This window comes from Vulpes lagopus, chromosome 4, assembly GCF_018345385.1.
Source record: "Vulpes lagopus strain Blue_001 chromosome 4, ASM1834538v1, whole genome shotgun sequence".
Taxonomy (NCBI): domain Eukaryota; kingdom Metazoa; phylum Chordata; class Mammalia; order Carnivora; family Canidae; genus Vulpes; species Vulpes lagopus.
This window is the reverse complement of record NC_054827.1, coordinates 86,300,407-86,542,565: the sequence shown is the minus strand read 5'-3', so window position 1 is coordinate 86,542,565 and position 242,159 is coordinate 86,300,407. Positions and strand designations below refer to the sequence as shown.

Sequence of the window (242,159 nt, the reverse complement as noted above, 5' to 3'; positions counted from 1 at the left end):
AATCTCTTTAATGTCCAGGGTCATATCTCCCATCTCTCTGTTGCCAACAGTGCCACCTCAGTACAGGTAATGAGCAGAGGATGCCTGAGGGACAGACAGCCCCACTCAGCAGGGTAGCTCATTTTCAACTCTGTAGGAAGAGAAAACCAGCTTGCAGGGGAGAGGGCTGCCTTTTGTTTTCCAAATCCAAACTCAGCTTGAGGCTTATGTTGGGATTTCCAAAATACTCCCATAGTTTTATAATAAATACCTTGCTAGCTTAAGCTAGCATGAGAAGGGACCTAATAAAATGACGTAAAGTTCTAGAATGTGTTTGTAAAAGACAATGTCTTCCTTCTCTGGTGATCACTGATTTGAACAGGAAGCCTTGGGAGCCACTGGAATTGAGTAAATGACTCAGAAAGCTTTTACTGAGAGTCAATAGGAGAAGATTCTAGGCATGTGAGTGTAGCAGATGCTTTCGATGCTCATGTCACATCCTCTTGGGCCACCTCTAATTTTAGGCCCCCAAGACCTATAGTGATGTTGAGAATGCACTCTAAAGAATTTTCATCCTTTCCTGCTTTATTTTCTCATTTCCTCTTCCTAGGATCCAATCCCAAACTATTTCCAAACCTTGTCTAGGCTCTGCATTAGGGAGATCTTTTGTTTTTATTTTTTATTTTATTTATTGATTCATGAGCGAGAGAGGGAGGGAGGCAGAGAGGCAGAGATACAGGCCGAGAGAGAAGCAGGCTCCATGCAGGGAGCCCTATATGGGACTAGATCCCGGTCTCCAAGATCACACCTCCGGCTGAAAGGCGGTGCTAAACCACTGAGCCACCAGGGCTGCCCTGCATTAGGGAGATCTTGAGCAAAGATAGGGATATATGTAGGATATGATATTTGCCCATTGGCATCTTATAAATTTAGATGGAGTCTTTGGACACATATTCATGGAAACAATAACATGAAAATAAAAGGCAGATCAATTGAATGACCACAACTAGAACAACTAGTCCATTAGGATTGATACAGATTTTTATTATATTTTAGTAATAATTCTTCCAGCTGTGGTAGCTCTAACTAGTTCTTTAGTTCTTTAGTTCTTCCAGAATTATTATTTCTTTTGATATTTTATTAATCTCATATCTTACTAAAGTGTTCTGTTCTTAGCTAAGTATGAAGAGGTGGGAATCGGTACATTTTGTACCATATCCTTAGTGATCTGTAATTATATCCTGTCATTCAAATGCTATTCTATTCAACTTTACAGAGCTTAAACATCCTTAACATTTTACTTCTTCTAATACTAAATGGAACACTTAGGTGTTCACAAAATTATCTTGGAACATGTCATGAGAATAAACAAAATGAATTGAAGTTATCATTTTGTACTTGAGGCCAATTATTTTAAAGGAAAAAGAAAAGGAGCTTAATTTTTCACCACAAAATGAATTAACAGTATTTAAAAAATTGGAGGGTGAATAAATACATCATCAATAGAAACATACCATTAAAATTTGTTATTGGGGGATCCCTGGGTGGCTCAGCGGTTTAGCGCCTGCCTTCGGCCTGGGGCCTGATCCTGGAGACCCGGAATTGAGTCCCACGTCAGGCTCCCTGCATGGAGCCTGCTTCTCCCTCTGCCTATGTCTCTGCCTCTCTCTCTCTCTCTCTCTCTCTCTCTCTGTCTCTCATGAATAAATGAATAAAATATTTTTTAAAAATAAATAAAACTTGTTATTGTCGTTTTGGAAATTTTTATAATTGGCTCTATTATAGATTTTCTACACAATTGAAGCACTCAAAATTTTTTGTATTAAATCCTTTATTGAGCCAATTTTGGAACTTGAAGAAGTCATCATGAGAAATTTGTTCATCACATATAGTATTCCAGGGTTATAGGCCTTCACTATCCACTAGACAGAGTTCTAAGGGAAGGTGGTTTTCCTGTTCCCTTTCTTGTGTCATCTATATCTTCTAGTCTCTTTTAGATCAGGGAATCCTGGTTGTCATGTTTACAAAGGAAGTTGCTATGAAATACCAAGCTTTTAAAATGTTTTAATGATTTTTTTTAAGCTTTGTTTTAAAAGACATATGTACCATGAAAGCAAGGTATTACTTGGATTTGCTTTTCATGGGATCCCTGGGTGGCTCAGTGGTTGAGCACCTGCCTTTGGCTCAGGGCATGATCCCGGACTCCCGGGATCAAGTCCCACATCAAGCTCCCTGCATGGAGCCTGCTTCTCCCTCTGCCTGTGTCTCTGCCTCTCTCTCTCTCTCTCTCTTGCTCGCTCATAAATAAATAAATAAAATCTTTTTTTAAAATGTAAAAAAAGGATTTGCTTTTCAGAGTCTGGGTAAGAGCTTTTTTCACTCTCACATTTTTATTTTTATTTTCTTCCAAGTCTTATGATAATAAGAATTTACCTTCAGAGATGATGGTGGACCTTAGTGTGGGTCTTTTACATTAATTTTTGCTTTGTTTCTTTTTTTTTAAAGGACTTTTTCTTTTCTTTTCTTTTCTTTTCTTTTCTTTTCTTTTTTTAAAGATTTTATTTATTTATCATAGAGACACAGAGAGAGAGAGAGAGGCAGAGGCACAGGCAGAGGGAGAAGCAGGCTCCACGCAGGGAGCCCAATGTGGGATCCCGGGTCTCCAGGATCATGCCCTGGGCCGAAGGCGGCGCTAAACCACTGCATCACCAGGGCTGCCCTTTTTGCTTTGTTTCAATGAATTTTTACTATGAATACTCCTGTCCTTCAATCCTGGAAAGTTTTTCTTTTATTATTTCTTTGATCCTTTGTTTCCATTTTCTCTATTCTATATTTTTGCATCTTGTAGTTTTAGCATCTCAATCCCCTTGGATTACTGATGTATATATATAATTTCTCTCCTCTTATGCATCTTTTTGTCTTTTGTACTTTGGGGAGGATTTTCTCAGATTTATCTTTCAACTTCATAAGAGATTTTTTTCATTACTAATTAAAATTTTTTATTTATTAATTTTTAACAATGGAATTTACTGAAAATATCAAAAGAAAGCACTTCATAGACACAGTTGCCAGCAGAACCAGGCAGCTCAGTAGTATAATAAAAGGTGGCTAATCAGGCAGTCTATTGATTGGAGTATGCTGCTAAGGATGGCTTAAGCATACCTGTGATACATTGATCACTGATTTTTTTAAAAAGATTTTATTTATTTATTCACAAGAGACACACAGAGAGAGGCAGAGGTGCAGACAGAGGGAGAAGGAGGCTCCCCGCAGGGAGCCCGAAGTGGGACTGGATTCTGGGACCCTGGGATCACACCCTGAGCCAAAGGCAGACGCCCGACTGACGAGCCACCCAGGCATCCCGATGTGTGTGTGTGTGTGTGTGTGTGTGTGTGTGTGTGTTTTATGAGAACTAACATCATACACTTTAATTTCCAAGAACTCTTTTTTGGCACCTGAATTTTTTTTCCCTACAGCCTCATGCTTTTGTTTCATTATCTTGTTTATTACATTATCTAAGACATTTTGAAATTCTCTTCATTTTCTCTGAGTTCCTATTTTCCACATCATGTTCTTCCAGTTTTAAGTCTAGTGGAAGAGAGTCTTTAAAAATGTAAGCAGAATTCCCAGGGTTTGATTCCATGGTCTCTGGTTGGCTCAGCTTGGGTTATGTGTTCATTTTTGAACCAGTGACTGTGTAGGGAGAAGCAGTATTCACAGTTGGTTGGGTGTGGATCAAAGTTCTTCCTCTAGTGCTACACAGAGTCAGCTCTACCAGAACTGAAAGTGTGAGAAGAATCAGTCTTCAAAGAAAACGAGGATGCTATGACTAGGAAAAGATCCAAGAGATATTAGATGGCTGAAAAATAACAAATATGCTCACTAAAGTGCCTGGCACAGCAGTTCCTCTGCAACAACCTGGCCCAGAACTCAAAAAGCCAGTGTCTGAACTCCTGCAGTGACCAGTTACTCACAATGTCAAGGAACCCAGTTAATATCCAGAGAACACTACTTTTTAACAAAGTCTTACATTGTGCCAAAGTCTAGCTTGCTCCAGCTATCTTCTATGATCTCTGTCCTTGGGAGGGCCTTTCAGGATGTGAAGGCAGCACTCATGTTTCCAGGTTCTTTTCAGACTCAGCATCTGTTGCTATAGCTGTTCCTAACCTGACAGCATTTTGAACCTTTTCTCTATCTTCAATCCTTTTTTCCTCTAGGTTTATGCATTTTGGTTTTTTTTTTAAGATTATTTATTTATTCATGAGAGACAGAGAGAGAGGCAGAGACACAGGCAGAGGGAGAAGCAGGCTCCAGGCAGGGAGCCCCATGTGGGACTCGATCCTGGGACCCCAGGATCACGCCCTGAGCCGAAGGCAGACGCCAACCGCTGAGCCACCCAGGGGTCACAGGTTTATGCCTGTTGGTGTAGCACAAGCAGCCGAGATTATAGAGTACCATCGGGGAGTACGGTTGATTCAAATTGGTTTCTAATGTAGTCTAAGGATATGTAAATAACTCAGTATGTAATGAGCCACTACTACAATAATTCCTAAATCTTGTTGTGCAACGGAACTAACAAAACCTAAAAATCCAGATTTGTGCAGCAGGCCCAGAGCAGCGGAGCTCGCTGGCTATCACCAGCCCATGGGGCTGTCCCCAGCCAGTGCCTCACAAACATAGTCATTCATTGTGGCGCTCCAGGCCACAAATTTTGGTATCTTGTTGGGTTGTTTATAATAATATTTGGGCCTTTATTTGTTTTTAAGATTTTATTTATTTATTTGAGAGAGACTGAGAGAGTGAGAGAGGCAGAGCATGGCTGGGAGGGGCAGAGGGAGAGGGAGAGGGAGACCCCCTGGAGAGCAGGGAGCCAGATGAGGCTGGATCTCCAGGATGCTAGGATCATAACCTCAGCCCCCCCACAGATGCTTAACCTACTGACCTACCCCTTCGTCTTAAGCTCAAGAAGAAGTTAGAAGATGAGTCCCCTGGATGCTTGGAAATCTGAGGCGAGAGGACTCCTCAGGCCACCAGCCTCTCTGAAGTGATGGTAGCAGGGATGTTGGTTCACTCCCAAGAGCACAGGTGATGGCTACATGGACAGGGAGAGCAAGCTTCTGAAGCTGGTGGCTTTTCAAGGTCACCTTGGCCAGGCCTAATGTGTCCTGAAGGCAGAGTCCTGTGACCTTGGCCCAGCCCTTTGTGGCTTTGTGGCAGATGCTTCAGGACAGGAAGGACTGAAATGTCTTATAGATACCTCAGTTTTCCCTGATATCCCCGTGGCCACTGGGTGGAGGCAGACACTGATGCCCCTGGTACCCATGTGCATGCACACACCTGTGTGTGTGTGTGTGTGTGTGTGTGTGTGTGTGTGTCCCCATCCCCTGGAGTATATCTCTGCACCCTGCCTGCATTACTCTTTCCTCTCTCCCACTTTTCTCCATGTCCCTGTATCCTCCAGCCCTGTGGTGGTGGGGTTTGGGGCTTCCTTCTCATGGGATGGCTGGGAGGGGCATCTGGGTGAGGGAGTTGCAGATCTTGGCAATGTTGGCAACCATTCACTATTCAATAAACATTGGAAGGATTTAACAAGGGAGGAAGGGAGGCAAGGAGGAAGAAAGGAAGGAAGCAAAGAAGGAAGTTAAAATTCCTGATACCCAGGTCACACACCAGACCGTAACTGGGCTCTCTGGGATGAGGGGGTGAGAACTCAGGCACCAGCACTTTAAGCTCCCCAGGTGATTCTAAAGTGCAGCTAGGGGCAGCCCCGGTGGTGCAGTGGTTTGGTGCCGCCTGCAGCCCGAGGTGTGATCCTGGAGACTCTGGATCGAGTCCCATGTCTGGCTCCCTGCATGGAGCCTGCTTCTCCCTCTGCCTGTGTCTGCCTCTGTGTGTGTGTGTGTGTCTATGAATAAATAAATAAATAAAATCTTAAAAAAAATAATGTGTAGCTAGCATGGAAAACCCCACTGCTTTACTATGTAACAGACTTCCTTAAAAATATAATCTCAGTGCTTACAGTTTTCCTTAATGTATTTTTTTTTTCAGAAAAAAATGAATTTGAAGCATATTTGCATCATTTGTGTCTGGCTAACCCTATTTACTTTCTGTATAGACTATTTGTCAAGTCACATCAGGGAAACAAGAGGCAAGATAGCCATTCGGTCATGTGTATTGATTGAGGTTTCTGAAAAATGTGATTATATTAATACTAGTTAAAACCTTACTTTTATGTAATTTTCTCAGTTTGCTTAATAGCTCCTGGAGGATAGTGTCTGAGTTTATTTAATTGACCTCACACAGCATCAAGAGTAACATTATGTTCTGGTTTTTGAAATTATTTTGAAGAGCTTTTGAAATTATTTACAACTCCCAAAAATGTAGTCTTTTAGGACTATGAATTAGAAGCCATCTGTGAAGCTGTTGAGTTTTATAAAAAAGCCTTCATTTAGACTGACATTTATCTTGTAATGTGGCAGTAGAAAATAATTCTGAAACATTTGCAGAACAAAGGTTAAGGCCAAACCTACTCAGTGTGATGTTTATAAATCATAAGTCTGCACAAAAAAAGGGGGTAGATTTATTATTTATGTTTAACTATAGTATCTGTTTTGTGTTTTAAAATCTCATATTAAATAAAGCAGATTAACTTAGGAAAAAGGAAAAGGGGGGAGGTTGAGAATGTTGAGAATAAGGGAGAGAGAAAATCCAGTGAATCTTTACTGTCTCCTGACATTTCATGACTTTAGAATATTTTTGCCAATTTTTATTTTGAATATTTTCAAACATGTAGAAAAGCTGAAAAGAATATTGCAGTGAAATCTGTATTTCCTTATGGATCTCCAATGCCTGAAAACCAGGAGAGCTGATATTATGTATGGTCCTTGTTCAAAAGCCAGCATGCTTGAGATCCAGGAAGAAGCAGTATTTCAGTTCAAGTCTAAAAGCAGCAACAACCTGATATCCTACTTTTTTTTATTTTTTTATTATTATATTTTTAATTTATGATAGTCACACAGAGAGAGAGAGAGAGGCAGAGCCACCGGCAGAGGGAGAAGCAGGCTCCATGCACCGGGAGCCCGATGTGGGACTCAATGTGGGACTCGATGTGGGACTCGATGTGGGACTCGATCCTGGATCTCCAGGATCGTGCCCTGGGCCAAAGGCAGGCGCTAAACTGCTGCGCCACCCAGGGATCCTGATATCCTACTTTGAAGGCAGTCAGGCAGGAACAATTTTCTCTTAACCTGGGGCAATATCAACCTTACATTCTATTAGGCCTTCAACTGATTGGATGAGACCCACCCACTTGAGGGGGGGTAAACCGTCTACCTATTCAAATGTGGGTTTGTTGTTTTTTAAGATTTTACTTATTTATTCATGAGAGACATGGAGAGAGAGAGAGAGAGAGAGAGAGGCAGAGACACAGGCAAAGGGAGAAGCAGGCTCCATGCAGGGAGCCTGATGTGGGACTAGATCCTGGATCTCCAGGATCACACCTTGGGCCGAAGGCAGGGGATAAACTGCTGAGCCACCCAGGGATCCCCTAAATGTTAATGTCATCCAAAAACACCCTCACAGAAACATCCAGAATAATGTTTGATCAAATATATGTGAGCACCTCGTGGCCCAGTTGACACACACAGTTATTAATTGTATTAGTTTTCTATTGCTGCACAAAAGCATTATCATAAACTTGCAGCCTAAAGCAATACAAATTTGTTATTTCACAATTTCTGTGAGCCAGGATCCTGGGCATGGCTTAGCTGGGTCCTGTTCCTAGGGTTTCACAGGGCTGCACAGGGTGTTCACTATGGCTTTGGTCTCATCTGAGATTTGACTGGGAAAGGATCTAAGTTCACTCAGGTTGTTGGCAGACTTCAGTTCTTTGAGGGCTTTGATTTCTTGCTGGCTGTCAGCTGGAAGCCAACCTTAGCTCCCAGAGGTCACTACAGTTCCTTTGAGATCCCTGACATGACCAGCTACTTCCTCAAAGATAGCAAGGGATTGGGGGACTCCATTCAGACAGAAGCCACAGTCTCATGTAATTTAATTACATAATCATGTGCATAAAAATTTACATCCTGGCCCCCTCACCATATTTTATTGTCTAGAAGCAAGTCATAGGTCCTGCTCTCACTCAAGGATAAATCACATAGAGCATGAACACCATGAGGTGGGGATCACCGAAGCCCTTTTAAGCCTGTGCACAATTCTCTGTTTAGATTTAAGAATTGTCAACATTTTGCCATATCTGCCTTCTCTCTGTCTCTCTTTCTTTTAAGATTTTATTTGTTCATGAGAGACACAGAGAGAGAGGCAGAGACATAGGCAGAGGGAGAAGCAGGCTCCCCACAGGGAGCCCAATGTGGGACTGGATCCCAGGACCCTAGGATCACGCCCTGAGCCAAAAGCAGATGCTCAGCCCCTGAGCCACTCAGGCATCCCTCTTCTCTCTGTCTCTGCACACACACACACACACACACACACACACACGCGCGCACACACACACACACACACACATTTTTTAACTATTTAAAAATTCTTGTCATGATTAACATTACCCTCAATACTCATTTATTTCCTAAGAATAGTGCATTTCTACATAACTATGATATTATTTTCAAGAAAATTAACAACTACTTTCAAGGAAATTAACAATTCCATTCAATCATTTAATATTCAGATCAGGTTCAAATTTGCCCAAACATACCACTTATAAATTTTTGAAAACCAAGATTCAGGGACGCCTGGGTGGCTCAGCAGTTGAGCATCTGTCTTTAGCCTAGGGTGTGATCCTGGAGTCCCTGGGATCAAGACCCACACGAGCTCCCTGCATGGAGCCTGCTTCTCTCTCTGCCTCTGCCTATGTCTCTGCCTCTTTCTCTCTGTGTCTCCCATGTATAAATAAATAAATAAAAATCTTAAAAAAAAAAAAAGAAATGGAAATCTTAAAAAAAACAAGAAAACTAAGATTCAGTCAGGTTTCATGCGTTACATTTGGTTATGTCGTTTTAGTTTCTAACTCAGTTATACCACGAAGTTAAAAAATTTGAGGGGCACCTAGGTGGTTCAGTTGGTTAAGTGTCTGCCTTCAGCTCAGGTCATGATCCCAGGGTCCTGAGATCGAGCCCTGTGTAGGCTTCTTGCTCAATAGGAGGTCTGCTTTTTTGTTTCTCTCTCCTTCTGCCCTTCCCCACAACACCTCTCTCTCTCTTTCTCTGTCTCAAATAGATTAATAAAATCTTAAAACTTTTTTGGATTATATTGTACCTACAGAAAAGTACGAAAATCATTGGAAATTGTAGCCAGCATTATAAGGAAGAAAAAGAAATAATAGGTCTAAAGATTGTTTTTTTTAATTTTTAAAATTTATTTATTCATGAGAGACACACAGAGAGAGAGGCAGAGACACAGGCAGAGGGAGAAGCAGGCTCCATGCAGGGAGCCCGACGTGGGACTTGATCCTGGGTCTCCAGGATTAGGCCCTGGGCTGAAGGCAGCGCTAAACCGCTGAGCCACCTGGGCTGCCCTAGATCTAAAGATTGTAATGGAAGAAAGAAAGCTGTCTTTATAAATGACATGATCATATATCTACCCAGAAAACCCCAATCTATAAACCATTAGAATAAAAAAATTCAGCAAGATCTCCTGATGTAAGTTCATTGTGCAGAAATCATTTCTATTAACAACAGAAAATGAAAGTAAAATGTAAGAAATATCAATTGTAATACCATGCATGAAAAAGCAGCAAATTCCCAGAAATAAACCAGACAAAAGATGTGTAAGAACTCTCCTCTACACTGAAAATTATAAAATGCTGATGAGAAAAATTAAATACCTATAAATAAATGGAAAGATGTTAACTCTCAAAAATTAATCTTTAGATTCATAATAATTCCAATCAACGTCCCAGCACATATTTTTGTGGAAATTGGCACGGTGCTTCTAAAATTTATGTGGAACTGCAAACCGTAGGCAAGGCAATATTGAATAATAACAAATTTAGAGGATTTATACTGTAAGATTTCAAGACTTACAATAAAGCTAGAATAATCAAGATGGTATGGTATTAGCTTAAGGAAAGACAAGTAGATCAATGGAATAGAAGAGTCTAGAAATATATGGAAGCATATATTGTCCCTTGATAATGATAAAAGCATCACTGCAGTTTCAGTAGGGGAAAGTATAACTTTTCCTAGACGGCCTTGGAGGAATGGGATATTTATGTAGAAGAAAAAAAGGAAACAAAAAGAAAAAAGGAAACTTGATCCCTTATCATGTCATATACAAAAATTAATTTCAGGTGGATCATAGACCTAGAGGTGTGGAGTGCAACCATAAAATCTCTAAAAGACAACAGAGGAAAGAGTCTTCCTGAATGTAGAGAGGCTAACAGTTCTGAAACAGTAAACTAAAAGCATTAACCATAAAAGAAAAAAAAAAAAAACCCTGATAATTGAACTTCGTTAAAATACAGAATGTCTATTCATGAGAAGACACATTAAGAAAGTAAAAGAAAGCCACAGGTTGAGAAGATAACTTCACTGCTTACATCTGACATATATCCAGAATATATGGAACTACAAATCACCAAAAATAAACAAAAAATAAAAACAACTAAAGTTTAAAAAATGAGCAAAAGCATTAACAATCAGTTTATTAAAAAGTGATTCCCAAATGACTGATAAACATATGGAAAGGAAGTCAACATCATCATCATTGGTTATAAGAGAAATACAAATTAAAACCATAATGAAATACCATCACACACTCATCAAAATAGCTAAAATTAAAAAGATGACAAATCCAAGAATTGATGAGATTCTGGAAATAGTGTATGCTGCATATATTGCTGGTGAGAATAAAGTTGGTACAACCACTTTGGAAAACTCTTTGGTGCTCTCTAATGAAGCTAAGCATATGCCTGCCCAATGACTCAGCAAGTCTACTGTAGAGTGTGTGTGCCCACCAAAGTTATGCACGGGAATCATTCATAATGCCAAACTACAAACAACCCAAATATCCGCTGACAGGAGAACAGAAAAGATAATGTGCTGTGTTCATACAATGTCCTACTCTACAGTTAAAAAACTGCTATTGATACATGCAGCAATAAAGATGAATGTCACAGCCATTATGCTGAGCAAAAAGAGGTCAGACACCAAGAAAATCAGACACAGAAGTCAGATGAATTCACAGGAAAGATTAATCAAATGAAATGGGAGTTAGAACTGTGTGTGTGTGTGACGTAGACTGGGAAGGGTTATCATGGAACTTTCTGAGATGTTGCAAATGTCTTATATCTTGATGTGGGTGGTGGTTACAGGCTGCATGTATGTCTAAATGGGTCTAAAAACCCATCCCATGGCATACAGTAAGATTATTGCACTTTACCCATGTCACCTCCTTTGTGAGGTGGGCCGCCCTCCTGATTCCTTCCTTCTTGCACCTTCTCTCCAAGACCAGGGCCTTCCTCCCTGCTCTGGAGCCCTCGAGGGTGTTCTCAGTCTCCATCACTTACCTTTCTCACTTCTGTCTTCAGCCTCTGATCCATTGGTGTCTCACCTTAGAGCTAGCCTGTAAGTACGTGTTTTCCTCCCTCTGAAGTCCTTCTTTAGGACAGAGGTTTCCCAGTGCAGTTTCTTGCGTCCACAGTGGGGACGGCAGAGCAGTAGGATTGGGGACCGGGTCAGAGCTTCATGGAGCCCATGACTGAGTCTTTCAGAGAACACCCATCCACCCTAGTGCACTCCCCCCAGGGCCCCCAAACTTTGAGTCTGCAGAGTATCCTTATCCTGTGCCAAATCAAATTCTTTGTGAAGACAGAGTACCACTAAACTTTGGCAGGAAATAATGATTTATTCTGTCTCTGTCTTTAACTCCTAAGTGGCAGGACAGGAGTGAGCAGCTTGTCTTAGGGAGGGTGGGCTTTCTTCAAATTACAGTGGGTCTCCCTTCACTGTCCTCACTCTGCAGACATATGTCCACCCGTGGTCCCTAACCATTCACTCTCACCCTGCACCTCCTCTGGACCCGTCATGTCCGATGCTTCCACGTTTCAATGTCTCCATGTCTAGACCTCCATCCGGCCTCCAGTGTTGAGCAACAGGCCTTTAGACTGTAGAGCCATCGACCAGCCCTGCACAGTCCAGAGGTGCTTCAAACGCCACCTGCCCAAATTAGCATTTCCCTGCTTGCTTCCTTTCTAAACCTCCTCTCTGGGCTTTGGCACCCCTCTCTCTCTAGTGTCTCAGGCTTGAAACATGGGAGTGATCTTCTCATCCTTTCTCTTTGTACTTCCAAGAGTATTGATTGATCAACTGACAAAGCAATCACCAAGCCCTGTCAATTCTACCTTCTAGAATTCTCTGTAGATGCTCCCCTACTCTCCTACCCTCCATTGCCTCATCAGTTCAGGTCTTTGAAATCCCTTCTTGAGACTGTTTTATCTGTGTCTCTACTGCCTCCAGACCTACTCTGTCCTCTTTCATGCTCGCTGTAAAAAGTTAACCTGAGGTGATTCAGATTAATTATAGAGATTAATCCATTACTTTAAATTCTTTCATGACTTCTCATAGGGCATGAGGTCAGATTAAACTACTTAGCAAGGCATCCAAAATTTTTTATGATAATTTGGCCTCTTGCCATACTTCGTAAACTTTGTGTTCTAGCACTTGGAGCGTGTTTCTATTTTTTTTGGAACTCTCCATAGTCTCTATGACTTCTTTACTTTGCCTGTCATTTTCTTTGGTTATTGGACTATCCATAGTCATTCTTCACCCAAGACCCTCTCCACTGGTTGAATATCTGACAAACTCCTTTTCATCTTTTAAATCTCAGCTCAAAGTGTTATCTCCTCTGAGAAGCCTCCTTTGACTTTCTCAGCCAAGCTGAGGTTTCCTTTCCCACATCCCCTACTCTACCTGCTAATTTGTGCTTTTGTACCATCACTGTTGGCTTCGCAAAGGAACCATGAGCTCCTGGAGATCAGAAACCATGTATAATTTATCTTTGGATTCCAAGTGCCAATGTGACTTATAGAGATGCTTAAGAAATTTTGGGGGTGCCTGGGTTGCTCAGTGGTTGAGGCAGCCAGCTTCTCCCTCTGCCTGTATCTCTGCTCTCTCTGTGTCTCTCATGAATAAATAAACAAAATCTTAAAAAGTAGAATTTTTAATGAATGAAAAAATGAAGGAAGGAATCTTAAAACTGGATCTGCAGTGGGGTTGCAGTGGGAGGGTGTGGGCTGTGTTTTCACAGATACACTCTTGCTTGATCCTGGACCGTAAACTCCATGTGGGCAGATGTGCATCAGTTTTGTTCACGCCTATATTCCCATTGTTGAGTGCAGTCCCTGGAAAGTGCTCAACAGAAATGCTTTATATAGAAGCTCAATGATTTCCGAGTGCACGAGTGATAACTCTGTGGGCTGGGACAGGCGCTAGCTACCATCGTAAGGCAGTGGAAGAACCGAGGTCCTGGGGAGGGTGAGTAACTTGTGCAAGTGTTGGACAAGCCAAGCTTCAGAGTGCCTGGTCTGCTGCACCCCATTTAGAAAGGAGGGGAAGTAGGCTGCTCCATGCACTTGGATGACCAGGGGAGGGCCTTTGTCCCCAAGCAGCCAATCCTGATTGGGCTATTATAAGGCCTGACTGTAAGAGATGAGGGGGGACAATCATATTACCCCTTCAGAATTTGAATTAAGAAACAGAAGGGGGATGCCTTGCAGCCTCAGTGGGAGGAGCATACAACTCTTGATCTTGGGGTTGTGAGTTTGAGCCCCATGTTAGGTATAGAGATTACTTAAAAAGAAAATATTAAAAGAAAAGGAACAGAGAAGATGACGAGTTAGGAGTGGGATCCCAAACAGAAGCCTTTGGAGATGGCAGGCTGGAGTTACAAGGGGTGAGCAATGCAAATCAGACACAGCAGGAAAGAAATCACAACTGACAACCAGCAGAGCGCCCCTGTTCCCAATGTCCCTCACAGTCCCATTTTTTAAAAAAGATTTTATTTATTTATTCATGAGAGAGACACACACACAAAGAGAAAGAGAGAGAGAGAGAGAGAGAGAGAGAGAGAGAAGCAGGCAGCCTGCAAGGAGCCCAGTGTGGGACTTGATCCCAGGACCCCAGGATCATGACCTGAGCCAAAGGCAGACACTCAACCACCAAGCCACCCAGGCGGCCCTCACATTCCCATTCCACTTGTGTTTGTCTTTACAGTCAACACTCTCTGTCCCACCTGAGGTAGTCCCGATGAGGGTTTGTTCCTTGCAGCTAAGGTTTTTTTTTTTTTTTTTTTAAGATTTTATTTATTTATTCATGAGAATACACAGAGAGGAGAGAGAGAGAGAGAGAGGCAGAGGGAGAAGCAGGCTCCATGCAGGGAGCCCAACGTGGGACTTGATCCCGGGTCTCCAGGATCAGGGCCTGGGCTGAAGGCAGCACTAAACTGTTGAGCCACCCGGGCTGCCTGCCTGCTGCTAAGGTTTTGTTTTTTGTTTTTTGTTTTTTTTTTAATATTTTATTTATTTATTCATGAGAGACACAGAGAGAGAGGCAGAGACACAGGCAGAGGGAGAAGCAGGCTCCCCCATGAGGAGCCTGATGTGAGACTCGGTCTCAGGACCCTGGGATTCAGGCCCTGAGCTCAACCGCTGAGCCACCGAGGCCTCCCCACAGCTAAAGTTTTTAATGAATGTTCCTAGGTGGACCCAGGATCGAAACCCAGGCCTCTCCTCTCTTGAGTTCACTGCTCTTTCTGCAATTCCAGGGCTTGGGGACGTTGTCTTTGTGCACATTCTAGCAGAGGGTCATGCCAAAATGGTGCATATTAAATGTATTTTAATGAAAATGAGAAAAGCAGTAATTGTGAATATGAGTGGGAGGAAACAGCCAGTGAGGCAAACCAAATCCCCTCTCAATTTAAGCTAGACCAGTAGGAGAGGCCCAAGAAACCCAATTTAGGCCTTTGACGGGTACTTATTTGTACAGGGCGCCGCCTTCTCCGCTCTTTTTTATTGCAAATCCCCAGGATTTCCGCCGCCCCCTCCACCACCTCCACCTGCCACCAGGCTTGGTGGCCCCTCGAGCACGTGGGCTTCTGCCCTTCAAGTCTCAAAGCCGTGTGCAAAGAATGCCAAGATCTTGGTTTCTAGCCACGTGTGGCCTTTCGACACACAAGCTGATGAATGTGCTCTAGGTGCAAATCGCTCTTTCCCACGAGCTGTTTCTGCAGGTTCCCAGGGAGGCAATTACCAAGTAGCACTTAGCAGAATGACTCAAGGACAGATCTGAGGGCTGACTCGTGATGACGCCTGGATGTTTTTCTGCCCTCTTCCTCAGCTTTAGAAATTGTATTGAAAAGTTAACACACAAAATGTTGAAGCTCCCCTCACTGCACCCCACACACCTGCTTGTGAGGGCAGCGGGTTCTCCAATGCTCCTGGCAGCCACTGCTTTTCCAGCTCTGAATGGGCAGGATCATGACTTTAGGCAATGAGAATGGTGGGCCCAGAGGGGCTGGCTCACTCCCTCATTTCTCTGCAGAGATGCCTCTACTTGACTGTTACCTACCTGGTGGGGCAGGAGGTGGGGAGGGGGGGATCACCTTTTGAAACCAACGGAAAAGAGTTTATCATATAATCAACATTTCCCAGAAATCACTCACAATCCACAGGGTATGCAAAGAAACAGATTTTGACAAATTTCATTTAATGTCCATTATTGTCAAAAGTTTGCAGAGCTGAAGGCCAGCACTGTGTATATTTTCAGATTAGATTTGCCAAAGAGATGCCTCTTGAAGCTGCAGATATCTGGAGGCACTGATAAAAAACAAGAGGGAGATGTCCTATTGGAGCTGGATCTTCAGGAGCATATGGGAGGCAATCTTAAAAGTTAGACTTCAACTTTCATTTTTAATCTAAGCTTGAAAAATCACTGAACTATGGAGAAGGAGACAATTAAGATCCAATTATAAATAAAAATCTTCCACTGGAGTTGACATTCTGTTTAGACTGAACTACATGCTTTATGAAAAAAGCATTCTGATAGACCCACAAACGTGACATTTAGTGCTTAAGAGCCTGTTGGCTTTTTTCAAAAACTTTCTTTTTTTTTTTTTTTTTTTAAATTTATTTTATGATAGGCACACAGTGAGAGAGAGAGAGAGAGAGGCAGAGACACAGGCAGAGGGAGAAGCAGGCTCCATGCACCGGGAGCCTGACGTGGGATTCGATCCCGAGTCTCCAGGATCGCGCCCCGGGCCAAAGGCAGGCGCCAAACCGCTGCGCCACCCAGGGATCCCTTTCAAAAACTTTCTGATGTGAAAATGAAATAATTCTGAGGAGACATATAGTACATTGACGTTTTCTGATTATTTTCATTACTGTGATGGTTCGTTTTCTATTTTAAGTCGGCCAGGCTCGATATACTACTTGGTGATTTAATCACAAGAACTAGGTGTTGCTCTGAAGGTATTTTGTAGATATAGTTAACACCTACAATCAGTTGACCTTAAGTAAAGGATATTACCCTTGACAACTGGCCTAATCTAATCAAGAGCAAGAATAGGTTTTCCAGAAAAGAAATTTTCCAGCCAATATAAACTCCTGGCTGAATTTCCAGCCTGCTGGTCTGCCCTACAGATTTCAGACTTGCCAGCCCTGACAATTGTATGAGTCAGTTCCTTAAAATTAATCTCTTAATATATATTTCTTACTGGTTCTCTTTCTACGGAAAATTCTGACCGATACAATGACACATATGCACTTGATTAATAGCTAAAAGGTTTTTTTTTTTTTTTTAAGATTTTATTTATTTATTCATGAGAGACACAGAGAGAGACCGAGACCAAGGCAGAGGGAGAAGCAGGCTCCCCACGGGGAGCCCAATGCGGGACTGATCTGATCCCAGGACTCCAAGATCACGCCCAGAGCTGAAGGCAGAGGCTCAACCGCTGAGCCACCCAGGCGTCCCTAGCTAAAGGTTTTTAAGCTGGAAATTCAGAACCACTCATTCTGGATGAGTCTGCTTTCTGTGCCCCCTGAGTCTGTAGTAAGTGTATTGACAACATTCTTGATTTCAACCCAAATGCCACAAAGTGCTGTTGAGGTGAGAAGTGAGAAAGACGGTTAGGTTGTCAGGCTGCCTGGAGAGGTACACAGAACTCTGGGTGGTGTGAGGGTCAGCAAGTAGCAGTCACCAACTAAAGGACTGCGGGGTTCAGATCCCCTTCCCACTCACACTTGGGAACAAAGACCTTTCAGGGGTACGTTTTGAGGAGAGGTTGTGGAGAAGTCTATGCTACTTATGGCTTACTGGGGAAGGCCATAGAATAGGAAGCTATTCCTATTCTATTCCTATTCCTATTCTAGATGGCAAAGCCAAACAAGAATGTACCTTACAATAGAAGAACATTTTTTTTTTTACCAAATATAATGACATAAGCAATTAGAATATAGGTAATATAAAAACTAAAATTCAAGCCCAGTGTGTAATGTTAAAAAAAAGGCTCTAAATAATAAAATTATTTCTATGTGCAAAGAATGGTATTATTTTTCCATTCTTTATGAGACATTTAGTTTCTGCCCATGAATGAGTCACTTTCCTAAAATATGGAGTTCTTTTCTAAGAAACCTGAACTCTGCTTATATTTTTCACAACCATTAAAGAACAAATAGCATTAATGCCTTTTAGTCTTCTGGGTTCAAACACTTCAAGGGCCCCTACCAGAAGCAAGATGTATTTCAAAACTGTCCATCAAATCTCTTGGCCTCAGAACAAGGATTCAAAAATAGAAAAATAAAAAAAATGTATGCATCCCTAGGTTTATTGCAGCATTATTTATAATAGTCAAGATATGGAAGCAGCCCAAGTGTCCATGAATGGATAGATGGATGGATAAAGAAGAGAGGTGTAGGGCAGCCCAGGTGGCTCAGCGGTTTAGCGCCTGCCTTCAGCCCAGGGTGTGATCCTGGAGACCGGAGATCGAGTACTGCATCGGGCTCCCTGCATGGAGCCTGCTTCTCCCTCTGCCTGTGTCTCTTCCTCTCTCTCTCTCTCTGTCTCTCATAAATAAATAAATAAAGTCAAAAAAAAAAAAAAAAAAAAGAAGAGAGGTGTACACACACACACACACACACACTGGAACATTAGCCATAAAAAATAATGAGATCTTATCATTTGAGATGACATGGATGGACCTAGAGGGTATTATGCTAAGTGAAATAACTCAAACAGATGACAGATACTATGAATTCACTTATATGTGGAATCTAAAAAAACAAAGCAAGTGAATAAACAAAAAGCAGAAACAGACCTATAAATACAGAAAACAAATTGATAGTTACCAGAGGGGGAGATGGTAAGGGGAAGGGCAAAATGGGTAAAAGGGAGTGGGGGAGGGGATCAGGCCTCCGGTTATGGAATGAATAAGCCATGGGAATAAAAGGTACAGCATGGGGAATACAGTCAGTGAGGTTATAACAGTGTGGTATGGGGACAGATGGCAGCTACACTTGTGGTGAGCACAGCACAATGTACAGACTTGTTGAATCACTATGTTGTACACATAGTACACTGGTGTTAACTATATTTCAATAAAAAATACACTACATATTTTTATATATTTATTGAAAGAAAATATATAGTATATTTTTATGATAATATATATTTTTAATTTGATTGTATTCTCATATCCATCCTCCCTGCTTCCTTGCCACAAGAACTTTGATTTTGTTTGGGTGGGGGAAACAAAATGATCGACAATAGATCAAGAGTAGTTTTAAGGCAGTGATCCTAAATTCTGATATGCATTAGAATTAGACTCAAATGGTATTTGGTCCCAAATGGGATTTGGGACCAGTTTTGCTTTCCTGATGGAAGGGAAACATATGCCTGACATTGCTCACTTCCTCCCTTCCTTCTGCTGTGACCATGGGCTTGCTTTCTGAAGCAGTAGTAGCCACCTTGCAATCTGGAGGGAAGAAACCTAGAGAAACACAACCAGTAAATCCAAATTTGTTTATGCCACTGTTGATTGAATTCTCTGGTACTTGCAGCTGAAATCATTCCTAACTGATAAAAGCGAGGAGATGAGAATAACGAGCAGCTGTAAGGCAAGCTGCAGTTAAGGGTCATAACACAGATAAAGCTGAGTGATTCAGGGGAGGGTAAGAAGAAAGGCTTCATGAAAGCAGGAATTTGGGCAGGACTCTGAGGACTTCATATGGCTTAGACTGGAAGATACAGGGATGAGCAATTATGGGCAGAGAGAACTACATAAGGAAGGGCATGTGTGTGCAAAGCTTGGCTCTATTTAGGGATTTGTGAGTTGCTGAAGATGGATTGTGTGTAACATGTAGGGAGTAGAAATTTTAGATGATAAGTCTGGAAAGGTTGATCAATGCCATCTGTAGAGGAGTTGGTTCTTAGTTGGGTCGGCATGAAGGAGGTGAGAGTGGCATAATCAGAGGTGCAGTTCTGGGAGATTGTTTTGGTGGTCATGTTTATGATAGTTTATTTGGGAGGGAGGTCAGAGATTGAAAAACCACCGATTTAGGTTACCCCAACAGTCATAGTGAGAGAAATAAAGACCTAAACTGGATGTGGTTATGAGAGACAACGGGGTGCCTGGGTGATTCAGTCTATTAAACATACGACTGTTGGTTTCGGCTCAGGTTCAGGGTCATGAGATGGAGCCCTGAGACAAGCTCTGGGCTTGGAGTCTGCTTGGGATTCTCTCTCTCTCCCTCTGCCCCTCCCACTTGTGCTCTCTGTCAAATAAATACATCTTTAAAAAAGAGCGTGTGCGCGTGCGCACGCGCGAGAAAGAACAGATTGAGAAGTGCCTCAAAGGTGAAGTAGGTGCTTGGCACTTGATGGAGCTGGGGCCTGGTGACACCTACCCTTCTTGGTAAGGCTTTGTCCTGGGTTTTGGAGTCTGGAGGTGAAGTTTCTTCATGGCTTTTCCTCTGCCTGGAGTATACATCTGCCTTCCTCTCGACCCTCAGTCCCCACCACCTCTCTAGATCCTTCAATACCAACCTCAGATCCCACTTTAAGAGTCCACATATCCATCAGTAGGAGAACAGATAAATGGTGGTGCAGTTATACAATGGAATGCTAATGAGTTATGAAAAGGAACAAACCCACAATGCGTGCAGCCACACGGGTGACTCTCAGATAAACGATGCAAATGAAATAAGCCAGACCAAAGCATACATCCTGTAGGATTCCATTCATATGAAGTTCAGAAACAGGCAAAAATAATCTATAATGAGGAAAAAAAAAACCCAGAGTAGCACTTGCCCATGGGGGCTGGGGGATTGAGTAGCACTTGCCTTGGGGGGGGGGGGGGAAGGAGTTTTCTAAGGTGAGAACAGAGGTTTAGGTCACGTAGGCACAGGGGTTTGTTAAAACCTGTACAGTGCTACACTTAAGATCTGCATTTCCATGTGTAAATTTTACCCCTCCCCCAAACGTACACAAATGAACTGTCACTGATGACGTGCACGCTGATGGCTGGCTGGCTGGCTCCGTATGCGGTGGAGCAGAGCTAGGAAGGTGTTAACACTGATAGAATCTAGGTGATGGGTAATGGGTGCTTAACTCCAATTCTCTCAACATCTCTGTGTGCTTGAAATAGTTCATAATGAAATGCTGGGGGGGAGCTCCTGAGTTTAAGATTTGATAATCCACCTACCCAAGAGCAACGGCAGTCAAAGACCACCCTGCAGGCAAGATATCGGGCCTTTGTAGGGTGGCTATGACCAGGGGCTGAAAAAAGGGGCAGTCTCGTTCTTGATGCCTTCCCAAATGATTTTGGCTGGTTCGGTGCAGTAGAAATTCTCTTCTCTGCACTTTTCCCTGAGTTCCAGTATCATTAAATCTTCTCTTTGCAGGGAGACACCGCAGACCCGGGACCCGGAGCAGCTCGGAGGCGGTGAATAATAGCTCTTCAAGTCTGCAATAAAAAATGGCCTCCAATAAAACTACATTGCAAAAAATGGGAAAGAAACAGAATGGAAAGAGTAAAAAAGTAGAAGAGGCGGAGCCTGAAGAATTTGTGGTGGAAAAAGTACTGGACTGCCGTGTAGTGAATGGGAAGGTGGAGTATTTCCTGAAGTGGAAGGGATTTACAGATGCTGACAATACTTGGGAACCTGAAGAAAATTTAGATTGTCCAGAGTTAATTGAAGCATTTCTTAATTCTCAAAAAGCTGGTAAAGAAAAAGATGGTACAAAAAGAAAATCTTTATCTGACAGCGAATCTGAGGATAGCAAATCAAAGAAGAAAAGAGATGCTGCTGATAAACCAAGAGGCTTTGCCAGAGGTCTTGATCCTGAACGAATAATTGGTGCCACAGACAGCAGTGGAGAATTACTGTTTCTCATGAAATGGAAAGATTCAGATGAGGCAGACTTGGTGCTGGCAAAAGAGGCAAATATGAAGTGTCCTCAGATCATAATTGCATTTTATGAAGAGAGACTAACTTGGCATTCTTGTCCAGAACATGAAGCTCAATAATTGTTTGCGTTGCTTTTTATATATATTTATATATATATATAAAATCTGGGTCTTTGTTTTTTGGTTTATTAGTGTGAAGAAATAACATTCTAATGAAAATAAAAAAAAAAATCTTCTCTTTGCAGACTAACTCTCTATTCCTTCAGGGTTTGTGTCACCTTGTCCTGGGGGCAAAGAAGCACAGCCCACCTAAAAATTATCATCCAATAATAAATTTCACATCCACTTTGATTATGGACTGCAAAGTTATTTGAAACACCACACAACGTGATTGGTTCTCTTTTTTTGTTCCAAGAGTAAAGAGATTTAACAGAAATGTCAGCGTATGGAGAGGAAAACTTCCCAGTCCACAGGAGGTCTCCCGCGGAGCACGTAATTAGAAGTGGTCACTGATGCGATTTCACCTTTGCCACGGGAATAGCTCTTCAGAGCTTGTGGGCTTCTTTCCCCTGGGCTTCGCCAGAGGCTCTATCCCCTTTGTGAGCAATACCTCTTCATTAGAATCTCTAATTCTATCCCTGATACTCATTTAATTATGTAGTTCTTTTTTGTCCCCAACTGGAACATCCTTGATCACAAGTTCCAATCTTTCAGAAATCACTATTTTTCTGAAGCCTTTCCGCAGCTGGGTGGCCAACCTTTCCCTCACAAAGTCATGTTGCTATTTAGGTAATTTCCTATAGTGTTTAGTTTAATATATATGTATCCTTAAAGGACATTGCTCCCGCGTTTGTGTATCTCTTTGAGCTACTGATAATACTTTCATATGTATTTTTATTACATACTTGTGAAAATCTTTACTTCACTTGCTTCAGCAAAACAGAGGTGTAATCTTTACGATTTTACTTTCTCCAATCTCATACATGTTGGCTTACAATGCATTTTTCTATTTTGCTTTGCGTAGATGCTCTAGTGATAGGAACTAAACGTTCCTTATAGGGCAGAAGCCTCTAACTCAGTGATTTACATCCTTGGGTAGGTTTCAGAATCCTCTAGAGTGCTTGTTTGCACTGCAGATTCTTCTTTTATGGATTTATTTTTTTTAGAGAGGGAGAGAGAATGGAGGGGGAGGGGCAGGCAGGGAGGGAGGGAGAGAATCTGAAGCAGGCCTCGTGCCAGCAGAGCTGGAGCTCAGGACCCTGCGACCACGACCTGAGCTGAAATCAGGAGTTGGAGGCTCGTGTCGAGCCACCCAGGTACCCCTGCACTACAGTTTCTGGAACCCATCCCTCATATAGGTGTAATGGAGATGACATTTTTGAGAAATGATGTCTGTTGGGACATGGGTTACGTTACATAATTTCAACCTCACAGAAACATAAAATGGTTAACCTGAATATTTAGAACACATGTGCAGGATATTTACATTTCGACCTCAAATTATCATCACTTTACAGTGATGCTTCATAAATCAGCCTGGAATAAGTGACACTAGATTTTCTGTCTTGGAAGATGAACAAACCAGGGACGAGAGAAAGCCTGATTATTTCCCTTGTGGTCAGTCTTTGTAAAGTTGTATAACCCTTGACTAAGGATATGTTTTCTCCTCCACATTTCTAAGCTAACTGGAGATAAATTGCCCTAAGGGTCTGAAATTTTATGTGAGGTGTTCAAGGAGTAACAGGACATCAGCACTTACAAATCAGTGCAACTTATTAAGGAACACTTGTTTTATTAAGGAAATACATGAAAAATGTTAAATAAAATAAAATGATTCCAAAAGTCTAGTAGCAAAAACAGTCCCCTGCTTTCTCCCCAAGCATTTTCATTCTCTTAGCTTTTCCTTCTGGTGGTTACCTTTTTGTTGGTCCCCGCCTCTGTTAACTATTTTGGTATTTTTTCAAATGAATGCCTATATCAGTATGTGTGTATTCTTTGCATGTATTTATCAGTCTTTTGAGTTTCTTCGTCTCTAAATGGCTTGCTTCTTTCTCATCCATATCTGAGTTCTAAAGATTCTGGATACTAATGGTTTGCTGATTATGCTCCTGGCAGAGAGTGTCCTTGTTTTCTTATGGTTTGTAAATCTTATGCAGTATGGATTCCTATCCTTTTCTGTGATCTTTTTTTTTCTCCCTCTATGGAAGACTTTAGTTAAGTTCCTTTTTACTCTTGATAGCCTATATCCTAATTTTACTGAACTACAGCGCTCAATTATTATCTTAATTGTTCATGAAAACACACAGCACTTCAAAAAAATCTAATCACAATAGGCACATGTCCAACTCTTATACTCGCGATGGTTTACAGCACACATTTTCCTACACATACTACATATACTTGTTAAACACTTTAGGTATTGTACGCACTGTACTTTTTTATTTGGCAGTCTGGCATTTTTCTGTCAGTACCTTATTCTTTTTAACTGCTACAGATAGTATTTTATAGACACATCCATTGGTTATTTCTTTATTGACTGTCATTTGGGCTGTTTCCAAGTTTTAAAAAAAATAGCGTAACAAACACTCTTGGGTCCATCTCTTTATTTTTTAAAAAAGATTTTATTTATTTATTTATTTATGAGAGACACAGAGAGAGAGGCAGAGACATAGGCAGAGGGAGAAGCAGGCTCCATGTAGGGACTCGATCCCAGGACTCCAGGATCACGCCCTGGGCCGAAGGCAGATGTTCAACCACTGAGCCACCAAGATGCCCTGGGTCCATCTCTTTATTTAGGATTCATTTCTAGAAGTGGAAGCCCTGGGTCCAAACCCAGAATACTGTGAATTTTAATTGATATTTAATTGATATTTAATTGATACTGCTAACTCTAAAAAGGTTATATTAATTTACAAGGCAAAAAAAAAATCTATTTCTTTGGATACCTAACAATCCACATCTTTGCTAACATGATGGGTAAAATGTGTTTTAATTTTCATTTTTTAATTCAGCAAAGTTTAATTTATAGTTTCCATCTTCATAATTTTGGTCTCTAGCATTATCCATTTCCAATTCATTACCTTCTTAATTTCTAATTTTAGCCATGTGCTGTTATTACTCTTTTTTATAAGGAACAGCCTATTCTTCTTACATCATATCATCCCATGGAATCTCACTGAAGATCTAAAACAGTTTTTAGAGGTCTCAGACATTTCTTTTTAATCTTTAAAAAGGTAGTGTCCTACCTGCCTTTTTACTATCCCTATGGAATTATTAGAGTTCTCAACTTACTGATTTCCTGAGTGAACAGAACTTTTTCAGAAGTGTGATATAGAGAAATCAAAGTTCCTATTTTGATCTAATTTTCTTTTAATATTTGAGCCCTTGCTTTTCTGTTTTTAACCTGTTTCTGAGTTTTGGACAAATGTGTCTAGTCCTATCTTTGTAAGTCCTGGTTTCAACTCATGCTATTAGGGATTGTCTCTCTTTGGCTCTTGGTAGATATGCTACCCTAGGCAGGTACTGGTCCTTGATGGGCAACACACAGTTATAGCAAGAAATGTTTCACAAATGATGTCTGATATGGTCTAGTTAAGATTAATAAAATCACACTGCTTAGAAAGAATTATCCATTGACTTAGAGTCAACAAAAGTTTTTTTTTTTTTTTTCTAATATTAAAATATAGATAGAATTGTCTGGTGGGGGGGGACTAACTTGAAATAAATCAAAAAATATCTTCACATTAATCGTTCTTCTCATATACTTCAAATTTGTACTTAATGCCTTTCTCCTCCTGGACATCAGAAAGAACACCTGGGTATCTGTAAAAGAAAATATGCATAATAATATGCCAATTAAAAAGAGAGCTTCTCTGACTCTCAGTCAAAAGGCACCAATAACAGAGGTAAATAATACAGAGGTAAATAACAGAAGCAATAACACAGGTAAATAAAAGTCTTCCCTTCCTTTTTTCCTTCACAATGGTAAACCACTGTGAAACTGGGTATTATGCAAATTCACTACATATGGGAACAGAAAGAAAAACTTTCAAACTGTATAGAAAGTCAGAAAATGGAAAGTGCCAATTTCTCCTTTCCTTCGGACTCCTAATCTTTCTGTCCAAAACTAATCTCCATCAGCAGTTTCTCTTTTCTCTTTCCATTACCAGTCAGCTAACATGAAATTGCTTAATAACATTTTGTAAATCTTACATTTGGTATCAAATTTCTTGTGTGAGCAAAGGAAAAACGAAATACAACCTTTAGCTGCTTAGAGCAGAACTGAAGTTGTATGTCCTGTGTGGTGTGAGATTCTCAGTTGCTTGTTGAATCAATGGACACTGCTCTCATTTCCCAGGGACTTACAATTCTTTTATTGACATCGCTTTTTTTTTTTTTATTAAAGATTTTACTTACTTACTTATTTATTTAGACAGACAGACAGACAGACAGAGGGAGAGGCAGGGACACAGGCAGAGGGAGAAGTAGGCTCACCTCAAGGAGCCCTATGTAGGACTTGATCTCAGACTCCGGGATCATGCCCTGAGCTGAAGTCAGATGCTCAACCACTGAGCCAGCCAGGTGTCCCTACTGACATCACTGTTTATCTGGTATTTTCTAACTCTCACTTAGCTCTGTGTTTCTTCCGTCTTCCAATTCAAAACCAGGCCCTCCAAACAACAACAACAAAAAAACAAACCAAACCAAACCAAAAAAAACAACAACAAAAAAACCCCAGGCCCTCCTTTGTGTATACACCAAAAAGTGGAGTTGTTGCTAGATCATATGTTAATACTCTTTTAATTTTTTTGAGGAACCTCTATATTGTTTTCCATAGAGGGTTCACCATTTTACATTCCCATCAACATGTATAAGAGTTTCAATTTCTCTATATCCTCACCATTACTTGTTATCTCTTGGATTTTTTTTTTTGGTAACAAATCAGGATTGCAAACAGATATATGCCCTCCTATGTTCACTTCAGCCTAATTCACAATAGTTAAGCAACCTAAATGCCCATCAACAGATGAAAAATGGATAAAAAATGTGGTCTATACATACAATAGAATATTATACAGTCTCAAAAAAGAAGGAAATACTGCCATATGCAGCAACATGGATGAACGTGGAGGACATTATGCTCAGTGAAATAAGCCAGTCACAGAAGAACAAATAGCACAGTATTTAAAATGGTCAAAGTCCTAAGAACAGAGAGTAGAGGGTGGTTTACAGGAGTTGTGGGAAAGGGGAAACGGAGTTATTGTTCAAAGGAAGAAAGTGTGTGCAAGATTAAGTTCTAGAGATGTGCTGTGCAACACTGTGCCTACAGTTAACAACACTCTGTTGTATAATTAAAATTTTGTTGAGAGTAGGCTTCATGTTGTATTCTTAACACAATAAATTTTTTTCCCACTGTAAAACACTACCACCAGCAAAAAAAAGAAAACCCAGGAGGACGCCTGTGTGGCTCAGCGGCTGAGCCTCTGCCTTGGGCTCAGGCCTTGATACCTGGTCCGTCCACTATCCACTCTCATCTCCAACCCAAACTTTTTTTTTTTTTAAGATTTTATTTATTCATTCATGACACAGAGAGAGAGGCAGAGACACAGGCAGAGGGAGAGGGAGAAGCAGGCTCCACGCAGGGAACCCGACATGGGACTCGATCCTGGGTCTCCAGGATCAGGCCCTGGGCTGAAGGCGGCGTTAAACCGCTGAGCCACTGGGGCTGCCCCTCCAACCCAAATCTTGTACTTCCCTAGTATTGTGTCGGCCACACCCCCAATATGCTCCAGGTGAGGGGGGAGGAACATCTGCTTTAATCAGACTTGTATTTGACTCTGGTTCTGCTGTGTGATACTTAAGTTATCAACTGAGGGACGCCCGGGTGGCTCAGCGGTTAAGCGTCTGCCTTCAGCCCAGGGTGTGATCCTGGAGACCCAGGTTCGAGTCCCACATCGGGCTTCCTGCATGGAGCCTGCTTCTCCCTCTGCCTCTGCCTCTCTTTCTGTGTGTCTCTCATGAATAAATAAATAAATACAATCTTAAAAAAAAAAAGTTATCAACAGAAAGTCTTCATCCTTATGAATAATTTAGCACTAAGTTCATTACATTAAGTGCTCTACAAATGTTACTCTTTAATATTATTAATTTGTTTCATCCCTTTATTTTCTAAACTCATTCTTGGGCAGCCCAGGTGGCTCAGTGGTTTAGCACCGCCTTCAGACCAGGGCCTGGTCCTGGGGACCCGGGATCAAGTCCCATGTGGGGCTCCCTGCATGGAGCCTGCTTCTCCCTCTGCCTGTGTCTCTGCCTCCCTTTCTCCCTGTGTCTCTCATGAATGAATAAATAAATTAAAAAAAAACAAACCTCATTGTAGCAGGGATGATACAGGAAAAAATTAAACCTCCTTTGATAGCCAATACAATGCTGAGTAGTAACAGGTACTAACTTTTTGTTGACTAATTAGAGGTTATACCATTTGATTAAAAACATAATTAGAGGCATAAAGTAACAGTAGCATAATAATGTATAAGGAAATGAAAAAGCTGTTTTTTTCTTGAAAAATTTACATTTCAGAGGAAGAAGCTATGTTTGTATTTACTAACCATTTTCTGAGCTGTTTCTGTTCCACTGTTTTAATAGCAACATAGCAGTTTTCCTTTTTTAAAGAAATGATTTTATGAGGCCAACTTTTAACCGTAATTTTAGTTTCTTTGGAATAAGTCACCAAAAGCAACATTTACATTTTTTTGGTGTGTGTGTAAAAATCTCAGGATTATCAAGGTTCTCAGTTAATAAGATAAAGGCAAAGTGTCACAATTATTTCTAAAACCATGAATAATAGGAACTTAGAAATAGTACAAGATGGGTTGGATATGGTCACTAGCCATGATATATATTAATATTAATCTGCTCTGTGAAATTCATTTCTGCTTAACATTAATTTAAACTGTCCACAATACGTATTCAGTCTCTTGCTTTTTTTTTTTTTTTTTTAAAGATTTTATTTATTTATTCATGAGAGACACACAGAGAGAGGCAGAGACAGGTAGAGGGAGAAGCAGGCTCCCTGTAGGGGGCCCGATGGGGGACTTGATCCCGGAACTCCAGGATCAGGCCCTGAGCCAAAGCCAGAAGCACAACCACTGAGCCATCCAGGCGTCCCTATTCAGTCTGTTTTAATAATGATCATAACTACCCCACCATCATCATTCCCAACTGCCTAGGTACAACATACAAACTCTAAGTTAAGCCTAACAGGATTTGTTAAGAACCACTGAGAAAGAGCTTCCCTTCTAGAATCTTCCAGCAGTAGACAATCCAATGAATGTGAAGAGACATTAAGACCCGAACTGAGAGGGGATCCCTGGGTGGCTTGGCGGTTCAGTGCCTGCCTTTGGCCGAGGGTGTGATTCTGGAGTCCTGGGATCGAGTCCCGCGTTGGGCTCCTGGCATGGAGCCTGCTTCTCCCTCTGCCTGCTTTTTTAATTTTATCTTTTTTTTTTTTTTTTTAATTCATAGAGACACACAGAGAGAGAGAGAGAGAGAGAGAGACAGAGAGAGACAGAGAGAGGCAGAGACACAGGCAGAGGGAGAAGCAGGCACCATTCAGAGAGCCTGATGTGGGACTCGATCCAGGGTCTCCAGGATCACGCCCTAGGCTGCAGGCGGTGCTAAACCGCTCCGCCACCGGGGCTGCCCTCCCTCTGCCTGCTTGTGTCTCTGCCTCTCTCTCTCTCTGTCTATCATGAATAAATAAATAAAATCTTAAAAAAAAATTTAAAAAAGAAGACCTGAACTGAGAGAACACCATGAAAATAATACAAACGTGATTTAATGTCAAGTCTAAGAAAGAAGTAAATAGTTCTTAAAACAGTTACCTAGGAGGAATAACTCACAACTAAAATAAAATGAAGGCTCTATAGCAAGCACAAGCTCAGGAGAGAGACATAGAGGGAACATGTATAAAGATCCTGTTGGAATAGGAAGTAATGGGAAAAGAAGAGGAAATGTCATCTAGAAACCTTCAAGTTGTCCACTGTTAAGGGACATCTGTCCCAACTCTGGAGCTAACTAATGTCTCAAACGCCTCTTCTGGACTTTATCCTCTTTGACTACACGGTCACATGGAAGGTTGTAACTAGAAGGAAAAGCCTGTTTGGGGCTTCATTTAAGCAGAAAACTGCTGCAGGAAATATTTGGGCCTGCTGGTTTGGTTGGAGCCTAGTGTGAAATAGTCTAAGGCAGAAAGAGTTCTTCCAAGTAAGGTGAATGAAAGCAGAGTCTTAGAGGACAGGCTGGCATGGTGCTGGCAAAAAAAAAAAAAAAAAAAAAAAAAAGAATTGCACAGTCAATGGCCCAGGGGGAAAAAGGCAGACATAAAGTCAAACCTTACTTTGTTAAGACTAATTTCTGCTTTGGGGTTTCTACCCCTTGTGGTTTCACCTACATTCTGATTTTATTCTCTTCATGCTTTACAACAGTCTCATCTTTATTTCCTTTTACTAGTGCTTTTATTACCAGGAAGTATGGTGTTAATAAAAGATAACTGTGTTTGAACTGAAACTTATAGGGATAATGGGGGTCTAATAGGGATAATGGGGGTCTAAATGAAGTGTAACTATGGGGAAAGGAGGAGAGGTAAAGAATGATCAGGGTTCATTTCTGGATAGTTGGAAGCAATTCTAAGTTCCTCAGTATACAGAGACTTGCAGAGAAAGCAGCTCAAGAATTGAGCAACATTACAAATTTCCAGGGTTTCCCTTTTCTCTACTTGATGTAAAACTGACCAACTCTAGATTTCCCCTTAGAGGGGATTCCTTCCACACCACATTAAAGAGGCTGTTATTTTGTTGGTACAGGCTTGGAAGTAAGATAACCATCAAATGATACAATGAAAAAAGACTTTTATTTTCTTTCATAGCCTTGTTTAGAAAGTCTATTTTGGAGCAATTTCCTTGGATTTTGGCTTTGGATAGCAATTTCCTATCTGAATCTACCCACAATTAACATTTTCTAGGGGCACCTGGGATGGCAGAGTTGGTTAAATATCCAACTCTTGGTCTTGGCTCAGGTCATGTCCTTGGGATTCACCAACCCTTCACAAACTCTTCCAAAAAAACAAAAGAGGAAAGAGACCATTTCCCAACTCACTCTGTAAAGCCAGCATTCACCGGACACCAAAACCAGGTGAAGACATTACAGGAAAAGCAAACTACAGTCCAAAATCCACTATGAATATAAATGTAAAAACCCTCAACAAAATATTAGCAAACTGAATCCAGGAACATAAAGAAAGGACTGAACATTATTACCAAGTGGATTTATCCCAGAAATATAAGAATAGTTTAACATGAAAATCAATCAATGTTAATACACTGTATCAATAGCCTTTTAAAGACAAAGACCACATGATTATCTCCATAGACTCAGAAAAAGCATCTGACAAAATCCAATACTTCCTTGTGATAAAAATTCTCAGTGAGGTAGAAATAGAAGAGATCTTCCTCAGTGTAATAAACGGCATGTATGAAAAACCCACAGCTAATATACTGAATGGTGAAGACTGAATGCTTCCCCTTAGGAGCAGAAGCAAGACAAGTACGTATGTCTTACCCTTGTCACTTCCATTCATAATTGCACTGGAGGTTCTAACCAGAGCAATTAGGTAGGAAAATGAAATTTTAAAAATGCAGATTAGGGAGAAGTAAAACTACCTCTGTTTGTAAATGATATATCCTGCATATAGAAGATCCTAAGGAATTTACTAACATTAGAATAAATGAGTTCAGCACAGTTGCACGATAACAGGATCAATAAACAAAAATCAATTGTATATCTATGTATTACCAATGATCAGTTTGGAGATAAAATGATGAACACAGCTCCATTTATAATAGCATCAACAAGAATAAAACGCGTAAGAATAAACTTAATAATGAAGTGTAATACTTGTATAGTGAAAGCTACAAAAAAGCACTGGTGAAAGAAATTAAGGAAGACCTAAATAAGTAGAAAGATACCACATGCTCGCAGTTTAGAAAAATAAATACTGCTTATATAGCAAAATTCTTCAAATGGATCCTTGTAGTAATGGCTGCACAACTCTGTGAATATACTAAAACTACTGAATTATATACTTTTAATGGGTATGATGTATGAATCATTACTCAGTAAAGATTTTCAGTTCTAAGAGCCGGAGAGCCAGAAATATTTTAAGTTATCAAAGATCCTAGAGGGTCAGTTTTGGAAAGAGGTCTGATGGAGAGCAACAGGATTTGGAAAGGTAAATTCACACAGTAATCTTTCTCTTACCAGCAAAGAGAAAGACAGAAATGTGACAGCAGCTATCAATATTCATATAATGTGAGAATCAGCAACCTAAGCAATACAAGAGAAAATATGTAAGATGTGACAAAGAAACACAACTGATCTTATAAATACATATAAAATCACTAAGTGTGATTTTTCTATGTGGTCACCTTTGGGGACTAAGCAAAACCCTGTACTTCAGCTTTTAAGAGAATTTTTAGAGTTTTTAAAAATTTCAGTTTTCTTTAGAGCTAGTTAAAAGCCAAGGAAATCACACACTTCATTAGATTTAAGGCTATTACTCTATAAGGACACTTGGGTGGCTCAGGTCATGATCCCCATGTCTTGGGATGGAATCCCACATTGATCTCCCCATAGGGAGAGCCTGCTTCTCCCGCTGACTGTGTCTCTGCCCCTCTGTCTGTGACTCTCATGAAGAAATAAATAAAATCTTAAAAAAAAAAAACAATGACAAAAAAACCCCAGATTACTCTATAGACTCTTATTTTAAAGCTTGGCCATTCACTTATTCAGACTTGGTTCTGAATGTCCTTTTAGGAGGTACTTTCCAAAACAAACTCACACTCAAAGAACAATGACTGGATTCAATTGAGAATATCTGAAAGAATGTGTTAAAACCTAATCTGAAAGTGTGGATACGGTTAATCTTTTACTCTTCATAGCTAACAGCTGAAAAGTCCTTTTTAATTTTTTTAATTGAAATATAAAAAAGTGCCTTTAAACTAAAATGCTAGGAGTCTTCAAAATCAGGCAGTTTCATGTTAAAAATCACAACCCCATATAAAACAAATATAACCTCTTCTTTTGATCTCTACCACTATCCAAATCTCTTACTCTTTCTCTTCAATTCTCACAGCCAACTGCTCTCCCAGCTTCACTCTTGCCATCCTTCCCCCATCCCAAGTCTGTTCTCCACAAACAGCTGGAACAATATTACTCTCTATTCAAAAACCTCTAAACCTGCCCCTGGTCTGAGACTCCTTCTGGCTTCCCCCTTGCTTACAAGGCTCACAGTGGCTTTCAGCCTCAGGGAGAATACCACGCTGGTTCCCGCCCTCTGGTGTCTACACTATTTCTGGTTTCTGGAATGGTCTTCTCTGCTGTTTGCATGGCTGGCTTCCTGCTATTTAGATCTCAGCGTAGATACTACTCTTCAGAGAGGACTTCTCAGACAATACAGTATTTAGTTCTCCATATAGCAACTCTCTTGATGTTTATCTATCATTTGCTACCCTCCTGCTCTACTACAAAAAAATCAAATCTTAGAGAGCAGTACCTCTGCCTTGGTAAGCACTGTTTCCCTAGTGCCTAAGACAAATGTCTGATGCTAAGCACAGATCTTGTAGAATGAGCTAATGACTACTCTCTAGTTGTCAGTAAGATGATTAAAACTTAAACATTCCCGGGCAGCCCCGGTGGCTCAGCGGTTTAGCGTCCCCCGCCCCTTCAGCTTGAGGTGTAATCCTGGAGACCCGGGATCGAGTCCCACGTCAGGCTCCCTGCATGGAGCCTGCTTCTCCCTCTGCCGGTCTCTCTCTCTCTCTCTCTGTCATGAATAAGTAAATAAAATATTTAAAAAAAAACCCCAAACTTAAACATTCCCAAGTTTGTTAAATCAAGATTTACTAAAATTCCTAAACTATTTCTCTATACAACACATAACTAATCCAAATTCAATCTGAAGAGATACACTTTTTTTTTTTTTTAAAAGATTTTATTTATTTCTTCATGAGAGACACACAGAGAGAGGCAGAGACAAAGGCAGAGGGAGAAGCAGGCTCCATGCAGGGAGCCCGATGCGGGACTTGATCCTGGGACTCTAGGATCCTGCCCTGAGCCAAAGGCAGATGCTCAACCACTGAGCTGCCCAGGCATCCCTCCTTCTATAATTCTTAAGTAGGAAATCCAAAATGCTTCAGACATATTAGTGGCATTTTACTTACTCTGGCAGAAGTTTATATTTCTCCAAATCAATTTCTGGGAAAAATGTGTCACTTTCAAATTCATGCATAATCCTTGTCACAAATAGTCTAAGATGGCCTGGTTTGTTCATGGCTTCCTTTGAAAAAACACAAAAGGTATCAATTTCCTAATTTATCTGTCAAAAGAAATAGAAACTTTTAAGATTTCTGTTTAATTATACAGTTTATACGAGGTATTAGAGACATGCTACATATCTTTACGTCCAAAGCATGCTACTTATTTATCTATTTATTAAAAATATTTTATTTTATTTTTTTTAAGATTTTATTTATTTGAGAGAGAGAGAGCACGTGTGCGTAAGCATGAGCCATGAGGAGGGACAGAGGGAGAGGGAGAGGGAGAAGCAGACTCTGCTGAGCAGGGAGCCAGATGTGGGGCTCAATCCCAGGACCTTGAGCTCATGACCTGAGCTGAAGGCAGACGCTTAACCAACTGAGCTACCCAGGTGCCCACAAAGAAGGCTGTTTAAATATCCTATTCTTTACTTTGGGATCCCACAATGTCTTAGTTATTTCGAGAATGGGACTAATCATTAGCAATAATTACGAGAGGGAATTTAAACATGTTCTGGCCTCTAGTTTACTTACGTGAACTCTTTTCATTTAAGCATTCAGTATTCCTTTTTTCTTTGGTAGTTGTTTAAGAATTAAGAGCTGTAAATTATCTAGTTGTTCTTGAAGAAAAATTTGCATATATATATATGGATAAGATAGTATAATTTCTTGAGATTTTCATCATTGAAAACCCCAAGGGCACACTTAGTACATTTGCATAGAATTTAATAATGCTTCCACTTCTTAGGAGATAGTTACAATGATAGTAGGTAATTTACTTTCTTAGCCTCTTGTTGCTAATGATTTTTATTTGGTCTTATATTGTTAATGTCTTTTTTAATTACTGCCTAGGTACTGCTGATAGTTTCTATAGAAAAACTGCCCTTCCTTTTGTAAAGATGGGCCGAAGGAGAGGAAGGAAGCCCCTGCCCCTCCCAAAGCCGAAGCCAAAGCAAAGGCTTTGAAAGCGAAGAAAGCAGTGCTGAAAGGCATGCACAGTCACACAAGAAAGGAAGATGCGCATGTCACCTACATTCTGATGACCCAAGACCCTGCGTCTCTGAAGGCAGCCCAAATATCCTCTAAAGAGCACCCCCAGGAGCAACAAGCTTGATCACTATGCTATCATCGAGTTCCCCCACACTACCGAGTCAGCCATGAAGAAAATAGAAGACAACAACACACTTGTGTTCATTGTGGATGTCAAGGCCAATAAGCATCAGATCAAACAGGCTGTGAAGAAGCTCTATGCCATTGACGTGGCCAAGGTCAACACCTTGATCAGGCCTGATGGAGAGAAGAAAGCATATGTTCGACTGGCTCCTGACTATGATGCTTTGGGTGTTGCCAACAAAATTGGGATCATCTAAACTGAGTCCAGCTGGCTATCAATCTAAATCTAAATTTTTTTTCACCATAAAAAAAAAAAAAAAAGAAAAGAAAAACTGCCCTTGGGACACCGGGGTGGCTCAACTGGGTGGCTCAGCAGTTGAGCATCTGCTTGTGGCTCCGGTCATGATCCTGGAGGCGTGAGATCAAGCTCTGCATTGGGCTTCCTGCATGGAGCCTGCTTCTCCCACTGCCTATGTCTCTGCCTCTCTCTCTCTCTCTGTCTCTCATGAATAAATAAATAAAATCTTTTTTTTTTTTTCTTAAAGGATTTTATTTATTTATTCATGAGAGACACACAGAGAGGCAGAGACATAGGCAGAAAGAGAAGTAGGCTCCCTGCGGGGAGCCCGATGTGGGACTCAATCCCAGGACCCCCACGGGATCCCTGGGTGGCGCAGTGGTTTGGCACCTGCCTTTGGCCCAGGGCGCGATCCTGGAGACCCGGGATCGAATCCCATGTCGGGCTCCCGGTGCATGGAGCCTGCTTCTCCCTCTGCCTGTGTCTCTGCCTCTCTCTCTCTATCATAAAAACAAAAAACAAAAAACAAAAAACAAAAAACCCCCCAGGACCATGCCCCGAGCTGAAGGCAGACGCTCAACCACTGAGCCACCCAGGTGTCCCTAAATAAATAAAATCTTAAAAAAAAAAAAAAAAAAAAAAAAAAAAAAAAAAGAAAACTGCCCTCAAATGAGTATCACCCAGGTGTCCCTAAATAAAATCTTAAAAAAAAAAGAAAAAAAAAAAGAAAAAACTGCCCTCAAATGAGTATCTTAAAATTCTAATGAAAAGTCATGAGTTGCATCTCTAAGAAAGCAATAACCCTTGATTTTCAAATAGCTTATAGAAAAAAAAAAATAAGTATATACATATATATACACATATACATAATTTTAAGTGCGCATTATCCTTGAAATTCCAAATAAGGGCATAGAACAAATTTTGTTTTTTATTTTTGTTTTTTTACTACCACGTATATTAAATCATTTATTCTCTTGCCCCAACCAAAAAAATGTTCTACCAATTTTTACTGTATCAAAAATTAGAGAACCTTGGGGAACCCTGGGTGGCTCAGCAGTTTAGCCCCTGCCTTCGGCCCAGGGGGTGATCCTGGAGTCCCGGGATCGAGTCCCGCGTCGGGCTCCCTGCATGGAGCCAGCTTCTCCCTCTGCCTGTGTCTCTGCCTCTCTCTCACACATCTCTGTGTTTCTCATGAATAAATAAAAATCTTAAAAAAAAAAAAAATTAGAGAAACTGAATGAGACTAGCCACAGAAGCTTTGAAAAAAGCTTTAAAAATCTGTATCTAAGTAAATGCTATATAGCAAACCTTTTCTGTAATGGGTCAGATGGTAAATATGTTAGGCTTTGTGGACCATATGGTTTTTTTCTTACTTTGTGGGTAATAGCAGCCATAGATAATATTAAACTGGTGGGCATGGCTGTGTTCCAATGAAACTTTGTTTACAAAAACAGGCTGGTCCCAGGGAAGATAAGCCTAAATGTTCCTTATGCTATTGTGATGTGAGGCAGGTGGGTAATGCAAAATTATCAGTTGTAATTTCTACTTTCTTATAACTTACATATATATAAAGTTACATATAAAAATTTAAGTTAAATATGTATAGCTAACAACAGGGATAATGTGTTTTATTATTTTTTGATAATGTGTTTTAATATATAAAATTTAAAAATTTAATTTTAGGAACGCCTGGGTGGCTCAGTGGTTGAGCATCTGCCTTTGGCCCAGGGCATGATCCTGGAGTCCCGGAACCAGAGTCCCACATCGAGCTCCCTGCATGAAGCCTGCTTCTCCCTCTGCCTGTGTCTCTGCTTCTCTCTCTCTCATTAATTAATAAATAAAATCTTAAAAAAAATAAAAAATAAATATTTTAAAAAATATATTTTCAAGTGAACATGGTAATAAATCATTCAAAATGTTGGGGCACCTGGGTGGCTCAGTGGTTGAGTGTCTGCCTTTGGCTCAGGGAGTGAGCCTGGGCCTGCCTCTCCCTCTGCCTGTGTCTCTGCCTCTTTCTCGGTGTCTCTCATGAATAAATGAAATCTTAAAAAAAAAATATCAAAATGCATACTGAACAAAAAAATGACTTTTTGGCGCCTGCCTCTGGACCAGGTCTTGATCCTGGAGACCCGGGGATCAAGTCCCACGTTGGGCTCCCTCCGTGGAGCCGGGTTCTCCCTCTGCCTGTCTTTGACTCTCTCTGTGTGTCTCTTATGAATAAATAAATAAAATCTTAAAAAAAAAAAAAAAAAGGAGTATTTTGGGCACCTGGTTGGCTTGGTCTGTAGAATGTGACTCTTGATATCAGAGTTGTAGGTTTGAGCCCCATGTTGGGTGCAGAGATTACTTAAAAATAAAATTTTACCAAACCAAACAAAAGAAAACAAAAACCAAACTCCAAAAACCAAAACAGCTTTGGGCTGGAGCCTCCACCTTCCAGTAATATACCGAAGTGACCAAGGGAAAGAGGAGAGATATCTGCTGTCTGTTCTCTAGGCCTTTTAGAAAACATGGAGTTGTTCCTTTGGCCACATATGTGTGAATCTACAAGAAAGGAGATATTGTGGACATCCAGGGAATGGGCACTGTTCCAAAAGGAATGCCCCACAAATGTTACCATGGCAAAACTGGAAGAGTTTACAATGTTACTGAGCATGCTGTTGGCATTGTTGCAAACAAACAATTTAAGGGCAAGAAAGAGGGAAGCCTGAGTAGCTCAGCGGTTGAGCATCTGTCTGCCTTTGGCTCAGGGCATGACCCTGGAGCCCTGGGATCAAGTCCCACGTTGGGCTCCCTGTATGGAGCCTGCTTCTCCCTCTGCCTTTGTCTCTGCCTCTTTGTGTCTCTCATGAATAAATGAAATAAAATCTTAAAAAAGAAAAATAAGGGCAAGAAAGATTCTTGCCAAGAGAATTAATGTACATATTCAGCATATTAAGCACTCAAGAGCTGAGATACCTTTGTAAGGGTGTGAAAGAAAATGATCAGGAAACGAAAGAAGCAAAGAGAAACGTATTTGGGTTCAACTGAAGCACCAGTCTGTTACACCCAGGGAAGCACACTTTGTGAGAACCTATGGAAAGGAGCCTAAGCTGCTGGAAACCATTCCCTATGAATGCATGGCATGATAAGCGTAAAAAAAAAAAAGAGAGTAAGGACTGTTTTCTCTTTTTATCTGCTTTGCCTTGTATTATGAAATAATACTTTTCTCATGCCCTCATATAAAAATTGTTAGGGAAAGTTTTCTGCTTTTTAAAAAAATTCATAGATATCTAGTCAGTATACAGAAACCGAGAACCCCAACCCTTTCTCAGTAAGGACATATATAAATCCTCGATAAAAAGGGAATAATTTGGCATATTAGGGCATATCCAGGGAGTAGAAAACAATGCAAATATGATTCTAAAGGGAAGGATTAAAAAAAAAAAAATAAAGGGAAGGATTTAAAATGCTTTTATTTTTTTTTAGAATGTTTTTAAATTAGAAACATCAACTATTTTGAATTGAAAATAAACTGAATAGGCATAAAAACTTTTATGTTTTTATTTATTTTCATGAGTATCTAAAATGAGTAATTCAAATTGACATTATGTCTAGCTAACAACAGGGAGGGATAACGTGCTTCCTTTGCTCATGGCTTAATTTTTTTCAAGTTCAGATGGCAGGGAAGCTGAAGGAAAGTTAGGTAGAACATTTCTTTATAATTTTACTTACCTTATAAACAGAACTGCCTCCCACTATCCAAACCATGTCCACTTTATTTGCTAATTCTGGTTGCTCAATAAGTTTTAAAGCATCATCCAGACTTTTGGCAAGAAAATGAGCTCCTTGTGGAGGTTCCCTAAGGTAAAAAAAAAAAAAAAAAAGAATTACAAATAATTTCTATAAAACTTGTTCTTATTATTCAATTAATCTGAATAGGAATAAGTAATTCTAAAACCAGTCATAAATATGAATTCTTTCTACAAAAAAAGTCAAAATCATATGGCCTATGATCAGTAATTGAAACCATGTGTGTATGTATTGCCCACAATGAGTGAAAAACAGGAACACTTCTGGTATCTTGTAATATTTATGGTGGAAAAAAAATCAGAAGAGTAGTTGTCTCTGGAGAGATAGGGTAAAAGATTCACTGGGAAGAGGCATCAGAGAACTTTTGAAGGGTTAGGGTAATGTTCTCTTTGACATGGGGTTATATAGGTGCAAACGTTTGTTAAAACAGCAAAAGTACATTTAAGACTTGTACATTTCAGGGACACCTGGGTAGCTCAGTGGTTAAGCATCTGCCTTTGGCTCAGGGTGTAATCCTGGGGCCCCGGGGGGTCGAGTCCAGCATCAGGCTTCCTGCAGGGAGCCTGGTTCTCCCTCTGCCTGTGCCTCCGCCTCTCTTTGTGTGTCTCTCATGAGGAAATGAATAAAATCTTTTTTAAAAAAAGAAAGACTCGTACACTTCACTGTATATGATACTTACCTCAAAAGAGTGAAACTAATGAAATACTGAACTCTAGTTAATCATATGTATGCTAAGTATTTAAGGGGAAACATACTAATGTCTGCAAGTTACTCTGAAATGCAGGATAAAACAAGACCAACTGATGTATGGATGGATGGTAAAACATGCATAGTAAAACATGTTAATGACAGAATCTATGTGGTGAGTATATGTATATTTACTGTGAGGTTCTTGCTGTACTCTCGTAAAAGAATATGCTTGAATGACTATAGTATGGAATGATTTTCCCCCCCTTTTTTTAAAAAGAGAGGGAGTGTGCTCCTAAGTGCCACGGTAGGGGGATGGGCAGAGGGAGAGAAAATCTTAAGCAGGCTCGAAGCTCAGTTCAGAGCCTTAATGCGGGGCTCAATCTCATAACCCTCAGATCATGACCTGAGCCGGAATCAGGAGTCAGATGCTCAACTGACTGGGCCACCCAGGTGCCCCTGGAATGATTTTCGAACTGTTAATACAAGATGAATGGAGAATGAGTAAAAGACTTTTCATGTTTCAAACAATGTAGAAATGGATGAAGTATTAATAAATGAGCATGTTATTTTTTGTAATTAAAAATCCAAAGAAGGGGTGGCTGGGTGGCTCAATTGGTTAAGCATCTGAATGTCTGTCTGACTCCTGAGTTTGGCGCAGGTCATGATCTCAGAGCTGTGGGATGGAGTCCTGCATTGGGCTCCACACTGGGCATGGAACCTGTTTGAGATTCTTTCTCTGCCTGCATCCCCTTCAAAAAAACCAAAGAAGAGTTAATTAATTTCAGGGTTAAATATTCAGCTTACTCTCTTCCTACCTCTACAACTGTCTTTTTTTTTTGGGGGGGGGGGGTTGGGAATGAAGCCCTTTATAAATGAAGAAACACACAGAACTTGGCTTTTACTGTAATTAGAAAAATTATAATTCAATGTCAAGTTCTTAGACTGATGCTTTAAAAAAATTATATAACTGCCTTTGAACTTGTAGCTAAAACCATGATTAATCTAGAATAGAGACTATTCATTCTCTTGGCTGCCTCTTCCCTTACCTCCCCGAGAGATATTTTACCTATTTCATGCTTTGTCATCTCTAAAGAAGTTAAGAGTACAAAGAATATATTTTGACTAAAACCTGGAAAATATATGGAGGCCAAGGTGAGGTTAAATGAACCAAGGGATTCTCTAAGATGTCAGGGCAGCTGCAGTGACTAAGTTGGACGAGACTGTGTAGGGGCAGAATTAAGAAAAAGATTTGAACTCAGGGAGAAGATAGTCTAGTTAATAAAGTCTAGATATGACTGAAATAGACTCAAAGTGGTTTTAGTAATTGAGGATGCTGAAGTCAAGAATGAGAGGAGTCAGGGCACTATGGAAAACAGTGACTTAAGAACTGACATACGAGAACTGGAAGAGACATCCTAGAAGGTGGCGGGTTTATAGCAAAATCATTTAGAAGGTGGTATAAATGTTTGGTGTGGACTTCAAATAAACGGGGTAAACATTTTGTGTAGACTGTGGAACAATGGCTTGAAATGGTGCAAGGACTTCAGGTAAGGACTACTTCTTTGCCTTTTTGTAGTGTGTCTGAAAAAGGAAAATAAAGGATTTGTTTCAGATTTTAAAGATTTTTTTTTTAAAAATTTATTCATGAGAGACACAGAAAGAGAGAGAGAGACAGGCAGAGACACAGGCAGAGGGAGAAGCAGGCTCCTTTCAGGAAGCCTGATGTGGGACTCGATCCTGGGACCCTAGGATCACAACCTGAGCTGAAGGCAGATGCTCAACTGCTGAGCCATCCAAGCATCCCTGTTTCAGATTTTAGTCATTATAAGGACATGAAGAAAATGCTTCTGCAAAATGTTGCTACTTAGCAGTTTAGAAATAAGTTTCACAGGAAATCTTTGATCCAAGACAAATAGAAAAAAATAAGCAAAAAGTTGAGCTAATGTTTGAGTTCATTAGCTCATTGTCCTGTGTGAAAGCACCTATCCTAGAAACTAACATAGTAAATAGAATAGCAAGCGTTTAATACTGTGACTTATTTCATTGCTAAATTTCCTTCCTATATTTATCTCAAGTTAACAGAGATTACATTTCCTAACAAGAGAAAAGTTATATGGTTCTATATAGTCGGGAAACAGGTGGATATGCTTGATACCTTCTTTCAAACTTAAGTCTTTTTTTTTTTAAAAAGAGTTTATTTATTTATTCATGAGACACAGACACAGGCAGAAAGGAGAAGCAGGCTTCCTGCAGGGAGCCCAACGCGGGACTCGATCCCAGGACTCCAGGATCACGCTCTGAGCCGAAGGCAGACGCTCAACCGCTGGATGAGCCACCCAGGCATCCCTAAACTCAAGTCTTGAATTCTCTCAGAGAGTTGGCAGGATTAAGAAAAGATAACGCACAGAGTAGGCACTCCAGTGATATTTCCAACCTTCTCTTTTTCTTTTAAAGATTCTTTTTTAGAGAGAGAATGAGCAGGTGTAGGTGGGGAGGAGCAGACTCCCCACTGCGCAGGGAGCCTAACAGGCTTGATCCCAGGACTCTGGGCACACGATCTAAGCCAAAGGCAGATGCTTGAGCCACCCCTGTGCCCCTCCATCTTTCTCCTTAAAAGCCCTATTCAAAAGAGGGTGCTTTTTACTTGATGGGTAGTTGTAGTATAAAGAAAATATCTAGTATTTATTCACTTGCTCTCCCCAATAGTGGGATCAGACAGGGCTTTACATACATCGTACCACTTAACGTCACCAGCAGTCCTATGTCTGTACTTTTTATTCCTGTTTATAGATATGGAGGCTGAGGGGTAAATAGCTGGTGGTGACAGAGCTAGGAAATGGTGGACCTGGGATCTGAACTCCAGCAGCGTGATGTTGGAGTCTGAGTTGCAACTTCCTACATAGACAATAGATTCTCAACTGGTCCTCATGGGCTATAAAGGTGTCATATTCTAGTTCCCTCAGACCTCAAAATGTAAATGGTCTAATGGTCTAATGTAAATGAGCTGTAAGACCGGTGTCCTCTGGCTTTGAGCAGTCTCATTTGATTACCTCATGGTACCACATAAATATTATCCTTTTCCACTATGCCTGATGTGAAAAATGATGATGGGACAGATGAAATTCTGGCTCAATTTCCCTAGAAACTACTGGGGAAGCTTACTAAAAAACAAAAAACCCTAGACTAGAATTACATCTTAACCAAAATTCAAAATAAATGTTCAATTTAAGACCTTTCCAAACTCAGTCTTTAAAATGGGACTTCCAACTATTTAAAATTGGTTCAAGTATGCTCCATACTCATAACTGATTCTATGCAGCCTCTAAAAGTATTTACAGATATTAATCTTTCGGGGTGCCTGGGTGCTCAGTCAGTTAAGCAATCTGCCTTCATCTCAGGTTATGATCCAGAGGTCCTGGGATGGAGCTCTGTGCTGGGCTCCCTGCTCAGCAGGGAGCCTGCTTCTCCATGTCTTTGTGTCCCTCACCCATGCCCTGTGCTCGCTCGCTCAAATAAATAAAATCTTAAAAAATTAATCTTTTAATATATAAAATGGGGGGAAAAAAGGCAGGTTACAAAACAGGATGATCCTATTTTTGTAAATCACCTATTGACCATTTATTCTGTGAAAATTTCTGAAGCCCTGCTTTGCTAGGGGATATGCTAAATGGTGGGAATAGAGATAAAAAGAAAAGCACTCCCTGTACCAATGGTAGGTAGAAAATTTCTTAGTAGTGGCAATAATGTAAAAAGGACATGCAATGGGGATATGTGGAGGATGCTAGATGGGCAGAGGTGATGCATCTTCTGGATGTGGTGATGAAGAATATTCCTTGGAGAAAGATCCCTTAGCAGAGAGTATCAAAGGAGATAAGAACATGTGCAAAACATAGAAGCGACAGATAATCATAGATGTTACTGAGGTTTGTACTTAAGTCACTGAAGTTATTTAACACAAAGCTCCAAGAAAGTTGAAGGCAGAAGTAATCTGTGGTGTGGGACGCCTGGGCGGCTCAGTGGTTGAGAGCCTGCCTTTAGCTCAGGGCCTGATCCTGGATTCTGGGGATCGGGTCCCACATTGGGCTCCTTGCATGGAGCCTGCTTCTCCTCTTTCTGTGTCTCTGCCTCTCTTTCTGTCTCTGTCATGAATGTATAAATAAATAAAATCTAAAAAAAAAAGTAATCTGTGGTAAGATTTTTATTTTTTTTAGATTTTATTTATTTATTCTTGAGAGACACAGAGAGCAGGGAGCCCGATGTGGGACTCAATCCCGGGTCTCCAGGATCACAACATGGGCCAAAGGCAGGCACCAAACTGCTGGGCCACCCAAGGGTCCCTGTGGTGAGATTTAAAATTGTAAACGGTAGGACAGCAGAGCAAGGTCTTGACAACAGGAGAAACTGGGAGTCTAGAATAAAGTGGTGGGGCAAGGGGAGGGTTCTGATTATGAGAGGAGGGGATTTTTGTCTCATGATTGAGGGAAGGAAGAGCAAAGTGGTATGTTAGAGTAACAAAGAAATCACAAGCCTGTTCATTGTGCTGCCATTAATGTATTTTCTGTAAGATATAAAGTAAGGTAACTTTGCTGAAATAGCAAAGGTTGGGAGAGTAGGAGCTGATACTGAGAGTGTACTGTGTGCCAGAAATTTAATACATAAAATTTCAATTATTCTTCAAAACCACCCTAAGAAGTTCTCACTATTAATCCCACTTAGTAGATAAGGAAATTGAGGTTTCCTTCAGCAAGGCTTAAAGTTAATAAAACCTAAGGCCACAACGTTAACAAGCACCAGAGCAGGTATTAGAAGCCAGGTCAGTAAGTTTTTGCTATACTAAGTGTGTGAGTGGTGGGGAGAGAAGAGAGAAAGCTTCAGTTATCGTGGAGAATAGTGAGACCATAAAAAATCATACTATGAAATGTCAGATAACTTTTATGGGCTGGAGACAATTTAAAAGATATTTTTTAAAGAATTTATTTATTTATTTATTTATTTAATTTGGGGGGGGGGGTGGGCAGGCAGAGACCCAGGCAGAGGGAGAAGCAGGCTTCATGTAGGGAGCCTGATGTGGGACTCAATCCTGGGTCTCCAAGATCACACCCTGGGCTGAAGGTGGCGCTAAACCACTGAGCCACCAGGCTGCTCAACAATTTATAACATCTTATATCATGGAAACAATTCTGGATTTCTTTTTCTTTTTTTTTAAAGATTTTATTTATTTATTCATGAGAGAGAGAGGCAGAGACACAGGCAGAGGGAGAAGCAGGCTCCATGCAGGGAGCCCGATGTGGGACTCGAATTTGGGACTCCATGATCACACCCTGGGCTGAAGGCGGCGCTAAACCACTGAGCCACCGGGGCTGCCCCAATTCTGGATTTCTTAAAGATGCTATCAAAGCTAGAGCACTATGGCAAAATTTATTTAATTTTTCGTTCCAAAGCCTTAAAAATATTTTACTGATATAAATCATATACCATATAATTTACCCTTTTAATATGCAGAATTTGGAAACATTTTTAGTATAGTCAGAGTTGTAAAACCATCAACACTAGCTACTTTTAGAACAGAAAGAAAAGAAACTCCGTATCCATTAGCAGTCATTCTTCACTCTCATCCCCTCCCAGGAAATAATCTACTTTATCTAAGAATTTGTTCATTCCAGAAATTTCACATATATGGAATTATGTGGCCTTTTACTTCTGGCTTTTTTCACTTGGCATACTGTTTTTCAAACTTTATCCATGTTGTAGCATACATCAGTTCTTCATTTTATTGTGGAATTGATGTAGGAACAAGTTAGGGGCAAGGCCCGAGAGTCAGGCTCCTACGCATCCCAAGAAAACAGAGAAGACAGTAAAAACAGACAAAATAAACCTTGCTCTTTAGCTCCAAGATGTTAGGGAGTATTTCCCTTTAACGGCTACTTAGGAATCACAGAAATCGCAGATGTAGAGAAATACGGAGGGGATACTAACCAGAGAGAAGGAAACCCCTGGTTTGGGCTCTTATTTATAAAAAAGTATCTTATTATGATAGTTACAGGTCCACCATGTTTCTTCTAAAAATCCACTCTGATATTGATAAGAGATTTACCAAGTTCCCTGGTCAGCTTCCTATAAAAGACCATTAAAGCCCTCAGTGGCAACCCTGCCTGGACCCCTCTCACTCTTGAGAGCTTTCTCTGTATCTCTGCTTAATAAACTTCTATCACTTTGCTCACTCTCTGTTGTCCACGAGATTCATTCTTCGACTCCGTGAGACAAGAACCAAGCTCTCGCATATCAGAATAATATTCCATTGCGTGGATATAGGCTACTTTGTTTATCCATTCATCAGTTAATGGACATTTGGGATGCTTCTACTTTTTGGCTATTATGTATGATGCTTTTTGTTTTCATGTGGTCATATGTTTTCATTTTTCCTTCATTTCATAAACCAAGGAGTGGAATTACTGGATATAACTCTATGTTTAACATTTTGAGAAAATGCCAATCTGTTTTCCAAATGTGGCTGCATATAATCAATAATATTGATTGCCTAGTTTTGGAAAAGCATTTTTTCCCCTAGAGTTTAAGGAAATAGTTACCCAAAATAATTAGTATTTAGCAGCAAATTTTGGAATTACGTTGAGGATTCAGTTTCTTCTTACATTGGAAGGTGGTGGTGAAAAATTGAGTATTTCCAAAAGTTCACACAAGCAATAATGATTACGTGAGTAAATCTAGCACGGTCTGGCACACAGTAGGTGCTCAGGTTATGGGTGATCCTCAGGAGGGAACCAGAACCTGGGACGAAAAAAACCTCTAAGATGTTTTCGTAACTGGAATCCTTATTTCCCTAGAATACTTGATAATAAAGACTTTTGAAATTTTCTCTCCACTTTAAAAAAAGTGAGGGGCAGCCCTGGTGGTGCAGCGGTTTAGTGCCACCTGCAGCCCAGGGCGTGATCCTGGAGACCCTGGATCGAGTCCCGCGTGGGGCTCTCTGCATGGAGCCTGCTTCTCTCTCTGCCTGTGTCTCTGCCTCTCATTCTCTCTCTGTGTCTCTATGAATAAAATCTTAAAAAACAAACAAACAAAAAAAAAAACCAAAACAAAACAAAACAAAAAAAACAAGTGAGGGACACCTGGTTGGCTCAGTGGTTGAGCATCTGCCTTTGGCTCAGGTTGTGATCCTGGAATCTGGGATTGAGTCCCAAATCAGGCTCCTTGCAGAAGCCTGCTCCTCCCTCAGCCCGTGTCTTTGCCTCTCTCTCTGTCTCTCATGAATGAATAAAATCTTTAAAAAAAAGTGAAATACAGCAAATGTTACATACAAATATATAAGAAAACAACCAAACCCAATTATATACATCACAAGGGGGTCATAAAGAAATTAGACTCATCATTTGAGGAGATTTGCTGGCTCAAATGAGTATGTTCCCCACTGAGATTTCTTTGTTTGTTTTAGATCAAGTTGGCCATAAATAAACTTGAGTAGTATTCAAGAATATGTTACTAAAGAGTCTCTGGGAACGACAATACAGCCTGTGAATTTGGATTCTACCAAGAAAAGAGAAAATCAGAATATCCTAGCAACCAAAAGAAAGAGAACAGTATGAAGATGGAGACAGGTGGCAAGATGCACATCAACATATTTCTCATCACCCAAAAGCAACTGATGCAAATATTCTGGTATACTTTCATATTTTTACCTATGCCATTCTAGGAGAAGATTTGGGAGAAAATCTGTATACACCTGAACCTCCTTAGCCTACAGTGTGTAATGTTTTTTTCTTCCCACAATGTTGTGGTCTTTGATGTGTTCACCTGGTTGGGCTATAGTCCTTATCTATTCAAACACTAATCTAGGCGTTGCTGTGAAGGTATTTTGTAGATGTGATTAAAGATGATAATAAGACGACTTCAATCTGGGTAGGCACAATTTAGTCAGTTCTAAGGCCTTAAGAACAGATCTGAGGCTTCCCTCAAGATGAAATTCCACCTGTAAACAGCAGTTTTAGCTCCTAATGGAAAGTTCCAGCATGCCCTCCCTTCCTGATGGCCTGGCCCACAGAGTTTTGGACTTGCTTAGCCAGCACCCACAAATGTGTAAGCTAATTCCTTGCAATAAAGTCCCCAGGGCATTTCCAAACACCAGGAACTATCTACTCCAATGTTAGACTAGAGGATAGGAAAATTCCTAGCAGAGGCCAAGTGGAGACACTCTTTTCTCTCCAGGATCCCTAGGTTGGTTTCAATACTTTCAAATTTTTTACCTGTAGACACTGGGTAAAGAAGACAAGTATAAATTATTATTTGGGGGACGTCTGGGTAGCTCAGCGATTAAAGAGTCTGCCTTCGGCTCAGGGCATGATCCTGGAGTCCCAGGATCGAATCCCACGTTGGGCTCCCTGCAGGGAGCCTGCTTCTCCCCTTGTGTCTCTGCCTCTGTCTCTCTCATGAATAAATAAAATCTTTAAAAAAAAATAAGTATTATTTGGGTGTTGTGGTAAACTAGGACACAAGATCACGACTGATTTTTAGCCCATCCTAAAATTTTTATCTTATTATATTGAGGACAGGATTCAGAAAGGGAATAAACACTCAATCCTAGCAAATCCCAAAACATACATGAAACTAGAAAAAAGTTACTAACTATATGGTATAAATGTTACTTGAACCCACTGAATAACAGTTTAAGAAAACTGGCAAATCAGTTACCACAGTGAGATTTAATGTAACTTTTCACAGTGGTGGAATCAATCCCTTAAGCAGAGTAAATTATTTTTTTATTTTTTTATTTTTATTAAAGATTTTATTTATTTATTCATGAGAGAGAGAAAGAGAGAGAGAAGGGCACAGGCAGAGGGAGAAGCAGGCTCCATGCAGGGAGCCCGATGTGGGACTTGATCCGGGGACTCCAGGATTATGCCCTGGATGAAGGCAGGTGCCAAACCACTGAGCCACCCAGGGATCCCCGAGTACATTTTTATGTGGGATAAATAACTGCTTATTCATTTTCACTAAATCATCTTTATGATATTAGGCAGCTTGATTAATAATGCTCTACTTATACTATTTTGTCATACACTGACCTCCACCCTAAGAAATGGGACATGATTTTCCTGTGGTGAATTGGTTACAGTACTTACTTGAGGTCTCTGCTGAGAACTATATTAATTCTGTCCTTTAAAGGTCGATTCTTCTCAGGAATAGAGAACCAAGTCTTCCTACCCATAATCACCAAATTCTGTTTACCTAGAAAATCATATAAAAAGAGTATTTTGGGAGTATACATTTATATTTTCATATGCACACACACATACACACACACACAATGGTCATAGTGACATCTAGTGGATCTGTATTAAAAATTAAAATTTAAAAAAGGTTTACCAAAATTTACATTTATCACCCATTTCCTGAATATAGTAACTATTTTTCCCTATGGTGTTATCCAGTTCATATCCAGTATTAAATCTTAACCTATTGCAATCATGTAAAAACAGTGAAGAGCCAAGATTCTGGGGCAAAGTGCTCAAGTTCAATGAATTTGGTTACCTACTAAACAAGTCAAGTTAATCTTCTGTGTCTTACTTTCCTTTTTCATAAAACAGAGATAATAGTAGTTCCTACATCTATGGTTATTGTGGGTATTGAAGACTTAGAACATCTAATAAGACTTGTTAAACTGTTTGATATGATAGTATTATTCCTATTTGTATACTTTATAGGTTTATATTAATAGTCATACTTTTAAAGAAACTATACACATAGCTTTTATTTTTGGCTTAATTACTTAGGGCAAAAATCTTGGAAGTAAGATATCTGGGTCAAAGGAATATATACATTTCTCTAATTCTTGCTGTGTTCTGACAGACTATCAAAAGAAGTGCATGTGTCTGTTTTAAAGAATCACCATTAGCTTGATTTTATTTAAATAAAAAAACTATATGTGGGATGCCTGGGTGGCTCAGTGGTTTACGGCTGCCTTCCACCCAGGGCATGACCCTGGGGTCCCTGGATCAAGTCCCACACTGGGCTCCCTGCATGGAGCCTGCTTCTTCCTCTGCCTGTGTGTCTGCCTCTCTCTGTGTTTCTCATGAATAAAATCTTAAAAAAAAAAAAAAAAACTATTTGTATTTGCAAAATACAAATGCTTAGTAAGACTAAGCATTTTTCTATATTTTGCTTTGTAACTCATAACCAAATATTACCTCCAAATGTTAAGAAAAATTTTTTCCTCTAAGAATTAAAACTCCAGTAATTCATGGTGCCCCCAATTCAGTAGGCATTACATTTTCAAAGACAGAGCTTTGGGTGTCAATTAGGAGATATCAATTATCAAAAACAACAGAGCTATTAGGTGAAGAATTCCTAAAGAAACGGTACTGACGTGGCCTAACAACTAAGGTGGAAATGATAAAAATGAAGAGCAGAGGTAGACATTGGGGGAAAAAAAAAGAAAGAAAAAAGGAAAAAAAAAGCCAACACACCCTTGTTACCCTTTTATCCATTCATCTAAGAAATCCTTCACTGAAAACCGGCAAAAACAAAACAAAACAAAACAAAACAAAAAACCCACGCAGAAAGGCCAGGCATTTGATGCTTTTCCTATTACTAGACTATATTTTGGATTCTAGAGAGTGGTTCATGTCAATTCTGTAAGCTTTGAACCCTTCCTCTCTTGTCTCTACCAGCGACCCAAGTGCCAGGCCCAAGGACCTGTATCTGTCCTGCTAAAGTTATGCTCCATCAACTCCTATCTGACTTATTATTTCTTTTACTCTGCTTTTCCTTCCGCGACCAAATACCTGTCTCCGAGGTTTTAACCAGGTATCCCACCACTACAGTCATTTCCTTGGTTGTCCTCTTCTCTCCAGGGGCTCCATCCATCCATTTCCCTGTACCTGAAGTTACCCTGGATATCCCGCAAAATCCTCAGACCTCTTAATTATCATAATTGCAGGGCAGCCCGGGGGGCTCAGCGGTTTAGCGCCCGCCTTCAGCCCAGGGCCTGATCGGGGACCCAGGATCGAGTCCCACATCGGGCTCCCCGCATGGCGCCTGCTTCTCCCTCCGCCCGTGTCTCTGCCTCTCTCTTTCTCTCTGTGTCTCATGAATAGAAAAAAAAAAAAACCTGCAAACTATTGTCCGCTCCTCGACTGTCCCTGTGCCCACGGATTATTGAGCGGTCATGCGCCGAGGACGGCCCCTTCCCGCGCCCCGCCGTCCTCACCGTCACACGGAGGGTCCCGGGGGCGCTGCGGCGCTCGTGGGGTGGTGGGACTTGCACCCTGTGCGCTGCGCCCCGCCCGCCGCTCCTGCGGGCCCCGGTCCAAGGCCGCGCTCGGCTCGCCCACGCCTGCCCGGCTGCTGACCCCGCCCCGGCCCTCCGCTGCACACCTGCCCACGTATTATCTCAAAACTACTTTTTTTTTTTTTTTAAACTTTATAGAGTGTGACAAATCTTGGGAACTGCAACTCCGTGGGAAGACCAGAGGCCCCGGGTTAACAGGGGCGGCCTTTCATGTCAGTCGCACGTGCCCTGGCACATGGTCCCCGGGCCTCAACCACCTAGAAGTCCCACGTTACCTTCCACGGAGGAGTTCGTGGTCATTCTTTGGAAATACTTGAATTCATTCCTGCAAGTCAAACAGCGTTACTCAGACCATCGTCCCGCGGGCGACAGACGGACAGACGGACAGACAGAGCCGTGGGCAGGAGCGCGGGCTCGCGGGAGGAGGCCTCGCGGGGCAGCAGGGGCGCGCCGCCCTCCCCCCCGCCCGGCGCCCCGGCCGCCCCGGCCCCGCGGCTACCTGAGCGGGGGCCAGGGCAGGTCCCCGTTCCGGCCGATGCCCATGTTCTGGGACACGGCGACGATGCAGTTCAGCGTGCGCACCATGGCGGCGGCGGACACCAGGCAGCCGCTGCCCGCGCCGCGCCCCCGCCCGCCCCGCTCGGCGCGAAGCCGCGGCGCCCCGCCCCCCGCGTCCCGTCCGCGCAGACGAGGCCCCGCCCCGCGCCCCGCGCACGGCAGGGTCATAGCGTGCTCGCGCCCGCGGACGCCGGGGAGCTTCGGCCGCGGGCTCGCGCTCCCGGCTCGGCTCCGGCCTGCCCCGGGCGGGCGCTCCGTGCTCCGCCATGTCGGGCCGGAAGCGTGGCCGTGCCGCCGCCGCCGCCGCCGCCAGCCCAGCCCCTGCGAGGCAAGCGGTTCTGAGCAGATTCTTCCGGCCTACGGGAGGCCTGAAACCCGGCTCGTCCGCCACGGCTGCAGCCGACGGGGCCGCCCCCGCCTCTGCCTCTGCAGCGCCCCCAGCGTCCGCTCTCCCGCCTCAGGTGCCGCCGCACGTGGAGGGTCCGGGGATGGGGCGGGGCTAGCGGGGAGATGGGGGCGGGGCCAGCGCTTGTGGGCGGGGCTAGGGAGCGGGACGTGAGGGGACAGCGCGCGAGAATCAGGGAAACGGGCGGGCGTGAGGGGGGCGGGGCGGGGCGGGGCTCCGGGGGGAGGAGGCGGGAGGCGCCGTGGGGGCGGTGCAGCCGCTGTAGTTTCCCTTGCAGAGGTGTGCGTGGGGCCGGGGCCGCGCGGCTTCTTCAGCACCTCGGGTTTCCTGACTTCGTTCTAACGAGAGTAGGAGCTTCTGGGCAAAGGATGCATCTTTTAACCTCTAGTCTACCTCTCGGCACCTTTAAGAAAAACGTGGATTGGAGGTTGAAGGGGAGCTTCGCCTACCTCCTTTATATATGCTTTGCACGTACAGTTGTGTCCAAGCCTCCAGTTTTCAGCATGCCGCAGCGGTGCTCCGTATTTCTAGCGACCGGGTAAAGGCAGTCGCGGGCGCGGTTCCTCAGTGACGTGGCTTCTTGCACGGAGACCGCGAGGTCCGCTGCGCGGTTCGGGTGGGCTGAGTTCAAGGTGCTGCACAGGAGCGTGGCCCGTCCTTGGATGCTCTGTTGCCTGCCTCCGTTCAGCCGACTGAAGTAGTTCTGCTTCGACCCCTGCCCCCAGGGAGGGGGGAAGAGTGAGCGCTCACTGCGGGTCCCTGGTACAGTGTTTTAAGAACGGAGGACGTGGAAATGATTGCAGACTGCTCGTGGCCACTGGATGACAGTTTAGCTACTTCAAAGCGCTTTTTTTTTTTTTTTTTTAAGATTTTATTATTCATGAGAGACACACAGAGGCTGGGGGAGAAGCAGGCTCCACGCAGGGATCCGGATGCGGGACTCTATCCCAGGACCCCGGGGTCACGACCTGGGCCCAAGGCAGGCGCCAGACCGCTGAGCCATCCGGGCTGCCCTGTTTGTTTAAAGATTTTGTTTAATCCAAAAAAAAAAAAAAAAAGATTTTGTTTAATCATGAGAGATGCAGAGACACAGGCAGAGGGAGAAGCAAGCTGCACATAGGGAGCCTGACGGGGTACTGGATCCCGGGTTCTTTTTTTTTTAATTTATTTATGATAGAGAGAGAGAGAGGCAGAGACACAGGCAGAGGGAGAAGCAGACTCCAAGCACCGGGAGCCCGACGTGGGATTGGATCCCTGGTCTCCAGGATCGCGCCCTGGGCCAAAGGCAGGCGCCAAACCGCTGCGCCACCCAGGGATCCCCTCGATCCCGGGTTCTGGAGGTCACGACCTGGGCGGAAGCCAGATGCCAAACCGCTGAGCCACCCAGGGACCCCCAAAGTCTTCAAAGTCTTGTTCCCTTCATTTGTATTTCTTCCATACAGTGATTTCTCTTCTATTTTTGATTTTTGATGATAGTCTACATTTTCATGAATACATCAAGATTTTATTTTACATCTGCTATTTAGAGGGTATCTTTTGAAGGTCTTATGGTATCTTCCGTGATGAACATAAACCACGTGTGAAGGCGAAACAGTTAAATTACAATTAATATTTCAAAAGTGCTAGTGTTCTTTTGTTGTGTATCTAATTTCACCTTTCCTAAATAAATGAATGTATGTTTTTTTTTTGATGTATGTTTTTTAAAGGTATTTTATTTAGCATAGGTAAGCAGGGTGACTCACGTTTTATAATCGGGGATAGATGAAGGCTGATAAAGAAAGGTATCAGCCTTTGTTCTGCTAGCAGGGTTTGAAGTGCTGAAGCTCATGACCTCCAGTCTCCACGTTGTCTTTCTTGATGGTAAGGAGAGTTCTGAAACTACATGATTCCATGAAGAGGAGATGGCAAGGACCTTGTTATTCAGAAGTAAGGTTTAAGTTGTTGCACATACATCAAGTTTTGAGATAAGAGATAACACATCATTTTCTAATTTAGGTTGCAGAAGTTGGCAGCAGTAAAAAGAGACCACTGGAGAGTGATGGGACTGTTCAAAAGAAAGCGAAGAAAGTCCAAGGAAAGGAAGGAAGAAGTGATTTAGTAATATCTGGGAACTCTGGTGAGTCCTAGGATGGTGATTCTTCATTCTCAGTAGTCATGGCACTGATAACGTATTCTCCAGAGAGCAGAGGAGGTCATTGGAGAGATGGGCCATTTTTTCCTTTATGGAGAAAAGTCTCCATTGTGCTTACGTAGAGTGGCCCCTTCATAAATGGTGGTGTGAGTAGGAGGTTGGGGGAATGGAAGGAGAGCTGGAGTTGTGCAGTTTAGCTCTAATTCTCCCCATTTTCTCTTTTATTCCTCCTAGCTAGTTTCTGTTCTGATTATAAAAGTAATCTTACAAACATTTCAAGCAATACGGAAATCTAGACAATTTCATTGTCTAGAAGGTAGACAATGAGAGACTCCACAATTCTTCCCTTTTAGGGAGGACTACTGGTCATTTTAGGGGGGTTACTGAATATTTTTCCAGGTTTCTCTATACACATCTATATGTACACACAAAGACTCACAAATTACATAATAATAATATAGTTGACCCTTGAATGCAATGAGAGTGAGGGACACTGACAACCTGCACAGTTGAAATTCCATGTAGAACTTTTTGCCTCACCCAAAACCCAACTATTAATAGCCTGTTGTTGACAAGAAACCATACTGGTAACATAAACAGCTGATTAACATATATTCTTATGTTACATATATTATATACCGTATTTTTTACAACAAAGTAAGCTATAGGATAGAAAATGTTAACAAAATCATTAGAGAAAATACATTTACTGTAGTGTACTCTATTAATTGAAAAAAATCCCCATGTAAGTGGATCCTTGTAGTTTATTTAGTTTTTAAAGGTTTTATTTATTCATGAGAGACACAGGCAGAGGGAGAAGCAGGCTCCCTGCAGGGAGCCCAATGTAGGACTCGATTCTGGGACCCTGGGATCACGCCCTGAGCTGAAGGCAGACGCTCAACCGCTGAGCCACGCAGGTGTCCCAGGATCCTTGTAGTTTAAACCATATTGTTTAAGGGTCAGCTGTATTGTATAAATTGTATTATACCATATATACTAATGCAACTGTATCCCCTTGACTGTTTTCCTATTTTTTTTCATGTCTAGTAACTAATTGTTTGGATCATAGATATGTTGGATTCTGTGTTATGTGTTGGGTTTTATGTTGCTTAAAAGAATATTGAATATGCATTTTTTTTTTTATATTTAAACCTCTTGCTGAGTGAAGTAAGTCAATCGAAGAAGGACAGTGTATGTTCTCATTCATTTGGGGAATATAAATAATAGTGAAAGGGAATATAAGGGAAGGGAGAAGAAATGTGTGGCAAATATCAGGAAGGGAGACAGAACATAAAGACTCCTAACTCTGGGAAATGAACTAGGGGTGGTGGAAGGGGAGGAGAGCGGGGGGTGGGGGTGAATGGGTGACAGGCACTGAGGGGGACACTTGACGGGATGAGCACTGGGTGTTATTCTGTATGTTGGTAAATTGAACACCAGTAAAAATTAATTTATTAAAAAAAATAAACCTCTTTTCACATGAGAATTGTACCTTGTCTCCTGCTAATCTTGTATCTGGAATAATGTATATTTGAATCTCTTTCAAATTACTCTCCCCTTTTCAAAATGTATACTTGAGTCAATCTTCAAAAAATACATAATTAAATATAAATATGAAAAGCTTTAAACTCTTAGGAATAGACAAAACATAATTCTTGCCTTCAGAGTATTTTTCTTTTATAGGAAAGGTAAGAGGTGATAAATGCTGACCCTTTTTCATTATATTTAATAGTGGCTACCTAACAGGATTACCCTAAAGGAAAAAAAAAATAATGTATTCCAGCATATAGTAGATAGTAGACAGTAAATGATAGTTTTGTTTCTTTTATGGATTGCTTATTTATGAATAACTGTCAGTTGGCAGACTGTGATAAATGCTATGGAGAAATGTGATGCTATAGGAACATAGACAAAAGATGATTGTAGCCTAGGGGAGTTAGCAGAGAGTTTCATGATAAAGTAGTTTTGAGAGGGATCTTAAAGAATAAGTATGATTTTGATGTGGAAATTGGGATTAAGGGCATTGCAGGGAGAGAGTTGCCATGAGTAAAGCTGTGGAGGCTGGACAGCAGGTGTGTTGGAGCAGGGTGGTGATTGGCCTTCCTTGGTGAGCCCCTGGTATCAGCATCTCGAGGTCTTTCCCCTTGAGCTGATCAGTTTCTCTGGTCTGGAGTCTTCCCTGCTCTTGGTTGGGGTGGGGAGCTCTGGCTGCCTGTGTTCCGAGAGCTCATGAGGAAGAGGCTGGGTTTTTCAGCCTACGGTAAAACCCTATTCCCATTATTCCTCTGGCTTAGGCACAGTACTCTGTCTTAGGTGTGCCTGTTTTACCTTTTCCAGAGAAACCTCCAGTTCTCTGCTGAGGTGGAGAAAGCACAGCTGCCCTTGAGCTTGCCATGAGTTAGGGGTCTAGGGATCAACTTGCTTTGAGCCAATCTTCTTTATTTTAGAACCTCCCTGTAGTACATAATTGTATTGCTGCCCAGATTCCTGGGCCTTAGGCATTTTGTGTTATAAATGGTATTGGTTTTTGTTTTTTTTTCACTAGTGATTTAGGATTTAGCTTTCAGGTGTCCTAAACTGGTTATTCTTCCATTTTTTCCTAGTTTCAGATATTTTATTTGCACTTGTCTCCCCTCTCATTCTGTTCTCATGTACTTCTCTCTAAAAGAAAAACCCTCCTGTAGTTTGTAATGGGCTTTTAGGACCCAGTGAAATTACTTGTATATTTGAGTATGCTCTATTTACCCTCAATCCAAATGTCTCTTTATTTCCTTACCACGTTGTAGTTAGATTCATTGCTTTAGTGAGAAGTTCCCTTTTTAAAAATCCTACACTAGTTATGAATTGACATTTGAGAACAAAATACTATTGTTTTATTTTCTTCTGATTTGCTAAGAGCCAAAGAAATGTCTGAGGACCAAGACTGTTTTAAAGTCTCTGGAAAAATTGAAACAGTTCTGCTGCGCTTCTGCCCTTGCTCAAAATAGAGTCCAGACAGTGCCTCTTCAGGAGAGATTTGCAGTTTTGCCAAAATGTACTGATTTTGACGATATCACTCATCTACGTGCAAAGAATGTAATTTCTTCTGAAGATTCCAAATCTCATATTAATCAAAAGGTATGTGTTGTGTAGGTATATATCCAGTTACTCAAATCACAGGTGCTGAGGTGCCATGAGGTTCACACAAGCTTGGCTAATCATCCGAATTAGCTGTGGGAACTTTCGCATTTTAGTTTATTTTTTAAGTCTGTAGAGATTCTGATTTACTATTTATTAAGGAAGGAGGAATTGGTTTATATTAGAACAAAACAAAAGCCTCCCAGGTGATACTGATGTACAGCCTGGATTAGGAGCTATTGACTTGGGGAGGATTCTTGATAATTAATACAAGCGCTGTGTTTTATAATCATGATTAGCCTAGAAGTTCGCAGGCAATGCATAGGGGTTTCGAGGTTTTTTTTTTTTTTTTTTTTAAGATTTTATTTATTTATTCATGAGAGACACACAGAGAGAGGCAGAGACACAGGCAGAGGGAGAAGCAGGCTCCATGCAGGGAACCTGACGTGGGACTCTATCCCAGGTCTCCAGGATCGTGCCCTGGGCGGAAGGTGGCGCTAAACCGCTGAGCCACCCGGGTTGCCTGGGGTTTTGAGGTTTTTAGTTGAAAATTTGGTGATATAAAGTAAATTCAAAGGTAAACCAAATGTATATGGCTCTTTCCTTCCACTATTAGATATTAATGTTTTTTAACATTGCAAAATTGGGGAGTTTAACATCATTAACATTTACATTTTAGAACAGTGATTCTTAGCCTAGCTTTAAATTAGAATCCCTTGGAAAACTTGAAAAATAAAAACTGATAACAAAAACCTTTCTTCAGAATCATGTTGGTCTTCACAGAGTATGAATATTGTGTTAAAGCTCTCATTTTAACGTGTAGCTGTGGTTGCAAGGCATTGAATTAGAGAAATATTTCCTTTTTTCTTTTTTTAATGAAAAACTGGATTTTTTAAAAGTTGTGGACTAAAAGTTATGGATTTTTTACTCAGAAAAATACACCAACACAACTTTGTAATTTTCAGAAGTTTACACTCCTTGCCACCACGTGTCCAGGTTCATGATCTCCTCCTTCATCCAAGCTGAGACTTATTGTAGGTCATCAGGAAAACAGGCATTTTTGTTTTTAATCTCTTAATACTTAGAAGCAGTTCACCTGAGTGTAGTCATAAACTATAGATATCAAAAAGTTTGTTTTTTAAAGCTCATTTTATTAATTGGAGAGTTTACCCTAAGGCTTCATGGGAGCTTATTTACTATTTATACATAAAATGACACCTTGGTATTTCTGATTCACAGCACTTTAGAAGTCACCAGTTAGAAGGGACACCTAGAAGTGTAGTACATGGACGTCTTTACAAGAGATAGCTGACTGATGGCATGGAAGGACACAGATGAATGGTAAAAAGCTACTAAGTGAAATTAAATGGCCAGGGTCCAGAGCCATTAATGTGGGAGTCAACAACTCCATAAGTCTTGATAGATTTTGAAATTCCTATTATCTTTCATTGTCAAGACAAAGTTAAATTGAGTTCAGAATTCCATCTCAGAAAAAAGAGTGTAATATATCTGGGAAATATTTCTACCCAAATGGTGAAGAGAAAAAGTTGCTTAATACTCAAGTGTTCAGATAGACTTGTTAGTATGCTATATGCAAATTTTTTTCTGCATGCCTCCTCTCATTCCATATGTGAATAAAATATGAAGTAAGAACTTTTTTTCCCTAGGAAATACATTTTTCTTAAGGTATTGATTAACTATTACAATATGTAGTATTCCTGGATTTTACATAAAAGACATGGAAACCAAATAGAGAATCCATCAAAGTTCAAAGTAAATGCATTCTTTCATCTGATACATTGACCTACTTTCCTGTTGCCACACCTCACCATCTCATTTCTGATCTTTGGAGATTTGTTGGGCTACACTATTTGGATAATTTATATCTGTACTTACTATTTCAGCTAAGCCAAAAAATTTTTTTTTAAGGTTTAGCAACTGTAAAGTACATGTTGCTGGGCTTTCTCTTGGACCAGGGTTCCCTCCCTTGGCCATAGGGCATTTCTTTTTTTCTTTTCTCTTCCCCTGCTAATCACTAGCCTTTTTTCTTTCTCTCTCTTTTTTTTTTTTTTTTTTTTTTTTTTAAGATTTATTTATTTATTTGTGAGGGAAGAGGGAGAGTAAAAGAATCTACGGCAGACTCCCCACTGAGCATTGAGCCCAGAACCCATTGCAGGGCTCCATCCCAGGACCCTGAAATCATGACCTGAGCTAAAATCAGGAGTCATACGCTTAACTGACTGAACCATCCAGGTGCCCCTGATCACTAGTCTTTTATTTTTTATTTCATTTTATTTTTTAAAGATTTTATTTATTTATTTATAGACACAGGCAGAGACACAGGCAGAGGGAGAAGCAGGCTCCATGCAGGGAGCCCGACGTGGGACTCAATCCGGGGTCTCCAGGATCACACCCCAGGCTGTAGGCGGCGCCAAACCGCTGCGCCACCAGGGCTGCCCGATCACTAGTCTTTTAAAGATTATTATTTTTGTTAGTAATGTCTACACCCAACATGGGGCTCAAACTCAAAACCACAAGACCAAGAGTTGCACAGTTTTCTGACTGAGCCAGCCCACACCCTTGATCACTAGTCTTTTAGGCCTGATTTTTAATTCTAAGCGTAGCTGATAAATTTTTAGGTGATGGCAGTCATAGTGACAGCTACAAGTCGAATTTATTCTACAAATTTGTCTCATTTTACCTTTCGTATAAGTAAGTCTCAAAAGCAAGGAATTTGCCTTAAGCTCTAAACTGGAATTGATTATGGTTTTCACATACGAAGGTAAGGATAGCAGGCGTATTAATGTTGAAATGTGACCTTGTGCTTTATACTTTCCAAAAGCTCTCTGTCATATCTCTTTACCAAAAAAATCATGCTTCTTTCTTGTAATCAAGATTTATGGAATGTACTATCTTTTAGACTGTGCTTGGAAATTTGAAACATTAAGTGCAGCTGTAGCTAACTGTTGTCATGCTTATTAAAAATGGTTTTACCTACTGTTAAGAGAGAGACATTTGTGCCTACTCACCTTTTGTGCCTTACACATCTAGGAGTAAAGAAGAAAAAGAAAAATGTTAATTACAATGGATTTAATGAAATAAAATTTAAAAAGAGGTGTATAAAACTTTAAAATGTTTAGGCTTTTAAAATTTACTTAAATAGGGGCACCTGGGTGGCTCAGTCATTTGGGCATTTGCCTTCAGCTCAGGTCGTGATCCCGGGGTCCTGGGACTGAGCCCCACTTTGGGCTCCCTGCTCAGTGGGGAGTCTGCTTCTCCCTCTGCTGCTCCCCCTGCTTGTGCTCTCTGTCAGATAAATAGATAAAATCTTTAAAAAATTTTGCTTAATTACACAGTAGTATAATTTGGCTTTTTTTGTTTGTTTTTAGTCATTTACTCTGAAAAAAAATTTCAAACCTGCAAAAAAAGTTCAACGAGCTATACTGTGTATTCCTGTAAACTTTCACTTAGATTCATCATTTGTTAGGTTTGTGGCGAATTTGCATTCTCTCTCTGAAAAGTATTATTATGATTAATACTTTCTAAACTATAAAACTCTTTTGATTGCCAGGATAAGACGCTTTCTGATCTCAGTCCTTTTGGATCATCATGCACGGGTAATGACGATTTACAGAAAACGCCAGATCCTAAACCATCTAACAAACGGACCAAAAGCATTTACACACCTTTAGAATTACAATACATAGAATTGAAGCAGCAGCAGAAAGATGCAATTTTGTGTGTGGAATGTGGATATAAATATAGATTTTTTGGGGAAGATGCAGAGGTAAGTTATTTTTTCAAACACTGCCTTATATTTTTCTTGTCTACCCTTAAATGTTTTCTGATATTTTTGTTTCATTTTTTGACTTTGTGAGAAAGTTAATGTGATCAGTCACTTTTTAAAATGCTGTCATTTAAAGTAAAAACTAAAAATCAACACAGGTGAACTTGGTGGGTGGGAAGGGAGTGAGGAACCCCTTGTGGAATGTCCCGCCCTTTCTCCATGATGCTTATCCAGCGCCTTTCATTCATTGCAAGGTGATTGGATGAATCAGATAGAGAATGAGTCAGAATCATGTATTTATATTTCCTGATGAAGACTCAAGCAAGAAAAAACTTTGAGATGGCCCGTTTACTCTTAATTTATCAATTTTGATAGCCTGGAAGGTAGTTACATCTCATTGGAAGAACACATTGACTGCCAGCTGCCCATACAAAGTGTTTGAAGTCTCACAGTCTCTTTGTACGTCAGTTGTCTTGCTGTTAGTCTAAGTTGATTTTGCATTTAGTTTTGAGGTATTTGATGTGGGCCGAAGTTAAGGTTAAAAGTGAATTTGAACATTTAGTGGGCAAGTTTAGGGACAGCATTGCTGATGATGTTTTGTTGGAGTCATGTGTGATTGTGATGTTGCACAATTTTAGGTCCATATCATCAGACGTCATCAAAGAGTGATGAGGTAGTACATCTAGCATCGACCTCATGGATAGGAAGTAAAGACTTAGCCAACTTTTTTCTTCCGGCTTGTAAAATACTGTTGTGGTATGAAAACGGTGTTCTTTAGTTCAGCTGGCATCATGTTGTGTTTGATGTTAAGAGGCTAGAGTTTGAAACAGCATGTTGGCATTGTGTAGGTAAAGGAGTGAAAGGAAATGCTATTCTCTCGCCTTCTCTGCAGGTTGAGTGGTAGGTTTAGCCTTACTATAGTAAAGGCTGGTGTTTTCTGACCCTGCCATGAGGAACTAATACAGTTCAGAGATGGGTGGGGCAGGGGCGTGAGAGTGTTAAAATGAGAGTTCCATGGCTCCAGGGGGCAATAGCTGAGCCATCTTTCTCTCCAGAAAGAAGTGGGTAGTCAGGAGGTGCTGCCTGGTTCACATTCTTGTCATTTATGCACCGTGCATTAGCTAAGCAGACCAGGGGTTCTCTTCTCACTGCCTCAAAGATGCCCTCTGTCCAAATGGCTTCAGAATTTATGTATGTTAGTATCTCCTGGTTTTCAGTTATGTGTACATACTTTGTAGCAAACTCTTAAAGTCTCACACTCTTAAATGGTCCTTGTGCAGGGAAAGCTCAGCACTTTCAGGTTTTGATAGATCTAGGGGCAGAGAAGACCTGTCATATTTTTCCATGTCTTTTGTAATACTGATGATGGCCCTGAGGTTAGGCCATGGGAACTGCCAAAAATAGATTAAACCATAGGCTTCTGTATGGGGAAGTCTTTTAAATTTCTTATTGATATACCACACAGAGAAGTGCACAAATCCTAAGTGTATATCTTTTTTTTTTAAATATTTATTTATTTATTTATTTATTTATTTATTTATTTATTTATTTATTTATGATAGAGAGAGAGAGAGAGAGAGAGAGAGAGAGAGGGGCAAAGACACAGGAAGAGGGAGAAGCAGGATCCATGCTCGGAGCCCGACATGGGACTTGATCCTGGGACTCCAGGATTGCGCCCTAGGCCAAAGGAAGGCGCTAAACCGCTGAGCCACCCAGGGATCCCCCTAAGTGTATGTCTTGATGGACTTTTAGCAAAGTGAGCAAACACCACACAGGGACTCTTGAGAGGGAAATTTATTGATAACTCTCTTTTTAAATTTTTTAGATTGCAGCCCGGGAGCTCAATATTTATTGCCATTTAGATCACAACTTTATGACAGCAAGCATACCTACTCACAGACTATTTGTTCATGTACGCCGCCTCGTGGCAAAGGGATATAAGGTCAGTTTTGGCTTTGACTTGCATGAATGGGGGATTGGATTACCTGTTTGATAACATGGAAGGTTGGAATTGGAATTGGGCATCTGGGAAATGAAAGTATGTCACAGTGATTAGTGTTATATCTTTATGAGTTTTTAGGGTACTAGAATTTTAAGGTAAATTTAAAAAAAACCTCTGTGATAGTGTGTTGTAGTGATTTATCTGCACTTGCCAGCTCCTTGTGCTTTTACTAAGTCCTACATCTGGACGTTGTGAACAGATTTATTTTACATGTTTCAGAATTAATCTTTTAAAGTCTTCAAATGTATTTCTTTAAACAATTTCCATCACGTATGATATTCAGTATTTATTTTTGTTGAAGGTGGGAGTCGTGAAGCAAACTGAAACTGCAGCATTAAAGGCTGTCGGGGACAACAAAAGTTCACTGTTCTCCCGGAAATTGACTGCTCTTTATACGAAATCTACACTTATTGGAGAAGATATCCTTTTTGGATAGGAATTTTTTCTCTTAAATGTTATGAAGGCTTTGTTTTAACTGACATTTTTATTTAACTGTTCTTTGAATGGGTGCCTTTCTGATGAGATAAAGTGGTCTGGTTACTTTGATATTTGGTTAGTGACTACTGAAGAGGGAAGGATTGTAGTGGCTGGAAACAAGCATTTTCAAATGCAACGGTAAAAGGGGAGTTATCATACTTTAAGAGCAAAAAAAGAGAGCCTGGTGAAAGATGATAGCAGGTCCACAATTGATTTGAGTTGCATCTTCTCTAGATTGGGCAATGGTTAGATGCTTAGGGCCGATATGCTCCTCTGGATCTTTATGAGGTAAGACCTAAAAAAAAAAAAAAAGAAAAAAAACTAATTAACTTCATAATGTGAAAAGAAGACTACAAAGTTAGCACAGTTAATTGCTTATAAAGGATAATAGTGGGCCATCCTCATTAATTGTTAGCTTAATAAAAATTTTATTAATTTTTTTTTTTTTTTAGAAAGTTGAGGGGAGGGGCAGAGAGAATCTTAAACAGACTTCACACTGAGCACGGAGCCGTATGTGGAGCTGGATCTCATGACCCTGAGGTCATGACCTGAGCTGAAACCAAGATTTGGATGCTTAACTGACTGCGCCTCTCAGGCGTCCCAAAAATTTTATTAGTTTTGAAAATAGATTGTAGGTGAAGCTTTCTTGCTTTGATAGAATCCTTGGTGTATACAGTGATTGCCCCCTAATTTTATGGTCATTCATGAATTAAAATGAATTTTTAAAAAAATTTTTAAAGATTTTATTTATTTATGAGTGACAGAGAGAGAGGGGCAGAGACACAGGCAGAGGGAGAAGCAGGCTCCATGCAGGGAGCCTGACATGAGACTCAATCCTGCGTCTCCAGGATCACACCCTGGGCTGCAGGCGGCGCCAAACTGCTGTGCCACTGAGGCTGCCCTAAAATGAATTACTTGAAACAAAATTATTCTAATAGCAAATTCATAAAATTCTAATTTTTAAAAACCAGGGGCTCCTGGGTGGCTTAGTTAAGCGTCTGACTCTTGATTTAGACTTAAGTCATGATCTCAGGGTTGTGAGAGCTAGTTCTGCATCAGGCTCTGCACTGGCTGTGGAGCCTGCTTAAGATTCTCTTTCCATCTGCCTCTGCCCCTCCCCACCTCTAAGAAAAAAAAAAAAATACAAAAACCCAACTAAATAACTGTATGTGAAATGGGACAAAGATTCATTTTAAAAATGTTTTCTATGTGATGGAGTCGGGTCTCAGTAAAAAAAAAAAAAGTAAGGATAAGGTCTTAAGAGATACAGTATAGTGTGAAGGCAATTTCTTTTATGGTTTATTACAAACCTACTTATTTAGAGGCCTGCTTAGCTTCTACCCAAATTATGAGGACCATTTTGTTCCAGGAATATCATGAATAGAACAGCTATTACTCAGAGTAGACCTCAAATCATTAACAGTTCTGTGCTCTTCTGAGCTGATCAGGCCATAAGAAACTGGCAATTTTATTGCTTCTTTTGCCTGAACTTGAGTTTCTTACTGAAGCCTGCTTCTAAAATGGTACACCTCCCTGCTTCTTTTTGCTGTGGCCCTTACCTGCTGATACCTAAGTTAATTGTTTTCAGATTGACTTCTGAAAGTGTTCCAAATCAGCATTTATCCCTGAGAATTTAATTAATGGACTCAACTATACACACACGCACAGTTTGTTTTCTTTTTTTATGTCTTTTAAAAATTTTCTTGCTCTTTCTGAGAGCTTTAGGCACTTTAAGGGAGGAAAGTAATTTTACTATTTTAGTATATTCATGCTTTGACTTGTGGAATTAAGCATTTTGGGATTGTTAAGGATTCAAGTCTTAGTATTATCTAAGTAAAGAAGATGATTAATATTGAGGCTTTCACAGAGGGCACTCTCCTAGGCCTTTCAGGAAGTGAGAAGATAATAGTTGTCCTTATAAACCTCATATCTTAGGGAGGGTAAGTCATGTAACTATGATCAGTGTCAGAAGAATGAATGCTGTATGGAAGATTTTGCAGAGAGCAAAGACATCTGGGAAAATAAACCATTATTTTATAGCAGAAAGCAGTTAATATTAATGGGAATGTAACATATTATTTTCTTTAACGATTATTACATGTGAATCCTTTAGTCAAGCTGGATGATGCTATAAATGTTGATGAGGTAATGACTGATACTTCTACCAGCTTTCTTCTGTGTATCTGTGAAAATGAGGAAAATGTTAAGGACAAAAAAAAGGGGAACATTTTCATTGGAATCGTGGTAAGTACTTTGTAGGTAAAGACAAATGATAGATATTCATGGTATCTCTGTGAGTACTCGTGTGATTTACAATGAGACTATCTGATGTCGTGTGCCCTCAAATAATTGTACTAGAAAAACATTTTCCTTACAATTTTATATGTTAAATCACAATTTTACATGTTACATATAACAATTTTATATGTTAAAATTTTCTCTTATGGCTGCTTGGCACTCTGTGCTATGGGGACATCCAGGTACTACTTTCTGTCAATATGTTCTCAGAGTTTAGGGTTTAAGAGGGACACAGTGACAGGTGTGGGTATGGGATAAGAAACAGCGAAATAAAACACTAAGCCAACACATGCACAGATAGTGAAGGGTTTAACAAGTTTCCTCTAGGGATTTTTTTTTAATTTTTAAAAAAAATTTATTTATGAAAGTCACACACACACACACACACAGAGAGAGAGAGAGAGAGAGAGAGAGAAATAGGCAGAGGGAGAAGCAGGCTCCATGCACCGGGAGCCCGATGTGGGATTCGATCCCGGGTCTCCAGGATCACGCCCTGGGCCAAAGGCAGGCGCCAAACCGCTGTGCCACCCAGGGATCCCTCCTCTAGGGATTTGAAATTAAACACATGATTATGGGATTGTTGTATATAGATTTGGAGGAAAGGGAATGGTTAGGGGCAAATGATACTTGGTGAATACAAAACTCCATATTTAATTAACATTAGGAATACATACAGCTATTTTTTTGGAGAAATACAATGTGTGAATTATAGTTTTATTGATTTTTGCCCTCTAGCAATCTGTGAATAAATTCACCCATTTACAGACCTTTCTGGACTTGCTCAAAACCTTAAACTTTTTAGTGTACCCTTCAGAATTATTAGACTCCTTAGTTCTGTTGTAGGTGAAGCAAAAAACTAGGACTCCTTGCCTAAATAATAAGTAATTCTCTCTGTGTTTTCCAACTTTTGCAGTCAACTGTAATATCAGCAAAAATTCTTACAACCCAGATGTCTCCAGAGTACTTCTTAATACCTTATTCTGGTTGGATAACTCTGTGCTAACTTGATATTTGCTTAGCCAATAAACCTTTGTCTTGGGGAGTTAGCATTACTGTTGAGTGGCTCTAAATGATTTCTTTTTTATCCTTGAGAAGTACTTTTTATCTAGCCACAGGCAGTTGAGTCTATTTACGAATAGTAAGATTATTTGTGTTTAAGCTTTAACATATATAATGTGCTATTTTATATTTACCCAAAACTGAGTCTAAAGAATAGAGTTAAGGGGCACCTGGCTGGCTCAGTGTTTGAGCATCTGCCTTCGGCTCAGGTCGTGATCCCCAGGTCCTGAGATTTGAGTCCTACATCAGGCTTCCCACAGGGAACCTGCTTCTCCCTCTGCCTGTGTCTCTGCCTCTCTCTGTGTGTCTCTCATGAGTAAATAAAATCTCAAAAAAAAAAAAAAAAAAAAAGAGTTGATAGTATACAACTCCTGCTTTGTGCTTAGTGCTTGCTGCCGGTGTTAATCATTGTGTTTGAATTGGTATGTGAGAAAATGAGAAATGATAGTTTGCTTCTCAGGAATTTTCTTGGGTCCTGTCCTTGAATTCAGTGACCAGTTTTGGACTTATGACATATAAAGCTCTGAGTCCAGGCTGCCCCCCTGTCTTGAGCTCTAGCCTCCTGCATGCAACTTTTTGTTGGGCATGGCACTCAGAATTTGTCCTCACTCCTCAAACTCAGTATGGCTGCAATGGATCTCTTTTTTTACCCTCAATGCTATTTTTTTTTTTTTTTTTTAAGATTTTACTTATTCATGAGAGAGAGAGAGAGAGAGAGAGGCAGAGACACAGGCAGAGGGAGAAGGCAGGTTCCATGCTGGGAGCCCGATGTGGGATTCCAGGATCATGCCCTGGGCCAAAGGCAGGCGCTAAACCGCTGAGCCACCCAGGGATCCCCCTTCAATGCTATTCTTGCTGGGTTTTTCCCTGTTGTGATGTCACATGTTCCTCTGTCACTACCTAGGAGTTACCTTTTGGATAACTGGCAGTCTGAAATTAAAGGTTTTAGTGTTGCTAGTACTACAGCGATTAGGCCCTCTACCATTACTCCAGGCAGTGCACTGTTTTATACAGACTAACTTCAGGTTTCTTAGTGTCACATATCACATAGTGATAGATGTTGCGGGCCTTGTAATATAGACCATTTCTCTGATTTAAAAAAGGCAAAGGGGAATTTATACTTGACCTCTGTAGCTAACTTTTGTAAATGTTTGGTTTGTAGACTGGGAGATTATTTATGTATACTACTATATTTTATAATCCAACTATCTGGGCAATAGAGAAGGCCTCTCAGATAGAATTAGGGAAATTCCTTGAGCCAAAAATGAGGGACTTCAAAAAAAAAATCATAAAATATTCATAAGAAAAAATTCGTAAGACAGAGTGCATAATTAGTAATTACAGTAATGTGAAACAACCCCCAGGTCAGGAACTATAATACTGCCTAGAGAAAGACTCCCTTTAGCAGAGGTAATTGTAATCCAGACTTTTATGATAATAATGTCCTTGCTTTTAGTTCTAGTTTTACCACCTTCAACTATATACAAATGTAAATACATTGTATCTTTTTGGGTCTTCTTTTGTTTACAAACTACAATTTGTATACTATTTGTATAGGAGATATATTTGCATGTGTTATTGTAGTAGTTTTTTCATTGTCATTGCTATATTTCATTTTATGATTTACACTTTATTCATTCTTGATAGATATGTTGGTTCTTTTTAGTTTTGGTTTTATAGAGAATGCTTTTTATAAACCTTTTTGTGCATATCTTGTGGTATACACACCTCTGGGGTATATACCTAGGGGAGGATATGCTAAGTTATGAGTATGGGTGTTCACAACTTTCCTCAGAAATATGAAATATGTTTTCCCAAGAGGCTGTGTCAGTTGACTTTCTGTCGGCAGTGTTTGAGTATAGGGATGAGTGTAGCTAATCACCGTCAGTAACTAGCGCCATGCATTTCTTAAGCATTAGCAGTAGACAAGAGTGGAGTGAGCCACATGAACCTTGCCTCCACCACTTTATCACCTGAGCCTTGCATAGATTACTTAACTTTTTACCTCTTCCAAGCCACGATTTTTTTGAAAAAAAGTTGATTTGGAAGCAGAGCTTGTCTTTGCGATGGCTTGGGTTGATAGAGGGTAGCTTTAGTTTTCATGGTTATTTCCCTGGATATAACTTGGGATTCATTCAAAATTTGTTATTTTTGTTATTGTTTTTTTTTTTTTTTTTGCAAAAATTAGACTTTTTATTAATTTTATGTAATGAAATAGAAACTTACTTCTGTGATGGCCATGTTACTAGCAACATGTTACTTTTAGTGCTGGCAACTGCTATTTGTATAGTACTGTATAATTTATAAAGCATTCACCTTTGTTCTATGATTTGACCCTTGCAGTTACCTGAACATGAAAGTAGGCTGATTTATTCCCACTTACAGAGGAGGAAACTGAGGGTTTGGGGGTTTGTCAGAGTCATTCTGTCAGGTTTGTTGAATCTAAGACTTAACTCAGAGTATCTCTAAAGTTCCTCTAGCATAGCTTAGATATTGGTGAGTCTGACTTACTACATAAGAATTTTGGAAACTACACAGGTATTTAAACACTTTAGAAATGGACTACATACTAAAGAATATATCCTCTTTACTGTTTCCATGTTTATAATGTGTTAAGGTTATAATTGGGAAAAATATTTTTTCTGTGTCATCGTATATTTGTTTTTAGGGAGTGCAGCCTGTCACAGGTGAGGTTGTGTTTGATAGTTTCCAAGACTCTGCTTCCCGTTCGGAGCTAGAAACTCGGATATTGTGCCTGCAGCCAGTGGAGATGCTGCTTCCCTCACGCTTGTCAGAACAGACAGAGACACTTGTCCACAGAGCCACAGCTGCTAGGTAAGTTGGCACATCATGGGAAAATAACACTGATTTTGAAACTCATGTTTATTTCCCAAATTGGTACTTCCTAAACTTATTAAGATTGTTAAAAAGTTTTTACTTAGAAAAATATTTTAACAGTAGTCATGGAAATTAAAAAAAAAATTTTACCCATATCACCTAAATGTAGGCCTTTTTTTTTTTTTTTAAGATTTTATTTATTTATTCATGAGATACACAGAGAAAGAGAGAGACATAGAGACACAGGCAGAGGGAGAAGTAGGCTCCCCAGAAGGAGCCCGATGTGGGACTCAGTCCCGGATCCCAAGATCATGCCCTGAGCCGAAGGCAGACGCTCAACCACCGAGCCACCCAGGCGTCCCAATGTAGGACTTGTAAAGGGGTTTAATATTAGTTGGTAATTAATCTTCAGTTTCTGGAGATGATTTAGAGTTCATTTCTTATAAAGGTTAAATAATTTTGAAAATACTTTATGCTGCAAGTTTTAATTTGTGGCTGTCTAGAAATTTTAAATATTAGATCTAAGGTCACACTTCTTATTTATGAGGCGGTATGCTAAGCACCGTGGCATACGGAGGAAGAGGATGTGGCTGTGGTCTATGTCTGGGAGAGTTTATAATCCAGGAGGAGAGGCAGATGTGTACATACCTAACTGGATTCCTAAAGTGACAAACATGAAGGTACCTTTTTGGGACCATTCCATACTGCCACCTAGAGGAGTGGCAAGGGAGAAAAGATGCTGGAAAGGTGGGCTGGGGCTCCATTGGAGAGGATTCTATATTGAGAAATTTGGACTTTAGACCAGGCAGGAGAGCCCATAAAGATTGTTATTTAGTAGGTTGACAAATCAACTAGGAAATCAAACTACTTGATTAAGTGGAGTTTCATGTATTTTTTTATTCTTTAAGAGTATTCTGTTTTCATTTGAATTGAACTTCTAGGGCAGCCCAGGTGGCTCAGCGGTTTAGCGCCGCCTTCAGTCCAGGTCGTGATCCTGGAGACCCAGGATCGAGTTCCATGTCGGGTTTCCTGCATAGAGCCTGCTTCTCCCTCTGCCTGTGTCTCTGCCTCTCTCTCTCTCTCTCTGTGTGTCTCTCATGAATAAATAAATAAAATCTTTAAAAAAAAATGAATTTCTAAGTAGCTTTCATAATAATATTTTTTTTGGTTATAATACTAATCCATGATCATTTAGGAAAAACTAGGAGTTACCCAGAAAAATGGAAGAGTTAAAAATCCGTAAAATCCTATAACACAGAAATAATTACTCTTAAATTTGGTGTGATTTTTCTATGCATGTATATCACTTTTTTTTTGGTTTATAAGCTTGGATTCATGTTGCAGAATAATTTTGTGTCCTGTTCTTTTACCTAAAATTCCCCATACTTTTTAATGGAAAATTTTATTTTATTTTTAAAATTTTATTTTATTTTATGGAAAATTTCAAACATAACACAAAATTATACAGAGTAGTGTAGTGAACCCCCATGAATCCATCAACCAGCTTCAGCATTGCTCAGCTCAGCCAATTTTATTTCATCCATATCCCTACCACCCCTCTCCTTGAATTATTTATTTGAAACAAATTCTAGAGGCCATCATTTCATCTAATATTTCAGTGATTTCAATGGGTAGTCAGTGAAAACAAAGTGATTACATATCATTCAGTCCTGTAAATGGATAATTTATCAATTTCCCTTTTGTTATGTTGCATTCATCTTTTTCAGTTTTACGGATATTACTGTGATAAATATCCATTGGTAGAAATACTTGTTTGCATTTCTAATTATTTCCTTAAGCTAAATTCCTAAAAATGGAATTGCTGAGTCACAGGGTATAAATACTTACAAAGCTTTTGGTAGCTTGCTAGAATTGGTAATTTCAGTTTATACTTTTATCACTACAGTATTGGAGCATTGGTTGAACCTTGCTAACATTGGATCATTTAAACAGTCCCTGCCATTGGATAGATGAAAAATTTTGCAACAAGTCCCCATATTTTATTTTTTAAAAATATTTTATTTATTTATTCGAGAGAGAACACACAGGCGGGGGGGGGGGGGGGGGGGATGGGGGGGGGGGCAGATGGAGATGGAGAAGCACACTTCCTGCTGAGCAGGGAGCCTGATGTGGTGCTCAATCCCAGGACCCTGAGATCATGACCTGAGCTGAAGGCAGATGCTTAACCAGCTGAGCCACTCAGATCCCTTTATGGTCCCCTTATGTCACTTTCCTGACAGTGATTTAAAACTTGAATAATTAAAAGTGAGACAGTTGACTAATAAGAGGTGCTGCTTTTGAACACCTAAAAAAATTAATAAAATCTATAAAAAATTTTATGATCGTCTTCTAAAACTATTACCAATATTTTATGTCTTTGGTTTTCTTTTTTTTTTCATTTTTTTTTTTAAAGATTTTTATTTATTTATTCATGAGAGACACACAGAGAGAGGCAGAGACACAGGCAGAGGGAGAAGGAGGCTCTATGCAGGGAGCCTGATGTGGCACTTGATCCCAGATCCTGGAATTACGCCCTGAGCCGCAGGCGGATGCTCAACCGCTGAGCCACCCAGGCATCGATCCTGGATCGACAGGATCACACCCTGGGCTAAAGGCAGCGCTAAACTGCTGAGCCACCAGGGCTGCCCTCATTTTTCTTTATAACTATGTATATATTCAATTGATTTAGGTATAACAGATTAAAGTCAGTCAGTTGAATCAACACTTCCATTTTTCTTTGAGTCTGAAATGAGTCTCTTGTAAGCAGCACATTGTTGGTTGGGCCCTGGGGTTTTTGTTTTGTTTTGTTTTTATCCATTCTGATACCCTGTGTCTTGATGGGAGCACTTAGTCCATTTACATTCAGAGTAATTTTTGATAGATGCGTATTTAGTGCTATTGTATTACCCGTAAAGTCACTGTTTCTATAGATTGTGTCTGTTCCTTTCTAGTCTTTGTTGATTTTAGTCCCTTTCCTGCTCAAAGGGTCTCCTTTAATATTTCTTGCAGGGTTGGTTTAGTGTTCACGAACTCCTTTAGTTTTTCTTGTCTTAGAAACTCTTTATCTCTTGTGAGTGACAGCCTCGCTGGATAAAGTATTCTTGGCTGCATACTTTTCCCATTCAGCACATTAACTATGTCATGCCAGTTTCTGCTGGCCTGCCGAGTTTCTATGGACTGGTCTGCTGCTAACCTTATGCGTCTACCCTTGTAGGTGAAGGGCCTTTTGTCCCTAGCTGGTTTCAGAACTCTCTTTGTATTTTGCAAGTTTCACTGTGATATGGCTTGAGTTGACCTATTTTTGTTGATTTTGAGGGGAGTTCTCTGTGCCTCTTGAGTGCCTGTTTCCTAGATTAGGAAAGTTCTCAGCTATAATTTGTTCAAATAAACCTTCTGCCCCCTTTACCTGCTTTTCTTCTGGGATATGGATATTATTGTGCTTTGTGGAATTGCTGAGTTCCCTAAGTCTTTATTTACAATAATAGTTTTCTTTCCCTCTTCTTTTAGGCTTTGTTATTTTCCATTATTTTATATTCTGTATTACCTCTCCTATTTTCTGCTTCTTCCATCCTCGTTGTGATTATATCCAGCTGGTTTTGCATCTCAGTTATAGCATTTTTTATTTCAGCCTGACCAGATTTTAGGCCTTTTGGAATACTAGCCCAGCTAGTATTCTTCTGATTGTTGTTCTAATTCTTGTTCAGATATATTGCTTGTATCTGTTTTGAGGAAATCCCTGGCTGTGATATCTTTTTTATCTTTCTTTTGGGGAGAATTCCTCCATCTTGTCATTATGTATAGGTTTCTGTCTTTTTTTTTTTTTTTAAATTTTTATTTATTTATGATAGTCACACAGAGAGAGAGAGAGAGAGAGAGAGAGGCAGAGACACAGGCGGAGGGAGAAGCAGGCTCCATGCACCGGGAGCCCGACGTGGGATTCGATCCCGGGTCTCCAGGATCGCGCCCTGGGCCAAAGGCAGGCACCAAACCGCTGTGCCACCCAGGGATCCCAGGTTTCTGTCTTTTGCATATCATGAAAGCTTGTTATATTTCGTGCTCCTGAGAGTAATGTATATTAAGAAGGGATCATATGCTGTCCAGGGCCCGGTGCTTTAGGAACTGTCTGGTATATGCTGTGTGTACTCTGCTGTTGTGTTTTGATTGCTCTTTCCCACAGGTCAGTCCTGTAGAGAGTTCCTCCTTGCTTGCAGTGGGGAGTGTTTGGACCTTTAACAGGCATGCTTTGATTTGTTTGTTAAGATAAACCTTATTTACAAAAAAAAAAACTTGATCCAAGGAAAGGAAAAAGGAAAAGGAACAAAAAAGCAAATAATTCTAAACCTAATTCCAAAGGAAAACTTAAAAAAAAAAAAAAAAATAGAAGCCTAGTCCTGTTTCCACCAGAACTGGAGCTGACTCTTTGGAGCATTCTCTGGACTTAGTACATGCAGGAGGCCTGTATTGGTCTTCTGAGGGAGAGACCTGCTCTGGTAAGAAGTCCCTGCCTGATACAGAGGGGCTCGTTTGGTGTAGGGGACTCCAGCTTCCACTGGAGGGGCTGTGTTTCTCTTTCAAGTTTGACAGTGGTGGTTGGGGGGTGGGGGAGCATGGAGGATGGCATGACCTTGCCCCCTTGTCCCCGGGGAAGGGAACTCACAACCGCTTCTGTTCAGGAGCTCCTCACAGAAAAGTGAATGATCTCCTCTCTTTTCCTCATATCTCTGCCTTCAACCTGTCTATGCCCGGCCCCACAGTTCTGTGTTTTATTTCTAGCCAATGGCTGGGATTGAAAACTCCAAATCTTGGAGTTGGCAAGGTGCAGACCCCCTCCTACTCTGGAGGAAAGCCTTGCAGAGCTGTGCCTGCCTCTATTTTGTCCCAGAAAAACAGTTGCATGCCTATGTAGCTGCCTGGAATCTATGATGAAGCACATTGAAAAACCAGGTTATGTGTCCTGAATGTGCCTCTGTGCCCTGCTTTGAATGGCTACTTAGTGGTCGCCGATGGCCTTTTGTCCTTGGAGAGGCAAAATACCCTTTTCCAAATGTACTCCAAGAAGGGGAGTGTTCTCTCCCCATGTGACCCAGGGGATCCCCAGACCATGGTGTTTTGTGTAAACCCTATGTACTGCTTTCTCTCCCTCTCTCCCTGACTTTGCTCTATGAAAAGCTCTCCGTCCCCATAGCAGCACCTTGGTTTTTCTTTCCCCCAGTTCATGTCTCTGAACTTCGCATCTGTCATGTTTTCTCCTTCCAATTGTACAGATTGTTTTCTTAATCCTCAGATCAATTTCCTAGTTGTTTCAAGTGACTTGATCTTGATATAACTGTGTTCAAGGGAGGAGGCAAGTTCAGAGTTCCGTACTAGTGGACTGTCTTAACTCAAGCAGCATTTTTCTGATTTCCACTTTTTTTCCCCAAATAATAAAGCCAAAAATTGAATAAAATAGGAAAATAATCCATAAGACATTGTCATAAATGATTTTTTTTTTTTTTTTTTTGCTGGCAAACAGCATTGCCTGTGATATTCCTAAATGTTTATTCATCAAATGAGATTCAAAAGCCATTTGGCATACTAAAGATAGTTTCGGTGTCATATGTGGGTTTTTCCGAATTTGATGGCTGCCTTTGTCTTGTTTTAATTTATATTTCTTTGCTTAGCATTGAGAATATGTATTTCTTATTTTTAATGAGCACATGTAATTTTTATTTTATTCGCATACTGGACTAGGCAAAATAAAAAATTAATCTACATTTTTGTGACTGTGTAAAGCTAACTTTTATCTATGGACAGAACAGAGTACTAGAGATTCGAAAATCAAGCAGTCAAATATAGTGGCTCTTGTGGCATGAGGTTTGGGTTGGAAGATTGGCTCTTCCCCTTAATGACTTTTGGTGCTCTACTGTGTTGTTCTTCAGTTTCCTTTTCTTTAAAATAGGGATAATAAGACTTCTTACCTCATAAGATTGTTGTGAGGGTTAAATAATATAGGTAAAATGTTTGTAGTGGCTGGCATAGAAAGCTCTCTATAGGGGGAAAGTGCTCTATTATCAATTATTTTATTGTTCCTATTGGCCATTATATTTTTAAATATTGCCTATGCCCTGTTCTCTTCTGCAATTCCTTTTTTTTCTGCTCCCTGTGCATGTCCCTTTATGGTGTTATCTCCCACCTACAGCTGTCTGAAACACATGTCTCCCCTGTTGTTCTTGTTTTTGGCCCTTGGGGATTTCTTCTTTGTTGTTGTTGTTCCACTCCGTTGAAAGATTTTATTTATTTAACAGAGTGCATACAAGCCAGGGGAGGGGTGGCAGGCAGAGGGAGAGGCAGAAGCAGGCTCCCCGCTGAGCTGGGAGCCCAACTACATGGTCCTGAGATCATGATCTGAACCGACATAGATGTTTAACCCACTGAGCCACCCAGGTGCCCCGAAACATTTTTGATTATATTTTAATTCACAATTTCTATGTGTTTTTAGTAGACTGGATCAAACAAGTTGTCCATGCTTATAGTAGTGTTCCATTATTTTTGTACTTAGATCTCTCCCCATTCTGAAACAAATTCTATAATCATCTGTATTTTATCAATTTAATTTTCTTTAAAATTTTATCTAATTTTTAGCATTTAACTGTTAATTCGCTTTTTCTTTATTGTACTTTTACTGTGTGAGGTGTGGTCCTACCTTAATTTCCTCTGTGAATGCTAATGAGTCCATTTAACATTCGTAAAACTTAGCCTTTATCAACTTGATATACAAATCATAGCCATATTTACTTAAAAAAAGAAAAAGAACTATCAACAGTGAGCATAGGGGGTGCTTTTAATTAGGGATGAACAACATGGCTTGTCAAAATTTTGTTACATATTTACTACCAGTAAACCATATAGCCTTGAAATTTCAAGGAGAAAAGTTGTTTTATTTTTGATGTACGCTTATCTGTTTTAAACAGTAATAGGTAGATTCTCATGTCTCAGACTTAGCATCCCCTGTTTTTCTTCTGCTGTAAATCTGAAGGTAAAAACAATTTTTGGCAGTTACTGGTTGATTTTTTTTAATATTTAGGAAATTATAAAGCTTTGTGAGAAAAGGCAGAAGAATGCCTTGGAATTATGGATTATGAAATTTAAAGTATTAAGGTTTTTGTATTCTTTGGCCACAAGAGGTCTCCAAAGGATTTTTAATTCTGTGGATTATCATTTAAAGACTATTGGAAACTTCATATTTATTATTATATTGCCACAAATATTGCCATATTTGTATCTTACGGTAATTATGGATAACTACATATTAGTCAAAGATGGTACTAAGATAAAATTGTTTTATTTATGTAAAATGTGTTTATAAAATTTCATTTTGGAACTTCAGAAATCATTTTTACTATATTTTGTTACCCTTACCATTTGTGGTAAGAATATATAGAAACAATGGGAAAAGGATGATTTTTAACTGATTAGCTGCAGTTAATAGCACTTTAGCTTAGGGATGTTATATGTTTATAAGACTGGTTGAGAAGAAAACTTTAGAATACAAATATTAGTCTATATTTACTAGTTCTCAAAGAAACTGATATTTGAGGGAAATCAGATGAACAGAGCAGATGATGCTCAATTTGTGATTAGAGAAGTGAGGGCTTCCTGGGCCTAGCACAGCTAAGGAAGGCTTTGTGAAAGAGGTGGCCTGGGCTGGTGACATTTGGCAGATAGGAGACTTTGAATTGGTAGTGGAGGAGGTAAGGGTGTGTGTGTGTTTGTGTGTGTGTGTGTAAACAGTATGAGTTCTGAGGTACTTAGGCTGGAAATATTAAAAGATATGTGAAGACAGAGGGGAGACTTTTTTTTTTTGAGGGGAGACTTTTTTAATTGGAGGTGAAATTAATGCTGAGAACTGAAGAAGAAAGGATCGAGGGCCATAAAATCCAGCAAAGGGGTCTGGAATCCTAGTGGAAGTCAGTATGGTTTCTGGGCAAAAGAAAGGGATGACAGACGAGAAGAGGCGAGTCTACTACCTCAAGACAGGAGAAATGAACTTTTAAAAAATAAACAATTCCCCTAAGGGGAAAAAGAATAAGACCAGGGAGTTTATTTTTACTTTTTAAGATTTATTTATTTATTTATTTATTCATGAGAGACACAGAGAGAGAGGCAGAGTCACAGGCAGAGGGAGAAGCAGGCTCCATGCAGGGAGCCCGATGTGGGACTTGATCCCAGATCCTGGAATTAGGCCCTGAGCCGCAGGCGGATGCTCAACCGCTGAGCCACCCAGGCGTCCCAAGACCAGGGAGTTTAACGAATATCATCATTGCAAGTAGGAGGAAGAAAAATAGAAATAGGAAGGGGATGAAGAGCTAGGTAGAGAGCCAGGACAAGGTAGGGATATGTAGTTATAATTTATTTGTTGCAAATGATATGGTCAGTGGTTAATTTTATGTAGTATTGACTCGTAAAATTTTCTCAAGCTGCATTATATTCAGAAAGGTAGTTGGGGAGGTGCCTGGGTGGCTCCATCAGTTAAGCATCTGCTTTCAGCTCAAGTCAGGATCTCAGGGTCCTGGGATCCAGCCCTACATTGGGCTCCCTTCTCACACCTTTTGTGCTCGCTCTCTCTGCTCTCTCTTCTCTTGAAAAAAAGATAGTTGGTTATAAATTAATCCTAACCAGTTGATACCATTTTATCATTTATTCTTCTTATAGAAGAATGTCTTTCAGTACTACAGTTATTGAAGCAATTTGGCTTATGAAATAAATGCCTGAACATATTAGCATTTATTCAAAGATGTTTATGTTGCATATTTGAAGAAAACATTCAAATCTTGATGTTGGGGAATAAGAATGACTCTTGTTGTGAATACTGCCAGTGTTAGAAAGAGAAATATATTATTATGTCTTTGTGTCCACAGAGAGCCTTAAATCTTCTAAGATTTAGCCGTAACCATGATCTGATGTGATTGTTTATAATAGAGATTTATAACATTGAATATTATTTATACACATTTGCAGTGTTTTAATTTTGTGTTTCTCTTTTATTAATTTGTTTTAGAGATTGATTACCACTTGGTGTTTCTTGTGCTTTGATTTTCAAATTTTTAATGGAAAATGTTTTATAGTTTCAAATGAAATTATTGCTCTGAGACTATGCGTAATTATCAGAGAAATTGTTATGTAAACTAGCTATCTGTGTTATGGCTTAAGTCCAACTTTTTTCTGATGTCATTAGTTGAATTTAGCGTTAGCTAAAAAAGTATCAAATCTTTTTGAAGAACAAGAGGAAAAAAGTAGACAGGTATTGATTAACTTGGTGAAGAGGAAGTGCTTCACACATAAGAAATGTTAATTGGCCAGTACTTGATGGTCTGAATTCAGTGATTGCAATCTTTCAGTTTGTTCTCTCAGAGTTTAATAAGCTCAATTTCTTGGGCTTTTATGACATCATTTCAATCTAATTCTTATTTGGGAGTACTGGGATGCAGGTAAATGTGGCATGTATCAAACACTGGCTGACATGCAGATATGAACCACAAAGTCCCTATATTTAGTGAGAAGGTGAGGCTGGGTAGGGTGAGGGCATTTAAGGGAGTGTGAATACAGGATGGGGTAAGGGTATTGAGTTGACTAGAGTGTTCGGTGTGTACAGGCAGAGTGCCCTGGGACAGAATCTAGCACTATGAATTGCTCAGTGAACGTTTGCTCTATGGCTGTGTGTTGAACTGTTTTATGGAGAATGCTAGGCACTAGCAGAATTTGTGCTTTATTTTGGTATTTCTCCACTTTGGCCTACTGACTCCTTTTGTTTATTATTTTGTGTTAGAATTTTCTTTTAAATTACAGAGGTAGTACATGTGTATTATAAAGTAAAGATAATACCTATTTTACTTGGTTTTTTTAAGCTTTTTTTTTTTTTTTTTTAGTAATTTTTACACCCTGTGTGGGGTTTGAATTTTACACCCAGTGTGGGGTTTGAATTCATGACCCCAAGATCAAGAGTCGCACACTCTACCAACTCAGTCAGCTAGGCACCCCCAAAATACCTGTTTTAGTTTTATTATTTATTTATTTATTTTAAAGATTTTATTTATTTATTCATAGACACACAGAGAGAGAGAGAGAGGTAGAGACACAGGGAGAGGGGGAAGCAGGCTCCATGCAGGGAGCCCGATGTGGGACTCGATCCCAAGTCTCCAGGATCACACCCAAGGCTGCAGGCGGCGCCAAACCGCTGTGCCACCAGGGCTGCCCAAGTTTTATTATTTTTTTTAAAAGATTTTTTCTTTTTAATTTTTATGTATTTATTTATTTTTAGGGAGGTTGGGTGGGAGGAGGGGAAGAAAGGGAGAAAGAATCCCAGGCAGGCTCCACTCCCAGCACAGAGCCCAATGTGGGCCTGTCTTACAACCCTGAGATCACTGCCTGAGTTTAAATTAAGAGTTGGTTGCTTAACCAACTGAGCCACCCTGGTGCCCCCCAAAATACTTGTTTTATTTTTTATTTTTTTTAAATTTTTATTTATTTATGATAGTCACACAGAGAGAGGGAGAGAGAGAGAGAGAGAGAGAGAGAGAGGCAGAGACACAGGCAGAGGGAGAAGCAGGCTCCATGCACTGGGAGCCCGACGTGGGACTTGATCTGGGGTCTCCAGGATCGCACCCTGGGCCAAAGGCAGGCGCTAAACCGCTGCGCCACCCAGGGATCCCAAAAATACTTGTTTTAAAGGAAAAAATTCTTGCTAATCTCCCGACCCAATTTAATTTAAAGTCTTTTTATTATAATGTGACTTTAATATTTATAAAGTTACAATTTCATGCTTTAGCAATAAAGTCAAAATAAAATTTGGGGTTAGAATCAAACAAATGTATTAAGTTAATAAACTATAAGTGAACAATACTTTGATACAAAGCATGATGTTCTTGTCTGAAAATAAACTGTTCCAATTTGAGTAGGATGTGTCTTCTACTGAGGACCAGGTTCTTTGCAGTTCAATATCTCTATACTTCTATGTGCTGTGTAGACTCAGCTGTTTCCCACTGTTTTTCTCTTTGAACCACAGTATAACTTAAGCGATTTGCCCACCACTTCCATTTTAAGACTGCCTCTTTTTTTTTCCCCCTCATTAAACCTTTAACAACTGAAGTGCTGCTTATTGCTAATGTGGTATTAAACATAACCAGAAATGTAGGAACTGAAGCGTGTGGCAGCATTTATTTTAAAAGTTGGTAATCCACTTGGTCTAGGACAGCGTTTTCAAGCTAAAGGTTATGAAATCAGTTTGGTAGGTTGCAACTAATAGTGAAAAAAATAACATAGAATTTATCAGAATGCTTCACAGGTAGTAAAGGTTAAATGTTTCATGAAATGCTTTTTTTTTTTTTTCCAGTTTTATCTGTCTGTGTATAATCTCTCTATGTATGCCTTCTGATCCTCTTTCCAATTCCTATGAACTTTATAATTCTCCAAAAAGGGAATTAAACTCTTAATATGATATATTAATTAAATGTTATCTTAGATTATCTCATATGTACGTTTATATTGCCTAAAACTGATCAGATATTGCCCATAAGTATATTTTTATTTTTTTTTATTTTTACTTTTAAATTTTAAAAAAAGATTTTGTTAGAGATCACAAGCAGAGGGGAAAGGGAAGAGGGAGAAGCAGGCTCCCTGCTGAATAAGGGGCTCGGTCCCAGGACCCTGGGATCATGACTTGAGCCAAAGGTAGACGCTTAACTGACTGAGCCATCCAGGTGCCCCCAGAAGTATTTTTTTAAAAAGGCACAAGTGAAAGGTAGTTAATATTTAAAGACCGTGGATTGAAAATTCTAAAGCTGACTTGACTCATAGATCATGAATATTGCCTACATAGAAAATGTGACAAATTATTAGAAGTAATAAGGATTCGAGATTGCTAATATAAAAAATTGTTTTTTTTAATAAATATTTTATTTATTTATTCATATGAGAGAGAGAGAGAGACAGAGAGAGGGAGAAGCAGGCTCCATGCAAGGAGCCCGACGTGGGACTTGATTCCGGGTCTCCAGGATCACACCCTGGCCTGAAGGTGGTGCTAAACCACTGGGCCACCAGGGCTACCCAATATTGTTAAATATAATCAATATATGAAAATGATAAGAATCTTAATATAGCAGCAACAAATAGTAAAATTTTTAAAAGAAGATACCACTTGGAATAGCAGCAAAAGTAATATTATTTAGGACTACATTTACCAAAAGAAAAATAAGACCTTAAGAAAATTTCAAAACTTTATTGAGGGATAACAAAGAAGAACTAAATAGTAGAAAGAAGTGTATTAACATAATTAGTAGGGCACCTGGTTGAGCATCTGCTTTTGTCTCAGGTGGTGATCCAGATGTCCTTAGATCAAGTCCCACATCAGGCTCCTCGGAGGAAGCTTGCTTCTCCCTCTGCTTGTGTCTCTGCCTCTCTCCCTGTATCTCTCATGAATAAATAAAATCTTAAAAAAAACAAAACAAATGTGTGATATGTGAATAAGACCTGTGATTTTATAAATTTTTATGGTGTAGACAAATTCATAACTTGGTATTTGAATTTAAAAATGTGGGTTGATTTAACAGAAGCTCTTAGGTTGTAGTGGTGATGTACTATTTTTGAAGGTGGAAGGGATAGGACTTAAGTTAGGGAAATAGGCTGGAGCATATTGTAAGGGCAATATATGCTGCATTTACCTGTTTCTTGTCATTTAGATTATGTGTATTTGAACAAAATCTAATATAAATGAAAGGGATCATTGCTTGAATGAAAAAAATTCAAACCAGAGTTTTAGGGAAATACATATGATGGATTTGAGTCCTAGAAAGGTCATTTAAACTCCCTGAAGATGGGATCCCTGGGTGGCGCAGCGGTTTGGCGCCTGCCTTTGGCCTGGGGCGCGATCCTGGAGACCCGGGATCGAATCCCACGTCGGGCTCCCGGTGCATGGAGCCTGCTTCTCCCTCTGCCTATGTCTCTGCTTCTCTCTCTCTCACTGTGTGCCTATCATAAATAAATAAAATTAAAAAAAAAATTAAAAAAAAAAACTCCCTGAAGATGAGTTACTTTCCATTTTTCATAACAGCTTACTCTTTCTTTCTTTCTTTCTTTCTTTCTTTCTTTCTTTCTTTCTTCTTTCTTTCTTTCTTTCTTTCTTTTCTTTTCTTTTCTTTTCTTTTCTTTTCTTTTCTTTTTTTTCTTTCTTCCTTCCTTCCTTCCTTCCTTCCTTCCTTTCTTCCTTTCTTCCTTTTTTCTTTCCTTTCCTTTCCTTTTCTCTTTTCTTTTTTTTTTCTTTCTTTCTTTCTTTCTTTCTTTCTTTCTTTCTTTCTTTCTTTCTTTCTTTCAGAGAGGGAACATGGGTGCAGGCATGAATGGGATGAGGGGCAGAGAGACAGAGGGAGAGAAGCAGACTCCCCACTGAGTGCAGAGCCCGGCATAGGGCCCAATCCCAGGACCTTGAGATCATGACCTGAGCCGAAATCCAGTCAAATAGACTGACCACCCAGGCACTCCAGTAGCTTACCTTTTTAATTAGGATATTTTATTCTGCCTTCAAATTCTTTTTTTTTTTTTTTTAAAGATTTTATTTATTTATTCATGAGAGACACAGAGAGAGAGAGGGGCAGAGACACAGGCAGAGGGAGAAGCAGGCTCCATGCAGGGAGCCCGACGTGGGACTCGATCCAGGGTCTCCAGGATCAGGCCCTGGGCTGAAGGCGGCACTAAACCACTGAGCCATGGGGTCTGCCCTTATTCATTCATTCTTAAAAACATTTACTGGGTGCATGCTGTGTGCCAAGTTGATTATTAGTGATGATACAAAAATGAGTAATATCCCTTACCTTCCTGATTTTTATAGTCTAGAGGGGTGGTAGTCATGGAAATAAACAATTATAATGGAAATGCCGTTTGTTAAGGTCCAGTAGAGTGACTGGAAGCAGGAGGACGTCAAGCTTTGCCAGAAGCAGTTAGGCGAGGTTTCCCAGAACAGGCCAGGACTGAGACTTGAAAATGACAGCCAGGCAGATGGAAGTGTAGGAGAGTATGGTTTTCATAGAGAACAGAAACTAGTTTGGTCTGCCAGGGTGGCCATGGCAGCCTGAGACAGGACAGATGTGGGGTTTGGAGAGAATGGTTGTGTAAAGCAAAAAAGAACCAAGAGAGAAAACAATATGATAGAGGAGTTAGATAAATTCCAGTGAAGAAGACTGAGAATGAATGGCTGGGGGGCAGTAACTATCATAATGATCTTTTGTGTCCCCAGTACCTATCACAGTGGCTTGCATATAGTAGGTTCTTAATAAATGATCAGTGAATGATTAAATAGGTGACTTTTTGGAATAGGAGAAAAATGGGTATTTCCTATATGTTCTTCTTAGGAAAAATTATTTAGATTTTATAAATATGGAGGAATTGTTTTAGTAGCTGGGAATTCATACATATACATGATGATAAATGTATATTTAAATGGTATGGATGTAGCCAACTCACTTCTTTTGGAAAGACTATATTAATTTGCTATCATTTTTCCTATTGTTTTTAGTCTTTATTATTTTTTATTTTTTTAAAGATTTTATTTATTCGTGAGAGACACAGAGGGAGGTAGAGACATAGGCAGAGGAAGAAGCAGATTCAATGGGGAGCCCAATGAGGGACTTGATCCCGAGATCCCAGGATCACCACCTGAGGCAAAGGCATATGCCCAACCACTGAGCCACCCACGTGTCCCTTGTTTTTAGTCTTTAAAATTAAAAAAAAAAAAAAAAGTCACTTTAAATTAGTCTATTTAAGCTTCTTAATATTTCCATGGGCATTCCTTTAGAGTAAATACTGATGGCATCTACATGGCTAAGTTATCCTGAACAAGGAATTATGTGATACTTTAAAGATTAATATTGATGGTAATAAGGTTCCAGCCTCATCTGGAACTTGAGACTTTTCTGTGTCACAGGAAATTATTTTTTTTTCCTTTCTTTTGATTCTTTTTCATCTTCCTCATTCCTTAGTTCTAGAGTAGGAGATAAATAGAAAGTTGACTCCTTTGTCATTGTATTTCATTGTTTATTATATAATAATTCTACTTACCTATTTAGAAAATTCAGAATTAAAAAATTGCAGGTGGTAGATTAGCAGAAAAAAGATCTCATATGCAGGAAGAAAATGTTTTTAGGAAAGCATTTAAAGAAGAAATCCTTTTAATAAAAATTTGTTTTATATAGATTTTTAAAAATTTATTTATTTGAGAGAGCAGAGAAGAGTGAGAGTGAGAGAACACGAGTTGGGGGAAAGGCAGGCAGAGGGAAAGGGAGAAACAGGCTCTGGGCTGAGCAGGGAGCTGAGCAGGGCTCAATCCCAGGTCCCTGGGATCATGACCTGAGCCAAAGACAGATGCTAAACTACTGAGCCACCCAAGTGCCCCTATATTGATTTTTTTAAAATTAATTCCTTTCCTGGTAGAAATGCCACTGGATTTTCAGTAGTGTTTATTTTTTCTTTTTAAAAACCAAATACAAAAGACTTTTTAAAAAAAAGATTTTATGGGATCCCTGGGTGGCGCAGCGGTTTGGTGCCTGCCTTTGGCCCAGGGCGCGATCCTGGAGACCCGGGATCGAATCCCATGTCGGGCTCCCAGTGCATGGAGCCTGCTTCTCCCTCTGCCTATGTCTCTGTCTCTTTCTCTCTCACTGTGTGCCTATCATAAATAAATAAAAATTTTTAAAAAAATTAAAAAAATAAAAATAAAAGATTTTATGTATTCATGAGAGACACAGCGAGAGAGGCAGAGACACAGGAAGAGGGAGAAGCAGGCTTCCCGCAAGAAGCAGGATGTGGGGGGAAAAAAAAAGAAGCCTGAAGTGGGACTTGATCTCATACCGCGGGTTCACGCCCTGAGCCCAAGGCAGATGCTCAACCGCTGTGCCACCTAGGCATCCCTACAAAAGAAATTTTATTCACTCATTCATAGATTCCATCTATTCATTCATGAGAGACACAGAAAGAGAGAGGCAGAGACACAGAGACACAGGCAGAGGGAGAAGCAGGTTCCCTGCAGGGAGCCCAACGTGGGACTCTTATCCCAGGTCCCCAGGATTACACCCTGGGCCGAAGGCAACGCCAAACCTCTAAGCCACCTGGGCTGCCCCAAAAGAAATTTTAATAAGATTTTTTCCTTGTGATCTTAACAAGAAATAATTGTTTTTGTATTTAGGATTTATATTATTTTATTTTGTTTTTATTGAGGTATAATTAACATAAAACATTATTAGTTTCAGATGTACAACGCAATATTTATTTATATTGTGAAATCATCACAATAAGGCTAGTTAACATCCGTCACCATGCATAATTATACAACTTTACAATTTTACGATGAAGACTTTTTAAGATATATTCTCAACAACTTTCTTTCTTCTTCTTTTTTTTTTTTTTTCTCTCTTTAAGATTTTATTTATTTGACAGAGAGCACAAGCAGGGGGAATGGCAGTCATAGGGAGAGGGAGAAACAGGCTCCTTGTGCAGCTGGAGCATTTGTGGGGCCCTATCCCAGGACTCTGGGATCATGACCTGAGCTGAAGGCGGACACTTAACTGACTGAGCCACCCAGGTGCCCCTTTTAATAACTTTCAGTATACAATACAGTATCAGTAACTATAGTCACCATGTTGTACATTATACCCTCAATTTATAGTTTTTAATGTATTGTAGCCAGCACTTTTAATGAGTGTGCTTAACATGTAGGAAATGGGTGTGTTCTTATATATGAAAATCCAGATTTTAAAACATGGTAAATTAATAAGTTAATGTTACCATACAGAAGTTTTTGCTATAGGGTTTATCTAAATTCTAAGCCTTTGTCCATTTTCACTGAGTATAACTCCAAGGAATATCTTTACTTGAAAAGTATAAATGGAGTGTACATGTAATGGGCTTACTGATAGTAATTGAATAGGAAGAAACAGCATTTGAAGAGTCTGGAGGAATGACCTGATTAATACAGAGAAACCCCCAAGCTGGGACCAGATTGCTTGAACAGAAAGTTCGAAAGCATTGTGGAAGATAAGCATAATTGTTTTTACTACTTCCATATGATTTTTGTAAGTACACCTGTTCATTTGTGGTTGATGATTTAATTGCATAAAGTCCCCTAATTAAAGCATTTTATTCTGAAGTTACGAGATCACTGAGGTAATAAGTGGCAAAATCTACGATCCCTAGTCCTATTTGATGATTCCGCTATCATTAAGAAATAACCTAATGGCAATCTAAAATACCAATATCTCCATAATTGAACTCTTAATATAGGTAGCCATCTGTTTATAGGATCTCTTCAATTGTTTCTTTCTTCCCTTTCCCTCTTCATAGTTCAGAAAGATTCCTTTTACCTTCTTCCTTTATAGCAAAGTTTCCTTTCAATATCTGTTTTAGATAAAAAAAAAAACATTAGGCTAGCATGGTTCAGAGCCTCTCTGGGCTTACTTAATGTCTAAGCCTTTGTGGACTTAGACTTATCCATTAGTTTTCTCAATGACTCCATCCTGTCAAATCTCCCCACTGAAGAGAGATTTCTTACTAATTTCCATTATTTTTCTTGATTACTCTGAGGTTATTCTCTTATCACTTCTTTTCAGGAGTTTCTTTTCTCTGCCATCCTCTTTTTTTGTGGGTTCTATTTAACGACTAGCCCAAGTTTTAATCTCTAGAGCAATAAAAGTCTGTGAAGCCCTGCCATGTTTTCCCTCTACTAGTTTTTTCCCCCCTCTCTTCCTCCCTCCTTCTCTTACTGTCTCCTCCTTCTGTCTTCTCTTTGGTATTTGATTTAACATGTAATTTGGCTTAATATGAATAATACTGAGGTTGATGATATTTTTCCAGGTTTGCTTGGGAGCTCCTGCACATCCAACAATTTAGAAAACTGACAAGTTCTTAGGATTCTTTATCTCAGTGTTATCTTGAACTATTTCTTTTTGTACATTCAGCTCTTATCAACTCTTCTTAGCCAGGCTGAGCTGGGCTTTGCATCTCATGGGAGTGGACATGAACCCTGAACAGACCACGTAGTTACACTAGGTTGCCCCCAACCCTAATAGGAAGGCTGGTTGAGAAGGAAATACGTAAGTGGATCTGCATTATTCCCCTGATGGCCATGTTGGACCATGATCATCCACAGAGTTAGTCCTTACCTGGGGGGAGGTGGGGGGCTGTTGAAATCACGGGAGTGTCTTTAGGGTGCTTTGTGTCTAGCTGGGACTGCTAAACATAGGCCTGCACCTGACCCATCATGGCAGTGTTTATTGAACTATGGTCACAAGTCATTAGTGAATCATGAAAACATTTTTATGGTTTGCAATTACCACTTTATTTAATTTTTAACGGATCTTTTTTTATTTATTTGACACAGAGAGCGCATGTCCATGCACAAGCAGGGAGAGGGAGAAGCAGGCTAGGCAGGGAGCTTGATGCAGGGCTCTATCCCAGGACCCTGGGATCATGACCTGAGCCGAAGGGAGACGCTTAACCAACTGAACCACCCTGCAATTACTACTTTACAGAATGAATTAGGGTAGTATAGAGTTGAAGATAGATGAGCGCATTGTATGTAATAAACTGTTGTTTAATGAAATTTTTTTCTGTTTGCGATACATCCTAATCCTGCCTTTTTAACCTAAGAAAAAGTTGCTTCAAAGAGTGACATATTGACTTCTGGTCATGCCTAGTAACAATAAAATACATAAATAACACATTAACTGAGTGTTTCCCTTTTCATTCAGCTTCACAAACATCTGCCTGGTAAGGGTTACCAATCTGTTTGGGGAGCCAGCACATACACAGATGATTCCAGTACAGGGCAGATCAATATAGCATGTGATAGGAATGCAAACTGAATACTATGAGTATATGAGAGGGAGAGAATGGAACAGCACTACTTAGTAGAAATATAATGTGGTCCACAAATGTGAGTCACATGTTATTTTTATTTTTTATAGAAGTATAGCTAACACACAATGTTACGTTTTAGGTGTTCAACATAGTGACTCCACAAATCTGTACATTCTGTGCTCACCACAAGTGTAGCTACCATCTGTCACATGCAATACTGTTATTGCAATACCATTGAATACACATAGGTAATTTTAAATTTTCTGATAGCCACATTAAAAATAGAGACAAGTGAATTTAATTTTGATACTACATTTATGTAATTCAACAAATCCAAAACATCATTTCAACATGTAATTTTTTTGCATTCTTTTTTATACACTAATTCTTTTTTTTTTTATACACTAATTCTTTACATTCCTTTTTACACACTAAGTTTTCAAAATCTATTGTTTTACACTTAACACATCTCAATTCTGGTTACCCACATTTCAAGGACTCAGTAGCCAGCAATACATGATGAGTAGCTACTGTATCAGACAATGCAGTTTTATAGAATGTAGGGAAACATTATGTAAGAGAAGACCTAGAATGATAGGCTGTGCAGGGAACAGCATTCCACAATGAGAGAAAAGTTTAAACAAAGATGAAATAAGAATTTGTAAAAAAAAAAAAAAAAAAAAAATTAAGCTCTTACTACATATCGGATCTATTCTGTGATCACTACTCTTATTAATTCATGTGATCTTCACAGCAGCCCTTTGAAGTAGTTACTATCATTATGTAGTGACTATATATTGTATAAACTATAAATTTTATGAACGAGGAAATAAGTAGTCAAGTAGCATGTGTATATATATGTATGTATGTATCTGTCTGTTTATCTGAGGAAGACAATAATGGCCCTCCAAAGATATCCACATCCAAATTCCAGGAACTTGCAAATATGTCAGGTTATATGGAAAGAGAGAATTAAGGTTGGTACTCAGATGTTTAAGATGGGGAGATTGCCCTGAATTACCCAAATGGGCCCAGTTAATCACAGGAGTCCTTTATATGTAGAAGAGGAAAGTAGAGAGGGTCAGAGTGATGTGAGTATTTGACCCATCACATTGACTTTGAGACAGAAAAAAATGCTATGAGTCAAGGAATATATTGCCGGCCTCTAGAAAATGGAAAAGACAAGGAATCCGATTCTTAACTGGAACTTCCAGAAAGAAATATAGCCCTGCCCAGCGAGACAAATGTGTGAATTCTGACCTAACTGTGAGATAATAAATGTCTCTTGTTTTAAGCTACTGTTTGTTACAGTAGCAAGGAAGAATAATACGCTTTCAATATGGGTAGGTTCTGGATAATGATACAAAATGTTTTTTCTTTTTTTTTTTATGATATTCTCAATATATGTTTATTTTTTTATTTTTTTTAATTAACTTTTATTGGTGTTCAATTTACCAACATACAGAAAAACACCCCAAAATGTTTTTTCTTAACCTTTTGTTCATTGGTAGCCATTTACAGGAATTAACTCAGGCCACTCTCTCTCTTTCTTAGATGTTGAGTTTCTTCTTCATTTTTCAGAGTTACTGAAAAAGGACAGGTATTTGATATTGGTTAGGTAGACAGTTTTTCTTGCAAATAGAAATATATATACTAGTGGTTCTGACTGAAATATTGGGAGTTTGTAAGTACTTGATAAAGTGATAATTGCCCTTTTTAAGTCTGAGCAGTTTCAAGTTGCTAAGTCAGGGTATCATTTATGTATGAATTACCTTCTAGGTAAGTATACTTTACAGTTTTTTATGTAACTCTTAACTATCAGCCCCCGGATGTCACAAAGTTTATCTGTGGGTGATTAAAGTGAGTAAGACAAGAGATTGCCCACCCATACATAATAAAATCCTATTTCTCTACCTTCTGGAGAACAGTGAGAACAGCTTGGCCTGCAGGTTGATTGTCATATCCTGCCTCCTTCCCACCTACTTATTGCTGCAGAGAGGCGGGCCTTAGCCTCTCCTTAACGTTCTTGTGAGAAAAGGGCTTCCTTAGGTTAGTTCCATGGCAAACATGCTCTTAGAAGGAGAGAAGCTTCTATCTTGATTCTTGCTTGTATATGTTCTTTATCTTTCCTCTGTACTAGCAGTGCAAAGATTTTGCTTCAGGGATATGTGTTTTATTCACCGTGTCATTTTCCTATATACTTAAAATACGACCTTTCTCAGAGTGCTGACCTTTTGCAGTGCTCTGCAAACACATAGATATAGAGTGATTTTTTAAAAGAACGATTCCAGAGTTAAATGCTGGCTAAATGTAGACAACAACAGTAGAATTCATGGTGATGTGAAGTGTTTGTGAGTGTCTTTATTCTAACTTCAGAAGTGGAAAATTTATGCTTTTTCTGTTTGCCTGTACTCTGGGTGGTTGGTGAGTACAGCCTCATCTTCTGGAATTCTCTCTCTCTCTCTCTTTTTTTTTTTTTTTAAAGGTTTTATTTATTCATGAGAGGCACAGAGAGAGAGAGAGAGGCAGAGACATAGGCAGAGAGAGAAGCGGGCTCCCTACAGGGAACCTGATGCTGGACTTGATCCTGGGACTGGGATCACGCCCTGAGCTGAAGGCAGACGCTCAGCTGCTGAGCCACCCTAGGTGTCCCTTCTGGAATTCTTTTAATGGCTCATTCTCCATATGATTTTTCTGTCTTTAGCTTCAGAGACTCTAGGCCATGCTGATTGCTCCTGAGTGATTACAGGTGCTTTTTGCCGGCTAAGCAATCCTTAAATGTAAAAACCAGGAATTAGGTGCAAGACAGATAAGGAGATGGTGATTGTGTTTTGCAGAGAGATTTTCACTTGCATACTTTTAGGTATTTTCAAATTCTAATTTGATTTGATGCATTTAACAAGTCATGCAAAAAGGTTAAATTGATCCATTTTACAAGAGTTTGATGTGCAAACTCATTGCTTGTGTAAGGTAACCTATACCTGAGGCCAGAAGAGTGGCACACTTCGTCCCACTTGGTTTCTTGTTCCTATCTCTGGATCTTAGCTACACCAGACTATTGACATGTTCAGACACATCCTGTACAGTAAGAGATGGCACAGAACAGTGGTCTGGGTATGGAGTCTGGAATCAAACACCCTGCATTTGAATCCTAGCTTCCTCATCATTTAGCTGTGGATCTTAACTTTTTTTTTTTTTGGATCTTAACATTTTTGTGGCTCAGTTTCCATATTCAAAAACAGGTGTATAATAATAAATATTTCATAAAGTAGCAAGGATGAAGTTAGTTAATACATGTAATGGGCTTAAACAGTCCTTAAAACATAGTATTCAGTAAATATTAGCTCTTATTTTTCATTCATCATTTATTTTTCTACCATTCTTAAGCTATTCTTAAGTTGTGTAGTGTTTCCCCCCCCCCCACATCTATTTAAAATACTCTGTATCCTAACAGTCTTAATTGCTTTTACAAAGCTGCCTTATAATTTTTAGTTGTGAGTCTAACCTTCGCTATAGTTGGAATTGCCTATGGATATTGAATACTGATGCCTGCAGTTTTGGTCTTTGCTAGAGTTGTCTTGTAGTAGCTTTGAGAATGGATTGTTGAATTTCCAGAAATTTTCTATCAGATTGTTAAAGCATTGGTAGCTTAAAATCAGCCATAGTGGGAATATTTACACTCTTGAAATTGGCAGATACCACCATAGCATTTCTCTCAATCTGTTTGGTATTCCAGTGATTTGTTTATAAACTTCTCTAATTAGATGTTGAGCTTTTTACTAGAGTATATTAGTTCGCTAGGGCTGCTGTTACAAAGTATCATGGACGGGGTAGCTTCAAAAACAGAAATTGTTTATTGTTTCATAGTTCTGGAGGCCAGAAATCCTAAATGAAGGCGTTCACAGGGTTAGTTCCCTCTAAGGGTTGTGAGGGAATGATTCTTCCAGGCTTTTGTCCTTGGCTTATAGATAGTTACCTTCTTCCTCTGTCTCTTTATATTGTCTTTCCTTCTACGTGTGTGTCTGTGTCCAAATTTCACTTTTTTATGAGGACACTAGTCATACTGAACTAGGGCCTAACTTAAGGATCTTGCTTGAACTTGATTATCTCCATAAGGAACTTACCTCCAAATAAGGTCTCATTCTGAGGTGCTGGTGGTTAGGACTTCCACTTAAGGATTTTAGGGGGGACGCAATTCAACCCATAACATAGGGCAGGGAACTTTTTTTTTTCTTTTTCTATGCTCCTCTAATGTTTACACAGTGAAGATTTGTTGAATGAAAAAGGAAACACCAGTTAGCTGGTGTGTTGTGTATTATTTTTTATTCATTGTACCATGAGTTCCAGATAGTCAATTTGTTGATTTTTTTTTTTTTTTTTTGATGTAGCTCTTTCTGGGCATAATATCAGAGTTAGTATTTATAGAGAAAAACTTTAGGAAGATTAGTTATTTTAGGTTATCTGAGGCAGGCTTGAGCTTATTAGTGAACTCAAAAAGCATATGATCTGAGTGAAATAGTCTTGATTTTGTGTCTGTTGCTGAGAAAATGCTTTTAATCATACATGAAAAAAATGAGATGAATTTCCACTGATCTGAGACTGTTTTAATGCTAAAAATCATCTTCAGGATTATGTAAGACTATGGAGCTCTGAGGAAAGTAGCATTTTGTTTTTGTTTTTATTTTTGTTTTTTTTTGCTTTTTCTCAAAGGCAAATATAATGCCACATAATGATTTCGTGGTATTTATGATTGAAAAAAATATATTTGGAAGCAGGAAGTATAAATTATTTTTTAAAAACCTATGTGTTAGGATGATTATATATAATATTGTGGATAATATTTAATCTATGATTGTCTCAAAGTGTAGGATGTGCTTTTTGAAGTTAAATTTTTTTTTTTTAGATTTTTAAAATTTATTTATGAGAAACATAGGAGAGAGAGAGAGAGAGAGGCAGAGACACAGGTAGAGGGAGAAGCAGGCTCCATGCAGGGAGCCCGATGTGGGACTTGATCCTGGGTCTCCAGGATCATGCCCTGGGCTGAAGGCGGCACTAAACCACTGAGCCACCTGGGCTACCCCTGAAGTTAAATTTTTTTTTTTTCTTTTTCAAGAGGAGATACTTCTCCACACCATTGCTTTTTTCTGAGTAAGTACTGGAATTAGAATCTTATCCCAAAAATGTATTTGAAATACCCATTTGAGGGGCACCTGGGTAGCTCAGTAGGTTAAGCTTCTAAATCTTGATTTTAGCTCAGGTCATGATCTCCGGGTTGTGAGATTGCCCTGCCTTGGACTCCTGCTCAGCACAGGGTCTGAGATTCTCTTCCCCTGCTTCTCCCCCTGCTCATGAGCTCTCTCTCACTCTTTCTCTCTTAAATAAATAAATAAGTCTTTAAAAAACCCCACGCATTTGCACAAGAACTTGTTAGTTTAATTGTTTAGTTTTTTTAATAGAAAAATTTTAATTATAAGTTATAGAAGCTATATTTTTAGTTTTAATCAAGTGTAATTTACATGCAATAAAATTTACACATTTTAAGTGAGTCTTTTATGTCCAGCTTCTTTTAGCATAATGCCTGTGAAATTCATTCATGTTGCTGTGTATCAGTAGTTTTTTTTTTTTTTTTTAATTTTACAATAATACTGCATTGTAAGAATATACCAAAATGTGTTCGTTCATTCACTGGCTGAACTTTTAGGGTTTTGCCTATTTCCAGTCAAGCTGATAAGAACATTTGTATACTAGTTTTTTCATGGAAATGTGTTTTTATTATGGGTAGATACCTAGGGGATTGAAATTGCTCAACTGTATGGGTAGGTACGTACTTGAATGTATAAGAGACAGACAAACTATTTTTTCACAGTAGTTGCCCAGTTATATACTCCCACAAGCAGGCTGTGAGAGTTGTAGTCGCTCTACATCTTTGCCAACCCTTGGCCTTGCAAGTCTTTTAAATTTTAGCCCTTATAGCTAGTGTGAAGAGATGATTCATTTTGGTTAAACTTTTTTTTTTTTTTTTGATGACCAGTGTTTTCATGTACTTATTGGCTATTCATGTATCTTTTTTTGCCCATTTAAAAAAATTGGGTTGCTTTTCTGACTGAGCTATAAGAATTAGAATTCTTTCTGCATTCTGAATAAAAATCATTTGTTAGGTATATGTATTGTGAATATTTTCTCCCAGTCTGTGGCTTGCCTTTTAAGTTTCTTTTTTTTTTTTAATTGTCTTTATTTTTATTTTTTTATCTTTTAAGATTTTATTTATTTACTTGTGAGAGACAGAGAGAGAGAGAGAGGCAGAGACACAGGCAGAGGGAGAAGCAGGCTCCATGCAGGGAGCCCGATGTCGGACTCAATCCTAGGTTCCCAGGATTACACCCCGGGCCGAAGGCGGCACTAAACCGCTAAGCCACAGGGGCTGCCCGCCTTTTAATTTTCTTGATGATCTTAGGAAAACATGTTTTATTTATTTATTTATTTTTATTTATTTATGATAGAGAGAGAGAGAGAGGCAGAGACACAGGCAGAGGGAGAAGCAGGCTCCATGCACCGGGAGCCCGATGTGGGATTCGATCCCGGGTCTCCAGGATCGCGCCCTGGGCCAAAGGCAGGTGCCAAACCGCTGTGCCACCCAGGGATCCCCATAGGCACATGCTTCTAACCACTGTGTTATAGAGCCTGTCAGGAAAAACATGAAGGAAGCAACCATTCCCATCCTTCATCTCTGTTTCTGGACTTAAAAAGGAATAATGTTTTATAGCATAGTCGACATATTATTTGGTTGATATTTCATGAAATTTTCATTCTTTTATAATGCATATTACAGTTTGTATTTCTATCTCTGGCACTAAAGTTTCTAACAAAAAGCATGTGTGTTTAAAACAAAATAGCTTTATTTCTAAAGCTATTACTTTACAAACCACAATCCCATGTGTCTGGTAGAAACCACAGGCCTTCCTAGCATGCAGTTCTTCTTCTGGGAAAGCATCTTAGAAGAGGTGAGTCTTGGCCCACTTGTAAATAAGAATGTGCGCAGATGGCTCGGATATGGTCTGTGGAGATGGGTGGTAAAAAGACCCAGGATTGTGATGAGCTGAAAGTTTAAGAAAGGATGGAGGTTTTAAAATGTTTTCCAGAGAATTCATCCTTAGAGAAAATTTCCAGGGTCAGAGAAGAAGAGCTAGGAGGTCATGACTCTGGCCAGAAATGAATGGCTTTTCAAGGCCATTTGGCTTTTCTGTCTCCATTCCTCCCTCCTTCATGTTTTCCTTTTCCTTTTGGTTTTCCAAGTTCTCTAATCCTCTTAGTTTTTCCTCACCTCATTGTGGGAAGAAGTCCTTTTCTGTCAGGTTTGCCAAGACAGCTTGGAGACTTTTTGATGCAGCTTTATCATAAAGGAAAAAAAAGTAACAATCACGATAAAAGGAGAAAAAGTAAAACTGAAAGTCTAGAAAAGCTAGGAACATTTTAGAAAGACGTGAATTTCCCTAGTACAGACCTCTTACATTAAGGTAAAATCTCTTAATGCTTTTCTTCTCTTGAGGGGCACAGCCACTTTGGTTAGTTCCTGGGCCTTGGGCCTCTGTCGTGAGGAGCTTGCACAGCGAGTGAGAACTTCTCAGTCCTCCCTCTCACTCCCCAACAGACTTGTCCTCTTTGGCTGGGGCTAGTGTGTGTCTTTACCTCCATTCTCTCTAATCCTGCAGGGGCCCTAGATATACTTTTAGCTTTTGATTCCCAGGGGCAAGTTGGCTAAAATTTCATCACCTCTGTTTGGTGGGGAGGACTGGGAGGAGGGTCCTCCTGGTCTGCAGAATCTGATTTGTACTCAGCCTGCCTGTTGGTTTGATCTAAAGCAGGCTTCCAGCTAAAATCAAACTTTGGGTCTTCCTTGCCTTGGGTCAGTGTTGGCTATGTGGACTGGGATAGAGGTCGCCAACTCTCTAAGAGGCTGTCTGTGTCATTGTGTTCACTTACTTCTCTGGGCAGCAGAAAATTTCCTTTTTTCATTTTGAAAATCTCTTATTCTGTAGTGAGTTCTTACGGAACTTTACAAAATCAAATGTGAACATAATCAGCTCATGTAAATGAAAAGCTGGAAGGTAGGCTTAGAATCAGGCATGGCTGGATCTAGGAGCTCTTTTCCTTTGTCTCTTCCTGTGTTCACCTTCCTCTCATGTTCCACAAGGTGGCAGGATGGCTCCAGCCATTTGGTCACTGGACTCCCAGACTCCCAGGTTCAAGTCCAGGGAAGTGGATGAACCTTTCCTGGGAGCTCCTGCATAAATTCTGTGGTCCATTCTTTTCTTCCTCTTGCTCTTTCTTCATAAACAGTTTTGTTTTTTGAAGAGGTAATATGTTCTAGTGGTTCAAAAATGTAAAAAGTATTTTAAGCATGTGGAGTGAAAAGACTTTCATATTATCCTTTTTATTAGTAGGAAACACCTCTTTTTGTCTTATTTAATGATTTCTGTCCTCCATTCTGTCTAACCTGATAGTAAAATCTTGTTCACTGCTTTCTTTTTATTTGCATTTGACTAGTATATTCATCTAGACAATTTTTTTCCAGCTATCATTTTATTTTTAACCTTTCTGAATTACTTTCTTGTTAGTTTTACTCCTTTTTTTGTAGCACAGAGGGTTTTTTTTTTCCCCCTTGGTAATCCAATCTGAGATCAGCTCTCTTTTAATAAGGAAGTTTACCCCATTTACATTTATTTTTGGGCAGATATATCTGTTATTAACTTGTCCAGATCATTTTATTCTCTGTTTTTATATCTTTTGAAGCATCTTATGTTACCTTTTTCTTTGCTGTTTTTGTGGCTAGTTTTTCTGATAGTTGTCAGGTAGTGGTTGATTTCATAATTTTAGTTTCACATAATGCTCCTAGTCTCCCTATAGTTCTGTACTATAAGTGGCGATAAAATTAATGAATTTCATACTAATTCTAATAGACATTGTAACTCTATTACATGGCCTGTTTTATTCATTCTGGATGTGTATTGGATTCTCTTCTCTGAGGAGAGAATTAATCACTCAGCCAGGAAGCTTGGAACTCAATCAGTATTTTTATCATCAGTAAGAATGCTGTCAGAAGAGGCTTTGTGAGTTTTCCTATAGCAGATTGTCAGCCTTTAACAAGGCTCTTTTTGTCTATAAAAATTATAGTTTCTAAAGTTAGCATAGATCATAAAATTGGTAGGCTGACATTTGTTTGGTCGCAATTGAACAACGTTAGATCAACATCTCTGTAGGTGGTCTGTTGTGCAACACCAGAGAGTCATCAGTTTTATGTTTAGGTTGACATTAAAAGATATTATTTGGTCTGAAGTTCCTTAATTTTAGTGTGGGTTCCACACTTGTTGAGAGTTTTATCGCCATTTAATTTTTCCAAAACAATATATTTGGCAATAGAGAGGCATGTTACATATGAAAAGGATTTTTAAAAAGTGGAAATCTTAATTTAAAACAGTCCAGCTTGGTATATCCCATGTAATAACTGAGGCTCCTCTTTTGGCTATAATCCTTCCATCCAGCACAGAAGGGACATCACCACCCTGGATCTAGGACGTAGCATAGCCTCTGTTCAGCCTCTCCCATTAAGGAGGCTTCAGCCCCAGCTACAAACAGCCTCTGTGGAAGGTGGGAAAGGGAGAGTGTTTTTAGAATTTTTTAGTCTCAGGTCAGTTACATGACCATAGTTGACTTCCTTAATTTGGAGTGGAAAGGTACTTATACTGTCCACCTGTAACAGAGCAGCTGAAACATACACTGTTGTTGGAGATTTCCTTTTCCTCTTTGTACTCTGGTCCTGCGGTGACTGCCAGTTTCATTCCTGTAGACCTACCATTTTCAGTCTGCAGTCGGCCTGTGAATCACTCTGAAAATCCTTTTGCAAATGAAAATGCCCCTTCTCCCTTAACTTCCTGTGAATTCAGATTTAATGCATCCAGGACATGGGATCTGTGCTCTTAATGTGTGGTACAGGTGAATCTGATGCAGGTATTCCACAGGTTAGTTCAAGGAAATCAAGATTGACAATTCTGTGCTTACTGTGGAAGTTTTACTAAAATCTAGTTTGACAAAATTCTGGTTGGGTATTACTCATTATGTACACAGTGTTTGAAGTAGACATTTGTTTCAAAGAGAGTGATTTAATTTACCATAACTTTCTCCAATTAAGAAGTCTGGCAAAACACAGATTTTATAACTCCAACCAGTTTGTGGAAAAAATGTTTGCATGAAGATGTTCAATATACAGATTGCAGAACGATGAGTTTAACACTCTTGTAATGCTTCTGTGAAAGCCTCAAGGATAACTGACAAGTCCATTCTTATCAAATTTAATAGGTTTCTAAATCCTATCTGCTTATCAAACAAAACGTTAATTAGAACAGTAATTGAGTAACCAGCTGCCTCTTGCATTCATTCCAGGAATTTGTACAAAATCAGTGTGGAGCTCATGTAAGGTCATTCACTGATTTTTGAGTTGCTAAATAATAACTTCTCTACAGGTTTCTAAAAATCCAAGTATTAAGGGAGTCTAACAGGAAGATAAAAATTGATAAGAGATTTGTAATAGTCTGATACTCTCTCTCTGGTGGATTAAGGTGAAAAAAATCCTTCTTCAGCACCACAGATGGGAGAAAATCCTCCCTCTTAGATTTCTTCCTGAATCAGCTTATGCTTGCCTAGTCTTGTAGTAGAACAGAAAAAGCCTTTGGAGCTAGGTATGCTGGCACAGATTTTCTGGGGGAAAAATAAAACAACAAACCACTAAGAAGTCAAGCTTATAACTAAGCAACACAGAACATTATGACAAGTATGATATATCTGAGGAATGCAAGGATTTTTCAGCATCAGAAAATATGAGTAATATATAAAAAAATTAAGTGAGATATAAGCCATGTGATTATTTTAACACATGTAGGAAGAACATTAAGATTCAGTAATCCTTTATGACTAAAGATTTTTCTCCCCCTAAACTGAGAAACTTCCTAAACCTTGGCCAATGAGTCATTTATTCCAAAACCTATAGCAAGCTTCCTACTTAAGAGTGAAACTTTAGAAGCTTCCTATTATTATCAGAAGACAATGGATGCCTCTTTGCATTATTTTTTTTTAAAGATTTTATTTATTCATGAGAGATCCAGAGAGAGAGAGAGAGAGAGAGAGAGAGAGGCAGAGACACAGGCTGAGGGAGAACTAGGCTCCATGCAGGGAGCCTGATGTGGGACTCGATCCTGGGTCTCCAGGATCACACCCTGGGCTGAAGGCGGCACCAAACCGCTGAGCCACACCTGGGCTGCCCTCTTTGCATTATTTTTAATCAACACAGCCTGAAGGTCTTAGCCAGTAGTGTAATGAGATAGGAAAAAAAGAAAAGAATAGAAATTGTAAAGGAGAGATAAAAATATATTTTATTTTCCAGGTGATATTAATATATACATAGACAATACAACAAAGGAAATTAGAGTATTCGGTATAGTTGCTGCATATAAAAATCAGTAGGTTCTGTATACTGTGATAACCCTCTAGTAAATATGTTTTCTTTTACAGTAATGTTAATGTATTATAATATATTAGATATAATATATTTAAGAGTGAGCAAACCAAAGAATATAAAACATGGAGAAAATTAAAGAATGTTATTGTTACATAGAAAAGACACAGAAGAGTTGTGCTGTCTTTAATAGTAGGATATCTTGATTTGTTAAGATATTTTACTCTACATTAATTCATTGTGTATCCAGTCAAAATCCTAATAAGGATTTTACTAACTTGACAAGATGAACCTAAAATTTATAAAGAAAATCAAAGGCCCGCCTGTAGTCAAGACAGTCTTGAAAAGCAAGGGTTCTGGCCACACTGATACCAAGCCATGGCCGTTTAGATACTATAGTCCTGATACAGATATATACAAAAAGATCAGTGGAACAGGATAGAGAAGCCAGTAATAGGGTCACACATATACAGAAACATGATATGCATTGGAGGCAGCATTATGAAGTGGTAGGAAAAGATGGAATGTTCTGTAAGTGTTGTTTTGAACTTTAATTAATTTAATTTTCCATAATCATATGGAAAAATCAAACTATATTTCTAATTTCATACCATCCCCCTACATAAATTCAGGTGAATTTAATTTGAAAAGCAAATCTTAAAAATTCACTAGAAAATATAAGAACTAATGGAATACTTAGTACTTGAAAATTAACAGAGGTTCATCTGTCTTCATGTATAAATCTTATAATACTGAGTGCAAAAGCAAGTTTTAGGAGCATAGGTGTAATAATGTACCACTTACATAAAATCTAAAACATAAAACAATATCTTGCATAAAGATGCCAAGGTATACTGCAAAGTATGAAAACAAATGTAATAATATATACCAAATAAGAGATAGTATTTACCTTTTCACATGGTAAAGAGATGAATATGACTGTGGAGGGATATGTGCAGTGTTTTATTATTTATTTAATGTAAAGTTCTATTTTTTAGATGAAAATGTTCTAAAGCAACATGGAATAAGTGTTAACATCAAGTGAGAATCCAATAATAAATGGTTGAATAAATTACAGCTTTTACATACTATGAAATATTTTCCTGCCATTAAAAACAAACAGTGTAGTAGGTCACTTTATGTGAAGGGATTTCCAAGAGTTACTGCTTATGAAGAAAATAAGATACAGAAAAATTTCTATGAAGTCATCCCACTTTTATAAAATAAGGATGTGTATAATATATGCTTGTGTATGAACATATGAACATGAAAAAAAAAACAGGGAAGGATTCATTCTGGGCTGTTAACATGGGTTGGGAGTGAGGAGAGGGGGAGGAGAAATGGGGAGCCAAACAAAACCAAGTGAGACAAAGTGTATTACCCGGCATGGGTGATATGGTTTTGCTTATGTACTTACATAATCTCATACACACACACAAGCACAGTTTTAAAGAGACTACAGAACCGCCTTTAAAAAAAAAAGATTTTATTTATTAATCAGAGAGAGAGCACGAGAGGAGGGCATCAGAGGGAGAAGCAGACTCCTGGCTCAGTGGGGAGCCTCATGCAGGGTTTGATCCTGGGACTCTGGGTGGAAGGCAGTCTGAGCCTCCGAGGTGCCCCTGTAGAACCTCTTTAAATAGAGAGTGAGAGTTTACCTAGGAGGAATTTGCTACATTGGAATGGAGACTGTGGTAGAAGTGGACTTAGCAAAAAGCTAGCCAGACAATGATGCCATTTCAGAGAAAGATGTTTCTTGCTGGTAGAGTATTTAAACAGATGATGCAATTAAATTAAAATGATGCTTTTCCATTTTCCTCCCTTTTGTATTAATCTAAGTAATTGACTTAAATTTCATTGAGTTCTTGATCATCACAGTGCACTACTTGATGTAAAGTACCAGTGGTAAAAGGAGGAATTATATTGTATGAAATGTCAAACAGGGAACCTTTAGATCTTTCTCTCTTTTTTCCCCGCTTGGGGAAGAATGAAGAATGAATTTCTTTTTTTTGGTCAGGCCAGGGTCTAAATATAGATAGTTCAAGATTATGAATATTATCTTTGAAATTTTCATTTTTTTTCTTTCAGTGTGCGGGATGACAGAATTCGAGTAGAAAGGATGGATAACATTTATTTTGAATACAGCCATGCTTTCCAGGCAGTTACAGAGTTTTATGCAGAAGATGCAGTTGACATCCAAGGTAAATATTTTATATGTGTTAGCCTTAATGTCCTCAAATTTAACCCAGTTTTGAGATTTGGATAAAGGAGGGGATCCCTGGGTGGCTCAGCGGTTTAGTGCCTGCCTTTGGCCCAGGGCATGATCCTGGAGTCCTGGGATCGAGTTCCGCATCGGGCTCCGGGCATGGAGCCTGCTTCTCCCTCTGCCTCTGCCTCTCTCTCTCTCTCTCTCTCTGTGTGTGTCTATCATGAATAAATAAATAAAATCTTAAAAAAAAAATTTAGGATAAAGGTGCAACTTTGACTTTCAACTTAATGAAAACTAGGCAGTTACCAGTAAATAACTGGCAGCAGTAGAGGCACTAGTTTTTTTTTTTTTTTAATATTTTTAAAATTTATTCATTCAGAGAGAGAGGCAGAGACACAAGCAGAGGGAGAAGCAGGCTCCATACAGGGAGCCCGACGTGGGACTCAATCCCAGGTCTCCAGGATCACACCCCTGGCTGCAGGTGGTGCTAAACCACTGTGCCACCGGGGCTGCCCAGTAGAGGCACTAGTAGAGCAGAGAGAGGCCCTCTACTGCGTTCACTTCTACTGTGTTCTGCTGTGTTCAAAGTGTTCACTTTCCTTGCACTCATCAAAAAGACCCCTACAGCTTCTTCCTTTGTAGTTAAAACCATTTAGTAACTTGATGTTTTTAACATATTCATTGGAGTATAAGGAATTACTGGCCAACCTTCACATTTGCTTCTCTTAAAAAAAAATGCCCATTATTTTCCTTGCTATTTTATAGAGAATTTGGGTAAATCTGATAAAGGCTAGCATTTCATTAGATTGATTGCCACAATTTTATTTTTTTTTTTTTTCTTTTTTTTGATTGCCACAATTTTAATACCAGAACATTAATGCTAGGGTATTAATATGTTAAGTAACTATTGTTTGTCTAATGTACAGGTCCTCAGCAAGGTGTGCTTGACTTGGTCTATACCCCCATCCTTCCTGCTAGTCCAGCTTGCTCTGTTAAGGGTCATTTTGATATCTTATCACATGCTGCAGGGCTTTCACCATTAGACTGTAGATAGATCTGTCTCCCCTTGGCTCACCCACAGGCACCAATGTCTTGTTAGCATTTCTCTCCCCAACATTTTGTGTCTCATGGTGCCAACTTGAATCGAGTGTCTGAGAGGGTAACCCATTCTCAGACAGTCTGAGATATCACCAAGGGATTGTTTTCTTATGCTCCAGTAAAGACAAGACTAAGTCCCAGGACTCCCCTAAGTGACTTTTGACATCAGATTCACTTAGAAGTCTATAGGATAGGAAACCTTAGCTTACCAGTAGGGGGCACTTGTTCCTGTTAGTGGGAATAGTCCTCCACAGGGTTTGTAGTTGACCGTAATGCCTTTGAGAGCCTAAGTCCTTGTGCAAACCGCTTCTCTCCACCCACACCCCCTGCTAAGTACAGGTCAGCTGCAAAAACGAGATACTCATCAGAATCTACCCAGGCATAGAAGTCTCATGCCATGCCAACTTCAGAGTCAGTGTACTCCCAGGTGGCCAACAATTCTAGAATCAGGTGTTTAATAATTCTTTTTAGCTCAGATGCGATTTATTGGTTTCAGGTCATTCTTAACATATACAATGTTACCTCCATAACACATTGACACTTTATCAGGTTTCCTGGGGAATAGAGCTAGAAAATTAAAAGATGAAATTCTCAGAACTGGGAAGAGTTTTGCTAGCTCTTTACTTACACCTTGGTTTTATAAAAAGCCACAATTGAAATTAATATATTTGGTATTACTGATGTAGAGGATATTTTGTAATTTTTTTTATTTCTGAAAGTAATAAATGACTATTGCAAAAAAAAAAAAAAAAAAAAGGTCCGAACATAGTTGTGCATAAAGAAAAAAAGTGAAAGTCCCTCTTCCCAAATCTTTAAGAATTTTTATAGGTACAAATCCATATGTTTAGGCATACATACATAAATCTGTATATTTCATATAACTTGGATTTATTCATTCAACCAGTTTTGTATTGACTGCCTATTATACGAGGTATCACACATACAATAAGGAATAAAAAAAAAATTCCTGCCCTTCCGGAGTTCACATATACAAGGAGATACATACAATAAAATAAGTTAGTGTGTTTGAAGGTGATAAGTGTTATGAAGAAAGTAAGGTAGGGAAGAGAGTGAACTTTGGAATAGGGTGGTAAAGTAAGGCCTCATTGAGAAAATGGCACTGGAGCAAAGACTTGAACAAAGATGGAAGGAGCTGAGGAGTAAAGCCATACAGGTGAAGGAACAGTGTTTTAGGCACAGACAGCAGTGAGTACAACATATCTAAGTGCATGGTATGTTTGAGGAATAAAAGGAACCTGGGTGCTAGAACAAGGTAAAAGAAGATAAAGATTTGAGCTTAGAGATAAAGGGAAGGTGGAAGGCAGATTGTAGGGCCTGAAAGACCTGTAAGGACTTGAGCTTCTCTCAGTGATTTGGGGTGTGTGTGAGGACTTTTATTAGCAAAGTAGTCTAATGGTCTGATGTACATTTTTAAAAGGATTTTTTTGGCTGCTCTGTTGAGAATACCCTGTAGGGCACAGGAATAAAGCCTTTGAGAGACCAGATGCTGCTGAGAGATAAGAGTGATTGTACAACTGCTGAGAGATAAGAGTGATTGTACAGCTTTTCTTTTGCCCTCACTCAGCAGCATATTATGAATAGTTTTCTGTGTCTATACAGATAGCTGTAAGTCATTCTTGTTAGTAGATGCATAATAATCTGGGCTTAACAAAATTTATCTATTACACTACTGATACTTAGGTTATCTGTAGATTTTACTAATACAAAAGATTTTTAGCTCACGTCCTTGTATATACATCTTTGGCATGCATTTTAGAGTATTTCTGGGTCAAATTATATTTTGAAAAAGTTGCTCTATTCTCCAAAAAAATTTATTTCACCATTAGAAAATGCCCATTTTGGCAGCTTGGGTGGCTCAGCAGTTTAGCACTGCCTTCGGCCTGCGTCGGGCTCCCTGCATGGAGCCTGCTTCTCCCTCTGCCTGGGTCTCTGCCTCTCTGTCTCTCATGAATAAATAAATAAAATCTTAAAAAAAAAAAGCCATTTTCCCATGATCTAGGTACTTGAAATCTTCCACATTCTCCTAAAAGGCAGTTTTAGGAGGTATTGTCTATATTATTACTTCAATAAGCATAAACTAAATTTCACATAACTTACAGTTTTTAATAATGGTGAACAGTAACTTTAATGGAAGTATATATTCTGTTTTTTAGCTTCACAAAGTTTTTCTGGCATCATTAACTTGGATAAACCTGTGATTTGCTCTTTGGCTGCTGTAATAAGATACCTCAAAGAATTTAACTTGGAAAAGGTGCTTTCCAAACCCAAGTAAGTGATTTCTCAAAAATAAGAAAAAGGGGGTAGAGTTATATTAAAAATATTTTCTTTGAAAAAAAAATTTTTTTTGGTTTAAAGTTCACATGCATTCATTTAGAAATAAGAGCATCTGAGAAATTTGACACTACTGCTTTTATCTTTGATTATTGGCTGGCAAAAAGTGATCTTCTATTTTCTACTGTGTGTCAACATTAAATCGTATGACTGAATATAATATGTCCAGCCTGAGCCTTTTATATAGTCTATAAAAGGATTTTTTAAGTCGAATTTGGTAAATACTGTACTCAGACAAGTTCATGTGCTATAAATAGAATATGCTTTTTTAAAAAGATTTATTTACTTTAGAAAGGAGAAAGCAGCAGAAAGTGAGGAGAAGGAGAGGGGGAGAGAAAAGCGAATCTTCAAGCTGACTCCAACATAGGTGCTTGATCCCAGAACCCTGAGATCATTACTTGAGCTAAATCAAGAGTCAGATGCTTAACCAACTGAGCCACCAGGTTCCCCAAAGATAATTCTATTTGGAAAAGGTGAACTTGTTGGTACTATTGGTGAAAGATGTTAAAATATTTATAAATCTTTAAGATTCTGTCGAATTCGTAATTCATATAGCTAATTAGTATATACTAAATACTAAAGCACATTTAAATTGACAATTACATTAAGTGGAGTTTAAGAAATGTATTAAAAAAAGAAATGGAATTAAAAATATTCATAAGAATTTTCACTCCCTTTCTTATATTTTATTTTATTTTTTTTCTTTTTTTTGATTGCCACAATTTTAATACCAGAACATTAATGCTAGGGTATTAATATGTTAAGTAACTATTGTTTGTCTAATGTACAGGTCCTCAGCAAGGTGTGCTTGACTTGGTCTATACCCCCATCCTTCCTGCTAGTCCAGCTTGCTCTGTTAAGGGTCATTTTGATATCTTATCACATGCTGCAGGGCTTTCACCATTAGACTGTAGATAGATCTGTCTCCCCTTGGCTCACCCACAGGCACCAATGTCTTGTTAGCATTTCTCTCCCCAACATTTTGTGTCTCATGGTGCCAACTTGAATCGAGTGTCTGAGAGGGTAACCCATTCTCAGACAGTCTGAGATATCACCAAGGGATTGTTTTCTTATGCTCCAGTAAAGACAAGACTAAGTCCCAGGACTCCCCTAAGTGACTTTTGACATCAGATTCACTTAGAAGTCTATAGGATAGGAAACCTTAGCTTACCAGTAGGGGGCACTTGTTCCTGTTAGTGGGAATAGTCCTCCACAGGGTTTGTAGTTGACCGTAATGCCTTTGAGAGCCTAAGTCCTTGTGCAAACCGCTTCTCTCCACCCACACCCCCTGCTAAGTACAGGTCAGCTGCAAAAACAGGAGATACTCATCAGAATCTACCCAGGCATAGAAGTCTCATGCCATGCCAACTTCAGAGTCAGTGTACTCCCAGGTGGCCAACAATTCTAGAATCAGGTGTTTAATAATTCTTTTTAGCTCAGATGCGATTTATTGGTTTCAGGTCATTCTTAACATATACAATGTTACCTCCATAACACATTGACACTTTATCAGGTTTCCTGGGGAATAGAGCTAGAAAATTAAAAGATGAAATTCTCAGAACTGGGAAGAGTTTTGCTAGCTCTTTACTTACACCTTGGTTTTATAAAAAGCCACAATTGAAATTAATATATTTGGTATTACTGATGTAGAGGATATTTTGTAATTTTTTTTATTTCTGAAAGTAATAAATGACTATTGCAAAAAAAAAAAAAAAAAAAGGTCCGAACATAGTTGTGCATAAAGAAAAAAAGTGAAAGTCCCTCTTCCCAAATCTTTAAGAATTTTTATAGGTACAAATCCATATGTTTAGGCATACATACATAAATCTGTATATTTCATATAACTTGGATTTATTCATTCAACCAGTTTTGTATTGACTGCCTATTATACGAGGTATCACACATACAATAAGGAATAAAAAAAAAATTCCTGCCCTTCCGGAGTTCACATATACAAGGAGATACATACAATAAAATAAGTTAGTGTGTTTGAAGGTGATAAGTGTTATGAAGAAAGTAAGGTAGGGAAGAGAGTGAACTTTGGAATAGGGTGGTAAAGTAAGGCCTCATTGAGAAAATGGCACTGGAGCAAAGACTTGAACAAAGATGGAAGGAGCTGAGGAGTAAAGCCATACAGGTGAAGGAACAGTGTTTTAGGCACAGACAGCAGTGAGTACAACATATCTAAGTGCATGGTATGTTTGAGGAATAAAAGGAACCTGGGTGCTAGAACAAGGTAAAAGAAGATAAAGATTTGAGCTTAGAGATAAAGGGAAGGTGGAAGGCAGATTGTAGGGCCTGAAAGACCTGTAAGGACTTGAGCTTCTCTCAGTGATTTGGGGTGTGTGTGAGGACTTTTATTAGCAAAGTAGTCTAATGGTCTGATGTACATTTTTAAAAGGATTTTTTTGGCTGCTCTGTTGAGAATACCCTGTAGGGCACAGGAATAAAGCCTTTGAGAGACCAGATGCTGCTGAGAGATAAGAGTGATTGTACAACTGCTGAGAGATAAGAGTGATTGTACAGCTTTTCTTTTGCCCTCACTCAGCAGCATATTATGAATAGTTTTCTGTGTCTATACAGATAGCTGTAAGTCATTCTTGTTAGTAGATGCATAATAATCTGGGCTTAACAAAATTTATCTATTACACTACTGATACTTAGGTTATCTGTAGATTTTACTAATACAAAAGATTTTTAGCTCACGTCCTTGTATATACATCTTTGGCATGCATTTTAGAGTATTTCTGGGTCAAATTATATTTTGAAAAAGTTGCTCTATTCTCCAAAAAAATTTATTTCACCATTAGAAAATGCCCATTTTGGCAGCTTGGGTGGCTCAGCAGTTTAGCACTGCCTTCGGCCTGCGTCGGGCTCCCTGCATGGAGCCTGCTTCTCCCTCTGCCTGGGTCTCTGCCTCTCTGTCTCTCATGAATAAATAAATAAAATCTTAAAAAAAAAAAGCCATTTTCCCATGATCTAGGTACTTGAAATCTTCCACATTCTCCTAAAAGGCAGTTTTAGGAGGTATTGTCTATATTATTACTTCAATAAGCATAAACTAAATTTCACATAACTTACAGTTTTTAATAATGGTGAACAGTAACTTTAATGGAAGTATATATTCTGTTTTTTAGCTTCACAAAGTTTTTCTGGCATCATTAACTTGGATAAACCTGTGATTTGCTCTTTGGCTGCTGTAATAAGATACCTCAAAGAATTTAACTTGGAAAAGGTGCTTTCCAAACCCAAGTAAGTGATTTCTCAAAAATAAGAAAAAGGGGGTAGAGTTATATTAAAAATATTTTCTTTGAAAAAAAAATTTTTTTTTGGTTTAAAGTTCACATGCATTCATTTAGAAATAAGAGCATCTGAGAAATTTGACACTACTGCTTTTATCTTTGATTATTGGCTGGCAAAAAGTGATCTTCTATTTTCTACTGTGTGTCAACATTAAATCGTATGACTGAATATAATATGTCCAGCCTGAGCCTTTTATATAGTCTATAAAAGGATTTTTTAAGTCGAATTTGGTAAATACTGTACTCAGACAAGTTCATGTGCTATAAATAGAATATGCTTTTTTAAAAAGATTTATTTACTTTAGAAAGAGAAAGCGCAGAAGTGAGGGAGAGGGAGAGGGGGAGAGAATAGCGAATCTTCAAGCTGACTCCAACATAGGGCTTGATCCCAGAACCCTGAGATCATTACTTGAGCTGAAATCAAGAGTCAGATGCTTAACCAACTGAGCCACCCAGGTTCCCCAGTAGAATATTCTATTTGGGGACAAGGGTGAACTGTGTGGGTACTATTGGTGAAAGATGTTAAAATATTTATAGAATCTTTAAGATTCTGTCAATTCGTATTCATATAGCTATTTAATATACTAAATACTAAAGCACAGTTAATTGACAAGTACTATTAAGTGGAGTTAAGAAATGGTATTAAAAAAAAGAAATGGTATTAAAAAGTATTCATAAAATTTCACTGCCTTTCTTATTCTTGGTTTCAGTTTTTATTTCATAGACCATAAAGTTGGAGATTAAGAGGGATAGCTACTAACATAGCTGTTTTAAAAGAGTGATTAACTTTGTGGAGTTCAGAGATTTAAAACTCACAGTTGACAATCTAGGAAGATGTTAGTTTAAAAGCCATCGGAATGAAAAAAGTAGTGGGAGAATTTTCTTGCCTTTCTGTGTTTCACCTTCACCAGCTCCTTGGCTTTGGTTCTGTGAAGAATTACCCTTTATCATTTTGACCCCTGATTAGTAAGCTGCTTTCTCTGCTGCAGAGGTGGGCAGACAGATAGGAGCTATCTCACTAAAATGGTCAAATATGAATTAGGGTAAAAGAGGTAGTACTGGTTTGAAGTTGTTGGGGAGGGTACAAGAAAAGCAGGTCCCTTGGGAATCTTTTTGTAATGTCTTTTTTGGTGTGTGTACTATTTAGGATAGAAAAGAATACCATTTCTCTGGAAACAATTTTGTCCTGTTTAAAATCAATCTAAATGTCCATCAACAGGAGAGTGGATTTATTGTGTTATGTTCATGCAGTGAAATGTCATACATCAATGAAAATAAATGGACTGGAGTTCCATCAATTTTTAAAAAATCACGTTAACATTATATTGAGCCAAAAATCAAATTACGGAAGGGGACACAGTATACACCATTCATTATATGAAGTTAGAAGCATGTAAAAAAGTGATTACTTAAGTAGTGCTTAGGAATATTGCTTTAGAATACATGCATACATAGGGCAGATATAAAGACATAAATGGAAATGATGAGCAATAAATTCAGAAGAGTGATTTCTTCCAGTGGAGAAAGAGGAGAAGAATGAAGGTTGGTGAGGGAAATGGCACAGGGGAATTCTAACTGATGTTTTATTTTATTTTATTTTTTTTTTAAATTTTTATTTATTTATGATAGTCACAGAGAGAGAGAGAGAGAGAGGCAGAGGCACAGGCGGAGGGAGAAGCAGGCTCCATGCACCGGGAGCCTGATGTGGGATTCGATCCTGGGTCTCCAGGATCGCGCCCTGGGCCAAAGGCAGGCGCCAAACCGCTGCGCCCCCCAGGGATCCCGATGTTTTATTTTTTAACCTATGTACTGTATTAATCTATATATGTTTTAGTATGACTAAAATGTTTTATTAAAAAGAGTATCAGCCTGGTATTATATTTGATTGGGTTGCACTTTAAGTTCTAGTAATGGGAGACTTACTGCAGACATTGATCCATATGGTTTGACTCTCTTCAGTTCCAATAAAAAAAGGATGACAAACTGCCTACCATTTGACTTCCTTAGATATGGAGCCCCTCTGAATGAGGTAGAATTGTTGATTAATAGCATGTCCATTAAGACTTGTTTCTTTTCCTGTATCACCAAGGAATAAAGTATTAATTTAATTTAACTTTATTTTAAGTATTAATTTTAGAATAAAATGACTTTTTAAAAGAATCAGGCTCTGATACATTTAGAAGTAGATGAATTTGGGTATGAAAACGTTATTGTACCCTCCTTACATTTAAACTAAAAATAATATTGAATAGTAAAACATGTTTATTTGTACTGAAATTAAATTGGTATATTTTAAATTACCTAAGTCGATAAATTAGCCTGATTCTCAAATTTATAAAGTTTTTAAGAATTAGCATTTTTATTGGTGTTGGAAATGAGTGTTTTGTCATTTCAGAGGACTTTTATTAAGATTAATGTGGTCAGAACTTCACATAGGTTTTGACTTTTTTTTTTTTTTAAGATTTATTTATTCATGAGAGACACACAGAGACAGAGACACTGGCAGATGGAGAAGCAGGCTTCCTCCTGGGAGCCTGATGTGGGTCTCGATCCTGGAACCCCGGGATCATGCCCAGGTTTTGGAAATTTAGAAAAGAATGACACAAAATCCACCCAAGGTAAACTGTAAGAGCTTTAAGAGCTTTTTCTTAGAAGACTTCTTACAATAGGATGATAATGTAGAGTGTTTACTTTCACTAGTGAAAGGGAATTTTATAACTATTTTAATGATTTCTAATGGGTAGAGACCAGAGATGCAACTGAATAGCCTAAAATGCAGAGAGTATCCCAATAATTATTTAGCCTCAAATTCAGTAGTCCAAAATCAGACACCACAAGAGAAGGAACTACAGGCTAACATGAATATGGACATAAAAATCTTAAAAAAAAATACAAGCAATCGGAGAAGGACAAACAGTGTATGTTCTCATTCATTTGGGGAATATGAATAATAGTGAAAGGGAATATAAAGGAAGGGAGAAGAAATGTTGGGAAATATCAGGAAGGGAGACAGAACATAAAGACTCCTAACTCGGGGAAACGAACTAGGGGTGGTGGAAGGGGGGAGGAGGGCGGGTGTTGGATGGGAATGGGTGACGGGCACTGAGGTGGACACTTGACGGGATGAGCACTGGGTGTTTTTCTGTATGTTGGTAAATTGAACACCAATAAAAATTAATTAAAAAAAAAAAAGAAAAAATACAAGCAAATAGAATCTGATAATATGGGATTTATTCTAGGACTGTAGGTTTGGTCTAACATGTTGAAAGTCATTTAAAGTAATATACTGTATCAGTATAATAAGAGATTAAAAATTACAGGACCATCCTGACAGTTAAAGCTCCCTTTCATGATAAAAATATCCAGCAAAAAGCTAGAAAGGAAGGTCCTTACCCTGAAAACAGTGATCAGTGAAAACCTCAGATCCTAGCATCATACTTAACGGGATAAAGAGTTAATGCTTCTCGTCTTAAGAACAGGAATAAGAAGAAGCAGTGTTTTCTCACTTTTGTTGAATATTGTCCTAGAAAGTCTAGCCAGGGCAGTTAGGCGAGAAAATGAAGTAAAAGGCATCCAAATTGGAAAGAAGTACAACTGTTAATTGCAGTTAACATGAAATTACATACAGAAAATCCTAAAGAATCTGCAAAAAAGATTAAAGCATATAAAATGAGTTCATGAGGTTGTAGGATATGAGATCTATATACCAAAATGAAAATCAATTCTGTATCTATAACCTTGCAATGAAGAATCGAAAAATGAAAATAATCTCATTTATAGTAGTATCAAAAAGAATAAAATAATGCATTTAACAAAAGAGATACAAAAGCTGTATTCTGAAAACTCTAAAACACTGTTGAAAGAAATTAGAAGACCTGAATAAGTAGAAAGGCGTCCTAGGTTTGTGGATCAGGAGATTTAATCTTACTAAGAGGGCAGTATTCCCCAAATTGATCTATAGATATGGTGTAATTGTATCAAAAATCCAGCCAGTTTTTTTGTGGAAACTGACAGACTGATCCTAAAATTTTATGAAAATTCAATGGCCAAAGAATTGCTATAACAGTTTTGAAAAAACATAACAAAATTATAGATTCATATTCCTGTTTGAAAACTTGCTGCAAAATGGCCACAATAGCCAAACTGTGGAAGGAGCCTCGGTGTCCATCGAAAGATGAATGGATAAAGAAGATGTGGTTTATGTATACAATGGAATATTACTCAGCAATTAGAAACGACAAATACCCACCATTTGCTTCAACATGGATGGAACTGGAGGGTATTATGCTGAGTGAAATAAGTCAATCGGAGAAGGACAAACAGTGTATGTTCTCATTCATTTGGGGAATATGAATAATAGTGAAAGGGAATATAAAGGAAGGGAAAAGAAATGTTGGGAAATATCAGGAAGGGAGACAGAACATAAAGACTCCTAACTCGGGGAAACGAACTAGGGGTGGTGGAAGGGGAGGAGGGCGGGTGTTGGAGGAGAATGGGTGACGGGCACTGAGGTGGACACTTGACGGGATGAGCACTGGGTGTTTTTCTGTATGTTGGTAAATTGAACACCAATAAAAATTAATTAAAAAAAAAAAAAGAAAACTTGCTGCAAGGCAACAGTAGTCAAAACAATGTGGCACTGATATGAGGACAGACGTACAGATCAATGAAATAGAATTGAGAGCAGAAATAAACTGTGCACGTATTGTCAGTTGATTTCCAGCAAAGGTGTTAAAGCATTCAGTGGTGGAATATTTTTTCCCCAATAAAAGGCCCTGTGTGAACCTTGGTTATTGTTTGACTTAGTGTTTTCTTGTGGTTCTTTCCCTAGCTCCTGGATAACTGGTTATCTATGCAAAAGAGTGAGTTTTGTATTACCTTACCTCATGTCGTAATAGAAAATAACTCAAAGTGAACTAAAGACCTATGTTTAAGAGCTGAAACTGTTAAGCTCTTAGGAGAAAACATAGTGTAAAAATCTTCATGATCTGGGATTAGGCAGTAGTTTCTTAGCTGTGACACCAAAAGCACAAGTGGCAGAAGAAAAAACAAAATATTGGACTTTACAGTGAAAAATTTGCTCTTTAAAGCCTACTGTCAAGAGAATGAAAAGACAACCCACTGAATAGGAGAAAAACTTAGCAAATCCTGTATGTGGTAAGAGACCTATATCCAGAATACATGAAGAACTCTTATGAGTCAACAGTAAAAAGACACATAACCTAGTTTAAAATGGACAAAGAATCTGAATAGGCATTTCTCCAGAGAACATGTACAGATGAACAATAAGCATGTGAAAAAATGCTCGGCATCATTAGGCATCAGATAAATTCCACTCAGAACCACAATGAGATACTAATTCATATACACTAGAATATCTACACAAATAATTTAAAAACCGAGACAGGTGTTGGTATGAATGTGGATAAATTAGAACCCTTTCACATTGCCAGTGGGAATGTAAAATGGTTGTAACCAACTTGGAAAACAGTGTGGTATTTCAGTTTCACAGTGTTTTCCGTGGACTTAATCAGATAATCCAACAATTCCACTCCTAGATGTGTGCTCAATACAAATGAAAACATATGTCTACACAAAAATTTGTATGACCGTTTATAACATTATCATTCATATAGCTGAAAAGTGGAAACAACCCAAATGTCCATCCATTGGTGAATACATAGATATAAAATATGAGATATGCATAAAATGGACTCTAGTTGAACCACAGAAAGGAATGAAATGCTGGTTCATGCTACAACATGGATGAACCTTGTAAATATTATTGTAAGTTAAAAAAGCTATCACAGGGATCCCTGGGTGGCGCAGTGGTTTAGCGCCTGCCTTTGGCCCAGGGCGCAATCCAGGAGACCCGGGATCGAATCCCATGTCAGGCTCCCGGTGCATGGAGCCTGCTTCTCCCTCTGTCTATGTCTCTGCCTCTCTCTCTCTCTCTCTCTCTCTCTGTGACTATCATAAATAATAAAAAAAAAAAGCCATCACAGAAGACCACACACATATGATTCTATTTACATGACATAGGCAAATCCATAGAGATAGAAAGCCAGTCAATGGTTTCTAAGAGCAGTTTGGGTTGGGGGGAAATGGAGAGTGACTGAATGGGTATAGAGTTTTTTGGGCAGGTAATGCAAATATCTGAAATTACATAATGATGATGGTTTTTACAACCTTGTTAATATTCTAAAAACCATTGAATCGCATACTCCAGATAAATGATGTGGTATATAAATTATATTTTGGTGTAATAGATATACATCTATACATGTGTATATTTAAACATTATTAGTACCAAATTGGGAAATCCTTGTCTGTCTATTTTACTTACACTTCTAAAGCAATACCCTTATAAGGGTACCCAGTGCCCCATGTATTTTGAGGCATTTCCACTCTAGTTGGTTAGAGGCAACTATTCTATGCCCTGTGTGAATCCTGCTTATTGTTTGATCTAGTGTTTTCTTGTGGCTTTTCCCCTGACTTTATGGAGGTTCCCTCATACCTTTAAGGATTGGTACGTGACAAAAGCCTTGAGGGGATCCTTCTGCACATCTTTGGAGCTCTCTCTTGTATGCAGCTCTGTCATCTCTGGCTTTCTGTCTTACAAATTGTAGTTTCCTTGGTCTCTCCAAAGAGTCAGTCATAATGTTTATCTCATTTATTTTTCTTCTCAAGAGAGCATAGTTCTGTGCTATCTGATGTCTAATATCTGGTAACAGTTTTTAAAAAATATAAATTTGTTCAGTTTCCTAATTGTCTTTAACAATTAGAAAAGGACAATTCGGGACGCCTGGGTGGCATCTGCATTTGGTTCAGGCCTTGATCCCGGAGTTCCAGGATTGAATCCCACATCAGGCTTCCTGAAGGGAGCCTGCTTCTCCCTCTGCCTGTATCTCTGCCTCTCTCTCTCTCTCTCTGATGAATAATAAATAAGTAAAATCTTAAAAAAATTTAAAAGAAAAAGGACAATTGATGCATTTGATGTTTAATGAATGAAAACAAAAGTCAGGAACTGTAATTGGACATTACACATAAACAATAGAAGAAGGAGATGTATGAGGTTCCAACAGCTATCGTGAACAATGCCTGTGTTTTAAAACTTCCAGAAAATTAATTTCACTTAAAGAACAGGAAAAGAACCAAATTCAGATTTTATAGAAAGTTATTATGAGAAGAAACAATAGGATCAGATAATGTCCTTACAGAAAATGAATGGATGCCAGAAAGATGTCCACAAATGGAGTAAAAATTGTACTGCTTCAAAATGAGCTAAAAGACATTAAGAAAATGATACTGGGTGAGCAAGAACAAATGAGATTGAGGAATAGGAAAGCTTTGAAATGAGATGGTAGGATTGAAGAATGAACTGTGTATTCAAGAAGATCAATTTAGAGATGAAGAGTAAAGATCAAGAAGGAATAATTGAATAAACATAGCACATATACTTTAAGATAACTAGAATTTGAATAGTGCAAAAAAAAACAAAAAACAAAAACAAAATGGTTAACATAGCAGACCTGATGAGACAAGTAGAAAGATCTACTTGCGGGCAGCCTGGGTGGCTCAGCGGTTTGGCGCCGCTTTCAGCCCAGGGCCTGGTCCTGGAGACCTGGGATCGAGTCCCACGTCGGGCTCCCTGCATGGAGCCTGCTTCTCCCTCTGCCTGTGTCTCTGCCTGTGTCTCTGCCTCTCTCATGAATAAATAAATAATCTTAAAAAAAAATGAAAGATCTCCTTGCAAGCTTGACCTTTGGCATCTGGGAAAATTCACAACATTCTCTGATAAAAATGGCTCACTGTCTCTAAACTTTGCAAAGAACATGATTTATTGCTAACTACTTGCTTGTTTCTGGGAGATGGAGTTTTGATACACATAAGGGAGAAGATGCCTGTGTGACCAGCTTCCAGTATAAACTCTAGGTGCTAAGTCTTTAAGGAGCTTCTCTGGTGGACATTTCACATGTGTCATCACAACTCGCTGCTGGGGAAATTAAACATACCCTGTAGTAACTCCACCAGGAGAGGACTCTTGGAAGCTTGCCTATAGTTTCTCTAGACTTTGCCGTGTGTCTCTTTTCCTTTTTCTGATTTCCTTTGTATTCTTTCGGTGTAATAAATCATAGCTCTGAGTACAGAGTCCTGTGTATCCTCCTAGAGAGTCACTTGGGGACTCAATTATATACCTGTCTTATTATTTTCCTCTCTAATATAATGCTTAGCAGCTTTTAGGAATGTAAAGATGGTCATTTTGTTTAATTACAAATCAATTAGAAGTGAATCTACAATAAAACTGAAGTCTCCTCAGATATAGTTTATAACCCATAAGTTAAGCTGACCATAAAAAGGTTAGACAGATGGTGAATATCTGAATTCTGAAAACTACGTAGAGAACTATTTTCCACTATTGATTTCATATGTAATATGTAGTTTTTTTTTTTTTTCTCTCACCCTTCAGATTATATTTACCTGAGATCTTTGTAGGGGGTTGGTCTTTTAGGTAAGATCACCTTTAACTGCCTCTGTCTAAATCAGAAAAATTGGTTTTCATTTTTTTAGAAAACTAGGGTAGGAATGATACAGCATCTTAAATTTCTCTGGCAAGTTTTCAGCAAGGATATTTCCCTCCCATTGTAAAACCTGGGGGAGGGAGGGGAAGTGTCTTTTGTATTTTTTGTTGTCTGAAATATATTTTTTAAAGATTTTATTTATTTATTCATGAGAGGTACACACAGAGAGAGAGGCAGAGACACAGGCAGAGGGAGAAGCAGGCTCCCTGCAAGGAGCCCGATGTGGGACTTGATCCTGGATCACACCTTGAGCGGAAGGCAGATGCTCAACCGCTCAGCCACCCAGGCATCCCTTTCACATTTCAATCCCTATTTGTAGGATTTTTATCCAGGTTCACACAGCATGAATTCTAGCCAGGCATTGTTTATGAGGTTCATTTCAAAGCATACGAACTTTGTTTTTTTTCCAAAAGGATAAATAATTTAGAGTTGCTTGAGTATTTCGTATCAGTGATCATATACTGTTGAATTCCTAAGGATGCTGGCAGTTACAACCCTGAGTTCAAAAAAAACATAGAATTCCTAATGGAAACAGGCACTGACAGAAGGAAATTTCTTTTGTATTTGGGAAGAAGAGTCACAGTTCCAGAATACATTATCAACCAAGCATAGGGGAAACCCAAAAGCGTATTTAGTTCTTATGTTGCTTGATAATTATTGTTCCATAGGAATCATTCCAGTTTAATTTTGCCCATTGGTTAATCTCTTTTTAAAATCAATGCAGATGTCAGTTTTATTTTTTTATTTTTTTATTTTTTTTATTTTTTTTAATTTTTGTTTATTTATGATAGGCACACAGTGAGAGAGAGAGAGAAGCAGAGATACAGGCAGAGGGAGAAGCAGGCTCCATGCACCGGGAGCCTGATGTGGGATTCGATCCCAGGTCTCCAGGATCGCGCCCTGGGCCAAAGGCAGGCGCTAAACCGCTGCGCCACCCAGGGATCCCCCAGATGTCAGTTTTAAATAAACTCTTTGCTTCTCACTATATCTACTTTGAGATCTAGGGGACTTGTTCAATAAAGGAAAAAAAGTAAAAGCAAACTATATGCACAGCTTATGAATACTGTTAATTAATAAAGGAACCTGTACTTTTTCTCTGAAGGTCTAGTTTTGTGAGCTAACTTAAGACAATTTGATTCTTCAGTTTTTTGGGTTCTTTTTGGTATTGTAGATATCCAGTAAAGGTATTGCGTAGAAATATAGGTGCGGGCTGTAAGACTCCTCCAGTGCTCTCTATACTAGGGTGTGTGTTAGTCCAAACCATATTCTGTCACAATATACGTTTTAGCAAGCAGGCACAAAAGCAGTCCTGTTAATTCTTCTGTATGCTCCATGAAATTCCAATTCTTTTTAATGTTCTGACTGCGCCTTGTTTCAGAGGTTCATTTGAGGCACGGTAGGAGCAGGATTTCACTTTTAGTTGGAGTTAGGTGACAAAACTCTCAACTAAGTGGTGGAGCAAGGATGCTTTGAGAATCCTAAACCTAAGACCCCACTCTTCAGCATATGGACTGTTGGGTTTATTAGTTCTTGTGAGGGTGAAGCACACTGAACAGTACTTCTGGATAGTCCACAGATCTTTTTTTTTTTTTTTTTTTAATTTTTTTAATTTTTATTTATTTATGATAGCCAAACACAGAGAGAGAGAGAGAGAGGCAGAGACACAGGCAGAGGGAGAAGCAGGCTCCATGCACGGGGAGCCCGATGTGGGACTTGATCCCGGGTCTCCAGGATCGCGCCCTGGGCCAAAGGCAGGCGCTAAACCGCTGCGCCACCCAGGGATCCCTAGTCCACAGATCTTAATGCCACTTATTTATGTTACAGCTTTGCTGTTCTTGGGAGATGAAGACAACTAGCTGAGATGTTTTTAGAAAAGCCTGTTGGATTATGGGTTCTTGATGAGTCTTTCTCTCAAACCAAATGAGCATCCCTGTAGAGTCTGTGTTTGATTAACATTCTCATGTGTTAATCCCAGCTAGAGTAGTAGGTTCAACCTAACTGTTAGGAACAGGAGAAGGAAATGACTTTTATCTAACATATGGAAACTAGCTAGATATCAACTCAAGTCCAGGCTGTCAACTCTTCCAGCTTGGATCTTTGACCATAAAGGTGTGGGAACACCTGTCATCTATAGCAAATCACTGCCTAAATGTTTTTCTTTTCTTTTCTTTTCTTTTCTTTTCTTTTCTTTTCTTTTCTTTTCTTTTCTTTTCTTTTCTTTTCTTTTCTTTCTTTTCTTTTCTTTTCTTTTCTTTTCTTTCTTTTCTTTTCTTTTCTTTCTTTCCCTTTCTTTTCTTTCTTTTCTTTCTTTCCCTTCCTTTTCTTTCTTTCTTTCTTTCTGTCTTTCTGTCTTTCTGTCTTTCTGTCTTTCTTCTTTCTTTTTCTTTCGATTTTATTTATTCATGAAAGACAGAGAGAGAGAGGCAGAGGGAGAAGCAGGCTCCATGCAGGGATCCCGATGTAGGACTCAATCCTGGGACTCAGGACCATGTCCTGGTCCGAAGGCAGGTGCCAAACCGCTGAGCTACCCAGGGATTCCTAAATGTTTCTTCCTGAAAATAACATTTTACATTTTATTGTCCCTGGGTGTTTTACAGACATTTCTGTGTTTGAGGACTCAAAGGAAACCAACCAGCCAATCCATACTGGCTTCTCCATAGGAAGATGGCAGACATTTGTTGAGCATCTGTGTTCTGCTAGGCTTAGCAGGTGCTGTAAGATGTATGACATAAGTAACTCCTGACTTTAAGGAGCTTAGATCCATTAATGAAGATTCCAGAAGACCATGAAATTGCTGTAATACAAAGCATATTAAGTTAACTGCTATAAGAAGGAGTAAAAGAGCTACACACACCTGCTGTCAGTCAGTGTTGGAGTTGCTTCCTTCTAAAAATCATTAACAAGTTATCACAGAAACTAGGTCAAACTTGTCAGAGAAATCCTGCTGCTAACAGACAGTTCTCGCTAGGCAATATTCCTAATATGCTATAAGGTATTTCTTTTTTTTTTAAATTTTTATTTATTTATGATAGTCACACACAGAGAGAGAGAGAGGCAGAGACACAGGCAGAGGGAGAAGCAGGCTCCATGCACCGGGAGCCCGATGTGGGACTCGATCCCGGGTCTCCAGGATCGCGCCCTGGGCCAAAGACAGGCGCCAAACCGCTGAGCCACCCAGGGATCCCTATAAGGTATTTCTTTTTCAGGGCTCTGGAGCTTTAGTTGGGGGAATCATCTAGAAGTGAAGGCATCTCTCAGCACTGGCTCTGATTTTAGGCTTTAGACTCCTGGATAAAGGCTTGTTTCCATACTGGTTTGGGAACCTGAATTTTATTTAAATCTTATCACAGCCATGTGATAAGTGTAGTAAGTTTATAATGCAAACATTTATGCTTTTCCTCCAAATTGTTTAGTGACTTTCCATTATTTTTCTTGCCTTTAAAAATAAGCTATAAATCTGTGAGTGCTGTTGATATAAACGCAAAGGAAATTGAATTACTATATTAGTCATTGATTACTTCTTAACATGAAAGATTGCTAAGGATAAAATTGGAATTTTGCATACACTTAGTAATCCTCACAAGTCAGTACTCAAGTCTGTTTGAAATTTATTGAACTTCAATCTCATTTGGGATAGTTGTAGGGACATAAGAAGACTGAAATCTTTGAGCTTAAGGAAATAAGTTTTGCTAGTTTTTCAGTTTTATACTTCACTGAAATGTTAGTTCCATTAGTGTGTGTTGTTAATTATAGAGTAAATACTATTTGTTGTACATATCAAAATGTTGATTAAAAGCTGTTAAAGTAAGGTTTATCAAGATCTCACACTAAAGAATAAAGAGGACATTTTAAAATATCTTGACATATCTTTCTAGCTAATTGCATAGCTTTTCCTGAAGATATCACCACATGCTCTGCTGATGATAAGACTATGTTTGGTTCTCTTCCTGGAAATGTAAAAGATGTTGGTACCATTCACTTCCTTGTGCTTGTTTATGGTGCAAGACAACTATCCTTTTGCACCAGTCTGTTTAATGGCACCAGCATCAATGGAAGACAGCATCCCAGTGAATACTTATTTTGCTCCTTTTGATTTGATTTTCTTTCAGATAACTCATTTTTGTCATAATGGTATTGGAATATTTAGTTTTAGTTTTTAAAATTTCTTTATGCACTTATATCATGGCTAACATTTCATTCTTTTACAGGAATTTTAAGCAATTTTCTGGTGAAATGGAATTTATGACAATTAATGGAACAACATTAAGGAATCTTGAAATCCTACAGAATCAGGTCAGGTAAACATAAAGGCTAATCAAGTCAAATGGTTTAAAAAAAATTGGAATAAGGTGGCATTCTGTTCTTAAGAGTGCAGGTGGGAATAAGAATATGGTCTTTAACTGATCACTCTGCCTGTCATCTGTTTATTAATTGATAACTGCGGGACCCATTTTTTTTGAGACTCAAAGATATGAAATACTTCCTGGGTGTTATTTTGGTAACTCTGGAGCTGCCCATGCTGATAATTTCTGTATCAAATATTTCTTTGGAAAGGCATTATCTTTGAAAATTAATATAAAGTAGATTTTTTGTCTGCTTGATAATATTTTTTCTATATACCTTTAACTTTTCACTGAAATGTCTTCAGTCTTATTGTCCAGCATATAAAACAAATTACTGTTATGTTGAGTTAGATTGTAAGATTAATAAATTTCATTTCACAAACTTCCATCATTATTTATTTGCTTTTTATTGATGAATTAGGAAGATAATGGAGACATTAAATTGATGGCTTTCATTTATTATCACTTAGAAATAAGATACTATTCTTATAGTAATGTAATGTTCATAACATAAAGTCATAGAAATAAAAAGCAGTTCCAGATCATTTGATAAGTAGTTGAAAAGCTGAATCATCTGAATTAAATGATTTAAAGCTCTTTGGAAATATTTATTACTTCTGTGAATTAAAGTACATGCTGAATTTATTCTCCTGACACCTAGATTTGTATATTACTAACGAGTTTCTCTTATTTAATTTCTCTTTCTTCCAAGCTATCCTGGTGTACTAGAGTGAGCCTTACTTTCATTCTGTAATGAATGAAATTCATTACTTACTTTCATTTTTATCTTGTCATTACATTATCTGGAAGTTGAGAATTTTTCCCACAAATCTTTCTTCTCATAAACTCTCTATGCATTCCCCAATCGGAAGTAAGTAGTAGGAAGAAAAAGACATTTCTTTTTTTTTTAATATTCATTTATTTATTCTCAAGAGACACAGAGGGGCAGAGACATAGGCAGAGGGAGAAGCAGGCTCCCTGCAGGGAGCCCAATGTGGGACTCAATCCAGGGACTCTCCAGGATCACACCCTAAGCTGAAGGCAGACGCTCAACCGCTGAGCCACCCAGGCATCCCAAGAAAAGGACATTTCTTGGATGAAGAAGAGCTCATAGTCAGACTCTGAAGACACAGCTCTGGCATTCCTAGCTTTCTTTATTCTGCTACATCTCTCCCGTTCAAATCCTACTGCTTTGTAGTCAGTTCTGAAAATAAATTCCAAAGGCAAAAATCATTTATAATTAAAATACCCTTCAAAGCTCTTTCATTATTACCAGGACTTGGGCCATTATTAAAATAGAAGCTTAAAAATTCACATCTTAGGCTTGTTTTTTTGCACTCTAGGTTGGCCTCTGTTACCATGGAACAATGGAAGGGGGTAATGGGGGCTGGGTATCAGGGAAAGCAAAGGAATAATACAACTGTTTCTCTCCTACCCTCCCTCTCTTGTCTGAGCCTGGTTCTTCAGTGATGCAGGAAGTAACTGGAAAGTTATTCTTGTCCACTGTCCTCTTCCTGGGACTCTTCACTGTGCTCAGGCCAGTGGGGCTCCTGTTTTGGAAGGAAGGGAGCCTTCTGTGACCTGTAGCTTCCATGTGTGCTCTGCTCTAAACTCCTAAGGCCTGGCAGCTGTTGTCATGCCTTTTATAGTTAATTTCTGCCAAGTGGCATCATGTGTTAATTATGAGTCATTTCCTCCATATTTGGACATAAGGACCCCACGGGAGGGGACCATGTCTTAATATGCTGTTGCCAGTCATACAATGGAGTATATAGGAGGTATTCTGTAAGTACCTGCTTGATGACTTGAGGGAAAAGGAAAAAGTTAAAAATACTTAGGTAAAAACAAGTTTATGTTCCAAATAAGATTTCAGCCTATTGACTTTTTTGTAATACAATGAAATCTTGGTTAAAATTAACTAACATCTCTAGTTAATTATAAATTTTCTTTTAGTTGTTCAACTTTGAAGTAGCAAAGCATAGATTGATAATTTTTTACTAAGGATTTAATAAAGCTGACTAAAATAAAATATTTCCAGGGTGACTTGCTAGAGTGCAGTTCCGTTTCAGTTCCATCCCCATCTGGTACCTTCTACCCGTTGAGTGTTTTCATGGGAGCATCAGTGCTTAGAACTCTGAGGCTCTGGAGGATACTGAATTGCCAAAGGAAGTTAAATGATCCTTGCTGTACTTCCCAAGGCAGAAGATGCTTAGGATGAACATATATTGTAAAGGATTTCTGAATATTCTTAGTTAACCAAATCTACACATAGACAACCCCTTTTCAGTGCAGATATCAATACATGTGTGTTCACATGTACATGCATTTGTCAGACATTAAATGAACAGCTACATACATACTTTATGATAAGCATGTGTAACATTTAAAATTGGGGTATATTGAATAATTAAGGCACATGAGCAACTAGCAATTTTGGTACAAATACAATGTCTAGTTAATAAAACTTTTCTTCTGTTTTTTCTTAGACTGACATGAAAACCAAAGGAAGTTTACTTTGGGTTTTAGACCATACTAAAACTTCATTTGGGAGACGGAAGTTAAAGAAGTGGGTGGTCCAGCCACTCCTTAAACTAAGGTAAAGGGGATTCTTTTTTATGTGTTTAATCTGAAATTATATAAAGTTGTGAAATGTATGTTAGTCTCCTTAAAATTAAGGTTACTATAGTTAATAGGAACAGAATTTTAGGGCACCAGGGTGGTTGAATGAAAGAAGCAGTGATTCTTGGTCTCAGGGTTGTGAGTTTGAGTTCCATGTTGGATGTAGAGATTTCTAAAAACAAATAAATAAACTTAAAAAAAAAAAGAACAGTTTTAAATTGGAGAAGATTTTATTTTGTATTTGGCAATACACTAATATTTTGGGGATAGTTTTCTTGTCCCCAAGAATGAGTCTGCTTGCAGATTGGAAGACATGGGTTGTGTCCAGGGCAGGTGAGTTATCCAGTTAGTTTGGGTCATCAGTAGCATAAGAGAGTGGGGAGTAGGGAGCTCAAAAGTTGGGGCACTGCCTTTCATAGAGGGCTTTAAATGCTAGCCTGAGTTGGTAGCCAAGGGAAGTTAATTCAGTAATTCTGAGCATGGGAGTGATAGGATCAGAGCTGGGCTTATGTGTGGGAGGGAACAAAGTGGTAGTGGGGTGGGCAAATTAGCAAGTTCCTTGGAGAGGTTCTGAGGGACCTGAGCTAAAGCAAGTAGGGATCTGAAAGAGGTCAGAAGGGAGATGTTTGGGAAAGTAGATGAGTATACTTGGAGCGCCTTCAGGGAAGGCAGCTGAATCTAGTGCCTAAAACACAGCTGTTTCCAAGTTTGTCTGCCCCTTGCAGTCCCTTGGGAAGCTTGGCAGATACTGATGCCCTTGTCTAAACCCCTAGAGAGTGTAATCTGTCTCCACTGTGGCCTGGAAATTGGAGTTTTTGATGCTCTCCAGATGATTCTGATATGCATATGAATTTGGAGACTCTGACCTAGAATGGTGCTTGTCAGTATGAGCCCCTTTAATGTGAAGGCTATATTATAGCATTCTTACTATATACCACTTTTTCTTACTCAAAATCATCCTTTGAGGTAGGTCTTTGAGAAGAGTAAGCAGATTCAGAGCTTCAATAACTTGCTCAATGTTTCACAGCTGGTAGAGCCCAGATTTAAAAACAGCATTGACTCCAGAGTAGAGCAGGCACTTAGATTATTTTCTGAATGACTTCCTAAATAGAGTGGTGAGCATGGTGTGGTGGTACAACTGCTATGCGTCACCTCTGTCAACTGAGTGAGTCGGCCCACCGAGTGCTTGAGTCTCGTGTCCTGTCCCATGTGTCTGCCTCCCCGTGCCATGTTCTCCTCTTTGAAATGATAAACTGCCTCCTCACAGGGTTGCCGTAAGGAATAAGATGAGACGGAAACCCTAACTACCACTTTTGAGCTCTTTTTACAGGACAAGCACCTTACTGGGTACCTTCTGTACATTGTAGCTTTTAAACTACAGAATAGTCTTGCTCTTGGCTGCATTTTACACTGAGCTTAGTACATAGTCATTTTTAGTAAAGGATAGCACATGTTGTTAGTAATAAGCTTTAAGACACTGTTAGGATGATGATCATTACCAAATCACTTTAAGATTTTAGTGGTTCACTCCAGTTTTTCTTCTTGACCATAAAGACCTTTGGGTGGGGAAACTGGGTAAAGAAGACATTCTGGAAGTGGAAGTATGGTTGACCCTTGAACAACCGAAGTTTGAACTGTGTGTAGGTCCACTCACAGGTGGATTTTTGCTGATACAGTACAGTACTGTAAATATATTTCCTTATGATTTTCTTAACCTCTTCTTTCCTGTAACTTACCTTGTTATAAGAATACAGTATACAATGCATATTTAAAAATACATAGTGTTTGGCTATCTTATCAGTTAGGCTTCTGGTCAACAGTAGGTTGTTAGTAGTTAAGTTTTTGGGGAGTTAAAAGTTATACTCCGATATTTGACTGTAGTGGGGGATGGCATCCCTAATCTGCACTTTGTTCAAGAGTTCACTGCGCCTACTTGATGCAGTACTGAAATGAGGTAAGAATGCCTTGTGGAGCAAAAGCAGACAAGATGTCTTTCTGCAAAAAGTGTAGAAAGCCATCTACCTAAGTATCCATAGCACTTCTTGTACTCTTATTTGCTTGGTTGAAATATTCAGCAGAAACAGTCGGTAGAGACTTTTTCATGTAAATTAAAATTTTTATTTCTGTTGTTAAATTTTTTTTCTATTACCAGGATTAATTGGAGATAAACTCAGTAGACCATATTGTATGCTCTGTAGGAGCTGAATCTTTTGGTATCATACTTTCCCAGAAAGGGCAAAAGAAAATATGCCTGTGTTGAACACTGATGCTTTTCAAGTATCAACTTGAAAACTCTAGACCATCCTAACACAGAGCTGATAACAAACACGTAAAACTTTTTCCTTTGCCCCTTTAATTTTAGATCATAATTTTAAAACTTTTATCTTTCTAATCTACTAAAATTTATTTCAAAAAGAATTTGTTAAATCTTAATGGTACTTGCAGCCTATTCCAAATACCTAGAGAAAGTTGTCAGCTGATTAGTCAGTGGTTCAGCTGTATGTTTATAATTGTTGATGCTAACTTGGGGCTCATGCAAATCACAGATCACATCACTGTGGTTATCCAGGCTATATTCTGTCTTAAATGTTGGCAGCCAAAAGTTCGTTTAGAGTCTGGTTTTCTTCTGTAGTGAGATCGTAGAACAGAAAAAAATGGTGACAAGGTATTTATTTAGCAAGATAAGGTCAATCTCCCAAAGTTCTCCAAGAGCCCATTATTTGTCAGTTACCCACGAACTTTCTTAAATCCTTAAAGTTTTTTTTTTTTCCCTTTTTTCCTGGCCCATTAAGTTCGTTTAGAGTCTGGTTTTCTTCTGTAGTGAGATCGTAGAACAGAAAAAAATGGTGACAAGGTATTTATTTAGCAAGATAAGGTCAATCTCCCAAAGTTCTCCAAGAGCCCATTATTTGTCAGTTACCCACGAACTTTCTTAAATCCTTAAAGTTTTTTTTTTTTTTTTTCCAGCCCATTTTAGTTCCTGGGGCAGTCACACAGTTCATAAATCCAGGACCAACTTTTTTAAGTTTCAGAAGATTTTTAACTCCTGTTACTTTTTTTTTTTTTTTTTTTTGTATAAAATGGTCTCTTTGGTGTAGAATTTTACTAGTGACTTTTAGAAAAGATAAATGGCTTTTACCCTATATATACTGACCGAGTCAAAGAATTTACTTAGATTATTGAGACTGGATTTTACTTTGTTGAAACCAAATTAGCTTCCCCCCCCTTTTGTTGTTTATTTTATTTTAATTTTTTTGAGAGGCTGAAAGCCATTTTATTTTTCTTTTTTTTTTTTCTTTTTTTTTTAATTTATGATAGTCACAGAGAGAGAGAGAGAGAGAGAGAGGCAGAGTCACAGGCAGAGGGAGAAGCAGGCTCCATGCACCGGGAGCCCGACGTGGGATTCGATCCCGGGTCTCCAGGATCGCGCCCTGGGCCAAAGGCAGGCGCCAAACCGCTGCGCCACCCAGGGATCCCCCCATTTTATTTTTCTATAATTTTAAAAATTCAAGTATAATTAACATACAATGTTATAGTAGTTTCAGGTGTACAATGTAGTGAATCAGCAATTCTATGCCTTACTCAGTGCTCATCATGATTAGTATAGTCTTACTCCTGGGATCCCTGGGTGGCGCAGTGGTTTAGCGCCTGCCTTTGGCCCAGGCTGCGATCCTGGAGAACCAGGATCAAATCCCACGTCGAATTCTGGTGCATGGAGCCTGCTTCTCCCTCTGCCTATGTCTCTGCCTCTCTCTCTCTCTGTGACTATCATAAATAAATAAATAATACCTTAAAAAAAAAAGTATAATCTTACTCCTCATCACCTATTTTACCCATCTCCCCACCCTCTTCCCCTCTGGCAATTATAAGTTTGTTCTCTGTATTTAAGAGTTTGTTTTTTATAAATTGGTTATGCTTTCTTATGTGTTGTGATCTCTACTTTTTATCAGTTCTCCAGTTTTAGGCAAGGTGATTCTTCAGTGTAGTTTTCTGGCTTCTTCTTATAAATGAATGTCACATTGGCCAGTCATTAGTCCTAAGATCTTTTAAAATTATATTATTTTGAATTCATTCTTTTGAGGTTCCATCTTTGAATTTCTTCTGTTGCTTTGAGTTGATAAGATCTTGTCAATTTTATATATAAATACCATATGTTCTTTGTTGGTTTTGTCAAAAAGCCCTAAAACACAAATTCTGCTTGTTAATATTGAAAGAGGGGGAAAAAGAAAACTTTGGGAAGTATGGGATGAGTCTCTAAAATGTTGTTTTAGGGACGCGTTGGGTGGCTCAGTGGTTGAACATCTCTCTGCCTTCAGCTCAGGGCTGATCCCGGGATTCTGGGATCGAGTCCCACATCGGTCTCCCTGCATGGAGCCTGCTTCTCCCTCAGCCTGTGTCTCTGCCTCTCTCTGTGTGTCTCTCATGAATAAATAAATAAATAAATAAAATCTTATAAAAAAATAAAATAAAATGTTGTTTTAGGCAAAATGGTAATTTCCAAGGCAGATTTGTTCATCCAGAAGAAGGATTCAAGATTTGGTAGCATAGTGTGTCTTAAAATATTAAACAAAAATAAGTTGTGGATTTCCTTTGTATCTCTTCTGTCTGCACCTTAAATGTTGATGTTACCCAGAGCACTCTCCTGGGACCTCTTCTTTCACTTTCAGCACTACTTAGGATCTTATCTGGGGTCATGGTTGTTATAGCTCATATGCTGATGACTTTGTCACATTATCTCCAACAGCTCCATATTGGAGCTAGGATTGTCCATACTAGGACATCTCTGCCTCAGAAAATACTCAGTTTGAATGCTGAATGGAACAGATCGGAAACAAAGCATTTCCTTTAGTGAGAGAGCGATTTCTTGGAAATAAAAGGTGTGTGTGTGTGTGTGTGTGTGTGTGTGTGTATATATCTTCATGCACACATACATGTGTGTACACATACCACATACCCAGAGCAGGATATTATTACTCACAAAGCAGAATCTGGGAAATCAATTCCTTCCCTTCTAGTGATGAGTTATTTTGTTCAACAGTGAAAACACTGGATTTCTGGCAAGAGGTAGTATTATATCACCTTGCCTTTTTGTAAAATCACTTTTTATGAAAGACAGCCAGATGAAAGCCTTTTCCTGAAAGGCTTTTTGTGTTTTGAGGAAACTGAGTATCTCTTTGCCTCTGGTGTTGCCCTTCTCTATTTCTGCTCTGCACTATGAATTGATTACTTTTTTAAAAATGCATATATGATTATGTTGTTCCCTACAGTTTGCAGTTCTCACAGCACACTGAGGTGTCATTTATTTCTGGACCTTTGTACAATCTGTTTCCTTTGTCTAAAGTGGAAATTTGTACTCGTCTTTGTTTCCATTCTAGTTTTAGTTTGCTGCTTGTTTCTTCACAAGTTTTTTTTTTTTTTTTTCTGTTTATCTCTAGGTATCCTTTAAATGTTGGTGTTTCAGAGACCTGAACATTAGGAGCTGAGGTTTCTTTCTTCCCTAAACCTCCCCTCACTGCCTCTTCTCTTCTTACTGTCTTCTACCCTTACCACTAAGAACATATCTATTCCCATGACTCTAAATATCAAAATGTCAGTGATTCCCAAATCTGTATCTCTGGTCTTTGCTCTCCTATTCCCCAGGCTTAGATATTTCAGCTTAGATTCATAAGCACATAGATATATCACAGATAGCTCAAACTTCATGTATTTAGCCCTGTTCCCCCTCCTGGTTTCCCTATTCTAGGAACTGCACTTCTACCGAAGAAGTTGCTTAGACCTGGAAGTTATCCTGGATGTTTCCTATTTGACAGCTATGCCCAATCTAATACTAAGTCCTGTTGCCTTTAGTTCTAAAATCTATCCAGAGTCTGTGCATGTCTTGTCATTTCCACCGCCATCACCTTGGTCTAAACTACGTTAGTTCTTACTTGGACAGCTGCAGTATCCTAACTGATCTCTTTTTCTGGATAAAGACTCCCCTGCCTTAAACTCTCCATTGGCTTTCCACTGTGCTTCAAATGAAGTTAAAATTTTTAAACATGGTTCTTCTGGTTGATTCTCTTTTGCATCCATGCATTCATCATCTTCTGGTCAGTCTGGCCTTTCTTTGATTCCTGCACATCCCAAAGCTTTTTCTCATCCTGTGGTCTTCGCATTTGCTGAGCTCTCTACCTAGAATGTTTTTTTTTTTTTTCTCTTCAGTCTTCACATGGCTAACTCCTTCTCTTTTAAGTCTCATCTTTAAAGTGTTACTTCTGAGAGATTTTTCTCTGACTGCCTAATCTAAATTATGTTCCTTGTGCCATTCTTTAATAGCATATAGAGCTTAATATGATTGATATTTGTTTTCTCTGTTTATTTAATATCCGTCTCTCACTAAATTGTGTGTTTTATTTATAACAAGCATTCGGTAAATATTTATTGAATGAATTATTAAAATAGTCATTCAACCCTTAACTCAGATATCTCCTTTGAGAAGTCCTCCTTTTTCTCCTTTCTTCTTTTGTGGTAAGTTAACTCCCCTCAATTTTGTTCAGCCCCTTACCCTTCCATCACCAACCCCCACAGAATGTGTTGGGGGCTCATAGTGCTTTGAAATAATAGATAATCAGGAAATTATGAACATATGAATCCATTTGAAAATCTTAGGGTTCTAAGTAGGTTTTGAAAATAAAGGCACACCTCTGTAAGAGAAATTTATTTTTTTAAGAAAAACTCCTTGATTTTAAAAGCACTGTAGAAGCAGTTTTCCTACATGTGATTCCTTGTTTTAGTGGAACAATTGCTTGGTCAGGTATGAAAATATTAACATTTAACAGTGGGAGAAGTGGTTTGGCAACATCTTGCATTCTTGTCAACTCTTAGTGGAATTAGAGTAGATAGAAATTACTTGCCATAAGTCATGTAACTTAGTAAGGAAACCAGGTTGCATCCTCCCACCTTAGGCATAGCTGGTTTTAAGTATCATGTAAAAGGTCTGACCCATAACTCTGAACACACCTGAATTGGAATTTGCTTAGAAATATTTGGGTATACTGTGATTTTCCTCTGACTCTTCAATGCCATTTCTGTGTAATTTGAATTCCATAATGGGTGATTTAGATAGTGCATTAGTTTGCTAGGAATAAAAAAGTATCACAAACTGGATAGCTCATTTGCTGCACAGTTCTTTCTGAGTTCTCACAGGGAGAAGCTGTTCCATGCCTCACTCCTAGCTTGTGGTGGTTTGTTGGCAATCTTTGATATCACTTGGCTTGTAGATGCATCTCTCTTTTGTCTGCCTTCGCATTCACATGGTGTCTTCCTGTGTGCATATCTGTTCACATAACTACTACTACTACTACTACTACTACTTCTTCTTCTTCTTCTTCTTTTTCCTTCTTCCTTCTTCCTTCTTCTTCTTCACCGAGAAAAAGCAGGAGCAGGGAGGAGAGGGAGAGGGAGAAGCAGACTCCCTGCTGCAGGGAGCTGGATGATGCAGGGTGGATTCTGGCTGGATTCGGGAACTCCAGGATCATGACGTGAGCCAAGGCAGACACTCAGCTGACTGAGCCACCCAGGTGCCCCTACATGACATTCTTTCAGTAAGGATGCAATTATATTGGATTAGGGGCCTACCCTCTTCCAGTATAACCTTATCTTAACTAATTACGTCTACAGTTATCCTGTTTCCAGAGGAGTAGGAACTCCTATATTTTTTTGTTGACACAATTTATCCCATAACAGGTAAGCTCAATAGTTTCGTCTTTCCTCCTTTTGGCACAAGTAGATTGGATATATTCATCTCTTGGGTGGAAACAGGTGTTTTTTTTTTTTTTGCTTTTTTTTGAAACAGGTGTTTTGATTATCATTGAAATGTATTACACATTCAACTTCTGAAGTGACATTGTAAAGTATGATTGAATTTTGTAAGTTGCAGACATTCTGCACTTTTGTGCCTGAAGTAAAGTACTCTGAAAAACCATCCATCTGTCTTACCTTTGAAAAGCATCCTGGTCTGTATCTGTCCGGGTGAAGGTATTTGTACAAAACGTTAGATTGATTTTAGGGAACAGAAAGTGACATTTATATGTTAAAAAAAAAAAAAAAGAGTAAGGAAAGTATTTGTGTAGAAAGAAGCAGAGGTCCAAATCTAAGGGTTGAGGAAAGAAAACTAGCCATGGTAAGAAGAGGGCTGAGGGCTGAGAGGTAAGATGTGTTACTCTGTAAATGGGTCCTGTGTGGGAGTGAGGAGAAAATGGCAGGGCAGAAAACTGATGTCTGACTGTGCTTTTTTTGAGCCTGTGATATGTCTGTATGTCTGTTAATTCTTCCAGCTATCCTTGGGGTTAGTTATTACTTCATTTTATAGATGGAGAAAACTGAAACTCAGGTTAATTATCCAAGATTATCCAACTAGTACATAGGGCCCATCTAGAAGCACAGTTTGGGAGGACTTGACCTTTATTTCTTCTTCCCTCACTCATTTCTGTCACTTTGTACAAGTTACGAATTTTGATACATCTCCGTTTCTTCACCTGTAAAGTGGGAACTGTAATACCTGACTCACAGGGTTGTTGTAAGGACCAAATGAGACAGCGTATATAAAGAATTGCTCTGGTTCCTAGTATCAATTATGTGGTTAAGGAAAATAGATGTGGTCTTTATAATTGGTTATAATTTATAACCAAAAAAATGTGAGCAACTAGTTATTAATAGGGGAATAGTTATCTAGTCTCACATTAGAATATGATACAGCAGTTAAAATGAAGACAGTTATATGATGACCCAGCTGGAGGCTTCCAGGGATGACAGGGTGGAGGCTGTGTGCTGTCTGTTGTCCCAGCATCTGTCTGGTCAGGTCTGCTGAATCTGGTACTTCCCTGTGTTTTATCTTTTGCTGACGTGCGGTCAGGATTGTGAGGAGAATTTGCAAGGAACACTGGTGAGTAGGTAGTGTCTCTGTCAGTCCTCTCTTAAAATGATGCAGCCATTAACACTTCAACTCTGTCATCTTATGTGGTCAGGCTTGGATCCCAATGTTTCTCATTTATTTAATGCTCTAAACCTAAGTCTCAGGAACTTAGAAAGCTCAGCCTCTGTTCTGATTGACTAAATACATGTTAATGTGTTTGTTAATACTGACACTGGTTGGAGAAACTAACTGCTTAACAACAAGAAAACACCACACAATGTGACTGCTCTAACAGTGGAAGTTGATCTTGTCTTTATTTTCTTTGCATAAACAATCCATGGTCTTTCCAGATTGAGGGTGGGCTGGAACTCATCATATAGGCATTTAGGAACTCCACAGGTTGGGCACTGACATCCAGCCAGAGGAAGGGGGCAGAGCAGGGAGGACATATTTTTGGTTCACCAGGTTTGTAGTGGCAGGTGCCACTTCTGCTCACATGTCATTGGCTAAAACTCGTTCTGATGGTGTCACTTAACTGCAAGGGAGGTTAACAAATATTTGTCAAGGATGAAGAAGATGTATTTAATGAACACCTAGCAGTCTGTTGCCAGAGATGGGCTGTTTTTCCTTTAACTTTGTAGTTGTTGTTTCAACTGTGTTTTCTTCTTCTTTTTTTTTTAATGATTCACTCATTCAAATTTCTGAATAGGCAATACCTTCACATAGCTGCAGAGCTTAAAAATGGAAAAAGAGGGGTCCCCGGTTGGCTCAGTTGGTTAGGTGTCTGCCTTTGACTCAGGTTGTGATCCTGGGGTCTGGTGTTCTGGGATGGAATCCACATTGGGCTCACTGCTCAGTGGTGAGTCTGCCTCCTTTCCTTACCTTCACTCTTAACTGTGTTCTCACTCTTTCAAATAAATAAAATATTTTTTAAAAAAAAAGGTAAAAAAATATATAGTGAAAGTTTGCCTCTCATCCCTGCCCCACATCTGCCCAGTTCCTACTGGATAATCATGGTAATTTTCTTGTGTATCTTTTTAGAGACTTTCTGTTTTAAAAAGCAAATAAATGTGAATATATATTCCTCCCTTCCTTTTTACATGGATGAGGCATGGTATACATAGTACTCTTTGCTTCTTTCCCATAATAGTATAAGATAGTAACTTTAAATTTTTTATTATTCAGTCTCAATGGCAAGACATTCCTCCTCTCAAGTTTCTTTTTTTTTTTTTTAATTTTTATTTTATTTATTTATGATAGGCACACAGTGAGAGAGAGAGAGAGAGGCAGAGACATAGGCAGAGGGAGAAGCAGGCTCCATGCACCGGGAGCCTGACGTGGGATTCGATCCCGGGTCTCCAGGATCGCGCCCTGGGCCAAAGGCAGGCGCCAAACCGCTGCGCCACCCAGGGATCCCTCCTCTCAAGTTTCTAATCTGATTTGGTCAAGATATAATCTAGTGAGGAGGAGATGCAGACAGGGAAAGCTTTTGTACCTAAGATAAAATACTTATCTCCTATATGCTGTATAGCTCAGTACCACAGTTAAGAGTGAGTGAAGAATACTTTTTTAATTCAAATTAGGTTTTTAGAAAACTGTTAAAAAGAATTAAACATGCTAAGATTACTCTTCATATTTAAATCACATAAATAATTGAAATTAGCAAAACTGAAAATTGTTGGTGTTAGGAAGTAGGTCCCTACCATTGACTACATTTCTATGTAATTTCTAAAGCACTAAGTACATTCGAGTGATAGTTAAGTCTCTTGAATAATTACATGGCTTTTATTTTGGTAAACTCATATGTTTGGAGTATTAACATTTTATTTCTAATTCATAACTCTGGCCTAAATGACAAAGTAATAAAATGTTATGTATTTCTTTCACTTACCATTTAATTTATATTAACAAACCCAAATGCCATTTTAAACTCTTGGGAACTTGTTGCCCTGAGCTACGTTGGGAGGCCCTTTTCTTTGTGGTTTCCCATGGTCCATGAACCTGCCAGTGAGACGCAACACTGCTCATAAATGGGAAGGAAGAGTAGGAGGTCATACATAGCTGAGAGCTGAGATTGGTTGGTGTTGACCCCTGCCTCTCTGCCTTTGCTGTGTGAACGTATGAGCAGAAACCGCTGTGCCAAGAAAAAAGTGACTTCAAATGGCTCTTATTCAAACATCTGCCCTGACTTAGTTCATACAGGAACCTGGTCTGCTTTGTTCTGTGGTAATCAGGCCTCCAAGGGAAGTCTAAACTGGTTCACATGACCAGCAGTAAATGGCACCTTTCGTATGTGCTGAGGAGGAGATATGCAGGAGAGCGTGAGGAGGAAGAGTTGGGGAGATCTCTTTCCCTTCTTGGCTTCCTCAGCTTTATTTTTCCTTTCTTTTTGCCTTTACTGGTGGGGATTTTCACAATATATCCCCTCAAAAGGACTTCATTTCCTGTGGCTGTAATGTCAAAAATACTTCCCTATATGAAAAACTAGATATGTTGTATAAATCATAAGACATCCTTTTAGGACATAGCTGAGCTTCCTCAAAAATAATAATAATAATAATAATAATAATAAATAATAAGGAGGAGGAAGACTGAAGGAACAGATTCAAGAAGGAGCTGGAAATGGGAGTTGACTTTGCTGCTGCAGTTGCCTTCCTAGGCCTTTGCCAGATGTTGGTAATCAAAAGAATTGGGTTTTAAAAAGCCTTGTGGGAAATTTCAGTGAAGGCCTTGTGTCAAAGTTAGGGAGCATATAGTAATGTGAGACCCTCAAAGGATCATAATTTCACTAAAGAGTAGGGACAAGGCCATATGTTTGTCTTCGCCTAGTCTTTAGAGGGAAAATTTGCCAAGAATTCTTAACCACAGGCTCATCCTCACTCAGGTTCCCTATTCTAATTTGTACTATCTGTTTGTGTGGTCTGGCAATTTCCAATTTGTGAAATTTGTTTTAAATGGCCCCATGCCTCAGGGTTCCTAGCAGAAGCAAATAAAAAAACCTCCCTGAAGGGATACACTCTCAGTCCAGGCCTCCTGGGAATCCCAAAGAGAAAGCTCTACCATAAGCTTAAAAACCTCAATTACAAAAAGGCAGGGAGACAAGTAACCATGAGTGTGAGCAGAAATTCTAAAGAGCAGAATTAGAATCCCAAGATCTTCAGATAATGGGATTATGAAGCTAAGTATCAAAAGTTAAGCTAAAGTTAAAAGAAATACAAAAAAGAATGAAAGATATGAGCACAGAACAAAAATGCCATCAAAAGAGATTAGGTTGTTTTTTAAAAAGAACCACATACAACTTTTAGAAACAGTAGGTGGGTTACACAGGAATAGATACCTGGAGTGTAGCACAGAGAAACAATATAAAAAATATAAGAGCGAAAGGCAAAAAGAGAATTAAGTACTCTAACATAATCCTCATCAGATTGTCCTTTGACAATCCTTTATTAAGGATGAGAATTTCTCATATTTCATGAAAGATATGAATCCTTATGTTTAGGAATCACAGTCGATTCAAAGTGTGTTTGAGAACAAACAAGAAATCCACATTTCACTAAATCACACTGAAACTATATGACAGACACTACGATCAGATGTAAAAATATTACAGAGAGCAGAGAGCAAAGAAAGATCACCTGTAATACTCTAAAAATTACATAACTGATTTGATTTTCAATTTCACCAGCTGTTCTGTGCTTCATTTGCTTTCTTTCAGTGATTTTTTTTGATTTATTGAGGTTTGTTTGTTTCATTTAACCATCCCCTTTCCTGCCCAAACGTTTGTTATTTGTATGTCTGTTCCTGTTGCCTCTTGTTTCTCTTGATTCTTAGTCGTCTAGTTGCTTTTTATGCTTGATTATCTTTGTGTACTGATTATGTTCTTTGGAAATTTAACTCCTGTTAATGGGAGGGCTAGGGTGAAGGTATGCTTCTGCAAGGTTCTTGGTAGCGTGACCATTCTGGGACCATCTTAATTCAGGTTTAGCATTTGATATGTTTTAGTCCATCCAAATGATGCTAACCTACTCCAAGTTCATCTTTACTGTGAGGCTAGCTTATTTTTCAGTAGATCTCTTCAATATAAAAGTGGCTTTGACTGCTGGATTACTTCTCTGGGTTCTTGTTTTCCTTTAGATTTTGGTTTAGTTACTCCTTACCATTTTGTTCTTTGATACTTTTATGAACATATTTTTGTTTCATTTGGCTTTTTCATGAAAATTGTCCTCATTAGAATGATAGTCTGAAAGTACTGGTTCTCATTAACACCAAAAGCAAAAATCATATTGTGCTTTTTTCAAAGACTCAAGTTTACATCCTAAACTGGTAATGGAGGGGTGGCTGTCTGAAGATTGTTCTGTTTAATATTCTGAAAAGGGTGAATTGTTGTCCATTCGTAAAATGATGCATCACTAGAACAGGGGTAATAAAAATCCTCGAAAGCTTGTTTAGTGATTTATAATTTGCAATAAGGTACATACTCGAAATAGCTCTTTAGAATGTAATTTCTAAATAAAACCTTTCATTATCTGGAAGGTCTTGAGCATAATATTTGTGGATAACTCATATCACATCTCCTTACTCAAACTATTCCTTCTTCTCCACCTTCCTTGCCTGGTCTTTTTAAAATTTTATTTAAATTCAATTTGTTAACATACAGTATAACACCCAGTGCTCTTCCTTGCCTTATCTAATCTGTCACCACTCCTGTTAATTTGACCTTCTTATATCTCTTAAAACTGTGTGCCTCTTCATCCCTCTATCCTTTACCCAAATTCAGATCATCAACCCCACTGCCCTGGGAGCTATAGATCCTATAATGCAAATTAGAATGCCTTCTCACCAGTCTTCCTGCCCCTGTCCTTGTTCTTTCAGACATTAGCCATTGGCTCCATTATTTTCAGGAGAAAGTCTGAGCTGCTGTGTGGCCTATGTCTCTCACATGACCATTCATTGCCTGGCTGCCTAGCTTGTGCTGTCATGCTTTCACAATGTAGCCTTCATCTTCCTGTACATCTTCCTTTGCTGCTTCTACAATCAATACTTCTGTAAGCCCTCGGTACTTGTTCATTAAATGAACCAGTGAATGGTGTGTGTGATGCTAGGGAGAACCAAGTAATCATAAACCCTCTCATATTTCTGTTAGAAAGCTGTGTTAGGTAGGTAGTTGAGCCGTATTGCATGGCTAGCATGGTAATGTCTGAATTTAATTTCCTCATTTTATATCATCTGTCTTTAGAGCAACCCTTTCAGTGAAAAGTCAGAACTAACACACAACAAAAAAACACCTCTCCTCCAAAATTTGTATTTTAGCTTTCTCCCCCTAAGTAACTTTATGTTAGAATTATAGAGGCATCTCCACAAACAGCAACCAAGAGGTCCAGACTTCATCACATGTCCTTACAGTGTCAACAGCGGTAGGTTACGTACTGTTTCTGAGTGATAGCTACACACAACAGATGGCGTCATCACCCAATTCATTTTCAAATGTGAAGGACTCCAGTGACACCCACTCTTAGTCCTTGAGTCTTTGGTGGTAAAGAAGAATCTTTGTCATCCTCAGGACCTCAAGTCCATTGTTTTTTGTCATATGGAATGAAATGACTCAGGTGCCTTCTTTTCATTTTTTTAGAATGTGTAACACTGTAAGATCGACTATAGAATACTGTAGGGCATCTTGACATAAATATTTTCATCATCATCTAGTTGACAGTGCTACTTTTTTTTTTCTTTTTGACAGTACTACTTCTTCTTGTTTTTTTGACTGTCATGATCACTGAATCTCTCTCATTGATTGCACCAAAATATTTTTTCTCTATTTTGGTGATCTGACATATTGTTTTATTAGAGTTACTTGGCAGTTTTGTTATTGCTGCTAAGTAAAGAACAGTTCCAAGATATGTAGACTTTTTTAAAAAACCTGATTAGAAGTCATTTTTGATCTGCATATAGGAGATAAAAGTAGAACTAGCTCCTCCAGTGGTAAGAAATTTATAGTAAACAGTGCCACACACCATTTCATTCTCTCCCTGCCTGTTCTAAACGTCTGTAATGGGTTATGGCATTCTTTTTCAGTGCAGCCTACTAACCAGTCTCAACACAGTGCTTCAAGTCACCACCACGAGTCAGATTTGGCACTTGAGAACCCCAGACTATTCTTTCTTGTTCATTTTGCACCAAATATTTTTCTTTGCATGTCTGTGCCTTATGGCTCTGTACACAATTATATTTTGGGTGCTGTTTCCCCCCTTCCATGCTGTTCTTTGTGGTATCCACCAGACAAATTGTATAAGCAAATAAAGATCACTGTAGTAATGATGATAACAGCTAATATGTATTGATTAGTTACTATGTACCAGGCACTGTAGTGAATGTTTAGCATGCATTATTTCATTGCAGTCTTGTAACAACTCTGAGTTAGAGACCATTATTATTCCCATTTTATATATGGAGAAACTAGGACAAGACTAATTGGTAAATGATAGAGCCTGGATTTTAACTGAGGTCACCTGCCCAGATTTTTAACTTCTGAGTTATTACCTCCCTAACCAATGAAGGCTGGTTTAAAACCAAAATGATTCATAGTAAATATGCTTTTGCCTGTGCTATCATTAGGCTAAAATAAAAAGCCAGTACCTTTGTATTTTTCCAGATTACAAACCGACATACCACCACCTTTTTTATTTCTAAGAAATTTATAGTTTTATGTCTATTTTTAAAAGATCTTCTGGAAGATTTCATAAATATGACTTAGGTTTTTATTAACCTCTTTTGCTTTTTATCTTTCCATATATCCCAACAACCTTTGTAATTTTTGAGAGCACAGCTATCTTTGTAGGCTGTCTTATACGTTCACAGATGGTATTATTTTATCTGTCCTCATACCATCTGTAGCATCAACCTAGTCTGTTCCAATTGGTGTTATCTTTCATTTATGCAGGAGTGAGTTATTAAAATAAAACTTTATATTTGTATAGCATTTTGGGTAAACGTTAGGGTAAAACATTGATTTATTTTATCACAACAATCCTATGCAAAGAAAATTTAAACTTTTTTTTTTGCCTCATTTTGATTTACTTTATATGTAGTCTTTGGAATTGAGCTGAATTGAATTCAAGAACTACTTATTGAACACATATTGTGATCACAGAACTGTGGAAATGAAGAAATGATCCCTCTTCTCACTGAGCTTACAGTCCAGCTGAAAAGACAGAGAAATAAATACAGTTATGATTTTCACTATGGAAAGACAATAGAGGGTTGTATAGAAAAGGATTTCAAAGGATTAAATCTGGTCTGATGAGTCCAGAAGGCCCTTTCAGAAGAAGGGTGAGTAGGAGTTGGCCAAAGTGGAGCTGGTAGGTAGTAGGAAAGAGGAAGAGAGTCTTCAATGCAGAGTGTGCAGCAAATGAGGAGGCCTAGATGTCAGGGAACTTGGAGTTGCCAAAATATTGAAACAAGTTCAGTCTAACTGAGACTTAAAGTGAGAGGAAGAGAGTGATAGTGTCCTGAGGTGAGACTTGAGAGGTAAGCAGGGACCAGTGGGTTAGTAAAGGGATCTAAGATTATTGGCAAGACATCGATGAGCTGAAAGCCAGAGGTAAGGCTCGAGCAGATTTGGAAGACTGCTCAGGCTACAGTGTGGAAAATGGATTGGAAAAAGGGAGAAATGGATGGGAGAAAGTTAGGAGGCTCTTTTTGCAGTCCGTATGAAAAATGATTTTTACACTAGTGTAACGGCAGTAGAGATGGAAAGAAATGGATTGATTTGAGAGGCCACGCAACTGAGAATAGAGGAACCAGTGTGTATTTCTATAAAACTCTGGTGTACTCTACTATGTCATACTGAACCAAATTCCTGTTCTGCACAGTAGAGTATGAGCCAGAGAAAAATGGAACAAAAATGAAACCAGGTTAGTATGCATGTTGTTAACAGGCATGACCTCACAAAGTAGTTTGAAGGATAATAAAGAGTAAAGCGCTCAGTTAATTGGAAAGTACTCAGTTTAACAGTCATTTACTCAGGGTTCTGATGTAAAGCTTGCCCTTCACTTCTGCATGTGTGATAACAATAGAACTTTGTTAGACAAATGTATATTCAGTAGCTCATATTTCCCTTTGCCCCTAAATGTCAGTTCATTCTTTCACTGATTGAAAAAAAAATTTTTTTTTCTGAGGGCCCACTATCTACTAGGTATGTTTACTTATCTCAGTCTTTAATACCACATTACCATCATACCTAGTGTGGGCTTTGGCATTTATAGGTACTAGATGGGGCTGCATCGCATTCAGGGCACATTTATTAGTCAATCAGGTTTCCATTGACAGCCTCACTATTTCCTCCCAAGTGGCCTGCCCATCACTTAGGGTGCAGCCACTGATGAAATCCTGCCACTTTGGTCTTCCCTGACTCCTGATGTCTTATCTTCTATACTTTCTGTTACTGCTCCGAGTCTTTGCTCAGTCTACATGCCTCATCCCACTTCAGTCAAAGAGTCAGTCAGTTTAGCCACCACCACCACCACCAAGTCTTTTTTTTTTTTAAGATTTTATTTATTTATTCATGAGAGAGAGAGAGACAGAGAGAGAGAGAGAGAGAGGCAGAGACACAGACAGAGGTAGAAGCAGGCTCTACGCAGAGAGCCTGATGTGGGACTCGATCCCGTACTCCAGGATCATGCCCTGGCCCGAAGGCAGGCACTTAACCGCTGAGCCACCCAGGGATCCCCACCACCAAGTCTTTGATCAGAATATTTGGCTGACTGAATGAATTGGTTTTTGACTGAGATGATCAGCCATTTCAGTCAGACTAGAAAACTCAGTTGCCCATTGTAGACCTATTATATTAGCCAAGGTAAAAGAAGCAGTTGTAACAAATAAATCCTCAATCTTGGTGGTTTAAATACAATAAAAGTTTACTTCTTGCTAATGTAAAGTCCAGCCGGTAACAAATGTGGGAGCGATGGGTTTTCTGCTCCACTAAAAGATCCAGGCTGAGAGAGTCTTCAGGTGGCTCATTAGATTGTTCTGGGCCCAACATTCAGATGGGGAAAGAGCAGATGTGAACAATCACAAAGGAGGTTTTTATGGGCCAGAGCTAGAAGTGGCTTAATCATTTCTGCATACATGTTATTGTCTACAACTTGGGTACATGGCAATACGTAATTGCAGAGGGAAACTGGGAAATGTCGTCTATGTGTTTGCCCAGAAGGAATGGAAAACCTAATGAGCCAATTTCTGCTCCACCTAGCTAATGATTTTCCTTGTACCTGCTCTTTGATTCAAATGATAGGGGTAGGGAAGAGCCAGAGGTATGGAGAAGGAGTCTGTGTTTTTCTAAGTAGCTTTTGTCACAGTGCTGGGCTTGAGAGTGGGAAATGTCTATATTCTGAATTCCTAACATATCTTCTGATTGTTATTACTCTGTTCTCACAGGGAAATAAATGCTCGACTAGATGCTGTCTCTGAAGTACTCCATTCAGAATCCAGTGTGTTTGGTCAGATAGAAAATAATCTACGTAAATTGCCCGATATAGAGAGAGGACTCTGTAGCATTTATCACAAAAAAGTAAGTGTGAGAGAAATTAAATCTATTAAAACTGATAATATGGAGGTCCCTGGGTGGCTCAGCTGTTTAGCACCTGCCTTGGCCCAGGGCATGATCCTGGAGTCCTGGGATCGAGTCCCACATCAGGCTTCCTGTGTGGAGCCTGCTTCTCCCTCTGCCTGTGTCTCTGCCTTTCTCTTTCTCTCTATGTCTCTCGTGAATAAATAAATAAAACCTTTTAAAAGAAAACTCATAATGTTCTTTAACATAAGGACACCAGATATTAAAGGAAAACACAGAGCTTTATCATTATTATTATTTTGTGAAATCTCATGGGTATCATGAGAGAATTCTTAGAACATTTAATTGCACAAATTAAAATTATTCCAATTTTTGCATTGTAAAAAGTAAAGTTCGCCCATTTCTGTTAACTACAGCAACATATACAGGCCCTCCTATTAAGATACAAGATACTCTTAAGTTTCATCCTCAAAATGTGAACCATCATCAAAATAGAAAATTTCTTAGACTAGCCATTTAAAAAAATTTTTTTTATTTACTTATTTGAGAGAGAGCACATGTGAGCACAGTGGTGGGAGAGAGGAGCATTGAGATTGGGGAGAGAGAATCCCAAGCAAACTCTGTGCTGAGCACAGAGCTTGACGTGAGGCTTGATCCTACAATCCTGAGATTATGACCTGACCTGAAACTAGGAGTCGGACGCTTAACCAACTGACCTCTCAGGCACCCCTAGACTAGCCATTTTTAAAAAAAGATGCCTTATTTCTTTTGACCTCAGAATAGCTTTTTTTTTTTTTTTAAGATTTCATTTATTCATGAGAGACAGAGAAAGAGAGAGAGAGAGAGAGAGAGAGAGGCAGAGGGAGAAGCAGGCTCCACGCAGGGAGCCTGATGTGGGACTCTATCCTGGGTCTCCAGGATCACACCCTGGGCTGAAGGCGGCACTAAACCGCTGAGCCACCCAGGCTGTCCCCCAGAATAACTTCTTATGTGATTTATCCAGAGGGAAACTCTGCTAATATATCTGTGGTGGTATCAATATGCAAATGAGTTGGGTATTGAAGCTAAGTAAAAAAGCATTATTTTGATTTTTATCATTTAAGCTTTACAGTTTGTCATAACAATAACAAAAGAGGGTTTTCCCATGAGGATAGCAGATTTTTCAGCAGAAACTTTGCAAATCAGAAAGTAGTGGTACAATATACTCAAAGTGCTGAATGGGAAAAATCTGCAGCCAAGAATACTCTATCCAGCAAGGCTGTCATCCAGGATAGAAGAAGAGATAGTTTTCCAGACAAATAAAAACTAAAAGGTATTGATGACCACTAAACCAGCCCTTCAAGAAATATTAAAGGAGACCTTGAGTGGAAAGAAGAGACCAAAGGTGAAATAAAAGGAAATCCACCCCCTTCCCCCCTACAAAACTATTTGTGTAAAAAATCAGTCAAGGAAGTCACAAGAGAGGATTTAAAATATAATAACATATACCTAAAACTTGGAGGGGGAAGGAAAAAATGATTCAAACTTAAACAGTCATCAACTTAATATAGACTGCTACATGCAGAAGACGTTTTATAGAAACCAAATGGTAACCATATACAAAACCACTAACTTGTAAAGAATAATTACTTTGAATGTAAATGGACTGAACAATCAAAAGACATGGGACGCCTGGGTGGTTCAGCAGTTGAATGTCTGCTTTTGGCTCAGGGCATGATCCCCGGACCAGGGATGGAATGCTGCATCAGGCTTCCTGCGGGGAGCCTGCTTCTCCCTCTGCCTGTGTCTCTACCTCTCTCTTTGTGTCTCTCATGAATAAACACATAAAATCTTTTTAAAAAGAAAAAAAAGAAGATGAGTCTTGTTTTTTTTATTGTCACCTGATTTTTTTTTTTTTTTTAAAGATTTTATGTATTTATTCATGAGAAGATAGAGAGAGAGGCAGAGACACAGGCAGAGGGAGAAGCAGGCTCCCCTATAGGGAGCCTCATGTGGTACTCGAACACAGGGACCCAAGATCATGGCTGGAGCAAAAGGCAGACGTTCGACCGCTGAGCCACCCAGGCGTCCCACAAGACCCATCTATATGCTGCTCATAAGAGACTCATTTTAGACCTAAAGACACATGCAGATTGAAAGTAAGGGAATGGAGAAACATCTACTATCTAATTGTATGTCAGAAGAAAGCCAGGGTAGCAATACTTAATACTGGACAAACTAGACTTTAAAACAAGAAGTGTAACAAGAGACAAAGAAGGGCACTAGGTAATAATAAAGGGGACAATCCAAGAAGAAGGTAAACAATTGTAAATATGTATGCTCCTAACATAGAAGCACCCAAATACATAAGCAGTTAATAACAAACATAAAGGGACTAATTGATAATCGATAATAGTAGAGGACTGTGTAACACTCCATTTATATCAATACACACATCATCTAAACAGAAAATTAACAAAGAAACAATGGCTTTGACACACTAGACCAGATGGACTTAACAGATCTACTCAGAACATTCCATCCTAAACCAACAGAATCTACAATTGTTTTCAAATGCACATAGAACATTCTCCAGAATAGATCACATACTAGCCCACAAAACATACCTCAGCAAATTTGAGAAGATCCAAGTCATACCATGCATCTTTTCTGACCACAATGCTATGAAACTGGGAGTTAGCCACAAGAAAAAATCTGGAAATACCACAAATACATGGAGGTTAAGCAACATGCTACTAAATGTTAAATGGGTCAACCAAGAAATCAAAGGAAACGTAAACGTAAGAAACTACATGGAAACAAATGCAAATGAAAATGTGATGGTCCAAAACCTTTGGGATGCAGCAAAGGTGGCCATAAGAGGGAAGCTTATTTTTTAATTTTTTTTTATTTTTTAAAGATTTTATTTATTCATGAGAGACACATAGAGGGAGGCAGAGACACAGGCAGGGGGATAAGCAGGCTCCATGCAGAAAGCCCAATGTGGGACTCGATCCCGGGACCCCTGCGCCAAAGGGTGTGTATACACAGACACACACACACACACACACACACACACACACACACACACAATGGAATATTATTCCACCATAAAAAGGACAAAAGCATGGCATTTGTAACGATGTGGATGGAGCCTAGAGAATATTATGCTAAGTGAAAAAAGTCAGAAAAAGACAAATACCATATGGTTTCACTTGTGGATTTTAAGAAGCAAAACAAATGAGCATGGGGGAAGAAAGGGAGAGTGAGCAAACCATGGAAGAGACTCTTAATTATAGAGAACAAACTGATGGTTATCACAGGGGAGGTAGGTGGAGGATTGGGTGAAATTGGTAATGGAGATTAAGGAGTACACTTGTTGCAATGAGTACCTGGTGTTGTATATAGCTATTGAGTCACTGAATTGTATACCTGAAGCTGGTAATGCACTGTATGTTGACTAGCTGGGATTTAAATGAGAGCTTTAAAAAAAAGTAGATGAGATATATATTGGAATATTACAGAATGAAATATTACTGAGCCATGAAAAGAAAGCAATCTCAACATTTGTGTCAACATGAATCGATTTAGAGGGTATAATGCTAGGTGGAATAGGTCAGATAAAGGTGAATAAGTCAGATTTCATTTACATGTGGAGTCCAAAAAACAAAAATGAACAAATGGAAAAGGAAAGTGTGTTGTATATATACAATATTTTTCAGCTATAAAAAAAGTATGAGATCTTGCCATTTGCAACATGATAGACCTAAACTATGTGAAATAAGACTGAGAAAAAGAAAACAAATGAATAAACAAAAAAGCAGAATCAGACATGTGAATACAGAGAACAAACTGATGGTTGCCAGAAGGAAGGAGGTGGGGGAATGGACAAAATGGATGAAAGAGAGTGGAGGTGCATGTTTCCTGTTATGGATAAGTCAATTACAGGAATAAAAGATACCACAGAGGGAATATAGTCACTGGTATAATAATGACATTGTGACAGATGGTAGCTACACTTACGGTGAGCAAGCATAATGTATAATGTCAAATTACTATGTTGTACATCTGAAACCAATGTAACATTGTGTGTCAACTCAAATGAAAATAAAAATTAAAAAATTAAGCTTAACACAGATGAAAAAAATTGAAGACAGCGCAAAGAAATGGAAAGACATTCCATCTTCCAATATTTGGAAGAACAAATATTATTAAAATTCTATACTACCCAGAGCAATCTACAGACTTAATTCAATCGTTATCAAAATACCAACAGCTTTTTTTTCCCACAGAACTAGGACAAACAATCCTAAAATCTGTGTGGAACCTCAGAAAACCCCAAATAGCTAAAGCAATCTTAAAAAAGAAAAGCAAAGCTGGAGGCATCACAGTTCTGGGCTTCAAGTTTTATTATAAAGCTCCAGTAATCAAAACAGTGTGGTACTGGCATGAAAATAAACACATAGATTGATGGAACAAAATAGAAAATCCAGAAACAAGTCCACAATTATACGGTCACTTAACCTTCAACAAAGCAGGAAACAATATCCAATGGGAAAAAGACACTTGAAGATCACCTGGATGACATAGTCAGATAAGCATCCAAGTCTTGGTTTCAGCTCAAATCACGATCTCATAGATGGTGAAATTGAGCCCTGCATTGTCTGATTCTGCACTCAGTCAGGAGTCTGCTTAAAGATTCTCTCCCTTTACCCCTCCCCCCACTTGCTCTCACTCTCTCAAAAAATAAATAAATCTTTAGAAAAAGAATTTCTTCAACCAGTGGTATTGGGGAAACTGGACAGTAACATGCAGAATAATGAGACTGGGTGGCTCAGTTGGTTAAATGTGTGGCTCTTGATTTTAACTCAGGTCATGGTGTCAGGATTGTGAGATTGAGCCCTATAATTGGGTTCTGCACTCAATGAGCAGTCTGTTTAAGATTCTCTCCTCCCTTTGCCATTTCCCCTACTTGCACTCAGTCTTTCTGTCTAATAATAAATATATAAATCTTAAAGAATGAAACTGGACCACTTTCTTACAGCATACACAAAAATAAATCCAAAATGGGTAAAAGACTTAATGTGAGTCCTAAAGCCATAAAAATCCTAGAAGAGAACACAAGCAGTAACTTTTTAGACATTAGCCATAGTAACTTTTTTCTAGATATGTCTGAGGCAAGGGAAATAAAAGCAAAAATAAATGATTAGGACTAATCAAAATAAAAAGCTCCTGCACAGTAAAGGAAACAGTCAACAAAACTAAAAGGCAGCCTATGAAATGGGAGAAGATATTTACAAACATATCCAATAAAGGGTTAGTATTCAAAATATGTAAAGAACTTATACAGGTCAAAACCCCCAAAATAAATAATCCAATTTAAAAATGGGCAGAAGGCATGAACAGACATTTCTCCAAAGAAGGCAATCCAGATGGCCAACAGACACATGAAAAGTTCCTCATCGTCACATATCAGGGAAATGCAAATCAAAACTACAGCACCTCACAACTGTCAGAATGGATAAAATCAACAATATAAGAAACAACAGTTTTTGGCAAGGATGTGGAGAAAAAGGAACCCTCTGTGCTGTTGGTGGGAATGCAAAGTGATGCAACCACTGTGGAAAACAGTATGGGCAGGGGGATTCCTCAAAAAGTTAAAAATAAAACTACCCTGTGTTTCAGCAATTGCATTCCTGGGCATTTACTCAAAGAATACAAGAACACTAATTCAAAGAGATATATACACCCTTAGGTTTATAGCAGCATTATTTACAATAGCCAAATTATGGAAGCAGCCCAGGTATCTGTCAACTGATGGATGGATAAAGAAGAGGTGGCGTATGTGTGTGTGTATATGCACATGTGTGTGTATACATGTATGTATATATAATGGAATATTATTCAGCCATAAAAATGAATGAAATCTTGTCCTTTGCTATGACATAGATGAAGCTAGAGATTGTGCTAAGCAAAATAAGTGACGAGTGCAGTCCTGAATCCCCATCACCTATTTCACCCTTCCCCCCTCCCACCTCCCCTCTGGTAACTCAGTTTGTTCTATATAGAAGAGTTTGTTTCCTGATCTCTCTTATTTTTTTCCCTTCGCTTGTTTGCTTTGTTTCTTAAATTCTACACAAGTGAAATCATATGGTATTTGTCTTTCTCACTTTATAAAATTGAGGAGATACTGTGTTTCTCACCTTCTTACTAAAGGGAGATTATATATACTGCTCTCTCTATATAATGCTACCACAGCTTGCATTACCTTGGATAAAATGATGATGCTGAGATGAGAGTTAGTAGTTTGTTAGTAAGGCACAGAATTAATACTTAAACCAGGTTCCTTGACTAGGTTTTTAATGGGTACATTCGGACGTTACCACTTTTGATGTAGTAGTTTTGACTACCATCTCATTTTTTTCCCTGGTTATCCTGACATAAGCCATCTTTATTTTCTGCCCAAATGTAAATCCTTGCCAAAGTAATAATTTTATTGTAGAGCAATTTTTATGTGCCCACATTTTAGTTGTGACCAATTTTTCATTAGTCTTTACTTTTTTTAGTCCTTTCCCCCACAAAGTTTTGCTGGAACGATAAGTACTGCTTCTGAGAATACTTGCAGTGCCCAAGAGGACTTATGTAACCGCTCCATATGCTTCAGCTAAATTTGAAAACAAAGAATAAGCCAGAATGGGGAAATACTAATCCCTAGGGAAAAATGCTTGAGTTGGTTATGGGCTCAGTGGAGTCTTTTGTACCATCACTTGATGCACTTGTGTTGTTTTGCTGGCAGTAGCAGAGGTTGTCCTGATACAGTACTCCCCTGTTACCTGCAGTTCCAGTTACCATCAGCAGCAGTCCAGAAGCAGATGATCACCTTCTGACATATTGTCAGAAGTTCAGTGATAGCCTCACTCTATGTCACAATGCCTTTGACATTCACCTCACTTCATCTCATCACTTGGCATTTTATCTCATGCCATCATAAGAAATGTGAGTACAGTACAATATATATGGACAGATCACATTCTTATAACTTCTCTTACAGTATGTTGTTACACTTGTTCTACTTTATTGTTAGTTATTGTTGTGCATCTCTTACTGTGCCTAATTTATCAATTAAACTTTATCATAGGTATGTATGTATGTATAGAAAAGATAGTACATAGAGGTTAGGTACTACCTGTAGTTTCAGATATGCACTGGGAGTCTTAGAATATATCCACTGTAGATAAGGGGGGACTAGTGCAGTTGGAAGTTTTATGGTTGACATTTTCAAGGGTAAGAGGCCATGTCAAACCATTTGTTATATCATTGGTTAAGTACCTGACAATCAATGCATATTACCCTTCATCAAGCAATAGATCTCCAAGCACCTTGTCTTCACTGCTTGAAAGGATTTACTGACAGTTGTTAAAGATTTTTTTTTCCTCAAAAAGAATAGGGACAAAGCTGAGAAAATTGTTAATTGCTAATTAAAAGAACTGAATCAAAGTATATATGGCATCAAGACAGAAGCATCTTTTCATGGTGCTGTGATTTCTGTTGTGCTTTACTTCCTGTCTTTAAACTTTGATGTTTTCAATTAATGATTCGTGTATTTACAAAAGTTTAAAAATTCTGGTAAAACTCAGAATCTAATTCTTTTTTTAAATTGAGATATAAGTGATATATAACATTGTATTTCAGGTGTACCACATAATCAATGGTTTGATTAATGTATATATTGAGAAATAATAACCACAGTAGTTAATTTAGACCCATAATAGGTCTAATTAACATTCATCACCACACATAGTTACAAAGCCTTCTTTTTCTTATGATGAGAACTTTTAAGATCTACTTTCTAAGCAATATTCAAACATACAATACAGTATTATTAACCAGACTTACCATGCTATACATTACATCTCCAGGACTTATTTATTTTATAATTGGAAGTTTGTACCTTTTGATCATCTTTACCCATTCCATCCACTTGTCCTCCATGGCCCACCTCTGGCAACCACAAATCTATTCAATCTATGGGTTTGCCTTTTTAAAAATTTCACATATAATTAAAATTATATGGTATAGACTCAAATTCATTTTAAAAATAACCAAGCATGACTTTTGTTTTAGAGTTTCAAACTGTACTTCAGTGAAGGAACTTATGACTCAATTACAAGTTGTTCGTTATTGCTGTTTTAATGTTTACACAAGTGTGCCTGAAGATTGATTTGAAAAGTGAGAATTAGAAATGACTTGGTAACAGACTAACTTTAGGAAGTCTAAGTGCTTTAAACCAAATTTTTATAGATTAGATAGTTGGCTCTTGGAACACACCATCAAACACATGTCTGTTCTTTATCATTAGATTACTCTAAATAAGCTTCTGCTGTATGCACCAAATGGTGGGTGATATCCTGGGTACAGACTGTGCCAATTATGTAAAATTCATAAAATGGTTAGGAGCACTGTTTGGATGTTGTGGAAGTGGTAAGCCTAGGCCATATGGCTGTGTGGAAGGTGCCATGGAATAGTCACAAATAGGTATCTTCATGTCGATAATAATAGAGGATACCGAGAAGGCCGACCCTGAAACAAAATAAACATTTCTTTATTAGTAGAAGTATTTTACTAAAAATATATGTATAAAATTAGTATTTTATAGTAAAACTTCAAATCCTAATCTTAGAAAAGTGTTAGTCTTAGAAACTCATATTAACTTTGCCCAAGAACTATTTTGTAAGAAAATGATACATAACTGCTAAGATTGGTGAATACATTTAAAGGATTATAGCACTAAGTAAATGTTAGAGGAGAGTGTTTCCAGAATTTTGTAGGCGAGAATAATTTCTTGGCCAGACTGGTATAAGCCTAAACCACATTTTCAATATGGAAGTTAGGCTGGAGTTCTTCCAGTCCCGTGATGACCCGTTTCCACACTTATAGATGTGTTCTAAAGCTCTTCCACAGAGAAATTTGCTGCTGGAAATGGGGTTGAACATGAGTGACTCCAGGAGCTACTACTTCACCCTTACCTTCAGCTTTCTGGCCGCTCTATTGAGTTGTTTTGTTTAAGAAACTTGAAAACAATATGCCTTAGATACTTAAAGCCTGATTGCAGAGTGCTTCATTTTTACTTTGCTTCTGTTGCTGACTTAGAGGATGAAAAATCAACCCCTTTTCTCTCTCAAATTGCAATAATTATAAGAGATTATTATTCAAAAATTGTATTGAAATGTTTATTTTTAGTTCTTCACTTTTGTTAGAATGTATATCTACTTAATAATTAACTATTGACTGTTGGTCAAAAATTTCTAGGCTCCACATTACAAAAATCCAGCTTCCGATATTTATGTACCTTTCCCATCATATGGTGGCCTTTCTGGGAAAGAGATAATTTATAACTTTAGATTCAACTTTTGTTCAGTTGGACCTAACGCATTTTTCTCCATAATTTACTTCATTCCTTTTAGTTAATAATTCTTTCTAAATATGTATTTATCATTAATTCATTTTATGTGTACTACTTATTATGTGTACGTATCATTAATTCAACCTTAAATCATCATCTCATCTCAAGATACTTCTTTTCATCAGATATTCTATTTCATTTTACCTGGTTCAACCTAGACCAGGTTTATACGAGCTGTACAGCTACCTTCTTTGATTTATTTCCCTTTAATTGAATCTTTCTGTATTCCAAGTCTTCCTTTTGGTTTATTACTTCATTCAGATGGAGTGCCTTCTCTAGAAGCATCCTGAGAAAGGGTATTGGAAATACGATTGACCTAACCTCCTTTGGACAATGCAGGAGTTAAGGGCATTGACTCCTTACAGTTGAAAATCTATATATAAAAAAAATAAAAAATAAAAAAAAAAGAAAATCTATATATAACTTTTGACTCCCCCAAAACTTAACTACTAATAGCCTGCTATTGACCTGAAACTTTAATGATAGTTGATTAACACATTTTGTATATTTTATTATATACTGTATTGTTACAATTAAGTCCGCTAGAGAAAAGAAGATGTGAAGAAAATCATAATATTTAGAAAATTTCTTTTGAGAAAGAGGAAATACATTTGCTGTACTGTAGTATTCATCCAAAAAATTCTGTGTAGAAGTGGACCTGCACAATGCAAACCTGTGTTATTCAAGGGTCAACATAAGTGTTTTGAAACATTAATGCCTGGAAATGTCTTTTTTCTACTCACATTTTATTAGTGGTTTGACTGGGTTATAAAATTATAGGCTATAGGGGATCCCTGGGTGGTTCAGCAGTTTAGCGCCTGCCTTTGGCCCAGGGCGCGATCCTGGAGTCCCGGGATCGAGTCCCACGTTGGGCTCCTGGCATGGAGCCTGCTTCTCCCTCCTCCTGTGTCTCTGCCTCTCTCTCTCTCTCTCTTACTCTTTCTCTCTCTCTGTCTATCATAAGTAAATAAATCTTTAAAAAAATAAAATTATAGGCTATAAATTATTTTCCTTTAGAATTTTGTGTTACTTCATTGTCTTCTAGCTTCTATTATTATTGAACGGTCCGATTCCTGATTCTTGGTGTGACTTTTTTTCCTCCCATCCTAAAAATGGAAACATTTTCTTTCCATCCCCAGTGTTCTATAATTTCATGATGATTTGTCATGTTTTGGTTCTGTTTTCATCCATTTTATTCAGCCTTTCAATCTGGCAACCAAGTTTCGGGAAATTTTCCTGAGTTATTTTTCGGTTCTTTCTTTTTTGCAACTCTTATTTGTTGTTGTTTTTTGTTGTTTTGTTTTTTTTTTAAATTTTATTTATTTATTCATGAGAGACACAGAGAGAGAGGAAGAGACACAGGCAGAGGGAGAAGCAGGCTCCATGCAGGGAGCCCAACGTGGGACTCGATCCCGGGTCTCCAGGATCACACCCTGGACTGAAGGTGGTGCTAAACCGCTGGGCCACCGGGGCTGCCCGCAACTCTTATTTGAATTGATTGAATCCTGTTCTCTGAATGTTCCTCTTAAGAAAGAAAAACTATTTTATTCTTGTTTCATGATTCTATTATTCTCTGTTTAAATGAGGATATTGGATTTTTAGAATTAATTACTATTTTTAAATTTAAATTCAATTAATTAACATATAGTGTATTATCAGTTTCAGAGGTAGAGTTCAATCTTATAAAATACCCAGTGTTCATTACATCCTGTGCCCTCCTTAATGTCCATCACCCAGTTACCGCATACCCTCTCTCCCCTTCCCTTGAGCTATCTACAGTTTGTTTCCTATGATTAATAGTCTCTTATGGTTTGTCTCCCTTTCTGATTTCATCTTACTTTATTTTTCCCTCCCTTACCCTATGATCCTCTTTTGTTTCTTAGAGTCCACATATGAGTGAGATCATAGGATAATTATCTTTCTCTGATTGACTTATTTCTCATGGCATAATAACCTCTAGTTCCATCCATTGGTTGCAAGTGGCAAGGTTTCATTTTTTTGATGAGTGTGTAGAATTCTTGTGTGTGTGTGTGTGTGTGTGTGTGTGTGTGTGTGCGCGCACGCGCGTGTATCTTCTTTATCCATTCATCAGTAGATGGACAGACCTCTGGGCTCTTTCCATAGTTTGGCTATCGAGGACATTGCTGCCATAAACATTGGGGTGCAGGTGCCCCTTCGGATTACTACATTTGTATCTTTGGGGTAAATACCTAGTAGTGTGATTGCTGGGTCATAGGATAGCTCTCTTTTCAACTTTTTGAGGAACCTCCATCCTGTTTTAAGACATTTTTTTCTATTTATATAGACTATATTCCCTCTAGCATTTGTTGATTGATTGTTTTGGTTTTTTTCATTTCACATTAGAATTTTTTATCTGATACTCTGATTTTTAAAGAGTGAAGAGCTAAAGTGCTGATAGGAAGGTCTCTGTAGTTGAATATGGCTTGCAAAATATGAGGTGAACTATAAGGTATACTAGCTGATCCATTTTTGGGGTGAACTCCTGCTTTAGTATCTTCAGAATTTTCCCTTTGGCCTATGAGATTCCCTAGGGACTCTCTTAGCCTTAATGGCTAACAGTGTTCTGGGAGCTAGACGGAGACAACTGGGAATCTCCATTTTGTTTTATTTTATCCCTTGCTTTTGGTGGTATTCTGAACCTTCACTGTGCCTGAAGATGGTTCAGGTACCCTATGTTTTCCCTTCAGAGAATAAAATTAGTCTTTTGTAAGGTAGGAGAATAGTGATTGCTCAGTTGCAAGGAGAGGAGTAGAATTTTGAAGAATGTTTGCTGCTTAATTTATTTTCAACCAATCATTTTCTACTCCCACCTACCTCCAGCTTCCAATTCCCAAGATAATTTGTGCCACCGGTTCCTGAGTCTGTTAGGATTCTTGGTGTAATTCAAGTTGGGTCCTAGTTTTCCTCACAGTCAGCTGAAGATTCTAATATTTTGAATCTTCTAAGTCAGTTACCACTTGTCCATTTACTTTATAGTTTCTTAGATGTTGTTATACTGTTGTCTTCTAGTTATTCTGGAGGTTTTATGCCTTTTTAAATGATCTTAGGCTGTAGTTTCAGGATAGTGTGAAAATAGATATACATGCTCAACTTATTCTGTTTATCAAAAGTTCCAAAAGTAAAAATTATTCATGTTCATGTTAAAAATTGCAACAGTGTATATAAAGGTATAAAATAAAAAGTAAAAAGTTTTTCTCTACTCTCCCCCGCATACACACCACCCAGAGGTAACTAGAGTAAGTTAACATAGGTACCCTTCCAGATATTTTTATTTATATTTTAATTTATGTAGAATAATACATATAATAAGAATCAAAAATGAAATTTGTATAAATACATGTGATATATATTATAAACATACTATGTATATCTAATGTGTTGAATTTATGAGGTTCCATGTTGATCTGTACATCAGTATGTACAAATGTCTTAATTTTTTTTAACTGTTTAATAGTATTACATTGTATGAGGTTTTGCTAAGATATCGATAGTTAGGTACTTGTTTCCTATTCATCTTTTTAATATTATTACCAACAGTGCTACTATAAATATTCAGATGCACCTACCTTTTCACTACTTGTTGAAGCATAGTTTTTATTTAATTTTAAGGATGGAATTATTCAGTCAAAGGGTGTGTGCATTGAACTCTTCAAAGAGGTTATGCTTCTGTAACTGTCTTTTTTTTTTAATACCCTGTGTGACTTAGCAATTGTTAGGCCAAATCTTTGGCATTCTGAAAGTAACAAATGCTATCTTGTCATTTTAATTTCCTTTTTCCAATTATGTGTGAGGCTAATCATGCTTATTGGACGTTCTTTTTTATGAGCTGCGTATTCAATTCACTTAGCCATTATTCTTTGGATTATTCATCTTTTCCAGGTTGATGTGTAAAAGCTCATTATACTGGGAAGAATTTTGCCATATATTTCTTACATGTTTTGCAGATATTTCCCCAGAATTGTCTTCTATATTTTTGACATTGTTTATTGCATTTTTGCTATATGGCCAATATATTTTAAAGTGAAAAATTATTGAACAAGTGTTGGTTTTACTCTCCTTGGCCCAAATTATTTTCTTTAGAGTTTTAAAATGTTGTAAAGTGTTCGAACTATTGATTTAACATTTAGAAGGTATCAACAATACTTTATTTCAATTAACTAGTTTATAGAGTAAATTAAAATTTTCTTTTGTTCTGATTCTGACTTTAAAAAGACCATTAGTAAAAATAAATAAAAGCCAGTATTTAAAAGACCACTAATTAAACTTCGTGTTCATATTCTTATGTTACTTAGCTACAAAATATTTATTTTTTCAGTGTTCTACTCAAGAGTTCTTCTTGATTGTCAAAACACTGTATCACCTGAAGTCAGAATTTCAAGCATTAATACCTGCTGTTAATTCCCACGTTCAGTCAGACTTGCTCCGGACACTTATTTTAGAAATTCCTGAACTCCTCAGTCCAGTGGAGCATTACTTGAGGATACTTAATGAACAAGCTGCCAAGTAAGTATTAAGCTCTTAGATTACTGTCACTGCTGGAAAGGAAGAACAATGTATTTGCCATTTGATGTGTAGATTCTTAAGCTTCCCTAGTAGTAATGGTAGAAGTTGCATGTGATACTAGAAATGTGATGGGATGCTAAAGGCTATCTGTTATAGTTGAAAGTAACCCTCCGCCATCTAAAACTTAGGCAGTTCATTATCTAGGACAGATACAGTACTTCTCCAGGTACCAGTTGATGAAAGCCCCCACAGAGCAAGTGGTAACAGTTTATTAATTCAAAAGTGGGAGTCAGATGGCATCTTCCTCTTATTTCCTAGATATTCTGGGGTAGTCTGCTTTATATTTAGAAACTACAGAAGCAAAGTTATCTTTTACAAGATCATTTTATAGTTCACCACACAAAGAACTCTGTATGAAAGGAAAATAAAAGAGTGTTTATATTCCTGTTTATTTTCTGCCTAGGTGAACAACAAATATTTAATTTTATCTCTCATTTTTACCACAGGAATCATTAAGTTGCAAAATGAAAATCATGTTAGGATAATTTTGTCTATCTTCAAAGAAAATTAAGAAACCAGCCCATAAATACTTAAGTAATAGAGCTGGAATTAGAGCCTTGTCTTCCTGATTCCCAACCCTTTGGTATTTTATCATGCTATGAAAAATAATCAATAACTTGTATAGGTAGTATGCTTTAATATATGTATTTGCATTTTTTTCACTTTTTTAGAATTGGGGATAAAACTGAATTATTCAAAGACCTTACTGACTTCCCTTTAATAAAAAAGAGGAAAGATGAAATTCAAGAAATTACTGACAATATCCAAGTGCATTTACAAGAAATACGAAAAATACTAAAAAATCCTTCTCTACAGTATGTGACAGTGTCAGGACAGGAGGTAATGTTAAGCATACTTTTATTTTGCATTAGTTTATCTTAAGTAGAAAAACTATCTTAAAATGTAAACAAAAATCCAAGGATAGGATGAAAGTTTGTTTTCAGATTTTCTCTTTTCCTTCGGAATATGTAATACTTTGTTTTGACAAGAATTGTTTTAATAACAACATTTTGTATGTTTACTTTCTTGGTAAAATCACGCAACTTAATGTTACGTGTGTTTTTTTTTTTTTTAATTTTTATTTATTTATGATAGTCACAGAGAGAGAGAGAGAGAGAGGGGCAGAGACATAGGCAGAGGGAGAAGCAGGCTCCATGCACCGGGAGCCTGATGTGGGATTCGATCCTGGGTCTCCAGGATCGTGCCCTGGGCCAAAGGCAGGCGCCAAACCGCTGCGCCACCCAGGGATCCCTGTTACGTGTGTTTTAATATTATTTGTTGAAACTGTATTATAGAAAATGTGATTATTGTAAATAATAACTTCAAGGATTTATTTACCTTAAATCCAAGAGAGTGAAGTTAGTCTTTGATCTCTGGCCTGCATATAATGAAATGATACAAAATGAACCACCTGTGTTGATTGAATCACACAGTGATTAAAAGGCAGAATTTCCTTCTGAAGTTAGTAGTATAGCTGCTAAAGAACAAAAAGAAAAAGAAACTGTAGTGAAAACCTACAATTAGTGAGTCTTCCATAAGATTATGTTAAGTGCTATTCAGAATATGTTTTTTCGGTATGCATACTTCAGTTTAAAGTTTGATATTAAAAAAAAAGTTTGATATTAATATCAGTGAAAATTAGGAAGAAGTATGCTTTTTAAATATGGTTGCATCCTTCAATCTTATTCTGAATCTTGAGGCATGCTATTTCGGTATCTTATGTTTAATAGAATATAGAGATTCTAACTGAGGAAATTTAAGAAATTCTACTTTGTTAAAATAGAGGATTAGGAAATTTGTGAATAATTTCTATAGGAAGAACATTTTATTTGGGATTTTAAAAAATAGTTTTCTAGTGGAGAAGCACTTAATTTCAAATAAAATTTTTAAACATTTGTATTGCTTTTTATATATTTAGTCAAAAGATTGCTGATTTGTATGATTATTTGAAATAAACCCTACAGCAAATTAAAATCTTTATTAAAATAATTATTAATCTTGTGCCATTTAATAGATCATTGATTAAGTCAGTCTGTCTTTTAGACTCAGGCAGATATTTCAGTGTATTCCACATAGAAGTCTATACAACAGAAAAATGATCTGATAGTATTTATACTTAGTTCCCCCCTGCCCAGCCAAATATTTAACTGCATCACTTGGTTTCACTGTGCAGTCAGTACTTTGCAAAGCAAACAGGTGACCTTAGCACTACTATCCCACGCTATTTGTTGAAAATGAGACGGTTAAAACAGCTTAATAACATTAATAAAGGATACGTAGTTAGAAAAGTGGTTACCTGGTATTAGGGAGAGGTTTTATGTATCAGTGCTGCTTCCCCCACATGCATGCTATGGGACCAAGGTAGTCACCTGTATCGTGAGACTGCCATAAAGACCGATTGAGTTAAAATGTGTGAAATTGCTTTTTAATCATAAAGCACTATATAAATGTTATTTATATACTACTATTACTGCTAATATGGTCACCACTTGTCAAGCACTTGTTAAGAGTGGTGCTAAGCCCTGTACATATATTATTAAACCCTTGTAACAACATGGAGGGATTATTCCTATTTTGTAGCAAAGAAAACTGAGCATTGGAGTAGTTAGGTGAGTTATCCAAGTCAGAAGCCCAGTCTTCCTTGCCTAACTCCAGTCTTTCTACCAATTCCTTATTTCACTCTACTCACAAATATTAACATACAGATTCTCAGCAGCTTCGGTTTTACTTTACGAAACCCAGACAATGTAAAGCTCATATTCTGCAAACTAAAATAAAGCTTAAATCTTGGGAAGACAGTCCTGGATCTGGCTGGCAGTTTTACAGTACAAATGGGGAAAACTGATCAGGAATTCATGAGGGATAGTAGATTAGATGTGTTTTTTTCTTCTTTTTTTAAAATCAATGTGGCTGTGAAGTTTAAGAAAAAGCACAGTATGGAGATAAAGTAATTGAATTACAAATAATTAGAGAGATATAAATTATCTCATTCTTTACTTAACCTTTATTAGGTTAAGGTGATGAGTTTGAGGGGACTCCGAGGTGGCCCAGCAGTTGAGTGTCTGCCTTCAGCTCAGGGCATGATCCTGGGGTCCCTGGATCGAGTCCCACATCAGGCTCCCTGCATGGAGCCTGCTTCTCCCTCTGCCTGTGTCTCTGCCTCTCTCTGTGTCTCTCATGAATAGATAAATAAAATCTTTTTTTTTAAAAAAAAAGGTGATGAGTTTGAGGCAAGAAATTCCTTGGTTGTTAACTGTGGGATGAATTCTTATTGGTTCTTAAAAGCCTATAGGGTTTGAGTAGAATATCAATACAGAATCACTTTTATAACATTTTTTGAGAATTAGTGATTCTATTCAAACACCAAATGAATTCTAGATAGTCAGCATTGTTTTTGTTGTTGTTTAAAAGATTTTATTTAGTTAGGCAGAGGAAGAAGCAGGCTCCATGCAGGGAGCCCGATGTGACAGACGCCCAACCACTGAGCCACCCAGGCATCCCGATAGTCAACATTGTTATAGACAAATTCTCTTTAAAAAATTTTTATTAACGGTATCAGCAAATTATTTAAAGATACTTACAGGACCAAGAACAGACTCCGTTAAATATAATTACCTTTGAAAAGTGAGAGAGGAAGTCAGGAAAAGCATTATTTTATATGTGTTTCTTACTTTCTACCCTTCTGTTCTGAAATTTTATAAGTTTGTAATAATTTTTTTCAAAACATGTTTTAGGGACAACCCGGGTGGCTCAGTGATTTAGCGCCACCTTTAGCCCAAGGCATGATCCTGGAGACCTGGTATCAAGTCCCACTTCGGGCTCCCTGCATGGAGCCTGCTTCTCCCTCTGCCTGTGTCTCTGCCTCTCTCTCTCTCTGTCATGTATTTTTATTATTATTGGTCAAAATAGATGTCAGGCCAGGATTACTTTTGACAACATTCCGTTTTCACACCTCTGTTCTCAGTTTTTATGTACTTACTAGAATACTGAAAGCCTTACTGTGTGCATTTTTATCTTTGAAAGTATTTATAAGAAGGCATTGAAAGCAGAAATTTAGCTCACTGCTTTTGTGATAGTTTTTTTCATGTTTTATGTATATGTTTTATGATATAAATCATCATTTAGCCGTGAATCAAATATGGAATGCATATAGGGTGATATTTAGATTTGGGGCAGCATTGGTAAGTAGTATTATTCTAAAGGAAAAGGGAAGAAAGACTGGGGGGAAATCTTTAGAAAAAAAAATTTTATTGACAACATGCAGCATATCCAAATTCTGCTTAGTGTGTTTAAAATGTGAAAAGCATTCTTCACTAAATCTTACTCCTAAAAAAAAATCTTACTCCTGAAGAAAAAAAATTTTAATATTCTGTGAGAGAAGGAAGAAAAGAAACAGAGTAGGAATGGGTTAAGTGTGGTATTGAAGAAAACAGAGAGCAGTTTCTAGACTGGATTAAGCAAATTTAGCAATGATGCCAGCCCAGTGATATGACAGGTACTAGTTTGAGTAACAATATCTGACACTTAACCAAGACAGAATTGGATCCCAGGAGTATGTTAGAAATTGCTAGAATAAATCAAGGCATACTTCTTGCAGCAACACATGAGAAACAAAGTCAAGAACATCAGAGCAGGGAAGAGTGCTATGAGAATTTTCTGAGATTTCTAAAATACATGTTAATTTCCGATTTTAGTTTCCTTTTCTGTAGCAATAAAATTCTTAAAAGGCCTGTCCATTCTTAGAATGTTTGTAAAGAGAAACAGAGAGAGAAAATTTCCTATTCCTTAGGCAGTGCAGAAGAGGAAAAACCTGCTAGCAGATGACAATTCTGAAGAGAAACCCCTGTTGAGAATAAGAGGACATACGGGACTGGCACCAACTTGAAGAAGTAACCCCAGGGGTGTAATAAGCGGGAGGTCCGTGTGGGCTTTCCCTACTCTCACTCTGTTTTCCATCGAGTATTGGTTCTGCATATTGCTTGTTTGAGGAGCTGTGGTCCTTAGAGTAGACCCTTGATACTTACAGGTTGAACTGTGAGGGTCCAAACCATTCCCAGTGTGCTATAAAGGGCCATGACTAGCAGTGATTTGTGATGTGTATAAGGTACATATTTTAATCCAGTGGCCCATACTGCAATGTTATGGCAAATTACTTAAGTAAGCCAGCCTGCCTGGCTGCCCAGTGATCTCATTGAGGCAGTGTTAGCTTCTTTTCAAAATTTCTGCCTTCTCTTACACAGTAACTCCTGTGGAGCTCTGTGTTGGTTTTTATGGATCTAGATGTGTCCTTTCCAAGTGTTATTGAACCACTGTGGCCCTGCATTTTGCTGTTTGCCATAGGCATAGCTCTTCCCAGAATTATTTTATAAAGAGACTGATATGGCTTTGTAGGACATTATAAATAATATATTAAAAATGTATATTATAATTATAAATTATAAAATAATGTAATTTATAATTTATAAATAATATAAAATAATATATATTTTATAATTATAAATTATAAAATAAAAGATTTTATTTATTTGAGAGAGAGAAGATAGCATGAGAGGGGGAGGGAGCACAAGTCGGGGGGAGAAACAGAGGGAGAGGGGAGAAGCAGACTCTGCTGAGTAGAGACCTCCATGTAGGGTTCAATCCCAGGACTTGGGGATCATGACCTAAGCCAACGGCATATGCTTAACTGACTGAGCCACCCAGGCACCCCTGCAAATAATATTTAAGCAGAATTTTTTAGCATTGTCTTAATGTAATGTGTTTTGTATCTTTGTCATCAATGATAATTATATTGTGGGGTTTTTCCTTGGTTATTTTTGTAGCCAAAGGGAACTTTTTTAGACTGTTGACTCTTAACTGTTTAACTAGGTGTGGCAGATTTGAAATTGTATTAATTCTTCTCTATACAAGAAGACATCATTAGTCCCCAAATTTTTTCTAAGGATGAAAATTCTTAAAATTAACCAGTAATTTCTATACTACTGGTTAATGTAAAAACTACATAGAAAAATAAACTCAAAAGATAGGCCAATATTATTAATATTATGCATATTATAAATACCTGAAATATTGTAAAACTGTTATATGTGAAAAAGTTCCAGTAGCCATCTCAAAATTAGTGGTAGCCACAGAGCTTCTGGGTTTCCTCCTGTATAATATTAGTGTTTGTGTGTTTATTTATTTGAATAAAACATTGAATTTCATTATAGTAATACAGGAGAGTGAGCAAGAAAGAAGAGATGACATATAACTAATGCTAAAAATGAAAGACATGATAGAAGAAATTGATTTCACTTCTTGACTAATTTCAGAAAAGCTTGTTTGCAGAATACAGTTGGCTCTCTAAAGATACAGTTCATACAAGTGAAAACTTAAAACATTCATGGGGAAGAATCTCTTTTCTTTCCTTAATAGTTGAAGAAATCAGTGCTTTTTCTTGAGAATACTCTTAGAGCACTTGGGCTCTGTGGATAAAAACTGACAATAAATCCTCCTCTGGAATGGGGGACGAACCACATCTGAAACCTGGTATAGCACATCATAATGATATTTTAGAATTGTGTGTACTTAGAATTTCAGTCTTATTACTGAGTAATGGAAATCTTAAGTGGGTACTAATAAATGAAAGAGGCCTTTCAAGAAAGAAAAATCACCACTCGTAGTATGCACATGACAGTGTTATAAACATTAAAGTCCCAAGTTATATGCTTATTACAAACTTTTGCTCAATACAAATTGTACTTTATCCCAAGCATTGCAACCCTAATTAATAATATTTGGTTATATGAATATATATGAACTTTCCTATTAGTAATACTGGATTTATTTTGAATGTTTAGAATAGTATTTACTAAACTTACAGCCCAATTTTGAGGAAGCTTTAATAATGGTTAATTATTTAAATATCTTTTATTTGTATTTCTTTTAGTTTATGATTGAAATAAAGAATTCTGCTGTATCTTGTATACCAACTGATTGGGTTAAGGTTGGAAGGTAGGTTTAAAAATACATTTTTTCTTATTAATGTGAATTATAATGACATGTGTATGCCTGTACACTAGTGGGACGAATATAACTCCATCCTTGATGTAAAAGGTAATTATTCCCCTTGATTTTCTTATGGAATTTTTAACTGAAGAAATAACTATTTTAAATTTTTTTATCATTGATTTAAAAACATTTTTCTGAAGAGTATCTCGTTTGTATAGATTTTTTTGTTTTGTAAATTATAATTTTATTCTTATGCCTTAGAGTACACTTTAAACAAATGAAAAAAAATGTTGGAGAATCTTCAATTACAAGATTAATTTGATAGTTTGAATTTCCTAACGAGTGCTACACCTGAAATTTCTTTTAGGAAATTGACATTTCATTTTATACCTCACTGAGCTCTACATTTCTTTATTCTTGATGCTTTCCGTGGCGCATAATTATAATAGTTTTTTATGATGTCTTTTTTGTAAGTTAAATCATGAATTGATGAAAACAAATTAATCAAAAACAGGATTAGAGAATCACATTGAGACTACCTTTTCTACCTGGTTAGGCATTCATCCCCAAAAGGAGACTCATTTAAAGAAGTGGTATTAGGGAAGTATATACTCCTGTGAGTAGTATTCTTTGTGAAGTATTTATTGCCACTGTTATTAATATGCTAACACTGAACTTGGAACAAAAATGTTACATTTGCCTAAGTGAGCAAAAGAAGGACTAGTACAGTAGCTACTGTTTATAGGAACTATGTTAAGAATAGAAGAAAATTGGGATCCCTGGGTGGCGCAGCGGTTTGGCGCCTGCCTTTGGCCCAGGGCGCGATCCTGGAGACCCGGGATCGAATCCCACATCAGGCTCCCGGTGCATGGAGCCTGCTTCTCCCTCCGCCTGTGTCTCTGCCTCTCTCTCTCTCTCTGTGACTATCATAAATAAATAAAAAAAAAAAAAGAATAGAAGAAAATTTTGGCATGTGTGAATGATTATTATTACTTTAATTAAAAGAAGAAAGCTAGTATCTATTGCCATTATCAAAGGATTTCTGAAGAAATCATGGATTTCTTTAGCTCTGTTGCCATCTTTTCTTTTTTCCTGTGTTACTAGAAGCTATAAGTGAGACTTGAGTATTGTCAAATTTAGGGCATGTTTTCTCTCTTCACAGACTTTCTTTCCTTTATCTACTTTTATCCTATCCTACAGCTCATGAATCAAAGTAGGTTTTATGAAGAGAAATTATTTAAAATTGTGCATCTAATTACCTAAGAAACTGAAATATTTCACTAAATGAATTTTGTCAGAAAAGAAAGCTCTGATAAATACGTTTACATAGAAATCTAAATGACATTTCAGAAGCAACATGGAAGGCATAAATCAGTGCCAGCATCTTTTGAACAGTCAGTGATATAAGATGATTTGGGGGAGGTTCATTCTTATTTTTTATACATTATTTGGCTATCGGAACCTTGACAGTAATAGGTTAGAATATCAGTCAGATTTTGAATATGAAAGTCTCATCCCTAGTCCAATAACTTGCCAAATTAAACATAATTGTGACAGGTGACAGGTTGGGGAACCAAGAAGAACAGTTGGTTATACTCGTCATTACCTGCCTATCACTCAACCCTGACCTGCTCTTCTCAAAGGTCCAATCATAATAATAACATCAACAGCGTTAGCAATCACCACCTCCACAGAACAATTCCTAACATTGGGCACTAGTGACACAGAACATAGGTACGGTGCTAAGCACTATCTTATCCTCTAAACAGTACCTGTGAGGTAGATACTATCATTATTCCCATTTTATAGATGGGAAAAGGGATGTTTAGAGAAGGTCAGTTATATTTGCCTAAGGTCACATAGGTACCAAGTAAGTGGTTAGAATTAGAGCGTTGGTCTGGATTTTTTGACTGGGAGCCCATGGCATCCATCCCCTGTTGTGCTCTATGGCTTCTTGATGAAGAAGCAGAGATTATACACAAGCCCACAAGAGGAGCATGTTGTATTTTTTTCATCTGGGGCCACTGTGAGTCTGCAGTTAGTCATAAAACATTCCTCTTCTTTGCCTCCTGAATTAATATATTGCTATTCTTTGTAATTCTGTACATTTTTCTTTTTTTTCACTGAAAAGCATTAATTATACAGAAAAGTATAAAACATAAAGAATAATAATAGGACTTTCATCAGTGTATCCAGCTTTGTCAGGACTTATTTGCTTCTGATCTTTTTTTTTTTTTTGCTTCTGATCTTTTTAATAAGCATTTTCATTTAGTGTAATTTAAAGAAAAAAGCTTTCTACTTATGAAATGGAAATTCTAAACTTTGACTTTGCCATATGGATATAATTTGAAATGCATTTTCAAGCTCCTGAACAAAGTCCTATGAACTCCAAGTACTTTATTTACAACAGAGATCTTTGGAATCAATAGAGTTCAGCACCATAATTAAAAAATGTTCTCTGTTTACAGCTATTTACTTTCAAGGTTCATCAGAGAATAATAAATAACTACTTTAATTTTCTGAAGTGATGGCATTAGTGATTTCTTAGTAACCTTGGTTTCCTATTTATGTTTCTTCCCTTCTTCTAGCACAAAAGCTGTGAGCCGTTTTCACTCTCCTTTTATTGTAGAAAATTACAGACATCTGAATCAGCTCCGGGAGCAGCTAGTCCTTGACTGCAGTGCTGAATGGCTTGATTTTCTAGAGTGAGTTTACAATGAAAAATATAATCTGACTTTTTGCTATGAGAAATAGACCGGAAAATCTTTCCGTCAAAAAGAAAAGTAGAGATTACTGCTTGTGACCTGCCATAAAATAGTTGAGTACATGTGTTCTCTGATTTTATTTTTAATCCATTGAAATGTAAACTCATCTAAGTCTTTAATGAGAGACCTAATATACTTTATTGTTACTGTACTAAAATTTAGTTGCGAAGGATGTTTGGTAGAGTCACTTTTTGAAATGCCACCTTGAACTTCCTTTACTTTTCTTATAAAAAGGCTTAACATTTTCAGAGTTGGAAAAGTGTAGGTTTGTTGTTTTGTTTTTATTATCTCCATTTTTTTCCTTTTTTTTTTTACATCCTGAATATTTTCTTCTTTTTTATTTTAAAGAATTTTAAATGTGGGAAATTTGAAATAAATATTGATATACTCTTCACTTAGATTTATCGTGTTAACGTTTTGCCACATTTGTGTTTTGTATCTCTCATATACATTTTTTCCTGAACCATTTGAAAGTATGATTTAGACATTATAACACTTCACCCCTAAATACTTAATTAAACATACATCTAATACTAAAGACATTCAGTTATATAATCTTAAAACCATTATCACATCTAAAAAAAATTATTAATTTAAGAAATGTTGAGTTTCTTTAATTCTGCCCATTTTTATTTATTTTTCCTTTTTATTTATTTATTTTGCATTTTTTAAAATTTAAATTCAGTTTGCCAATATACAGTGTAACACCAGTGCTCATCCCATCAAGTGCCCATCCCATTAAGTACCCTCCTCATTGCCCATCTCCCAGTTACCCCATCTTCCCAACCCACCTCCCCTTCCACAACCCTTTGTTTGCTTTCCAGAGTTAGGAGTCTCTCATGGTTTATGTCCCCCATTTTTAAATGAGAGCCCTAATCAAGTTTAACATGTTACATTTTATTATTACATTTCTTTTCTAGTTGAATCTAGAATAATTCCCCCCCCCCTTTTTTATGAGTTTTTTTTTTTTTTTTTTTTAAAGAATCCTTGCCATTGCCTTAAAGAATGTTTCATATCCGGACTTATCAATAAGCATGTGTTCATTTTGATAGGTTTAAGTCAGTAGTGTGCTCATAAATAAGAGGTTAACAGCCAGCTCTCCAGAAGAATAGTAGTGTAAAATAATTGAATAGTTTTTTTCTCAGTTGATTATTTTTATTTTTTAACTTATTCCAGGGATTATTAAAAATCATCTAAGGGAACATACAGTTCCATTAGAAAATACTTCATTTGGGCAGCTCAGGTGCCTCAGTGGTTTAGTGCCGCCTTCAGCCAGGGCCTGATCCTGGAGACTCAGGATCGAGTCCCACGTCGGGCTCCCTGTATGGAGCCTGCTTCTCTCTCTGCCTGTCTCTGCCTCTCTCTCTCTCTCTCTCTCTCTCTCATAAATAAATAAATAAAATCTTAAAAAAGAAGTTTAAAAAATTAAAAATTACTTCATTCTACAATCTCTTTGTGTTGCTTTTCCATCAATTTCATCAGGTTTTATTCCTTATTTCTGTTTGGGTGCAAAGTCCCATAATAAACAATATGAAAAATAATTCCAAGGACAAGAGTAAGACCTATTGTCATACTGATGGGCATAAAATAGTCTGAATTAAAAATAGAGACTGGGGAAACCCAGAATACAATCAATATCCCCACTGTGGCCAGTACGCTTACAATATAGTAACAAAATATTAGTAACTTTAAACAGAAATCTTAAAGATAAATACTCAGGTTCTCCAGGGAGCTAAGTAACAATCTAGCAAGTGAAAAGGAAGATATTACATGAAAGTTCTTCTAAGGTAGTTGTTGGTACCATCTTTTTGCTCAGAGGAGTCTTAAATTATAGCATTAGAAACAAACTCCAGTTTACTTACCAGAATCTTTTGAGGTTCTCTTAACTCAGAGTCTTGGATGATGCCGTTCTGTATAAATTCACATACATGCACAGCATACAAATCTCTTTTATCTATTTAAAAAAGATTATTTGAGAGAGAAAGAGAGAGACCATGTGCATACAAGTAAGTAGGGAAAGGGCAGAGGGAGAGAATCCCCAAAGAGACTCCCTGCAAAGCCCTACGCTGAGCTCAATCTCATGATCCATGAGATCATGATCTGAGCTAAAATCAATAATTGGACGCTCAACCTATTAAGCCACCCAGGTACCCCTCAATCTTTTTATCTCAAAAGATTAAATGTATATATGCCATTGTTCTATTATCAATATGCTTATTGGTCATTTGTATTTCACTTTTGGAGAAAAATATCTATATATATAAATGTCCTCAAATATTAACTAATTATTTTTGGATGGTGAGATTACTGGAAATTTTAATTTACTCTGCAATATGTGATATCAAAAGTATCTTTAATGTACTTACATTACTTTCAAAATGAGAAAAATAACACTAATGTTTTTTATCTAAAGAAAGAATATTGGCTGGAGTTTTGCTAGAGCTTTTGCAACTAGAGCCCCCACTTGAAAACATTGATTGTTATGTACAATATTTATTAAGATGGTATGACTGTGATATCATTTTTAAAAATTATTAACCTTAGTGAACCTGACATCAGGATTGAATACCAGGTATACATATATATTTGTCTCTTACTGAGACACTAACTGTTATCCATTAGTCATATAACTTTTGATTAAAATATTGTAAGAAATCAAGTCTATAAGAAACTCTAAATGGCACTTTCTTTAAAAAGATGTGTCTCTTTCTGTATTCTAGAAGATGGGCTGTAGATATTGAATAATCTTCTCAATTGGAGATTTTAAAAAAAATTGAATTCTCTCTTTCATGTAGTTAAATATTTTAGAAATAATTTTGCAAACAAAAAATGAAACATTTTCCCTTTTTGTTGATTTCAGATATCATTGGGCAACATCTGATGGTAGACTGTCATAACAGCTTTAGAACCCAAGTATCTTAATTTTTCCTATGGATGTGGCAATATCTTTTGACCAGAAATTAAATCCTAGTACTTTGGCTTCATCAAAGTTGGTTGGTGGCTTAGTGATAAAGTTGAATGTTGGGACATAAACCCAGTCTTATCAAATTGTTATTTGAATTGCCCATTTTTTAGCTTGTCATTTTTCTAGGTATGGATAATCTCTTGAAATTTGGGAAAGTGTAGCAAGTGGACAAAGATCAAGAAGTCAAACAAGACTTCCTAGGTTATGATGGTGGTGATAAAGGTTTATGATAGTGTTTCATTTTATTAATGCATCTTATTTATATAGGTGACATGAGAAGGAACATTATTGTCTATGTCAAAATGATTACCTTCTCTCTGCTTTTTCTTCTTTATTTTTTTTTAACTGAAATGGTATCCACTGAAAGCTATGTCACTCATTTCAATCACAGACACAAAAGTAGCATTAGAGACAGTTACCCTCAACCTAAGGCTACTATGTAAACAGCAAATTAAATTAGTGTCTTGGTGGCTTGGACAAGAGCTGAGGAGCAGGGAGTGAGAGTAAGGAAAAAATGACAGTTATTTAGTGCCAAAGGTTCTTTGATATTCGTATTCCAGAGAGGCAGAAGCAGAGGACATAAAATATGGCCACTCTCTGGAAAACAGAATGCCAGGATAAAGAAAAACCAGATGGGTCAGTAATTAGAACAGGGACAGAATATGACACAATCCAAGGGATAAACCAGTGATCCGATCTAAATTTTTTTCTTTTTTTAAGATTTTATTTATTTGTAAGAGACAGAGAGAGACAGAGGGAGAAGCAGGCTCCCTGTGGGGAGCCTGATACAGGACTTAATCCCAGGATCCCGGGATCACAACCTGAGCCAAAGGTAGACGCTCAACCACTGAGCCACCCAGGTGTCCCGGTCAGATCTAAAATTGAAGTCAGACCAGGAATGACAAGGCGTGATCACTGGGCAGTCACTCAGAAGTTTTAGGTCCAGGTAACATGTGGCATCTTTAAAATGGAGTCATTTAAAGGGGACAACTAACTGAGTGTTGTCTATCTGATGTCAGGGGCCAGTCTCCTTTGTGTTTGGAATTTTGCAGAAACTTTTTTTTTTTTTTTAAGATTTTATTTGGAACACCAAATAAAATTTATTTGTACCAGCTTGTGCACAAGCTGGGGGCGAGAGGGAGAGGGAAAAGCAGACTCTGCACTGAGCCGGGAGCCCAACATGGGGCATGATCCCTGGGATCATGACCTGAGCTGAAGGCAGATGCTTAACTGACTGAGCCACTCAGGTGCTCCATTGCACAGATTCTAAGCACTGTTTGTAGGATTACTTGCTTGTTTTGATGAATCTTAATTTAGTGAAAAATAGGTAAATTATATTTATTATGTTCTATCTATTGAGACAAAAAGGTATAAAATACATCCTAAATATATTTTTCAGTTCATAAAGTTAACACAAAAATAAAACTGGTTACTTAAATTGTTTCTATCCGGAAAGTTGTATACATGGAATAACTTACTGTATAATATTACTAGGAAAATCATATTACAGATTCTAAAAAAAACCCAGTATCATGATAATATAGGAATAACTAATCACATAGTAACTTAATCTGGATATCCTTTTCAAACTAGGAAATACTCTACAACTTTTGGATTTAAGAAGCAGATTAAATCTCAAAATTTCTGAAACCCATAGTACAACAGAGAAATCATTTTTAAAAGAAGAATTTGGCAAAATGCTCTCTTTTGGGGGGAATCTTTGAAAGGATGTAAGGGATATGAAGTGATATGAAGTAATTTGGGGTGTCTGGGTAACACAGTTGGTTAGGCATCCAACTCTTAGTTTGGGCTCAGGTTGTGATTCTCAGGGTCATGAAGATCAAGCCCTGTTTTGGGCTCCATCTCAGCGGGGAGGCTGCTTGAGATTCTCTCTCCCTCCTATGCCCTTCCTACTTGTCCTTTCTCTCCAATAAATAAGTTTTTTTTTTTAAAAGGAAATAATGGGGCAGCCCAGGTGGCTCAGCCCAGGGTGTGATCCTGGAGGCCCAGGATCGAGTCCCACATCAGGCTCCTTGCATGGAGCCTCCTTCTCCCTCTGCCTGTGTCTCTGCCTCTCTCTCTCTCTCTCTCTCATGAATAAATAAATCTTTAAAAAAATGAAATAATGGAATAATTTAAGTTAAAAAAAAAGGAAAGCAACTTGCCTACATTCATATCTTTTCTGAATAAGTCTTTCAATAAAAGTCTTTTAAGCTTTTAAATGACAAGCTGTTTAATTAGCCAAAGATTTATGGGACTTATCATTATTTTTTTAAAAATAAATCTAAAATTTAATTTATATATGCATTATTAATAAGATAACTGAAGATCAGTGGAGTGGGAAAAAATACTGCTTTTGCTTGACTTTAACAAAATTTATTACAGTGTCTACTGCATACCAAAGTTATGGGCTAAATGTTAGGGCTAATAATAATAATAGGAAAATCAGACAAACGTGAACTCTACCATTGAGAAACTTCCAGTTCAGTGTGAGAAAGATATTGAAACTCTTAATCCTACTTTGGATGATGCTATGAAGGAGAAGCACAAAGGGAACCTCCCCCATCTGGATAGTTTATGTTATTTAAGCTAAATAAAAATGATCACTACATTTGTGTTAATTATGTCTAAGTTGACATGGTCAAATGAAATGTACAATACGTATTAATAGTAGACGTCTTTATATTGAAGCTATTTTAACTATATGTAATTCTATCCCCATGAAACAAAAGAAGCTTCAGTAATCAAGTTATATTAAACTGAAAAGTCATCTGGAGTAATTTCCATATTTCTTAACTATAGGTATCCCTGGTTATTTTGTTTATGCTCATCTTAGCTAATAAAGTAGTCACAAATCATACTGCTTTTACAGGTCTAAGAAATCAATATGTTCACCTTTTTGTTGTTGCTTCTGAAGGAATTTCAGTGCACATTACCACTCCTTGTGTAAAGCAGTACATCACCTAGCAACTGTTGACTGCATTTTCTCCCTGGCCAAGGTCGCTAAGCAAGGAGATTACTGCAGGTAATGTATATTTTAACTCCCCCCACTTTTTCAGTGCTTTTTATCAGTTGACATTATTCCATTAATTTTAGTGTTTTTATTATAAAATATTAAAATATGCAAATATGTTGGACTCTTGGTAAAACTGAAAGTCACATATAACTATTTAAAATTAACAAATTCCTTTCTTGGTCTGTCATTGAGTACAATGAAAGCAGATGTTCCCAATAACTCTAGGGATACATGTTAAATATTTCAATTTTTAAGTTTATGTGGGTGACATTTTTTTAACAGCATAATCCTTTGATTTGTTGGCTTTGACTTGAACACTTGTAATATGTTTCACTTTATAAGTCTCATTTAAATGCAAACTAAATCAGATATGGGTGAGACTCCATGTATGATCGATTTCAAAGCAGTGTCTCTTTTGCTATCAAACTGCTCTTCCTTAAGTTTAAAACCTTAAGCTTGAGGGGCGCCTGGGTGGCTCAGTCAGTTGAGCATCTGCTTTAAGCTCAGATCATGATCTCAGGCCCCCAGAGCTCTAGGCCAGTTGCCCCTTTGGTGGTCTTGTGCCTGGGAACAAAGTGGTGGTCTTGTGCCTGGGAACCACCTCTGTGATGATTCACGGTGGAAGTTCGTGTCTGCTGGTGCTCTGTGCCTGGGCTCCCTCCTGTGCCTCTCCTGGGCTGGAATTCTGCCTCTGTGAGTCTGGAAAGCATCACCTGTTGGAGTCTGGCTCTCTGTGGGCTCTTTTTTAAAACCACTAGCCCATTCCTGAGGGCTCTGCCCTTATGAACTAATCACCTTCCAAAGGCCTCACCTCCTAATACCATCACATTAGGTATGAATTTGGGGGAGGGCACAAACATTTACTCTTTAGCACAAACCCTATTTTTTCATATACTTGAAGGAAATATTTAACTCACTGTCTTATTGTGAGAACTAAAAAGAAAACATAGAAGTGATATTGCCATCAGTGCTTTGGCATACAGAGTTCATTATGTTTGAATAGATACGTCCTGCTAGTCATACTTCTTTCATATCTTGGTTGCTCTCCTAGTTTGTGCCAAGTATTTTTTTTAACATTTAAAATGTTCTTTATACCTAGCATAATACCCATATGGATGTTAAAAAATAGTTTATTGTAAAGCACTTATTTATTTGTGGAAGGACAGTTGCAAAAATTGGCTACCCCAGTTTTAGATAAAAATGTACTTAGTTTGCTGTTCTGTTTCGTTTTGTTTCGCTATCCATTTATGTATAGAGTGATCTACCACGTTGTGCACAACACTTGTTTAAAATAGGCTCTTTGTGTTTTCATTTTTACTCAATTTCTTTTCATATCGGAGGGCTTCGAAAATTTTATCCAATTTATCATTCATAAAAATGAGATCTGTAAATGTACTCTAGTTGAATCTAGTTCTGGGAGAATAAGTCTGTCTTTCGTTGACATTTCCTTCCTTTGTACTGTGCACAAGGTCTGTGAAGCTAACATTCCTAATGGATTCTAATTGTGAATTAAGCAGAGGATTGGTTACAATTTGTATACTTGGTGTGTGTTTTCATACAAACCTCTTTCAACTGAAAAATACTTACGCCTGGTTCATCTCTTCTTACACTACTTCAGTTGGCTTTTTGCCATTTGTCACTGCTGCTGCTGCTGCAGCTAGTAAGAGCAGAAGAACCATGTCTATGGGTATGTAGTTTATATTACATAAAATTTAAGTTTTCATTTCTGTATATATGTATATATCTATTTGTAAGCCAAAGCACACACATATATATTACATATAGTATGTAATTTTGAGTAATACATCATTTTCAGTGAATTGTAATAACCAGAATCCCATCCTCTGTCACTAATTAGCTGTGTACTCTTATTTAAATCTCAGGTATTCATATATAAAATTGTAAGAAGTAAAGTTATGAATTAGTAAATGGAATAAATCTTGAAGTTGTAGGAATTCTTTATTGAGGTGGAGTCTTGGCAAAATCTCTGTGGAGTGAAAATACATCCCTTATTATGTCACTATAAGACTATGCTTAATTTGTAGACTCATCAGAGGTTTAACAAACATTTTGAGTATCCACTCTGCAAGTTTAGTCCTAGATTTTTCCTTATTTGGGCATTTTCCAGTACATTTATTAAGAGACCCCTTGATTTGCATAAGTAAAATTTGAACTCCTTTTTAGGTGTACCCTTTAGAGTGTAGACTTTGGAGCAGGCAAGGTTTGAATACTAGCTTGGTTATTTGCCAGCTGACCTTAAGCAAGTTACTTTAATCTCTCTGATCCTCAGTATCTGCATTAACAGAATACCTACCTCTCAGAGATATTGTACAAATTAAATGAGATAAAGATATATTAAACTGTATTAAGCAGGACCAGACAGATATTAAGTACTTAGTAAGTATGAGGTAATATTATTCAAAGACATTCATTCAAAAATCAGAAAAAATTAAGTATTTTAAAAGTTGTCTTTAATAAAAATATCTAAACTTAAAGGATGTTAGTATTTTTCATACACATAATAATTGATTCTTTAAAAATCATTTTTAGTTTTCTGTCAATTCTCAAGTCTGTCTCTTTGAACATGATTAGCATCATTATCTTAAAGTCTGTGTCTGATAATTCAAATATCAGGAGTCCTTGTGGCTCTGTTTCTGTTGCCTGTTGTTTTTGTTCATTTTCATTCTTAGGGTGTTTATTTTTTTTTTTTTTAAAGATTTTATTTATTTGAGAGAGAGCAAGCATGAGAAGGTGGGGGGGCAGAGGGAGAGGGAGAAGCAGGCTTCCCACCAAGCAGAGAACCTGAAATGGAGCTCGATCCTAGCATCCTGAGATCCTGACCTGAGTCAAAGGCAGACACTTAACTGACTAAGCCACCCAGGCACCCCATTGATCTTTTTTGAATTCCTCATTGTTTTGATTACATTATGGGTATTGTATTTCACAGAATCATTATAGAAATACTTTGATATTGTTTTTCTCCTGAAAGAGTCACATTTGCTTCTACCAGGCATCTCAAGACACTAATAATAATCCGGCATCACTCAATCCATATCAGATCTTGAGATGCCTCACAGGTTCAAAGGCAGACATTATTACTTCAGATGTGTTTCAATGCCTGGTGTACAGCCCATCAGTGTCTTGGTCCAGAGCCAAGCTGTCATAGTCTCTCTCTCTCAGTTCCCTTAGGAGCCAAAAAACACCCCCTGGGTCTCTGGCCTAATTCCTTGCTTTCTTGTTCATTGTCAGGGACTGTCAATGGCTCTTTTCTATGTTTAATCTACTATTTGTTCTCAGGATTGTTCCAAATGACATATTCTTTCAGGGATATAAGTTCAGGAAATATTTCACATGCTAAAATACTTCCCAAATTGGGTCCTGTATATTAAGGAAAATCTACCCGAATATTTTCTTTAAAGATTTTATTTACTTATTTATGAGAGACAGAGAGTGAAAGGCAGAGACATAGAGAGGGAGAAGCAGGCTCCATGCAGGGAAACTGATGTGGGACTCGATCCTGGGACTTCGGGGTCACGCCCTGAGCCAAAGGCAGATGCTCAACCGCTGAGCCACGCAAGCGTCCCCCACCTGAATATTTCAAAAGAATTTATTCATTCATTCATTCATTCATTCATTCATTCGAGACACAGGGAGATAGGCAGAGACACAGGCAGAGGGAGAAGCAGGCTCCATGCAGGGAGCTCGACATGGGACTCTATCTCGGTCTCCAGGATCATGCCCTGGGCTAAAGGCAGTGCTAAACCGCTGAGCCACTCAGGCTGCCCCACCTGAATATTTTAAATGAAAAATCATGCTATAAAGTTCAAGGAATGTAATCAACTTCTTTCCCTCTCTCTCTCTCTCTCTCTTTTTTTTTTTTTTTTTTTTTAGCAGAAGTAAAGTTTAGGGGCAGCCCAGGTGGCTCAGCAGTTTAGCACTGCCTTCAGCCCAGGGCGTGATCCTGGAGACCTGGAATCGAGTCCCACGTCGAGCTCCCTGCATGGAGCCTGCTTCTCCCTCTGCCTGTGTCTCTGCCTATCTCTCTGTGTCTCTCATGAATAAATAAATAAAATCTTTTAAAAAAAATTTAGTGTAAATAGCAATGAAATAGGAAAGTTTTAACTAAAATGCATTTTAAGCTAGTATTTAAGTATCTGTCATTTATGCCTTTTCCACCCTTAGGTTGCTAGCTTGTTTAAAGATTTTAGTGCATTTGAACTGTTGCAGTGAGTTCAAGTTGATTATTTGGTTTCGTAATTGTAAGCTTTTCTTCCTAAATGCTCTAAGGACATTTTATTAACTATAGCCTAATTTTGAGGCAAAAATTCTTATTCTGAGTCTTTGTATCCATTTTTTATTCTGAATGTTATATTGTTTTACTAATTATGTTCTGTTTCCCTGAGGCACTTAAAGGAGAAAGATGCAGTTTCAGAAATATAATTGTTCAAGTTTAATGTTTCATTCTTTGCAGGCAGCATCCAGATTTCCTCAGTTCTTCTTAAATGCCATATCATCAACATGATTTTCATATCCTTCCTGCTGTAACTATCCTAATCTCATGCATCACCTCATCTCTCCAAATTATGATTTGCTTCTCATTCCACTAGGAAGTGTTTTGTCATTACATAATTTGGATAGCAACAGAGTAAGTCATTGTAGATTTTAGAGCAGAACAAATCACTCAAAATTTTATTCTAAAGTGAAAACCTTCCTGGGAAATCATATCAGTGTCATGAATAATGATCTATTGATTTCACTTGACAGAGTACCTAGGATTTTATTTTAAAACTGATATTACTTGCAGATGCTTTCATTTTTTATAATAAATTTATAACGTACTTAGATAAAATTCCTATCTTACACTTTGAAAACTAAAAAAAGTCCTTTTCTTGTCATCTTAAAAGTCTCCTTCCAAAGGATAATTTTAAATTATTTACTCAGAAGGTACTTTAGTTATTTTCTTTGAGAAATGTGAATGTACATACTTGGGGTTTTGTTAGCCAGATATACTTAAGGAAAAGGATTTAAGTATTTACGAAAGGTAGCATTTCTTAGTGTTATGAGCAAGGTCAGTAATGTGCTTATATGTGAAGGTTCTGAGTCAAAGAACTTAGTAATCAATGAGTGCAAGTTAATGCAATTCAAGAACACTGTTCACCCAACACATTGTCAGAATTAGAAAATTTGATAATGCCTACTTTAAGTGAAGGTTTGAAAAAACGAGTCAACTTTCATATCCTATTGGTGGGAAAATAGATTGATACAATATTTCTATATGTTGAAAAATATGACACATACCCTGTCATTTGGAAATGAATTTATTCTAGCTTAGAGAAACATTTGTCCATATTCACATGAACATATATATATATAAAATTGTTCACTGCAGTATTGTTTATAACTAGTGAAACTAGTGTTTATTTTCTAGTGAAAACCTAGACACAGTCCAAATGTTGGACAGTGGAGAACAGCTAACTTATCTCTGCAGCAGCTTCAAAAGAATACTGTGGATATGTCAAGAAATGATCCTAAATCGGGGATCCTTGGGTGGCTCAGTGGTTTAGCACCTGCCATTGGCTTGGGGCATGATCCTGGAGTCCCAGGATCGAGTCCCGCATCAGGCTTATAAAGAGCTTGCTTCTCCCTCTGCTTGTGTCTCAACCTCTCTCTGTGTCTCTCATGAATAAGTAAATAAAATCTTTAAAAAAAAAAAAAAGACTAGAAAATGATGATGCAGATAGATACCACTACCTCACCATCTTTCAGTGTTCTAATTGTGTTGCCCAAAGTGCTTCTTCGTCCATCAGGAACTTATAAAAGACTGGAAACAGCACTATTGTAGTCTAACTACAACAGTTATTGTAACTGTTATAGTTATAACTAATTTCTATTAATGTAATAATTAACTTTCACATATTATAACTGTTGCTTCTTACTTTCACTGAACACAGTTGATAATTCTGATTTTCTTTACATTTTTCACCCATAATAGCAAAGAGAAAAAAAGTAACAGAAAACATTTCCCAATTATTAGATTAATCAAAAGATGAAAGTGAAGAGAAAGATAGCTGTGCTCTAGATACTACTGACGATGATGAAATTTCTTGTATAAATAAAATTTCAGATTGTGAGTGTTCAGGTGACAGTATCCTAGCTAAATTTTCCTAAACTCAAGCATCAGTGTGTGACTAATATATTTCTAAGGACAAATTGAAACGTGTTATTCTCCAGTTAGTTATTCCATAGGCAGCACACATCATGCAGTATTTGGTGACAAGAACCTGAACCATCCTGTTTTGCTGAAAGAACATGTAGTGGTTTCTTTTGTCTTTATGATGTTTGTGCACTAAAGTTTACTTGATACTGTTTGTAGGTGGACAGGTGCTGAAGGCAAGAGATTGAAAAAAACTTTCACTTTATGTGAAATAAGCATCGATTTGATCGATTATTCTAATTTGGTATTTATAAATATAAAACTGATAAAGTTTTGCAGTTGTGAAGCAAAGAAGATGGGTGTCCTCTCCTCAACAAAATGATAAACTTTAAAAGATTTCAAAAAAGGGACGCCTGGGTGGCTCAGCAGTTGAGTGCCTGTCTTCGGCTCAGGTCATGATCCCAGGATCCAGGATCGAGTCCCACATCAGGCTCCCTGCAAAGAGCCTGTTTCTCCCTCTGCCTGTGTCTCTGCCTCTCTCTCTCAGTCTGTGTCTTTCATGAATAAATAAATAAATCTTTAAAAAAAAAAAAAAGATTTCCAAAAAATTCAAGTATTTCATTTTGTCCATGCAAGTTAGAGAAGAACCAGAAATCATGATAAGCTAGAACATTTTAGAAATGTATTGAAATTTAGAATTAGTATTTATGAATGACTATGGTCCAAGTGCATGCATGACAGCTGATGAGTAATTTATTACGTTGAGTGTGTGTTGCCCATTCCAGGTATATATATGCTTTTAACACCAGGAAAATGTGGAATGAAAATTTGAGATTTGTTCTGTTTAAGTTCTTAATAAAATTTGTCCTGAGATTTTGTTTTGTTTTTACCACCTCTTTATTGCCACTTCTGGAAATTATTTGTAAAATGACTTGAAAGACTTAAACAAAATAAAATGATCCATTGGTAAATGGTGAACGCTGTATTTTTTCTTTTTAATGTATATTGAGTGTTAAGGGAAAAAAAGTAGTTGTGGAATAATACACTACCGTATGATCCTGTTTTTTTTTTTTTTTTTTTTAAGGAAATCACAAACCAGTGTGAGAAGTGTATTAAAACCTAAATGCAGAAAGAAAGTTGGGAAGGGTAGGCACCATGTTGCTCTCAGTGGTAATCTCTGAGGAGGAGAATGAGAGGGCAGTGCTCATAGGGACTTTGATAAATAGATAAAGCTATAGATAAAAACAGAAATGTAAAAGCTTAAAAAGGAAGACCAGCAAGGCAAAAAAATAATTTCTATATCAAAAAAAAGTGAAAGATACAGAAGACCATAGAAAGATGTTTCAGTTAAACAGAATATGAAAAATTAGGTCTCCAAGTTCAACACAAATATAATTTCTATTAATGTAATAATTAAATATGGAAATAATTTTCACTAATTTCCTTTATTATGCTTATTACTGAAAATGATTTAAATGAAAATAATCTGAACTGTAACTTTTAGTAATGAAAATATTGATCTTAGAGAATAGTAGAAAAAAAAGATTGTGAAGTAGATTTCAGCAGTGGAGCTGTTGTAAGACTCTGCTAATGTCTGTGTTTCAAGCACTATTATGGTAATTGTCCTCCCAATTTTTATTTTATAGTTAAAATTTAATTTTCATACTCAAAGTAATTTCATACACTGGGTGTGTTCTTAAGGTCTATTTTTTATGCTAGAACTTAGAGATTTCTTTCAAAGGCAGTTTTGAAAGGCATGCCTAGTAAATTGAAACATGGTTCTTTTTTGCAGACCATCTCTACAAGAAGAAAGAAAAATTGTGATTAAAAATGGCCGGCACCCTGTGATTGATGTGTTGCTGGGAGAACAGGATCAGTATGTTCCTAACAGTACGAATTTATCAGTAAGTACCACATGATACCAGTAAATAAGTAAAAGATGATAACACTGATCTAAGCTTTTAAATACAAAATAAGTATTTTTATAATTTACTCAGGTTTTAACTTAGGCATTGAAGTAGTAATCTTGAGCTGTAATTTTATATTCACCACCAAATATGGAATTGGTGTCATTTCCAATGAAAGATTATCCATAAATGGAAAGATTTAGCAACTAAAGATTTAGTCTTAATTACTTATCCTAGGTAACCCCTACAAATATTTTTCGTTTATAAATGCCCAAACATGCTAATAGGGTGGAATCATACTGTTCTTTTGCTAATTTCTGTTAGTATTTAACATTATGTGCTTTGTCCTATGTTTCAGTATTCTAAAATGTTATGTGAAAGAATTGGAGATGATTCAGCTGATTTCAGTGATGGGAACTTTTGTCCTATGGGCTAGAGTTCTCTGATAGAATATCAATGATTCTAAAGATTTATTCATTTAACACATACTTACTATATTCCTATTTATCTTCAGGTAGTGAAGCAAGTGTTAGGACAGAGAGTGGTAAGCAAGACAGAAATATTCCTGCCCTAAGGGTGCTTGTGATCAAGCAAGAAGGTAGCCAAGCTACTGTAAAATATGATATAGGAAACTATGTTGTCCTGGGAGCTTGTAGCAGGTCACCCTAACTTAGTGTAGTAGGAGCATCGAGGAAGGTTTCCTGAGGATGAGATATTAATCGAAGGAGTTAATGTAGGCCAAGGAAGTGGAGAATATACCAGGTCAAGGAACCAGCATGGCAGAGGCTGGGAGGGAGACAGAACAGGACAAACTCAGGGAAGTGAAAGATATTGAGTGAAGTGGAGCATAAAGTATGAAGAAAGAAGGGTTCAGAAATAAGAGGTGGGACGCCTGGATGGCTCAACGGTTGAGCATCTGCCTTCAGCCCAGGGCATAATCCTGGGGTCCCAGAATCGAGTCCCGAATCAGGCTCCCTGCATGAAGCCTGCTTCTCCCTCTGCCTGTGTCTCTGCCTCTCTCTCTCTCCCTCTCTCTGTCTCTCATGAATAAATAAATAGAATCTTAAAAAAAAAAAAAAAAAGGAAGGAAGATGCCTATTTGCTTACATGCCGTGTTAAGGAATTTTGATTTTTTTTCCCTGAAGCATCAAGGATACCACTGAGAGAGTGATTGAAGCTGGGGAAAAAAATCAAACTTGGGGGATAGAGGGTATGTGCATGTGTGCCTGCGCTCTGTGTGTGTTACATAGAGTTATGTCATTAAAGATAAAGCCATACTCTAATTAAAGTGGGGTAAGAGTAGGTTGTATTCAGTAACATAATTGCAAAAGGGAAGAGGGACTAGGAAGGAGGAATGGGGTGGGAGGTGGAGGGGTGTCTTGCAGATTCAAGGAAGTGGAAATTATAAAAAGCAGGAAAGGGAGCTGGTTAACATGAAACCCATCTGGGTTTACTAAATGGCAACTGGAATTTATGTACTGCAAAGGAAGCAGAAAGAGAAGGAGAGTTATCTTCATTTCAAAGAGATGACTCAACTCTTTTAAGTGGTAGAAGAGTTATACCTCAAGGGGCAGAGAAAGGGTTTATAACTGTAAGCTTTCTGAAGTAATTGCTCTGAGCAGAGGCTTAGGGGCCTCAGCCTTTCACCAGGATTTGGCTGGAACCAGCAGTAAATTTTCCTATCAGTCTTGTACATTTTCAGGTGGGAACTTTAAGGGAGATTGGGATCATCCTAAGAACATGGTCATGAGCTGTTAGAAACTATGCTAGTGTTGGTTCTGGTATCTTAGTAGAGGTGATAAACAAAATCATTTTTGCTGAAAGTGTGGGTTTTAATAGGTCAAAGTTGAAGCCTAGTGGAGAAGAGTGCTCAAGAGGAGCCTGACTAGAGTTTGGTCAAGGTGAGAGTCTTTGTCAGCATCAAGTGAAATAATCTGGTGATGAAATACAAGAATTAATACTTAAGGAGGAATTAAGTGAGATTTGTTGTCATAATAGAGAATGAAATGCCCAACTTTAAGATTTCAGAGGCAGTGCTCTTCTGAGAGATAGCAAGTCCTATTGTGGCCGTAGAGGATGGGTAGTAGAAGTGGATAAGGTCTTTGGAGATGAGGAGATCAAGCAGTGGAGTGTGGGGAAAAAGTCATCCACGTAAGTATTGAAATTATCTAAGAGAACAGCAGTATTTGTAGGGGAAGCCAGAGTTGTTCTAGGTGTCAGAGATTCCAAGGGATGGAGACTGGTGACCTGGAGTTTTGTCACTGCAGTGAGGACAAACAGAGGTGGTGGTCAGTTTCTAAGGAAACACAGGAGAACACATAAGAAAGAACCTCTGAACTCTGAGATATGTGTGGTAGGATGTGGCAAAAAGCTCAGCCTCCAAATGAAGTGAGCAATAGCCAGGTTTCAGTTTAAGCCTATTTGAAGGAAATGTTAAGTAAGAACGTTAGAAACATAGAAGGATTTGGGAATTTTTCAGAGGCCAGTGGGAGAACAGGGATATAGTAGAGCAGTTAGAAATTAGGTCGGAAAAAGGAAGCCCAGAACAGCAGTGGAGTTGGGAATATAACAGAGTGCTCCTGCTCCCTCTTGGGCTGTGAGCAAGGTGACAAGTGCACGTGGTGAATTTGTCTTACAGCAGGTGTGGTGAGTAAAAAGAAATGCTTTCAGTTACATCTAGTTTAATAAACTACATTTTGGTATAGCACCCTAGATTTGTTGGTAATATATAATCTGATCCCCAGAGTCTTTAAACTTGTTCATTCTCATTAGGGAATTTATAATTTACTTAATTTATCGAGTCAAGTTAACATTTCCTGATGTTTTAGTGACTTTTAAAAGAAGACTATGTGAACATAAGAGTTTCTTTCTCAGTTCCCATAATACTAGTGGCATATAGCTTTTCTTGAGAAAGTAATACAGTTGTAACATTTTAATACTCTGGTTTGTATTTTACTTATAAATCACTTAAACATTATTTCCTGTTGTTGTTTCCAGGCCCTAGCATGCCAACCAACTTGATCTCAAGTTGGGCTTTTTTTTCCCATTCCTTTTCATTCTTTTTTTTCCTCTTTTGCTTTCTTTAAAAAATGTATTATACTATTTAATAAAGCAAGATTTGAGAAACTAAAATAGCTTTTTGCCTAATTATAAGATCATTTTGAGGAAACATCAAACTTTATATTTAAATTTTTACTAAATAAATGGAGTGATTTTTTTCCCAGTAGGCACTTCAGAATATTCCAGAATATTCATTTCTTTTACATATGCTTTTTCTAACTTGAGTAGGAGTTGATATAGAACTGTTGCTATGGTGAAGTGCATTCTATTTTGCAGGGTATAAATTTATATATAGGGATAGTGTTGAAAAAGAACTTACTATGTAAAACTCAATTTAAAATATTTTATAGGTGTTAATTATAAAATATAGCCTGAAAATAATTTCCTGAAAGTCAAATGACATTGTTGCTTTTGATAATCATGTAATTTTAAGAAATGGTCTTTTGTACATGTGATTATAAGTAAAGTGTGCTTTTCTGGATTCTGTGTTATGCGAACTTATTATAGTTCTTCTGAACAAGCCAACTTTCTGCCTACTTTTCCTTTCCAGTTTTAAGAATACTCTTCACATTTCATAATCTGGCATTTATTTATGTATTTTTTTAGTATATTTTATAATATTTTGCTCTTAATGATTTTGATATACTTTATGTCAGTATTGTGCTTGAGGTCAGATTACAAAGAAGAAAGAGAATACTTCCCTAATCTGGTGGAAGACACAGTCAATTAAATTAACACAAAGAGAACATCTACAAAGGCCATGAAGGTACCAGGTTACCTGGTAGAAGAATTGGCACCAAATTTGAATATACACTTCAGAGTAGAGGATATCCATATGGTCCCTAACAGACTAATGTTTTTCTGACCTGCTATGTTTTAGCTTTTCTAGAATGCAAGAATATAGCAAAGAATTATTATTATTTTTTAAAGATTTTATTTATTTATTCATGAAAGACACAGGGAGAGAGAGAGAGGCAGAGACACAGGCAGAGGGAGAAGCAGGCTCCATGCAGGAAGCCCAATGTGGGACTGGATCCCGGGACCCCAGGATCACGCCCTGAGCTGAAGGCAGATGCTCAACCGCTGAGCCACCCAGGCGTCCCATAGCAAAAGATTACAGAGAAAAGACCTATGAACTTCGAGGTGTTTGGGGGACATTGGATGGAGATCCTAAGCTGAAGGTGGATATGAAGACCAGGAGAGAGACCAGGAACTAGAGTTATGGATTTTAGAATGATCATGCTGTATGTACAAGAGTTTTGATTCTGGATCTGTCAGGGAAATTACATGAAAATGTAAAGAAAGCTGATGAAAAAGCCCTCTCAGGTACTAACACTGAAAGCATAGTTTCACTACAAGCAGATTTATGGGTTTTTTTTCTTTTTCTTTTTTTTTTTTAAGATTTTATTCATTTATTCATGAGAGACAGAGAGAGGCAGAGACATAGGCAGAGGGAGAAGCAGGCTTCCTGCTCCCTGCGGGGAGCCCAATGTGGGACTGAATGGCAGGACCCCAGAACCACGACCCAGGCCAAAGGCAGATGCTCAACCATTGAACCACCCAGGTGCCCTTATAAGCAGGTTTCAATGAGAGCTTTTTAAGAATCTTTTAAACATATTTCCCTTACCTTATTTTCAGACTTTAGAGTTTAATCTGAAGAGCACATTTATTACAATGGTAACTAGATGCTGCTACATATTCCTTTCTGTCCTTGAGACCTAGCTTTGCTGTATCTTCTAGGAAACCTCAGTTTGGCCTCTCCATGCAGAATTGAAAGGAATACTCTTTGAAATCCTTTTTGTTTCCTTCTCTGATTTACTACATAATCTGAATGTTTGTAGACTTAGCAGTGCAGGATCTCCCACCTCCCATCTTGCCCCTTTCCAATTCATTTTTTCATTCTGCAGCCACAGGGCTTTTCCTAACCTGTCCTGTCACTCTCCCATTTAAAATGCTTAAAATTCCAGCCAGATAGTTACCAAGTTGCTGTGCCTCTGGGACTTGGCAGATGGTATTCCCTCTGCCTAGAATGTCATCTTTCCCCACACCATCCACTCCTGCCTCACACACACCCACAACCCACCCCACCCTCCAGCTCCTGCTGTTCTTGAAGTCTTGTCTTGGATGTCACTTTCTGCATTGAGCCTTTTCTAACCAGTGGACTGGGCTGGGTACCCCATCACTTACCCATAACACTCCTATTTCTCCCCATTTTAGTACTTACCAATAAATTATAAGTGCCTTTGTTTGTGGTGCTGCCCAGTGCACTGTGAGCTCCACAAGAACAGAATAGGCTTCTCTGATTTGTTGTAATCCTACTGTCAGAAACAATTCTCTGGTGCTTAGCAGACACCTGATCATATTGGTTAAGTAAACAAGGATTAGCCACAGGCTTTGAACAGTCTTCATATCTCACTTTAAATATTTGCCTTCCCCCCCCCCCAAAATGTTTTTCAGGGTGTTTTATTAAAATATCACAATTTACTGAATGATTATACTGTAGAACTAGAAGAGAAATTAGGAATCAGTTGGTGTAACACTTCTTCTTACTTAGGAGGAAATGAAGGCCCAGAAAGGGACAGTTGACATGCCAGAGATTACGAGAGGTCTTGAACTGTCTCCCAAAACACAGCAGTATTCTAGGGCAAGCCAATGCTTTTAATCTTTTTCACTTTGTAGCACACCTTGAAAATGCTAAGAATTTGATGGTACATGGGAATGAAAGGAGAAGGAAAAAGTTGCTTGGAGCCAAAGGTGGTTGGCCCAGGGCTCTGGCTGACCCAGCCCCACCTGCCACCCTGAGGATTAGGAGGTCAGCTTCTTAGCATCCTTGTAACCTGTGAGGCAGACCAAGACAGTGTGTGCCAAGATATCCTGCTTGGGAAATGCCACTGTAATCCACTGGAGTCTCAGGACTGTTTACTTATTAAACTAAATGATATTTTGATGGATGGATTTTTGATAGAGACTGAAGTTGGAGTTTTAGTTTGTGTTTTTTGTTTTTAACATAAATAAATCTCCCTTATTGGGAGAGAGAATGGGAAAATTGTGGTTGTTAGTTTCTCAATTTGTGGAAGGGAAGAAAATGAGTTGAAAATGCAAAGCAGGAAGATTGCCAGGAAGTACTTGAAACCTGTGGATCTCTGTAGCCCAAGAGAAGTCCACAGCCCACCTGTTGTGGAGTGGGACCCGGATAAATGCTGGGATCCCAAACACAGTCCCTTCTCCTCAGATCAAGAAGAGGATTTAAGCAGCATTCTCAGTGCCTCACACTGTGCAGCACACAGTAGGTGCTCACATATTTGTATCATGAATGATGCTTGAAAGATGAGGGATTATTAGAGGGGACCAAGGATCACCAACTTCTTATTTCCTCCCTTCTCCCAGAACAAATACTTCTAGCTGCCCCTGAAATGCTTGCTTTGGCTATATAATAAGACTGATTGTACTAATATTCATAAGCTCTTGACCCTCTCTACCTAATTACCAAGCAGACTAACAGTAATGTATACCATAAAAATATGTTTGAGTATTAAGCTTAATTTAATTCTGTGCCTGGATTATTCTCCTACATTTTGCCATAAATGTATTTTTTACATCACATGATCATGGGATCATATTGTTAAAAAATAGAGGAAACGTCAATGGCATTTGAGTATTGTTTTCTCTTATTTCTCTTTTCTGGTGACCATTTCTTCCTGCTTCTGTAACAGTGAGGTAAAGAAGGATATTTTCTATGATAACTGATTATTTTTTAAAGTGTTCTGACCTGGGCACTTCTGGTGGCTCAGCGGTCTGGCGCTGCCTTCAGTGCGGGGTGTGATCCTGGAAACCCGGGATCGAGTCCCATGTCGGGCTCCCTGCATGGAGAGCTGGCTTCTCCCTCTGCCTGTGTCTGCCTCTGTCTCTCTCTCTGTCTCTTATGAATAAATAAATCTTTAAAGAAAAAATTAAAAAAACAAAAAGTGTTCTGACCGATACTACCGTCTCTGCCCAGAATGTTCATTCTTCTGTTTTCCTGTCTGTAATCCATCTCCATTGGTCGAACTCCTACCCATCCCTCATGACCCAAAATACACTAATGCCTCCTCAGAGCCCTCATCATCATTCTGTCCAGATATAATCTCTTTTATCCTAGCACTTTCTTTGTTCTGTCTTTAAAACTTATCACTTACCACTTCTTGGTATACAGAGGTAGTGGGAGAGTTGATTGGAAGAGTAAATTCAAATCCTAGTCTGCTATTATTTTACTATCATCTTTGATAGACCACTGTACTCTTCTTCAGTTTCTTCATCCATAAAATGAAGAAATTAGGTTGAGTAACAACTAGCTCTCTGTGGAATGTAAATTGGACAGCATCCAGGCATCAGAAGGATTTGGACCCTTTCCTTAGCATGTCAGCATACAGCCTGTACCTCCTCTCCAGCCTCATTATCCCCCTTTCTGTTTGTAGTTCACCTTGGGTTAAAAGTACAAGGATTTGGCTAAGAGTTTCTCTGGAGGAGGCTTTCACTAGGGTGTCTCTTACTGTAACCTGTTATTGATTGACATTTTCAGGGATTAAAACACTTTGAAACTGCCAAACTTTTTCAGCAGTCTGCGACTATTATAAAAATAGTTCTACCATGAGTCTTTTTTGAAGATAGATGTCAATATCTGTACCTGTCAAGGAAGTTTTTTGTAGAAAATTAGCTGATGCCCAAGACTTAGAAATTAACAAATGACAATTGCAGTGTTTTGCTCTATTTTATTCTATTTTATTTTTTTGCTATGTATCTGCAGACTTCAACATATTCTAACTGACCATCATTGTAGTGTAGCTGGTGATGGAACCACAGATGCCGACCCTATGCTAGAACAGCGCTTCTCCTACTTAGCAGTGACTGTGACTCCCTGTCGTTGAGCAGGGATCCCCTCTGAGACATCTGTCAGGGGATGGTCTTTGCTTAACTGAATTCCCGTTCTGCTACTTAATAGCTCCGCGTTATTGGGCAAGGTCCTTAAATTCCCCAAGCCTCTGTTTCCTCACCTGTAACGTGGGAATACAGTGTTTTTTGTATGACCCCATGAAATTGTTACGGGAACAAAATGAGGTGGTGCATATAGTCATTAGCAGTTATCTGTGGCACTTGTTAGCTGTGATTTTCCTTTGATCCCTTATAATTTGCCTTTTATGTTTTCATCTCCACTTCATTTTTCTTTGCACTGAAGACAGCACTTAATGTGGAAGTTGATTAGTTATCTCAAAACTTACTGGTTTAGATATTAGTGCTGATTAGGAAGGCAACCACTTTATTACCTACAGATGATTGAGTTGAAAGCGTTTCACTCCTTAGAGCTTCCGAGTTAGTTCTTGTCTGAAATCTTCAAATCCTGGATAGGCCTGGAAAGGAAAGTTCACTTCCACAGAAGTGACTACAAGTCCAACTGGCATCACTGTGTACCATTATTCCCAAATACCTTGTGTAAATGAATTCCACAGCTTCCCCTCTTTGATTCAACCCAGAGCCGCATATCTGTCATATGCCTGAATTTGGATATATTTTTCAGAGAGTCCTAGAATTTGAGGGTGAGAAATCATTTAATTAAACTCCCTCATTTTAGAATTAAAGAAACAGACCTACAGGGATGCCTGGGTGGCTCAGCGGTTTGGTGTCTGCCTTCAGCCCAGGGCGTGATCCTGGAGACCCGGGATCGAGTCCCGTGTCAGGCTCCCTGCGTGGAGCCTGCTTCTCCCGCTGCCTGTGTCTCTGCCTCTCTCTCTCTCTCTCTCTCTCTCTCTCTCTCTCTCTCTGTGTCTCTCATGAATAAATAAATAAAATCTTAAAAAAAAAAAAAGAAGAAAGAAACAGACTATAGAGTTGTATTGACGTGTCAATACCCTGTCAAATTTTTGATTCTCATTGGATAAAGAAACTGAATTAAGCAATGAGTATAATAAATACTCTTATCTTTGAAGGCATTGGAAGAAATAACTTATCTATGAGATAGAAGATGTATATATTTTTTTTTTCTCATAGTTTTCTTAAATTACTGCTTAAAAATTTTTTTGTTTGTGCACTTCCATCACCTACTCCCATTGCTCATTAGGTTTGGTAATTCCACTTCAGGTAGCTCCACCAATGGTGCCTTCACAGTTCAGGGCCTCCTCATGGCACATGTAACCCTTCTGTAGGTTATTCCGTCCTGTGTTCCATTCTTTTTTTTTTTTTTTTTTTTTAATTTTTATTTATTTATGATAGAGAGAGAGAGAGGCAGAGACACAGGCAGAGGGAGAAGCAGGCTCCATGCACCGGGAGCCCGATGTGGGATTCGATCCCGGGTCTCCAGGATCGCGCCCTGGGCCAAAGGCAGGCGCCAAACCGCTGCGCCACCCAGGGATCCCCCTGTGTTCCATTCTTTTACTTTCTGTTATGTGGAGTTTTTTTCTAGTATTCTGTTTTTATGTAAATATGCTGGAAATCCAAATAACAAAATATCATTTGGAAGTTATGTAAATTTTTCCTAAATTAATGGATATATAAAGAGTTATTTGATGGTTCATGATGATCATTCATGGAATAATTAAATTTTAAGATAATTCACGTCAATACTTTTAAACTACCTAATATTTCAAACAAATGAAAAAAATATAGAAAACAGTATAGCACTCATTTACCCTTCACTCAGATATCAAAGAGAATGACCTTTTGTGATATGAACTTTAGATTTATTTAAAGGAAATAAAGTGTTAACAGATCTATCTAACTTTATACATTTTTTTTCTAACTTTATACATAATTAATTGCTATCCCTTTTCTTTCCCCTTCATTTCCTTATCTCATTGTAACCATTATCCTAATGTTACTTGTTATCCTTGTGCATGTTTTTATTCTTCTATGTATTTGTATTTTAACAATATATAATTTTGTGTATATTAAAAATGTACATAAATAGGCACATTGAACCTATTATGCTATTTTTGTAAATGATTGTTTTCATAATTGTACAAAGTAGATCTATTCATCTTCCTAATGATAGATAATCCGTTGGTTTTTTTTTTTTTTTTTTGTCTATTATGAGTACAAACAGTATTAGAGTGAACAGTCTTATAAATATATCTTCTTCAGCACTTGTATATTTTCCTAAGGTAGACTCCTAGAAAAGGAATTGCTGAGTTATGTAGACTGGTACACAGTGTTTTTTTTTAACTTTACTAGGCATTTCCAAATTGCTTTCCATATACTTGTAACATGCTGCATAAGTAGACTCATAAGCCTTTTGATGATACGTTGAATATGAAAGTATCTTTTAAAAATTATTCCTTCAAAAATTTTTACTGTTTCCTTCATTTGAATGTTAGAGATAGCTTGTGGGTCCCTTGAAAAATCCTGCGATTTCATTTCATTTTCCTTTTCCTGATTAAGAGTATGTTTTTGGCTTTTAGTGTTTCTTTTTCTGTAAATATCCTATTCGTGTCTTTTGCCCATTTTTCCATTGTTTTGGTGTTTTTACTATGTAGGAGTGGTACTTCTTTATTTTAGACCTTTTCGTTTTGTGTTTGGTGGCTTAGTAGAATTTTTTAAAAAAATTAAACATATTAGTCTTTCCCTTTATGATATATATATATATATATATATATATATAAATTTATTCATGAAAGACACACAGAGAGAAAGGCAGAGATGTAAGCAAGGGGAGAAGCAGGCTCCAGGCAAGGGGCAGGTGCTCAACTGCTGAGCCACTCAGGCATCCCTATGATTTATAATTTTTATTCTGCTTTTCCCATCTTGTTCAATAAATCATTCTCTACCTTGATGACATTAAGCTGTTCTCCCTTGTTTTCATCTAAAAGTTTAAAGTTTACTTTTCACAGTTAATTCCCTTAACTAGATTTGATTTGGGGGCCTCTGTGTGAGACTCAGGCCTAACTCAATTTTTTTTTATATGTGTACTCAATTGTCCCACCATCATTTATTGGATATGGCAAAAAAAAATTTTTTTTTGGCTTATTTGTAATCCTGTCTCTGACCCTCTACCAAGCCATTTGTGTATTCCTTTGTCATGTTCTTTTAGTTTTCTCGATCATTTTTCTTGGGGTTATCTTTCTTTTGATTTGTAGAAGTTTTTTATGTATACTGGATTTGAGTCCTTGGGAAACATATAATACATATAATCTATTCTGTAGCTTTTCATTTCCTTCATGGCATCTTTTGGTGAATAACATTTAGTTTTAATTTACTTGAATTTTTAAATCCTCCTTTATAGTTAATAATGATTTGTGATCTGTTAAATCTTTCTGTATCCCAAGGTTATATATGATTGCATAATAATCTTGGTTTTTTTGTCTGTCAAAGCTATAATCTGCTGGAATTGATTTTTGTTTTTGATGTAAGTTAGGGATCAAAATTTCTTATTTTTCTGTATGAACATCCTTTTAACCAAACACCATTATTGAAAAGACCATCCTTTTTCTACTGTTCTTTTTTTTTCTACTGTTCTATAGTGTCACTTTGTCGTAAATCAGGTAACTGTATATACATCAGTGTGTTTCTATTTTATTCCACTGTAGCTCGTTGTTCCAGAACACAGTTTATTGTAGCATTACAATATTGAGCCTTTCTAACCTATGAACATAGTATATTCTTTCATTTAATTAGTTCCTTAATTTCTTTCAAAAAGGTTTTGTAGTTTGCAGTGTAGAGGTCTTGCTCTTTTGTTACATTTTTTCCTAGTATTTGATTTCTTTTTCTACTATGGTAAATTGTATCATTAAATTTTCTATTTTCAATTACTTATTGCTAAAATCTAGAAATAAAGTTGACTTTTGATTACTGACTTTGTATCCAAAGATTTTGTTTAATTCATTTATTGCTTATAATAAGTTTTATAGATTTCTTTAAATTTTCTGGGAATATAATCATGACTGTAGGAATAATGACAGATGTCATATTTTCTTTCCAATAATTGAACCTCTTGTTTCCTTTCCACACCTTTTTTCTTTAATGAGCAGATACTGAATTTTATCAAATGCTTTCTGTGTCTTTGAAGATCATCTTCTGAATTGTCTTCTTTATTCTCTTAATGTGTTGAATTACATTGATTGGGCTTTGAATATTAAACCAACCTTGTACTCCTCAAAAATTCTAAATGTTCATTTAGCTTTGGTTTGGTTTATTAATATTCTAAGAAGTTTGACATATATACTTATGGATGAACTTGGCCTATAATTTTTCTTTCTTGTAATGTTCTTACGCATTTTTGTTATCAAGATTTTGGATTTTTAAAATATTTTGGTAAGAATTGCCCTTGTTCTGTTCTGTAGAGGAATTTTTGTAAGGAAAGTGCTATTTCTTATATGTTTGCAAAAATCAGTGGGAAATTATCTGGGTTTGAAGTTTTCCTAATGGGAGGGTTTTTAATTACAGATGTAATTTCTTTAACAGATGCAGGGTTATTCAGATTATCTATTTCTTGTGTCATTTTGCTAGTTTCAAAAAAGAAATATGTTCATTTTATTTAAATTTTTGAAATACTTGGTTATGTCACATATTTGCAATATGTGTAAATCTGTAAAGCCTGTTGTTTATAATAGGCTTATTATTTTTATTTTTTTTTTTTAAATTTTTTTTTTATTTATGATAGTCACACAGAGAGAGAGAGAGAGGCAGAGACACAGGCAGAGGGAGAAGCAGGCTCCATGCACCGGGAGCTTGACGTGGGATTCGATCCCGGGTCTCCAGGATCGCCCCCTGGGCCAAAGGCAGGCGCCAAACCACTGCACCACCCAGGGATCCCAGGCTTATTATTTTTAAATCTCTGTGGGAGATTAATTTTATTTTAATCATTATTTTCATCTTTCTACTCATGCAAAGTTGCTTTCCTTGCTTTCACTGTGTTAAGCTGTTTCCGTTCCAAGAAACATAGATTCACTTGAGTTCTTTCAAATAATGGAGACTTATGCTCATTGTAAACCTACCTGTAACCATAAGAAAAAGGAATCACAGGGAGAACAAGGTCTCTAGTACAACTTGGCTTTAGTGAGACTAGTTAATTAACCAGACATTTAGTGAATTAACCAGACATTATAGGTTCTTTAAAGAATTTATAAGACAGCTTTAGCAATGGAACAGGTTTACTTTTTATCCCCTCAATAGTAAAGCTTTATAATATTTTAACTTTGAAACCCTCATTATTTATGTGAAGTTTCTTTAACTCCTCTGAGCTTTCCTCTGCTTTTTCTTACTTTTCATTGCTAACTTCCCCCTTTACTCCCCTTTCTATGTAATTTTCTTCATACCTTTTGTTTTCTCATAACTTCTTACTCGTGGTTCCTGTGCTTTGTGGCCTTGATCTGTGTTTCTTTTCAGTCTCTCCTCTAGATTGAATCACTGCATGGTATTCAGTTCAAAGTCCCAAGAGTTATTTGATTAGTTTCAGAAGACCTATTATGTGAGGCCACCTCTAGGGCTCTTAGTGGCCACTCTTGACCAGGCAGGTATTGCCCAGTCTGGTGGGTTCACACCATACAGCACATGAATGCCTCAGGCTAATTCATCTACAGAGAGCTACAGATGGATAATTTCCCTTAGGGTGAGTCTGTATGTGGCAAACACTGTAATTGGTTAATAGAGGCAAGTTCTAGAAATTAAATTAGTACAAGTGTTTGAGCTTTTCTGTCTCCTTTACACTCTGGTGAAATGAGAGTGAATAGAATTTGGTATTATAAATGTCTTTAGTAGTCATCCATTATAACTGAAAAAAATTCTGGTGCTGTCAGCCCAAATTAGGGCCTTAAGCAATTAGCTATATAGTATGTGTCATTTTAAGATGGATAAATGGAAATTGATAGATTTTTAAATGTAAACAGTATAAAAAACACACAGGCAAATTAGTGAATATTTAATAATATTTAATGAGAGAGCCATAGTAGTTCTCTCATTTAGGTTACTTCATATTGTTTCCTTTTTTATATGCAGAAACAATCCTATGGGTTGCTAAGAATTCACTGTTCTGCAGCACAGTTCGGTTGAAAACAAAGAGGTCCTCTTTCCCTTTGTGATTCTTAATTGGTAACATATTTAAATACCAGAAAGCCATCTTTTGCCTAATTATGGAAGAAATTATAGGTATTATGTAAAAGCCCTTTGGGTACAATAAGTGAAATTGCTTTTTAATTTTCCAGGGGGACTCGGAGAGAGTAATGATAATTACTGGACCAAACATGGGTGGAAAGAGCTCCTACATAAAACAAGTTGCATTGATTACTATCATGGCTCAGATTGGCTCCTATGTTCCTGCGGAGGAAGCAACAATTGGAATTGTGGATGGCATTTTCACAAGGTAAAAACATTAGTTCTATTTGAATATATTTCTGAAAATAAAGCAAGCCCACATTGTCACATGAACTTTCTGTGTACATATTTAGATGAATAGATTTGCTCTTAAAATATTTAGAGCTTAGAAGCTTAAATCATTTCATCATGCATGTTAATATCAGAGGAGACCAAGGAGACCATTTTGTCCAGTAATTTTCAAGGTATTTTTAGTTCCTGAGTTCTTACTTTAACAAAAATCTTATATAAAAGATGAATATTTAAACAGATAAAAGCAGATCTGCTCTGCCTGAGTCAGAGTGGAAGGCTTGCAGACTTGTCTGGATAGGCTCTGCAGAGCACAGTCTAGAAACCAGTCCAGCATCCTTGCTATATAGATGGGGGACTAAGAACAGACTGAAAAGGGCACTGGCCCAAGATAATTTAATTCATATTCTTTTTTTTTTTTTTAACTCTAAGAACATTACCTACAACTGACTAGGTCTTACCCCTAATTTCTAAACCTAAATTGCATGTTTTATTAGGAATACAGGTGAAATATCCCGGTCTTACTAGTAGGAAAATCATAGTCTAATCTATTTATTCAGATTTATCTGTTCTTAAAGTATTATTTATACTTCTTGCATGTACATTTTTGGAAAAATTAAATTTAGTCCATATGTGTGTAGTCAAGCTTTGTGTACAAATGTTTGATTTATCGTCCAGGTGCATATTTATATGATACTTGACTTTGGAATTCTATCAGAATATATCACATGCTGGTATTGATACATCTGAGTAGACATTAAAATACTTTACCTACTTTTGTGCTTGGTTTTTAGACTGAGAAGTGAACAGAGCAAAGAGATCTAAATTCTGTTTGATGCCATATCACCAAATAGATGTTATTCTTGTCTCTATATTTGTAGATCAACTCAGTATAAGAAATTTAAAGAATCTTTCTTTACTTTCTAAATTGCCCTTAATCTTCTATTTTGTTTAAAAAAAAAAGTGTGTGTGTGTGTGTGTGTGTGTGTGTGTGTGTGTGTGTAAATGCCCGGTATTTTATTTTGGTTACATTACTAGGGAGAGTGACAGAAATTTGACCAAAGAGAGAAAAGATTAAAAGGAGAAGAGAAAAAAAGACTCCTTGGGCAGAGTAAGGTGGTTTATCTGAAAGAGAATCTTGTTAGCAGAATAACAGTTATGGATGTTTTTAGATATAAGTAATAGAAAAGAAAATAAGAGTTTACTTTTCTCATACAATGAGAAGACTTGGAGTGGGCTGCTGCTTCTGCTGCTTCAGTGGTTCGTTGTTGGCATTTCCCATGTAGTTGCAAGATAGTTGCTGTGACTCCAGATATCACATCACATGAGGAAAAAGGACAGAATGCCACAGTTCCCTCCCTACTTTTTTTTTTTTTCCCTTCAGGATCAATACCTTTTCAGAAGCCTCCCAGAAAACTTCCACTTAAATTTCATTAACCAGACCTGTACCTCATGGCCATAGTTGCCAAGAGAACAGAAAGTAAGAATTTGCCTTTCTCCAGTTTTTCTCATGGAGTTAGGCAAGTGTTTGGGAATGTATTTGGAGGTAATCAGAAAATAGTTTTGGCCTACAAAAAATGAATTCAGTGATAATAATAAAAACAGCTCAACTTTATTATAATAATATTTAAAAAATAAAGTACATTCAGTGAGAGCAAGTATAAGCCTTCTGAAAAAGAACAAACCACACTAATGTCAAGAAATTTGGATATTTATTCATTTTCATTTATTCATTCATCCAACATATACTAACTTAGCATGTAATATATGACAGGCACTGGGACTACAGTGTAACCATGGTTTCTGTGCTGGTAAAACTTAGCCGGTGGAGATCAACATTAACCAAAATGATTGTATAAAAAATGTGAAAATGCAGCTGTGGCAAGTCTACAAAGGCTATATGCAAGATGCCAGGACAGCCTTTGGGACTGGGGTATGATCTGGACAGGAGAGGGTTTCCTTTAGCAAGTGACTCTTAAGACCTATCTGAAGGGCTAGCTAACTAATCAAAGGATAAAGAGCATTTCAGACAAAGGGAGCATGTGTACAGAGGCCTTTTAACATTAAAAAAAAAAAAAACAGATAAGGAACTAAATTCTCCCTGGTTCTTAGGGGAGCGTTATTCTGGATGAAGCTGAAAAATAGCTTCAAGTTACGTAGAGTATAGAGTGGTAGGAGTTTATCCTAAGCCATGGGAAACCATCGAAGGATTTTAAGCAGTGCTAGGCATGATCAATGCAGGGCATGTTTGGAGAAAGGACATGATAGTAACCTTATCAGTAGACTCCTGCAGTGGTCTTAGTGAGAGGTGTCAATAGTTTGGATGAGGTTTGTAGTGATAGAGTGGAAAGGAGAGGCATTTGAAAAGTGTTCAGGAAATAAATCAACAGGGACTGGTGATAGAAGGGGTATGCATCTGAGATAAAAGGAGTTGTCAGAGATGACAGTGGTTTGTACATCTTTTTGGACAGTGCTGACATTTACTGGAAGAGGGTGATTTTCTTTTTTTCATAGATCCTGACTTTATTTGTATACATAGTAAGTAGAAACACTCTGAGACATTTGAGAGGAGCCATCATATAGGCAGTTGTGTATAGAGTCCAGAGGGAGAGATGAAAGATAATGATATAAACTTGCTCTGAGACATCTTTGTATAAGTGAAAGTCCTGGGTGTGGGTGAGATCATCTTAGCAGAGAGTATAGTGGAGAAAATAATGTTCTAAGACCGAGCCTTAGGACTACCAACATGTCCCAGATGAGTAAGATGATAAACTGGAAAAACTGACAAGACAAAAACACTGTAAGATGTTACAGTGTCAGGAGAATACTCCTTCAAGAAGAAATGAAGTGGCCAGCCGCACAGAGCGGTCAGGTAAAAGGAAGCCTCTGAAGTCAACTTTGAGCTTAACAAAGTGGTGGTCATTAGAGACCTTAGCAGGAGCTGTTCTGTTTTTTGTTTTAAAGATTTATTTATTTACTTATTTTAGAGAGCAAACATGAATGGGAGGAGCAGAGGGAGAGGGAGAGAAAAATCTCAAGCAGACTCTGCACTGAGCTTGGAGCCCCATGCGAGGATCAGTCTCATGACCCTGAGATCACGACCTGAGCTGAAACCTGTTGTCAGATGCCCAACCAACTGGGCCACTCAGACACCCCAGCAAGAGCCTATTTTAGTGGAGTGGTGAGACCATACTCCAGTTAAAGATGGTAAAGAAGGGAGTGAAAGGTCAAGAAATACAATGTTTGTACAAGTGTCGCCAGGGCAGCTTGGCTGGGAGGAGGAGATGAAAGATCCACTACGGGACTTGTTCTGTTTTTGAATGTAGGCTTGAACATGTTTCAGTGGGATATCCAGGGGAATATGTTATATCTGTAAATTTATGATTTTAAAAAATGCATTGATTACCTTGGAGCATACTAGAATAGATTAATGATACTCATAACAAAAAAATCATTAATCACTTTGGAGAATGAAAATTGAAAAATAAAGAGAATTAAGCAGCTATTGTGTCTTTCCACACAGATGATGAGAGGAAGTTTCTCCTTATAGAAGTGTCCCAGCTCATAAGCAAAGAAGGAACGATAGAATTGGAGTGTCGCCCTTTTTTTTTCAAGGGTGGAGTTTTCCCAGAGAAGTGGGTGAAAAAGCAGAGGGAGTTTAAGAGTTGGCAAGTGTGTGTTAGGAATAATGGACCATGGAACTTCAGCAAAGAAGAGGGCCCATGGGAAAGCACAGTGGTAGGTGGGCTGGAGTCCTGAGAGGTTTGAATAACAGTTGTGGTGGAGGTGCTGTGTGAGCCGGAATGGACAGCTTTTGAGGTAAAATAGTTCATGTCTCTGTTGAAGTCCAAGATGTGTCCCTGGTGCTGGATGGCTGAGTTAGAGGAAGAGAGTGGTGAAGAGGAGATCTAGAATTGATCTAGATGGTGTTGGCTGCTTTAGCTACAATGGACCTTTAGTGCTATCAGAGACATTGGCAGAGCTCTCAGGCCAGAGGAGAAAATATATACCAAATGTTAACCACTTAGATGAATGAGGAGGAGTGATTTGAAGTTGAGTAGCTGACAAAGGGAGGATGTTATGGTCAAATGGTATAACCTCAAAGGAGATGTTTTTCTTATGAGGAGGTAAAGCCTAGAAGTAAGACATCACAGAAGTATCACAGGAGGCAAAGAAATGAATAGCCAGTTTTGGAGAGGGCTGCAACGGAAGGGCTAGAGAGGAAAGGGAAGGGTGCCCATGTGGAGAAGAGAGCAAGGACACGGAAGTTGGCTGATTATTTGGCTGCTATTCCAAAGTGCCTGGTGTCTGGGCTTAGGAGGTAAGTGAGACACAGAGTTGGATAAAACCTGGCAAATGTAGAGCAGAATGGACTTGATGTTGGCTCCAAGAACCACAGAAGGGGACATGCAGCATTCTGACTGATGAAAACTTGAAAAGCAGAAGGATGGGGCCTGGGACGAGTCTTACCAAGCTTGAGCAGTGGCGGATCCACAAGCTGTGGGTGCCACACATACTGGGCTGGCTGATTGTAGCCCTGAAACTTGAGATGTGTGCTGAATCACCTGGACTCAGAAGCTCATCAGGCAAGAAGAAAAAATAGATAAAATATGTTTGAGTCTGATTGCAATGTCCCCAACAGATATTGCTGAGCACACTCTTTGGCCAGTGATGCATTTTTTACTGCTTCAAATCTAATCCTGGCACCAATTACTTACTACATATTATTGCAGAAACTGCTTCCCTTCTCTTCTCAGTCTTCCTTTTTTCTTCTCTTCAGTCAGTTTTTAAGAGAAAAGGCCCTTGTGAAGTGCCTCTGAGAGCACAGCTATGATCAGATCGTTCTGTTGCTAAACCTCTAAACAGTGAATACAGGTCTCTGAGCATATCCGTTGGGAACCACCAGATGACCCCCAACCTTTTCAGTCTTGTTTTCGGTTTCTTTCCCTCACCTACCTATGTATCAACCTAGCACTTCTTTCTGAATTCCAAGAAAAGCTATTTTGTGCTTTCCCATGTCTTTTTCAGTTTATACTATTTCATGTGCCAGAAATACTTCTGCTGATTTTTTTCTTGTTAGAATTCCACCTCCTTCATGTAGTCTCCCTTGATTCCCATAGCCAGAATTAATATTTCTCATCTCTTTACTTCCATCATATGTGTATTTTGCCTCCCCCCCCCTTTTTTTATAAAAGCTCTTACCAGTTTAGTTTTATAATTATTCTTGTACAGGTCTACCTCTACTGTTATGTGGTCCATTCCCAGAAGATGAGTTTCATGTTTTGTACATTTCCCTTCTCCCTCCCCAAACCTGGAACTTCATCTACTTTGTACATACATAACAGACACTGAAGAAAAGGGCTATTGAATGAATTGACTGTTTTTTTGTTTTGTTTTGATTTTTAATTTATTTATTTATTTATGATAGTCACACAGAGAGAGAGAGAGAGAGAGAGAGAGGCAGAGACACAGGCAGAGGGAGAAACAGGCTCCATGCACCGGGAGCCCAACGTGGGACTCGATCCCAGGTCTCCAGGATCGCGCCCTGGGCCAAAGGCAGGCGCTAAACCGCTGGGCCACCCAGGGATCCCTGAATTGACTGTTAAGTCAAGATCAGGCAAATGGAAGATAATCCCATGGGCAGTGGGGAGTCCTTAAAGACACAGGAGTAGGAAAGTGTTGTGATCAGAGTTACAGTTGAGGTTCCAGGAAGAGATTAAAATCCTGCCACACTGTGAAAGACAAACTATACAAAGGGATGATGTAATGTAGGAAATTCTTGAAGAGAGGCTGAGCATTTTAATTAGGCGGATAGAAATGGAGGTGGACAAGGGACAGAAGAGGGATGTTGCAGGGTTAGAATTGACAAAGCCCTGGTGACTACCATGGATGAAGGGAGATAGGTGAAGAGGAGTGAATGGTGGGTTTTATCACTGAAAAATTCAGGAGGAGGATCTGATTTCAGAAGTCATCTCAATTGGTAACGTATACCATAGCAAGGAGGCTGCATCGTAAGAGGGCCATTACATTTCTCTGTAATAAGCATAAATTCTAGGCTGTTGAGACACTTTAGCACTGGCTCAGTAATGAGGTGAAAACTCTAGTATACTAAACATGTATTTTTCTTAAAACTTTGCTGTGTACCAGAGTTTGATATTAGGCATTAGGGATACGAAGCCAAATGAGACCACTTTACCTGCCCTCAAGAAACTTAGGTGTGGTAAGGGAGATGGAGGCACAAGGCATTACAGTGTAGTAAGTGATGGAGAAGTGATTTGATTGTATATGTGTGATTATTTGCTTGCTCATTCATTCATATTTATCCTGCCATTGTCCAGAAAGGAGACTTTAAGTCGGTTTGCAGAAGATTACAAATATTGTAAGTAAAAATGAGGGTGAGGGATTAAAAAGAAGCCAGGAATGAAACTTAAAATATTTATCACATAATGACCAACACTGTTGTGGCGAAGCCTCAGATTTGTCTCAGAGTTTTCCACAAAGGTAAACTTGTTCATTTAAAATAGTTTTGCAGTACCTAGAAAAACAAATAAATTGCTTTAAGAAAACAGCTTTTAAAAACCTTCTTACTGTGTTAGACAACAATTTTTAATGATAAGATTAGCTAGTAGCTAACTTGGATGGTGCTTATATGGGACATGAGCTTCTTCCTCCGTGTTATGATAACATGCCTATATCTCATGAACCAGCCTTGGGGAGCTGATTACTAATCACTATGTAATACAAAAGCTGTCCTTTGAACCTTGCAATGCTAAATTAATTGTTTCAGGATAGTAGTTTTCATTCTGAATTAACTCCTTCAAACACATCAGTTTTTTCAGCTACTTAGGGATACATTTTACAGTGACCTGGTCCTGGTGGGCCCATCAAGAGGTAGTATTACATGAAAGAATGTTGTTGTTATAATACATGACAAAGAGCTGGTTACAAACCCTGGCATTCACTGTGATTCCACTTTTGTATGAGAAATTATATATGTAAATATATGCAGAGAAAATCATCTAAACAGAAGGCTTATATTCCAAAATATCATAAGGGATATGGGATTATGGTGAGTGTTCTTTTCTTCTGCTTATTAATATTTTTAAAAACCTGAAATAAACATATAACAGAGATACAACCCCAAATTAAGGGCGATATCACTCAAAATGAGATTTTTACAGGAGTCTAGTGAAATGCTTGTTTGGTCACTGGGAACACTTTTTTCCAGGGCGAATTTCTCTTCCATACTCAGTAGAATGGAATTAGGGGTTCTGAGTCTAAACCTTTTCAGGTGCTTCGGTGTATCAGAGCTTACTTTTCCCAAAAGTTTTTAACCCAGCCTATATATAACCTAGTTCTTCCTCCTTTAGGCATTAATACTTTTCTTGTCTGGATCAGTGTACAAGATTGATGTCTTAAATTTTCATAGCACACACATTGTCATTTGCACACATAACATCTGAAACAGTGAGTTTTAACCCTTAATATATATTGGACTTCTTTTGAGAGAGAGAGAGAGAGAGAGAGAGAGAGAGAGTGCGCACGTGCACAGAAGGGTTACGAGGAACAGAGGAAGAGGGGAAGAGAGAATCTTAAGCAGGCTCCATACCCAGCACAGAGCTCAAGATGGGGCTTAATATCATGGACCCTGAAATCATGACCTGAGTCAAAATCAGGAGTCTAACATTTAACCCACTGAGCCACCCAGGCACCCCCATTGGACGTTTTTTTTAAATGGAGCTTTTAAAAAATGGTGATACCTGGGCCCTCCCCTCAGAGGTTCTAAGTTGGACTAGAGTCTGGAAGTTGAGTTTTGTAAGCGTCCAGATGGTTTTGAAGTAAAGCTGAGATTGAGAAGCATTTCCCCAATGCTGGAGAGCTCATTTGTTTAATTATAAATGTTAATTTAGGGATCCCTGGGTGGCGCAGCGGTTTGGCGCCTGCCTTTGGCCCGGGGCGCGATCCTGGAGACCTGGGATCAAATCCCACGTCGGGCTCCCGGTTCATGGAGCCTGCTTCTCCCTCTGCTGGTGTCTCTCTCTCTCTCTCTGTCTCTCTCTGTCTCTCTCTCTCTCTCTCTCCCCCTGTGTGACTATCATAAATAAATAAAAATTTAAAAAAATAAATAAATGTTAATTTAAAAATTATAGATGCATTTATTATGAAAACAGTTTGACAGTATAATAGGGTATAAAGTGAAAGTTTTGCCTTCTCCCCAGGTCAACAACCATTACTGATTCTTTGTGTAATTTTCCACAAATGTAATATTATACATAAATCTTCTCTTATATAAATGGTATTACACTAAGCATTACTGCTATGAAGCTTGCTTTTATTTCCTAATATGTGGGGGACATATTTCTCTATCAGTTCATGCTGATTAACCTCACATGTTTTAATGACTGCAAGGTATCTTGCTCCTTGGTCTCTTTAGCCTCAGAGAGCTATACCTGGGATGCACTGCTTTAGTATATAAGGACCCTGTTCCTTGTCTTTTCTTCTGTCCTCCCCCTCTCTTCCTGTTATAATTGAAAAGGAGTCTGCATGGACCATATTCATTTATATCCCAGATCCTTACTAGAATATGGTTTGGTATTATACCTTCCTATTTTTAATTTATTTATTGGGAAATAATTCAGATATATAACAATCCCACAGGCAACTACCACCCTACTAAAGAAATAAAGCATTCCTAATATTTCTGAACCTATAATTCTCTCTGATTCTTTCCCTTTCCACACCATCTAGAAGAACTGCCCTTCTTGACTATAGTTTTTATTCCAGGCATTTCTTTATATTTTTACTACACAGGTATGTTTTTGAGACAATATACAGAGTTATCAGGTATGCTTTTACACTTTATATGTGTCACATCACACTGTATTCTTCTGCAAGTGACTTTTCCCCCTCAATGTTATATTTATGAATTCATCATTCACAATATATACATATATACAATATATGTATAGATACATATAATTCTAGTTTCTTCATTTTTCTATAATTATAGATATTCCATTGCATATACACCTAACACTGTTTATCCATTTTCCTTGATTGATATTTAACATGTTTCAAATTTGTTTCAGATGCAGACAGTACTGGTACTTGTCTTACACACATTCTTCTGGTGCATGTGAATGAGTTTTTTGAATCCAGATTATTGTCTAGGAGTGGGACTGTGAAGTGTTAGGAATGTGCATCTTTCTTGTTCTTCAAGGAAGCTGCCAGCAGTATATAAAAGTTTGTCCCTGTGCTTTAAAATTAAATTAGAGGGCAGCCCTGGTGGCTCAGCAGTTTAGTGCCGCCTTCAGCCCCAGGGTGTCATCCTGGAGACCTGAGATTGAGTCCCACATCAGGCTTCCTGCATGGAGCCTGCTTCCCTCTGTCTATGTCTCTGCCTTTCTCTCTGTGTCTCTCATAATTAAATAAAATCTTTTTTTTTTTTTTTAATTTTTTTTTTTTTTTTATGATAGTCACAGAGAGAGAGAGAGAGAGAGAGAGAGAGAGAGAGAGAGGCAGAGATACAGGCAGAGGAGAAGCAGGCTCCATGCACCGGGAGCCCGATGTGGGATTCGATCCCAGGTCTCCAGGATCGCGCCCTGGGCCAAAGGCAGGCGCTAAACCGCTGCGCCACCCAGGGATCCCTTTTTTTTTTTTTTTTAATTTTTTTTTTTTTTTTATGATAATAAAAAAATTAAATTAGGGACACCTGGGTGACTCAGTCATATAAGCATCTGACTCTTGATTTTGGCTCAGGTCATGATCTCACGGTGGTGAGGTTGAGCCCTGCATCTGGCTCTGTGCTGGGTGTGGAGCCTGCTTAAGATTCTCTCTTTCCCTTTCCCACTGCCCCTCCCCCACCAGCACAGGGGTGCAGGCATGGGTTTGCATGCTTGCTCTCTCTCTCAAAAGAAAATAAAATTAGACATACCCATTTGATGATGTTCCTGTATAGTCTCCAAAATTACTCATAAGTAAATTTTTTATTATTTTCTGTCTTTTACATTAAGTGCCTTCTGATAAGTCATTTTTTGTTAATGCTAGGGAATTGTTTTCCCTCTATGTACATGCTGTGCCTGTTTACAAAAGGATTTGAAGCGATTTATTGGCCTTCTCTGACAAACTGCCAGACTTCCTCTCATCAGCCAATAGTTGCTTCCTCTTTAATTCCTTTTTGTCTTAACTGCCAGAAAAGCAAGAGCTAAATTCAAGGCTCAGGTGCAGAAACAAATTTGGTTTAGTTTTCCCCTCTTCTTACATAGGGGTATTTCTCTAATATGGTTCTTCTAACAGCTGCATCAGAATCATAGAGATGATTATTTAAAAATGTTTAAAATTTTCTAAGCCCTGTATCAGAGACCTATTAAGTTGGAATCCCTAAGGTGAGACTGCAAAATTAGCATTTCCAAAGCTCATGTAAAGTGTGCTGTCTTAATGTGAGAACCTACTATATGGCTTATAATCTTAGTTTCGTATTCATTGTAATTTTTCCATCATAGATATATTTTTAAAGGTTTTATTTATTTGGTAGAGGGAAAGCAAAAGGACACAGCAAGGGGAGCAGCATAGGGAGAGGGGAGAAGCAGGCTCCCCGCTGAGTAGGGAGCTTGACGTGGGACTTGATCCCAGGACCACAGGATCATGACCTGAGCCTAAGGAAGTTGTTTAACGGACTGAGACACCAGGTGTCCCTATGGATATGTTGTTATTCTAAATCATTTCAGATTCTTTTTGTACCCAATGAAGAAATATTGAAAATCTAGCAGAGTGAGATGTATGCATAAAATTTGGCTCTAAACTTTATCTTTAAATTGGTTATTTTTGTATTATTGATTGGACATTCATGACAACTGGATTTAAATTCATGTATTCCATAAGTATGGAATTGAGTGCCTACTATGTGCCATGTGCTGTGCTATAAGAAGAATAAATGTGTGAAAGCTATGAACAGACAGTCTTTAGGAATATTTTTTTCTGAATATTATAAGCTTGTATAAGCCTATTCCTGTATAAGAGCATTATTTTTAAAAGAATTTTGGCAAACATTTACATGTGGCTTTAGTTAGTATATTTATATTGGTATATTGTGATGTATGTATTTATCAGTGAGATATTTCTAGACACATATTTCCAAGGATCATTAACATCTTTGAGTGTATCACTGGAATAAGCTGTGTTGCTTATTATTCTGATAAATGCAAACTTAAATCTCATTCAGCTCTTTAGACTCACTAATTAAGTTTTAGGAAAGCAATGAATTATTAAGTCTGGTTTGAAAAAAGCTAAACAGTTGACTTCTCTCAGCATAATTTGTTTCTATTTATATCAGTTAAATGTTGGTAGAAAGGAGTATTTACATTAAGTGGCCCTGGGTTAATAATTTTCATGCCATGCTACCCAAGTAAACTCTGTATGGCCCCTCACTTCAGGAATGCTGTGTACTTGAAATGGCAACAGTGTGTTTATTTTGAGAGAATTGGAGAGTAATAGGCACTCAGGTGCTTAACCTACTTTAAATATTTGCTTTTGACTGTGTGGATGGTAACTGATTTGTTTGCCCAATCTAGTTTAATTCAGCAAATATTGATTGAGCACCTACTGTGGAGTATTTGTGCTATTAAATACACATATATTTATATGCGTACATATATATCCAAATATATATTGACATATTAAATATATGTATTTGTATATGTATGTGTATATTCTCTTTAGACAGAGAACATCTTGAATACATGCATATTTTCTAGTTGGTAGTAAATATCAATAGTAAAAACCACATAAGTGATATTTTACGAAATGAGTAGGCTATTACGAATTCTATTGGCATCAGAAGTGTTGCTTATGAATATCTCTGTTGTTTATTTAATTCCCGTAGCTGTGTTTGGCAAACAGATGCCTCACTTCATTGTTTTTGATAGGAATTGGTTGTCTGAATTTAATACTTCAGGCACCTAAGGATTTGGTTTGGTTTGAAATGCAGATCCTTTAGAGATAGTGTTCTAATCGGTATGATGAAAGGGACTCTTGGACTCCAAATTTAAGAACATCTGCAAGTGTCTGAAACATATCCACATTTAGGAGCCATTATTCAATTTCAACTCCTGACATTTCACAAAGGGAACAACAGACTCAGATTATGATTTGCCTGCCTGAGCTCATAATGTGTGTTTAATTATAAGGATGCATCTTCTGGGTGTGTCTGGTTCCCCTCTATTAATCTTATTAATTAATCTGATTAATCTTCTTTCTTTTATTGGCCTTAATTATTTGTGGCTTTCACAGATATAAAGTTGGGAAAGAACAGGTACTCTATTAAATTATTTTCCTTTGAAATTCTTGGGACTTTCTCACAGAATGGACTATTGGGTGTGTTAGAGAAAAATTTACCCAGTCAGCACATCCTGGGTTCCCTTTGATAGGAAAATTCCCGTGTCCTTCATAAGTGGCCTGCATGTGTCTGTGGATGTTTCCAGTGAACATGGTTTCATGAGAGCCAGCACACATTTGGCATTTCCCTCCACTACTGTCTTGATTCTCAATAGTGTTTCCATTGAAATTGAAAGATTGCTAGCAGTGTTTTTTGCTTGGTTATATTTGCAATTCAGTGTTACAAGTTTTAAATATTTAATTTTAAATACTGTAGTGTGATCTGATTGCAACTGTTAATAGAAACAATTATATGAAAGAAACTTTTCTTGTCTTTTGTAATAATTTTATTGCTGCTAATAAAATGTTCTTGATGTTGCTAGAAGAAAGCTGCTTATTTAACCTGATACTTACCTTCTTTTTGCCTTGTCTTAAGGTAGTGATACAATATAGTATCCTTAAATATATCATTTGTGATTTTTAAAAATAACATATTTTCTAATTATACTGTAATGTTTGTTCACTGTGCAAAATTTAAAAATAGAAAAGCTCAAAAAAAATTTAAATCATCTGTAATTCTACCTCCTGGAAATCATTTTGTTTAGGTATTTGACTTTCCAGGCTCTTTCAAGAATGCATACAATGTAGTGATAAATCATTGGTGATTTCACTCCATTTCTGGGTTAATGTTTATGTTTAGTTAAATGCAGCACAGATTTTTTTTTTATGCCTCTTAAGTACTATCCAGTATTTACACATCTTATAATAATTGGTGTCCTTTTGTGGTTTTTTCTTCTCTTGGACTAATTTTTTATTTTTTCTTTTCTTATGCCATCTTTCTCAAAAGTTACTTTGTTATTTAGGAGATTATTTTCCTTTTGTAAATTTACATAATAAAAAATTGGAAGCTTAGACATGTCTACTGTACAGAATTCTGTTAACTTTTTAATGAAGTGAATAGGAACATCTTCAGTTTCAAAAAGGAGGCAAAATAAGCTAACATAAGAGTCCTCCTATACAGAGCATTTAGAAGACAAATAAGGTATTCCACTTTCATGAGGAAGCTAGAATAGGCAAATCCTTAGGAGCAGAAAATAGAATAGAGGTTACCACGGGCTGGCAGGAAGGAGAGAATGGGGAGTTTGTTTTTTGATGAGTACAGAATTTCTTTTGGGGGATGATGAAAAGATCTGGTAATGGATCGTGGTGATGGCTGCACAACATTTGAACGTGCTTATTAATGCCACTGAATTGTATACTGAAAAATGTTAAAATGGTAAGTTTTATTTATATATATTTTTACTACAATTTTCGAAGTATTCACATATGTCCAAAAATCCTAATGCAATACAATAATTATTGCCTTTATTCACTCATTTTGATATTTAAGCTCCAGTATTGATCATTCAATATGAAAAATCATTTTTCTTTGTTAATTGCAGTACTTCTCCCTCATGCTAACATTTTCCTTGTGTGAGACCCAGAAATTGTGATTTGAGGGAGCAGAGGCCCACTGCATTAGCTACAACTGAAAAACATCTAGAATGTTATCTCAAAATACCAAGATCTCATAAAAACAAACTCTTGTTCAAATTTTCATGTAAATGTTCTTTATTTTAGAAACTGATTTTAAAAAGTATTAATTTCTTTTCTCCATTAATGCTTTATTAAGCTTTGTTGACCTATATAAGGGTTATAGACGAGGAGGGAGTAGAGGATTAGAAAGATTAGTCAACCGCCACTCCTAAAAATATCAAAGTGATTTTTTTTTCTTAATCACATAACTGTAACCTGTCTACTCAGAGCAAACTAACTCTAAGATGAAATCTAAAGAATGCATTTTCCATTTTTTCGCTACTTTGGAATATAAATACAAACAGAATGATAATTCCATGTGTTCTATAATTCCTTCAATCTCTACGTATTTTAACATTTGAAAAACATCAGAATCATTGTCCAGTATTATGTCTTATAAAATGCTTGAATTAATAAAATAGTACAAAATTTACATTAATTTATACTGTCTTCAAAAACTTATTTTCAGTGCTTTACTGGGATATGGGATATTTACAATATAGCAGGATAATAAGAGAGTAAAATGGTATCTAAAGGTCCTGGAACAAAGAGAAAATAAGGGTAGAAACTTAAGATAGTAAAGAGAAAAATAAGAGAGTTGCTCTTTGTTATTATAAGGTGTTACTTAGTTATTAGTAACCAAGGTGAAAAGGAAAATGTGTTTAGTTATAAAATTCTGTGTCTACCAGAATTCTATAAAGTCATTATACTGCCAAAATTTAATGAAAATATAGACTATATTTCTTAAGGGAGGTTAGCAGAAAATATTTCTATCAGTAAACATTTCCCACAGTTAGAAGCACATGCTTCGTTGTAGCCTCAGTGACTGGTTAAGAAGGTTTCTTCATTGTCTGCTGGGCAGCATTGTTACTTTATCATGTGCTGTGGAAGACTAGAATTGTAATAGAGAATGTGTTGCCTGCTAAGGCAGTGGCTTTCAGACTGTTGTACAGGGACTTTAGAGTCCCCCAGAGCCTCATCTAGATGAGGAAAGGGGGGCCTAATAGTGTTGTCTTGGCCAAATCAGCATTCCTTTAATCTGTAGTGAATTTCTCTGAAATCTCATTTGAGCAAGGGATTTAACAGCTAAAAAGATAGTCGAAAATCACTGGCCTAATAATAGAGTTAGGACCATTGCATAATAAAAGTATATCTAAGATCCCCTAAAATCATGGTCCTGAAGGACAGAATCTCACTAATACCATGAGGCACGTTGGGTGTAATTCAGCTGTAAGCTGGGAACACGAAGGTCTCTATTTTTTTCTTCTCTGCCACGAATTCACCACGTTTTCCCTCATCTGTAAAATGAGAGTATAAAACAATTACTACCAACTTGGCCAGCAACAAGATTTTTTTTTTTTTTACTTTATTGGCTTGTTAATGGGAAATTCTTTGCTGTCCTACAGGCTCTTCCCTTCTGTCAAAGTGAAAGGAACCATAGGCGAAAGAAGTGACCCAGTTCTCTGTAGGGAATGTGAACATGGGTGGGGGGGAACTAGGGGAAGGGAAGGTAAATCTGTCTAGAGCGGTCATCTTTTAGTGTCTGCAGCTCATCTAGGAAGACAATCGTGTAGGACAGATTCAGTGACTGTAACAAAGGTTTTGGATAAAAGGTGACTGAGGGATGCCTAGGTGGCTCAGTCTGTTAAGCATCCAACTCATGATTTTGGCTCAGGTCATGATCTCAGGGTCATGGGACTGAGCCCATGTTGGACTCCATGCTCAGCATGCAGTCTGTTTGAGATTCTTTCTCTTCCTCTCCTTCTGTCTCTCCCCCTGCTCATTCTCTCTCTCTCTCTGAATGAATGAGTGAATGAATAAATAAAATAAATATCTAAACAAAAGTGAATGAGAGGCTACTTGGGCTTTGATGCTTAGGTGGTCATCAGTGACGAAATTCAAAAAGGTCAGGATGAAGAATGGGTGATTTCTTAGTCTTGTCAGGAAAAACTTGAAGATATTAGCAAGGATAGTTTGGATAAGCAGAAAGTAAATAGCATTTTTAAAACTTACACTTCATCTGCATGAATTTGACTTTACCATTCTAAAAATTTAGCATAAGAAATGCATTTTTACAATGTTATCTTGAAAAGTAAAAATTAGAATTACTCTTTTAAATGCAATGTTTTAAAACTGAATGGAGGGACCCCTGGATGGCTTAGCAGTTTAGCGCCTGCCTTTGGCTTAAGATGTGATCCTGGAGACCCGGATCAAGTCTCACATCGGGCTCCCTGCATGGAACCTGCTTCTCCCTCTGCCTGTGTCTCTGCCTCTCTCTCTGTGTCTCTCATGAATAAATAAACTCTTAAAAAAAAAAAAAACTGAATGGAAAATACAGGTGAATACTGTTAAGATTGCATGCCAGTTTTTAATTACCAAGGACCATATTATTGCAATAAGTTTTCCATCAAAATATTAAACATTAATTTTTATATCCATTAAAAACCTGTTTCTCTCATATTCCTTAGATTTATGCTTCAGAATAAACTCAGCAACAGTATACAAGGATAACCCTAATTTATATGGAAGCACAGAGGAAAACATTAGTTTAAATCCTTTCACTCCTTGTAACTTTTCCTACAAATAGTCCTTTGTTAACTTTAAATTTGGACGTTCACATTGATGTTTACTCTTGACTCATTTGGGTTGGGTAAGTTGTTTTACAACCCTGGAACATGATTCGATAAGTTCATGTTCAGGATGGATTGAACATCTTAGTGTAGTTTAAGGAAAACGAGTCTTTCAGTTTGTAGAAAAAAGAAGAACCATAGGCGAAACAATCATGTAGGAAGACTGTTCCAGGGGAAGACTGTTCCAGGTTGATGAAATAATAAGGGAAAACATAGAGGGATAAAGGTGTGTGGTATCAATTCTCTAAATATACTAAAAACCACTGATGTATAAATACACTTTAAAAGGATGAATTTTGTAATTTGTGAATTACATCCTGATAAAAGCTCTTCTGTTTTCGGGGCTATGTGGCATATGTCAGGGATAGCAAACGTAATCGAGGTGGCAACAACATGGCATCTTGAGGCAGAAGGAGAAGAGAGTAGAGAGAGTGGTTTAGGGACAGAGATTCAGAAGGCCTTGTAAACCATGCTAGGAATTTAGAGGGTTTTTTTTTTCCAGGCATTAGGAAACCATTGTAAACTTGGTGGTTGTCTTTTTTTTTTTTTTTTTTAATGTATTTATAAATACTAACTTATTTATCATAGCCATTGTAAGAAGTAGAAAAGCAAATACTTTTATTGTCACTGTTTACTGATAGGGAAAATGGAAGCACTGTGTGCTGGTAGTGGCGTACCTGGGATTCATACACGTAACTATTGCATCCTGCTGCCTCGTGGATAGGATTTAGTCTGTATGCACATGCAGCAGGTGTCAGTGATTAGACTCAAAAATTAGTGGTAGGATTAGAAAACAGTGTGCATCCTATGGAAACTATTTGAATATTTGTTTTATATGGATTTTTATTCAATTTTCAAACATGCTACTAAGGAGTGCCCCTCAGCTGCTGAGCAAGTGTTTGTAGCTTGTATGTTGGCAGAATGGGCCAAAAGCTTAGTGTTGTGACCTGTTTTGAAAAGAAAGTATCTTGAAATAAAAAAAAAAAGAAAGAAAACAGTGTGCATAGCTTTTAGATTGATTGATACAATATCAGCTACTAACTGACATTGCCTAAAAAGTGGTTGTCCAGTTTAAGACACCTTATTTTCCTTTATTATAGATCTCAAAAAATCCTTTTATAGTGGTAAGAACAGTTAGCATGCAGTCTACCTTCTTAACAGGTGTTCAAGTTAGAGTGCATTTTTCTTGACTACAGGAACAATGTTGTGTGGCAGATCTCTAGAACTTTCTCAAGTTGCATAACCGAAACTGTACGCCCGTTGATTACAACTCCCATTCTCTCCCCACCCCTACTCCAGCCCCTGGCAACCACCATTCTACTCTCTGTTTCTATGAGTTTGTTTATTTTAGAAACTTCACATAAGTGGAGTCCGGCAGTATTTGTCCTTCTGTGACCGACTTATAATACTTATTTCAGTGTGAGTCAGTTGATTTAAAATAGGAGTCTGCTGGTAAGGTGAAAAATAGAATAGCTGTTAGAGAAAGTGAAGATAGGTGATCGGAATAGCTCAGGTCAAATAATATAAATTAGTGAAACGTCAGTAGGATTGAAAGAAGAGTACTGAGGACTGGATGTTGTAGATTACGGGAGCAAGAAGAATCCAAAGAGAACACCAAATTCTCATTTTTCATATTTCTAGAGCAAAGGTACTGAATTAGTTTTCTGAGTTGTGTAACAAATTGTCACAAATGCAGCAGCTAAAAGAAACAGCACAGTATTTCAAAGTTTCCGTGGCTTATGAGTTAGGCCTGGTTTAGGTGGTTCTGTGCAAGCTGCGACAAGGTGTTGGCCAGAGCTAAGTCCTCAGAGCTGAACTGCAGATGGATCCACTTAAAAGCTCATTCAGGTGTTAGCAGAATCCATCACCTTGAGATGCTAGAACCCAGCTCCCTGGTTTCTTGCTGGCTGTAGGCTACGGATGGCTCTCAGCTCCTAGGGACCACTCACAGATCCATTGCACATGGTCCTCTCCCAGTATGGCAGCATGCTTCTTCAAAGGCAGTTAGGGAGAAGGTCTTAGGGTCATTCTGCAAGCAAGACATAGTCTCATATAATGTCATATAGTCTAGGGAGCAAAATCTCATCACTTTCACTGTGTTATGCTGGTTAAAAGCAAGTCATAGGTCCTATCCACACTCAGGGGAGATGTAATTGTACAGGGAGGTGAAAACCAGAATGCAGAGATCATTGGGGTCACCTTATTGCGTGTCTACCACAGATACTTCCAGCCTCTTACAGCATGTATAGCGAGATGGTCAGAGTGTACGTTCTGGCATGAGACGGACCTGGAACTGAATCCTGACTCCATGACTGACTAGCCTTTTGGTCACTAAACCGGTTTCCTCCACCAGTAAATGGGGTAAAGGTCTGTCTCATGTGTGTCAGGAATCAATGAGATAATTCAAACGAAACACTCAGGTGGGTCCCCAGACACAGTAAAATGTTCACTGTTTCTCACATGCATTATCACATTTGAGCTTCAGTCACTATCAGGAATAATTAAATTGAAAAATTAAGTTTTAATTAGAGGATTTGCCCAAGTTAAATAAGTTGATGTTGATATTCAGGATTTGAAACTTAATCTAATGGACTTTGTGCTTTACCGTTATGAGCATAACTGAATACATTCTTGAAAATTGTGGGACTTGAGAAGAGGATGGGCCCACAGCGGTTTACTATTCCAATCTCCCATTCCACAGATAGGAAGCTAGGACCACACAGGAAAGTTACCTAACTTGGTTAAGATGACATGGTACTTACTCAGTGGCAAGCCAGTACTAGAGTGTTGGCCTGTTCCTTCAAGGTACTACTTTTTCTACCATATTTAGCTATATTATATAATTTGTAAATTGCCTGACTTTTTAAAGGTTTTCACTCCAGGGATCCCTGGGTGGCTCAGCGGATTAGTGCCTGCCTCTGGCCCAGGGCGTGATCCTGGGGTCCCGGGATTGAGTCCCACATTGGGCTCCCTGCATGGATCCTGCTTCTCCCTCTGCCTATGACTCTCATGAATAAATAGATAAAATCTAAAAAAAAAAAAAAAAAAAAAGTTTTCACTCCATCTTATAGGCTAGAAGTTCCTTTTTCAATGTGACAGCTAATTTTTTAATGCCAAGACATGGATATATAGAAAGTTCACGTTCAAGGCCTAAGGCCTAAAATAAGAATTCACCTATCTCTAGTGACTAAAACTCAACCTTTCTGAACATCTCTATGTATAAAATGTGATTTGCTTCTTTAAATGTAAATTTAAATTACCTACTTATATGTATATATAACTATTGACTATTTTATTTTGCACTGATTCATAAAGGCACCTCAATAGTAGTAATGAAATGAACACTTAAAAAGCACAGAATCTTGTTAGCAGTCATGTTAGACCAATATTTCCTACATGCCTTAATCCACTGCAGTTGGGAAAGAAGACCTGATTTAATATTATTTTATTATTCTCCCTCCATGTACCAGATGTTATGCCAGGTGCTTGGAGGAAGAGAAAGGGTCAGCAAATGACCAGTAATTCCCCCACCCTGAGATAATAACTCTAAACATGCTGATAACTTATATTTTTTTCTGCACAGGTAGTTTTTAATAAAAATGACATAACATTTTTTTAAATTATAGAAGCAACACTTGTCACAGTAGAAAGGAACTCAGACAGTACAAGGGGCACACAACTAAAAACTAAAAGGCTCTCCCCAACACCCTCAGCACCTCTGGCGTGAACCCTAGCCCTGTGCACTGGAGGCAGTCGTTCTGAGGGGGCCCAGTTTTCTTCGCTGGTAGTTAGACATTACAATATCTGTAGAATATTCTTCACTCTAATTTTAGATTTATTTACTTTAGACTGTATCTGTTGAATTACAAATATGAAGAAATCGTTTATCATTCCATGAGCCTTCCCATTTTTAAAACTATTTTTACTTTTACCTGTCCAGAAGGTCTCAACACCTGTCCTGCTGTAATTATTTCATTCTTTTTCTTAAAAAAAGTTTTATTTCTTTATTTGAAAGAGAAAAAAAACAAGCAGGAGGAGGGGCAGAGGGAGAGGGGGAAGCAGGCCCCCTGCTGACCATAGAGCCTGACGTGGGTGGGGCTCCATCCCAGGACCCTGGGATCACGACTTGAGCTGAAGGCAGACACTTAAGCGAGTCAGCCACCCAGATGCCCTGATCTCATTGTTTTTCAAAGGCTAGTTTACAAATGGAAGGACCCAGTAGTCAACATTTATGTTATTAGGATATATGGATGTGTTCCATTCACGTTCACTTGAGAGTTCAAAAAGTATATAATCCTTAAGGTGTTAGATTGTCAGAGGAGCCTCTCCTAAGCATCCCAGTCTAAAATTCTCATTTCTTTCTAGCTTTTTTCACTTGTTATTCCCTATATCTCATATTTTTCTTTCGAACGCTATTTTCCCTGTTTGATCTCTTTCTTTGAGCAGTTTGTGAGGATTCAGGGTGGCAAATTTTCTGAGTTCTTAAAAATGTATGATAAGCTTTATTTTGTCTTCATATCTGTTTTAAAGGTTTAAATGAGGGGATCCCTGGGTGGCTCAGCGGTTTAGCGCCTGCCTTCAGCCCAGGGCATGATCCTAGGGTCCTGGGATCAAGTCCCACGTCGGGCTTCCTGCATGGGGCCTGCATCTCCCTCTGCCTGTGTCTCTACCTCCCTCTCTCTCTGTGTCTCTCATGAATGAATAAGTAAAAATCTTTAAAAAAAAAAAAAGTTTAAATTAATATAAACTCCCAGATTTTAGATGTAAAGGAATTGCTCCCTTATCTTCTAGTTTGGCATTCATTATAAGAAGTTTGATAGCATCTTAGTTTCATCCTTTTGTTATGGTTTTTTTTCCTCTCTCTCTCTGATGTTTTCAGGATTTTTTTTTAAATTTCTGTCATTTCTTAAATTTTACCAGTTTGTTTTTATATGTCTTATTAATCTTGGCATTTTGTGGCAATTTTCCATTTGAAGATGCATCTGTTTTGTCTTGTTTTTAAAGGTTTTATTTACTTATTTATGAGAGACACACACGCACAGAGGCAGAGACACAGGCAGAGGGAGAAGCAGGCTCCCTGTGGGGAGCCCAATGCAGGACTCGATCCCAGGACCCCGGAATCATGACCCGAGCCAAAGGCAGACGCTTGACCTCTGAGCCCCCCAGGTGCCCCTAAAGATGCATCTCTTACTTCAGTTTAGCCATAATTTCTTCTATGATATTACTACTTTTGTTTTGTCTGCCTTCTGTCCTTCCTAACTGGACAGAACCACCCTCAGAAACTGGCCTCTGTTAAAATGATTTGTGTGTATTTTTCATTTCTGTATCTGTTTACTGTGCTCAGAGCTATCTTTGAATTTATCTTTCAGATTAAAATCTTGGTCCTCCACAGTATCTAATTTTAATCCTGCCTATACCAGGAGTTTTTTCAGCGTTCATATTTTTAATTTACTTTTTGTCCTCCAGCTGTTCCTTTTTTTGGTAGTCTGTTTTATTTTAAGGCTGCAGTGTTCTTAATCTTTTGAGGGTACAACTAGAGGTTTTATTTGTTTTAATTCTCTTTAGGGAGTTACATTTTTATTCATTTCCTCCATGGAACTTGTTTTGTTGGCTGTTCTCTGTTCTCTTTCCTCCTGTCAGTTTTCCTCAATTCTCCTCAGGTTTTTCTTTAATCTTGGATGCCATCCATCTATCTAAATGGAATGCTACTTCAGGTGTTCTCAGCACTGGCCTGTGCTTCCTCAGCACCTGGGAAGGCCTCTTTCCCTATCACATTCCTCCACTGCATCCAGATGCTTTTTGGTTACCCAGCGTTTGCACATATGATTTGTTGTGACCATTTTCCAGTGTCATTGGTTCCGACTTTGCCAGTTCTCCTGATTGCATAGTTTTCCATCTAGTGTTACTTTTTTTCCCCCCTAGGCAATTGATTTTTCCAGTTTTTCACTAGATAACATTTAGAAATATATTTGTACATGCGTTTTTCATACCTCTGCGATAATTTCCATAGTGTTAATTTCTAGAGTGAAATTTGTGGATAGTGAATGATTTCTGACAGTCACCACAAAATTGTGCTTTGGGAGACTGTAACAACTCTTGATCTCATCAAAGAATACCCTTTTCCCTATACTTTTGACAGTGGTAGATGTCATGGCTCTTTTTCATCTCTTTGCTAATTGAGGTATATAAAACAGCATTTTATTCTGTTTTTTTTTTTTATTTTATTCTGTTTGAACTTGCATAATATGTGAATATTTTCATGAGTTTTTGTGTGTGAATTGACTCTTCCTGTTCTTTGCCTGTCTCTGTTGGAATGTCCACCATTTTGTTTTGCTTTATGAGAGTCTTTGTTTTAGAAAGGTTAACCCTTTTTTACACATGTTGCAAATATTTATGTCAGTTTGTGATTTGCCCTTAACTTTTTCCTGTGTGTTTTTTGCTTTACACATATTTTGGTGCTGAGTTTATAAAGCCACTTATCTACCTATCCAGAGATTAAATTTCATTTATACCTCTTGGTATGTTTATTATTTCTTTTTTTTTTACACTAAACTTTGCTTTTAAATCCATATACCTTTATTTTGGAATACGGTTTGAGTAGGGGCACATCTGTTTTATTTTGTTTTCTGAAATAACCAGTTAGCTGACATGTTTTTTTGTAGATTGATCATTCATCCTTTCCTCCCTTCCTGATTAGAAATCTCTCCCTTGTCATATACTAGATGGTTTATACATATGTGTGTGTATCTTCCTAAAAGTATCTTCCCAAGAGCATCCCTACAGTTCATGAAATTTCTAGCCAGGCCACTCTGTTACCCTACTGTTTCTAAAAAACTCTTTAAGTATAATACTTGAACTATTGTATTAAAATCTTATTTAGTGCTTTATTATCATAATTCTCTTTTTTAAGGTTTTATTTATTTATTCATGAGAGACACAGAGGGAGGCAGACACAGGCAGAGGGAGAAGCAAGTCCCATGCAGGAAGCCCGATTTGGGACTCTATCTTGGAACTCCTCCGGGATCATGCTCTGAGCCAAAAGCAGACACACAACCGCTGAGCCACCCAGACGTCCATTATTATTATAATTCTTGAGAATCAAAGACCATCCCCCCAACATTTGCCTTATCAGAGCATTTTGTTACCAGCTAAAGATTCATTCTTTTTGTCAGCTTGCAACTTGTCAGGAGTAAAAGCAACCTTGTTAAATAGGGATCAAACATTATGATTGTAAAGAATTCAGAGTGGTTTCAGAGATGGGAAAGTTTAACCTTCTTTGTGGTGAGGAGAAATATTAATAAACATTGAAAGTTGCTATAAATAACAGTATTATAGAATGCTGTGAATGAATAGAATGCATTCTGGTGGGCAGCCCGGGTGGCTCAGTGGTTTAGCGCCGCCTTCAGCCCAGGGCCTGATCCTGGAGACCTGGGATCGAGTCCCATGTCGGGCTCCCTGCATGGAGCTGGCTTCTCCCTTGACCTGTGTTTCTGCCTCTCTCTCTGTGTCTCTATGAATAAATAAATAAAATCTTTAAAAAAAGAGAAAAGAATGCATTCTGGGTCATAAGTTAGCAGCATTTCAGAAATTATGTCTTATAATCGATTAAAGTTTATTATGTCTAAAATCGATTAAAGTTATCGATTTTAAAATGGATAAAATTAAATCACTTTCTGTAAAACCTAACTCCATCTAAGGGAGAGTTATCATATATGGAGTTAGTTTCTAAATAATATTGATTCTCCTAAGGGTCTATGGATCTGTGGAGAAAATGTTGTACTCCATCTTCCCTGCCCAGTACAAGCAAGGCTCCAGCCCAGAAATGGTTAAGGCTGGATTTCACCATGATTTTCTCCAGAAAGAAAAGGTACATTATGCTGCTGTAGGTCATGTGAATTATTATAGCAGAACTACATTGATGAAGGTATTTGCTGAGAAAGTAGTTAACCAGAACTCACAAAGCTGGTTAGTGGGTCGAAAACCTGATTTCTAGGTTTTGCTATTAAGTGCATGACCTTGAGTAAGTATTGCTTTTATGCTTCTCTGCCCCTCCCCTGCTACCCCCTTCCCTGCTTTTTTTCTTCAGAATCTTTTTTTTTTTTTAAGATTTTATTTATTTATTCATGAGAGACACACACAGAGAGGCAGAAACACAGGCAGAGGGAGAAGCAGGCTCCATGCAGGGAGCCCGACGTGGGACCCGATCCCGGGACTCCAGGATCACACCCTGGGCTGAAGGCAGGCGCTAAACCACTGAGCCACCCAGGCTGCCCAGATCTTTCTGAACTAAATAGGCATTTTCCCAAATGTGTTCTGCAGACCATTATTGCCACAGGGTTCATTGGGAGTTTTAGGGGTTCACAGTTAAATGAGTTAGAGAAATACTATCTAGTAGATCTTTCTCTAAAAAATGCACAATGTCGAGTAGAATATTAAAGGATCCTAGAAGTCTTACAGGGAAGAAAGAAACCCTTACATCTTTTGCACACATGCCATGACATCCTTAAGAACTGTGTTCCATGAAGTTCACTTTAGGAACCTGTATTAAGGTGTCTGAGATTACTAAACATCTATGATTCTAGTAAAAAGTTTTAGCTTACATAAATTATTTCAACATGGTATTATAATTTGTAATACACTGTGAGATCTTCTTAAGGAAATACTAGAGGGTGCCTGGGTGGCTTGGGGTTGAGCCAACCTGCCTTTGGTTCAGGTCGTAATCCTGGGGTCCTGGAATTGAGTCCCACATCAGGCTCCTCGTGAGAAGCCTGTTCCTCCCTCTGCCTGTGTGTGTCTCTGCCTCTCTCTCTCTGTGTCTCTCATGAATAAATAAATAAAATATTTTTTCTTTTAAAAAAAGAAGAAGGGCAGCCCAGGTGGCTCAGTGGTTTAGTGCCACCTTCGGCCCAAGGCGTGATCCTGGAGACCGGGGATCAAGTCCCACGTCGGGTTCCCTGCATGGATCCCGCTTCTCCTTCTGCCTGTGTCTCTACCTCTCTCTCTCTCTCTCTCTCTCTCTCTGTCTCTCATGAATAAATAAATGAAGTTTTTAAAAAATTGTCATGCGACCTAACCAGGCTACCTTTAAAAAAATAAAAAATAAAAAATAAATTTAAAAAAAGAAAGAAATACTAGAAAAAAACCCTTTAGTTCTATAATTTTCTAGTACTCATGAATTTTTAAACACAGAAGCATTATCTTTCCCTGTGAATACTAAAACTTTGGCTTGGAATGATTGCTCAGAAGATAGGGTCAGAGGTTTCCCTACTTTTGGGGAGATCTAATACCTCAGAATCTATCCATAGTCTTTCTACAAGATGCACTTAGATGTTAGGTACTCTTTTATATCCAACACGTATTTTCTTTTTTTTTTTCTTTTTTTAAGATTTTATTTATTCATGAGAGACACACACAGAGAGAGGCAGAAACACAGGCAGAGGGAGAAGCAGGCTCCATGCAGGGAGCCTGACGTGGGACTCGATCCCAGGTCTCCACGATCACACCCTGGGCTGACGGCGGCACTAAACCGCTGAGCCACCCGGGCTACCCATATTTTCTTTTGTTTAATATGATTTCAGCTATTATTGGCTCAAAGTATATAGACCCTCAGGGATGCTTTATGGTTCATAAAGTAATACGTGGCTTCCTAATAAAATTCAGAGGAAAAATCAAGTTGTCTTCATCTTATTTGTAGGATGGGCGCTGCAGATAACATATATAAAGGACAGAGTACCTTTATGGAAGAACTAATGGACACGGCAGAAATAATAAGACAAGCAACATCCCAGTCCTTAGTTATCCTGGATGAATTGGGAAGAGGGACAAGCACCCATGATGGAATTGCCATTGCTTATGCTACACTCGAGCATTTTATTAGAGATGTGAGTATCTTACACACTTTTTTGTATGTGAATGGGGCATAGTATATGGATTGTTTTTCTGGCCTCAGCTTCTCAATATTCAAAATTATCTTTAATTATTATAAATGACCCTATACCTTCAATCGACTGTTAAAACTCTGTACATTAAACTTAGATGGATTGGCCCTACATCATTTCTCTAATTTTTTTGATGTGTCGTCTTTGCATTTGCTGAAGCAAAATAAACCTGGTCAGTATAATAAAGCCTCTCTGACAATATTTCCACCCAGATCTGTTTCTTAATATCCTTGGCAAACTAATTGCAGGGACCCCTTCCCCACCTACTACCCAGTCCTTAAGGAAAGAACAAAAAAGGAGACAGAGCCATTTGTACCTATGAAATTCTTTTTTCAGTAGTATCCTATAGGATCTCCATAGAAGGCCTTTGATCTCATGTTTTTGTGTCTTTCTGTTTCACTCCTTCAGTGCATATCTATTTTTTCCAGAGTGCAGTTCTGAGCACCTCAGTGTGAAGTTTTGTTTGTGTTAAAGTCTCAGTTTCTGTCATCTCCATCAAACACTCCCCTTTATTAACGCACTCTCCCTTTGTTCATTCTGGTCTCTTCCTTTCTGTCTCCTTCTTGGCACTTGCCCTGAACCTTATCTGTTCTTCAGCTTTTCTTTCTCTTTTTGTTCTCCATTTTTAAAACATTTTTCTTTTTCTCTTTCCTCCATCTTCATTTCTTCCTCTCTTCCTTACATAACCAATAAAAGCATATTTTTTACTCCTGTTTCTTCGCGTAACACAGAATGCAGAAATGAACTCTTTAAACTTCTATGGGTTTCAGTTTTTTGTTTGAACTTTTAATTAGATTATATAGTTAATGATGGCATGTTTTCCACTTTAAATAACTTTTCATTTTTCTTTAGAAAACTCTTTATTTGCAAAAAGAGCTCAGGAACATCTTTCTAATTATTGTAGAAACTACATACTACAGGTTCAGTAAAGTCCTGTTACTGCCTCCAAAGCACGTTTTAAACATTGAATTAAGAGCCTTTAGGAACAAATTGTGACAGACTGAATTTGCCACTCTGAGTTTGATTTCATTCTTCCTACTCTATAGCTGCAGATCAGTTACTATGACTACATAACAAATTACCTCAAGACTTAGTGGTTTAAAACAATAATAATCATCTTTTATATCTCTCATGGTGCCTGAAGGTAAGGAGTTCAAGAGCAGCTTAGCTGGGTGGTTTTGGCTCACGCTCTCTCCTAAGGTTGCATTCAAGTTGTCAACCAGAGCTGGTGTCATCTGAAGGCCTGACTGGGGCCGGGGGATGCTCTTCCAGTGTGGCTCACCTTTGGCTGGCAAATTAGTGCTGGCAGTTAGCCAGGGCTCTCACTTCCTTTTTCCTTTGGACCTCTCCATAGAGCTGTTTGAATAGCCTTACAGAGTGGCTTCTGGCTTCCTCCAGAAGAAGCATGCCAAGAGGCCAAAGTATTTTATGCATTGATGACAAAAATGCATTTCATGACCTAGCTTCAGATTCCACAGTCATTACCATCATACTCGTTTGAGCACAAGGGCGAGCCTTGATTCATTGTGAGAAGAGGCTGCTCAAGAGAATGAACATTGGGAGGTAAAGAACTTTGGGCCATGATAGAGGCTGACTACCAGAAGCAGTTTTTTAAAAGATTTTAGCAATATTTTAAAGATTCATTTAAGAACCCTCAGGAACAAATTATGACAATTAAATTTGTCACTTATGTTATCATTGCTTCTATAGCAGGTTTTTTTTTTAGTTTTGAATGTTAATGAAGAAAGTGTTATTTTTAGGTAAAATTTATATTAGAGGTAAGTCATTGAAGAGGATTCTTCAGGAGCAAGAATCTCTACCCCTTTTATAGATGAAAATCTGTATTTTCATGGTGTCTTTTGATTGGTGGGATGGGGAAGTGATAGCAGTGAGGAGAAATGAGGAGGCTGTGTATAGCGGCTGCAAGCTGAAAGTGGCCTTGAGGAGAGCAGTGTTGTAACCCAAACCCTTTGGTCTTCTGGTGAGAAATGTCTGTCAGTTCAGGGAAGGGGCATCATGGAGACAGCTGGTCCAAAGATACTTCAGAGCAGATTTTAAGAGCAGCTCTTCAAAGAAATCTTGCCTTAATAGGTTTATTGTAATTGTTATAAGAGAGAAGGCACATGTTCTGACTTTTAATGAGGTGAATGGCAGATGAATCAAAACTGAAGTTCTTTGATTTAATTACCCTCTTCTGATTTTTATCATTTTTTAAAAAGATTTATTTATTTATTATAGAGAGAACATGTGAGCAGGGGGAGGGGGAAAAAGACTCATCAAGCAGACTCCCCACTGAGCATGGAGCCCAGTGTGGGGCTCAGTCCCAAGACCCTGAGATCATGACTTGAGCTGAAATTAAGAATTGGCTACTGAACTGAGCCACCCAGGCACCCCTTCTACTAATTTTTAGACCAAGATTTGGTGTTAACTTCTTTTAAGATTTAAGAAATTAGGGATTCGGGATCCCTGGGTGGCTCAGCGGTTTAGCGCCTGCCTTTGGCCCAGGGCGCGATCCTGGAATCTTGGGATCAAGTCCCGCGTCAGGCTCCCTGCATGGAACCTACTTCTCCCTCCTCCTGTGTCTCTGCTCTCCACCCCTCTCTCTCTGTCTATCATAAATAAATAAATAAATAAATAAATAAATAAATAAATAAATAAGTAAAGTAAATAAAATGAATAAAATAAATAAAATAAATAAATAATTAATTAATAAATAAATAAAAATAGGGATTCTAGAATACTTAATAATGTGCTTATTTAATAAGTATTTAATAATACTTATTAAAGAATCCATAAATCCATATTAATACTAACAAAACAAATATAAATTTTAAAATGTTGGGGGTAGGGTGGAGAAAAAGAAAGCTGATTTTTACAGAATGCCAACTAGTAAATACAGAGAGAATTTTTTTTAATCAACATTTACTAGTTACCACAGTAATAACAGATTCAGGCAATGATGATCAATGATGGTAAAATTTTGAGATGGGAGATTGTTGGAGAAAAGGGTATTCACATAATATCAAAGTATTACCCCACAAGTTATTAACTATGAAGGAGAAAGGTGTCAATATGGTGAAGAAATCTTCTGGGTGCTCGTGTAAATCAAATAAACAAATTTCGCCTTCCCAATAATGGGTCAGATTTATATCATGTACCTCCTGATATGAAAAGAATACATAAAAATGTAGTGTTTCTGGCAATAAGGTTTAATCTTATTAGGGGAAAACAGCCAAATCCAAATTGAGGCACATTATACAGAACAATTCCTGTATATTTCAAAACCATTAAAGACAAAAAAGAAAGGCTGGGAACTCTTTTATTTATTTTTTTAAAATATTTTTTAAAGATTTTATTTATCTATTCATGAGAGACACAGAGAGAGAGAGAGGCAGAGACACAGGCAGATGGAGAAGCAGGCTCCATGCAGGGAGCCCTATGTAGGACTCGATCCTGGGTCTCCAGGATCACACCCAGGGCTGAAGGCAGTGTTAAACCACTGAGCCACCCGAGCTGCCCTGGGAACTCTTCTTTAGATTGAGGAAGACTAAAGAGACATGACCAAGTGCATGGCATACATGATCCTTGACTTTTTTTAAATATTGGAAAACATATATAAAAAAAATATTACTGTGATGCCTGGGTGGCTAAGCAGTTGAGCATCTGCCTTCGGCTCAGGGAGTGGTCCTGGAGTCCCATGATCAAGTTCCACATCGGGCTCCCTGCATAGAGCCTGCTTCTCCCTCTGCCTATGTTTCTGCCTCTCTCTCTGTCTCTCATGAATAAATAAACAAAATCTTTATTTTTATTTTTTTTAACAAAATCTTTAGATAAAAAAAAGTATTACTGTGACAGGTAAGGAAATTTGTGGATTAATGTTCGGTAATAATAATATATCAAAGTTAAATTTCTTGAGTATAATAACTTTATTCTAGTTAGTAGAAGAATATTTTTGTTATTAGAAGATAGAATTTTGGGTATTTAGGGATGAACTATCATATCTCCAATTCTCAAATGGTTCAGAAAGAGTGTGTGTGTGTATGTGTGTTTTGGCAAAATAGTTGATTGTCTAGATAAAGAATATATGAATGTTCATTGTACTTTTCTGGCAGTGTTTATGAAACTTTGAACTTAAAAAGTTTTAAGTAAAACTTAAAAATAAAATAACATTTATTATGTCTTACTGTTTTAGGTGAAATCTTTAACCCTCTTTGTCACCCATTATCCACCAGTTTGTGAATTAGAAAAAAGTTACTTACAAGAGGTGGGAAATTATCACATGGGATTCTTGGTCAATGAGGATGAAAACAAAGAGGATACAGGTATGAAATACCACTTACAATAAATACAACTAGAATGTTGTTGGTTTTCTTGTTGTTGTTGTTGCTGTTGGTTTTCATGTTTGATAACTCAAAATTCATGGGTACATGAACTTAGTGCTTGTTAGAAATAAAAGCTGTGGATGTTGATTATAAATGACATTTGTCTGAATTCATTTTCTCTAAGCTTAGGGTCAAGTAGAATTCACATTTACTTTTGCCATCTCTGAGGGCTTCTCTGGTCTTTCTTTACTCATTTTTCTACCAGAAAAAGATGGGATCAGGGGGATGTGTAGGTTTTACTCTTAGATTCGTCTCGGGAAACATGCCCCGACAATCAAGTATATTAGTCATCTTTAAAAATGTCTGATATATTTCCCCAAATATCATCCCCATTATTCTGTAGTGGATGTATGTTTTATCTTAACTTGACAGGGAAACTGGATCTCAGGTCAAGTGGCTTGCCTGAATGGGGCACCAGGGTGAGGGCTGAACTGAGTCTGGAATTGTAGGATTTGCTCGCAGATTCTTTTCTACTCTGCTAGAACTGGTATATGAGACCTACAGTATTTTTGCTAGCCTTTCCACTGTTTACCAATGTCACAGGAATGAGACATTTCATGGGAAAGAACACTATTAGCCAATAGAAATAAATTTAAGTGCTATAAGTAATTTAGTCAGTTTTAGTATAATTTTATTTTCCTGTTCAGTAGTAATTTTTTTAAGCTCCCAGCCTGTGAGCCAGTGATCGTTTACACAGTTGGTGTGCTATAATGGAAAATCCATTACCCAAGACACTCCAGAGTCCAAATGTTATTTTGGAAAAGTACTAAAGATGGACCTGAAAAAGAAATCAGGCAGCTGGCCCAAATAAAACAAAGCACTGGACCTGAGATAAATGTAATGTTAGGCAATCCTTGCCTCTCACCACCATGCGGTTTTGAAAAACACATCATAAATTCTCTCATGGAAGCAGTTTCATGTCTATTAATCTGCATCCAAAGTGACAGGAGGAGCTTATAAGCTAAGACCCAGTGGGATAAACAAGAGTTCACCAGCAGGGAAGGGTCAGTGATAAGCGTTTATGTGAACTGACTACTAAGCTGTAAGTGTTCTGACATTTTATCTTATGGATTAAAATTTTTATTCATAGACATAATTTTAAACATTAAGTGATGCTAAAAGGCTCATGCTAACAGGCAGTAGACCCCTGCTTCTGTGCCTTCACTCCATGCCTCCTCCCCATCCAGTCCCAAGGCAGCTGCTTTCAGCTCTTTCATTGCTTTCTTCCATACTCTAAATAATAGGCTTATCTGCCTACCTCTTGGTTCATCATCATGACACATTATTACTTGGCTTCTCATTGTGCTGGATGGGAGTGTTCAACCTTTCCTGCTCTGACCTCCCAGTGTACTCATTCCAGTTTCCTTCCGTCTCATTCCTCTTCATAGTTTTCACTGTGACTGCCAGTAAGTATCGCTTAATCATAAGCCAGATATGAGGACAAGTGCATTTTCTTTCTTTCGCAACTTTTTTGTTTTTTGTATTTGTGAAGGTAACAATCGCTTTGTTTTCACTTCATTCTTTTATTTGAGTCTGTATCTGACTCTCCCTGTACTCTCCAATAGCTTTGTAAAACACCTCTCTAGACATTTTTCCATGTGATTGAACTATTGATTCCACTTTTTCTCACTGGAATCATTCCTCCTGGGGCCCTTTGTCCTACTCATTTGAACTGGTTGCTCCCTAGGCCTGCTGCACAGCTACTGTCCTGAGACCTACCTTTACCATCATCCTAGGAATTCTCTTACCTCACATTCTGTGCATTTGCTTGCAGGGAATAGGACATGTGAATTCACAGGGGCTCCAACATAAGAATATAAATAATCTCATGGGGTGCCTGAGTGGCTCAGTGGTTGAGCGTCTGCCTTCGGCTCAGAGCATGATCCCGGGATCCAGGATCAGGTCCCACATCAGGCTCCTTGCAGGGAGCCTGCTCCTCCCTCTGCCTATGTCTCTGCCTCTCTCTCTCTGTATGTCTTTCATGAATAAATAAGTAAAACCTTTAAAAATAAATAAATAAATAATCTCACATTACAGGGGCCTCAGAGGAAGAGTGGCCTTCGGCTCCTCTCCTTTGCAGCTCTCCAGGCTCTGCCTTCCTGCCCTGCTGGCTTTATCATGAGGCTTACGACAAGGTGGCTGCAGCTCTTTCATGCATGAAACCCAGAATTGACAATGTCCAAAGGGAAAAAAAGGAATCAACATTTCCTGTGACTCTTTCTTAGGGGCCAGGGAACTTTTCTCAAATGCTCACTAGCATCTCATCATTGTCTCATCTCCTTTTCAGAATTGAATCACATGCTCACTTTTTTTTTTTTTTTTTAAGATTTTGTTTATTTACTCATGAGACAGAGACAGAGACAGAGACATAGAGGGAGAACCAGGCTTCCCGTAGGGAGCCCGATGTGGGACTTGATCCCGGACCTGGGATCATGCCCTGAGCTAAAGGCAGACGCTCAATCACTGAGCCACCCAGGCGTCCCACATGCTCACTCTTAAACCAGTTCCTAGAAGTGACAGTGACAGGGATGACTTTGATCAGCCTAGATTAATCAAGATCAACTTTTGGAGCTTGGTATGAGGACATTATCCCCGGAGTTAAATGGTCAGTGAATTAATTCCATATACAGTCAGGGTTTTCTTAAGGGTTGGAAAAGATTTTGAATAGGCTACTAATAATATTAACTAAAGGAAGTAAAAGTTTTGAGATTTTGCAGGAATGAAAACATCTCCAATATGCCTTCATACTTGATTTATAATTTAGCTGGGGCTAGAATTTTTAGTTGGAAATAATTTTCACTCAGAATTTTGAAGCACGGGTGCATTATCTGCTTACTTCCGTGTTATTCCAGCTACATCTGTGTTTCTTCCATTACCTCTAATCTAAATCCTCTGCTGTCTGAATTAGAGGCCACTGCATAGGTCATCAGGCAAGCACCCCAAAGACCTTTTGGATGGCTTTTAAGATACTATGCTATTTCCCATGGAGGTAGGTAAAGCAGTAGACCAGCAGTAAGAAACATGTACTTTATTCTATCCCAGTCTGTGAAATCTTGGACAAGTTACCTAACCTCAGCCACCTCTAAAATGTTAGGAATCAGTCCCAAAAGTGACTTCAGAGACTGTTTGATCAGCACATATTTCTTTAATAACTGCCTACAGAAGTTTGGCTTTCAGACAACTTTTGCTTAGTTCCCCTGTAACAAGCAGAAACATGAATTAATACTTCTCTGACTCTGAGTGTCAGAAAAGTTTTTCAGTAATATCCATCTAGGAAATGGTTGGTTATAGCTTATAAGTCCTCACCAAGAACTTTTAGTTACCATCTTCTCTGCTATCTGGCTCTGTGTCCACATTTCCATTACACACACACTCATACTCTCTCCCCTTCTCCCCTCTAAGAGGGATGAGGGACAGTCCTGATGTGGAATATACTCTTAAAAACTCCCTAATATGAGGGAATAGTGCCTAGGTGTCTGTCAGTTGAGCATCTGACTCTTGGTTTTGGCTCAAGTTGTGATCTCATGGGTGGTAGGCTCAAGCTCCGTGTCAGGCTCCACACTCAACACGGCGTCTGCTTGAGATTCTCTCTCTCCCTCACTTTCAGCCCCTCCCACACCCCACTCATGCACACGCTCTCGTGCGCACTCTCTCTCTCTCTCAAACAGATAAATAAATCTTGAAAAATAAAAATTAAAAACCTCCCTAATGTGATTACGGAAGAGTGGTCACATTATTTTACCTTGATGGTGTGAGAACTACCATAATTAGTACTACAGTGGAGACCAGGATATGATGACAAATTCAGCAACTGTTTGTACTATGTTATGCAGAGCGATATAATATTTTATATAATTTAGCTATAAAATATATTTATATAGATAAAGGTATATTTTATAGTTATATATAAAAAGTGTCCTATAGCTATGTACACATACCATATGTTGTATATATAAAGCAAAAAAAAAAAAACATCAGCGAAGCAATTTTTAACTAAGGGGGTTTTGTGGCATTAGTGGGCTTTCGGAAAAGGATAGAAGGATGGATGGATGGATGACAAATGGACAGACAGATGAATGAATTGTTTTTAGAAAGACAGCATGGAGGCTAAATTATAGAGGAGAGGAGAGTCTGGAGGTAGGTACATCAGTTAGAACTAAGCCCGTTGAAGTGATAAAGACTGTTTCTTTGTCTGAAGGATGAGAAGAGATTGCTTTTTTGATTGCCTGCTGCTCTTCACTTCACTTTTGGTCATGTGAGCATCAGAGGGTAACAAAAAATTACCGAGGTTAGCAGGCACTGGTTTCTCCACACTTCTTTCCCAGTCTTTCCACCCACCTCTTCACCTGTTCTTTGTGTTCCTGGAGTTTTATTTGGAGGCAAAAGGTATTCTTAGTGCTTTGTAATGTGAGTTTTAGTCTGTATTCCTGAGAGTGCCAGCATTCTTTCTACCTCCCACTTCCAACACCCCGCCTTAGAAAAGGGTTATTTGTTGCTGAATTCTTAGAGGAGGTTAAAGAAAATTCCATTATCCTTTTTCTCAGTTATGCTTTTTGGTTTTTAGCTGATAAAAGAATAAAGCATACACATTTATCAAATGACATACAAGGAAAAGCTCTTGATAAACTTATAATAAGTTTATTAGAGTCTCAGAAATCATTAGAAATCTGGTTCATTTTGGTTATTTTTGCAACATGGTGTAATTAGATTGAATTTCATTATAAAAGCTGCATAATCCTGAGGTGCTTTAGATTTATCAAAGATTAAACTGTATGCAGCTTTGTCTTTCTATTATTGTGCTTCATTATACCCCAATTCTTTAGAAGTTTTTAGTTCATGTGTATGCATTTGTATGATGACAGCCTGGGTTTGTATGATAGCCTGGGTTCCCCAGGAAGCAGATTCTCAGATTTTTATGCCAGCTGTTGACTAAGAGTGCTCTCATGATCAATACCTGAGGGCAGGACTGGGTAGAATGAGGCTGTGTTGTGGTCATAAGGCTTCAGCCAACCATATAGAGAGCTCTGAGGTGGTATTGGTCTTTTTGAGTTACCTCAACTTCGGGTGAGGGAACCTCCCTTTTATACGCTTTATTAGCTATTGTTGCATAACACATTACCCCAAAATATAGCTTAAAATAACAAATACTTATCACCTTGTCATTTCTCTGGGTCAGGAATCAAGGGACAGCTTAGATGGACAGTTCCACCTCAGTTTCTCCTAAAGCTACAATCAAGATTGGCTAGGTCAGTCATCATTTTAAGGTCTGACTGGGGAAATTTACTCTCCAGACCTCTTACGTGGCTGCTGGCAAGCCTTAGAATACCTACTTCTAAGTTCACTCATGTGGCTGTTGGCCAGAGACCTGTTTCTTTCCATGTGGGCTTCTTCCTAAGGCAGCCCACGGTATGGCAACTGGCTTCCCTCAGAGCAAGTAAGCAAGAAAATGAAAGTGCCTGGGACAGAGGTCACAGTGTTTTGTAATCTCAACTCAGAAGTGACAACACATCATTTTTTGCCATATTTTATTTTTTAGAAACACGTTGCCAGGTCCTGCCCACACTCAAGAGCAGAGAATGACACAGACATGAACACCAGGAAACAGGGGTCTTTGGTGGCCATTCTAGAAGCTGCCGACCAGGGGGCATCTGGGTGGCTCAGTCAGTTAAGTGTCTGCCTTTGGCTCAGGTCGTGATCCTGGGGTTCTGGGATGGAGCCCCCCATCAGGCTCCCTGCTCAGCAGGGAGTCTGCTTCTCCTTCTCCCTATGCCACTCCCCTCCTTTCTGCTGCTTGTGTTCGCTCTTTCTTTCTCTGTCTCAAATAAATAAATAAAAACCTAAAAAAAAAAAAACAAGGAAAAAGCTGCCTACAAACTCCCGTAGCAACCAGTCACAATGCAGGCGGCTCAAGACAGGACATGACCTCAGCAGACCTCTTCTTAAGCTGAGGTGACTCCCAAAGAGGAGATTCAGCTGAAGACTGGGCTGACAACCTTCCTGACAGCTGAGGCAGTAAACCCTTTAGTCCTAGTGGGAGCTGAGTGGAACTGAACAGCATCCGCTTGAATATATATAACTTAGTTAACCCAGTATATTTAATAAACCAGAATTTCTCACTCTTCTTATTTAAACTGTGCAACATGTTATATTTCCTTATGTGTTTTTTGGTGGTGTTTTGTTTTTAGCATTCTTAGAAACATCTCTTATGTGTTACTTTACAGAGTGTATTATTACATACAACACTGTTCAGTAACATTCACTGAAATAACACTTTTTTAGTCTATTTTTAAAGGAAAAATTATATTGTATTGTGATTCAGAATCATTCCTTTTCTGATAATAGCTGTTCAATTGAAATTTCTTTTTTTTAAGATTTTATTTATTTATTCATTGGAGACACACAGGCAGAGGGAGAAGCAGGCTCCATGCAGGGAGCCCGATGTGGGACTTGATCCTGGGTCTCCAGGATCATGCCCTGGGCCAAAGGCGGAGCTAAACCACCGAGCCACCAGAGCTGCCCTCAATTGAAATTTTTTAGCAAGCAGCAGAAAACAAAATAAATCTTTACCTTACACCAAATCAATGTTAAAAATCCTTTTAGGTGGAAGGGAAGGGGTACATGGCTGGCTCAGTCAATAGAGTGTGCAACTCTTAATCTCAGCGTTGGAAGTTTGAGCACCAAGTTGGGTGTAGAGAAAACTTAAAAGCAAAAATCTTTAAAAAAAAAAAAAAAAAAAAAAACTTTTAGGCGAGCTACAAGATCCTAAATCCAAGAAAATTTTCAAAACATTATCTTCCCTTTTCCTAGATATGCACAGTTGATAAATAGAGCCAAAATGTGATTAGGAACAATGTGGTTTTTGTTGTTGTTTTTTTTTTTTTTTCAGATTGTAAATTTTAATTGAGTGAAGTTGTAAGAACTTATCTGTCTTATTTAATCTTCTACTTTGAACTTTCAGATATGATTTCCTTTTTCTCCTTTTAATTTATTTATTTTATTTTGTAGGTGAAGAACCAGTCCCTGATTTTGTCACTTTTCTTTATCAAATAACCAGAGGAATTGCAGCAAGGAGTTATGGACTAAATGTGGCTAAACTAGCAGATGTTCCTGGAGAAATTTTAAAGAAAGCAGCTAGCAAGTCAAAAGAGTTAGAAGGATTAGTAAATATGAAAAGGTCAGAATGATCGTGTTGCATTTTTTAATTTATAATGAAACCTACCAATTTGTCCAAGGAAGAGGAATGTCCCGTAAATGAACATCAGGTTTACCTTTAAGCATCTCTTCAAATATTCTGAAACATTTAATTAAAATAAAATGAAAACAGATCTTTGAAAAGCTCATGTGAATTCAGTCCGCCTTCTCTAGTCAGATCTTTATCTGTTAAGTTGCTAAATTGGTTTTTCAGTCCTTTTCGAAAGAACTAAGTTAACTCCTTACTGTGTACCAGCATGTTAGTTGCTTAAAACGTTCAGTTACACAACAAATTACTAAAAGAAACCATGACATTTAAAACCTTTAGAATACTTCCTTTACTCACATATGGCATTTGGAAATTAAGAATTCTTCCTGAAGAATAAAAGAAAATAATAGAAAATATAAAAATAGAAATAATAGAAAAAATAGAAATAATAATAGAAAATAGAAAAATATTTTATCTTTTCATAAAAGAAAATAATAATATTATATAACCACGTACTCATAGTCCATATCCTTGTGTCACTTCTATTGGGGATTGTTTGTGGCAAGTTTTTCATTCTGAACCATCTTCGGGTCACCCGGGGAGCTTCGTCGGATGCTTCAGACTCTTGATCTCAGATCAGGTCTTAATCTCAGGGTTGTGAGTTCAAGCCCCCTGTCAGACTCCACACTCCCTGCAAAGTCTGGAGCCTTCTTAAAAAGAAGAAGAAGAACAGCTTTATTGGGGCACCTATGTTGCACAGTCGGTTAAGTGATTCTTGGTTTTGGCTCAGATCATGGTCTCAGGGTTTTGAGATCAAGTCCCCTGTCAGACTCTGCACTTAGTGCAGAGTCTGCTTAAAGATTCTCTCTCCCTCAGCCTCTGCCCCTCTCTCCTCCCTCCGAAGTGAATAAATAAATCTTGAAACTACCTTTTGTCACCCTAGAATGCTATGTGAATGGAATTTACCTTTTACTCTTGACACTCAGCCAGTATGTGGTCAGTGTATTGACTAATCTTAATATAAATCTGAAGTATACTTTGGAAGAAAGATAGTCCTAGGAAAATATCATATTAAAAAATGATGAGTTACAACCTCCTCCCCCGCAAACATAAGATTATATTATAAAATGACATAATCTCCTCATCCATCTCCTGCCAATTCCTGCACTCCCTACGAAGTCTGATATGCCTGGAGCAAGACATTACTGCCCTGGTTGATAGCCATGTGACCACGAGGGAACAGATTGTTGGTCAAAGAGAAAATCTTGGTCACCATCCTATAAGAAAAATTTTTAGTCCTGGAAATCATTACCAAATTTTAATATTGAAATAGTAATACCTAATATTAGTTAGACAATTACCAACTTGTATCCTGAACTACAGTTGTATGACCAACCTCTCCATTTTTCCTCTTGTGGTTCTCCACCTTGACACTCTATACTTTTCAGTGGTAAATGGTCATTGACCAAGTCCAAAGTGCTAGATTACTATAAATGACATGTAGTTTCCTCTGTTGGCATTCTTCTTTGGATCATTTCCACAATACCAAATTAGAAAAGTAATTATTTATTATGAGAGTTTAAAGATAAGCCCTTAGTTCTCACAAAGTCCAAAGACAAACCCTCTTTTGTTATCTTATTGTTATTTTTCTTTTTCCTTGGAGAAACTAGAATAAAACTTCACTACAAAGGTGTGTGTGTGTGTGTGTGTGTGTGTGTGTGTGTGTGTGTACAAAACAGCAATAAAATATCATTTATACTTCTTGCTGCTATATAGCCTATATAATTCACAGATTATGATATCTTAACTCTTCTTTCTAACTACTGTGTGACATTTTGAAATCTATAATCTTAACAAGATAGAGAATTGTCAGAAGAGATTGCATTGGGGTAGAATCTGATCATTTATTAGGACACTATATTCATTATTTTTACCTTTTTACTGGAAGTAGTGCTTATCACATTAATTCCATTGACGAGATCAAAGGAACCAAAGGGATTTTGTAAATTTATGTGAATTTGTGATAAGTCTATGCAGTCATTGTTCTAGTTACTACTATTACTATATACAGTAGGTAATGTGTTAGTTACTATTTTTACGGCTTTACATATATTATCTCAATCTTTATGATAACCTTGTGAGACATAGGTACTGTCGTTACCCCATATTGTAGTTTGGGAAAATGAGGCAAAGCAAGGGTAGGAAATCAACCAAGACGTCAGGGTCCTATAACTAGTTAGTGGTGGAGCAATAACTGGAATTCAGATACTCTGGCTCCAGACCCTAAACATTTAACTGCTTGGTCTTCTACAGAAAAAATAAGTCTGTGTTATGTTGGCATTCTGCTCTTTCATTAGCTAGCTTTACTTTATTAATCAGTTTCACTTTTTCGTCCTGTGAGCACACACAGCCTCTGGCCTGAGTTAGAAGGGAAACAAGCTAGGTTCTCTCCTCCTTGGAGGTAGTAGTGGCAATCAGCAACCTCAGTCCTTGATTATAACAGTGTCACCAGAAGGCTGATTCTGGCACAACTTCCTAACCACAGAGTCCTGCTTGGTATTCTAAAGTGATAGATGTTTAAAAAAAAAAAAAAGAAGAAGAAGACATTTATTTGAGAGAGAGAGAGTGTGCTCATGCAGGTGTGCAAGCAGGAAGGGCAGAAGGGGAGAGAATCTCAAGCAGAACTCTGTGCCTAGCATGGAGCCCAACATGGGACATGATCTCACAACCCTGAGATCACGACCTGAGCCAAAATCAAGAGTCAGATGCTTAATCAACTGCACCATCCAGGTGCCCCTGTCATAGACCTTTTGTAGCTTTCAGCAAAATGTATTGTCCCCCAACAATTTCATTTATAAAATAAATCGTTTTTTTTTTTTTTTCTCCAGGAAAAGGCTAAAGTGTTTTACAAAGTTATGGATGATAAGTGATGCAAAAGACCTGCAAAAATGGACAGACGAGTTTGAAATGGAAGAAATTTCAGACTTCTCTTCTTGATTAAAATGAAGACTACATTTTTTAACAAAACATGGAGAATTAAAAATACCACCTGTACAAAACAACTCTCCGTAATAGCCTATCTTTGTGTGATGTGAGCATAAAATCAGAACTATGGTATATTCCTATTGGAAACAAGCCCTTGTGTAGAAAGACTATTCCAGGTTCTTGTCATCCTGACTTTATAAGAGTATCAACAGTTTTTAATATTAAGACCTCTGTTCTCTAAGTAGAAGACTTCATGAATAGTAAGCTTACATAAAATCTGGCCTCCTAAATGAAGCCCAACATGAACTTTTAGAGAGTGATAGAAAAATCTGATTCATATTTACTTGTTCCAGTTCAGATTAATTTGCACCTGGGTGAGAGGTCTAGCAGAAATATACCTTTTCATTTGAACTAAAGTAATTTTATAATGCCACCAGTTTATTCACTATAAGCATAAGAAATTTTGATAAGAAATAGAAAAGATTATCAGGCTTTTAAAAGTAGAGCATGGAAGGAATAAAAGCATATGAAATTTGAAAAGTTAAATACTGTCACAGTTTTAAGCAGTTTAAAAATTATTGGATGAAATTATTTGTGATTCAGGTAATAAACATTAATGAATACTTGCTATAAATAATGATCTTTTTCCTTGTTGAATTTTGGGTTTTTCAACTATCTTGCAGTTGCCTTTTTTTAGGCTTAATTATGGAACGGAGGTTGCTGCTCCTACCAAATTTACAGAACTGAACTCATTTATTTTGGACCTTTCTGTTAATCAGTATAGAAAATGTATGATCTCCCTGGTATCAAAGTACACAGTTTTGTTGATAGTTAACAACACTCCCTCCTGCATTTTTAGGTTGACTTATGTTCATCTGTGTCCCTGAGGCTTTTACAGCACTTACAGCCTGGCTTCTCATATGTTTGTGTTTTCTGTTTGTAAAATTGTGATCTTAAACAAAGGCTCTCCCCCACCTGTTTGGTATTCCTGCTTGTTAAATGTCCTCCACACATATGATGGACATATTTCCAACTCCTGTAGTTTATTTCCTCTAGTGATCCTAACCCCTGGGCACAGAGGTCAGTACCATCTCCCAAGTTGAAGGGTGGTTGGTTGCTGTGCTTTCGAATCACTCACACTGTAGCCCTTTGATTCGTAGCCTTTTTGAAGTTAAGGGTATGATACCACTTGATTGATTCCATGATCGTTCTGAAGTACTAACACAGTGAAATTCTCAAGAGTGTCTGAAAATAGAGTAATTAATGGAATTTACTATCTAAATTTTAAAAAGACCAATACTTTTTAAATAGTGTTTTAATACTCCATATGATTATAAATGTTTTATATTCTTTTTAACAAGATTTTGAAGTTAGTGCTGTAACCTTACTGGCAGGCCAGTAAGAAAAGGAGATGAGGGGCACTTGGGTGGCTCAGTGGTTGAGCATCTGCCTTCAGCCCAGGGCCTCATCCTGGGGTCCTGGGATTGAGTCCTGCATCAGGCTCATCGTAGGGAGCCTACCTCTCCCTCTGCCTGTGTCTCTGCCTCTCTGTGTCTCTCAGAATGAATGAGTGAAATTTTTAAAAAAAGAGAAGAAAAGGAGATGAATCCAGAAATTTCATGCCCATGCCTGAGAGAACTATAGAGACCAGCAATCAGTGGTAATGTCCAAGAAGACATTTCAGGCCACCTCATGCTTGGGCAGGCCAGCATCAACATTTAAGTTAGTCTGGGCTCCAGGAGAAGTGTGTCCAGGCAGTGACAACACACAGTGTCTGGCAAGTCACAATGTGGACTATTACAAGGTAGATTCTGTAATATGAGCCAGAATATCAGCCAGCCAGCCAGTTTGCAGGAGGTCAGGCCTGGTTAGGAGAAGGCCAGCACTCCTGCATTTCCAAGTGAGGCCTCTTCCTTGCCAGGTTACTGAGGTATTAAAGGGGAAGTAGTGGCAGAGGCCCAGTTATGAAGATTGTACAAATGCCATGAAGATTGGCAGGAAAAATGCAATTGATTGGGTACAGACTGCAGATAACCAAACTGAGGGATGCAATTCTAATGTCTTCTAGGTATTAATTTCATTTCCTTTTGATACATATCCAGGAGTAGAATCGCTGGATCACATGGTTGTTCTGTTTTTAATTTTTCGAGGAATCTCCATACTGTTTTGCATAATAGCTGTACTAATTTATATTCCTACCAATAGTGCACAAGAGTTCCCTTTCTCTACATCCTCAGCAATGCTTGTTTATTGCTTGTCTTTTTGATAATAACCATTCTAGCAGGTATGAAGTGGTATCTTATTGTGGTTTTGGTTTGCAATTTCACTGATAATTACTGGCAGTTTCAGAACATTATTATTACTCTAAAAAAGAAACCTGTTTTTATTTTATTTTATTTATTTTTTTTTATAATTTTTTTTTTAATTTAATTATGATAGTCACAGAGAGAGAGAGAGAGAGAGGCAGAGACATAGGCAGAGGGAGAAGCAGGCTCCATGCACCAGGAGCCTGATGTGGGATTCGATCCTGGGTCTCCAGGATCACGCCCTGGGCCAAAGGCAGGCGCCAAACCGCTGCACCACCCAGGGATCCCGAAACCTGTTTTTATTAGCAGTCTCTCTTCATTCATCCCCAAAATTCCAAGTCCTGTGCAGCCATTAATCTGCCTTCTGTGTCTCTAGGTTTTCCTGTTTTGGACATTTCACATGCATGGAATCATACAATGTATGCTCTTTTGTATCTGGCTTCTTTAATTTAGTGTTTTGTTTTCAGGATTCATTCATGTGGTAGCACATATGGTACTTCATTCTTTTTTATTATTGCAAACTACTCCACTTTACATACGTTGTTTTATTTATCAATTCATCAGCTGACGGACATTTGGGTTTCCATTTTTTGGCTTTTATGAGTAATTCTGCTATGAGTGTTTTATGTGGCAAGACATAGGGTTGTTGGTTTGTTTTTTTTTTAAAGCTTCCCCAAATCTAATGTGCAGTCAGGTTTGTGAGCTACTAGTCTCAATAATGACAAATGGCTAAACTATATTTTTCACTGGAATGACAATTATTTGCTCCAACCTCTGCTTTGCTTTCTCTTTCACTTAGGAGAAAGTATAGCATGCTATAGACACCCGCCCCCCCCCCCCATCCTTATTTGTTGAAAGAGAAAAGAAAAACCAAACCGTTTCAGGTTCGAAACTCAATGGAATTGAGTTTCTTCTTTTCATAATCAAGGTACCAGTTCACTAGGGAGTCAATATCTATACAAAAGTATACTACATCTTAAAGTAAGAAAAATATTTATTCTGACAATTTATTCAGGTTTGAGCCTGTTGTCATGATTGGAGTGGTAATGGGGCTGATGAAACAGTGCCCACTGAATGAATTCCAGAGTAAAGGCTAGATTGAAATCCAGTGTGGTACACAAATTAATGTTGACCTTTACTTAGTTCCAAGATCAATATTAATTACTGCTGGGCTATGTAATTATAAAAGTGCTATTTGATGCTCTCTACCAAGGATATGGGTAGAGGGAGGAAGAAACTTGGATCAATACTATCTGTGGTTTCTAACTTTATAGTTAGGATGAATTCCTCTTTGGAGCATTGTATAGTTAGTATATACAATTATTGTTAGATTTATTATACCCTGAGAAATATTGCTGTTAAAGGGTTATCCTTTCTGGTTTGGTTGGGACAGTCTTAGTCTATACCTGTTTTCATGGCATAGGTATTAAAAGTCTCTTTCAATCAACAATGTCCTGTTTTAGATAATACATTATATGGTTACCCCAGTTATATTGGCAAACTTTGCTGACTTGATAGATTTAAAAAATCATCTTAGGGGTGCCTGGATGGCTCATTCAGATAAGCACCTGCCTTCGGCTCAGTTCTTGATCCCGGGGTGCTGGGATTGAGCCCCACATCAGGCTTCCTGCTCAGTGGGGAGCCTGCTTCTCCCTCTCCCTCTGCCTGCCATTTTCCCTGCTTGTTCTCTCTCTCTCTCTCTCAAATAAATAAATAAATAAATAAAATCTTTAAAAAAAAAATCATCCTGAACAGTCCATTTTTTCTTACCTATTGTACAAACTGATTTTTATCCCAAAGGCCTGCCAATTGTTTTTTCTGTTAGTAATAAATGCTTTATATTGTGGCATTTAGAAAATATGACTCTGCTAATTGACATGTTAGAGCTTTGTTCCCTAATCTATTTAAGAAAGATAGAGAAAGAGGGCAAGCAGGAGGAGGGGCAGAGGGGGGGATAGAGCAGACTCCTTGCACGAAGTTCAGCACAGGGCTTGATCTCCTGACCCTAAGATCATGACGTGATCCTAAGTCAAGAGTCGAACACTTAACTGACTGAGCCACCTAGAAACCCCCTTAATCTACTTTTGAAACTACATTCCTGAAAATTATTTGTCATCTGCTTTGTTTCTATGAAATCATGGTAAAGAATGTGCACCTACATGACTTCATGAGATAAAGCAAGGCTGTCTTCTTGCAGAAATAGTTACTGAGCTTGGAAGGAAGAATCAGTCTTTCCTCAGGTCATTTTGTCCTTTGCTCAAATCCTCCCTTCGTTGCCTTTGACTATATCCCTCCATTCCCCGCTTTTTTTTTTTAATTTAGAAAAGTTTATTTCTAAATTAGAAATACTACATGCCATTTTACCTCTTTTTTTATTAAACCATACTTCCCTGAATCTCCCTTATTGGATTGAGTGTGTCCTTCTGTTTATCAGAATCACCTAAGGAGTTTTCAAATGCATATTTCTAGGCAGCACTGTCACTGTACTGAATCTGAATCTAAGGTTGGGACATGGAAATGTCATTTACTGTTAAGTTCTTTACTCCTCTCTTCATTTTCTCTCCTCTTCTCCTTTCTCACCTCTCCCCCCATGTTAGTAATCTTGTCTCTAAAGCCATTTACTAAAAATCAGATTCCTTAGATTCTAACTGCTTTATAAGATTCTGTCCGATTTGGTAGGTCTGGCTTGGGGCCCAGAGAACTTTATTATTTTTATTTTTTTTTAAATTATTTTTAAAATACACTTTATTTTTTAGAACAGTTTTAGGCTCACAACAGAACTGAGCAGAAAGTACAGAGATCCTCTATACTCTCTGCCCATCCTCTCCCTCCCCCCCCAAGCACTGCCTCTTCCATTGTCAACATCCAGTGCCAAAGTGGTGTATTTGTTATAATTGATGACCCTACATTGGCACTTCATGTTCACTTAAAGCACATAGTATGTACATTAGAGCTCATTCTTGGTGTTGTATACTCTGTGGGTTTGGACAAATGCATGATATCTATCTACTATTGTAGTATCCTACAGAACAATTTCACTGCCCTGAAAATCCTCTGTACTACTCCTACTCCACCCTTCCTCTCTTCTAACGACAGCAACCACTGATCTTTTCACTCTCTCTTTAGTTTTACCTTTTCCAGAATGTTAAGCAGTTGAGATCGTACAGCATTTGCAGATCGGCTTCTCTCACTTAGTAATATGTATTTAAGTTTCTTCCATGTTTTTCACAGCTTGACAGCTCATTTCTTTTTAGCACCAAGTAATATTCCATTATCTGGGTGTGCTACAGTTTATCCATTTACCTGCTGGAGGATATCATAATTGTTTCCCAATTTTGGCAGTTGTGAATAAAGCTACTATAAATATCTACATGCAGTTTTTTATGCAGACATAGTTTTCAGTTCATTTGGGTAAATACCCAAGTGCAATTGCTGGATCATATGGTAAGAGTATATTTAGTTTAGACTGCCAAGCTGTCTTCCAAAGTGGTTGTGCCATTTTGTATTTCTTCCAGCATTGAATGAGAGTTCTTCTTACTCCACATCCTCGCCAGCATTTGATGATGTTAATGTTTTAGATTTTGGCCATTCTAA

At 38.1% G+C, this 242,159-nt stretch overlaps 3 protein-coding genes across 5 annotated transcripts; 2 read left to right on the top strand and 1 right to left on the bottom strand.

Moving 5' to 3' along the window:
* Nucleotides 1-20,208: 20,208 nt before the first annotated feature.
* Nucleotides 20,209-51,772, bottom strand: DHFR (dihydrofolate reductase). 3 transcript variants are annotated; one of them, XM_041752202.1, is made up of 6 exons: nt 51,456-51,682; nt 51,232-51,281; nt 48,789-48,894; nt 38,887-39,013; nt 33,669-33,784; nt 20,209-20,949 (listed from the first exon to the last, which is right to left on the bottom strand). In XM_041752202.1, the coding sequence occupies exons 1-6, from the start codon at nt 51,680-51,682 to the stop codon at nt 20,685-20,687; spliced, it is 891 nt and encodes a 296-aa protein (XP_041608136.1). In that variant the 3' UTR covers nt 20,209-20,684. The 3 variants fall into 3 exon arrangements, with proteins under 3 accessions (XP_041608136.1, XP_041608137.1, XP_041608138.1); XM_041752203.1 differs by lacking the exon at nt 20,209-20,949 and adding an exon at nt 24,023-25,215 and having other exon boundaries at nt 51,456-51,754; XM_041752204.1 differs by lacking the exons at nt 20,209-20,949; nt 33,669-33,784 and adding an exon at nt 24,023-25,215 and having other exon boundaries at nt 51,456-51,772.
* Nucleotides 20,870-21,531, top strand: LOC121489320 (chromobox protein homolog 3-like). The gene has a single exon (XM_041752205.1). It carries the CDS (start codon nt 20,962-20,964, stop codon nt 21,511-21,513), a length of 552 nt encoding a protein of 183 aa, XP_041608139.1. The 5' UTR covers nt 20,870-20,961; the 3' UTR covers nt 21,514-21,531.
* Nucleotides 51,773-51,780: 8 nt separating the features above from the next.
* MSH3 (mutS homolog 3) lies at nt 51,781-236,336 on the top strand. Its single transcript, XM_041752206.1, has 24 exons — nt 51,781-51,975; nt 53,916-54,036; nt 56,948-57,168; nt 60,740-60,955; nt 62,781-62,897; nt 63,259-63,376; nt 65,533-65,678; nt 69,460-69,626; nt 102,100-102,212; nt 105,493-105,607; nt 121,763-121,847; nt 124,384-124,493; nt 142,842-142,974; nt 156,753-156,940; nt 157,672-157,840; nt 163,926-163,990; nt 166,576-166,692; nt 172,635-172,742; nt 180,680-180,791; nt 195,020-195,177; nt 221,469-221,655; nt 225,905-226,034; nt 233,100-233,268; nt 236,163-236,336. The coding sequence occupies exons 1-24, from the start codon at nt 51,781-51,783 to the stop codon at nt 236,269-236,271; spliced, it is 3,369 nt and encodes a 1,122-aa protein (XP_041608140.1). The 3' UTR covers nt 236,272-236,336.
* Nucleotides 236,337-242,159: the final 5,823 nt, after the last annotated feature.

What these genes read in the sequence shown, in the direction of transcription:
- LOC121489320 (XM_041752205.1), top strand. Translation starts at nt 20,962, where the DNA reads ATGGCCTCCAATAAAACTACATTGCAAAAAATGGGAAAGAAACAGAAT.
- DHFR (XM_041752202.1), bottom strand. Translation starts at nt 51,682, where the DNA reads ATGACCCTGCCGTGCGCGGGGCGCGGGGCGGGGCCTCGTCTGCGCGGA. An exon ending in CTGCCCTGGCCCCCGCTCAG is followed by an intron (nt 51,282 to 51,455) that starts GTAGCCGCGGGG and finishes TTTGACTTGCAG; the next exon opens with GAATGAATTCAAGTATTTCC. An exon ending in CACGAACTCCTCCGTGGAAG is followed by an intron (nt 48,895 to 51,231) that starts GTAACGTGGGAC and finishes ATGATTTTCTAG; the next exon opens with GTAAACAGAATTTGGTGATT.
- MSH3 (XM_041752206.1), top strand. Translation starts at nt 51,781, where the DNA reads ATGTCGGGCCGGAAGCGTGGCCGTGCCGCCGCCGCCGCCGCCGCCAGC. An exon ending in TCGTGGCAAAGGGATATAAG is followed by an intron (nt 62,898 to 63,258) that starts GTCAGTTTTGGC and finishes TTTTTGTTGAAG; the next exon opens with GTGGGAGTCGTGAAGCAAAC. An exon ending in TTGAAATCCTACAGAATCAG is followed by an intron (nt 121,848 to 124,383) that starts GTCAGGTAAACA and finishes GTTTTTTCTTAG; the next exon opens with ACTGACATGAAAACCAAAGG.